Genomic DNA, 242419 nt, shown 5'->3' on the forward strand with positions numbered 1-242419 from the left:
CTTGAATTTGCCCGGAGGATTGCATTGGTCCGGGCATTAACGCGTATCTTGGTTTCCTCTTGCTTTTTTACTCCGTTTTCTCGATTCGTCTTTCTCAAAGTCTTTTAGGAGTTTTGACCGTAGCCATAACCGGTTCCCAGCTGCACCAGCTTCAGAGTAAGAGAGCAGAGGACCGAGTCGATATAATACGAGTGGAGTGTTCTCCCACCGCGTCACACATTGTTGCTGGGTATGCTATTACATATATACACACCGCATAAACATCTTTACAGCTTGGCGTAGCACACCCACACATGGGACTTTAGTTTTGCAAACGGGCCTTACGTTCCTTCTTCTTTTCTTCTTCTCTTCTTGTTTTCCTCTTCTCCTTCCCTGAGATATTGACAAACACAATCGCGACTCGCTACCAGGAACAGCGTGGTAACACCACACACGAGTAGAGGGGGCACCACTACGCCTGTGGAGATGCAGAAAGGAACGACAACGTGCCCCGGGGCCACACAACGCCTGTACTGGCCCCAAGCAAGAGTCAGGCCACGGCCCGTCGTGCGGCACGTACGTCCTGGCCAACCAGATACCAACCAGATACTCTGCTACTCTCTGAGGGAGCAAGAATAACAAGAACCGAGGGAATAAGCAGGATAACAACCTCCAAGTTGGGCCCCAGTTGCTCGAGGAGGGAGAAGCCCGGACATATACGGGGCACAAGGCCCAGCCTTAACTTTCCTCTTCAGACCGAGCTGCTACTCCCGAATTGCGTCTACCTACTGCCGTTATCCGTGTCATTAGTGATCCGACCTATCGTCCCCAGACTTCCTGGGCCAGGGTAATGGGCCCCTCCAACCGATTCCTCCTTCAGTTCGAGATTGCTCTTGGATATCTAACTATCAGTCCTCGGTTTTGTTTTTGCGCCCACGTGTTTATTTTTCAGGAGTTTTGTGAGATCTGACGGAAGTTGGGAAAGTGTTTTGATTTTTTTGTGATTGTGACAGTGATTTTGGTTTCATTTTTTATTTTTAAAGTTTAATCACGTCTTTGATGATAAAAAAAATTAAAATCTAATTTTTTTAATTAATCTTTAATCAGAAGATCAAATTTTTGGTTTTATTTTAAAAATATTGACGTAAAAATTTTTTTTTGATAAAAATCCTGAAAATTGTCCACTGTCTATTAATTCAAGCAATAAATTTATTAAAAAAAATTAATTTAAATTAATTTACACATAAAAAATAAATTTTTTTTCGGACTTGATATGAAGTGTTAGAAAAATAATATTCCTTAGATGGTAAAAAAAAAATAAAAATCGAATTTTTTCTTTAATCTTTAGTCAGTAGATCAAATTTTTGGTTTCATTTTAAAAATATTGACATAAAAAAATATTTAAAAATTTTTTTTTTGTAATAATCAATTAAAAAAAAAATAATTTAAATTAATTTTCACATGAAAAATTTAATTTTTTCTGGCTTGATATGAAGTGTTAGAAAAATAAAAAAAAAAAATAACACGCCTGTTACCATTAAAGACGTGATATAGTTTGAAGAAAGATACCAGAAGTTATTTATGTGCTGGAAACATTTACGAGTGCGGTTAATGGAAGATTTGAGGCTTTTTAGTGTTTTTATCGTGACCACATAAAATAGTTGGATAATTTAAAATATCTATTTTGCTGAGTACTCGCAACAATACATAAAAATAAAACAACCAGAATGGTATTTTAAAATGGGTGGTATTCTAAACGAATTCGGAGTACAGAATGAATACGGATTGAATTGAATGTGAAGAAAACGAATATAAGTGATGTCTACCTATTATGGCAGAACCGTTGTCGAAGAGACATAAGGCTAAGGTAATAACGATCAAGGGTTTTTTATTTACATCAAATCACATCACGTCCATTTTTTTATTTCTCTTTATCTTCACTCGCTCTTTTATTTCTTGTAGCCAGATCGTAATCACACAAAAGTCAATGACTTTATGATTTAGCGGTCGGCCAGTGACAATATTAGGAACTAAAATTCTGGCTTGTTAAATTGTGTTTAAAATATGATAAATAATATTGTTTGCGAATAACGTTTCTTTTTTTTTCTACAAATAAAAAAAAAAACTATTTAGGCGCGTTGGCAGTATTTGGAATAGCGAAGGTTGTTGTTAAGTGTGAAATTTACGCAAATCAAGTTTCTCGAGACGGAGGACGAGTATAAGTATAAGAGAAAAAAAAATATTTATATAATTTGTTAAATTTAAAAATATTCCGACACTTTTATTGCAGTTTATGATATTTGTTTTGCCGGACAGTATTTTACGGGTAAATATTATTCACATTAAAGCTGATGGTGATATTATCGATATTTATATTTATATTTATATTTATATTTATATTTTGGTTTGCCAATAGAATGTTGTAAATTGACCGGTTCAGTGGAAAATGACCGTGAAAGTGCTATATTTCTCACGAGAATCGTCTCTCGACAGCTCAGATTTCAATTTATTTTTTTCTGAGGTTTGCAAATTCCCGTGTAGTGGAATTTTATTCGATTGTAATAAGAATATTTTAATAAAATCAGCTACAATATAAATTACAATACACGTCGATAGTTGATTGAAACTTTTACAGCGAGACCTTGGGTAATAAAAAAATAATAACAAGAGATAAATGTAATGATTGGAATTGTTAAGAGTCGTACTTTCAATTTCTTATTCGTTTTCAGGGCATTAATGTATAGTACGCTCGTATGCATGTTTATACACGAGAGTTCTCACTTTCTTGTTGGCTATTGGTTGTGTTAACGTGTCACGCGATATATAAACGATGAGCTGAGATGAGACATGCCGCGACCGGTTATATCTTACGCGAAAGTATCGCATCGAGCACGTGCGGAAATTTCGGGCTTTCGTGTCTTTAAATCTTTTATGTATATTTTACAGTCTGTACCGTATATTTTACTTATATTAGCAACTCGAGAATTTTGATTGAGAGAGTACAACTAATTATGCACCTGTCGGTAAATAAAAAAAAAAACTCGTTCTCGTCTGTCAACGCTCGGCCTTTTTTTTTTCTTTTTTATTTTTGCCGTAACACTGCTAATTTTTATTCAATTTCGCGGTTTTTTTCTCGACAACATTCAACGGCTTCATTTTACTCCTCAGTTATTTTAAATTTGCCGAAATTTGAGTTTTTTAAATAATAATAATATTTTTACATGTGTTTAAAATATTAAAAATAATTATGAACCTTTTAAAAGCTTTAAATTATTCGGGTGAGTCGTGACCCAAAATGCTTAAAAAAAAAAAAAAAAAAAATCAAATTAAAAATGATGAAATAAAATAATTTTATTTAATAAAAACTTACAGAGAATACAGACGACACAACTTAACATTTTAATTTACTGTTTCATGGTAACTACTTAAACAGTCATTAATTTTTTTAGTCCAAAAAAATTATACGACTGTATTTAAGTTAAAATTAACGGAGTTGAGTTAAATAAGTACGTAAAACATTTCAATTTGCAACGGTTTTTTCTTTAACGATTAACTTGGCGGTTGGTAATAATCCTTCTTATATTCACGACTAAAGTAACTCCAAGATATCTCGGTGATGTCATTTAAAATTTAAACTGTCGAATTTCTTGATGATTAATTTTGTTCCAGTGCATTAATACCTCTGACATTATCAGCCGACATACTAATATAAGTATCTTTATTCTGCAATTCGAAGTTATGACAGAACATAATATTCAAAATAAAAAACAAGGCGGATTGCTTTTCAATAATGCTTAAACACTTAAATGTATTTGCATATGCAAATGGCATTTTCAAAGCTTACATCGTGCGGCTTGCTTGTTCATTTTTTCCGATTTTTTGCGTATTTCACTTCGGTTTTTTTGTTTTCATCAATCCTCTCTCGTACTCCAGTGCTTTCCGCTTCCACTTTATTTTTTACCAAGAAGTCGAGCTAATGGATGTCGATCATTACCACGAGAACAGCGCACAAGCGCCTGCATGTTAAGACCTGCCAGTTTAGTATCGTGATTGTGGCCAAAATAATCAGAAAATCCCACTTTGGTCTTCCATTAACAGCGATTAAATCTCCCTTTTCATTAATGCTCCTGTGCCCGTTCTGAATAACTTAAATCAGCTGTAATCTCTATATATAATACCTCAAAACTCCAATGGCCTCAACATCTCTTGTGTAATATATTTAACTTCATTCATTATTGAAATTCTAACTCCCACAGCATCAGTAATTACGATGAATTTATTATCAACTAAAAAGACTTTACTTTTCCTCATTATTACGGATTTTAATATTATTATTATTTTTATTTAATAAATTTTGACGCAAGAAAAAATTTTTAATATTTTTTTTATGGCTAAGAATTTTTATTTGAACTTTTAATTGACTGTTCAGTTCATTTTTATTAAATTAAATCAAGTAATTTTAATTAAAGACGATTTTTTACGTCAATCATTTTTCAAATTTATTTTTTTTCACTTGAAAAAAATTTTTTAATGCAAACAAAAATTAAATTAAATCAAAAAATGAAATTTTAAGGAACTTTTTTAGTTTTTAATTAATTAATTAAAAAAAAAAAAAAAATATATAGATTAAATTGCCAATTAAAAGTTAAAATGAATATTCTATCATTATCAGAAAAGTTCAACAGAAAATTTATATCCGTAGATATTAAAAATTAAATAAACCTGCGTACGTAACATTAAATAAATTAATCAAATGAAGCGAAACATTTACTAGACGTAATACTTTGCCCTGTGGTTGAAACCGTTACATTGAAGCCAGTACAAATATCGTCATCATCATAATAATGATTGTAATTTGTCGGACAACAATTTTGATTACATGAGCATTAAAGCGGATCACGTAAATATATTTCCTGCATGAGCATTTACTTACAGGCTATTAATACTTGATTAAATGATTTTGAATTTCAAAAATTTTCTTTAATTAAAATAAGTTATTTATTTATTTATTTATTAAAAACAATAACAATATTTACAATATTTGTAGCGCGGGTGACCTTGGTGTCTAGACACAGGAGTATTATATTATATTAAGAATAAAAAATGAAATGTTTACTACAAATGACTGGATGAATACAGGCTCACAGCAACCATTGAAAATCCTTGATGTACCTTGGCTTGTTACGTACGGTTTATACCCACGAGTCTGTCGATACTTGACGACAGCCATTATGAATATGCCGGGTAACTTGATATGAAAACCAATGTCGTCGGATACTCCGATTTTGCCCAGATTGTACCTTCTAGCCATAATAATATTCCGACAAAAATCTTCGATAAGTAACTAAATAATTATTTATTATAAAATTATCGAAAATAATTGAAAAAAAAAAATTAATTAAATTCTTTAAATATTTATTTAATTTTTTTTAGTAAAATTAAGTATAACCAGCAACCTTGCAGTCACTATGTGACTTGTGAACTATAAATAAATGAAATTTTGCTTGATAAATAATAATAACATTTTTTAAATTGCACTGTACTTTCATAAATATTGAGATTTTTAAATATATAAGCTCATCCCGATGTTATACTCATCAAGAGCTTTCATTTGAATACCCACATGCATTTTTATATATTTTTCATATATACATATATATAATAAATATAAATATATGAAAAATTGATGTGGGTACTCAAATGAAAGCTCTTGATGAAGTGTAACATCGGGATGAGCTCATATCTTTAAAAATATAAATTTTTAATTAACTTACATATTTTTTATTACAATTATTTACTATCACAATTTTTTAAAATAATTTTTTTTATATTTTTGTAATTCTTAATTTTTGATTTTAATAAAAAAAAAAAGTTCCGAATTATTATTTAAAAATAATTAAAAAAAGAAAAAGTACAACTTATACAACCCTACTTTTGAGTAATTCTGTCATTTTTTATCTTATTCACCCAGAACAGTCGTAAGTTATTCAGTTGAATGCACAAGTGTAGAGACGAGTTTTCAAGGAGTATCATCATATACGGATGAACAAGTGACTGATCTTACTAAGCTCCAACGATAAAGCTTAATCTTTTTTTCCATCCATTAATATTAATAATTCTGCATAAGAATTTTTTTACAAAAGATAAGAAACATAATTACAATCGAGATTAAAATTTATAAAATATTTATGTACAATAAAATAAAAAAAAAAAAAAAAAGCAGTCTTTTAGTCTCTCAATGACAGTGCGGTTGACGTGACAGCGTCTGTGGTCTGAATCTCAAAAATAAAAGTAATAATTAAAATGATAATTTATCAAGCATTCATCGGTGTGACACTTAAAAGTAATATTAAATAATTATTCGGAGGAATCGCTGGTGTTGTAACTTTAAAAGTGAAAGGTGGTGAAAACCTGTTGCCTGGATTGTCGATATCAGCAGCTAACGTTTGGATCGGTTAAGAATCCAACATCACATACGGTGCATCTCACATCTCGGAGTGCGTACACTGCGGATCGACTTAATCGTACTAGTGAGTTGCCGAGACATCGATCGCCCTGTCCCCCTCGGCAAGATAAGAATAGAAACGATATAAAATTTTAAAGTTGGAGGGAGATGAGAAAGGAAGAGAAGGAGAGTCAAAACGAGTGGTTAAACTTGCAGTCGCTGCACTTAGTCAACAAGAGTCACAGACCTCGGATTTGCTACTCTCATTTATGTTTTTTATATTTTAAAAAAAATTTTCCGCAAATACGAGCTTTAATCGAAGTGTAATATCGGAATTAATTTGTTGGATTGCTGATGGATTATTTTGTTTGTCTAGTGTCTTCTCGTTCGGCAAATATTATCCCGGCGATGCTAATGATATTGTAATGATGATGATAATAATATTATTATTATTATTATTAAGAGTTAGTGCAAATAAATTGTTTACTGTGTAACTCTAAAATTATTATTCTAAATTATAAATTAAATTATTAAGTTGATTTGTAACACATTATTAACAAGTGTAATAAGCAGCAGATGTGAAAAATTTTTTTTATGATTTCGCTTCGAAAGAAAAAACGAAATAAAATTGACGATGTGATTGAAAGTGTAATTTAAAAGATACACCATGCCCGAAGAGAGCTCATTTAAAATTTATCATGGCATTCAGGTATTTATTTATTTGCAAAAAAATATTCCTTTTTATTGTTGTTATTATTATTGTTACCGGTTAAACATTTTTTACAAGTCAATTGCGGCAAATGCCAAAGCTCATTGTTACCTCACGAAGTTGAGTTATGGGAGTGATATAATAGAATTTTACTCAATGTACCGTGAAGGACGGCCGCATTAGCGCAACAGTATATATTAAATATACTAATCTTGTCAATATGTACCTTCCAGTGTGAATGAAATTTCATATGCATGAATAAGTCCCACTTTATTAGTTTTAACACTTGTTTTTTTGTTAACAAGTTAGATTTTATATCGATACTAGAAGAACCTGTCAATAAATAAGAATTTCTATATTTCGAAATGTGAGAAAAAATTTTTTTTTAACTAACTAACCGGAATTCAATAAATTACTATTTCTTACTTTTTTTTCTATCGCTGGATGAATATTTAAATATTGATTAAAAATTCCAGGTTTATTTTTAATATTTATTGTGTGACTACAGAATTTTTTTGACGTTCGATGTTTCAATTAGCAAAAATTAATTTAATTTTTAAAAAATTTTTAATTCAACTCAAAAAATTTTAATTCAAAAATTTTTTAATTATTGTTAAATTAATTAAATATCTTTACATATTTTAAAAATCAATAAAAATTTTATTTTAATTAAAATTAAAAATCACCAAATTTACACATTAGCAAAATTTAGAACAGATATCGAAGATCTTGATAAAGGCAAACCTTAGCGACTTCTAAGACACGAGGTTGAGCCAAAGTACCCTTGATATATGCACACTCACGGCGTGTGATAAGTGTTATTTGCAGAAACTCTTGAATGAGATCAGATTGGCTACACGAAAATTCGCTCCAGGGATGTTAAGTAGTCGCATTCTCTTAAATGAGTTATCGCTCGATGATAAATTACGTTTCGCGAGTTGTGAGTTATGAGAAACACTATCTATTAATTTTTCAAAAAATTTCAATGTTAAAAAGAATTTCTCTTTAAAATATTTAAATATTTCATAAGAACTTACATTATCTTTCTTACAATATTAAAAATTTTTTAAAATAATATTTCTGATAAAAAATTCCAGGAGCTTCAATCTATAATACACAGTTAGCTTATTATTCCTGTAAAAAGTATTCAATAAAAAAATTCTCGGCATGAATAAGGGCCGAGCTTTATTAATAATTAATCACCACTAATTTTTACATCAGTCAACATATTGGCGCAGCCCCGGTAAAAAATGATAAATTGCTTTTTTTTTACCTTAATTTAATATTTTTATTTTTTTATTAGTGTAGAAATTTAAATAAAAATATGTCGTCATATGCTTGGTGTTAAATCCGGAGATGATTGAGAAATATAACCCTTGATTAAATCAGTTCAGGAGCGCCCTCGATCCTTTATAACCATTAATGTACGTCCTAGAGTAGCCTCTGTAACTGCCCGGATGCAAATTACTCGTAAGATCATTAGGCTCGAGCAAGACAGAGCAGCAAGTGTGCTGCAGCGTAGGCGAAGGGAAAAAAACTTGTTATTCATTTTTATTACTGATAAGAATTTGCCCGGAGCATTAATATCAATAACATTTTTATAATTATCAATAATAGTCTACTCTTAATCGGTCGACGGTCAGTATTAATATTAAAGTAATGTCAGGCTTTATCAGCCAATTGATTATCATCGGAAAATTAATTTAAAAAATTAGACTTTTAAATTAAAGTTGCCGGCTTAAACTCAAGCTCAATCGTAATCATAATCGCTAATTGCAAGGTTTAAAAATACCCGGGTAATTTGCAGTAATAGTTACGATTTAAGTCGTTAGTTTTAATGTCCGATCTCGGAATTACTTTATTATTTGAGGATGAAAATAAAAATAATAATAATGTATGTACATACTTGACAATAAATAAAATTAAAAGTTATCTAACTATCATCGGCTGGCAATCCAATCTGGTTGTTTCTGTCGCAATATTATAATTATATCTGCTAATTTTTAAGACTCCCATCATAAAAAAAGATTACCATCTGCTAAATTGTATGGATCCTGTTGATTTATCATCATTGTACTCTTAAACGTACAACTACTATAAAAATTATATTTATTTCAAGGTCGCCTCTCCCTGCTCTGTTATATTACTGTACTCGCCTTGGTTAAATAATAAATTATTTTTTCGTGTCATAAATTACGGGTAACATAAATTATTTTTATGTTTATAAAGTTTATAATGTAATGATTTTCATCCATATAATTATTTTTAATTTTAATAATTTTATATTGGCAAAAAAAAAAAAATATGTATTTAATGTTTGTTAAGACATTCACTGTTCTTATTTTAAATGAATAATTTTAAGATGAAGGACCTTCCGGGAATCTTTTGTCAGTTTTTTTTATGTCTGTTGTCGGGGTTCAAGAAATAATTTTGTACTGTTTGAATAGGGTATTAAAAAAAGATGAATAATCAATCAGGTGCTAAAAATAAATTTAGAATGACGTTAAAAGACGCAGAATGGTATTTTAATTCCAAGCTAAAACTTGTAAAGGGTAATAAATGTCTTGAATGCTCGTGTCCTTTTGCGATATCGAAAAATATTTTCTTGACTGTTCGATAATTGCTTTTGCAATTTATATTTTTCAAAGTGGATATTAAATCGTTTTTTATTTTAATGATATTATATATTTTAGAAACAAACGAGTGTGTAAGGTTTTTTAAGGAAGTTTAATATCCTCGTAAATAACTAATAAAAAAAAAAAAAAAAATAATAACTCGTAAAAAAATTTTCTTAGTCATATTTATCCGAATATGGCAATATATGTCCTGATATGACCATATTAGGCTGTGTGTGGGGGTAAAAAAATTATTTAATATAATTTAAAAACAAAAATTAATTTCAATTAATGTCTTTTTAATTAAAATCGTTTCAATAAATAATTTAGATAATAATCAATGTTAAATTAATATTTTAAAGACTCAGAAAATTTTCTTCAATTTAAAAATTAAAATAAAAAAAATTAACTTTCTGGTAGCGAGAAAATTCAGTGACCATGCGCCACCTGGCGGAAATTTTCGGTACTATTTTTAATTAAATTTTTGTATGACCATTTTGGGCCGTATTGGAAAACTTTTTTATGGAAATAATAATAATAATAATATTAATAATAATAAAATTAGAGATAAAATCAATTATTAAGTATTTAAAGATTTGACAAATCATTTTTCATAAATACCTTGATAGATGTTTCTCACAGTAGATGAATCACGATTGAACAGTGAACCAGTAAGGGTATAGTTTATGCGCTCATTGTTCGACGAAAGGCTCGCCTGAATTATTGCTCGTTGTCCAAGAAAACATAATTGCGTTAGCGTTATTTACTACATTCTCGAAATGACCCCTCGCGACCGTTATTTATCGCACGTACATTCAGATACATAAGAGGGAGTGTACTAGCGTTATTTTTATCGGGCATCGGCCATATAATCGGTCGGCATGAGGCCAACAACTACTATGCCGGAAAACAAACGAAATATATAATATAATAACAACAAATCTTCCAAGAAATCGTCACCGCTTCAAATAAAACATATTTTACTTTTTAAGAGAAAATTTTATCGGGGCAAATATTGGCAAGACTTAAAGGAAAAGCCTCAGTGGGTAGACGGACGGAGTAGTAGTACAGAAGCGAGAAAGGGAAATGAAATTCCTGTCGTAGGCCCACGACTTCTTTATATTACACTCAAACTCGAGACTCAGGACGTACCTTTTCTACTGTAACATCTTCTTCTCCGAGAATTAAAGCCAGAGGGCTTTCTACTTCTTCTTGACATGTATACGTACTGAGCCTGAGTAAAGATAACTAATTCGATAAAAATAAATATCTTTAATTGAATAAATTATTTCCTTTTTACACTGAATAAATAAATATATATTTCTTGGTTCTACATTTAGTGTTTCAATTATTTATTTTTATGTTTTGTTTAATTAAAAGTAACAAATGCGAGTTAATTGTATCTGCCAGTCACAGATTCTCGCTGTTTTTGAATTTTACAAACTAACTCATTTATTTATTTTACACAAAACATGTTCTAGAATATCAATATACCTTTTAATTGAAATTTTGTGCCTTTAAAATGAATACTAGAAATTTCTCTTTATTGAAAATTTTTATTTAGAGAATTTAGATCTGCTCAATTAGTTGTAAAAAAATTGAATTCGTTCCTTCTATAAATAAAACGTTAAAAAAATTTATAAACTTTGTATAAAAATTTTTGCATCCGAAAAAAATATTTGATATGGCCTAAAATGGCCATATATAATTTTTTTTAAACAATAGTTTTAAAAATTTCCGATAGGTGGCGCATTGTCGCTTTATTCTCTCGCTATTAGAGAGTTAATTTTTATAATATACATATTATTTTTTTTAACCATTCTAAAAATAAGCGCATTGTTAAAAAAAATATAATAAATTATTTTCTATGTTCATATATTATGAGATTAAGTCACACAAAAAAAATGAGCTATGTTGTAGAATAATTTAACATGGAAAAAATTTGTAAATAAATAAATAAAATGATAATTAATAGATGTAATCAGCAACGAGTTCACTTGAGGGATGTTAAAGTGTCTTGTGTAATAATTAAAATTCAAAAGTGAAGTAAAGGACGTCAGGTAAACCGTCTTGAACAAGTCTTACCGAAGTTCAAAGGTTACAACGTGCAGGAAGATATCTTGTTGAGATTTATAATAATTAAAGACACTGATATTGAGATTGAGTCGGTGTGAGTGTAACACCGTTGCATTTACGGTTGATTACTTTGAATTTATAATTTAAATGATATTTTAAAAGTTTAAAATTTTATTTTTCCGTAGCTCTAACTGTTATAACTGTTAAATAATTAACCAAACAACAAAATGTGAATAAATCTCTTAGCGAATCGGAACTTTTATCTGCGAACGAACATGATTGGATTCTGTTGAAAATGATAAGGGTCACTCGACAATTAATTTCTCCCTTGTACGTTTGATCACCAATTTATTAAATTACGTTCGTATTTAATCTCGTGACATCAATTCAATATTGCTCAAGTGCATCCAGCTAAATGCTGTTCGATCATTTTTTTATTTAATAAATTCAATCGATAAAAAATATTAAATCTACATATTTATTTTCGATAAAACACAACGTGATTATACATCCCTCGTGTTTGATAAGTTGTTTTAATTGTATTGTTAGTGATAAATAAATTTCCCCGCACTCGCGAACTCAATTGGTTTAAATCGCCCGTGTTGATTAAAGATACATCGGGAAAAAAATGATTTCATTTGTAGCATCAACATTCATCGCGACTCGTGATAAATGACTAAAAAAATCAACACAATTTGTAACTGAAAATTGATTGATAAAAAATAAAAAAAATATATATATATATATATATATATATAATTTACTACGAACTCGGAGCACAATAAATTGTTTTATTTTTTTTTTTTTTTTTCAACGTTATTTCAACGGTATTTACATAGCAATGCAATCAATCAAATCAGAATATATATTTATCTTTTTTTTTTTTTTTTTTTTTTGCAGTATATGGGTTCGTTTCCAGTGGCGAGTCCCGATATTACCAAGCGAGCAGAGTTTGTTCGTTCACAACTCGAAAACCTCAGGGTAAGTGTTTTGAAAATTTTTTTATTTAATTTTTAAAAATTTTTTTGTGACCATTTATAACACAGAAAAATTTATTATGAACAAAAAAAATTTTTTTTCACTTTACTATGCAGTTGATACACTGGCGTATTCACAAGGAAAATGCATAATACATTATTTTTTTCCGTGGATTATATTTTTGTATGATTTTTACTTGCATTAAAGTATTTCAAGCACGTATTATATCCACTGTTCATTTATCCTGAGTGATACACGGTACGTTCGATGTTTATCGATTTTATTTGTGTATATACTCGAGCATGTAATCTATAAAACTAGTTTTGTTGTACTCACGTATCACCGAGGATTATTATGGATCCCGCGATTGAATTTATGATAGCACTTTAAAATATGTTTCACGTTTAAAACAATCGCCCGGTAAAGTTTGTTACTTTTATTGTAAGTGAATATTTAGCCAGAGGGCCAGTAAACACTAAAAAAAGTTAAGTGTTGACAAAGAAATTCAGACAAAACGAGGAAGAATCGGTGAGCGGCAACTTTTAAAATAAAAAGTTTAAAGGTCCCTGAGGTCTCTTAAATTGTCTTGTGGATAAACTTCCGCAAATTCCCAAGATTCTCAAGTTTTAGTTAAAGTCCAAACTTTGTAATTTAAAAAAAATTTTTTTTCATAACTACAAGTATGAATAATAAAATAAATATTACCTTTTGTATTTATTTTATTTTTATATTTATCATTTTTATGTTCATAAAGTTATCTTTTGGTAACGGTGGAAATAGAGTCGCGTCAAATGTAGTCAAGTGAAAATTACACTCGAATAATTTTCTCAGATGAGTTGACACAACAACTGATAACTTCAGTTTGTCGTCACAATACTTATTTACATTTCTCGACAATATTATCCATAAATTTTGCTCCTTTTCACCCTCTGACTTCTACCACTTAAATATTAAGTGTTATTCTCAAACTTTACCATTTGCATCGACTTTAGAATCTTAATATTTTTTTTTTTTTCCATTCAATATTAATATTAAAAATTAATAATCCATAAATTTTATCAATAGAAGAGACGTGAATTAAAAATAAAAAGCATAAGCAAATTTTTTCTTATTTATAAATTGATGAAAACTACACAAGTTTTTCAATCTCTGTATAAAAAGTGAAAGCAAAAAAACGTAAGGAATTTTACTTCGTCATTGGTATTTTAAATCGAGGGATTCACTATACCGTCGGAATTCAATTTGATCGACTGAAAAAAATCCAATAACATTCTTTGCTGTTTGGACGAAATATTTGCATAATACTGATGTAAACTCTAGTTTATAACCAATATAGAAAGGACACCACTTTTATCGTCATTCTAATCATACGATCGATTAAAATAATAAAAATTCATTTCTTCAGATAAATTCCCCCGGAAATAAAAGGAATTTCTATTCTTGTAGAATCAAACCCATTAAACGAGGTCATAATTAACATTTGGACCCCTAAATGCCTCGAGCTAAGTATCTAGGACAAATTACGGATAATTTATTATTATTAGATTACTATGCACCACTATTAATAGCGATAGTCCAAGTAAAAGCTTATATTTTTGGAAAAATAGTCTCTACTCTCCTCGCCGACGTACAACACTATTTATTATTTCTTATCGCAATAATGAGAATGTGGATGGTGCTTGAGAAGTGAAGAGCCAGCGAGAAAAAGGAAAAAGATGGTGGTACTCATAGAGAAAATGCTGGTACATTCTTACGCAGATCACGAGATTCTGTCGCATGATATAGGGGATCTCAACGAGATAATAAACTTGCCCTTAAATTTTTTCACTCAGCTTATCATATATAATTATTCATTTATTTTATACACTTTCTCTTTTATCGTAAATATTATTGATTATTTTGATGTCTCAAAAATTTTTTTTTCCATATGTAGCCATATCAAATCATTATCTATCCATATATGTCTCAAAAATTGGCCATATATAAGCAGAGTAAGACATATTTCAATTAATAATTTCTAAAATTAGGTTATATGCCCGTATAAAATATTTTTAACAGTGATAGTTTTAAAAATTTCCAATAGGTGGCGCATGATCGCTAAATCATCTCACTAGTAGAAAGTTAAGCTTGAAATATATAGTTATAGACTAAAAATTATTTTTTTTATCGTCTTTAAAATGTTATCTGACATTAGTTTATAGTTGAATCATTTATTTAATTGAATTTTTTTGACAATTTCAAAGTAAAACAAATTATCTTATAGCATTTTGTTTGGTGTGTATGATATGATAAATTTAAGAAAAGACACAAGTCGTCAGCAACGGCACTATGTGTGCAAAGCCTTATTCACGTGGTGAAGCAGGCGGCGTGAGGACGGGGGCCAAGATGTGAGGCTGACACTATACACACTATATACTAGCTTATGTTTTCATCGTGGAATGAAGGAGCACACGTTTGCGAACGAAAGTTCAACGAACTGATGAGAATGCCGGTTGGACACAGAGCCGTTTCGAAGTTTCAGGTGATGTGGTGCGTTTGTTCACCAGCAGTCTTTAAAAAAGTGTATCAAATGCATTTTTCATGTCTCCGGCAATGGGGAATGGCATCAGCGTAGCCCAGCTCTGAGTCATGTTTCAAAGCGGCAAAATTTTAAATTACAAATAAATTGACAATTAATGCGTCTAATTTTCATTTTGACTGTCTATCTATCTCTGGATTAGATCTCGCGCTCTTGATTATAGATCGTTGAATTGGAAATGTCGACAGGTGATAATTTGCCGGACTATTCGCTGGCTCTTCTCTCTATTGTAATAGAAATATGAGCAAAATTGTGGAAACACGAGACTATAAACTCCGCCGTCAAATAAATGTATCCCATTTTTTGGGTTTCTCCTCTCGCTGTGATGTTCTCGGCGCTATACTATTACGTGAGTATCGAATTCTCTCCATGGTGGGTCTAGATTCACGCTTTTATGTCAATGGATTTCGGTGGAGGATTTAGGTTACCGAATGGAAGTGCCGCTAGATAGGCTAAGCTCAGATTCGTATTTTAAAACTAGTTAATAAATTTTTTCGCAAATTTTTATTTTTGTCTCCGTTTTTTCTTTTTCTTTCCGCTTCTCTCTGGACTTTATGTATTTTATCGATTCTAATGTCCCACGTAAAAATGCTTCTATTGTACACAAATGTTCACGTGCTACCGAATAAATTTCTTGAGCTTAAACTCTGGGGTGTTGTGTTTTAAAAAACGTTTTATTTATCTTTCGGATTCACAGTCACTTTTAAATACACACTCAATAAATAAGTTTTGGTCGCGATTTTTTTTCTTCCAAAATAATAATAAAATAATAATAATAATAATAATAATAATAATAATAATATGTTAAGTGAAATTTAATTAAAGTAATGCAAAAAAGTGTCAAAAGCATTTTTTATAGAGTATGATGAGGCATCTAATGAAAATTTAATGAAAAACAAAAATAAAAATAAACTATTACATCCCCCATGTGTTTTTCAAGGAACAAAAATTCCGTGGCAATAGTCTCGACAAAGGGAAGAAGAATGATAAAGAGTAAAGAGACAATAAAGTGAAAAATGAGAGAAAATAATTGGGGGAAAAAAACGTTATTTAACTGCCTTTATATTTAAGCGGTAGAAATATAAAAATTATTTTATACTATTGCTAGAAATTTTTTACAAATGGGCGGAATTTTATCGTCATTCAGAAGCAAGAAAAAATTACCATTCATCAGTCATCAAAGTCCGGGATTTTTTAAAAATTCTTGGCTCTTTATTGCCAAACGCAAAATGGGTTAGCTGTATTAATAATTTAGTCTATTAATTAAATTAGTTATCGAACATTTTTCATTGTCGGTAATATTTTATTTACACTGAAAGTCAAATTGCATTTTATAGTTAAGGGAAAAAAAAAAAAAAAAAAAAGAGGATAGATGAGTGGTTATATTTTATACTTCTATTTTTCAATCTCGCTTTCTCTATTTCACGAGCGAAAATTCACGGGACTGTGGTTTGCGCCGATCAACTGAAATATATACACAATATGAAAGTTTTTATTCGTTATAGGTTATTTTTTTCGGTCTTTAGTATCGCCATAAAATATTTCCGGATTTTTTACGAGTCTGATGAAAAGCTTTTTAAAAGTAATTGCATGTTTCAATTTATTTATTATTTTCCGTCAGTTTTTTAAAAGTGCGTTCTAAAAATAATATTTAAAGAATAATTGCTATTATGTATGTTGTGTAATTGAAAAATAATTAAATTTTATAAAATTTTTCGAAAGACTTGACGTAGACCATGAAATTAACGTAGATGAGCACAAGCAAGCAAGTTGAAAATCCACGGAGCATGACCTAACCTAAGGTAATCAAATTATAGTAGAGTTACAGAAGCTGACGTAGATAAAATTGATGAGCGTGTTAACGAGATGTAGAATTATGTTGAGAAGGATTATTATTATCTAAATTTTTAACGTTTCACTCCATATCGTCTTATATTTATAAAAATAAAATATCAAATTTTTTGTCAATCAATTTTATTAAAAATAACTTTACAATAGTGTTTGTTAAAATTTTTAAAGGAAAAATTTTTTTAATTAATTTGTAAATAAATCTACATTGTTAAGAGAATAATCAAAATTTTATGGCCAGTATATTCTCACCCATAGTCAATTTATTATGATAAATATTTAGGCTGCATTTGAAAATACTTAACATAATTAAAAAACGACCTTGTATCTTGTGAAGTACTGACATTTTTAAAGATATAAGCTCATCCCGATGTTACGCTCATCAAGACCTTTCATTTGAGTACCCACATCAATTTTTCATATATTTATATGTATTATATATATGTATATATGAAAAATATATAAAAAATGCATGTGGGTACTCAAATGAAAGCTCTTGATGAGTGTAACATCGGGATGAGCTTATATTTTCAAAAATGTCAATATTTAAAAAAGTACAGTGCAATTTAACAAATGTTATTATTTAATAAAGCAAAATTTTATTTGTTTATAGTTCACAAGTCACGGCAGTTACATAGTAACTGTAAGGTTGCTAGTAATTATTAATTGAAGATAAAATAGAGATTAAGAATATTCTAAGAAAATATTTTATTCCCTTTAATATTTTCATTTCATCTTGATCTATGCTTCTGGGTATTTTTTCCTTTCGCGTTTGTCGGAGGCAATGGCAGGATATTAAAGTAGGTACATAGGTACATCCCGACGTTTACTGTAGAATGTAAATATCCGGTTGATGTTCTATGGATATAAACATCTAAATGTATATAAATGCTCTAGGAAAAATACTATATATATATATATATATAAATACACATTTACATTTGCTTCCATATCTGTGTAGTACATGTTCATCCTTTGAATGCAACGACAACAATTTACAATGAGAGAATGACGGACGAATGGACATGCGCATCAAGCCTTGCAATCAATCTATTTCTATATATCATATATATATATATATATATATATATATATATATATATATATATATATATATATATATATATATTTACTCTAGATATTTTTCAATGAGCCCACTTTGAACAAATGAAAAATTTTTTTTATTTGTAAGATAAAAATATGACTCTTGGATTGTTGGTTTTTTTAATAAGTAAATGGCAATTAAGAATATTGAAAAAAATTCAGAGGAGAATAGCTTGGTTCTAATTCCAATTGTTTCTTTTTTATATTATCATTGTTATTATTATTGAAAGAGTTGGTTCATGAAACGGAGGGATGAGTAAGTGGCCGTTGGATGTCACTGCGAAATTAAGAATCTCATAAAACGGGCTCCGCAGCTAAATTTATGAATTCCAATGACGAGCAATATTCTGTAGCCGTTCTTTAGTAGGGTTAATAAAGACCACCCCGGGAAAACATACACATCCTCACACACTCGAGCAAGTACAATGTTCACCGTGTTCAGGATCTGTTGGCCAGAGGTAATTTTCCCCGTGATACTACCCATGGGATTTAGTAGTTTTTATCCAGAGACAAATTTATTTATCGACAAGAATACTGTCATTATATAAAGTTATAATTCAGTGTATAATAAAATTCTCTGATATATTTTTAGCTTTAAAAATTTTAAGTACTGTTTACTGTAAAGTTTATTTTAAAAGTCATTAAATGTAACATGCACCATGAATTTTTTTATATTTAATAAGTAAAAAAAAAATGATAAAAAATCTGGAATTTTTTTTTTAAAAAAAAAAAATCAATTCGATTAAAAAAAAAAATTCCTTTCTGTGAATTAAACAACTAAAAAATTTTTATTGCTTTGAAACAATTTTTTAATCAAAGATTTTTTTTTTTTAATCAATTTAATTTTTTTATCATAAAAAAAAATGAAATCTTTTATTTTTAAATTAAATGATAAGTCGTTGGAGATTTTATTTTAATTAAAAAGTAAATGCAAATAAATAATGTTCGATAAGCTCATTCACTCGCAGCAAATATACATGGACGAGAATCCCATTGACTGTTGGTAGGTCAAAAGTTAGATAAAATACAGTAGAGAGATAGAGAGTAGAGCTAATATATATGTATACCGACTTGCAAAAGGATTCTCTTCAATACCACCCACGCAACTGGCTCGCATCTATGGCTCCTTATCTGTCCGTTATCTACAGGCATTCGAATACGATGCAGGTCTTCAGTATTTCTATTCGTACTTCTATGTAGCATACATGGACACAGTTACTTTGTATGTATGCTGCGCTGCAATGTTGATCTCGGTCCGATGCAAAGGTAAAAAGATGATGAAAATAAAGAAGTAAGAAAACAGAAGGGAGAAAAAAAAAAGGGTTGAAAGACAGAGAAAATAGTTTTTCACATATTACTTTCTTTGGAGCTTCTGTATGCGAATCCACGCGTATCTCACATACTTCTGTCTTCTGTCCTCGTAGGTCGTATCGTCTGAGTCAGAGTCGGAGAAAAGACGTCGCTCCTCTGCTCGGTAAAACGGCTCTGGTTACGCGGCTTCTACAGAATAGAGATCGGGCCAAGATGTCTGTACTTTACTCTGGACACGAGCCCACTCTATATATCTAAGTATTCATGATATTTATCATTATCATATGTAATATATATTTATCATATGTGAGCTATACTATGACGCTTTATTGATTTCTCTTCTCGGCTTGCTTCAAACTCAATAAAAAAAAAATTTTATTGTGAAATAAATATAAGTTTAAAATTTATTAAATTATGAATTTTGTTAAATTGCACTGCAATTTTTTAAATATTGACGTTTTTAAAAATATAAGCTCATCTCGATGTTACACTCATCAAGAGCTTTCATTTGAGTACCCACATGCATTTTTATATATTTTTCATATATTCATATATATGATATATATAAATATATGAAAAATTGATGTGGGTACTCAAATGAAAGCTCTTGAAGAGTGTAACATCGAGATAAGCTTATATCTTTAAAAATGTCAATAGTTCATGTGATACAAGGTCATTTCATAATTATTCTGGAAACAAAATTTTTTTTATTCTTTTAATAATCTAGATTTTTTTATAAAAATTTAATTAAATGTTAAATATGTAGAAATTTAAAAAATTCAACTCACAAATTTTTTTTACGGTCTTACAAAAAAAAAAAAATGAGAATGACTTTATGCAAAATAAATTATTTTATTTTTGATAATTAATTCACTAGATTAAAAATAATAAACTTGTACTACAAGTATCAAGTACATTTAACAACTTCTTTATTATTATTACGTCCGTAGTAATAGTCAGAATTTAAAGAGCATTATTTAATTAATTTTATAAATAAATTTAGTTTGAGAATTCAGATTACCTTTTTTGGACATTGAATTAGTGTTTGATGGACGATAATTTAATCAATATTATCATTTGTGTCACCGAACTGGAAATCATGAAACTTGCGAAACTAATTGTATAAATTATAAAAATATTCGTACAAATAAAATAACAATAATAATAATCATTTGAATTGTTAGTCAGTAGATAAAGGCTGAAATTATATATTCATGATAAAACCTAATTCTCCGCGTGGGTGGATGCTGGATGAATCGTGGATCTATCGTTGAAATAAAATAAAATGAAACAAAAAAATAGTGTGCGTACATTAAAAGAACATATTCGCGGAATTCGATAACTCGTTTGTCCGGTATCATACATTTATAGTCATATAGTTGTACAAACTCTGATATAGGATGAAATTTAAATATCCATTGAATCGTCCAAGTGGAAATAATGTCATGGGTTGATTAATTTAACATTTATGTGATGTATACAATGTGTGACTGATATAACATATAATATATAATCAGAAGTGATTCAAGTAGAGTAGCATCGTCCAGTCAGTTGTGGTTTTAAAATTAAATTTTCAGCTGGCTGTTAAATCTCGGATTGCCCTTTCCAGAATACCTAAATACACGAATTAGTTTTATAATTAGATTTAACATTGTAATTTACTCCGTGAATACGTCACTAATTGTGAAATAAATTGAGACTGCATTGAAGGATTAATTCGTCTTGCTCAACTGCGGATTCAACACCCAAGTTTTCGAGCTGTATCATTAACGATTCAATGTCCAGATAAAATTGATTGCGGTTACACAACTTTTTAATCATCATCGCGATATAAAAATTGTTGTACTTTTGTAAAAAAAAAATTAAATGTAGTTCATTTTGAAATTTATTATTATTATTATTAATTTTCAGCATACAAAATAGACTTAATAGCGTTATTACCCCATAATTCATGATACTTTCAATTTAAAATTGTTTTTTGCATAAAATTTTGAATTTAAAATTAATAAAAAATTTTTTTGCGCCAAAAATTTATTAAAAAAAATTTTTATTAAAGAGTTTGATAATTTTAAATCAATCAGAAATTTTTTATTAAGCTCTAAAATATAATTTTTCTTATCTCAAGAATTTTCCTCTCAACTAAGCTCAATTTTTTTATCAGCATAAACTGAGAAATTGTAAAAGTCGGAGCCGCAGAAGTAAAGAAGGAAGTCCAACATTAAAAGACTGATGATCTGGGTTCTGGGTTGGCTGTACTGTCCGAAGCACTTGACAAGAGCACGGATGAACGAGCCCGATCCTTCTCGAGCTTACAGCCTGTCAATATCATTGTTAATGCTCATTGGGTATATTATTGCAAAAGACTCGCTCATGTACCCAACCACGGAGTTAATCGGGTATGAATTCAGCGGGTACATAGAGAGGCATATCTAACTCCTGTTGAAGACAGTTGATGAGGAAGAGATCAGTTGGATGAGCACATTTTGCTGGTTCACTGTAATGCGATTCACCGGCATCGCCAATATGTATAAGGTGTAGTGGGCTTGGTTGCTCTGCTCTACTCGGTGAATATGAGCTCCAAGGGTTTGCTGTGTCTATATCCAGAGGAGGGCGCACCAAAAGGGGTATTTACACTTGAATACGAGCGCTTTGGCTTATCGTCGCTCCAGTGGGAGTGTGGCGAGGATATATTGGTTCCGTTAAAGACCTGATGAAAGCTTGGGACGATATCAAACTTATGTGTCTAGGGATCTCAAGTTTTAGCGAGGGCAATCCGGAGAAAGAACACACCTAGAGACTCCATGGTATAAAGAGAGAGACGTACTGCTCGTCCGCCAGAATATTCCACTCGATAATCCAACAGTCTGTTTACCTACGTACATCAACTGTCATTTTTTACTCTTTTTTGTTTACACTTTTCACTTTTTAGTCCAGCTAATACTGCGCTCTATCTTTTTTCCTTTTATTTTGTTTTAGTTTTTATTTTGGATAAGAGGAATCGTGTGTCGGAGAATTTTTCAGTTAAAACTTTTATTTAGCTACATATTGGAGTCGCTAGATTGAAAAAAATTTTTAAGTTTCGTTAAAATGTTGAGCGTTAGAAAAATTTTTAAAGTGCATTAAATAGATTATTTCAAAGTTTTTTTTTTTTGTTGAGACTTTGGATAAAGTTGTACTTGTTGGGAGTTTACTTTTGTGAGATGATATGTAGTTTACTTAGTTGTATTTTATAAAAAAATAAAGCTCATCGATAAAATGCTTGTATGCATTTATTTCCCAAAAATAGGGGTACAAACAGTGGACCCCCGTTCCGTTTTACAAAAAAACATATTTATCTTTAATTTAAAAAACTTACTACTTCCTTATCGCTCTAAATAAATTTGGCGGGAAAAAAGAAAAGGCTAAAGGCCAAAAGAAAAAAAAAACAAAACAATATAAAGCTTGGATAAAATTATTATTATTAATTATAAGTCAAAAAAATTTGTTGACATTTAAAAAAATTTTTTTGACTATTGATAAATTATTTTTTAACATTAGAAGACTTCATAAATATTTATTAACAGTAAAATAATTTATTAAATAGAAAATTTTAATTAAATATTTATATAAATTAATAAATTATTTTTAAAAAAATTCCACCAGAAAATATAAATAAGGGGAAGAAGAAAAAAAAAACTTAGGATGTTTTATTAAAATAATTTTTTGACGTTTATGTACTGTTGGTGCTAAAAATAAAGTACAATCACAATAGAATATGTTAAAAAAATTAATACAATGATACGGCGTATTTGGCGCATGTTCAACAGAGAACTAATGCAGCTTTACACCATGAGGGGCATGGTGGACTACGAATATCCATGAATCCCGGAAACAGTTCTCTTCTCTATACTCCAGTGAACCGTTTACCAACGCTTATGCGTGTGAGTCTCATAAATATCCTTGACTTGTCCAGCAATATATTCTCAAAGGATTGTTCAAATAAAATGAAAGTACTTTTAAAATAATCTCTATTCTACCAAACATTGCTTCTATAAATAACCGTTCAGCCGTATGCGAAAAAATTTGCATATTCGATTAACGATTATTCATTTATATCATTAATTTTTATCCCAGGATTATCTGAATAAAACATGCTTTTGTTTATTAGAAAATTTTATTGTATAAATGAGACAGAAATTTTTTTTATTTTTATTAAAAAAAAAATTAATATTATAGTTTTATCGGTAAAAATCACTTTTTTTTTATTATGTCACTTCTTAGTCATGCGCGATGTTTTTTCACACATTTTCCAATCCAAGTCCGTCGGTATCCCTTTGGGCAGTGCGATTTAGGAGTTTTCGTCAATGGTTCAATCGTGGCGTTGTTATTTTTGTGAGGGATTTTAGAATGCAAATTATTTCGCAGTGCTGGAAATAAAATCATTCTTTTTTTAATTGTTCTGATTAATGAAAAAAAAAAAAAAAATATCAACTCAATTTAAAAGAAAAAATGTTGAATTAAAAATATGATTTTAAATAGTTTAAAAAAAAATTTTTTTAGCTCTCAAATAATTATTTTTTTTATTAAAAAAAAGTGTGCAATTTAAATTAATAAAACTTCAAAGTAAATTTTTTTTTAGTTTAAAATTTATCAAATATTTGCTACAAATTTTTACATAGATTTTTATTATTTATATTTTGAAAAAAAAAATTAATTAAGCAGAGAAAAATTGAGAAATTTTTTTAATAAATTAAATTTGAAATATTTGAATCGTTTGCAAAAATAAATATCCAATTATTGACCCTCGCCGTTTTGAATCCTTCTTTCCTAAAAATTAATCTCCATAATATTCACCATTAAATTCAAAAATACACTTACAAAATCAAAAATTTCCAACAATAAAATAAAATCTCGTCTTTTATCGCACCGCCGGTAATAATTTTTACAGCATCGATACAGTTCACTAAACATTTACATTTATAGCCCGACATATATCCCTGAATGAATTCTTTGATTTATATCCTCGGTAAGTCAACACCGGGATCAAGTTTATTGATCCTATTTAAAAATATCCCGTTTAGAATTATCATACCAAAATATCCGCGGATTACCGTCACGTAAATGCGCAATTGACAGGATTTTAATAAAAACTCTGAAAATTTTCGGACGAGATCAATGGCTTTGTATTTATAATATAATAATACCTACTTAAATATTTTACATCATTATTCATCATTGATGTATGACACAGAGACATTTATGGTATCATTAATTCATTTTATTTATTTATTTATAAATCGCATGCAAATATTTCAACTATTTCTGTCCTCAACAACTTATTTATTATTTATTATTATATTCCTCGCATTCTTATTAAAATAGGATAGTGTATAAACAGGAATTCGAAAGTAGCGTGTCTTGAGTTCTCGGAATAGATCTCATTGCAAAATGTCTTTAAATTTAGAAATTAATCATTCAAAAGCGGATAAAGAAATATTTTTAAAGCGAATATTTTCGTGCAAAATTTATTTTTTATTTCTATCCTAAAGATTTTTTTACTGTTATTGTTCACTGACCGACCGAGCATGTAAGGATAGCACAGCTTATCGATTACCGTAAATTTTTTATAAACCATAAAGAAATCTTCCGATAAAGTTTGCAACAAAAAATTATTTATTTAAAAATACTCACCCTGACTTTTTTGCTTCGCACTGCTTAGTACAATCATTGAACCCACAAGTAGAACAATTAAGTACAAAATGCAAGTTTTTAAGACGCGCATTTTAAAAAGTTTATTTAATATTAACGAATTTTTAAAATAATATTCGACTTGCTCGAGCGTGCAGGCATTGTGATACTGATTTAAAAATCAATTCTTTTTATATTTCAAGATCTTTCCCCATTCCCGGTGTTTTTAACCCAACTGAAAATAGCTTCGAACCATGCCTGAAATAATCCATATACATGCGGCTAATAAGCTATATAAACAACCTCCAGCAAGTTTGAAAATCTTTAGTGGTTTCCGTGACCTAAAAAAATTCTATCGTTAAATAAATTATTTTTATTCTCGATAATCGTTTATAGTTTATAGAAAATTTATGACAACATTTAACTGATTTATGAACGGGAAGTTCAAAACAAATTAAAAATTTCCATGACGTATTATCAGGGATTTATAATACATATTATTGTATTCAATGCATTACAATAGAATGGTGAAAACGGATTGTAAATTTAATTCGCTTAATTAAATGTGAATCATGTTTCAAAATATCATTTGGAGTGTGTTGTATCATTCATTCGTTTTCCATCAAATTTATGGTTTATTTTATGAATATAATTTATGATAAACTCGGTACTTACCAAATTAGATATCAATTAGTAATCCGATTCTCGATAATATTATTTACAAAATAATAATATTGATAATTTGTATTTTAATGGAAATGTGAATTGATTAGGAAGATCGGACGTGCCTAGTCATTACGACTAAAAATACTTTTACTGTAATGACGCAAATTTATTTCCAGTAATCGTAAATTGGTATTAGCTTGAGAATTATTTCTACTTAGTGTCACATAAAAGGTGTTAATTAAAATTTACTAAAGCTAATGATAAGCTCGAGAGTTTGAAACATTAAATATTAATAATTTTAGAAATGAGTTTAATTATATACTAAGACAGTGGGATGAGTGAATATATGGGATGGTAGATGGAAAATAAAACGGAAACTGGACCTGTCAAGGTTTCTTTATATAAAGCTCTGGAGTTTTTCTTCTTCGGATGAATACTAACCGATAAAATAACATATGTCCAAACCATATGTAATGTAAATAATAAAAATTCATTTAAGAAATAATGTTGCTATTATTAGATCAATTTAGAAAAATTTGATCATACAAATTTATAAAAAAAATTACTCAAAAATGTAATATAATATTTTATTAAATTTATAGTAATTTTTAAAAAATATATAATAAATTTATAATTTATAATATTTTTAAGAAATATATAAAATTATAAAAAAAAAAACAAAAATTAGGGTCAAAACCTTTCTAATGACGCCAAATTGAACATAAAAAAATTTTTTTATACAAATTTTTTCTCTTTTTTAATTATTAAGATTATTTGGTATCAGGCGTCTTGATTCTCCGACAAAATATAAAAAAAAAAAATCTCCGGACAAAATATTAAAAAAAAAATAATATTTCAGGACAAAATATCAAAAAAAAAAAAATAATAATAATAATAATAATATCTCCGGACAAAATATCCCCGAGACTAAATATCACACAAAAGTTTTTAATTGTTTTATTAAAAAATTTAATTATTTAAGATATTTTGTCTGGAGATATTTTATCCAGATATATTTTATCGATGATATTTCGTCCAGGATATTTTGTCAGAGAATCAAGAAATAGAACCGATCATATATATAATAATATTTTTGATTTGTACACTGAAAAAAAATGAACTTGAATTAAGAGAAAAATTTTTGAACGAAAAAAATAATTTTTTCTGTGTATATTTTCCTCAAAATGTTAGTTTTAATGATAATAATTTTGGATAAAAATTGAAGTATTGATGTCTGCTTTTAATTTTAATAGGATCGAATTATAAGGGTATCGAAGGTTGATTACTTAATCTTCTTACAAAGTAAGTTAGCCATAATATAAAATTAATAATAAAAGTCTTTATTAGTTGAAGTCACTGACCATTTGGTAAATGACTGAAGATAAGGAGCTAAGGATTATAGAAAGACCGGCGTCTTGTGTTTATAAAGTTAGTTGCGTTTCTCGTAGCCTCTTATTTCCGAAGTTAATGAATATCAGATAGGAAAGGATGAAGAGATGAAACTGTCGTTGGAAATCGTCAAACCCATTTACCGGTTCCGGGAGTAACGACATTTACTCAAGTCTTAAACTCTGATAACAGAGATGCGATGTGTACGGTGTATTCCAGCCCGACACTATTTCTTCGATTTTCATCTTTTATACATAAATGTATCAACACATGTTTGCATTCACCGATGAATGATATTCTCCAATGTTATGAAAAATCTATGACCTCTTTTCCACGCTTTCTCGGGTCGTATTCTATTTCACATCGTTCAATTTCATAACTTCGAAATAAATCGATAAGAATTTAAGAGCGAAAATTCAACCGCCTTTATGTTTATATTTATGCTCATTTTTTTATCCACTCAACAATATATAAATATAAAAATGAGCTGAGAGTTATTCAAAGTTCTATCGTAATAATTCAATATTTTTTCATCACTTAATTCATGTTTTATTGGAAGTTTTATTGATTAAATAATTACCGATGCTGAAATTTTTTTTTGCTACGGTTAGTTAGTCAGTAATAGAGAAAAAAAAAAAAGGTAATGAATATTCAATCATTGAGAATACTTAAATGATAGCAAGTATTGATAAAATATAAAACCTTTTATATTTATTTCCGTTTAAATAGAGTCAGGACTATTCATTGAATTCCCATTGAAATATTGTTCGTTTAAATTTTATGGAACTAATTAATGCGTTCTTGAATTTTTTATTTCAGTAGAAATCTTTCAAGACAATTAAATAAATTTATTTTTTGATAAATATTTTTTTAGACATCTATTGTATACAATTTAATTTTAATTTACACAGTAAAAAATTTTGCGTCAAAAAATTTTATGTTGAAAATTTTTGTATTAAATATTTAACACTTTTATGTGTAAATTTAACATTTATTGTGTTAAATTCACACAAAAAAATATCAAATTAACACAAAGGAGTGTTAAATATTTAACACAAAATTTTTTACTGTGTAACAAAATATTAAATTATATTTAATTTTAATGAAATATGTGCAAGCAAATAGACTTGTTTAAAAAATAATAAAATAATGACTAGAGATAAAAAAAAAAATAGTTAATGTGAACTATAACTAAACTCATAAAATAAATGAAAAATAATGGAATTATTATCTCACAATATTGTCGAGTATCTTAGGTAGTATTTAATTAAAAGCTCTAAGAAGTAGATTTCTTGATCTTAGTATTTGTTGGACGCTTCGAAGCCATTTGTCCAGGACTTGGAGACAATGACGTGACAAAGACAAGCTCCTGAAGGATTTTCATTACCGAGACACTCGCGCTGTCTGCATCTACTCTCTGTCCTGTCAAGCAGATCCGTAGCGCAGAATTGTGCGCTTCCACGAGCCCGAAATTAACAGACGACCGTGAACTGAGTGACTCTCGAAGCTGTACTCTGTACTCTGTACCCCCAAAAGCCCCGAGCGTCGGGACGTTCTTCTTCATTCCCTCCTGTCGGCTATATCTATCTCATCATCCTCATCCCCAAACTCTCCTTACTCCTTTATCTCACGGCAGTCGAGACCCATTCGGTGTTTACATTACAATTATCTGACGCTTCGTCCCGCCATTATTAGTATTTGCATGATTTATCTGGCTAAAGAAGTGTGAGCCGAGATAAGGCACCACCGTATGGCTTATATATTACTTTCCCCCTTGCTCCTTCCCTCGGCTGCTAACTCCGTACAGAAGCTGAGAGCAAGTCACACAGGATACATTTTAAGTAGCCAGTCATATGATTCCTTCCTCTTCTATTCGACCTTTTATTTTTTTTTTTTATTTTATTTTATTTCATTTAAGTGGTTGTTCATTAAACAAAAGAAGAGAAGATGTTACACAGACCTCAAGGTGAATTTGTGAGAGCTAACAATCTCAAAAAATAAGTCCAAAACCCACAAATGCTTTCGGGTTTTCATACTTTATGGTGTTCGTTTAGTTCGCTTTAATTTCTCTCGGTTAAAAGCCACTTCCACAGCCTTCACCATCAAACAACGCCTCCTTAAGAATTACGCTTTTTTCTAACGCGAGGTAATAAATTTTTTTACTTCAAAATTTTTCAACTTTATTTTAAAATTATTTTAAAAATAAAAATTTATAGAAAAAAAATTTCACTCACTTTTGATTTTAATTCCTTAAAATTAAAAAAAAAAATTTTATTACTCTTTAAATTTGAAATAAAAAATTGTTTAAACTTAATAATTTTTTTAAACTTGTAAAAAATTGATGAAATTTTAAATTTAAATAAAAACCACTTTTGTTAAAAATTTTTATTTAGTCTCTTACCAGTTTCTTGGCGATAAATCGCGTGCCAACGACTCTCTCAATAGACCCAAGACCGGGAGATTTTTTTAATCGTAAATGGACAAACTCTGCGACCCAAAACCACTGGACTGACAAAGAAAAATATTTTTCTCGGTACCATAGATTGTTTCCTTTAATATATATTTTTCCTTTCATCGACATGATGTTTTTCTGGAAAGAAATCAAACAATATAAGAGAGTAGAGTTATAATAGACAAAAGCCCAGGAGATATTGTTCATATTTGCTCCATTTCGACGTTCTAAATTGAAACAAAAGCAGAGCTAATTAACACGCTTGAGACGGGGGCTGGGAGTGGGTGTATGGTTTCTCTTGAATGTCGGACGGACCCGGTAGCAAATGTAGCTCCCGGTTTCTCGGTAAAAGGGATTCTGTGCATGGTTTTAAGAAAAAGAAAAAGAAGGGTAAGAGAATAAAGATGAGGGGTCGGTCAAACAAGCTATGATAATTAACAGCAACCCTTTTTCTTTTTCTTTTTATTTTTATTTTTATTATTATTTCTTGCTTCCCTGCTTATGTTCTCACTGCTCTATGAATTTGTTTAACGTGGTTCAAAAAATTTATTTTTATGCCTCGCATATTTTACCAAAAAGGAGCTTAACATATTTTTTAATTATGAGTATTCACGTTTTATCACAAGTCAAGAGAGATATTGTATTAATTATGAAGAATTTTTATTCATTGTGACAAATATTTTGTTAAATACTTGGGAATTCATTTAAATTTATCATTTTGTTCATTTCAATTAATATTTATATCTCTATAAAATTTTCTTACTAAAAAAAAAAAATTAATTATTTTTTTTTTAACACAAAAAATTCCAATAAAAATATGAAAAAATTTTTTTTGCCAAAAATTATTATCAAAAATAAAATAAAAGAATTAAAATATAATTTTTATGAATTTTGTAGCTTAAAATAAAATAAATTTTGAAATTTTTTAGAAAAAAATTAATGAAAAATTTTTTAATGTTTTAAATTAATTAAAAAAAAATTTATTGAAATAAGATTGAAGATAATTTGACGAGATGTTAAGATTTAAAGGTATAAGTATTGAGAAGACGTTAGTTTGTGAAAAATATTTGTTTGTATAATGGGGCTTAAATGACGATACATTAATAGATGTGAGGATGCGATATAAATAGAGAAATCAAAGTTGATAAAATTTGTTAGTCAAACGTGATGAATGAAAACCCTACAGAGGCGGCATGCTCGTGCCGGGTCACTCGGGAGTAACCCGGAAGCGACGCTTTTACAAAAATTAATCTCCCTCATCACGATGTTATCGAGCGGTGCGACTCGTGTTTGGGCAGACGGAAGCTGCAGCTTGCAAATGGACGAGAAAAAACCCATTTCCCTTTGGTCGTGTGAATCGGCTGGAATGAAAATATTGATACAAATAAAAATAAAATAACCGAAAAACATAATAACAAAAACAAAAAATGAAAATAAAAATAAAAATAAAAAAATAGAAAAATCGGATATAATCGGTGAAGCCGAAATACACCAAATAATAAAGTATCGATTCGAATCGAGAGGAGGAGTTACGTTCACTCTCTGTTGTATAAAGAAGACGAGGTAAAACAAAATAAAATGGTTAAAAAATGCGTCGTTTATCCGTGTTTCACATCGACGACTGTTGGCCGCGCTCAATGTGCAAAGGTACTTGTGCTTCTCTTCTGTGTTACACAAATCCGTGCCCTTTAACGAGAAATCGATGCATCGTTTTGTGTTTTGTGTTTTTTGTTTTGTGTTTTGTATTTGATGGCGGGAGTTACACATGCCACCGCAATCCAAAGAGTTACTCGGGTTACTACAGATTAACATTCTGATTACTCGCGATACCTTTATTCTAACAGTACATTTATTCTGATATTTCATCAATCCTCCAATCTCGGGTTTAATATTACTTACTATTTATATTCTTTTATTTTTAAGATCAATCTTTTTGCTTTCGAAAAAAATTCTGATACGAAAAATTATTATGATAATTATTTAGAAAAATGTAGGTAGAATTACTTCTATTTAATTTTATAACAAATAAAATATATGAATATTAAAAAAAAATTTTTTTTCTACACAGTAAAAAATTTTGCGTCAAAAAATTTTGTGTTAAAAATTTTTGTATAAAAAATTTAACACTTTCATATGTATATTTAATATTTTTGTTGTTAAATTAACACAAAAAAATGTTAAATATTTAACATAAAAATTTTTAACACAAAATTTTTTGACGCAAAATTTTTTACTGTGTAGAAAAAAATTTTTTTTTTAATATTCATACATTTTATTTTTTTATAAAATTAAATAGAAGTGATTCTACATACATTTTTCTAAATAATAATAATAATTTTTCGTATCAGAAATTTTTTTGAAAGCAAAGAGATTGATCTTAAAAATTTAGAAAAAAATCCAGACGTGTGAGTACTTATTTTTAAAGGAATTTTATGATCTATACGAAGATATAATTAAAAATTTATATAACTGATATTTTTTATAATTTAAAAATTTTTTTGTAAGTCAAATTTTATTTTGTCTACTCGAAAAATCAAAAACTATTTTATAATTATACAAAAAAAAATCCCTTAGCTGACTTTGACTCGCTATCGCCATAAAAGTTCACATAATTCTTGTATTTATTTTTCCCTTAACTTATTCTTGCTCCGAAACTCTCCGAATGTTTACCATAATTAAGGTCTCCTGTCATTAATCATACAAATAAAAACTACAAGTGAAAAAAGGCAAACAAAAAATGAGAAAGAGTTTCTGTCTGCGGGATTGCAACGCGCATGACTTTAACTTACAGGAAGTAGAAAGAGAGCAAGCTTTATCGGTGTGTGTGCGGATCGGGGTAGCTCGGCCCACGTGGCGCAACATCGTGATGTCAGTCGCGTTTGGCGAGTCATCCGCATATCTCGTGATATCTCTCTGTACTATTTACCGTATCAGAAACTCACGATCTGTGACAGTTTTCGAATTTATTACACTTTTAAAAGACTTTCGATCAAATCATTTTTATTTCTTATTTTTATTCCATTTTGTTTAAGTTTATCTTCTTCTCGCACAACTTTCCTTCTTTGAGGTAAGTTTATTTTTTTTTGCAAAAGCGTACACCAATAATACGAGGGATAAAAATTCAATAAAATTTTTTTAGTGGGATGTGATAATTATATTCAATTTAAATAATTAAAAAAAAAAATTAATTTGATAAGTAGAAAAATTTTTGAACTTGAATAAAAAAAATTTAACTTCATTAAAAATTATTTCGTCTTGTTTCAAGACAGTGAAAGATTTTTTTTTTTTGAATGAAATTATTTTTTTTTTTTTTTTAGTGTACATTATGAAAATAAAAATGTTTTATTGCGTCGATTTATCGATTGAAATAGTCTGCGGTTTCTCATCAAAGCGAGTACTCGTAAACCTCATAAAGTGACATTGTCAACAAACCTTTAGAAGCTTTTGATAATTAATTCTACAAATTTAGATAATTATTTTGATATTAATTAAGTAATTAAATCCATATTTTTTATTTGACATTTAAACATTTTGTACATAAATTTTTTGGGTATGAATTATTTCCCAGCAAGCATTCTCAATCTTGAAAGCTCGCTAAGTCTCTTCCCCTCCATTCACCCGGACCGAGGAACAGAGGAGAAAAGAGAATACTCAGAGATTAATTGACGTTCGATTGACAGGAATATAGAATATTTTTTTTATCAAGGAAGAAAAGAAATAACGTATAGACCAGGAAACAAAGAAATATTTTCATCGTGGTTTTTTTCATTACTTTTTCCTTTAGTCTTGCAATCATATGACACGAGGGAAGGGGAAAAGGATCCTGAAAACATAAGCAAGTTGAGAAAACAGAGCCCGCGTACAAGTTGAAAGAGTAAGAAGTTATTTCTTCATATTTTGTAGCGCTTTTTTTTGCTTTTATTAAACAAAGCATTGATGGTAAAGTATGCGAAATCAAATGTGGGGTGCTTTTGCTTCACGTCGGGCTGTTTCTGATACTACGTCTGGCCTTGACGTTTCAATAAACATACAATATCGTATGCACTAAATTTTCACTTCTTTGCTTTTGTTGGCTTAATAACTCATTTTCCGAATTTCTCATTACTTTTCGCTTTGTTCAACGCTTTTCAAATTGAAAATTTTGTACAAAAGAGTTCTTTGTTTTTTTAACGTCAATCATTAAGCTGTTATGATTATTTATTTATTATACAGGCTTTTAGAAAAATTTTTACAATAGCGAGTATCATTTTAATTGTAAAAAATTTATTTTTTAATATCACATTGCATTAATATTAATTAATAAAGTCAATTAATATTTCTTTATCGTTAAAAAAAATTTTTTTTAATGTCAAGGATTATTTATTTGAACCCTTGAATAAAAATTAAGGGTATAAATTTTATTTATGTTTTTTTTATGACGTCTTAACTTAAATTAATTAAAAAATTTCAATAAATTAAATAGAAAAATAATTTTTTTATTAAAAACTTTAATAAATAAAGTCAAATAATATTTTATTGAAAAATAGAAACTATTTGTTTTTTTTTTCTTTTTTTTTTTTTTTTTTCCCACAAGCTCATCGATAATATGATAAACTTTCCAGTCTAATTGTTGAAGCAAAGACTTGCTCCAATTTCGGTTCTCTTTTTACAATTCCCGGGATGCGGGTCGTTTTTTATTAAGAACAATTGTTCACAATGCAATCAAATCGACGCCACAATGAACTTTTTATTGCTCGAACGTTTCAATGAAACGAAACTCTGAAAAAATTTCAACAAAACTGACAATGCTAAAAAGTAATGCTTACTTTTGCTCAACACACATATTCTGTCGATAAATTAAAATAAAATAACGTAAAATAAGTTAAAACGATTTTTGAAATAACTGAACCATAAAATTGAACTGCTTAGCGTGTAACAGTAATAAAGTGACTGAAACTACAAACAGGTTAACTGGCAATTTATTTATAAAGTACTATTGTTATTGTTGGTGTATTAATTAAAATAGGGATGATAATCAGCGGCAGAAGATATCCACTATTAATTCTCTCTACTGAAATTCGTCCAGATATGTATCGTTGTTTGGAAGCACACGATTCAACCAAATTACGTTTGCCCATTGTTTTAAACGGAATGTTAATTGACATTCGAATTCAAATATCATGGTAAATGAAATCCTTTTATTCATTTTACTCTCGTTCTATTTTACACAATTATACACTCCTATCAAACAAATAATTCCTATACGCGGTTACCGACTCAATTATAATCCCCCCCCCACTCCCCTTTATTTTATCCTTCTTTCATTTTAAACAATACAGTATTTTTAATTATACATTTTTGAATATTCACGTCTGCCAAAATTATATTTAATTACTCATATAAACTTGATATGTTTTTCCGGATTGATTAAATATTATACATAATATTTTATCTCCATTCTCCATAATTTATATCACAAACCTGCATTTATTATCGTTAATTAATTATTATTATGGCTGTGATTATATAATAAAAGATTAAAATACGGTCACATGATAATATTTTTTAGCGTGTTAAATATTTAATGCAGTTAATAAATTATAAATCCACAATTCTGATTATTTATTCATCAACAGAAAAAATCTTAAGCTTTTATCTTGTATAAAAATTTTTAATAACTTAATAAATTATTTAATTTATATTTGTAGCGATAAATAAATTTAATTAGAGCAAAAAAATTTTTTTTCAATTGTAAAAGTTTATTTATTAAAATTTTTTAAAATAAATTTATGATTTAATTTTTTTTTTTATTAAATTTTTGTGTGAATAATAATTTTAAAAATTTTATTAATAAATTTTTTAAGAAATTAATAATTAAGATTTTTTTTTAGTTGAACAATTAATAATAAAAACTTTAATTGATCCATTTGTTAAAAAATTAATAATTGAAAAAAATAAAAAATGTATTTTAATTAAGAAAATAAAAAATTCTAAATTAAATATTTATCAAGTTTGATATTAATAAATGCCGGTATTTACAGAATAAAACTATCCGGCATCATGTAAGCACACATGTAAAAATGTACATAAATGTATATAAATAAAAAGATAAGATAAATTGAACTCAGTACAAAGTTATCACCAACAGGCATCAAGTTGCAGCATGACTGCACTTACTTTTCTCACAGTGGTTTATAGTATAAACATGTGAATAATAGCATCAGATATCTTACACACTGTTTACATTTAGCTAATCATACGGTACTTGGATTCAGCATTAGCTTTAATATCCGCAATAATTGTTCGAGAATTTCACAATTTTCATCGTTAGTCACTTAACACAAGACAGTTGGACACGAACTTAAAACTTACCCTTTTCATTCCGTATCCAATTCAAGTTTGTAATTAAAATTACTTTGGCTTTCCTATTATTACTCTTATTATTATCATCACTATTACCTTTAATAAATATATTTACCTTTAGTAACCACCACGTTTCCCTTGAGGTCCTTCTCTCTGCTCCCGCCCACACAACATCGCAATATTATCGAGTACCCGGCTTTTCCAATATTTTTCATCTTACAAATTTATCGGGTGGATGAAATTAAGATCCAAGAGCCACCTTTTTTTCTTTCATCGGGGTTTCTCAACATCACATCCAACAGGGACTTCAATTTTCTCTCTTACCAGTGATCCTGACAAAGTCCTTTTCCAATTATAGTTTACAACTTTAAAAATATTAAATTTTCATTAGATAATTATTTTCTTAAATAATCACTTTTGTTAAATTGCACTGTACTTTTTTAAATATTGATATTTTTAAAGATATAAGCTCATCCCGATGTTACACTCATCAAGAGCTTTCATTTGAGTACCCACATGCATTTTTATATATTTTTCATATATTCATATATATATATATATATATATATATATATATATATATATATATATATATATATATATATATATATATATATAAAATATATGAAAAATTGATATATTTTATGAAATATATGAAAAAGATAAAAATTATATCTTTAAAAATGTCAATAGTTGACAAGATTCAAGGTAATTTCTTAATGTTAACAAATTTAAGTTGATCTTTGCAATAAAACTAAATTTTCTCCTAATAATATAGATTATTACGTTGATTTTATTTTTCAAATGGAAAAAATACAAGAAGACAAAAAAAAATTATTAAAGCATTTGTCTTTCGTCTATTATAAAAAATATTCAGCGAAGAATATTGAAGATTAAGAAGTTTTAATGAATTTTTGACAAAGTAAGCGGAGCTTTTAATTTTCCCATTTAAAATTGATCAATTGGAGCTCGAATTTTCTTAAATTTAAAAAGTTTGTCTTCTTACTTTAGAGTTAAAGTTTATAGAACGACAACAAATGTAATTGTCATCTTTCAGAGCCACAAAAGTACACATTACAAGAAAGTTTATAAGTTGGGTGTTTGTTACAGACAAACGTCTATAAAACTGCAATAGCGGTGAGTAAATAATAGAATAAAAGCTGAAGGGATTGACAGCATTTGGAGGAAGTTATGCAGTAATCTTGTGAATTGAGGAGGATCGATGGTAAAAAATAGGTCGAGTGATAAATGTATTTATGGTTAAGAGTACGGTTGGACAGTCGTTTGTTTTTCCTCATCGAATTGTGAGAATTGGTCGCCGCCGGAGGGATGAATGGCTCTTTGTGCTCGCTGGGATAAAACGCGGTCACAGTGTTAATCAAGAAGAGGATTTTTTACGATCTGAAAAAGCTGTGTGTGGATTGGCAACCCTGCTGCAGAAAAAAAAAACAAACCGCCGTAAAGTTAGGTGAGAAATGAAAAAAGCCAAGAAGAGGAAATGGAAGTGTATGAGCGTGTGTGGGCGTTGCGGATTGAGAAAACCGTAGGTGGTAGAGATCAAGGGGATGATTGAGTGATCGACAAACTGAGAGTAGAGAGTCAGCCAAGCTTTGACTTCAAGCTCCCACTATTATATACACACTCAATACTGAGACAGAATGTTTCAGAGGAAAACTACATGTACATTACACACACACATACACACACGTGTCTTCTTCCGTGGCCTCCAGCTAGATTTGATTGCCTCGCGTTTCGGTGGACACCGAATTCACTGCATCAAAACCGATAAATATCTAACGTAATGATCTAATTTCATTTCGCCGATAATTAATTTTATTTTAACAGAACATCCAATTAATTTCTGCAAATTCACTCGCCTTGTTATTGTTGCTGTTCAATTAGTAGAGTCGATGGCTCAAGCTCGATAGTTTCGAATAATTGCTGTTTATTTTGGGCCGCATTTTGTAATTTTAAACACTCAAGGTATCAATCGATACTTCTTATTCACACGGAAAAAATTTTGGCTTTTAAATTACACACAACTTGATTCAAGAATTTTTCATTTTGATTCAAGGCAATAAAACTCTTTAAAATTATTTTCTTGGTTCAAAAAATTTTTTTTTGAATCGAGTTAATTTTTTTTCGATGTTTAAAAACACAGATCCAAATTTTGTATGACTTGATCAAATTTTTACATGACTTTTTATTAAAAAATTAAAATCCCAAATTTTTTATTTTTTATTGATAATTTAATGCAAAAAATAATAAATTATTCTAAACAAAAAAGGTTAAAAGTTTTTGGACAATAGCCTGAGCTTTCCCGAATCGCGTCTATATAATAATAAAGGGATTTAAAGTTAGCTCGTTATAATTTTCATAAAGTAGCCTTGCAGTAATTAAAACAACCTCGTAATTTCTAACTGGTAATTATAATCATGTGAGCTTTGATATTTTGGTGAACTGGTAATTTTTTATTTTTATTTTATAGTGTTAATAATATTTATTATGAATTGTTCTCATCAAAAAAAAGGTCTTATCGCAACTATAAAGGGAAAAAACTCGACAAATGAGTTCGTAGAAGAGAACCTGCAATTCATTAATATATTGAGTATAAATTTTCGATTAAAATGCCAATTACGTAGAATAAAATACAGGAGCAATGTATCACCGACTAATCACGTACATGCCAGCAGAATGTGTTTAGCCTTATTGAGAACAGCGAGTACAAAAGAATGGCAGTAAATCGTGGCTGATTAGATACTTGATATGTACCTTTTTTCCTCTAAACTGAACTGAAATGAACGTCTAAGCTTGAAGGAATGAATGAGTGATACTGATACATAATACTAAATATTTACCTACAGATTGAAGATAATTTTTTTAATTTTCTTAATTTTGCTATCGATTTCTCGTTACTCGGTGATTGACAGTCTGTACTTACTACACCAATTCGCATTCCCCCAGCAAATAAATTCTTAACAAGTTTGATTCAGATTTAGAGTCCGATAAAAGCTCAAGTAATTTTAATTACAAGTGAATTTAATTTTAAAAGACGAAATGAAAGTTTAAATTTCTCGTGTGAATTTAAATGAATTTTATTATTGCGATAAATCACGGCAATTATGTTTACTTTGAGTGAGTATATACTTTAACTACTATCAGAATACTAATACGGGAATATTAAATCTAAAAATGTGTGTAGGAAGTCGAGATAAAATTTATTTATCAGAAAGGCAATAAATCATCTTCATCTCGCCTCAGCATTTTTTCAAATTCTCATCAACTTTTTTTATGTTTTCTACGATTGTTTACTCATTCTATAAAGATTCTGGACATCCTATGAGTAGAGAGTCATTTATTTTGCGGAAAGATAATATTTGTCAGTCAACGCCAAAGTAAAGATCTGTATAGGATCTTCCTCTAATATGAACAAGATAACATTGGGAGGAAAAACTATACCTCGAGTAAAGTCTATTCAGTACATATTTTTTTTTTATTTCACTTGATTAAACTTTCATAAAAGGTTACATCAAATGTACACACTTCAAATGTTATATACTAGATTAAATATATATAAGAAAAATTAATATATATATATATATATATATATATATATATATATATATATATATATACAAGAAAAATTGGAAATGATTTTATAACAGGCTTTACTTATTTTTATATAGATAAATTTTTTAAAAAATAATTAACACTAAATAAATAAAATTGTTTTTTATTAAATAATGACTTTTGTTAAATTGCCCAGTACTTTCTTAAATATTGACGTTTTTAAAAATATAAGCTCATTCCGATGTTACAATCGTCAAGAGCTTTCATTTGAATACCCACATGCATTTTTTATATATTTTTCATATATACATAAATATATATATATATATATATATATATATATATATATATATATATATATAATATATATAAATATATGAAAAATTGATGTGGGTACTCAAATGAAAGGCCTCGATGAGTGTAACATCGGGATGAGCTTGTATCTTTAAAAATATTAATATTTCATAAAATACAAGGTCGTTTCTTAATTATGTTAAATCGTAAATACCAAATTTAAGTGTTAATAATTGGTAAAAAAAAATATAATGCCAGCTCGGGAATATTTACTGCTTGTAAACAATATTGTATTGCTTTAAGACAATATTTTACGGGACTATTAAGATTTAATGTGTATTCTGAGACGGGGATAAAGTTTGATTATAGTAGTAAAACCTGGCAATGAATTGGAAGGGTAAATGGAAGGGCTCAACTTCCGTATATATCTCCGATAATCTCTAGCCTGTTCTCGATTCGGTCGACACGAGTGCTCCCAAGGGTTACTCCATTCCCCGAGTTCTCCACGGACAACCCGTCTAATGGTCCAGGATCTCACCTACCAATTCGATTTTGAATCTAAAATTCAACGATAAACTCAACTCTGTAAACTCCAGAATATTTTAATTAAACCCGATAATATTTAAATCACAAATAACAAATACCATATACGTCAACTTTTTAAATTCACACTAAATTACTTACACCCAATAGCGTCCCATGTAAAAGCATTTGTGTGTCCGTAAATAGTACAGAGACGGTATCTTGAGAATAAATTAACCCATTGGGACTTTGCCCCCATAAGAGTCGCTAGAAGTGAATTAAGCTTGATAGATTTTTCTAAAAGTGCTTGACCGACTCGACTCGATTAAAAATATCCGCAAGCTAAAAATTTTTCAGACAATGAATTTAATCAAAAGCGAGAAAAAAATTCAATTAATTTCTTTCTTAAAAGACGCGGAAAATTTTTAGTATGCAGTTTTACAGTAATTAAAATCACGCTGACGTATCTCGACTTGATTAAGACATTTAACGTGGCTTTCTTTTTCCGACAAATACCTTTTAAATTTTGTTTACTCCAGTCCAACTAATCGGATAATTTTTGTTGTCTTCCCTTTTTTTTTTTTAATAAAAAAATTCAACTAAAAAATCAATAAATATTATTTTTTATTTCCTGTCATTATTTTCATCCAGTCCTTGAAATCCAGCTCGTATTTTCATTCTCTCCTATTTTCGATCTATCCTCAACAGGCTCCTAGACTGGATGATAATCCTTGGGAGTGATTTGGTGAGAATGCGTGAAGGGTTGGGTTAAAATATCAGACGCTATGCAAGCGATTGTTTAGCTCCTCTTCCTCCTCGTCTGGCTGTCTGTCATTTTCTTGGGAAGAATACCCTCAAGATTATCATGAGCAATCTTTTTGATTGATCCCCAGGCGTTGTTAGTGTTTACGAGAGTTACTTTTTCTTCTTTTATTTATTTTTTCTGATCCGTTTTGACAAGAAAAATTTTCAGTACCTACATTCACTAAAGTCAACGTCTGCCTCAATAATATTCCGGTTTGCCTCAACTCATTTTTTATAATATAAAGACATCCTCTTTCTTACGAATATTTCTTTGACATATTGTGAATTCTTTAAAATAAATTTCTAAAGAGAGAACCATTTCACCGCGGACATTGTGTAATTCTGAATTTTTTTTAACAATTGTCATGTTTTATAAAACATCTCGGGACATAAAAACATCTTGAAAAAATATTTAATTAAATAATCATCATAAGAATCTTAAGAATTTTATTCAAATAAATATTTATACAAAGTATTTAAAAAAAATTTTTATTAGCATAAATTATAAGAAATTAAGAAAGCGTAAAGACTAATTAGATTTATAATTTCAGAACTCGTTGAAACTTTTTTTTTTTTTTTTTTTTTCCAATACTTTTGTCCTCTTAATTTGTTCTCATTTTCTTGCCTTCCTCATTACTCGAACGATCTTCCTGAAACTGAAACGTCCTCCACTCGACGGAGCGTATTTCCTCCTAGGCACCTTAATTGACTATAAACGTTCAGTTTTATTTTACCGCGTAAGATCGAGTTACGTAGAACGAATGCCGACCAAGACATGCCGAGGACGTTCTCGTGAATACGGAAAAGAAAAAAAGGGAAAAAAAAAGGACAAAAGCAGTGCCGGAAAAAAATGAAAAGAAAAAAATGATAAAAATTGCTGAAAAAAAGTGTGAGAAGATGCCGAGGTGGAGGCTGAGGGTTTCCCGGGGTATAACGAGGGCGCCGGAATTCCTTCGGCGGCGCCAACCAGTCGTTGTTTGAAGGGTCAGCTTATTTCACAATTCCCAGTTGCTAATATTTTTACAGCTATTCTTATTTTCATTTTCATTTAAACTATTTGTGCCTTAAATCTCAAGCACTTTAATTATTTTTATTTTTATAACTTGTATCAAACAAACGATGTTGTAATTAAAATAATTTTTTTTTTTATTAAAGACTTTATTTAAATTTAATAATTATTTATTTATAAAAAATAAAATAAATAAAAGTAGTAGAAGTAAAAGTAGAGAATTTATAAAAGCTCGAGCGGAAATCCTAGAAAATTAAATCAACTATACAGAATATATTGCAATCGAACTCAATCAGTAGTAAGTCTCAACAACAAATAAGAAAATTGCGTTAGTGGACAAATTGTATTGACGGTAATGAGAAACGACTGGGATATAGATTTTTAATCATCCTTGTACAACAATCAATTCTTTCATTAATTTAAGACGAGGACAAACTTTTTCCGGGTTAAAAGTTTAAAATATTCGAGAAAAATCAACAATGATTAAATTCATTTAAAAATAAAACACTCAGACGTCTGTCGTTTTCAAATGAAAGAAAATAGTAACTACTAATCTTATTACGAACTTTCAAGAGATTTAATAATAATCTTTAATTTCATCAAAGCCTTCTTTTAAAGTTCGCTTCCCATCTTTCGAATAAATGTATTTCTGCAAAGATGATAAAGACATTAATAACTCAGGAATGAGAACGGTATTTGTTTGAGCGAAAAAAAGAAGCAAGTATTTACAAAAAATAAAACCCATCTACATTGAGTCAAAAGCCTAAAACTCAAAGTCAAGTTAAAACAACTTAAACCTTTCAACTAGTAGTACAGCATAGTGTGGAACTATATACGGAGGTACTCAATCATTCTGTGGGGCAGTGAGATGCAGCTTCCGGCTTCGAGAATTCTCAGTTCTCGTTGCTGGTAATATAAGTATAGAATTGAGAATTGAGAATTGAGAATATAGTAGTAGAGTGCTTGACTGCCTTTGTCTGCTCTCTACTCGTCGTAACAAATATATATCAGTTGAAATACTACTTGATACTCTGGACCTCGACGGCTATTTCTCGACGTCCAGCTCGACGTTAACCTTCGATGGTTATTCAATATTGAATTTTGTCAAGACTGTTGAGGGTATTATTTGATTCGTAAGAATCTTAACGGCTTCGAACGTTCTTTATTTTTTTTCTTTTTATTTGCTGGGTTTTATTACAGAAAAATAATTTTAATTGAAATAAAATAGAGATCTTTGACAAACTCTTGTAATATTTTCAACAAAATTTTATTCGCGGGAATTGTTTTAAGTAAATTTCAAAAAATCCTTTTTTTATAAATTTTATAATTACTAAAATAGTGATAAATAAGACTCATATTTATTACTATAGAATAAAAATAAATTAAAAGCTCTTATTTAATATTTTTATTTTTTATTAAAAAATTAAAATAAATTTTTATTTAATTATTTATTCAACTTTTATGACAAGACAAATATTAATTATTAAAACTTTGGTTCCATAATTATCATTAGAATAAATTCAGCCCATCTAGCCTTCAAAAAAAAAAAAAAAAAAAATAATAATAATAATAATAATAAAAACAGTTAATTTGCGAAGAATATAAAATACATGAGCGCAGATGGAATTGCTTGGTAGACGGTTTACATCAATCCTGTTGATTGAACTTAAGATACCGAGGAGGAGATACCGCGTCTGCAGATGGGCTGATGTATATAAATGCACACGTAGTTAGTCTGAACTACAAAGCGTGGCGTCACAGAGATGTCAGCCTAATTGGCTTTCTCAAGGTCCCTTCCTTCACGGTTTCTCGCTAGTCCATTTGCTAATTGACGTGATAATGCCTACACTAAATAGTACCCAGCCCACTAAATCATTAACCATTAATCTCTTTGTCTTACCGAATGATTAAGCTATCGATTTGCATAATTCTGAATAATTACAATTTATAATTTAATTTATAATCGGGGAAAAAATAAGTACCGCTACAAATGCCGGGCGATGAATGCAGCAAGTGCGTTAACATAATAAATCGATGTTCATCCACGAGTGACACGGTTTTCCGTTTCCTCCTTTCATCTTTCATTTAATTCTCGGTGGATGAGAGCAAGAGGTAATCTCTGGGGTATCGCGTTACCGTAAGGCCGATATCATTCGAGCCAAGTTAACTCCAAACCGGGAAGAAATGAGATAGTAGTAGTACCCAACCGAGGAGGTGAAAGAGGATCAAATAAAAAGAGAGGAAAGATGAGAATCGTCTTGAGTATAAGAGGCGGCAAGGATAAAGACCAGATAACTCTCTAGAGGTTTCGTAATAAGAGCGAGGATCCTAATTAGCTGAAATTATGACGTTTAAGACCACTGTTATTATCAATTACACGATGATCGATACTATCGTCCTTATTACGACACTCAAGAGCTCTTTTGCTACTGACTAGGTATTTGCTATTTAAATACACGCTTAAATTCTCGTAAATATTTTTTTTATGTTAGAAAAAATTTTTTTTCTGATCAAAAAAATAATTTTAAAAAAGATAAATTTTTATTTTTTTTTTAGGAATTTTTATGGATAAAAAAATATTGTCCTTGTGACCGATTACGAAGAATTTGTTTTTTCACTAGAATTGATTTTTTTATAGGTAACAAATAATTGTCGAAAAAAAGATTAATAAATGAATAAAATGAATTTAAAAAAAAAATAGAAAAAAAAAAGTATTTGGTCCTTTAGTACACACAGCACGTGAAAAAATAGTGAGTTTCAATAGCCATATGTACTTGTATACAATCATGCATCTGGGAATAATAGCAAGTGTTTTTTTTTTTTTTTTTTTTTTTTTTTTTTTTTTTGGCAAACATATATATTCGAGTTTGTTCATTGATCGTGTGAGTAATCGGTGGAATGCCCATAGGGAAAATTATGTGATTATTAAATGCAAATATAACATGAGAGCAATGGAAAAAAATGACAATGGATTATTATTATTATTATTAAATTAGATTTATTTTAAAAAAAGGAGCCGACATAATAAGTGAAAAGAGAATGGAAATATTTTTTTTTAAAAAGAGTTTATGATTGAATCGTATTCCCGGTAATTTATTCGTGATGATGAAAAAATAGATAATGTTACTTATAATTGGTGTTTGCAGTAGGAAAATAAATTTACATGTTTATACAGGAAAAGTCACGGTAATTTATCCGCTAGGGACGGAAGAGAGATACAGTGGAAATTAATATCACAGCGGCGGACGGCGGACGGCGGTCAACCCCAAAAACCCTGTGAGTTCAAGATAAATAGGGATAACGGGCGCAATTAAATCCAGACGGTGACGTTAAACGGGAAAATAAAAAATAAAAATTTTTAAGTATTAAAGTAAATCATAAAAAAAGGATTTATCTTTTTTGATAAAGAGATAAGAGATTATTCCGCCAGTTATTACTTATCCGGCCTTAAGAGTCTATTTGGGATTTATATTTCATTTATTTGGAATTACTTAAAATTAAGACGGAAAACATTTTAGTAAAATATGCCTCAAGTAAACAGCTAGTAGCTTACAGAGGAAATGCAACTTAACTTGATAAATATTTTATTACAATTTAACAAGAATTTTTTTTTATATAATTTATCAGATAATAAGTAATTTATTTTTTTTTTTTTATTTATATTTGTACTTATTTTCAATGATCGCAATCCAGTAAAAAATTTTTTGTTATTTATTTGTCGAGCAAATAATGCTGAAAAGTCATATTTATTATTTAAAATTTATGTGTGTGAGTTTTTACAGACAGTATTTTGAAATTAATACTATATGTTACAAAAAATATTTACAGATTTACTGTCAATTTTAATAACAAGTGGAAATTTTTCGATATGGCTATATTGGGCTATAAATAAGCATAAAAAATAATTTATTGTATCTTTTTAATTTTTTTAAAAATGTGTGCAATTATTATTTATATTTTTAAAATTGATTTAGTAGTTTATTATATTTTTAAAATTGATATAGTAGTAGTCTTTAAAAGAGTAAAAAAAACTGTTTTCTTAGTTAGATGTTAATATTTAAAAATTTAACTCTCTTGCAGCGAGAGATTTCAGCGATCATGCGCCACCTGTCGGATTTTTTCAATACTAAATGTATCAAAAATTATATGTAGTCAAGTTAGACTGTATTAAAAATTTTTTTTAAGGTCAGTTGTAATTATTAAATAAAAAATTAATGTTGAAATATATTTACTATGAAATTATAATTAAAAATAATAATTGAATGAGATTTTTATTGTATTGACATAAACTTATACAGAGATCTCTATAAAAGAAAAACGGTGTCGTAAATATTTACCGATATCCAGTTGAATAGACTGTGAATAAATTTCTTACCTCAATTGCTCGACATGTTGGTCTTTGGGTAAAGACTCGAGATGAAGTATAAAGAGCGGATATTCCACAATGAACAAGACCGAGAGGGTGAATTCACCGGGAGATGAAAGGGCGTATAAGGCTTGAGAGCTACCACGCCTCTTTAGCGTCTTCTGTGCTTGAGAATTCAGATCGAAAAGCAGTTTCACGTAAACAAACTCAAAGTCACTGGTTCTCTTTAACACGTGTGCTGTACTCCCACACAATATTTACCTCCGCGAAACAGCTCACCCGTAAATCCCGTACATTTGCTTTGATTCTGTACTTTTTCCACCTACCAACACTCGCACCAAATTTTGACTAAAAATCACTCTGTAATTATTATTTTTAATTAATGTCTTCAATTATAATTAATGTCTAAATAATGGGAAATTATAATTATTATAATAATGAATAATCCGAATCCAATTTATTATATCAAGCGTACTTGTATATTGAAGGATTACTGTTGTTTTGCTTAATTAAACTGTCAAGTTAAAGCTGGCTGCTGTTCAGAGAATAGTGTTATCATTATCATTATTATTTCCGTGACTCAAGCTACGAAACCTGATCACAGGCGACTCGAGTAATTAGCAAAGCATGGATTAGATCCACGGACCTGAACACGTACACACACACACACACACACACACACACACACACACACACACACATATATATATATATATATATATATATATATATATATATATATTCTGATATTACAAACGGTATGCTCGAGCTCCGGCCCGTACATAATCACCTGCAGAACCGATATAGCTTGTGACAGAGTGCCTGTAATTTCAGAAATCGCGTATAATAATCCTCGATTGCTGGTTATAATGTCAGTTCATATAACCTCCTTGCTATTAAGACCCATAATAATCAAAGGACAATCTCCATACTATTTCCGCCATTGTTTTCACTCCAAAGTTTATTAATTAACAATTATCATTATTTAATAATCAATGAGTATAATTAAAAAATTTATTGAAAAATGTAAAAGTATATATTGAGAGCCCGGCGATTGACAGCTAGTTGTCAATAATAGATTTCTTATACATTTCAATAAAAGTTTGATCAGTTGAAAAAATTCGCGCTTACGCTGAGCAAATATCAATTCAATAGAATTCAATTGAATTGATTTTTATAGCACAGAAAAAAAAAAAAAAAAAAGAGCTTGTGTAAATTTTATTAAAAATGTATGAAATTTAACAAAGTTTCCTTCTCTTGGAGGGCTTTTTCAAATGAACTCACAGCTCACAATAAAATTCCCAATAGTATTTATCGTCCGCTGTTATTGTAAAATGTAAAAGCTTTAATTTTGTCACTAAAAAATTGAGGATTAAATATTTAAGTGGATAAATTTGAAGGATATTTTTCGAGTGATTTAGTTTTTTGCAAATAGTGAAATGCCAATCGGTTCACTCAAATGCAGTGACGTGATTTCTCGAGAGTTGATTAAAAATCCCATGAGTGTGCATGTTAATGGGCGCTTGAAAGCTTTTCAATGATAAAACGCTTATCACTTTTAATTTCAACCTTTAATTCACGGGTTTTGTTGAAAAATAAAAAAAAAAGCTCCGAGTACGTGGATATTAAAGAGTGAAAATTATTTCAAAGCAAGTATTTATTTTTTGATAAACCGTACACAAAAGAATGTAAATATTTCAGTATCATATACGGACAGTGAAAACCGAGTAAAAAGGATGTGTGGAGGGAGAAAATAAAATTTTCGCCCGAGTGTCCAGTCTATAACTATATTCTACGTACTAGTCTAGTCCAATGCATATGTTAGATCGCCGAAGCGTCTCTCACTCGATTTCAGATTCAATTTCAGGAACGTCCAGCCAGTTACCCCACCCCAACATTTCAAGATTGCAGAGTTCACGGGTCGCTGAATATGAAATATGCATCGCTCATTGTCTCACACTGATGTTCACACACTTTTTACCCTGTACTTCGACTCATTTCTCCATTCATTCTCTTTATTTTGTAAAACTTCCTCTTCACAGCTCGATCTATCTTTATCTAACTAAAGAAATTTTTTTTTGCTTGAATTATAGGCCGAGGGGGTTCAATATTACATATACGTTATTGATATAACATTATAGATTTTTTATTATAGAAAAATTTTCTTAAAAAACTAAATTAATAGATGAAAAAAATTTTTTTTTACTTTAGAAATATATATTTTCAACTTAACTTTCTACTAGTGAGAAGATTTAGCGACCATGCGCCACCTATCGGATATTTTCAAAACTAAATTTAAATAAAAAAATTATCTAAAGTCATAACAAAAAATTTTTTCACAGTTAAGATGAATAAAAAAGAAAATTTTTCTCAACTTTAATAATTAATTAATTTCCTGAGTAATTAATGCCTCGGGCGAAAGGTTTGTTAACTGAAAGCACGCGTTCTGTCACCATCGACAATTTGCATAATATTTTAATAACAATAAACTGGATTTTTAGTCACCGGGTGGGTTGTTCTTTATTACTTTTTGTGTACACAATTTTCGCGGACTTGTTAAGGTTTAATTAATTGCAATAATTAAAAGGGAAGGCGTAGGTTTCAGACTTGAGCCCGAGGCAAACGACTACAGTAACCAGACCAGTACGCCTTATATCCATGGTGTAGCGTTTGAATATGCAAAATCTCCGCTTGTGCAATTCGACCGGAGTAAAAGAGAAAGAGTGAAAAATGAAGAGAGAGTATAAGCCTCCAGAAGATTTGCTTCTTCATTTCTTTACAGAATGAGTAGAGGTAGTTTACAATATATAGGATAGTCATCAGAGCAAGGGTTCCAAGACCAGACTTTACTACTATACGTACAATATATAACGTCACCCGTACTCGACACAACGTACAGCAACATCTTCTCAGTCTAAGGTTACAAAATATTCATAAGACGTTCCACCCATCATATATACTTTTATATATATTTATGCACATCCCCAAACTCTATATATACTTACACTCATTCTACTTAAATTTTTTCACGACAACTTTATGTCGCTTGAATGTAACACTATTTTCTCTAACTAGTTTTTAAATTATTGTTAAAACGTACCTTCTAAATTTACAATAAAAATGCATTATAATTTTACATTTTTTTATTTAAATATAATTATTATTATGAATATCAAAAAAAAAATTTTTTTAGAGCATTTCTTCTCACTCAAATAATTTTCTTACTATGAAAAAAATTTTATATATTTTATTTTTCGAAATATTAAAAAAAAAAATTAATATTTAAGTTCTCGTTGGCACAACGAGCAAAGTGTGTGTGCCAAAACACAAGTGCCGAAGACATATAAATAAATGTAATCAAATATACTGTGAATATAAAAATTTATTTCACCATTATAAATTTTATCAAACTTTTTTTTACCCAACAAAGTTTATAATTGAAAGACAAAAAAAAAAAGTATTGTTGAAAGAATAAGCAAATATCTCGTCTGAAACGATCGTTATTTCGCTGGGCAACAAACATGGAATAATAAAAGCTCAAATTCAAGTCTGACGAAGCTCTATAATTTTCATTGCAGCACGTCTTTCTGCAGTCGAAGAACAAGACTCCCTTGGGTTTATATTCTTGCTCTATTACTTGTTTTTTTTTTTTTTTTTATGTTTTCGTACTTACTCATTTATCCGTCCTGGCATACCAATCAGTGGCAAATCGCTGACAAGATATCTAACATTCTTTCGTATTTGTTAGAAACGAAATTTGGATCAATATTATATGATTGATTTTGCTTGTCCATCACTTTGATAAATCCATTATAAAAAAACGAATTTATTCGGGCAACTACAATACGAGTACTAACCATTGATTTACAATGAAACGGAAAATTTCGACAGTAAAATTTCAATCATTAGTGATATGAATAAATGCGTGAGGTTTTATTACTTTTATTACAGCTGTTTCGAATGTCTCTCCAAAAATAAAAGCGTTGTTATTATACAATATTTCAATTAAAAGTTCATTTCAGAATTCCAAAATATGAAAGCTCTCTTTTTCCGGCACATTTTTGATATTCTACTAATTGGAAATGTTTTGTTATGATGGTATTTCAAAGGATTCAAGGAAATAATAGAAGCAATCAAATATAAAAATACGCACAAATTGAAAATAATTGAATACTGCCATCCGCGTATTCTACTAACATTTCCGTTTCATATTTATGTTTCATTTTATTATCATTTTTTATATTTTTTTATTTTTTATTTTTAGATAAAATAATTCCCGTGGTTATTTTTTCGATTTTCGGATTTGAAATTTTAATACAAACAAAGTTCTTCTGTACAACAATGAACGCGGAAAAAAGGATTTAACTGAATACGTTGAGAGGATCAACACCCTCATATAATTTTATTTAAAAATAAATTCATTTAAATATTATATTACGAATAATAATGTATATTCATATATAACATTACTCCATAAAGTTTGAAATTCAGTGTTAACGTTGTTATAGTTCGTAAATACCTTGACAATATTACTATTGTGAAATTTAATAATATTTGGACTTCGCGCGGAGTAAAATAGTAAAACAATAGATAGAAATTTAATGCATCCATGTAATGTAATATTTCGTTATCAAAATACACCAAAGTTTGTATATTAATTATTACTAACTATAATGCTATAGTTTAAATATATGCTTTACAAATTTTTGGTTCTAAAAATCGAAACACAAGTAATCTTCGTTTACAATCGAAATGGGAGCAATATAACCTATTTATCAAGTTATTAATGTAAATCCCATGAAAAAGTTTTAATTAATTTTTATATTAAAGCCTATCATACTTACTTACAAAATATAAAATAAATTAAAAACATAATTAGTATATTTTTTTTTTAATTTCTGTATCAATTATCATCTTAAAAAAATTACAGGTAAGCTCTTTGAAAGATAAAAAAAAAAATTATTTATTTAGGAACTATATATCTCAATTCTAACTCTCTAGTTACGAGATAATTTAGCGACAATGCGCCACCTGTCGGAAATTTTTAAAACTAGCTTTAAAAAAAAATTTTTTTTTTTTTTTATGGACGTACCAAATTATATTAAGGAAGATATGGCCAATTTTTATGCCCGGCTATGTAAAAAATTATGTAAGGACATTTTTAGAAATTTTTTGCCGGAAAAATCATTAATCAAGTTTTTAATGTAATATTATTATAATTATAATAATTATCGTGAAAATTAATGATCAATCTTCATCAACGTCAGCTAATTCATTGATAACAATAGACGGACATATTTGAATTGAGGATTTCTAGTATCTGTTGATACCCATTCCAGAATTTCGTGGCATTAAATATATCTAGAGATCCATTTAGGATGCGAACACGTGCTAGGGATTTATGTGTAAAACCGTCTCGCGTTTAAGCCACGTTACCATGGTTATATAAGCCACCGAAACATCCTAATGGAAGTGAATCTCTGCAGCGGTGTAACAGAGAAATTTTAACTAGAATAAAGATTATTAAAAATTTTAATTTGACAAAAAACACCTTGGAGATAATCAGCATTCACCGTAACACATCTCTCAAGGTGATAATTCAACCCGTTAAGATTGGAATAATATAATTGATTTCGCAAATGCAATTTAGATGGAAGATAAATAACGTATAGGATGAGTCTGACAGCTAATAGAAGATATATAGGTATATAACAGAGCTGGTAGTAACACAAATCGATCGTATAACACCCTCTCAACTTTCAACTGCCACCAATGGTAGAATGGTCTACCGGCGTAGCACAGTATACCATTCTGTAGGTATAGGAGTAGGAGCTCGCGTGGATATGCTATTTACTCACTTAATAGGGCATAACAGAACAGTCATCGATTGATTGACGTGGGGAAGAGAAGAGAACGTCGAACATCGAATATAACGAATACAAGAGCCGAGAGCGAAGTGCCGTTCTCACATACTATTGATACCATAAAAGCATCCCGTCATCATCGACTTTATATCATCCTTCCTATCCATCTCCATCTCCTTCTTCTCCTCCTCCTCCTCCTCCTCATATCAATTTTTTATCTGATAAAGCATCAAATTTCTACACGATAAGGGATCAATCATTTCCAGCGAACGTTATCGACATTGAGTCATTAGTTAACTACCTCGAACACCGATAAAAGGATTCACCGTTATTGGATTACCCAAAATGATTAACCATTTAATGATTTTGCATAATTGACTTCATCATACAGTTTCGAGTTTTGATTATTAATTGTAGCTTAATATTCAATTATTTGTAACGAGGAATTGGCACAGATATGTTCATTGTTTAATCATTATCAATCACTCAGAAAAAAAAATTATTTTAAAGCCATTATAATTTTTAAAAATTGATAAAATAAATTTTTAAAGTTTATTATTTTCGTCAACTGTGATTTATTTTCTAGAAATAAATATTTATTTGGCCATATCCAAATATCTTATATTTTTGGGACAAATAAATCTTATTTCGATCAAATATTTTTTTTTTCTGTGCATTTATCAAGTTTATCGATGAGTTTTATTTTATTTTTGTAGTCTAATCAAAAATTTGTCATTTTAGCGCGAACTCAATGGCTCAATTCGTGGTAAGTGAGTATGACTCATGTCACTTTCATTGCACTCGTAAAAAATAAGGGCTGTGAGTGTCCAGACGATTGCGTGTCTTCCAGTCATATATAATAATAATAAATAAATAAGCTGATAAATTGTGACCACTTGAAGTGTTCATGTGGACTTTTTGAACTGGAAAAGTGCAGCAATAAATTGAGATTGATCAATATGAAATAATTATAATATTTGTCCCAGATTTGGACATTAATGCGAAGACAAAGATAAAGATATAAAAAAATATTTTTTGGATTATTTATCCGTTGATATTCAGATATTAAAGCTAGAGCGGGAGCTCAAGGGTCCCCTTGAGACTTTGGTCTTGTTGAGAACGGCAAGCCAAGATATTGGACTTTCAAAATAGGGTTACGAGTGCAGATGGTTCTGAAACTAGTGATGAAAGTAAAGAAAAGATATTCATTTAAAATTTTATATGCTTTTTATTTGTTTTATATTTACTTGTTTAGTAGAACAGCAATAAATCTAAAGTTGTTTTTATGTTAATAAATAATAATAATGATAATGATGATGATGAATCAAAGGTAAAGTATCGAAAAAGTCTACTCGAAAGTTTGTTTTGGAATTACTAGTGCTAAAAATTGAAAAAGTTCAAATAACAAGGCCTAACAATTTTTATTGCTAACAGATAATTATTTCTTCAAGTGCTTTTTCAATTCAGAGTCTCAAGAGCATTAAATTCCGATTTAAGAAGAGAGTGAGGAACAAAGTAATATCCGGGTGGAGTGGGATAAGGAAGGAACGCTCGTTATTGAAAGATTGCCGTTCAATGAGCAAAGGCTCTTCAATAATAAGCACAAAAAACTACAATAATGATTGTTAATAATTCCTAGACAATACCATCGGGCATTCCTTCATGTCTAATGGCGATTTTTATTTTTTAGCCGAGAACAATGACTTTCCGTGAGATAAATTTTATGATATGACCTTAAATCGCCATACAAAAATTTTTTTATGGCTTTAAAATTTTTTTTGTATCACAATATACTCATATATGACTTGATAAATCATAATAAGCATCTGTACGTCTTTATATGGTCATCTATAGCCAAATATTATTTTTTAATCAAACTTAGTTCCCAAAATTTCCGACAGGTGGCGCATGGTCGCTAATTTTTCTCACTAGCAGAAAGTTAAATTTATAATATAAAACAAAAATCATTTTTTTGACTTTTTAGAAGAGTTTTTTTGACACTAATTTTTTTTTTTTTTTTTTTTTAATAAATAACACAATAATTAAAGAATGAATTTTCTATTTTAGATTGAAAATTTATTTTTTATTTTCATATTATCTAATATAAATAAAGTCCAAAATGGTCTGACATAAAAATTGATCAGATCAAACAATTTAAAAAATTATTTACACGTTTATAAACTCCAAAAATAATTGAAAAAGGCACAAAATTATTCAGCGGTTAATTAAACAAAAATAACGATCAGATGTGATTAAATAGCCATCGACGAAACGAACCCTCGTCAGACGCAGTCAGACTAAAATGCTTCTCGAGTGAATGTTACTACAGTAACCAGAAAACAATGAATGATTGAATATAAAGAAGAACGGGATTCAGAGCATTTATACATCGGTCCTCATCTAGCGCAGAATCGTTGGCTGTCCATGAAGCTAGATTCAAAGAGTATGAATTATCAAAATGTTTTAGCAGAAAGGTTTCAACGTTGATGTTGTGATATGTTGTTTGACTCGGTAGTCAGTAGTCGGTAGTTGAATCTCCAGTGATTCAATAAAGTTCACTAAATAAACCCCGATGGTTCTCCGTTGAGTGACACAGTCCGTTCGCCAATGCGACATAAATATTGTACTAGAGAGAAAAGCTTATAAATCCGCCAGAGACCTTATTCTCCTCCTCCTCCTTTTCCCATTTTCGACATTTATAAGAGGTGGAATTAGGATGCCGCTTTATTATGCACCCTTGACACGGACTAAGTCATTTGCAGAAACGTCGCTTGAATAAATTCATAAATCCTTACCCAACATGAACATTTGATTCTAACAAAGACGTTCCAGCCCTCAGCTCCTCCCTTAAAATCCCCTCAAACTCAAAGTGGCAACTACATCATTTTCCGACCTCATTAATTTATCAAAATAATCAGCCGAGCTTTAAGAAGCATGTTCAGATAAATATCTTAAATTAAAAAAAAAAAATAATAGACGAGAAAGTTAAAATGATGCTTTAGGTTATCATAACAAAAGTTCGTATACATAGACACTGCTTTCCTTTCGCGTCCATCTATCTGCTCCTCTTAATGGTTGCACTCACGTAATTCTTCCTCTCACCGCCAACAAGTTATCCCTGCGCTGCTCCTTTATTCTCTCTAACCCTCTGATGTTCGTTCGAAGCTTCCAGCTTCCTATTTTTTCCTCTCGAGCTCAGCTGGCAACTTTTTAATCACCCTCGATGGAATAAAACTTGATGCTGGCACTCTAGATCCAGATGGAGGTCTAGATATATGAATATGTAAATATATGTTCAATAAAAAATATTCAAATCCCACTCGATCTAACACGAGGCCCTGATCATTCCTCACGGCTATTAAAGCACAATTGTGATCGAATTTTTCATTATTTTTGACTCTATGACCCCTTTTGCATTCATTGAATTTTTGATTTTTTTTTTCGAATAATTTAAAAAAAAAAGCGGATTGTAATTAATAATGATTAATGTTATGATTTTTTTTTTTATGTTCCAGCACAGCGATCGCTCCACGCCTGTCCTCCTGATAGTTTCGCTGACGGGAATAAAAGTATGCAGCCCAGATGGAAAAGTGAGTACTCAAAAATAGGCGTAGTAGAACAAAAAGCTTCTGAATTAAAAAAAAAAGAGAATGAGAGAGCAAAAGTTAAACTGAGCTTGACGCCACTCTTTAGTGCACCTTGAAGAGTGTCAAATGAGGCGACAAATAGTAAAGCAAGGGTACAGTCTAAAAAAATAAAAAATAAAAAATAAAAGTGTGAAAAGAGAAGCAAAGGTTTGAAAAATAACATTAAAAAAAAAATATTACCAAGCTCGTTTTCTCGAGCTTTATTCACCAAAAAAAGCGATCGGATCACAAAGAAAAGTCGGTCAAGTATCTCTACGCCGACGAAATTTCCGCGTCGATTTCGTTTTCTCAACTTTTTGGCTCCACTTAAAAATGTTTTATCTATTTCCATGAGTAATTCAAACCTCATTTTACACTCCACTTAACCGAGGAAACATTCAAAGTACATTGCATTTATGCATTTTATTTTTTATTTTTTTATTATCTTCTAAATACTTTTTTATGTTAATTTTATCGAAATTTTATTACTTTATTCGTCTTTACAGTATAAAAATAGTGTAAATTATCGTTTGACCTTTAAATTGTTGATCGAACTTGAAATTTTTTTTAATTTATTCAAAGAATTCTTCAAAAATAAAGTAAATTGTAAGTTTTACATTTTTTGTACAAAATTATTATCAGAAATATGATAAAAAAAATGTTAGACAAAAAAAGACCATTGCAATTTATAATTAATGGAGTTTTTTACTTTTTTGTTGTTGTTATACCTCGTGGTTGGGCGAGTTACACAGCAAAACTGAGTAGCCGGGTGCATGGGGTGAATTTTACAGATAGCTCGGCGGTAAGGAAGCAAAAGCGAAAGGGGAAGAGGAGGAGAACGAGAGGGAATATGACAGAGGGAAAGCGAGAAAAGGGAGTGGGAGCTCCCATAGGAGTTTGGAAGTTTTGCCAGTGATTGGCAGTGCGAATGAATTCGTGGTGCAGGGAAACTAATGGGACCCTCTTCTCTCTTCCCGGCTCTATATATCGTTGTCGCTCTGATTGATAACTTCGTCTTTTCCGTTTCCTCTACAAACCTCGTACCGGGCGTCTCTTTCTTCCATCAGAAAGATAAAAATCGATAAGCGGTGTTGGTAATAAAATGAAATAAAATAAAAAAAATTTAACCGTAGCCTATAGTTTAGTCTAAAGTCCCTTGCGTGAATTTAAATTGTTCTATAGAATGGAGATAATTGAGGAAGCCATTGAATGAAATTGTGAGACATCAAAAGAGGAGAATTTTAGTTTAGGGCGGCAAACAATTGCACGTGGTGATGTATATACCGAGGTTGTGCTTTCTATAATGGTCCAGCTGAAATTTATGATCCCTTTGGATGCTCAGAGTGGGTAGTTGAGAAGAGAATCTTCCATTCTCTTGTCTGCCGCTGCTAGCTCTGGATATACCTTTACAGTTACAGCCACTTTCAGTTAGATGGAGAGGAAATCACTGTAAGTGATTACTCTGTCTATAATCCCTCTCAATATTAATATGTCTCTCAACGAATATAAATCAGAACATAATAAGTCTATATACTTACCAAGAGTCGAGAGCACTCCTCACTACTCTTGTAACGTAAATTTTCCTCTTGTTCTTCCTTTATTAAATTCGACGACCGATACTTACGTCTAATGTAAACATTATATTAGTCTTTATGACTGACTATCAAAAAATTCAGTCAAACAAATTTATACCTTCGATAAAATTACAAAAATTTTTAAATTCCCGCTAAATTTAAAATTTAAAATTACTTTTATTATTATTATTATTAATTTTATTTTTAAAATAAAATATCAACTCACAATAATTAAAATAATAAACATAAAATAATAATGACAAACAATGAAAACATAAAAGTTATTTCTCATTAAAAAAAAATAACAATTATATCGCATGTCTGTAAAACAAAAAAATAAACTGTAATGAATTTATGGCCCGAAGCTTTTACTTTTGATGCTCGGACATATTAACTATTATATGTATACATATATAACTGTATATTCTGTATAAATGCATCGCCACTAGATGACCATCAATTTTTTACAGCAGACCGTGAGATTTATTAAGTTTTCGGAGTAGCTTTACATAAAAAGTTTTATGATACACACCGGGAGCAGAAAAAAAAAACATATAAAATAACGAAATAGCCATTTCCCCAAATTATCGATTTATAACTATCTGTTTGATAGCTCTGACATTTGTTTTATAACTTCTTGATGTTTTCTCAAAAGTTTTCATGTGAAAATAATTTTACTACCATCGGATACTCTTTTTAAAAATCAACTTAACTTTATTTAATATCTCACAAATATAATAAAATTCTTTGAAGCTTACTAGTGCAATTAATTATTAAAGTTAAGCAATATAAAATTTTTAAATTTACTAAAGTTCATAGTTGAAAAATACTTGAACTTACTTCTGGAAGTTAAACTGTAAATCAAAATCTAGTAAACTAATTCAATGGGCATTTAATTAAATACCGTAATAAATGTCTAAAGTTTAAGTACAAAAACATTTTATGTAAAATTATTATTTTTTTATAAAAAATAATTATTATATTTGTTTTTTCCTATTCTTAAAATAATATATTTGCTTTCCCGCAAACAGAAACCTCAATTCAACAAAACTCGAGTGATATCTCTTACGAGCAACACGACAATGCATTTGGTAGTACGAAAATGCAAACTCACGAATGCGAACTTCCGTCGGAAGTTACGTTTCAGGACAAGGGTAAAAACTTTATGTTAAAGGTTGTTTGAAACCACTAGTGAAACTGATGTTGTGTTATACATATAGGGAGATGTTCTTTTAACTCTTCGGACCTTGCTTAGTTGTGTTGAAACTTAGACACTACTCATTGTTCAGAGTACAAGTTTTGAGTTACCCCCGTCTTTCCTTAGAAACAGACACTGAACAAGAAGGGGATGACTTGTTTTATCTTTCATTCATCTAAACTTTTTGAAAAATTGCCCTTTTACATTCTAAATCACCGTTCTTTATTGCTCAATTAATTTATCTGATGCATGGCCCCTCTATCGCCCGGTTAATGATAAAACATCGCCAAAAAAAGTCCCTGATATTTATTAGAATTTTTAATAACCGAATAAACTCCATTAATATGATTATTATGTAATTTTTTTATCAGCCGTTATGAAAGTGAGTGGTAAAAAGTATTTATATTAAAAAATTAAATAAAGCCAGACTAAATATAAATGTACATAGTAGTATATATATATATATATATATATATATTTAACCGGCGAAATACGTATTTCCATGCACGGGTTATTTATTTTTGTACGTGAGCGAATGAATTTCGTTGGTAATTAGCTTGAGGCTGACGCTAAAAAAAATTTATATTTTGTACACGTGTCCAAGCAAACATGATATGAATTAGTAAAAAAATTAAAAAAAAAAAAAAAAAAGGAAAAGCGATATTTGTTTAACGAAACTCCATTAAATTTAAACCGTGCATCAGACAGATGAATGAATTTTTTTGCCCTATTTAATGTGGCTACAATAAACATCCCCCAATTCAATTTATTTGTCCGTAGAAATTAATTAAAATTTTTATAGATAATTTATTAATTTTTTTTTATGAAAATCCAAAATTGGAAACTAATTGGTTCCACTTTGATTAGAAAAATTCAAATTTATCAATTTTAAATCTAATTATTTCAAAATTAAATAAAAAAAACTATGTCAAATATCGAAAAAATGCTAAACTTGTGTTTGATAGCTTAAACAGTTCAAAACTTCGTAATAGAAAAATAGTCGGCGACTTTTTAACATTTTTTTGTGCCCTACAATACTGCAAAAAATTCATTTGAATAAATATCTCCAAAAAAAATGAATTTTTGGCACAAAATGTCGCTTGGAAAAAAAAAAATTCGTCCTCGGCTGTTGTGTATAAAGCACAGCGGCTTTTAAATTATTTCCACAATACAAAGGATATATGTTAATGAAAATATTTAAAATATTCCATTCGTATTATATGTATTAAGCGGAGGAGGGATAAAAAAAGTAATGGTCCCAATGTCTAGATTATTTACAGTAAATATCATCAGTCCGGAGTATTCTCATGTTCGTTCTCGGCTTAAAAAGTAAAAAAATAAAAAAGTAAAAACTGAAAAAAAATAATAAATGAATGAATGAATAAAATGAATAAAAGGAGAAGAATCCCTCGGGATTCGAAAACGAGTAGAGGGTCGAGAAAGATACGACGTGACACCGAGAGTGGTCTTTCGTGTATGCAAGAGCAAATCCGCAGGTGAAACAGGGCAAACAAAACTCCAGCGATGCATCTCTTCCGACTTTCTCTGTTTTTATTATGTGTCTTTACTCATCCCTGGTTCTACTACACCCAGCAGCCGCTCATTCAATCCGCGCTCTTTCTCTCCCGGCCTTTCCTTGAACCAACCAGCAGACCCTTCGCTTCACAATTCACAACCAAAGGCATAACGTCCAGTTATGTGATACGTTGATGTACATGTGGATGCCTACGCTCACTGACTAACCCTTTCCGCCATTTGGCTCTCTTGCGAGACTCAAATGCCTTTCGTCAATGTATGTTTGCTTCCCGAGTTTTTCCTCAAACTGAACTCGCTCGACGGCAAGCGCCAGAGCGAAAACGAGTTCCGAGGATCCCAATTTCCATCAACCCCTTTGATCCTTTTTTAAACTTCTTTTTTTTCACTCATCGAGGAGCATTGTGTCTCGATGAAAAATCAAGAGATAGAAACTAAAAGTGTGCGTATACTCCAGTGTGTTACAAAAAAAAAAAAAAACAACTCATTTGTCTCCTCAACAATATAAATTCTTTTTTTTTTTTTTTTGTTTTATTTAAAGTACTGTTTTATTTATCTTTTAATTAAATCAATACTGAAAAAAAAAAAAAAAAATAATTCATCGATAAAAGAGCCGAGTCCATTAATTGGAGGTACATTTATTCCTGAACTATTTTTAAGCTGGAAAACATTTACGGAAAGTTTTGAAGCTTGTTCGAAGGGTTAGTCAATTGGCGCATGTCAAATTACACTGTGCTATAAATTTCATTACGGAATGTGTATGTTTTAAAGTCCCTTAGACTTTTAATAAGGGTTGACGGAACTCGCCCAATGTTTGCGATAAACTTTTTGAGTGAATAAAATTTTCAACGCTTTGTAATTTATTCATTCCTTTAAATTTATCATTTTTTTTCAATTATACAAAATTAAAAAGCAAATTTATTTAATAATAACTTTTGTTAAATTAAATTATACTTTCTTAAATATTGAAGTTTTTAAAAATATAAGCTCATCCTGGTGTTACACTCATTGAGAGCTTTCATTTGAGTACCCACATCAATTTTTTATATATTTTTCATATATACATATAAATAATATATATAAATATATGAAAAATTGATGTGGGTACTTAAATGAAAGGTCTTGATGAGTGTAACATCGCGATGAGCTTATATCTTTAAAAATGTCAATAATTCACAAGATACAAAATTATTTCTTAATTATTTTAAATTGTACTGTACTTTTTTAAATATTGAAGCTTATTTTCTTGAAATTATATTTAAATAATTCAATTAAAAATGTCGAATTTAAATTCTACCTCAAATAATTTTTTTCCGCCGATTTAAAAATTAAAAATTTTCAACTGCAATAAATTGATGGGCTGGATTGAAAAGAGAAAAATTTACATCATTTATAAAGAGACTCTTTTATTAAATGACGCGATTTATTTTTCTAGTGTTTGTTCTTTGATATATGTAACCATAAAATTTATCTTGCTATGAATTGAATCATAGGGACAGAAATTTTTTCATTTTTCCACGAGTTATTCCAAGATTCATGAGCATTAAAAAATACTGAGAAGCTCCAGCGGCTGCTGTTTTAACATTCAATGGACGTAATAAAATAAGTAAAATCAAAACAATCATTGGTTATTGGTTATTAGTTATTAGATGTCGTAATTCAAGAATTTATATGTGTTCCGAAGCCCTACGCTGAAACAACGATGACAGGAGAGCATTCATGTGCCATGAAATACGAGCTACGCATATCAATATTACAAGAGATGTTATACGAGCTTGTCGTTCGTGCCAAAGTTTACGTATGTATCTATATATAATCTCATAATAGGCGTGTACATGTGGAGACATCAATAGCAATTCTCTGTGCCGTCTGTATCTATATATAAATTCAATCTATAATCCCGCAAGCATCATTGTTTAAGTTCACAAAGCGCAAACGAATTTCAGCCAATCAATTTTAGCTTTTATAAATTTATTCACTCGATAATTAACTATTGTAAATTATTTTTGATGGACAAAAATAAAACTCGGCATTTTTATAGCTCGCTATAAAAGCTTTGATAGTTAAAAATAAATAATTGAATTTTTTTTTTTTTTATTTTTCTTTAATTTCATTCCTGAATAATTATCTAATTGATTTTTTTTTTTTTAATTTTCTTCGGCACAGTCATAGAGAACAAACTTTGTTACACTCGACATTAATATCTTTGTCCCAATTTAACTTCATTAATTATTCAGATTCCCAACATCAGGTGCATTAGAAGTTTAACTTGATCGCATAGTTATGGTAACGGTATATAAACGGCGGACGACGACAATCGCATTTCGATTAGATATTCTCATATTCACAGTAATGTGACTTAAAATATTGACAATTCAAAGAACCATAATTGGAGAGAAAAGGCTTTTAAATCAACTTTGATTTGGACAGAATACTAATAGTCTAAAGTATTAATATTCACTTTGAGTACACCCAAGTTAATTAAATCAAATCCCTTTTGTGTGAATTTAATATCGCTTAGCCATTCGAAACAACCCAATTTCCGAGCAATACGAATATCAGATTGAAACTGATCAGCTTCACCTTCATCCGAGGGTCCATGCTAACTCAACTGTCTTAGTTCTGGATGGTGCTTTAGTTTCTAACTTCATTTCAATTCTGTCAGTCACATTTGTTTATTGAAAGCCTCAAAATCCATCAAGTTTCCATTTTATTTTGTTTTTTTTTTTGGAAATTGTTTTGTTTTTCGAGCCTTCATAGAGACTATAAAAAATTGACAAAGCCTTTTAGTCAATTCTAAATTATTTTTTCACAAGCTCACACTGAAAAAAAAATTAATTTGAATCAAGAAAAAAAATTCTTGAATTAAGTGAAATTTATTTAAACCAAAAAAAATTTTTTAAATTAAATTAAAAAGATGAAATTCTTCAAAATTATTCTCTTGATTCAATTTAATTTTTTTTCTGTGAAAAAACGAATTTTAAGACAAAAATTTTTGAATAAAATCATCGCTTTCTGTTCCCTTGATACTGTTTTCATTTAAAAAAAATTTTTTCTCTTGAATCAAGTCCTTCTTTTCCAGCGCAAGTATTAAAAAAGTAAAATTTAACGATGCGACCTTAAAAAAACGAGGAGCTAATTGTATAATGAACCGATACTGTTGATTATAAAGTGTTATAGGATAAAAAGGGTAAAATAAATAAAATTAGATGGTCGTTGTATCGGGAACAGCCGTTTGACGGTGCCGATGAGCCATTTGAATTTATATTGCGTGGAACATGGGTGTACCGAAGTGGGTGGATCGTCACAGTGGATCTGCAGGGACACTGGGTAAAGGGTCTAGGGCGTAGGGGAGATCCAATGAATCCAGCGTGTTGTAGGGTGAGACAGTGTAAAGTAGTACAGTGCCACAGTGTTGTTACTGTCGGGATTGTTACCCAATGCAAGCCTTTGAATAAATCGATTCTCCGGTGGTACACGAGCGAAAAAGACTCCCGCGAAATAGAGAAACATCGATGCTTAATTTAACCGCAATGTTTTATTGAGTGTTTGACACTCTCGCGCATAATTCTCAAAAGAATTATTTATCACGGATGGGATTTTATTCTGTTATTTTTGACGAGTAATTTTTTTTTTTTTTTTTTTCCTCGATAAAAAGAAAAAAGCCAAGCGTTAAAATTTTTTTATTTATTTGAACTTGAGAAAAATAATAAAAAAAAAAAAAATTGAATGCCTTTTAACTTCTTGAGGATATAAACTTTTTAAAGCTACGCACTTGCGAATATATATATCCCCTTTGGCAGTGAGAACAGATTCGGCATTATAGAGCACTCGTGAAGATCAGTGAATCTGCGAGGTAGGATAAGAGACCGGGCGACATAGGAATCTCCTCAGGTAGAAAATTAAAGCTTGTGAACTTGACGAGGGGGATTAAATACAAAAGAAAGCGAAAGGGAAAACGGCTTTTGCAATAAAATTCGCTAATTCCCACGATCGATGCATTCTCTAAAGTTACACTGGGGAAGATATTCCGGTAATAATTCCCCGTGATATTAAACTTCTGAATCAAGACTCTGATTAAGTCCGTGGAAAAAATTTTTCAATTAACTCCAATGTTACATTTTATTATATATTATGTTTTATTGAAACATTTTATTCTCCTGATTGCTTTTGCCATCTAAAGCGCGCTTTAAGTATCTCCTGTCTGTAAGAACAATAGAGATCATTTTTGAACTTCGACTTCTATTCATTTCTCCTCGATTACTTTTACTTTTATGCTAATTCCCGTTCGCTAAGTATTAGTTAGCTCAAAGGATACACAAGTGTCAGCGCTTGCACTTTATATCGTTGGGAAATTCTCGCTAATTGTTTTTATCCCAGTTCAGTGATTTCATTTTGTTTTCAGGTACTATAAGCGTTGCATTTTTTCGAGTCGTCAAGTGTAGTCGAATTGCCGGGAAATTTCAATTGCTATTTAAGTTAATATCAATTACATTGAATTCCTTTCTTTGACTCTGAAACAAGGGTCTCACTTTTCGATCCTTAAGCGCAATATTTTACTGATTAAATATCAGAAAAAAAATTTTTTTTTTATTTATTGTGTAAATTTTAGATACGAGCAATAATCTTAATTTTTTAGACATTAAAAAAATAAATATTTTTTATTAAATACTAAATACGATAAATAATAAAAATAAAACCATTATTATTATAATTTTAAAATTTACTTTTTATAAAAATTATAAAAGCAATTTTTTAAACGTTAATTTTTCGAATTTTTTTTACTTCAACCGACTAAATATTAAAATTTATATTTAAAACTTAAAAAATTCGACTAATTTTGATTTCGTGATTCGTTCGCATTACTTCATTGCTTGATTAATATATCACCAGACAGACTCGTGATGCATGAAACCAATTTATCTTTTATTACCAAAAAATTTTACCATAAAACTGTAATATGTAAACCAAATGCCCCAGATGTCTCTAGCATTAAATCATCCCATCAAAATTTGAAGACTTCCAGAGACACGGTCGTGACTTGCGCCAAGTGCGCGTTCATTAAATTAACCTCCACATAAATACATTATTTCACAGTACCAGCGAATTATAATATAATATAAAAATTACTTTTCAATTTTTTTACTAAAATTATTTAAAAATTTTTTCTAGCAGTGATGATAAAAAATAAATTGGAGTTTTAGAAAAAATATTCAATCCGAGAGATAAAAAATCAGCGCATCAGTGTATCGATAACACATTACAGGTTCAATTTTCCGAAGAAAGGCGGTTCGCTTGGAATTATAACAAGATGGAAGTAAATTTTCCGGTTAATAAAGCAGCTTAGTAAGTATATGACGAGGATAACAAGTAAAAAAAAAGCTCATTTGGACGATGCACCGTAGAATGTTTTTATACACTTGGAGAAGTGAAAAGCTCGACATTGCAGAAAAAAGATATTTCTCTTTTCGTTTAGTAACAGAGTCGTGGAGAACAAGGTGCATTAGGATTGAAGGAGACTCGTGTGGCCTCGAGTGTGCATTAGAGGGTGATTGAAAAGAGGAAGGGGTTGCTACAGAGCTACAGAGTAGTATCACAAGAGAAGCTTGCTACACGACAAGGGTCGTAAAGTCATGACTACGTTTTTACATATATACACTTCACTTTTCTTGGCTTATATACACTTATATACACTCCTACATTACATATGTATTTATATATACTGGATTCGATGCAGCAACCTAAAAGTCCAATTCTCTATTATCCGTTTTGTATTTTTCACCTTTTATGGTTCACTTTTTTTTTTTTTTTTTTTTTTATAAAACTAACGATCTTGCAATCACATGGTGACTGCCGTGACTTGTAAAATATAAAAAAAAATTAAAATTGTGCTTTATTGAATAATGACTTTTGTTAAATTGCACTGTACTTTTTAAATATTGACCTTTTTAAAGATATAAGCTCATCCTGGTGTAACACTCATCAAGAGCTTTCATTTGAGTACCCACATGCATTTTCATATATTTTTCATATATATATATATATATATATATATATATATATATATATATATATATATATATATATATATATATATATAAAATATATAAATATATAAAAAATTGATGTGGGTACTCAAATGAAAGCTCTTGATGAGTGTAACACCAGGATGAACTTATATCTTTTAAAATGTCAATATTTCACAAGATAAAATGTAATTTCTTAATTATGTAATTAGAGATAGAGCATTTTTAGAAAAGAAAAGGCACAAATTCAAGTCAATACCTTTGTAATAACCCAAAATTTTTCTTATTCTCTTAATAATATAGTTTTTCACGAACTATTGCAATATTTAACATTTTTTGTTTTGTATTTGTTCAGTTGATTTAGGTAAAAAAAATTTTAATGTTTTTCTTTGATGAAAATCCGTTTACTTTTACTTAAAAGACAGTTTCTTAGATTTTAAAATAAATATTATAATCTGATGTGCCAATAAATGCTAAAACTAAAATAAAGAGATGAAAGAAATGCTAACGAAGTAAAGAGTTTTAAAGTGAATCGCCAAAGTGAGGGAATATTTTTCTCAGTTGTTTAATTTTTAATGATAAATTTACGATTCTCCAGTACTTTGCCTTAAAATTTAATATTATTTTTTATATTAGCTTTAAACAACTACTTATCTCATAAAAAATTTATTTACTGTTAGATTTAGCTACGTTACAGCTCAAATAAAATTTTATTTTACAATTATTTAATTTACTTTAAGGCCCTCCAGACGATACTAATTTTCTACGTGACTCAATCTTAAATTCGAGAAAAAAAAAAAAAATTTCCTATAAAATAATGAATAAAGATTGATGAAAAATAATAAAAGCAGATTAGAGCACAGTTCCTGATCACAATAAAAAATATTTAAAAGAAAATAAATTATTAAAAAAGTAAGGCTGAGGCCGAGACAAGGATATTAACGAAGGCTGTTTGTTAGAGCTTGAAAATAAGGGAGTATTTTCCCGCATATTGCCTTTTACCTCGCTGTGAATAGCTGTCTCGTGCTCGCTCTTCTTCTCGTATCCTCGTAATATTATCAAGAGGCGGTTAGATGGTTGTTTCAACCAAGAACTTTCAACTCCTTGAATTTGCGGTGGAAACAAAATGCGTCAGTTTTCATTGAGACTCCCTTGCGCTTCTATAATTATAATTTAATGTAATATTATGATAACATAATCTTTTAAATCTATACACGTTAATATTATTGCTTACATAATTTTTTCATACTCATCTTAAATTCATTCAAGATAAATTAGGAATTTTCCACTTGAAATGTCTACCGAGATTTGAATACTAATTACTTCATTAGGTATTTGCTGTTCTAAGAGAAATTTCTGCGAAAATTATCAATATTGACTTAGAAAAAATATTTAATATAAAATTCCATCAATTTTTCATTTTTTCTAAAAACTTTTACACCAATTTTTATTTAATTAATTTAATAGTTAATTAAAATAAAAAATTAATAGCAAAAAAGTTTTGTAAAAGACTAAAAGAAAATAATTTTATTCTATTATTTTATACTTTAAAAATTAACTCTCTAAAAGCGAGAAAATTTAGCGACCATGCGCCACTTTTCGGATAATTTGAAAACTAACTTTTATAAAAAAAATTATTTATGGGCGTATTAGTAAATTTTCTCATGGAAAGTAAACCAGTGAATAGTTTAATAATATTTTCAAATTTTTAGAACTTCAAAGTTTCGTTTGGTTTGAGTGAAAATTGTATTTAAAAAAAAAAAAAGAGAGAGAGAGAGAAAAGAGACATTGTCCATAATTACTACTCAGTGACCTTAATAAATTTTCCTTTATAAATTAATGACCAATATCTTGAAGCAGCATTATGTCTGTAACCTGTAACGACTGCCATAACTCATAATATCACTTAAGTTTTCATTTTCCTTTGAAAAATGACACAAATTCATAACAGTGGATCTTAAACACACGTTATGGCAGAGCCTTCATGCAGCCAGTTGTACACTCGAGTACATAAGACAAATGGGTTTCGCCCTCGTATTTGTATACGTCGACGTCTTGTAGATAAGAAAAGACTGAGACTGAGAGTGATAGTGATAGTTGATAGTGATACTACAGCATCCGACAACAATATAGTTCCTCGTTATACACGCGATATACTTCCCAAATTTGTTGTGTGTAAGTATTGTCAAAACACGCGGATATTATGTAAATTTTGGATAATATTGATGGCTTCCTTGCGCTCCTTTACTTTAGTTTCACAAACACCCGCGTAATAATATCTAAATTTCATGATGAACCTCAACTGAGGTACTCGTTCGAAATATGAGACTTTTTGAATAATTAACTAATGTCCTGATTTTAAATCGGCTTTAATTATTTACTTCAGCTAGTCATAATATCTAACTCCATTTTGTTAGCTTTTAGTAAATGTTTCATCAGCGTTTATTATTAGTATATTAATTTTGGTACTTAATTACTTCGGAGGTAATCTATTTTAATGCACAGGTAGACCATATATGTTTTCATGGAACATATTTCAGAAACGTTGGACAGTTTAAACCAACGGTAGGCATAATCCATTAAGGATTAAATTCAATCTCTCTTGTATCTAGTTTGCTGTTTTTCATCTACTCTGACCATTTATTACACATATGCTGCATAATTAATTTTGCTATTTTATTAGGTTAATTTGTGGTCCAGTTTTATTAGAAAAATTTTACGATCACGAAAATAAATTATGTAGGGAAAATTTACCAGAAAAAAAATGTTAAATTTACAATAATTGTTCTGTAAAAATGACATTATTGTAAGAAAAAAAATTATATAAAAATTTTGGCAATATTATTTTGTAAAATTTAAAAGCTGACATTTTTTTTTTTTTTAATTAAAAAATTTATTCTACATAAATTAATATTTTTTGCAATGCATAATTTATACATCGCTAGGTTTTTTTATGCTGGATTAAAATATCAATTTATTTTAAATATTACATCTTTTTAAACAACATATAGATAGTTTAAATTCTTGGATAGTGCTAAATTAACAAAAAAATGTTGAATATTTAACACCAAGTTCCATATCACGACTTGAATTCTCATAAGAATTTAAATAATTAAATTTTAGTAATATAAAAGATTTATTATTACAATAATATTCATTTTCACAATGAAATTATTTTCCGAGGATTTTATATCCTTTTTTTTTTTTCGCTGAAGTGAAATTATCTATTCATGAATCTCACATGTTTCCAACGAGACTCATTAAAAGCTCCGAGAGCTTTCATGACATCGTAACCTTGATATCACGTGTCTGTAACTGTCGCGTAAAATAATTCCATCGTTTGCTTGGTGAGCTTAAAAATAGACGAAATGAAATTTATTTTTCCTCAAAAAGAAAAGCAGCTAATTTTAATTTCTGAAAATTTAATTATTAAAAAAAAGAAATTAATTATTTGGCTGCAAACAAAATAGTAAAAAAAAAAGTAATCGACCCCGAAACGTCGAGAACTAAAGATAAAAAATCGAGCATTCAAAAATCGATCGGAGTTGCGCTCCATTCTGCGAAATTTACTATTTTCAAGCCGGAAATTAAAACATGGGCGTATATATAAAAGTAACTCTCGTTAACTTTAATTTAATAGAGCTAAAGCTTTAATTAGTCTGTATATAAAGATATATAGTATATTTTTTTTTTTATTTTTTTTTTTTTTATTGTAGGTCGTGACCGACAAATCTAGTTTTACTGAGTGAGGAAACAATGAAGAAGATCTCTTGAATAAACTTAATTAGTAGTCAGAGATAATTAGAGGCGCCCAAAGGCAAAGGTACTAAAGATATTTTACTCCGGACACAACAGATTCTGCAGAGTAGCTGAGAAAAAAACACAAATAAAACTATCTTAAATTTCGTCTTTCTTGTTTTCCTCTTTTTTTTTCTTTTGTACTCTTTTTTTGTAGAAAAAAACATTAAACTGATTCAAGAAAAAAATTTTTGGATTGATGCAAAAAATTTTTGCATCAAATTTATAGTCCATTCAAAATGCGAAAAATTTTTTGGTCCAAGAATTTTTATTTTATTAATTTCACCGTTAAAAAATCAACTTGATTTATTTATTTATTTATTTATTCAATTTTTATGCAAATAGCCGAATGACAAAAGTATAGAACGTAAATGGAATTGATTTAATTTAATTTAATTTTAATTAAATTCTATCGAATTATAAATGATTTTTTTTTCTACTTTTATTTTCTTTTTTCACCTAAATTGATGTAAACCTAATGTTTAAGCCGATTGGAGTTTGAATAAATAAATAAATAAATAATAAAGTACACTTATAACAATATTTTACTATTTTTTTTTATTTATTAATTTATTTAGATCATTACTTATTAGGACCATAATTATTAAAAAACATTTTTTATTCTTGAATCAAGCAGTAAATTTCTTTCACCAAATAAAATTAATTCAAATTAAAAAAGTTGTAATGCATAAAAATTACAAAATAATTTTTTAAATTAATAAATTTTCTTTAATCGAAAAAAAAAAAAGGATTTTTTAATTTAAAATTTTTTTTCTTAAATGAAGTAATTTTTTTCCCTGTCTTCATTAATTTTTTTGATGAACCACCGCGTAAACCTAACCAAAGCAGTTATAAAACTAATCCTATTTGCGACAATGCGCACGTCAAGACGTAAGCTATTGACATTCTCGAATACGAGTGCAGTTAATCGGCTTCGTTATGACATACAGAGAATTTAATGCATAGAGCTTCTCGGTAAAGACTTCTTTATAATTACAATTACTAAGTCTAATATTAATTATAATTATAATAATAAATGCCAGCTAATTAAGAGATGACATGATATAATAAAACAGATATGTTTCATTTCAACGAGTATGATTGCCCGGTAATAACTAATAATTCATAATTACGGATCATAAAGGATAACATGCGATTAGTAGAACAGTTAACTCATTAAATTTGCCTCGAATCATTCATAACTCCTTTCATTCGACGGGTGATAAATTTAAGTCCCAGCAATGTTATTTTAAATTACTCAATAAGTACTCAAGTATTCAACGGAATATTCCGGAGAAATCTGCTGCTGCAGACAACAAAGAGATTGTTTAAATCATCGAGAATTGAGTCAAGTTAGAATGGTCCAGGTTCGATTTTTCGAACAGTGATTTATCGGTCGGCTTATGTAACTTTCAGAAGCCAGTGTAACGAATCTAGAAGAATTTGAATATAAATGTGACTATTAAAAAGTATTAGTACGAAATAAATGCTCGGTTCTTTTGTTTTAATGACGCGGTTCAGAGTTATAATCAGTCTGGATCTGACGTTAAAATTTACTGTACGTCTCTCTGTGCTGGCGGTTCAATAAACGTTTATATTATTTGCTTCATAAAAAATGGCTTGTAGTAAAAAAAAAAAAAAAAAAAAAAAAAAAAATTCTTTAATTTATATTTAAAATAATTTATTTCAATTTAATATGAAATTTTAAATAAAAATTATTATTCAATAAAAATTAAATTGTTATTTAAAAAAAAAAATTTATTTAATATCCTTTTAAAAATAAAAATTTTGCATTAAATTTTAATTACAAAAATACTCAACCACTGAACAATAAAATTTACCCAGCAAGACAATTGAAAAAGCGTTTGAAATAAATAAAAAAAAATATTGTTGTATCAGTAAGATAAATTAGATGTTATTAATCTGCAAAAAAAAGACAATGAAAAAATAAAGTAGTAGTAATGTAAAGAGTTAAATGTAAAAAGCTCTTGCATTACTCTCAAGTGCAATACTTCAGAAGCGGTTCTCGAGTTGTTTATCTTGCAACTTGTCACCAATAAGGTCTCGAGATCTCAACCAAATCTTCGAGATTTTTCATTTAGTTTTTTTCCGTCGACCAGACGCCAAATCCAGCTTTGCTTATAAATTTGTCATCATTAATTTGGCGTAAACCGAGAAATAATGTCCTAAATTTATTAGAATTTTATTAAGAAAAAAGCTCGATTAATCTTTCGGGTGAAACTTATTTTATTATTATTTTAATTTAAAAATTTTATTATTGGTTATAAACGTCGGAAGGATTCTTGTCAAGCAATATACAGCACCGGAGACCTTTTCCGACGTATCAGTTAAGTACAGAAAGAACAATCGTTTAGTAAAGTGCAGTTTTAATCTATTCGTATAATTAGTCTAGTGTGACTCGTTTGCAATAACCTGCATTACAAAGTTTCCCTCGTTTTCCAAGTATGTCACGCAGTTCTCGAGGGAGATGCATGCGATAAACTCCTCGACGATACAATTTACAAAGCCTCCTCGAGAATATTAATCATAAACTTTGAGTAGTCGCACTGGAAAACTTGAACGATTAAATTCTTGCTTAAAAAATAAATTTTATATTTATCCCGATCCACATGTATCAATAACGCCGAATTAATTAAAATGTAAATTTAGTCAGCAGGCTATTCATAATAAAACCGTTAATCTCGTTTAGAGATAAAGCACCTCGTAAATTCCGATTCCAAGATTCGTGATCTGGCGAGTATATGAGACACAAACTTTACTTGAGCTCTGGGCTGGGCCTACACGTCCCCATTAATATAATATAATATAATATCAAGCCTTTTTATTTTATAAACGCCCTAAAAATTTTATTATCTTGCACTTCTGATCGACGGCGCACAAACTCCAAGAAGATGATTTACACCAAGGAGGATAAAACGTGTTTTACGATTAAAACCACCCCACTGTCGACGCTCCAAGAAATTTATATTAAATATAATAACAATTTCGTTTTTTTTTAATTCTGCCTAGAATTTATTCATGAATATGAATGCAAATTTTTTTCACCGATCAATCACAAACTTTAATAAAATTGCTTATGAAAAAGTTTCGGTGATGAGATGACATGCATAGAAAGCGAATGAATAAAAAATATTATGTATACTATAATGTTGTAGGTGTAAAGTTTACTCGCGATCTATAGAACGCCAAAGTTCTTATCATGTTTTTCGCCCAATCGCACGCTGGATTGCCATTAAAAGTTTAAGCAGATTCGAGAATCAGATTGTAAATGAGAAAAACTTTTATAAAATCTTCATTTCTCATTTTCATTACCCTTACTTTTCCTTTTCTCATTTTAAATTCTTTCGTTTCATTTTTGGGGAGCTTAAGACTTGGAGCTTTCTTGTCTACAAAATTAATAAAATTTATTTGAAAGCTCAAATGGGATTTCATTTCTTAGAGATACCAAAAACTTGTTGATTTATTGAAAATAAGTGTGATTGTCAAATTTTATTGAGTCAATAAAAAAAAATATGTGATTTTTTATCTAATAAAATAATTAAAGATTAGTTAAAAAGCTCTTAAATTAATTTTACAGAAATTTTATAAATTATTTCATTTAGAAATTATTAAAAAAATCAGTAATATTTTTTACATCAGCAATTTTTATAACTTTAATTTTAATCTTGAATAACTTTTGAAAAATTGAATTTATTGAAAAATCATAAGAGACCTTTTTTTTAGAGCATTTAATTTCTTTCCAAAATATATATTATATTTTTCAGTATATTTATTGGAAAATAAGATATAAAATTCCAAAGGTTAAAAAAATTTTTTTTCAAATTTTTTTAATTGAAATTAAAAATTATTTATTAAGTTTAAAAATTATTTAAAAAAAAATTGTCAATTTTTTTTAAAAGCTCTAAAATAACCGTATGATATATGAAAGAAATTTTTCAAAAATTCAAATGCAAAAATAAAATTTTTATAATAAAATCTAAAAAATAAATTTATTCAAAGATGGGTTCCGCATTTGTAGTTAAATGTCTCTATTCAGTCAGTGACATTAATTCTGTAAATTTGTTAAATTAAAATACTTAAACATCGGCTCTTGTAAATGTTTTGAGAGGCTCACTCGAATACGAAGTTAGTATAGGACTACTCGGAAAAGATTTATCGCGCTTACTAACAAGCCCGTATCTAGTCTCCGTGGCTTTTACTTTCTTATTTTTATCACTCGACTAATATGTGTACATAATCTGCTACGAAAGAAAGAATAATAAATATCGCGGGCCTGAAAAAACAATTAAGATATTCCTGTGTAATTTATAACTTATCTTCAGCTCGTAAATTCAACAGCCAAGAATCAGAGTTAGATTCAATTCGATGAATTATTCTGACAGCGTCATCAATTCATAATATTATTTATTTTATTTTTTTTTTTTTTTTATTTATAAACAAGTACGATAAATTTATTTTTTTACTTTTTGTTCCAGCGAGTGCAAATGGCCCATGCGTTGAGGCGCATTTCATACGCGACTTGTGAATTACAGCACGCGCAATTCAGTTTTCTTGCGCGAGAACCGAGAGCTCATTTCACGATACAGTATTGTCATTCTTTCATCACTGAATCACCCGAACAGGTAAGAAAAATCAGAAAAAAAATTTTTTATTCAACTTTTTTCCCTCAAAAAAAAAAAAAATAAATTTTTTTTAATTAAAATTTTGTTTGCAAAAAAAATTTTCTGCCTTTAAATCCAAAATTTTTATAAAAAATAACACAAAATTTAATTTTTTTAAACTAATTAACCATCAAAAGAAAATGAAGTTTTTGCATAAAAATTTTTCGTACCCCCGCCGATAAAAAAATTATTGAAAAAATTTTTTTATTTTAATTTTAAGATGACAAAATAAAAAATAAATTGTTTGAAATATTTTGTACTAAAGAAAATAAGTTAAATAAATTTTTTCTTTAAAAAATTTTATTGAAAATGATCGATTAAAAATAAGCAGCGATCGATAATCGATAGATCATTTGCAGCCGCCGGATATCTTAATTTCTTCCTTACCATTTACCGAAAGGTCTCTACTTTCACCAATATCAAATAAATTTACACACATATTCATTTTGGAAATTAATTTAATTATAAATTAATTAAATAAATGAATATACAATAGGGTCACACATCTGGCTGACTATAATCTTGTATAATCACTCAAAATGATAATATTTTTTTCCTGAATAGTAATTGGGCTTAAACATCTGTACAGAGGTTAATATTAATTGCCGAGAGAGTGACATATGACGGAATGTCTGTTCCAGAACGTTAAACGTCTCGTAGCACATGCATAAATAGTGATTATGCAAACTAATGCAAGTCACAAGCATAAATGTACCACTCACCCGATTAAACTATCGCTGGAAATTATTCTTTATAAACATAATAACTATTACATTACCATTTAAGTCTCTTTTTAAGTAAAACTTTCCGGAAAAGTTATTTATTGCTTCACACAAATCAATAAAATAAAAAAAAAATCAATAGATCGATTATTTAAAAAGAACATTGTGAAAAATTACTAATTATAATTTTTATCGCTGATTAATAAGTGCTAAGTTTTTTTTTACTTATTTTCGGACTCTTTCTCTCCAGCGGGTTTAATTAATATCCGGTATAATGTACAGAATGGCTAATGGTGTGATATTATTGCACCTCATTAGCATTGTTATTGCCAGCACCTGCAGCAATAGACGAAACACTTGAATTAATTCGTCATTCTGCTTAAACACTCCAGTAATTGGAAATTTCTAATTGTCTATTTCTAAATTCGTATCATGTAAGAAATTTTATCACTTGTGACTGCAATCTTCCTTAAATTAATAAAATTATATCAAAATTTAATTATAAGGAACTCGAGTAAGAATTTTGCAATAAAATTTATTTTTTTATTTTTTTTTTTAAATTTAAGTAGCTGAAGAAAATAATTACAGGCCATAAAATTCTAGTTTTTTTGTTAATATTATTGTATCTAAACTTTAATAACCATAATAAAAATAATAATGATGATGATACACTCGAGTTTACAAATAAGGCCGCAAGTATGACGGGACAAAAAATAATTCCTTTGACAGTTATTTTTATTCGAGGGAACCGGAGACAAAATAAAATATTAAAAAATTTTTAAACAGAAGATGAAGATTCAGAAGCAGATATACTCAAGAATCGTCAAACGATTCGAACTTTTTTCACCCCGATTGTCGGTATCACAAAACCAGAAGTTTGAGGACCAGTTGTTGTAAAATTACAACCGGTCATTGACATTTTTCCATTTAAAATTTTCATTTTTTTGAATATAAAAATTCATAAGCTTTAATTTTTATCTTTGACTAATTTTTCTGTTAAATCAACACAAAAAAGTGCTAAATATATAACATAAAAATTTATAACACAAAATTAATATCTACATAAATAAATAAAATAAATTAATTAATTATTTATTTAAATTTCACTAAAAAATTAATTAAATAAAATGAGATCGGAGATCGGTAATGGTCTCACGACTAAGTTGTTGTTTTGGGAAAATTATTACAGCGAAATTAATCCGAATTGTATGAAGAAAATTCATCGTTATATCAAGCAGAGATTTACTCAACATACATCCCGGTGATACCAGCAAAAACTCGAAGTTAGTTCCACATCTGGTGCAATTTTTTGCGTCTCCGGAACTCACATATAGAGTTAAAACAACTAATCCATTTAAATTAAATTAAATTAATAAAAAAAAAAAAAAAAAATGATTTTATAATTTTAATGTCATAAATGTGTTTTTTCGACGAGGGATTTAAAAAAGATTGTACCTGAAGAATAGATATTATAGATATTAGCTGGTGCAATTTATGAAAAATGAAGACACAATATAATATTTTAGGTTGTCTGTATTTATGTACGTATATTATAGACTGTGAGGTTATATTGTCGACATTTATTCCTCATAGACGTATATATCTTATCCTATATCCAGGAAAATATAAAATAGATTCTTGCATGCATCGTCTACAGACATGGATGGATTTCCTTTGAAGAGATTTTAAATTGCTCTTATTTTCTATAACGCATGCATGACAACTTTTATTTTTTTCATTTTTCATTTCATTTCTTTTTACCTTTTCCCATTTTATATAAATTTCATCTGGCTTTATATACTTCCTCAAAGACTTTTTTTATCATAAACTCGTTTGCTTTAAAAAATTATTTCACATTTCGGCGTAATACACATTTTATCTTTTTATTTCAAAAATTAAACCGCACAGTTTTTAAACTTAATGCTAAAATAATTGCAAAAAATTTTAACTTCTGAAGAAACAAATGGCGTTGAAGCCTGTTCCCTTATTTGCCGGTCTTTTTTGCATTAACCATTTCCAATGACTCACGGGAGACATTATAAACTTCAATAACGATTCTTCAAAGTCTTTCTTCGGTGAACCTCAATAAGTTTACTCCTCTCAATTTTTATTTCTCCACTAGCCACTCTCTATAAATTATTTTATCGATTTAGTTTGTTTAAAAATTATAAAACTTTTGCAATCTACCACCGAGCGTGAGTTATTGGAGCTTAATAGGCGTGCTCGCTATATAATTCACATCAGCGGTAACAACAAATCCCGAGCCGAGCATCCGATGAAAAAAAATCCTTCTATCATGCTTATGATGATTGTACTAAGAATTCCGATGATTTTTATTAAAATACGCAGGTGCAAAGGAGCAAGAAAAACGAATTGCCGTGTCTGAAGAAAGACTCGCTGTTTTGATGTTCTACTTCTATATTTGATTTTATTTAAATTCATAGTAACATTCTCGTTATTTGTTGTTATTATTATTATTATTATTGTCATTAATGTTTTAAAAAGGAAAATATTTATCTATTTTTTTTTTTTTTTTTTTTTCAAGGGAAAAAATATATTTCTCAGAAATGTTCAATGTCAGAGGTTTATAAGTTTGTCTTTAGAAAAAAATTTCTAACTGTAAAAAAATGGTACTTTTGTCGAACCTTGAATCTCGGAAATTACTACTTAGGGTCGACAGAAAACAGAAGTAAATAAAAATTTAGTTCATCAATTACTATCATCAATATTTTACTGAATGACAAAAGGTGAAATAAATTCTGAAAAAAAAAAAATTACATTTATATTAAGACACAAGCTTGTATCTTGTGAAATATTGACAATTTTAAAGATATAAGCTCATCCCGATGTTACACTCATCAGGATCTTTCATTTAAGTACCCACATCATTTTTTTCATATATTTATATTTATTATATATATGTATATATGAAAAATATATAAAAATGCATGTGGGTATTCAAATGAAAGCTCTTGATGAGTGTAACATCGAGATGAGTTTATATCTTTAAAAATGTCAACATTTAATAATTTTTATTGTTCGAAATTTTTTCTCCTAAATTAAAAGAATTTTTTTTTTAAATAAAATATTAAAAAATAAATTTTTAAAATTCGTACATTTAATTTTTCATAATAATAACTCCAGCAAAAAATACAAAGTAAAAAAAGAAATATGTGTAGTAAAAGCTCGAGTGAAAAAGAACGTGATAATTTTTGCTTGGATGGACCTCGAAGAAAATTTTCCAGTAGTTTGTCTCGAATTTTCAGATGATGATATCTATAAATTTTTTGTCTTATTTTGAAAATAACAAAATAAAAAAGTCGGTGGTCTTACCAAATCGATGCCCGCGGCACGGAAACCTTCTTCGGCCTGAAACTTACAAAGGGACCTTGAAGAAAATACGAGAACTACTGAAACTAGTAGCATAAAGGAAAGAGAGAGCAGAGTTTGCACTTGGAAGTTTATGGGTCTTTTCTTCCTCTTCCTTTTCCTCTTCCTTTTCCTCTATTTTTATTTTCTCCACCCTAGTGCTGGAACTCGTCTTTCTTAGCTGGGCGTCCAGAGTGGAGCTAGCCGATCGTTTTATATTGTGATTAGAAGGAGAATAAAAATCCAAGTCGTTCGTGCATTTAGTCAATCTTTCCAGTAGCAACTTTCTCAGATTAAAGTTTCAACTACTCACTAGTGAATTTAGTGATTCGCACGAGTTACCCTCTAGTATAACCTTTTTATTCAACCACTTTCGTTTTTACTTTAATTTTGTTTTAAATAAACTCCTTTTTCACGGGCTATTAGACCCCGGCACTTATGTTCATTTTCATTTTATTAAATATCTTCTTCTTAATTTTCTTTTTTTTTCCTTTTACTCTTCTAAGCAACCGTGAAAAACCTAGTGAACTATTTTTAGCTCTAGGAAGTCCGAAATAAATGTGATAAAAGATGAAAAGGATCTGGTTTAAGAGACAAAAGTAAGAAAAGGAACAAGATTGACGTGTCCATCCGGAGCTCGTTTAATTAAGTGCGTCACAGTAGCACAAGCGTTAAGAAATTCCGAGAAAACTCAAAGGTACGAGTAAGGAGTGTGTAATGACCCGACTTATTTTATCCCAAGTCGTAGATTAGACTCTACTAAGCTCACAATTTTTCTTTCAAGCATTTTGCTACCGTGTGACCTAAATATTTTTTAAGAATTTTTTTTTTTTTATTTTTAAAATTTAATGACTTTCTATCGTTAAACACAATTCAATTTTTTGCTCCATAATTTTAAAAAAAATTTAAATAATTAAATACAAATTTATTTTTCCATAAATTTTCTCTTATGAATTATAAATATCCTCATTATAATTTTTTACAGACAATTAATTGCTGAAAAAATATAATTAGCTGTATTGACTTTAAGCACTCGAGGTCAGCATTTATCTCACCTTCTCCTTGATAGAATAATTCTATAAAATTATCCAATTATTCTCCAATATGGTATAGAAGCTTTTCAATAACCCTAAAAAAAAAAAAAAAAAAAAAAAAAAAAATAGACAATTTTTTCCTGCAATACAAACAACTCACATTTTAAACGGTAATTATCTTTAATAGCCCTTAAATATATAATTTTATGATAATATTAACATAATGCAAATAAAGGATAAAATAAAGTAGCAAGAAGATTTATTAGAAGTTAATTTTTCCTTCAATACACGGTTTATTGTTATCATTATCGTACATTACAGTATCAGTATCACACACGCCATGCTGTGCTCCATTGTGCGGTTAAAAAAAGAGCAACATATTATATTGTATATCCCGATAAACCTTGAAGACATGAATATACCTTTTTCTACTCCCTTCATTTGATACAAGCCTTTATCCTTAAATCTCCGATCGTTACGCAAAACGGAGAGAATCACGACAGGAACCTGGCTCGTTTCCGTTTACGATCGATACACCACCATAATATAATGCTAGTCGGATAATAATCGAGGCAAAGCAGAAGTAGATAAGTCGCGCAACCGCATGGGTAATGACACATACCCTCTGGCCAGATCTTTACCTTTACCTTTACTTATGACTACGACTTTAAAAAAAAAAAAATAAAAAATTGAAAATTTTTCTTACGATGTAATACACTGAGGGTAAAAGAGATATAGGTATATTTAATAGGATCGCTCCTAGAATAGAAATATAAATGAAGAAGAATATCTAAGCCGATTTAAGATTGAGAAGATCTGAGAGAACGGCACGAATTTATATTGGTACCAATAGTCGTACGACGATTCTACCGTCTCAAGTTCGCGCGGAATGAGGCTGACCTTGGCATTCTCATCCAGATAATAATGACTTGGCTGTATAGAAAAACGGTAAGCTCGAAAATCGTTAAAAAACACCCGGAGATAACAATGAAAGAAACAAATTTACCGTGTCATTTTTATTCGACATGCTTTTTATTTTTATCTCAACATTGTATTTGTTCATCTTCATCCAAATTCTTTCGATAGTATTCTGGATTTTTTATTTTATTTAGTTACACATTTTTACAATTTCAAAAAAATTATTATCTAGATACATTAAAATTTTTAGTAAATTAAAATTTTTGTATTTAATTACGCATGTCAAAAGTTAACAGATAAAATTTAGTTAATTCAAGAATAGAAATTTTGAATTTATTTTAAAGATTTGCTTAATTTTAAATTAAATAGAAATTTTTTAAAACTAAAATTAAATTATTTTTAATTTTATTTTTTGGCTCAAAAAAAAATTTTTTTATTAAAATTAATTTTTTTAGGAATAAAAATATAAAAAAAAATTCTGTAATAAAAAAGATAAATTAAATCAAGTATAAAAAATTTAATCTTGTAAATTTTATATTTTTGACTTAATATTTATTTTCTTAATAATTAATAATTAATAAAAAACAATTTTAATTAATAAATTTCTATTGTCAATAAATAATTCGTCCAAAAACAAACATTTTATCTTGTGATACTTTTGATAAAGTCATTGGAAGCATAAACAAAGCTGTACAAAGTATTACAAAGATTAAAGCGGAGATATCGGATCGTCGAGCCCTGGAGAATTCCCTCGGACAGTATACAATTCGATAACGCACTCTGGAGGATGTATTCGAGTCAGAGCATCGTATAAAATAGCGTCCAAGTGACCAAGGAAGAAGAAAGGCTTATATTATGTGTCTATATACATAGAAGGATCCTCGAGGAGGAACAAAACAGCAATAAGAATAAGAATAGGTGGAGGTGGAGGACAAAAGACCGTTACCGAGGAAGGGTGCGATTCGAGTCGCGTGGAGGCGTGTGGACTATGCGAGGCATCCAACCTCAGGCGTTTTTCAGCAACCTTTTATTATTAAAGAACCATCTTATCCTTCTGTCTGCCCCTTAAATTAATTTTGCTCTTATTTTATTTTAATATTCCAGTCAATAATAATTCCCAGCTCATCAATGATGATCGAATTGTCATTAAACCGGCACTTACGGGTGGCGCAAGCCTCATTGAAACTTCAATGTCCCAATCTGCATAACCGATTACTTACAGAATTATCTCTTAATCCGAGCCGACCGCAAGGATTTATTTACGCATTACACGAGTAATGGCCCAGCCAATCCAAGTGGCAAGATCTTCTTTGCCACCTCAAAGTCCTTTTATTTTATTATTTAATTTTGTTGCCATGTAAAATAACGAAGAAAGATCGACAGCGCACATAAAGAGTGAAAAAACTTTTTCATTATTTTTTTTTTCTACTTTCTCTTTTTATTTCTTCGTAACATCTATATCCTATTCTTCGAACCTCTTCACAAATCGGCGAACAATTAACCCGAGCATTATTTACGAGGCAAGTGCTCCCTGCAAGAAAGAAACTGTTAATTGAATTTTTTAGACAAGGATCATGTGTGTGTGTGTGTGTGTGTGTGTGTGTGTGTGTGTGTGTGTTAATAATTGTCCTCATGAGAAGTATAACATTTTAATTCAGGCTTAATAATTAACCAGATGTGTATTTTTTTTATTTATAATTAGTATTTATACGGAATAATTAGGCACTCATATGTGAATTAAAAAAATTACTTTCACGCTTAAAACAACGACAGGTGCCCCTTGCATGATATATCAACCCACCAATAACAGTTTTAGTGTTTTATAAGCAACAAAGATCTTCTACGTTTATATTTTGTACAATGTACGTGTATAAATATAATAAAAGAGGTTCGATGAGCCCGGAACCTATCTTGGTTAAAGATGACGCTCTGGAATTCGCACTAGGAGGGGGTCCAACCGTTCATTAACCTCTAAAAAATACTCAGCTAACTAATGAAATTTTTGCTCTCTTATTTATCATTCCCATGCTCATTGATCTGTGATTAATTATTGCTGTACTTTAACTCGTAGATTCAATTACTGAGTGTAAATTTGTACGTCAATTATTGAGTTGTACTGGTTAAAAATTGGTTTGGTAAATGATTTAACTAAAAAATAATGACAGTTAGACTTTTTAAGCGAGTGAAAAAAAAAAAAAAATATGTATATTTTAGAAATTAACTCTCTGGTAGGGAGACGATTTCGCGGCCATTTGCTCATCTGGCGGAGAATTCTAAAACTAAGTTTGGTCAAAAAATTATATATGACCGTATTAGGCGATAAAAAAAATTTTTTTATCTGTAATTTGATTAAAAATTAAATTGTGAAATAATTATGAACAAGTACCGAAAAATTTATGTCAATAATTTATTTCAAAATGTTAAAAAATCGTTCACTTAATAATTAATTAGAAACTCTGCAATTTTCAGTGACATTAAGTACTATTACGTTGTCGCTATTTATTATTCACTGGGAAATGCTCTGGTGGCCGACTTAGCAACAAACTTTAAGGAGCATTAGCCCTTGTTATTTTTCTTTCCATTTTCCCTTGTTTTTTTAATCAGATGCCCTAGTTTCAGTTACAACTTTACCCTAAAAATAAAATAATATTACCATTATTTTTTAATAAAAAAATTCTCCGGTATTTTAGCAAGCCAAAATAATCATTACAATCTCTACCAAGAATTTTATCACAAATCTAGACCGAAAGTGATGCAACTATCAAGATCACACTTTCCATTAAATCATCGGGCATTTCTCACAACAAAAATCAATGTCATTAAAAATAATGAATAAAATCCGTGATTTGAAAGGGATTGAAGCAATTAACGGGATCGCGATAGGTAAGGTCAAAGAAGGAGAGCCTCAAAGTAAAACTCGAAATGCAGGGATCGAAGTACATCACATATCACAACTAACATACAATACTTTGGAGTACAGAGTGAGTACGAGGTGGCATTCGCCAGCTGCCGCCTTGCCGGGTACGGGTACATACGTACTTAATGCCTTCTGCGAGCAAGAAAATAGGTCCGTACCCACACCACAGCCCATACAATCTCCGTCTGTATTTTAAAACTTATAAACAAGTATTAGTGAGAGAGCGAATGAGATGAGAGGCAGGCCGCGTGGCAGATCTGGTGGGGATTTGAGCCGTGTGGGCCGTTCGCTTTCTTAGTTGCCCTTCGCTTAGCTCATGTACTCTTTCCACTTCAGTCTTCAGTTAGCTTCAGTCCATCTACTCTTTCCTGTACTGTACTGTACAACTACACGCGGTTTATTCCACTGCTTTCAGTTCGGTTCGAATTTAGTGACTCCTTTTGTAAAATTTTAATTTAATTACTTAAAAATCGATAAAAAAAATTAATTACTTTATTTAAAACCAATTATTTCAATTGTAAACCCGCGAATCGCATTCCAGCAACGATTACCAAGTTCAACAGCTTTCTAGTGATCAATTGTTGAATCGATGCGGATGTAGAGTACGAGCATCAAGTCCTGAGTGAAACTCTGAGTGAGATGTCCGGAAAAATATTTTTTATGTTCAGTGAATAATTTATTATGAGTGAATTTGTTTTTAAAAATTGTGAAAAAATTTTTTTTTTAATCTAAAGTTTAGTTTCAAGTTTAAAAAATAGCAGCTACTCGGATAGCAGCAATTTAGATCTTATTTTGGTATGAGGAGACTGATACGCAGGCGCAGAAGCCTGACAGCATTAACGGCGATTATGGGACGTCTCGGGAAGTCAACCCAAGGAACAACAAAACCTATTTTTCGCGTTCATTATCGCAAACTCGTCGACGAGTACTCACAGCATCAGGAGCAACTTAAATTCATGCCGGCGCTACCGGATTACATGTCCTACTGCTGCTGCCGATGCGGACACATGCAGAAGCTTGAAGTAAGACGCGACGATTATATTTATTTTACTACTTACTTGTATTATGAGTTTAGTTTGTAATGATAAACAGTTTAGGAGGGATATCAGCGATGCTAAAGCCTTTCATGGTAATTGTATTGTCTTGCAGAGTCGTAAGGGGCTATAAAAATTTTATTAAAAAATTCTGGAGTGTTAGCGTTGGAATAATTTAATTTTTTAGTGGAAAGATTATTTATTTGATTAAAAAGAATAATTTTTTTGCTGAAAAATTTTTTAATTAAAAGTTGTCTGGGTTTTTTTTTCAATTTTTTGGTAAAAAAATTAATTTTATTTAATAAAAAAAAAATTTTTTAATCAAATAAAATTCAGAAAAAAAATTTTTTTTATTATCAAATTAATTTTTTTATCAGTTTAAGAAAAATTTAAAAAAAAATTCCATTTTTAAAATGTAAAAATGACAATTTTAAATAAATTATCATAAAATAAATTTTTATAGATTTAAAATGTACAAAATTTATAATTTGAAAAACCAAAAAATTTTCTCTTAAACCAAATTAATTTCTTTCAGTGCCCAAAAGAATATTTATCACCAAAAAATCTGAGTAACTTTATATAAAAATAGAACTTCAATGATATCTAGGTTATTCCGACCTTAAGAACCCTTCAAACAGATCGATTTCATCAAAGATATCTCTCGTGACATTACTTTTGTTTATTCACATTTACATGTAACTTTCTAAGGCTTAAAATATCTCAATCGATGGTAATCATTGAAATTCCATCAATAGTTTTCCTTTCTTCACCAAATTGACAATAAGAATTTGAATAAATCTGCAAAATACTCGAAAATCAGGTCAATCGATAGAGTTTTCGCTAGAACAGAGTAACAAGGACTTTCGCCGCTAGATGGCCTTCAATATTTATCGACACTTTCGTTTCTCGCATACGTACTCGTCATACATATAATTAGGTGCTTATAGAGAAAGCCGATTAGGACTTTCGAACAACTGCGACGATAAACTCCCCCGGGAAAGCCGGGCTGTCTGGGATTTGCCGAACCGAGTAAAGTCTTCTAAATTATTAGCCAATCACGTAATGAGCTCTGCCAGTGATCCGGCCAAAATCGAGGACTAAAATGATTTTTTTATTAATCCATCTCTTAAGCTCCTCATTTTTTGCTTCCTTTTTCTCGCCCAAGGATTTTTTAAAAAGAATTTTTATATTTTCAATGTCTGCACTCGGTACACCGTTCTTCCATTTCCTAAGGTTGTCGTCGACACATATAGAAAGAAAGGGATGGTATTTTCTTGAGCTTTAGCGGTTTTAACGTGACTTGAGGATAAAAATTCCATCGCTATAAAAGCCACCGGGATTTACGAGAAACGTGACAATTAATTGCTAACACCAAAATGGTAATTGAAAGAAAATACAGTGAACACACTGTGAGCAGCGAGAGTTGTCTTTAGCTTGATATCCTCCACGTGGCCTTGTCCCTTGTCTTCCCAGTACAAGTACCAAAGTACGAACCAGTTTGTTCTCTGTTAACGCTCACCAATTATCCATCTTCAGTTGTACTGCAAGAATAACAACAAGAAATAAGAACAAAGGGTGTAATACATGAAGAAAGCGCATCACTGGCTTAAGTTATTGTCTATCTGAGTTTATAATGCCCTTGTGAAAATTAAGTTGAGTTTTTGTGCAGTTAAAACTCAAATTGAGCTACTACTATCCTTAATAATGGTTTATTTTTTTTTATTAATTATTTATTTTATTTTTTAATTAATTTTATGACTACTAAACATTTAATTAAATTTTTAATTGGCAAAATAATTTATTCAACTGTTTAATTGAATTTATTAATGGAAAATTATTAAATTAAATTTTATGATGAAAAAAAAATAATTAAATTAGCAACCTTGCAGTCATTGTGTGACTATAAAAAAATTAAATTTTGCTTTATTAAATAATGACTTTTATTAAATTGCACTGTACTATCTTAACTATTGACTTTTTTAAAGTAAATTTATAAATATATATGAAAAATATATAAAAATGCATGTGGGTACTCAAATGAAAGCTCTTGATGAGTGTAACTTCAGGATGAGCTTATATCTTTAAAAATATCAATATACTGGCCACAAAATTTTGGTTATTCTCTTCCAATTGAATTTTTAGATAAAAAATTTCTAAATTTCTATTAAAAATTGATAAAAATGGTTTTTTATTAAAAATTGTCTACTTAATAAATTTCTCGCATAAAAAAAAAAAAAAAAAAAACAACCTAAGCCATAAAATATTTTATCTAACCCGTGAAAATTTACTCAATCCCACAGATATTATTAAAATTTTTGGCACAGATGGTTTATAAATATATAAATAAATAAATATCTATGCAAAGCTGTATGTGAGTCACTATCTCGATCTGCAAAGGGATAGGACATTTAGAAATTCTTTAAATGGCAGCGCCAGAGAGTGAGGAGAAATGCATTCCTAGACAAATTCTTGGCTTAAGGCCATGCGAATTCAAGGAATCGACAGTCAAATCTTTAAATTTTATTTCAATGCCTCTGGCATTAGATCAGTGGAACGTCGACATCGACATCTTGCACCCAGCATCTCATTTCCCTAAAATTGGCTCTTTTGATATCTGAATTAATTCGAGGCTGAATGGCCTCGAAAAAGGAGGATCATTTAACCGAATTCCGGTTCCGGGTCTTGTCTAGTTCCTCGGAAACGAGACAGAGAGCAGACTCAAGCGAAATTAGTGCGGCTGAATAGAGGCTGGATAGAAGATTAAAAAATAATTAGAAACATTGATTAAAAAGCGAGTGGAGGACGGTGAAGGTATCTGTGTCATGCAGGCTTGCGTTAGAAAAAATAAAACTCGGGCTAAAAAGAGCATAGACATGGAAGAGCAAGAAGCGAGGGCTGAGGCTCAAGCAAAAGCTAAAGGATATAGATGCTATATATATTTACACCATACGGGTTTAGGTTAGGTAGGAGGCAAGAGAAGTTAAGTCGCAGGCATCTCGTGTACCACAACCAAGCGGTAAGGACCCAAGGAATGCGCTCGTCCGATCCCACGGCTTTTCCTTTCCCCTTCTCTCGGAGATTCAGCCGTTCTCCAGCCGTTAAGGCTTCTCCAAGAGTATGCTCCTCCAAGTAACCCAAGTGTACAGACTTCAGGCTTGCTCTTGGTATGCATCTATGCTCTCAGACCGCGGGACTGCAGAGGCTATCGTATCAAATTGTCCAATAAACAGGAGGTAGATCGTCTATGGATCTAGAAAGTTTTCCCCTGCTTTGGATTACTTTTGATCATTCATTAGGCTGAGGACCTTCTTGTTAATTTTAAAAAAATCTTAAAGAATTTTTTTAGATATTTTTGTTTCTTTAAGACATAACTAGCATTATGTGACTGCCATGACTTATAAACTAAATAAATAAAATTTATTAAAAATAAATTAAATAATGACTTGTTAAATTGCACTGTACTTTCTTAGATATTGACATTTTTAAAAATATAAGCTCATCCCGATGTTACATTCATCACGAGCTTTCATTTGAGTACCCATATGCATTTTTTATATATTTTTCATATATACATATATACATATATATAATAAATATAAATATATGAAAAAAATGATGTGGGTATTTAAATGAAAGATCTTGATGAGTTTATATCTTTAAAAATGTCTATAGTTTTCAAGATATAAGGCCATTTATTAATTATGTATCTAGAGATAGAGCATTTTCGAATGTAGCCTAATTATTTATCATAATAAATTGACTATTGAGGAGAATAATATGAAACTTTGAAAAGGCACAAATTCAAGTCAAGACCTTTACAATGACACTAAATTTCATTAAATTTATACAGGAAAAAAATTTAATTGTGAATTATTACTATAAAAAAATATATATATAAAATTATTTAATACCAAAACTTTTAATTAATTTCTGTAAATTTACAATTTTTGTTCTTACCATAATTTATTCCCGCGTTGTTTTGAGTAAAAAAATAAAATTCAAAAAAGCATGTTACTCTTGACATTTGTCTTAAACCTGACGAAGAAATTAATAAAATGTTACGGAACGAAGGGGAATTATGAAGACTCACCGGACGGAGTTTAATTGTGTGTTAATTAGTCAAGTCATAAAAGAACTTATGGTTAAGTCTATAAGGTTAAAGACAAGTATTACATAGTCCAACAGCAGACTAGCAGACAAACTATTGTAACTACTTAACTATTCTCACAAATACACACACACACACACACACACACATTTACGGTGTAAAGGTTAAATGAAGGGTCACAAGTTTCACCAGCTCCGTGTAAATACGATTTAGATAATACCCTGTGAAACGAGACCACCGGATTATCTTGGAAAACAGAAGTGTTAGTTATGAGCCGCTCAACCAACCTGAAAGTAACCCACGCGGATAAATATACATAGAAGCGCCGTCAAGTATTTTTATTCTACTAATTTCTCTTTTTAATTCCTTCGAAATTCTTCCGAGGTGATTTTTTATCGTAAATACCGGCGACATTTTTGTCGAACACGTAACATATCGGTATTTTATTTCACTGTGTAGTTTTTTTAAATTTATTTCATAATACAATTTAATAACCAAATAAATTAGATTTTAATTTTTATTTTTATCGAAAAATTTTTTGAATATTTAATTAAATTCTCACCAAGGGAATTTTTAGTAGAATTTTAATTTTTGTCACTTTTTTTAAGCTGCACCTGAAAATAATTTTCAAAAATTCTCACAATAATTTTAAATTTAAAAATGATAAATATAATTTTAATTTACATTGAAATTTTCCCAAAAAAGCTAAAAGTTTTTCCGTGTTTTCGGTATTGTGTATAACTCGGATGAGCGTGATGGAATTTTTACTTTGATGTCAATAGAGCAGAGCACGACCAGAGTGGTGAATAGAATAAAGTACGGTTTCATTGTTAGGAATTATTTGAGGTCCCTTAAATACGAAAGAGACAGCAAAATACGATTGAATAGTCAAACATAGTTATTCACAAACACAGAATAGAGTATATACATAATATAAACTCAAAGCCAAGAGAAGGGCCGTGAGTTACACCTGGTAGATCCTCAATAACGCATTAGTTCCTTTTGAAAATCCGATATAATACTCACTTGAACTCCAGACAGAGTTTTCAGTTCCTCTGTCATTGAGATTCCGTAAATAGCAAAGTATAGGCGCACAGGTATGCTGCTGCGTATAATAATAAATACGGTGGACAATTTGATAACTTTTTAGAATTGCGGATAAAAAGAGCGAATACGAGGGTATAGCATAATTGGCACCACCCGTGGGTCAGATCAATGTCGAACGGCATCGGTTTCCATTACCCGTCTCCATTTATATTATTTTGCTGTTCCATTCTATTTCCTTTTGATGGTGTATTGTTATTGTTGCTTTGGCGAATTCGTTCCAAGTCTCTTCAAGACTCTTGCTATACAACTAAATAAAGAATAATGGATTTAACTTGAGGACGTGTATTATGACTAAAACATTTTTTCATATTATTTTTCTGGTTTGATCTCTCCAACACATCATCCGTAAATTCGTTCATTGTGCTCCGATCTGACATACTGAGAAAATGGACAAGAGTGTCCTTCTCTATTGTCGCGTGGCTCATCGATACTGCTCTCGGTCTTGAGAATACTTATTCGTATTGTATTCGTTTGACTGGGGGATTTCTGTTTGTTATTTTGTAGTTTATATTATATTATAAGCTTTAAAGAACTATCTCAGTAGCTTTTTAAATATCATTATAAGACTTTTAATGCTAAGTCACAATGCTTCAGATGACAAGTACTTTTTTTTTTTATTCTATAAACAATGCGTACATTCAAAGTATTTTTATCTTTAATTTTTTTTTTTTAACTGTTTGTTATTCATGTATTTGATATTGAAATAAGTTTTGAAGATAACTCCATAAGGGTTTATATTTAAATAATTTTTTTTTTTATTAATTTAGGTTAATTTTTACTAATTTAGTGACTTGGAAATTTTTTCAATGTAAAATTACTTTTTTAAAGATATAAGCTCATCCCGATGTTACACTCATCAAGAGCTTTCATTTGAGTACCCACATGCATTTATATATATATATATATATATATATATATATATATATATATATATATATATATAAATATATGAAAAATTGATGTGGGTGCTCAAATGAAAGCTCTTGATGAGTATAACAGCGGGATGAGCTTGTATCTTTAAAAATGTCAATAGTTTCACGAGATACAAGGTCATTTCTTAATTATGTTTCTAGAGATAGAGAATTTTTATAAATAAATCATAATAAATTGACTATTGATAAAAATTTTGCTTATTATTTCAATAATATAGATAATTTAAATTTTATAAAAATAAATATTTAATATAATTACAAAAAAATAAAATTCCAATAAAAAAAAATTTAATTTTCAAGTTTGTGATCCTAAAAGTTTTATAATTTAAAAAAATACAAATAATAATGTAAATTGTATTTGTAGTAATTTTTATAGATTAAAAAACTTTTAAATTTAATTATATTTCCGATGTCTTGAAACAAATAAAAATACCAAAGTTTCCTCGAAAGTTAATTATGTATTCAAGTCTATTTAAAAAAAACTTTGCACAACTTTTATTATTATTTTTAAAATAACATCAAACAATGCATTAATCTAAATATTACTCCCCGCATAATAAAATCAATAAACCACTCTTGAAATAAATTTTTTTCAATCTTGCAATTTAATTAATTAATTAAATAGAATATAAGCTGTTATAATTTAAAATATCTCGAATAATTAACCAGAACCTTACGTTTTATGTTTAATAATAATTTATCTTGCACTCCGACAAATTATTCAGCATTAAATAAATCTCTATCGTTTTACAAAATCGGTCCATTAATTATTCATAAACTCGAGACAATGATAATGAAAAAGGAGAATTAATGTAAAAGCAACAGATTTACATTCCTCATTTCCTCCATCGTCGTCTCAATCTCTATCTCTATCTCGGTAAATTGGTAACAAGCTTTTATCTATACAAGCTCCCTTTTCCCTCCCCCTTGTCTCTACTACCCTTGTGTATACACAAACTCGGGACATCAATTCACGATAGACTAATTTCAAATAATATTCTCTTGTATCTATTATATTATTTTATATAATATAATAACGGTTACGGTTCAAACTAATTATAAATTTATCAAATTTAATTTCCCGTAGTATCGTCTAACCAACCGAGGAAATTTATTTGCAACGCCCAAATGACACCTTAATTATTAAATACGTCCTACGCTACTTCTGCAGCTACTTGAGTTATCCCTGTAAAATTAATGCCAAGCCTATTAATATTGATAGCCGGAAGTATTTCTATCTGGAATAAAAGTGCGATGAGATAAGCTAACGAGTTCACGATCATCTGAAAAGCTAGAAGAACTAGACCCGTTTATTCTGAGAATTTTTATCAATAAATTATCGGAGATAATTAACTATTAATATAAATATATAAATTTGGATGGAATATTGGATGGAAAAACTGTAATCAGACAGGAATATCCGCCTTCCGCTTTTAAGATATCTTTTTTTAACCAACTGACAAGATAATTCTCGTACTATTGATCCACTTTAGTATTCAATCTAAAAATGTACTTGCATTAATTCTCGGGATATCGGAAATAAATTTAAATCTTAAATTACTTCGAATGAAAAATTTTTTTTTAAACATTTTAAATTCTTTAATGGACACAATTTAATTTGTCTAAGATTGCCAGGTTTTTTTTTTTTCAGTGCCTAGGCGTTGAAAATCCATTCAGAAGACTTACTTGTACCGTGTAACTCTCATTTTAAAGAATTTGTAGCAACTTTCTACACTTTAAGGTGTGTTAATATTTCCTTAAGAGGCCATTGGGAATTAACACGCCTAAAAATTTTTTAAATGCTAAGTTTTATTCTTTACTACTCTACAAATTCTTTTAAATTCAAATTACACACTTTAAAGGGTGCTTTAAGTTCGTTTTTTAGTTACGAGGTTTTAAATGGGACAATTTGATACGCTGATTATCGGGGACAAGTGACGCATTTTTTAATTTTTTAAATAGAAATTTTTTACCATTTAATTTTTTCTTAAAATGTTAATTTTGAAAAAATGCTTTTTAAAATTACTAAAACAATTTTTTTTGACTAAAGTACTGTTATAATATAATCAAGACACTTTCAGAGTTTCAAAAAAAATTTTAAAAAGCCAATTTAGATCAAAAATTTAAAATAAAGGAATAATTTATCAAAAATTTGAAAAAATTTCACAATTTTTTGGAGCTTCAACTTTAACCTTGAATAACTTTAAACGGAGCTGATTTATCAAAAATTTTACAAGATACCTCTTTTGTAGAGCTGTTAATTCTCTATAAAAAAAAAGTCTGAGTTTTTTAAATTTGACAAACCATTAAGGAGTTAAAAAATTTCAAAGGTTGAAAAAAAAATCTTTAATTTTACTTAAATTTAAAAAAAGAGTTGTCGATTTTTTTGTGCAAAAAATTTGATAATAAATTTTGAAACAAGGGAAACTGAATTAACTAAATGAATTAAGCCGTAAAATAAGTAAAATTTAAATACGCCAACAATAACAGTATTCTCATTGTCAAAATTACACTAGAAGTAAAACCTTTTGTCTGAAACATAAAATTGACTGAAGGGCTTGGAGTTTATACAGAAGATTAAATACATCCAGGCGGATCTTTTACGAGCTATAAAACCTGAAATAAATTAATAAATTAAATAAAAATAATAAAAGTAATTAGCGTTTGTTAAATAAATGTTATTAGGACGGGTAATTATTTAGACAGAGTATATTTAAAAGGGGAGGTTTTTTAAGTAATTACAGGTTGTTACAAAATGTTAAATTATAAGGATAATAATATCAGTAACGAGGTTTAATGAAATTGTAGTTTGTCTCCCCTTGGCTGAGTTGGTTTACATTGTTCCATACTAGCTTCGGTAACCACACGAAGCTGTGCTCGAACCACAGGACCAAGCTCATTGTCCTAAGCTGTTATGTGTTAGCCACAAGAATCTGTACACTCTCTACTCTTTCTACTTGTACAGTATTTCGTTTACCTACCATACACCGACAACTTCTCACTTTTTACCCATTAATTATTATAAGCATAATTTGAGATTCATGGCCAGGTTCAGGCTCGACCCTTTTACCATCCCAATTGTTTCAAATTTTTTATTCAACAAATTAAAGTTCGGAATTTTTATTGAATAAATTTTTAAAATTCAAAAAAAAAATTTTTTTACCTAGTTTTAATTACTTCAAGGCTACTTCATGAAAATTGGAACAAGGTAGCTTTATTATTATATAGATGCGATTCGGAAAAGCTCAGAAAATTGTCCAAAAACTTTTAACTTTTTTTATTTAGAATAATTTATTATTTTTTGCATTAAATTATCAATAAAAAATAAAAAATTTGGGGATTTAAATTTTTTAATAAAAAGTCATGTAAAAATTTGATCAAGTCATACAAAATTTGGATCTGTGTTTTTAAACATCGAAAAAAAAAAAATTAACTCGATTCAAAAAAAAAATTCTTGTACCTAAAAATAATTTTAAATTTGAAAAATTCTTTAATCAAGTTAAATTTACTTAAACCAAGAAGAATTTTTTAGTTTAAGAATTTTTTAAAAGTCAAAATTTTTTCCGTGTGAATAAAAAGTATCGATCAATACCTTAAGTGTTTAAAATTACAAAATGCGGCCCAAAATACACAGCAATTACTCGAAACTATCGAGTCTACTAATTGAACAGCAACAATAGGGCGAGTGAATTTGCAGAAATTAATTGGATGTTTTGTCAAAATAAAATTAATTATCGGCGAAATGAAATTATTGAGCTTCTAAAATTATAAAATTGAAGACTTATTGGGATTCAATAATAAATTTCTTTGATTCAAAACGAGAACTCGATAAAAGCGCGCTGTGTACTATTATATGTACTTCAACTAAAAGAGTAAGAAAAAGGGATTGAAGAAAAAAAAAAAGAAGATACATTTATTATGTTTTAAGAACAAAAGTTGCGCAGCTTCTTCTCACCTCATTATCTCCCTCGAGGATATTCTCAGGGGTTTTCTTGGGTTTCTGCAGCTGAGGGTTGAGAAATTGAGCTTTTTAAGTCACTTCTGTTGCATGAAAGAGAGACCAATCTCATTGTCACCCCAGAATATATACCAGTGATTTTTACAGTCAAATGATAAAGTTATCAATCCTTTAAAAGATTCCCTTAGCCCTCAGATCTCGTCATTCAAAGGAGTATTATTATTTTACGGAAACAGAGCCAAGACTTTAATTGATTTTCTAACACCATCAATTTCAAATATATCATTTCAGGCCTGTCGGCTCTTTTTAAGTGATAATAAGCGCAACCTAAATAAAGAAAAGTCTTTAGTAACTTGTAAGTAATTTTTCTTTAAATTATTGACTTTTAGAATTATCACCGCCGAAAGGCTGGTCTGCTTTCAAGCAGGTATGTTTACTTTTCAGGTAGACGCAGGTGTAACTTCCTCAAGCTCTTACATGCTGAGAAAAACGACTTTCAATCTCTTTTCTGTTTCTTTATCCATCAACATGCATTCCATTAAAAAAGTTCTTGAGAATATTTAAATTTCCTTCGTCACGATCATGAGAAACAAACTTTTAAAATAAATTCTAGATAATTGTTATTTTTACTCAGCAAAAGTAATAAATAAAACAATTCATAAATTATTTTGATTTCTTATCGAAAATTTTTAATTAATTGTAAAGGCGTTGACAGTCTGAGCCCAGAGGAAAATTATTTAAATACTTTTAATAACTCCTATGTTTATAAAAAATTTTAATTGACTTTAATAATGATTATCTTATATAGATCCACTTAATCCGGCATTAAAATTCAAATAACCTAGAGGCGATCGTAAATATGTGAATACTAATTAGAGTAAAGTACCTCCTTGCGAGCTTCTGATATATTTTACCCACAAAATGACTTCAAGACCCCTAATTATTTACTTTATTATTAATTAGATCGATTTACCGCAAACTAGTTATTTTAAAAGTATTAAATTATTATTTTTACCTCAACGTTGCTGGCAAAAAAAATTTTTAGACTTTATAAATTTGCTTCTTAGTAATTTTATTTTTTGTCAATTTCATTGATGAAAAAATAAATTATTTTCTTTAAAAAATTAAATTTGCAATTAGTGTGTCTCTAAATAAGAAAAACAATTAAAAACTAAAACAAATTAAATATCATTAAATCTATTGCAATCAAAATAAATAAATTAGATCCAATTAAAAGAGCAGGTGAAGAATTTCTTAGGGTTTGAAACATTCTAAAATGATAATGAAGTGAGCATCAGCTTTCAGCTTCAGCAACGAGCCTTAAACTCCATTAAAGATCCAGCTGTTTCCGAGAGTTTATCTTCCTTGTAACCACGTCGAACGCATTTATTCTTGAGTCTTCGCCATCTCCAGTTCTATCCCCAGTACATAAAGAATTAGCAAAAAGCGAGGGCTCCGTCCTCGCTCCTCCAGCCAAGAATCTGCAGGTGGCTGAATCCTAAAATCGATTATCCATTCCTAAAAGATATCTTCTTCTATCTGGCAGCTTGTCCTAAACACCGACACTCAACCTCTCATATATCACGCATTTGGAGGGCTCTGCATCTCGTTGGACCAGACAGGTGTACCTTGTTGAGCACCTGTCTAATCATACTCTCCATCACAGTGATTATCTTTAAATGTTTTTTTTTTTTTTTTTTTTTTTTTTTTTTTTTTTTTAATCTTTACGGTACTCTTGAGAGCGTTTAGTGTCTTCAGGCATCGATTAAAATACTAAATTTAATTATTTTTTGTAAAAAAAAATTTATAATTGATACAATAGCAAAATTTATCAATAAAAATTTTTTTATAAAAATGCAGACACTGTTTTTTATTGATACGTAGATAAAACAATAATCGAGTGACGGAAATAGCCGACTGTCGCGCAACATTTAACACAAAAGTGATATAACAATAATAATTAAATTATTTTTAATAGTTTTATTTTGTGAAGCTTTATATAACTCGCCGATTGAATAAATTATTACCGTAAGAGCCGATAAAATAAAAATATAATAATAATAATAATAATAATAATAATAATAATAATAATAAAAATGGACGTATGGATCAAGAAGATGTGCCAGTTTGCCGTCGGGGGCTTTGCGCTTCACAGTGACGGGCCACATTCCAGACATACCACGCGGTCACGGTCATATCTTTCATTCCTCTATATTCTATATGTATACATATACGTACACATAACAACATGCTGAGGATAAACAGGATGAGTGCAGGAGCAGGAGCTGCAGAAGATTCCAATCTTGTCTTTGTCTTTATATTATTTTTATCTCAGCCTCCTCCACCTCCAAACAAGAGTTTTTTTTTCTTGTATTTATTTTTTGGGTGAAACTTGGTAAACCACTATCGGTGCTCAACAAATTACACCCTCCATAGGATATTTGATTGTTTTGTTTTATCAATTTATAATTAATTTAAACCAAAATAATGGGATGTTTTTTATTTTAGTTATTTTAACATGCGACGTTTTGTCAGTTTTATTCTGACATCATCAGGCACCTATGTGCTTATAAATAAATAAATAATTAACAAATTTTTATGTCAAATTAAAACCTCAATACAAAAATAAAAAATAAAAATTATTAATAAATACCTTAAAATTTCTTAAATATAAAAACACATAGTCCTTAATTTACAAAAATTATTGCGCATGATATTTTTTAATATACAAACAAAATTTTTTTTATTTTTATATTTGGAGTCTATAATAGAAGAATTTGATTTAAATTAATTATATAATAAAAATGTAGACCGAATTAGAGCAATAATATGATCAATTTATGTTTTATCATGGACGGCTGCAATATAATACGATTTTGGGAATATATATAAACGAGAAACTTCAACAGCACTTGACCCTCAATGTCTTCCGATTGTAGATGTCCAGAGAAACTTTTTATTCGCGTCTTATTGTTCTTGTTTTACTTTTTAACTTTTCTTCAATTATCTTCACCGGTGTCCAATAGTATGGTCTTTTATGTCTCGTATATAGCCACCCTCAACTCAAACTCAGTCCCACCAGCTACAGCAACCGACTTCAATCTGAGACGGATCTTTTTTCCTTTGCTGTTCAGGTTACACAGCCCCAGGGAAGATAGAAGGAAAATAAAAGTAAAATGAGAGAGATAAAAAAAAAAAAAAAAAAAAAAAAAAAAAATAATACAAGACAATGTCACGTTCGATGTTACTGTACTCTACTTTGCTTTATAAGATACTCACCAAACTTTCGGAGGAATCCGAGTGATTGAGAGCTTCTGACTGTTGTTTAGACAATAATTTTTCACTTGACGGACGGGATAGCAGGACCAGTTGGAGATATGTCGCAACAGACATCGACTTTTTTTTATCAAATAAAAGATATTGGATACAACTACTTTATTGTAGTCAACATTATTAAATTTTTATTTTTATTATTTAAGATTTTAAATAAAAAAGTTCAAAAAAAAAAATATAATAAAGATTTAAATTAATATAATTTAATTTCAATTGAATTTATAAACTACAGGCTCAAAAATAAATAAAATTATACAAATAGAAGACCGAGGAAATTTTTCTTTGATCTTTTTTTGTTGTCCTATCAACAGAGTTCAACAAAAAAAAAATAAATTCTATATTTTTATTACAGTAAATAAGAGAACCGATGTTTTTCTTTGATAACATAATTAAATTATAAATATTTATTAACTCTACAATATTCTAACAAAATAGTTGTTTAAAAAGTAAGCAAGTAAATATTTGTTGCAGTTATTATTGGATATTGTTTTTAAATTAGGTAAAACCACCGGACGTGATTTATATTTTTCTTTTGTATTTATAGTTAACTTTAAAGAACAATTTCTTTGCACGTTTATAAAAATAATTGCTCTGGAGATAATTATTTCAATTTTTTTTTTATTTTTTATCACAAGTTTTTCTATTATTATTCTAATGTCTGAGTTACAGTCACTTTCTCTCTTACAAAAATTATTTTTGTTGCAAATATGCATTATTAAATACCTCCGCTAGGACTTAAACAAATATTTGTTCTAAAATACCTTCGAAACAGAATTCCGATTGGAGCATTATGGATTTAAAATTTTTTTGGCATGCATTAAACGCAAACTATTATTTTTGCATGTAAAAACTGGTATTTGTTTTGCTGCAAAAAAGTATTCAATTTATCGGGACTCTAGTTCACAGAATGATAGAACAATATTTGCCGATGCCGAGTGTATCAACTGAAAAGTTTTAGACTATTTTAGTCCAGTGATTACAAAAATATTTATACCAACATTCGTCGTTTGAAATGCAAAATTTTCCGCAGTTAAAAACATTATTTATTAATTATAATTAAAAGCAATCTTTTTCCAAGTAATAAAAAATTTATATTAATTAAAACATAAATCATTACATTTAATTTTTAAAACTATTTTGTAATTATAAATTTATGTATAATAATGTAAAAATTTATAAACTATGGACCAGATGTAAAATTAAGTGACCTTGCTACTGACCCTTGGCTTTTAGGTCTATCTCAAATAAATAAATAAATCTTTGAATTTATTTTTCTTCTCTGATCTAAAGAATTATTATTGGGATGTTAAATTGAATGTCTAAGGAGGTTTAGTTGGATGTTTAGACCTATATACACTAATTCATTGAATGTTCTAGGCATTGATGTTCCCTGCCGGCATTGTTGGTATAAATGAAGAAGTAGGTTACGCGGATTCGGGCTTGCTGTTGGATTCTCTCGCTTATGCTGGCGAAATAATATCTGCGAGCAGTAATAGAACGTTAGAAAAGTGGGCGAAGAATTTGATTAATGCTCGGTCTTCAACTATTGATGCGTCTTTAGGTCTCATTAATTTTATGAAGAATACAACGGATTTGATTTCTATTTGAAGAGAGCTTGATAACAATGAAGCTTTGATGAGCCTCCAATTACATCCATTGAACTGAAAAATATATATTGTTGTTGAGAAATAGAAGATTGCAAAATTTTAAATTTAAATGTCAAAGAATTTTTTGCTTTCTAATTCGGTAATAAAATTATAGCAAACGTAAAAGCTTAACTTTGGAAATTTTATTGTTTTTTTATAACGGGGTAATTTTCCAATATGTAATTGTCCAAAAAAAGTTGGACCTTGAAAATGACTCGCCTTGGAATGAATAAAAAAATTTTTTGAATTTTAATGACCGAACCACCGATTACCAATTTTACGTCGTACTCACTACGAAAATATCGAAAGAAGAAAATAACTCTTGAGTGCAAGGTCAGAGAGGCTGTAAATCGTCCAGGACCGCCATGAATGTACGATCTTCTTGCAACCGTTGGTGCAATTAGCATCAAGCGCAAAAGGATCTTCTTATGTATATATATATATATATATATATATATATATATATATATATATATATATATATATATATATATATATATGTGTATATATAACGCATAAAATACCTCGGTTATGAGAATCAGGAAGTTCTCTTAGCTCTCCTTGGTTATTATCGGATTCGTAAATCAACTTCTTTTAATGTTAATGTTAATGGAGAGATCTTTGGGATTTTTACTGAAAATCAAAATTTTTACAAAGACTTCTATTATAATTATTTAAAAATTCATTAATAAATTTTTTTATTGTTTTTTTAAAGTCTGGAAAAAATTTTTAATTCTTACAAAAAAATTAAAAATAAATTTTTATCTCAATAATTAATTAAATTTGAATAAAAAATAAAATTCCAACAAAAAAATCTAATAAATTTTATAAATTATAATTTTTAAATAAAATTTGACTTAAAATTAACTTTGCAAATTTTTTATGTACATTAAAAATTAATTCTAAAAAAAAAGGTAAAATAGAAAATAAATATTTTACCGAAAAAAAAATTTTTTATCAAAAGAAAGTTTGTTTTTAATTAACCCAAAGGATTTAAAGTAAAAATATGATAATTTAAAATTAAAATAATACCGACAAATTCTTGAGATAAAAAAATATTTTGAGTATATATTTAAAATGTCAAACGTAAATTTGAAAGGTTGTGAGTTGTGACAAGACACAAGCGTAATTGAAAAGCGTAATTAACATTAACCACATAGGAGAAGAGAGAAGAGAAAAGGACAAAGAGAGAAGTTTGAGAATATTTAGAAGTTTTCTAAAGACCTTCGGTTAATTCCCAGGGTGTCAACAAGTAATCTAAGTAACTTGGTTTCACCTTGGTGCACGGATCCGTTAGCCACCTCATCTCTTATTACATTTCTACGAAATCAAAACAGGTCCTCTGCATGGCTCTGAGCGAGTTTCCATCACGTCGATCAAAGCTCCGCGAAAGCCATGTACACACTTAGTGAAATAATTTTCCGGGCTTACACGCTTTACCAGAGCTTATTTCGAACCACAAAGCCTTCAGTTGGTGCTTCCAGGCTCGTGTACTGTATGACGAGTGCAAACCCGAAGCACACGGTATGCTGGAACTCCACATAATGATTCATTTGACTTTGAAGGATGTTTATGATGTGTGTACAGCCGAGGTACTCGTGTAAGAACCCAAGTAATCAGTAATCACCCTTGTCTACTATATACCGCTTTTATATCCTCTATTTGTTTGTTATTATTTATCATTAATTATTTGGAATTACTCCGGCTTGAGTAATGATTATGAGCTTTTAATTATAGAGATATGAACATAAAAAAATTCTGTTGGCTCAAGAGCAAAAGTCGGGAACCAAGAATAATTTATTCAAGAAATCCTTTTGAAAATTTTTTATTTTTTTCTTATTTTTTAAATTTAATATAAAAATAAAAAATCAAAGTATTCATTATTTATTGCACTTAAAACTAAAAAAAATTATATCAAAATTTTTTAGAATAAAAAAATTTATTTATTTATTTTTAATGCCAAGGCAAATTTTATACACATAGATAGTGTTCAAATAAATACAATAAATTTTAAAGTATTAAAATTTATTGTACTTATTAATTGTTGTCAAAAAAATTTGAATTTTTTTTTTTTTTTTTTTTTTTTAGAGCTTAATTTTTATATTTGTATTTTTTTATCAAAAATAGAAAGCAATTTTTTTTTTATTTTAAATCAATATAAAAAAATTGCAAAACTTTTGGTGCTTGCACCAAAATAGTCTAAAATAAATTTTGTAAAAAAAAAATTACCCGATAATTTTTTAATACTTAAAAATAATTTTCTTTTAAAAAAATTTATGCACTAATTTTTTATCAGTCTATACTGAGATATAATTGACTAATCTTAGTCTACTTATCTCTCGGTTGTGTCAGCTTCAAATAAAAAATTGAAAAAGACGTCAATTCTATCCAGGATGTTATTTCTTGAAAAGGTCTTGAAGGACTTTAAAATCCAAAGCAAAGACCATACTTGTACACACAATCGAGGTGTTTATTTCCCACGGGCTGTATACCTACCCCCCTAGCAATTATTTACACATGAGCTAAAAGAGATTTATTTGGTTTTTTAGTCACACTTTACGTAATTTTCTCTGGAGTATTTTTGAAAAAGCAGCCGAGTCAGTTTTCAATATTTCTCGAGACTCCTCCAGCAATTATTTATCGTTTTTCCGTGCTATAACCTATACATCATACACTTCTTTCTTCTTCGCACCGCCCATTTTTCTTCCTCAGAACATTCCAGTGTCTGAGTGTTGGGGCTCTGTGGTGATGGCAGATAAGAGCAATGAAGTTTTTTAGTATTATCGGAGGAAATTCGAGAGTTAACTCTTCTTCTCATCTCTATATTACCCGCATTTATAGTACATATATAGTATATCATCTTTAGCTGGAAAGTAAAGTCGTTAAATTTTTTAGTGCACGCTTTAGTAGTATACTTTCCTCAAACATTATAGGCATTCACATGACATTTTCTCACCTGGTATCTTCTCTTGTCTCTTGTATCTTGTATAAAACCCTCCTATAGAATCTACTCGCTGAAATTTAAAAGATTCAGCACCAGATCTAGATACCTTGCACGTGACTTTGCATTTTCGTATGATTCAATACTACACCAGAAATACAATACGAAACAAGATACACTCGTGTCACATACAATTTACAATACAATGCAATATAATGCGATACAATATACCAAATACCTAAAAGTGTCTTGTACTCGTGATAACTTTAATCTCTTGGGAATAAAAAACGAGATAAAAAATTTATTATAAAATCTTTTTGCAATTATTCATCTGACTATCAAATTTTAAACTTACAAAAATACTTTTTTTTTTTTAATCTCAGCTACGTTAATTTCTCGACAAAAAAAAATTGATATTTTTTCTTTTAATTTTTTATTAATTAATTTTTAAATCATAAAAATTTTTATTCTAAATTTTTTTTTTTTTTTTTATTGTTAATTTTTCCACAGAAAAAATTTTTTTTAACATTAAAAGCTTTGAAATTAATTGTAAAATTTTTAAAGTTAAGAAAATAAGCAGATTTTAGCTCTAAAATATTTCAAATAATTTTTTTAATAAAATAAAATAATTGTTTTTAATAAAAAATTTCTTAAATAAATAAAAAGATCTTTTTTATCCTTAGAAAAAATTTTGAAATGTTTTTACTAAGGTTAATTTTTTTCTTTTGAAACAAGAATTTTATCTATTAGATTTATTAGCTCTTCGATTTAGTCATAAGCTATTTTATTATCCATAAAACAATTTTTTTGTTAACCAAATAAAATAAAGTAAGAATCTAAAAAGCGAACTTGCGATGAATCCCAACGGTTTTCTCATTCTCTATCCGGTTCTTCAGTTTATCTTTTTATCCTCGGTATTTCTCAAGCTCTCCGGTATATAAAAGAATCTGGTTGTGCCTTGCAGCCGAATGTACACTTAGTTTTCTTGCAACACACAAGCAAACTGCCCAGGAAACTTTAATGTACCAAGTGAGTGTATATTGTGTATCCTAGATCCCAGATCCCAGGTCCCAGGTCCCAGATCCCAGGGGGATCAAACAAGACAACAAAACAACCATAAAAGAGTATGATGGTCATAATAAAAAAATTTACTTTTATTTTAAAACTCAGCCCCAATGAACAGACATGATACTACTATTCGTTAGCTAGTAAGTGCATTTTTACCCTCCTGCTCGTCCGACAGATATTGATAGTATTTAATGATTATGATGCTTTCTCGTAAATCTATCGACAACTCTTCAGCCGTTGACAACTCCCATCGATGAATCATTCTCGAGTTTCCGTAGCTGCCTACATACTCTATAAAAAAAACTCAAACTATATCTATAAAAAAATTTTTATTTTTATCCCATCTCTATGATTAATGTTTGTAAACCAAAGGTGCGATTGACTTTCAAATAACACTTGTTTATTTTACCCGACAAATTTATTCTATTGATAGAAAAAAAAATTTTTTTTTTAATTGTTTTGTTTTATGGTCATTAAGAATTGTACTGTACTTTTTTAACTATTGACATTTTTAAAGATATAAGCTCATCCTGATGTTATACTCGTCAAGAGCTTTCATTTGAGTACCCACATGTATTTTTGATATATTTTTCATATATACATATATATAACACATATATTTTAAAGATATAAGCTCATCCCGATATTACACTCATCAAGAGCTTTTATTTGAGTACCCACATGCATTTTTGATATATTTTTCATATATACATATATATATGATATATACAAATATATAAAATATATGAAAAATTGATGTGGGTATTTAAATGAAAGCTCTTGATGAGTGTAACATCGGGATGAGCTTATATCTTCAAAAAAGTCGATATTTAAAAAAATACAGTGAGTTTAACAAAAGTAATTATTTAATAAAGCAAAATTTTATTTATTTATAGTCCACAAGTCACAAGTTTTTTTTTTTATAAAAAAAAAAAAAAAAAGTATGTAGTGTACTAATTCTTGCAGGTATCATTTGACAGATGTAATTGCACAGCATTACGTGATTTATAATGACATTTGCGGGGAATCCTCAATTTATGTATCACGTCGTGGATCTTCTTTGGCAATTAATCATTAAAACGTTTTTCTTATCTTTTAATTTTCATTATTCATGTAACATCTATCAGAGATTTAAAACTACTGACAGTAGTACTACTGATAGTTGTACTATTTTATCAATACCAGAACTACCGTATACATAATACACATAATACTTATGAGGATCAAGTTTGCTCACTGTGAAACCAGTTCCGATATGGAGTTTCACGAGCTATTAAATCCATTTCGCAAATAAAGCTGTAAGGGAAAAAACCTCACAGCAAACGATCAAATTGACAAGCTCAATCTTTTATTTAGTTTCTGTTTATGTTAAGATTTCTTCGCTTCGGGAAAACTTGCTGAGTTATTTCTAAACCTCAAACAATATTTACCCAACTGAGCCGGCGAAATGAAATTTTTTTTTACAAAATAATATTCAAATTTAAATATTACTTTTAGGGATTTCAAAATTTATTTCTTTTTAATATTAATATTAATATTAAAACTACCTCTCATCTTCATGGAACTATTAATCAAAGAGAGCTAGTGCGAGAACTTGTATGTCTGCTGTCTACTAATGGTTAATTGAGTAAAAAAGATAAACTTGTTTATCCGTCTAAGAAAACCGATCCTGTTTATCTTAGAGATTATTTTATTTAATGATGTTATAACCTGACAGTTTAATCATTTTCTTCCTTTTTTTTTGTCTGGGATAGTAAATATAGAAAAAAAATATTTTTAGCCTGGGTCTGGGCCCATAACCTGTTAAAGCTCATTATAATTATTCAGACAATAATATTTTTTTCCGCTGAGCACAAATTTAAAGTCAAAATTAAATGTCAGTGTCCAAAGTTTAATTAAAATTATTATTTAATTATTTTTGACTTAAATACAGAAATAAATTAATTTAAAAAAAAATTGACTTGCTTACAATTTGATGGTAAATAAATAAAATAATAATAACAATGAGTAAAAACTCAATTGACAAGATTAAACGTAAAAATTAAAAAAATTCCTAAATGAGATTATATTTGAATAAACTTAAGAAGATTTATCAACGTAAAAATTCCCAGAAGATTAATTTCACAAAGTACAAAGTAGTGATCCTGTAAAAAGTAACCTTAGAATATAACGATCGAGTTGATGTGAAAAGCACCCGGGGATTTAGTGATATATTTAACCTTTTCTATGTAAAACTAAAATTTCGTGGTTCGTAGCAAGGCGTATATATAAGTAAGATTGGTAGAACAAGAGGAGACTTTTCTTGCATATTTAAAGGACTCGCTAAACCTCCAGCAAGAAGCCAGAGCCAACTACATCTATATATATATATATATATATATATATATATATATATATATATATATATATATATATATATACATACTGTACTCACTATACACACTAGTACAAGTATAAAATCAAGATTCAGGAACTGAAACTTAATTCTTTCGGCTATTACTTACTTGCCTTTAATTTTCCCGACATTTATGTAGTCACGATATGAGCATGTTACGATTTTTTCCCTATCATTCTAATGCTAATATCAACTCCGATATATATATATATATATATATATATATATATATATATATATATATATATATATATATATATATATATATATATAATATGTATTTAAAGTAAGCTTTTTTTAATCTATCCTGCATCAACCGGTTTTTAAATTATAATATTAATCTCCTCTATTTTTTTTATCATCCTTATCTTGTTTTTGCTAATGACGTTTTTTTTTTGTAATAAGTATACAAATTGCGCTCCATAAATATGATTAAAAAAATTTATTTATATTTAAATATTCGTATTAATTATTTGAGATATAATAACATTAAATGTAGCAGTCGACAATTTATTAATTTTATTTAAAATTTGTTCCAAAAAATTATTTTTTTTAATTTAAAAAATAAATTTTTTTTTCTGTCATAAAATTATCTAATATATACTAAATTAATTTATGACATTAAAATTAGCAATCACTTGACAATTTTTTAATTTTATTTGACAAAAAAATAATTTTAAAAACATTTCAATTTTAATTTTTTAAATTTCTACGTTTAAATTAAAAAAAAAATTTTTTTTGTCATAATTTATTTGTTATAAAATCTTTATTGAGACACAACATAACTATCAGTAATGAATAATTCATCGTTTAAGGTCGGCCGCATTAAATGCAATAAATAAAAATACATTAATGGAATGTTTGAATTAAATGTAAACTGAATTTGAGACATTAAGAGAGTTAGCATCAAATTGTTGAGTATGTAGATGGCAGGCTGACGGTATGCACCCAGGATGTTATGACTCTGGGAGTTATGAGACGACCGCCTGGCAGCAATTATAGCACGCCCAGAGTAGAGTATAAACCTCTTCTCTTATTCTCGTTCTTGTTCTTGTTCTCCGTGTCTCAATGTCTGTCTCTGTCGTCTATTGTTGAACGTAATTGAAATATCTGAATCCCTCTATTTCAAGTTGATCTCAAGACCGCAAACCGTGGAACAGAATTATTCGAGCGAACGATTCACGCGTCCGATCACTCTCCTTCTGTCCACCAACATCTTCATCTGCTTCTTCTTCTTCCGCAGTACTTGCTCCGTCGAATCCCACCAGCCTCGCTGAACACATTTCGAACAGTTTCCTCCTGACATTTACGTTTCGGCTTCACTTGTCACCTTTAATTACTTAATCCTTAATTTTTTCGATTTAAAGGCATTAAATATGAAAAAAAAAAAAAAATATATTTAAGTAGAAAATAAATTAAAATTTGGAGAAATTTTTGAATTTTTATAAAATCGTGATTTTTTAGAATAAAATCAGTATTTTTTTTTCAATTTAAAAACTAAAATTAAAACTGCAGCAAATTAAAAAAATTAAGTTTTGATAAAAAATTTGAAAAAATTGTTTTGGAGCAAAAATAAATTTTTTTGACTCAATATAATTTTACTTTAGCCAAAAAAATTTTTATTTTATTCCTAAACATTTTTTTTAGTTAAAAAAAAATTAGTTCTCCAGCAAAGAATTTTTTTGAACCGATTAAAAGCTTCTTTAAAAGGTTGCAGCTCAAAAACTACTTCAGATATTTTCTCATAGTAATTTTTTCAAATTTTTTCCACGCTCCCATAACATATATTCTCATAAAGCTCAAGTAAACATTTGTTAAAGCCGCTGCAAAATAAAAAATAAATAATATTATGAAGAAACAGAGGTGAAATAAAGAAACTTTTAAACCAAAAAATATTTCCAAATTTTTAAAACGTACTTTTAAAAGATATAAATGATAAAATTTTGAAAAGTCAATTTTTGATAATTTTATATTAGTGGTAGTGTTGCCTCTTAATTCAGATAAAATTTACGGATTTCACTCGAATGTATGCACTAGACTGTACCCCACATGATTGTGACGCTCAGGATATTGCATATCGGCGGAGGTACAGATACAATTTATCATCAGTGATCTGTGATGCTCATTGCATGCGGGAAACCGATTTAGAGATTAGTGTGCGTGACTCAACACGAGAGACAATATATCTGTCACGCACGCGTTTCCACTTGGTGAATAGAATGCCAAGAGGCTCTCCTATCCACTTGAACCTCCTCTCCATATACTACAGCATACACTTTCATCTCCGCTCCAGCTCCAGCTCCAGTTCCAGTTCCAGCTCCGTTCTGCCTCTCTCTTGTCTCTGTACAGTATCTAGTCTCTATCCAGTCCTCCCCACGTTACACGCCGCGATAGTGGTTCCAGGCATCCTGCGTCCTCCTCTATTGGAGCAACACTAAACACACATGTTACATATTTTGTGAACACGTGCTGAAATACCACTGTCCAAATTACATATGTTGGGCTAACGACCCAACTAAAATACCCGATACACTGCAACTTTCTGATTCCTCGTCCTCGTAACAGCTATTATCATTTTTGCTATCGATACTTTATCGGGTATTTTTTTAAATTACTTTATTGTTTGATTTTTTGATTACAGAGTGAGCTATTATTATTGTTATTATGTCCGTAATTTGTCAAAAGCTCTGTAAAAAATTTTGCGTCAAAAAATTTTATGTTAAAAATTTTTATGTTAAATATTTAACACTTTTTTGTGTTAATTTAATACAATAAATGTTAAATTAACCCATAAAAGTGTTAAATATTTAACACAAAATTTTTTGACACAATGACAAAAAATTTCTTACTGTGAAAATTTGAAAATTTTTTTAAGTTTGTCAAAAAATTTTTAATAATTTATTTTGATAAAAAAATTTTAATTTACTCCAAGAAACTTCAGCTAATTACTTCTGACAGGTCTAAAGTTAATAAGAATGCAAGGAAGTGATCGGTATTTTTTATTTAGAAACAATATGTCGACATTTATAAATAACGGTACAGTAATTGAGTAGATATTAAACTTTTCTTGCAAAATATTAATAATAAAACGTTATAATTATTTTTTTCATGTATTTAAAATTAATTTGACATGCTTTCGTGAAATTTAATAACTTTTTTATTGATTATCTTCAACTTAAAGCAGTCTAAAAAAAATAATTGATTATGATAATATTAAAAATCCCTAAAATAGTTTGTAATTATTTAAAATGAAACCTTAAATGTAAATATTTTAAATTCATAAAATTTTTATTATTAAATTTCTTAAAACGAAACATTTGTAAAAGCTTATTTAAAATTAAAATCGACTTGATAAAAGATGCAAGCACTTTGCAAGAAGAGCAATTTGTCCTGGTTTCCTGATGAATTTCATAATACGAAAATATTATATTTAAATAAATAAATAAATTATATTAAAGCTGATTATTTTTATCCCACGATTCCGGTCTAATTTTTTTAAAGGGTTGAATTTATAATTAGCGCTTGTATTACAGTCCTCGAGTCAAGCTACAGCCACTTTAGCTTCTAAAGAACAAAAATCTTATGTGTATAAAATATGTAGCCTCATAAGTCAGATGTCATAAAAAAAAAAAAAAAAAACTCACATTCAATTGTAGTAATTTTAACGAGGAATGTATTTTTATTATTAATTTCACCTAGTTTCATCCAGGAGGAAATTAAATGGTAACAGTAATACGTATTACGTTGTAGTGCATCTAGCGAAACGGGATTCTGGTATTTATTTTTAAAGTGGGTACCATTTATGTTAATTAATGTAAAAAATCGTCTAATTATGAAGAAGCGGAAGAGATAAAATGCAATGCGCGGCGTGCTCATAAATTAACGCAATATCTAAGCCATGGACTTATACCTTTAGGCTTACAATCTCTCTCAACCTCTCTTATGAATATTGTTATTGGTTAAAGCCTCTCCATGTTTACTGGCAAAATAACCCTAATTTACATTGCTGCTTTATTTATAGGTAAATATACTCTAAATTTTAATTATTATTTCAATAACAATAATAATAACACTTTGAAAAAAATTTATTATATTAATTAACTTTTGTTAAATTGCACTGTACTTTCTTAACTATTGATATTTTTAAAGATATAAGCTCATCCCAATGTTGCAATCATCAAGAGCTTTCATTTGAGTACCCACATGCATTTTTATATATTTTTCATATATACATATATATAATATATATAAATATATGAAAAATTGATGTGTGTACTCAAATGAAAGATCTCGATGAGTGTGACATCGGGATGAGTTTATATCTTTAAAAATGTCAATAGTTCACGAGATACAAGGTCATTTCTCAATTATATATCTAGAGATAGAGAATTTTCGAATGCAGCCTAAATACTTACAATAAATTGACTATTGGTAATAATATAAATTATTATCATTATTATTTATGATTTAAAAAAATAAAAAAATCAATAAATTAATTAGCTTAAAACAATTCGGGAATTCCCCCGAAATTGATACTTTTTACGTGATTAAATATCCCAAAACACGTGCAAGTAACATTGATTTATAACACGATTTTAAATTAAAATAAAATAATGATTATGATTGCATTAATATAAAACGCCCTGCGGTCAATGACTTTGATTGAATGTCACCAATAAACAGAATAATCAATGCATATCCTACCGATTAAATTTATTCCATTAAACAAAAAAAAAAAAAATTAAATTAAATTAAACTTTGAAATTACTATAATTTTAACTTAAAAGTTTTTTATCTTGGGGATTTAGAGTAATTTAAAATTTAATTGAACCGAGCGATGATCCTTCAGTCAATTGCTTTTTTATTTTTCCATTTAAATTCTATATTTAAAAGTTACTGTCAACAATTATTTTATTTTCATGTTTCCGATATATATTTATTTTAATTAAAAAAAAATCCACCTCTAATTATTTTTATGTACAATTGATTAAATTTAAATAATTGATCAAATAAACTAAATAAAATATTATTTTTTCCCTATCATTTATTCATTCATTCATTCTTTCATTAATTAATCCACATATTGTATCGTAGTTTTCTACAAAATAAATATATAAAACGAATCTTTGCCTCGTTACGCGCTCTTTCAAGTTACATCGTTCGGAACGCTCTAATGACGTTAATTTAACTTTACTTTTTTACCATTTATTTTAAATTCTATGTCAAAAAAAAAAAAAAACTCTGCATAAAAAAATCCCGAGCTTAATATTTCAAAAATATTTCCTGTTTATTTATATATTCATAAAAAAAAAAAAAAATAAATAAATAAATAAATAAATAAAAGCGACAAGATTTTGGAGTTAGAGTTTACTGTGATGGCGTTGAGTGAAATACCATGTCAGTGGCATGCATCTCAGCAAAGTAATACGTAAAAGTTGAATAAATCTAGTGCATAAATATGTAAACTAGAATAATGTAAAGCGAAATGAAACAAAAAGCTTCGGGACTCACAAATAGCCAGCGAATAGAACCAAGTGACATTTTGAAACTCACAAACACATTCATACATATATTGTACTTGTATCGCGAGTATCTCAACCGCAGTTCCGAGGCCACTGATCAGGTTTCAGTTGACCGTAGAGCGAACAGTAGAGACAAAAGCCCCTGGACAGTTCATCCCTGTCAAGCTTCGTCTCTCATTCACTGTTTGCTGTGGTTTCTTATTTGAAAAGCCAAAACTGACATTGACGCCTCGCACATCCTTTCTTCTTTTTTTTTATTTATTTTTTTTTTTTGTTGGCGAAATACATCGGCTGGATTTGAATTCCCGGATATCATATCTCTAAAATGACAGCCAAAATTAAAAAAAAATTTTTTACTTCTCAATATTAATTTTTTTTGAAAAATTTAGTGTTATTACAAAGGTCTTGACTTGAATTTGTGTCTTTTCAAGGTTTCATATCATTTTTATGGATAGTCAATTTATGACGATAAGTATTTAGGCTGCTCTATCTCTAGATACGGAATGAAGAAATAACCCTGTATCTTGTGAAATATTGACATTTTTAAAGATATAAGCTCATCCCGGTGTTATACTCATCGAGACCTTTCATTTGAGTACCCACATTAATTTTTCATATATTTATATATATTATATATATGTATATATGAAAAATATATAAAAATGCATGTGGGTACTTAAATGAAAGCTCTTGATGAGTGTAACATCAGGATGAGCTTATATCTTTAAAAACGTCAATATTTAAGAAAGTAGAGTGCAATTTAACAAAGCAAAATTTTAATTAAATTAATAAAAAAAAAGACAAAAATTGTAAAACGGCTAATATCAGTATCATAAATCAATTGCAAAAAAATATATTAATACAATATGTATGTAAATGGAAGGATGCAAGCTCAGTGGGGCTTGCAGACACTTTCGCGGTGCGCGAATCCGCGGTGCTGACTTTTCGAAAGATGACGGAGCAAAAGACTGAACCGAATATGAAAGGAAAAAGGAAAAATGTAAAATAGTATGCGTGGAGCATGCATCTATGAACATAACATGTATCCCACATGGGTACGAGCCATACTTCCTGACTTCTCCCTGTTTGAGTATATCCGGCTTAGGCAGCAACCAGCAATGCAGTCTGCAGACCACACTCGAAACAGCAACCATTTATATCAAATATATATATATATATATATATATATATATATATATATATATATATATATATATATATATAATACTGCTGCCTACTTTCTATCTGCGTCCTACATATGTCTCTCATTTTATCATATTCATATGGATTTGTAGTTGTATTTGTATCATGATTATGCTCCTGTGTATAAACATATTCTGCATGTCAGACGAAATTCTGCCGCTCGACGTGTTTTCGTTGTATTTTATACTCCAACGTTTCTAAATTTAATATTTGTTTACTTTAAGCTGAATTTTATCACTTGACACTCACTCGTGTTATAACTGATAGTGATTAATATGTGGTTTCAGTTTAGTTTTTTAATCATTTTATTTTAATATATTGAATTTTTTTTATATTTAATTTATTATAATTATAAAATAATAATTAATTTTTTTCTGTAAAAAATTTTATTTGGTGATGATATATATTTACTTGCAGAATTTAAGAGATTTTTTTTTATATATTTATAAATATACGTTTTAATCTTTACAGTAAAAAAATTCTAATCGGTGGTCAGAATTTTTAAAAATATCTAAAACAATTTTAAAGTTATCTGAAATATTTCCAAAGGTTCAGAATGTTTGCGAGGTACAAAATAAAAATATCGGATAAATTCCTGTTTTGGAATTCGGTGAAATCAACATAGTTCTCAAATACTTTGAATGTTTATAAATTCCTGATGTAATTTAACTAATGCCTAATATCTAAAATAATTTATAATCATTATAAAATATAAATATAAATATTTTATTTAATTTCAGGCTGAAGAATTAAATACAATAGTTGGCAATGCTTTTCGTATGGCATACGTGGCGCAATTACAGCGCCAGCCAATTATCCAGGATGTGATCTCACCTCACTCAACGACTATTTATCGGAAAGATTCAGCCCAAGAACAAAAAAACGTCTGGGTGAGTGAACTTACAATATCTCCCATACAATGCGAATTAAAATTTACGATTGATTGGCTACCGATAGATTGTTATTTCCAGAAAAATTACACATTTTTTTTTCCTTTCTTCATTATTTTTTTTTTATCAATATTATATTAGTTGAAAAAATTATTAATAAAATTTACTAATTTTTATTTTAAATTAATTTAAATGAAATTAATTAAAAGTTTAAAATAAAAATTCCTACAAAAAATTTTTAGCTAAAATTAAAAAGAAATATATTAAAATTAATTCAAAATAAATTAATTAAAGCAATTATTTATTTCAATTAATTTTATATGAAATTAAAAGTTTAAAAAAAAAAATTTGTAGCAAAAATGAAAAAGAAAAATATATTAAAAGTTAAATGTATCTTCTGGAATATTATATAATATAAAACAACGTCAACAACAAGCAAGCCAGCAAAAAAACCACTAAGTCTGTACAAACTAGTAGCACTAGGTGTCCTATTTACTGACAGCGTTAATTATAAAGTTAACCTAAGATTTTACGTGATAGTGCCGACTTTTTAACTATCCTCGGCAGCCAGCGCTGAAAATGGAGCACCTTAATATATATATATATATATATATATATATATATATATATATATATATATATACATATATTATGTAATGTAGTATAATGTAAAATATTTACACAATAGATAAGGCTGGTGTCCCGTTAAATTAAATTTACTTGTGCATGTTTATCATCAATATAGATGATATGTATGATACAAAATATCAGAGGCCGTGATGATTAACTGGGGATTTGAATTGCAGAACAAACCACTGGGAGGTGACAATAACTCTAAAGAGAATAAAGTTATCAGCGGTAGCGGCGGAGAGGGCGGAGGGGGCGGAGGGGGCGGCGGTTTAGTGGGTGGCTGCAGAACCCCGTCCTCGAATTCGTGGCTGAAGAGTCGCTCGTCGCCCACGTCTCGTTCTGGAAACGGCACATCAACTGCGGACATGAACGTCCAGCTTGGAAGTGCCGGCTCGCCCACGCTGCGACTCGCCAGCGTCAAGGTATAAGATTTTTTCCCTCTTTATGGGCTTTAGAGATTAATCTTTGTGTCTAGTTCGTGTCTGTTGAGATTTATCTTGTCAGTCTATTTATAATTAATTGTTACTATTTGCGCGCTGGCGCCAGCTATTTTTATTTTAATTTTTTAGTTGGAAAACTTTTTGAACCAAAAGATCAATTTTTTTAATTTTCGATCTAGCAGAAAAAATCTTAAATTCAGTCAAATTAAGAATTTTTTAGTTAAATTAAAAATTTTTTGATAAAAATTCTTGAGAAATAAAATTAAAAAAAAAAAAAATTTTAAGATATTATTTTTCTTCTACTATTTGTTTTTTTTTTTTTTTTTAAATAAATCCAATTTTAATTAAAAAATTTATTTTATTAAAGTAAAAAAAATTTTTAATCAAATAAAAATAACTTTTAAAAATTTTTAAATTTTTAACTAAATAAAATAAATTTTTTTTTTTTATCAGTTTGGACTAATAAAATTTTTTTTTATTCATTTAAAATTGTAAAAAAAAATAATAATTAAATATTCTCAAAAAATCAAAGCTCTAAAAATTTTTATCAAGTCTAAAAATAATTTATAAAAAATAATTGCAGACACCAAACTCAATACCAGGCCTGAGACCGTCGCACCCGTTCTCGAACGTCCTGGGACCATTAACGAACCAAGATGACCCAAAGAGCATTTCGCAACAAAGTACGCCGAGCAGCGACGAGAGTAATTCCCCGACGGAGCTGAACTCGTACAAGAGACTGACGGACAAGCCCCCGCTGATAAAGCGGCTGACAATGGGCCTCACGGGCGGAGTCTTGGGTCTCAACAGCGAGGACGACAGTTGTCCCCTGGTAAGCGGGAGTAGCACGCCAACTAGTCCAACAAATCGACCGCACTCAGGTGGATACATAAATGAAGCTATTATTGACAACGAGGCCACCAGAACGACTTACAATAAGATTCCGGCATCCGACAGTATCGACAATACTATCAATATTTCAATTACCACCAAAAATTTCAATATCGAGAACAACAGGTACTCAATTAATACTTTAATTTAAATTCAAAACTTCCAACTCCCAGCTCCAGAGTGCCAATTTAATATAAACTTCAATAAATTTGTTACGTCTATTGATTAACAATTCTTTTGCTTTCACAGACTGGCGCCTGACAATTCGCCCAACAGTGGCAACACTGATTTTAAAACAAAACGCCGCTCTCAAATAAGCACTTCAAGCAGCTCCGTACCAGCTGATGGAAGTACTCACGGCTCGACGCCCACTCCACCCCCACTTCCCGAAAGAACTGATAGTCTTAATAACCGGTGTGAGGAAGGCGAACTTAGAAAAGCTCCTTGGTTCCAAGCTGGGATACCTAGGTTCGTTTATACCAATTTTATTTTTTTTAAATCGCGCGCTTTTAACTTTAAAAACATCATTTTCATCTATAGTCCCTTTATAATTTTTTTTCAACATTTAATATTAAATTTTTTCCCTATACAAAACTTTAACTAACTTTTAAAATTATTTCATACATTGTATAATTAAAAAAAAAATTTTTTTAGCCAGAAAAAAAGCCCTTTGGTTGCAAACTAATGTTCTTTTTTTAAAATTGCGCGCTTTTAACATCAAAAACGCCATTTTCAGGTATAGTCAGCTTATAAATATTAAAATTTATTATTTTTCACATAAAAAATACAAACTAGCTTTTAAAAAATTATTCAATATATTTTTATTAAGTAGATAAAAAATTTCTTCTTGAAAATATGAATTAAATAGATAAAACGCCGGTAATAAAAAGAAATTTATTGCATAAATAGTACCTTCATTTCCGTTGTTTGTAAAACAAAGACACCCATAAATAATATATATGAATGCGAATAATTAATAATTATGTAATATAACAACAGTAGCATTCCTCTCGTAGCTTGTTTTACTGGGAAGAATATTAATATGTACACCATTAAAATATAATCAAAGTACTTAGCTCGGCTTGCATGACGGTTGACAGTACGACCGCCAACGTTGTACCTCGTTATCGTGATGATAATCAGAGCTTCATCGTTGCGCGGGCGTTAATATTCTTACATCTCACTCGTACAAATGTATATAAATATATATATATATATATATATATATATATATATATATATATATATATATATATATATATATATATATATATAATAATAGAGCATGTGATACTCTTTCTATTGTTGATTTGCATTTCCTTTACTTGAGCTCGATGTTATTTATGACGACAGGGAAATAACGCTGGAGGTGTTGAGCCAAGAACCGGAAGGTGCTTTCATGGTTAGAGAGAGTACCAGCAAACCTGGATGCTATGCATTATCCTTGCGCGTTCCACGTGACTTTCAACCCAGTGGAATTGCTCACTATCTCATCATGCGAACAAACAAAGGCTACAAGATAAAAGTATGTTTCATTTCTTCTTTTATTTTTTATTGCATCACACAATATTTAATATTAACTTTAAGTCGATTTATTATTTTATATTTTATTTTTTTTTCTAGAAAAATTCTTTTATATAATTTATTTGTTTTATTAAATAATAACTCTTGTAAAATTGCATGGTATTTTTTTAAATATTGACTTTTTTAAAGATATAAGCTCATCCCGATGTTATACTCATCGAGAGCTTTCATTTGAGTACCCACATGCATTTTTGATATATTTTTCATATATACATATATATAATATATATAAATATATAAAATATATGAAAAATTGATGTGGGTATTCAAATGAAAGGTCTTGATGAGTGTAACATCGAGATGAGCTTATATCTTTAAAAATCTTTAAAAATAGTTCACAAGATACAAGGTCATTTCTTAATTATGTATCTAGAGATTGAGCAGCCTAAATTATTAAAAAGTATTTATTAAATTTAAAAAAAAAAAAATTACTTATTATAAATTTATTAAAAATTTATTTTTTTACTGTAAAAAAAAACTTTAAAAAAAAAAAAATTAACAACCAGCCGAGTTCTGACAATATTGATGGGTCTAACAATGTAATCAATAAATATTTAAACTAAAACTATTCGAGAAGAATTTACTAGCAGCTCTTAAAGTTTTTATTGTAAACCTTGAAATGTTAAAATAGTTAGATGTTTCTTTTCTTCGGAATTGTAGTTTTTCTAAATTTTTATTTGTAGTAACCGTTAAGGGATGAGTAAAGAGAAGGATATATAGAGTTAGGAGTTTGAGAATCCGGTAACGAATTTGAGAACTAAACGGAGACTACGATGATCCGGCTCATCCAACAAACTTTACGATTGGAATTTCACGTGTATAATCCTGAGGATGTTGAGACTGCACATTCAGAGTCCATACTGCCAGTATGGAGTAAAATATATATAGAATTATGAATGTATATATAAAAAGGAAGAAGGATGAAGGGTTGAGAGAAAGGATGGTAGTTATCATGATGGAATATACACAACCCATAGCCTGATGGTACATACGAGCTGAGGAACACATATAGTATTCGATATGAGTTTTATAGAAAGGGCCACAGGGAAATCAAACGTACTTCTCTACTGTTCTCTCTGTTTTACTTTGATCATCCAATTTCAATGCTGTGATTATTATGTGTAAATTATAATTACCCCGGGGCTTCAAGTCAAGAAATTAGTCTTCATTGATTAATCTTATTATTTCATTATTTAATATTTCTTCTTATTTTTTTATCAACAGATATTCGTCCAAAAAATTCATTTTTAATTTTTATTCTAATAAAAAATTCTTAAAAATGATTTTAAAGAAGATAAAATTTGAATTTAGTTTATTTTTATTACTGTACAAAATTACAGTAAGAAACTTGATTAATTATTTAGTAATACTTTAATATTTATCAACAAATATAGAACTAAAAAAAAAATTAAAAATAATTTTATAGAAAATAAATTTTGGATTTATTTTATTTTTATTACCATACAAAAGTAATATTTCTCCAGACTCGTCACAATTGGATTTTTACAAAGTATATTTTTATTACCAAGTTCGCAACTCACGTTTGAAAATAAATTTCCGAGAGTTATAAATATATAAAATATTTATCAATAAAACTATCGAATGAACTCGAAGTATTATATCGTATAAAAATTTCCACTTAAATCCCGTTGAAACATAAAAAATTATTTATCTATTTAATACCTTGATATGACATTCGATTAAAATAATATTATAACAAAAAATAAAAATTCAAGCTTTGATAAGTAATTTTAGCCACAAACTTAAATGAGAATATTAATGGAACCCTTAAACTTAAGACTAAATTAAAATTTTAAATTATAAATTTAATAAAATAAATTTAAATACACTATTTTCACAATAAATATAATAAATCTGTTCCAGGGCTTTACAAAGGAATTTACAACCCTAACTGCACTAATAACTCACCACTCAGTAATGAAGGAGCTATTACCTTGTCCTCTGTCTCTAAGCCGCTACAATCCGAGCTTCGTGAAGACAGACTCTAACAAAGACTTTGCCGACATTGATTCAGACCCTGATTACAATACTCTTGCGGACTTTCGTAAAATGATGGCTGATTTAAATGTCTAATTTAATTTTAATATTTAAAAATAAACTGTTAATTGTGATTATTAATTAAAATTAAAAAATAAATATAAATATATTGTAAAAGTGATAATTATGGCGATTGAAAGTCAAAAATAGATTTTATCATTAATTTATATTATATAATATATATATATATATATTAGGAAAAAAAAAAAAAAAAATACATGATTGTATTTTTAAGTCAAATGATAAATTTATAAATTTTATTTTATCCTAAATTTTTTGCGTCAGTCACTGCCATTCGATAATAAAATAATTTTAGTGACCGAAAATGAAAATAAAAAAATTCCACGATATTTAATTAATGTGATTTCGATAAAAATATCTTATTATAAAAATAAATTAATGTAAATGTGTTTATATGTATATAAATTATAATTATTGTTGAACATTGTCATTTATTTAATTAATTAATTATTTTTTTTTTATTATCATGAAAGAGAAAGTATAAATATTAAATTTTAAAAGCTTTGATATTTTTTTTGTATCGATAAAAATGTGAAAAAAAAAATTTGATTGATTTACTGAAACCTAGTCTTGTACAGAAGTTGTGTGAATAGTCTATATTCGAAAATAAATATTGTATGAAGAAATAAATTATGTAATGATGCATAAACAAGGGGCGGATCATACGCTTTTATACGCCAGACTATCGTATCTCTAATGAAATGATCACGATAATTTAAATATATATCTGTACGTATATAGAACGAGCGATACTTATTTACTTACAAATTATAAATCCTATTATTTTCGGTCAGTAAATGTTTAACTTTAATTGTATTCAATAAAAGTAAAATCTATCGCTGGAAATTGAATTTTATTGTAAATTAGCACTACCAAGTTACTATTTAAGATTTGTGATGAGTAAGTACTACAGATTATCCTAAAAAATAAAAAATTAATGAGAAATACACCTTATTACTCGCTTTAAAGTTTGTGTGTTGACAAAATTTGGAAAAAAAAATTATCATGGTAATATGTTGTATAATTTCAATAATAAAATTATTTATTACGAATTAATTTTTTTTTTTATTGATTATTTATGAAAAAAATTAAAAAAATTGAACTTATGTTTCTTCTCGGACTACATGCTTCGATCTTTAGAAAAATGGTACATTAAATTTTCTGCTTTTAAAATGAATGATTCAAATTTATTGCCAGTATAATGCTCTTCAGATAACGAATCCGTTGTTGTTTTATTTAAATTACGAAAAATATTTTTTTAGATTCTGAGTCAATCAATTTTCTGGAATTTATGAAATGTTGAAAGTGTGACATCACATGATGTAATAATTTTTTTAATATTTTAAAAAATAAACATTGTTTCCAGTTGGTGATAAATTAAGATTTTCTGAATATGTATAATTCCCTAATTCCCAAATTTGTCTTTAATGACAAATTTAGCTATTATATATGGCTCTTTACCGTAAGATGGACGGTGGTGTTTATTACTCGATAGGTCTTATTAGGTGACTGAATAGTAATTACGGACAGTCTTATCCTTTATTTCCCTAATTCCCAAATTTGTCTTTAATGACAAATTTAGCTATTATATATGGCGGGGAAGGCGGAGTTCCTAGGATCCACCTTTACAAACATAAAATGTGAGTGTATTCCATACATGCTTGTAAATTAAATATATATATATAATAATAATAATAATAATAATAATAATAATAATAATAATAATAATAATAATAATATCACTATTATTATATTATAATATATATATAATATAAATGAAAATAATTTTTTTTTTAATTTTTTTTATTTATTCGATCTCACTGATACAAATGGAACAGATCCAGGACGTGAATGAGCACGACGGTTTGATTCTCTGCAAAAAAAAATTTTTTTATGAATTTTTTAAACGATTTTTAAAAATAAATTTTTTACAAAATCAAAAAAAAATAAATTTTTTTTAAAATTAAAAAAAAAAAATTTTTTTACAAATGAAAATAATTTTGATAAAAATACAAACTTTCTCTTCTGCTTCTCTCGAATAGTCCGTAATTCAGCCTTCGCATTATAAATATGTTTGGGTATTTGTCTATGACGCGCAATTCTGCGAATTTGTGGATGCGCTGCGAATTTATTAATCAACGCAGAACTATAATTCAAAGCCATCCTTTCCCTAGGCTTCAGCTGTTGAATAAATCACAATTGAGCATAACAAATCTGATTTAACGAACAGAAAATAATTGAATTATAAATAATAGAGCTTTATGACTTACCACTCCCAGTTTTTCTGAGGCTCGAGCTTTCCATACCCGGATATTAGTTTCATCACTACCACTAATAATATATTTATTGTCGAGAGACCAGGAGACACATTTCAATTTCTGCATTCGTTTTGTGTGATAAATATCACGAGCGTGTCCTTTATTGACTTCATATATACGTATAGATTTATCGTGACTACCTGATACGAATTCTCTACCAGTTGGTGAATAGTCAACTGTATCAACTGCGCTGGTGTGGTCCTGGTGTACATTTATCGGTGATTTTAAATGACGAATGTCGAATGTATACAAACTGTAAATTTAACATTTTTATTATTATAATTTATTTCTTAAAAATATCAAATTATTATTTTTTTTTTTTTTTTTTTTTTTCAAATATTAAAAATTATTTCCTATTAAATTTTTAATAAAATATTTATAATAATTGAAAAAAAAAATTAATAATAATAATAATAATAATATTAATAATATCGATTATTACAGATCAAGTTTACTTAATCATATTATCAAAATAAATAAATTTTTTTTTTTAAATAAATGAAAAGAAATATGATACAAATTAAATATTTAAAAGTTTATCTTTTAGTCAACTTGATCTTAAATTTACAAGCTTGTACTTAATTAACATACGCTAAATATGAAACACTATCAGAGTAATTAAAAGCTACGTACTTGTAATCTTCATTCGCACAAGTGAATGTGAAAGCTTCCATGGGATTCCAAGCAAGTTGATTAGTTTTCAATTTCATAACAACTTTTCTCATGGGTCCTACGTCTCGCGTGTCGTACAGAATAACACTGCGATCGCTAGAACACGCGGCAAGTAAATTCGTCTGTACTTGATTGAATTTAACATCCAGCAATCCATCAATTCCCCACTGGAATGATTTCACAGGTTCGTTTCTAGTTTCTTCCCATAATTGACAGATTTCTCCGCAAGTTGCGTACAAAGGTTTGTTGCGGTGATGAGTGATTCCTGTTATGATTTTCTGAGACAATTTTAATTGTCAATATTAATTTATATTATTTAAATTATTAATTAAATTTTTAAAATAATAAAAGAACTTACTCTGCTGAAAATTGTGTTGGTAGGCTCATCTGCTTCTTCCTCTTCAGACTTGGAGTACTTCCATGTCTTGATGGACTTGTCATTACCAACAGTTATAAAATGTTCTTTATCGCTGGCAAAAGTAATGCCTTTTACTTCCCCATCGTGGGCTGAAATTGTCCGCTCGCATGTTCGCGTTGGCAAGTTCCAGATCTTTACTTCGCCGTCACAAGCTCCGCTCAGATACACTGATAAATATTTTGGATGATTACAGACACTTGACACGCCGTCTTTGTGTCCGTCTAAGTTTCCAACGAACGGTTTTGCGAACACTCGCTCGAGTTTTGTCGCGTTCAGAGCTCGCGTGTATTCACGAGCGGCTTCGTAGGGGTGCAAGGATGGATCATAATTTCTAGGCTCTGAAAATAATCATAATTAATTTAGCAGATGTTTAATCATTTTTAGATTTTTTTTTAACAAACAAATTATGGAAAAAATAATAAGAAAAAAATGTTGACATCAATCAGCTGATTTTAATTAATTTTTTAAAACAAAATTAAAAATTTTAGGTTATATTAAATACTACTTACGTTTATGGAGATCTCTTTTGGTTTCTCTTAAATAATCATCAGGATTTCTGATCAATGTTTTTACTTTCATCTTGTCATTTATTTATAAACTAATAAAATTGCTAATAATTGCTACTAATTAAATTCAATTTTAATTACTTGGAGCAAATATGTATACTAATCATGTGCTTTAAAAAATGCTTTAAACATTCAATAATAATACAGAATTGCCTCCTACCGGCGAACTGCGCAACTGCGGAAGAAAATTTAAAAATGGCGCCACTAGTCAATAAAAGCGCCAAAATTTGAAATATAAAAAATTTGAATATTAATTCAAAGTGAATAAAAATATTTAATTGATAATTTAATAACTGACGCTTTATTAATTTTGTTTAATAATTGATTTAATTTAATCTTTAATTAAAACACTGGACAAATATAAAAGCGATTAATCATTTTTATATTTGCAATAAAAATAAGCTATTACTCATGTAATTAATTATTTATTTATATAAATATAAATATATGAAAAAATAATAAAAATTTTTAACTTTTGACACAAATTATTGGAATTGAAATAATTTTTTCACTGAAATTAAAGTAATTCAATTATTAAAAAGCGATAAAAATGATTTAATCGAATTAATTTTAGAAAGTGATATCAATTATCCGACGAAGTAATAGGTGTTTCTGGGAAATTGGACATTTGAACAGGCTGAGTAAACATTGCGATAAGATAGTGCAGATTCTTATTAGGAGTGCTAAAAAAGATAACCATTTAGTGTTTTGCTTCTACACGCAGTGAGTCTGATCAAAATGCCAGGTAAGATTCTATTTATTCTATAAAAAATTACCTAACATTTTTTTCTTCATCGCGATAATAATAATAATAATAATAATAAAGAAATTTATTTGATAAAATTAAACTCTAGCGCTTTACTTTAATTACGATTCATTAAACAGTTCTATTTTATTATCACGTAAATAATTAAACAGCCGTAAAAACTTGTTACTGGCAGTCAAAAAAAAAACCTTGACAAAAAATTTATGACCAATTGGCACGAGGCTTCAGCCCGTTATTTAAAAAAATTATCATCAATTACATAAAGTCGCTATCTTTAATTTAATTATGATAATAGTTTTACAATCATTGAGCAATCTCGAAAGTATAAAATAGATCTATAAAAAAAATATAATTTTTTTGATCATTGAAAAAATTAATTTAAATATTCACAAAATTTTGTATTTAAATTATTTAAATAAAAAATTCTGGATATAAACTGTAAAAAATAAAATATTAGCAGTTTTCTTTATTGCAATTGACAACTAACGGGCTTTATAATTCGAAAGTATAATAAAAAATGTTATCCTGGGTATTTTATTGAGCAAAAGGGTCTTAAAAAATCAGTGCGATAAATTTAACAGCGATAAAAATAACCTTTTTGGTATAAAATATAATAAAATATAATAAAAGAAGAATATCAAAGGATATTTAAATCAGCTTACAGATGGGTGTCACGACATGTGGGTCAACCACTTCCGGAGACGGCTGTTAAAGGAGGTAAAGACGTTGATGGTTGTCCAATCTACGTTGGTCGCGCATACCATAATGGAGACACAGTTCCAGCTAAAGTAATCCCAGACAAACAGGCCGCATACGTTTGTCACGCCGGTGAAGAGCATACAAAACATGAATTTGAAGTAATTTTATGTTATTTCATATCTATCTATTTTTATTTTTATTTATTTATTTTTTTTTTAATTAAATTGAGCATCGATAGAAAGATAGCGATAATTCGCGACGATAATAAGATAAGACTTGTCATTTTATTGCAGTGAAATAACTTTTTATCTTCCAGGTACTTTGTCAAGGAGAATTTGCGTGGGAATTTGCCAGCAATGGAGTCATTCCTGAGGGTGCCGTTGTAGGGGGACAAACCTCTGAAGGAGAACCTCTTTACGTAGGTCGCGTTCTTCACAATGGCGCGCAAACTGTTGGCAAAATTCAGCCCAGCCACGGATGTCTTTATATTCCATTTGATGGCGAGGAATTGTCTTTTAGAGACTATGAAATTCTTGTTAATCATTGAGAGCTTGATAGACGTTGATTTAAAAAAAAAAAACAGAATTTGTTAATTTTTATTGTTAGTCAGCCTTGAAATTATTTAAATAATTATTTTTTGAGCTTTCTTCCCTTAAAATTGTTTTTAGAAATTTATTTTAATTAAACTAGAGACCTCTTGCTTTATTAAATAATTACTTTTGTTAAATTGCACTATACTTTTTTAAATATTGACATTTTTAAAGTTTTAAGCTCATCCCGATGTTACACTCATCAAGAGCTTTCATTTGAATACCCACATCAATTTTTGATATATTTTTCATATATACATATATATAATATATATAAATATATGAAAAATTGATGTGGGTACTCAAATGAAAGGTCTCGATGAGTGTAATATCAAGATGAGCTTATATCTTTAAAAATGTCAATAATACATTAGATACAAAGTCATTTCTTAATTGTGTGTCTAGAGATAGAGCATTTTTTAATCATAAATAAATTTATCGATTAAAAAGTTAAATATTTCATAAATTTATAATTTAATTGATTTTTTATAAAAAAAAGAAAAAACATTTCTTCTAATTAATTATCATTAATATTTTATTATTTTATTTATAATAAATATTTAAAGCTTCATTAGAAAGATAAAAATCAAAATTTTCCATTTTTATTAATTATAAAAATAAATTTATCAATTAAAAAATCAAATATTTAATAAATTGATAATTTAAGTAATTTTTTAAAATAAAGAAGAAACATTTTTTCTAATTAATTGTAACTATAACAATCCATTAAACGAATAATTGATAAAATTCCGAATTTAATCTGTTATTCCTCCACCAATTCAAGGTCAAGAGTATAAATACACGAGCACATTGTTGTCATGTGTCATCTATCATTGTTAACACTTAAATTAATGTTTTGATGGAGGCCGGACGAGAAGGAGATGTGTATAATGTAGAAAGAGCGCTAGAATAGTCCAAGTAGTAAACTTATCAAGTGCTATTGCCGGTGCGGAGGTTGATGCTGCTTCTGGATGTAAGCGGAGAGAAGATGATTTAATGATTTGATGATAACGCCGATGAAGGTGATGACGCGGAGGATGATGAGGATAATAATGCCGAAGAAAGAGCGAAATAAAGGATAAACTAAGTAACCAGCGGGCAACGGTGCTTCCTACATTCCGAAGGTGAAAGATCCAAGGCTCTATCCATGAAAGTGAGACGAACAATGTTTTCGCTATCTATTCAACTGTGAAATTCACCATGAACTAAAAGTTTATCTGTTTCAGCTTCTGTTTTGTCGATACCGTTTGTTTTTTTTTTTTTTTTATTTTTTATTTTTATTTTTATCCAAACTCGCTCAAAAGTAATTAATTCGAAAATTTTTATATTTTAATTTACGGGGACGTTAATTTTATTTAAGACCAAAATTCAGAGGGTTCGTTGAACGTGTGTTCCGGCGGTTATTTATATTTGTCTCGTCCTGCCAAACCTGTCCCTCTTCGTTCGCTCTTCATGTTTTTGTTTCCCTCTTTCACTGATTTAAAATTTAAAATTTTTTATTTATTATTTTAATTACATTTTTTTATCGGTAATTTTTTGAATCATGTAAATAATTTTTAAAAAGACTAGCTTCTTGATTTAAGTAGAAAAATTTTTAAACTAAACAATTTTTCTTGATTTAAAAATTTTTTGATTTAATTTTAGACATTTAAACTCTTCAAAATTATTAATTTAATAGAAAAAAAATTAATTTTTTCGAGGCAACACCAAATAAATTTATTTTTGAGCCAAAATTTCTGAATTAAAAAATTTTTTATTTTATATTTTATAATTTAAGGAATATACTGATTTTTTTATAATGCCGATTGGCGTTTAAATAAATAAATAAATAAATAAAATAATCATAAGTATATTCTTCTTCAAATACAAAATTAAACCAATATTAACTTCCAAAAAATAAAAAAAAAAGGCAATAAAAGTAGTCATGCTGACTTTTATTTAATTTAGCGTATTAATTTTCTTGGAAAAAAATACTTTACTGAAATTGTTGATATAAAAAGTGAATTTATATCGAGAAGATAAAACGAGAAACTATCGATGATGCAACAAGAATTTCTTCTCCCTTTAGACGATGGGAAAGTATGTAATGTAAGTAAATAAAACATTCACCTGACATCTACACTACTGTGTGAACTTCAAAGAACCTGTTTACTTCCTACAATGACCTTACATACAATAATATATCTCATCCCGCATTATTTAATCTAATTTTATTTTATTTTATTTTATTTTATCATTGCATTGTATTTTACATTATTTCCAATCTTAAGTGATATAAATCCCTTTTTTCTCCGTAGTTTTTATTCTATTAATATTTCTATTTACTCAACTACTTCGACTTAGCTTAACATGAAACGTCATGGCTGCTTGAAAATTATCTTTTGGTAAAAAAATTTGACAATGACCTTGAATTGTCGTCACATAACGCGAGTCACTTTTAAGCTGTTTGTTTGTATAATTAAATTGTAAATAAAATTAAAGATTTGTTTTTTTAGATACAGATAGTAATAATTATTTAAGATCATAGAAACCTTGAAAACTTTTTATTTACAGGAAATGATCCAGAAAGTTGTTTAATTAAAAATATTTATTTATTTTTTTTTTTTTTTTTTTTCAATAAAGAAGAAATAAAATTTATTTATTTTTTTAAACTTTAAATTAATTTAATAAAATAGAACCTTAAAAAATTTTAAATAAAAAAAAATTCCCTAGAAAATAAAAGACAATTTAATTGTAAAAAATAAATTTTGTTTTTAATTTTAAAAATGTAAAAAAAATTTTCTCTTTCCTCAAAAAATCCTAAAAAATATTTTCCACATGACTTTTATCAATTACTCCGCTATATAGATTATAATTGACAGTAGGAAGGCCAGCTCGCAATAGGAAGAATATAAACCAAAAAAAAAAAAAAGTAAAAAAGGTGTTTCTAGAGAAGAAATAGTAGCAAGTGCTAGGTGGATGGACTCTAGGCATAACTAGCAACTAGCCTCACCACAGCAGATGAGTGATCAGTGTGCGATGTGAAGAACATAGGCAAGTAGCGAGTAGTGAGTACCGAGATCTGAGAGGGAGAGCTCTCGGTAAGTGCGAGGAAGAGGGGCCGAGGGAGACTTGTAACACGCAATGCACAATATACCACGGTACGGTGTTGTACGGCACGAGCAAGAGAAGTAGAAGCAGACTCCGGTAGACAGCGTCCGGGCAATCCCACCGGCAGTAACCAGTAGTGTCCAAGTGCCCAAGTCGAGATCACTGTTCAAGCTCCATCAAAAACTCTCCAGGAGCAGTCTTTAGCAGTCTTTAGCAGTGTTTAGCAGTCTTTAGCAGTCTTTAGCAGTCTTTAGCAGTCTTTAGCAGTCTTTAGCAGTCTTTAGCAGTCTTTCTCCTGAGTTAAGGATTTTAAATCCTCCGGATTGTTCTCAAGTGCCTGCTTCAGACCAGTCTTAATTAAACGGAGCAGTTGTTAGGATGACTAACAATAACGTCACCAAGGAGCACCAGAAGTCGCTGACGGAGGAAGTGCTGACTTGGAAGTCGATGAGCGTGCGGCAAAAGTGCAACTTTCTCTTCAGCAACATAACAGTCGAGCCGATGGTCGCGTGTTACATAATGCCGAGTGTCCTTGCCTCCCTGGCGACCCAAAATCTCAACCTGGAGAAGGCCTGCCGAGTGAATCTGGGATATTCCGACGACGTCTGCTCAGCCCTCGCCGCGAGAAACACTTCCGTCTATCGAGAAGAGGAGGCCCAGGTCCAGCAACTGGTCGTGGGAATGCAAACCTGGAAGCTGGCCCTCCAGAGCGGACTTCCGAGCCTGCTGATCCTCTTCCTGGGCGCCTGGAGCGACCGGACCGGCCACAGGAAGCCCTGCATGCTCCTGCCGATCGTCGGGGAGTTCCTTACAAGCGTCAGCCTCCTCGCGTGTACTTACTGGTTCTACGAGCTGCCCATGGAGGCTGCTGCCCTCGCCGAGGCCTTCTGGCCGGCCGTCACTGGAGGATGGTTCACCATGCTAATGGCGGTCTTCAGCTACGTCGGGGACATCACCACTGTCGAGTCCAGGACGCTCAGGATCGGGACTGTCAATGTTTTTCTCTCCGTTGGAATTCCTATAGGCATGTCACTGTCTGGGATTCTATACATGAAGATCGGGTTCTATGGGGTCTTTGCTATTTCTACTGTGTGCTATGTTCTCAGCTTCATCTACGGCCTCGTTGTTGTTAAAGAAGCTCCCCGGCCGCCCAGCGCCAAGCCGGAAAACTCTACCGAGAAAATGTCGCTTTGCAGAAGTGTTGCTGACTTTTTTGCCTTCAGGCACATTTCTGAGACTTTTAGGGTCGCGTTTAAAGAGGGTGCGAATAATAGACAGAGGAGGATTTGTGTTTTGATGATTGTTGTCATGGTTGTTGTCGGACCTATGTATGGTGAGTTTTTTTATAATTCTAAAGCTTGCCGACGTTTAATATTTATTTAATTATAACTAAAAAAAAATTATTTAAAAATTCTAATTATAGTTTTTTACAAATAAAAATTTTTTTTCTATAATTTTTTGAATAAAAAAGAAATTTTTAATTTTTTTATTTATTAAATTACAATTTAAAAATTGCATTTATAATTTTTCACAGATGAAAAATTTTTTTTTAATATTTAAATGTTGCCTAACTCAATTTTCACAGTTTTTTTTTTTTTTTTTTTTTTTTTCAAATTTCACTTTTTAAATTATTTTAAGGTCAAAGAAATTTCGGTGGTACTTTCTTATTTTAATTTTTTTATATAATTTTATTAATCGAGCACTGATCAAAATAATATTCCTGGCTGTTGAACTTTCCAATAAATTAGTGAATTAATTTTATTTAAATTTATATGCTTGAGAATAAATGATATTTTAAACTTGTAATAATATTTCATTAACATATCGAGCGATTAATATTTATATCCAGCTTGTATGATTTATCAAAGATGCATAATATAAATATTTTTTTTTTTTTTTTTTTTAAATGTCAATACCTTGGATTTATTACTATCTAAATTAAATTTTGTTTTTTATTATTCCGCTTATTTATAATTATTTAGATTTTTTGTTTTTTATATAATTTTTTAAGAATGTTTTTATTTAAAAATAAAAACAATAATTAAATTTTGAATCATTAAAAAAAATCTTCTAAATTTTTATACTTATTCTTCTTTAAAATAAATTTATTTCTTTTAATAAAAATTTTATTTTTGTCTAAAAATATAATTTGTTAAACTTTTAAATTTTTTTCAAAAAAAAAAAAAATTTCAAAAATTTTTTAAATTTAATTTTTAATAAAATTTCAATAGAAAAAATTTATTTTTGCACGTTGAAATTAAAAATTTATTAAAAAAAAATTTTTTTCTTCATTAAAAATTAAAAATTATAAATTTATAAAAAGACTTTAATAAAATTTTTTTTACACGTAATTAATTCACAGAGTGACTGAATTTTCCCATCTATTAATAAATTTACAAAAGTAAACACAGTCGCTTGCAAATGCATTTAATTTTATCTTGATATTCTTGAAAAAAAAGGACGAGCGTTTAAAAAGGATTATTAACAAACAATAATTACGAAATATTAGTGACATTTTATATTATAAGTAAGCGGCATTATTCCAATGGCAATTGCATGATAAGATTTCATCATGACACTATAGGTAATGTTAAAATTGTTAGCATCTTTCTGTTAGAACTGTTTATTATAAGTTTGATTCTATGAAACTGGAAATGAAATAAAAAGCAAGAGGTAATCTTTAAAGAAAGTTGTTTGAATCGACGACAGGTTGGTTGTAGGTTGCATCTGACCGAAGAACTACCCATTGGTATCACCCAGATGCTGTAGCGCTAATATAACTCGAATAATATCTCTTGAAGTCTTATATCTTATGTCTGTTATGTTTATATTTATATTGAAGCTCTATGCATGGTGTTTACGCTCAATACCTTCCTATCCGGCGTGCATGCTTTCATGTGAGCAACGTAACATGCCTACCACATAACACATGTAATGAGATGAAATTGTGAGATCTTCAATCACTGTTATTTATTTCTGCAACTTACAACCAAGGGTACACACTTTTTATACTCCATACTATCAACTATCCTCGATAATTTACGCCGACTTTACGCCGACTTTACGCCAACTTTACGCCAACTCGGGGCTCTAACAGTTGTAATATTATTATAGAATGCAAAACCCCCGAAGATCTTTGACCGCAAAAGAGAAAATTATTTTTTTACTTTGTTTTTTGTTACATAAAAAATTCTCTGCAAAAAAATTCATGATTAACGAGGCTAAAAATTGTCGTTAAATTTTCGTTTGTTTAAAATTTTAAACGTGATGACATAAACCAAGACTATTTTAAAATTTTTTTAAGACCATTTAAAAATTTTTTACGATTTTTTATAATTATTTTTAAATTATTTTAAAACTCTCTCTAATAATTTTCCTTCATAAAAAATTTCAAAAATCTACTCTCGAAATTTTTTTTTGGCCTCTTAAAAAAGTCTTAAAATATTCTTGGTTTGTGTTCACATTTAAGATTTTAAACAAACGAGAATTTTAAAACGATTTTTTTTTATACGGGAAGCGTTAATAATAAAGCAATTTTGTATTAATAATTATTATAATTGTAATTTTAATTAATTAATTCAAAAATAAAAAATTCAGACTAAAATTAATTACACAATTATCAAATTATTCATGTCCGTTTTCTCTAAACCTTGGTATCGTTAATTTAATGGGAAGGTCATGGATTAGATTGCAAAGAAACGAGTCACGAGATTTTATTCAATGTTATTCCATTTTTTTTTTAAAAGACGCTCAAATAATAATAAATTATTTTAATTCGGCAATTATAGGCAATTTGATCGCAGTAAATTAATTAACAATTGTGGAAATAAAAATAAATAACTTTTTTAATATTCTTTTTCTTCGAAAGAATATAGAAACGGTTTATAGAAACACTAGGAAGTTATTATGACTTTAGATTAGATCTCGTGATGGTAATTCTCATCTTTCGAGACATAAGCGCTGGAATGACAAAAGTAGACGGTAATGATACATGAAATTTTATTTATAAAATAAAAATGATAAATTAAATTTTCTTTCATTTTATAGATGATATATAGAATTATTTTTTATTGTAATTTTCTTTCGTAAAAATTTTATTACGTTTTTATTGTAAAAAATTTTAATTATTTTATTTTATAATTAGACATTTAATTTTTAATATTTGTTGTTTTTTTTTTTTTTTTTTTCAATATAAATTTATAGTAAAATATTATTAGAAAATTTCTGAAGAAATAATTGAAAAAAAAAAAAAAATGCAAAACATCGAAAAAAAAATTATAAATAAATAGAAAATTTTAAATTTTCTTCTTAAATTAATTAAATAATCTTCTCAAATCAAGTTAATGTAAAAATTAAGGCCAATGTTAAATATAATTAATAAAAAAATAAATTCTATTAGCATTTATGTTAATTTGTCCTGCAAAATTCAAGGATACACCTGATCCTTTCACAATAAAATTAACAAAACGCTGTATTTATATTTGCAATATATTTCCTGGCGTTTAGTGTGTTAGTCGGTATATTCTTCTCAATAGTCACGAGTAATTACAATTATATTAGCGGCATTTAAAAATCAAAGCACGTGGGGCAGCAATGAAACGTCACATAAATATATAAATTTATATGTATGTATGTTAGATCTAAAGTATGTAAAGAGATTTAAAAACTTAAGACATGGAAAGGTATAGAGAGCATAATTCGATAAAGACCCGTTGAGCTTAAGCGGAAACTACTAAATGGATGGTACTGATAAATGAACTTGTTGTGCAACCTGCTATTCTTACATAATGCTATCGTAATAATAGATTAACAATCATTTTAATAAATATTACCGACTCGAAATTCTAAAGTCAACATTTTTTTTTTTCTCCAGAACTAACAATTGGGATAATTATTTATTTATTTATTTATTTTTTTTTATTTTTCAGGAGAGATGGCTGTGATGTATCTCTTCACGCGTTACCGATTCAACTGGAATGAACTTAAATTCAGCATGTTCTACACTTACTCCATGGTCACTAATTTAATTGGTAAACATTTTTTAATTAATTAATAAATATTTAAAAAAAAAAAAAAAAAAAAACATAATAATAATAATTATAGAATTAAAATTTTATTTTAAAAAAAAATTTTCAAAGAAGAAATAAAGAAAATTTTTTTTAAGTAATAATAATAACTAGCAACCTTGCAGTCACTATGTGAACTATAAATAAATAAAATTTTGTTTTATTAAATAATGACTTTTGTTAAATTACACTGTACTATCTTAACTATTGACGTTTTTAAAAATATAAGCTCATTTCGATGTTACACTCGTCAAGACCTTTCATTAGAGTACCCACATGCATTTTTATATATTTTTCATATATACATATATATATATAATATATATAAATATATGAAAAATTGATGTGGGTATTCAAATGAAAGGTCTTGATGCGTATAACATCGGGATGAGCTTATATCTTTAAAAATGTCAATATTTTACAAGATACAAGGTCTTAATTATGTAGCCTAAATACTTATCATAATAAATTGAATATTGATGAGAATGATATAAAAACCTTGAAAAAGCAGAGTTGAAATTTTATTTAAAAAAAAAAAAAAAAAGAGTTTCAAAGAAGAAATGAAAAAAATTTTTTTTAACAATAATAACAATGATAAAATTAGAATTTCATTTTAAAAAAAGGATATTTAAAGAAGAAATAAAAAAAAATCAATAATGATTAAATATCAGCATAACATCTAATTAAATATGCGAATGATAAAGAGGATCGACCTTAATAATTCAATAAAAACATAATGCATAATACAAGCAAGATGAGAATTGATTCAACAACTTTCTCTCTTATGCCATTATTTAAATCCTATAAATTCATGATTTATTATCATTATGTACATATTGCGATTTAATTAAAATTTATTGCTCATAAATAATTATTTAAACTTGATCGTAGCGGCTAGTTAATTCATCTTAATTATTTATTTATCCTTAAATAATCGTTCATTACTGTTAAAAATATTACTATGAGGGACAAGAGCTATCAAGTTATATAACAAATAATTATTGTTTAAGTTTATATATATATATATAATTTTTTTTTTTTTTTTTTTTTATAAAGATATGTATATGTTTGACTTATCCTATTGTGCATGACAAATTTACTCTGTGATTTATTGTGAATTGTACCATTTAAAATTCAATCACAAATTACACACATTGTTGAGTCGACGTATCATGTAATATGTAATAGATGTAATACAATACACTTTTATCTACTTTATATTCAATTTTACTTTTTATTGATTGCTAATCAGCGGATGCTGGTTTTTCCGGTAGACTATAAAAAAATTTTTTAAGCGACTTTGAACTTGAATTTATTTAATTTAATTTAGAAAAAAAAATTTTGAAGATTTTAATTAATGAAAATAAATTATTACAGGTACAATGATGTCCGTGGGAATATTCAGTCATTTTTTAAAAATAGACGACGCGCTTGTCGGAGTTATGAGCTGCATGAGCAAAATTTTGGCGAGTTTCGTCTACGCATTTGCCGCTGAAGACTGGGTCATTTATTTAGGTAATTAATTAATTAATTAAATTACAATGATTTTTTAAATAGAAAAATAATAAATAATAAAATTGTAACAGCTCCGTTGGTAGAAATAATAAATGGAACATCATTCATTGCAATGCGGTCCATAGCTTCAAAATTAGTCCCAACAGACGAGCTCGGTAAGTTTACTATCTCTATTAGTCTATTCTATTGCATTGTAGATTTTATTTACAGTTAATTTAATTTGTTGAAAATAAATTTCTCGAGGTCAATTTTTGGACTGGCCCTCTTAAAGATAATTATCTAATATCCGGCGGTAAAATTTTTTCATCCGTTCAAATTCTATCTAACTTAATCTAATATAATTATTTAATTCTATTTCAATTTAGATTTATTTACTGCTAAAAGCTTCTTTTTTTTTTTTTTTTTTTTTTTTATTCTTCTATACTATTTAAGCCGCTAATTTTTGGGAAAACAAATTTATTAGAGCCGAAAAAAAAAATAAATATTAATTTTATTTGATTTTTTTCTTCTTTAAATTTAAAAATTAAAATAATTCAATTAATTAATTAAAAATCTTAATTTTTGATAAAAAATTTTATTAACATCCAAAAAGAAGAAATATTATTTTTATTTAATTTGTTTCTTCTTTGAATTTAAAAATTAAAACAATAAATCAAAATTTAAAATAATTAATTAAAAATTAAAATCCAAAAAGAAGAAATATTTATTTTATCTGATTTATTTCTTCTTTTAATTTAAATTAAAAAATTAAAATAATTAATAAAATATAAAAATTTTTAGGTAAAGTTAATTCTTTATTCGGAGTTTGTGAATCACTGATGCCTCTAGTATACGGACCAATTTATAGTTCAGTGTATGCAGCAACGATGAACACATTACCAGGAACATTTTTTTTACTCGGAGGCGCTCTAACGATACCCGCTGTAATTTCATTTTTGTAAGTATTATTATTAAATAAATTTCAATAAAAAAAAAAATGAAATAAATAAAAATAATTAAGATATCGACGGCAGATGAAACGATATTGATTAAATTAAATTTTATTGAGCGTGACACATATTTTATTACTGTTAAATTACCCCCCACTAGTTTGATTGAGATGAATTAGTGATAGCGAGCTTGATATACTAGCTTGTAACTATTTATTAACATGTTACTGTGCGTAGGTGGCTATACTTTGAGAGCAGAAGGGATCGGGCGCTGATGGAGCTCGAAATGAGGAAGGAGACGTTTGCTAAAGTTGAAGAACTGGGTGATAAGGGCATTAAGATGATTATTAATAGCGATAACAATAAAGATTTTCATAGGAAAATTCCGATAGAAAATTCTGATAAGCACATTGAAGCTACTGTCAACGGTATTGATAATCCTAATTTTCTCTCCGAGCATTTATAAAATTTTTTAGTCACTTTTTTTTTTTTATTTTTTAAATTTCATTTAAATATTTTAACACCAAAAAAAAACATCACAAATATTTATGACTGGTTTAAAAAATAATTAAATTGTTTATTTTAAAATTTTTTTTAATTATAGCAGCAGAGATTATCTTTTTTAACGCAAATAAAAACAATTTCATTTTATTAATTGAATATTTGCATAAAAAAAAATTTTAAGAAAGTTTTAAAAATTAAAAATGTATACAAATATATTTTGGTACTTAAGTTATTAAAAGAGTTACGGCTCTTGTTATTAGAGATGAATAAAGATCAGTTAAGTGTAAACTGATCAAATATTATCAGTATTATTACTATAATATAATGTTAATGTTTACTAATATAATTGTAACATTGAAGATTAAAATTTTTTACCAATTTGTAGATAGAAAATATTTTCAATATAGTGTAATATTATTTTAAATATAATTATTATTGTTATTAATTAATTTTATTGTAAGTTTAGAAATTAATTGGTCATTGAAAAATATTTTTTGTGATATAGTCTTATATTATTAATGAGACTTTATTATATAAGTTCGATTGATGATCTATGTACTCATGTATTATTATTAATTAAATAAAATTAATTTGAATAATTTATGTTTTTTTTTTTTTTTTTTTTTTTAATTTTATTAATTAAAACATTTTCTTAAGTTAATTTAAAAATTTTTTTAATAATTTAGAAATTTATTATATTTATTATAAAAAATTTATTAAAGAAGAAACATTAAATTTTTTGAAAGATTTTTTTTAACTTAAAAATAAAATAAATAAAGAATTAAAAAAAAAAAAAAAAACAAACTAATAAATGTATACAAAGTCTCAGTTGTCATTTTTAAACGTCATGTTGAAAATTAATGAAGAAATTGTAATTTAATACTTAAATTAAACTAGTAAAATTTTCAGTCAATAATTTTCAATATTTTTTAACAATGAGTGAAGGTAAAATTAATTAATATAGTATAAATAATTATCATTGAAATTTAGATGATTAGAGTAAAGGTTAACCTTGAGAAGAAATAATTTTTTAGATGATTTAGACACCGCAGACTTGGAAAAAATAGAAGAAATAGTGACCGAAATTCAGGAACAAAATGCGCAAGTAACAGCGAATTTGAGAGATTTGAAAAAACAGAGTGAAAATATGGCGAAAAAAATAAAAATTGAGATGAAAAAAAATAACGAACTGATGAACAAAAGCAAGGAACTCAGTAAAGAACAAAGTGAGATTGACAAGTATGTCAATGAGCAGTTGAACATGATCTCGGAGAAGTTTAACGCTCTTGAAGAAGTTGAGCGCGCGCTTAATGCTAAAGAAGAATATATTGCAAATTTAATTAAAAATATTAAAAAATAAATTTATTTATTTAATCAACAAATAAATATCCGGTCTTTTATATTTATCAAATTTTTTTTTTTTTTTTTTTTTTTATTTTATAAAATAATCAGATAATTAAGGTAAAAGACCGAGTTTATGAACACTTGCAATTTTATTTTAATAAAAAAAAAAATCAACTCTAATAAATTATTAAATATAATTTTTGAATTATAAATTTTAAGAAAATTGGTTTTTTGAGAACATTTAATTTTTTTAATTAGAATTTAATTGCAAGTATCAAATAATTAAGCCAAAATTATTGACTAGGTATTTTATCTCAATTTTATTTTTTCTCTTTGTAAAAAAATTTTTAAAAATAATTTAGATGTAAAAAATGTTAGCCAGAATATTAAATTATTAAAAAAAAAAATTATATTATTATTAAATTATTAAATTAAAAAAAAAAAAAAAAAAAAAAAAATGTACTATTAAATTATTAAAAATATAAAATTTCTCAGTTCATGTTTCTATCAAAGCTTTGAGATCAAATAATACATAATAAGTAATTAAAAAAAATCGAGTAACACAATATTAATGTGATTAGTAACCATAGTTACTTGTTGTCCTTGGTAACGGCTTACAAATATTGGCAATGTTTCGTATCAGATTTCTTTTGACAGTTAAGGTTCGGTCCAAGTAGTATCAATTATTCAATAATGTTCACTAAGAAGCGTTTATTAAAATTAAATGAACCAATGGAAATAGTTCCGCCTCCAACGCAAAAATTTACTATCGATCAGTGGCGTCTTGACAATCAAGCTCGGTAAATCATTTAGCGTTTCCTTATTAAAATCATTGCTATTAATTAATTGTAATTGTAATTGTAGGTTCCGTAAATGCAACATTCATTGCCAGTTGGTTGAAAGTTTGATCGCTGAATCGGAACGCATATGTGATTCGGCATTGGAGTTAACTAAGACTAATAAAACAGCTACTGATTATGAGCTGAAAGAAAAATTGGCGGATGTTAAATTTGTTAAAGATGAAATTTTGCGGCATCGTAAAGATGTTATTTTGGAAATTGATGCGCTGAAAACTTACAAGGCAAGGTTGATTGATGGATTGGCGTCAATTCAAGAAAACGCTGCTGAGATTTGCAAAAAATGTCTTATTGCGCGGTAAATAATTTTTGCCGTGATTTAAAAAAAATGGTTCGAATTTTTTGGAAAAAAAATAATCTGTAACTTCTTTTTTTTTTTTAGAGAACATCGCTTGGGCATTGACTTGACTGTCGACGATGTAGAGAAAGAATTGAAGAAAGAACTGGAGGTGATTAGCCGGGCAGACAGTATATTTACCCGAACATTGGAGCATACCAACGAACAAATTCGGATTTTGAAATCTTTGTTGTACTATCTTGACGGAGACCTCGAGAACAAGGACCGCAGCATTCAGTTGGACCAGAGGAACCTTAGTTTGAAGGAAACTAGCTTGAATCTCAGTACTTATCACGGAACGGCTTCACTGGATCCCTCGTGAGTAAATTTTAAAATTAAATAAAATTTTATTAATATTGAAATTTAAAATTTTAAATTATTTTTAGAATCATTACGGTTCAAGAATGGGACTTACATACTGATGAAATTGTTATGTCGACAATGAAGCAAATGAATAGCACCCGAGTCCTTCGTTGTTATATAGATAATATTTTAAAAGAAATAGTAGACGATTTAAATGAGCAGAAAGAAAAAACGAATGAAGCATTTAGACAGAGAATTTTAGAAACTAAGGAAGTTAAAGCTCGTCTTGAATCACAACATTCTGAAGTAATTTTTTTTTTTTCTTTAAATTAAATAAGTAATAATAATTAATTTTAATCTTTTTAATTAATAAAATAATTAATTAAAATTTTTTTTATAACTAGATAATAAAACAAGCAAACGCAATGACTCAGAACATAACACGTCTGGAAAAAAATATTGCTGAAAAAGAAGGATTTCTGGCGTTAGCTCATACACGTTTAGGAAATCGTTGTCATCGGCCAAACTTAGAATTAACTCGTGATCAAGTTGAGAAGAAACTTGTCCAAGAAGTATATGATATCCGTCAAACAGTAACAAAACTCCAGGAAACATTGAACGAGGTAGCTCTAAAAATCAAATTATAAATATTTTTTTTTACTAAAAAGTATTTTTATTAATAAAAATAATTATATAATTGCAGGCTTATGCGACTTTACGGTATTTGTTAAGTATGCAAATACAATTAGAGGAAGATATTAATATTAAAACAAATACTTTAAAAATTGATGAGATAGAATGTATGACTCTACGACAAAGTTTGAATTACCATGCTTATTAAATTAATTAAAATTATGTAACCAAGGTATTATCAAACCACTGATTATTAAAGTGCACTTTATTAAAAAAAAAAAAAAAAAAAAAAAAAAAAAAAAGAGAAAAGAAAATAATCAGTTAATTTTGCAGTCATTATTCGGCTTTGAGTCACTTTCTTCTTGTTCGGTTTTTTCCGACTCCGAATCAACAGTTTCTGGACTTGGATTCTGGACTTTACTTGAAGCAGGATTCTCTGACTTGTTTGATTCATCAAAAATAAGAAGGTCCTGAAGCTGTGAAGCAGATTGAGTCGGAACAGTATTATTAACTTGACTTTTAACAGCACTTGCTTGAACTTGAACAATATTTTGCAGAATTTTTTCCTGTATCTGCACAGTAGTTGGTTGTAAAATTGAACTTGAATTTATTCCCGAGCTCTGCTGAGCCTGAGGAGCTTCAATTTTATCCTGTGCCATTGTCTTAGTGAAATTAACCATCATTTGTTCGAATAAAGTCATTAATTGCTGAGAATCCACAGTAAGTTGAGGCGCAGGCTGAACTTGCGGCTGAACTTGCGGCTGAGTAACTGGAGGATTAAGAAACTTGAGATCCAATAATGCAGGCACGCTTGATTTGTTTTTAGCATCATTGGAATATCTGTGGGGTTTGAAGTTTGGTTTGTTTAAAAATCTTGGCTTTTGATCGCTGCTCGGCTTTTTTTGAAGATCGGAGTTTCTGACACTGGAGTCGAGGATTCCATTGAAAATCGATTTGTTAAAAGTGTTGATTTCAAGGAGACACTTGAAATTCATTCTTAATTTTATTGTATTGAGCATAAGAGAATTTTCGTTTATGAACAAGCCTTTGGAGGGATTTTGAAGTGTTCTACGAGACATACGGCTACTGTCGACCTATAATTATTTAATTATTTTTAATTAATTATAAAAAATTTTTTTATACCAATATTTGGTTTAAATAAAAAGTAAATTAATTTGTCTTACCACTGCGCTAAATAATTTTTTTTTATCGTCACATTTTATTTCGACATTGTAGCCATATTGAGACGCAATTTTTGCAGAGTCAAACATTATAACGCAAGCTTTCATATTTTCTTTGGAACTCACATATATGTGTAAAACAAATAATCCAATACCTTGAAGCTCAAATGCGTAATCTTGACGACTATCCGGTCCCGTGTAATACAAATTCCAGTTCATTACATGCGGCCATCCTTTTAACTCATGCTACAAAAGATAAAAAATTAATTAAAGTACTAAAATTAATTCAATATCTAATTTTTAAATTTAAATACTCACTGAAGTAAAAACTGAAGAGTGACTAGCTTTCATATGCTTAAGAATATCTTCATAAATTCCTCTAAAGGTACAAGTGCCAATCCAGCATGAGTATAAATTTTCACAGCATGAAGAATCAGAATTTGGTTGAATTATCAATTTACCATTAGAAACTTCAATTGAACCGTTTGCTGGTGATTCAACAGTGGATTTAATTCCACAAATTCTATTAATATCTTTTTCAGTAACCATTGACATTTTATTATGACATTCGATTTTAGTCTCAGTGGCTTTGTTAACTTTCGGAGAATTTTTGTTATCATTTTTCTGGTCAATCGCTGATATATCTAATTGCTCAACACAGCTCTGTAATTATTAATTTAATTAAATAAAATTTTGTTTAATTATTAGATGTTTCTTAATATCAATAATTTTTTTTTTTTTTTTTTTTTAAATCTTAGAATATTTAAAACTACAAACCTTTAAATTATTGAATTGAGATATCAAAAATTCAGAAAGACGATTCCGAAAAAATGGATTTGAATTAGGACAAGCCATACACGATTGTGTTTTGCAGGAGAAACAACTATTATGTCCAAACTCACAAGAAAAAATTTTTTCTGACAATTTTGTACCGCAAAAATGACACGGAATTTTTTTTTCAATTTTACTTTGCCACAGTAAAAACTAAAAAATTAAAAATAAATGAATTAATTAAAAAAATTTTTTTAATTGTTAAAATATTTACTAAATTAATTTTCATTAAAAAATTACCTGTTTTTTTAAAAGATCCATGGTGACTTGATTTACAAAACGCTCTACAGCAAGAAAAATCAAACGCACTGATTCCTTATCGGCAAATCTAATCTTAATGACGCTTTAGTCGCTGTAACATAAATTATATATAAAATTAATTTACATATTATTGATCGCAATAATTATTAATTTTACAATAATTATTAATTATCACTTGTTTTATACAATAAAATTATACAATTAATATTATTAATTTAAATTGCGTCGAATTACCTTTTTAACAATTCTTTCTAGACTGACGAAATCACGCAACGGATGTGAAACAGTTGAAGCTAGGGATGCACGATTCAAAATCGATTCTTACTAGAATCGATCTTTTCCTGTTGTCGATTCGATTATTTAGATCGATTCTTCAGAGTCGGAATCGATCGTCTAAAAATAAAATGGCGACGATGACCGGGAATTTTGAAAGAAAGTATTTTTTAAGTAATTTAAAAACTTGATTCTAAAATTGAGATAAAATTTTTTTTAAATATTATAACAAATTAATTGTGGCAGTTAAAATGAGAAAAAATCCAACTTATAGAAATTATTCAAATCAACAAGTGTAATTTTTTAACTCATTTACTATATAAATAAAATACAAATATGGTAAAATATCTAATAAATTCTGTGTCATTGAAAATTTTTATAATCGTATTAGAAAAAAAAATTTATCGATAGTCCTTCTCAAGAAGATGAAAACGCAATTGAGTTTTGAACCGAGAACAAAAAATCTGCACCAGTTTTATCATCGATAGTCTTAGAACACCTCACGATTCCTGCAACTTCTGTCCCGTGTGAAAGACTTTTTTCTATTGCCAGTCATATTGGAAATGCTATCAGAAATCGATTAAGTGCTGACCATTTACAGCAAATATTGTTCCTTAAATCCCTACCAACAGCGGAATGGTATTTCTAATAAAAAAAACTTAATTTTACTTTCTTTTAATAATTTTATTATTCTTTTTGAAACTAGAAAAAAATATTTATTTTTTTATTAAAATATACATTTAACTAATAATACTTTTTATTTGATTAATATTTAATAGCAGTATTAATATTTAATTAAATCAATTTAATTAATAATTAATTAACTCATTTAAATATTAGAAAGCATTTAGTAAAAAAATTATAATTCACTGTTATTAAGTGCAATAAAATATTATTTTCAATCTAGAAGAAATGTCTATTTTAATAATTGAAAATGCATTAGTATAAGCCATATTAATTTTTAAATTAGTTCATTATAATGATATGGAATTCTTTAAACTTGAAAATTACGCCTTCATTCAAACGATCGATTATCAGTGGATCGATTCTTTCACACTCGATTTTATCAAGGATCAATTCTTTCGATAAAATTTATCGCGATTCTCGAGATCGATTTTTCTTTTGGAATCGTGCATCCCTAAGTTGAACGCGAAGAATTCGATCCAAGCTCAGAGGAATGCAAGTATATATCAACAATCGTAAAACAAAACAATGTATTGAATTACGTCGTTAAATTTCACCCTTTAATTTTTATTTATTATTTATAATATTCAACATCATAGTTTTGTTGTCTTAATATTAAGGGTGCATTCGCGTTGGACGCTCACACGCTTTGAGCGCGGTTAAATGTCGTTTTCAGCGTTCGACTTGGTGCTGTGAGCGTAAAAAAATCACTCTCGTGGCTGAGTTCAAGAGACAAATTTCTCGCTCACAGACGCTCACGCCACAGAGGTAGGGCAGCAAAAGCGTGAGCGCTAAATTTCATTATTTATCAACACGAACACTTTTGAGCGTAAGCTAACCAAATTTAACTGTAGTGATTTCTTAAAGCATAAAAGTTAATTAAAGATCCAGTAACAATGGCAAACCTTTTACCAAAATTATTTTCTGTAAATTTGACTAACTCAGAATCAAATCGAAGTTACACAATTTCTGTTACCGCTGATAAAGCGAAGCGTCTTGAAAGAGGTACGTATTTTATTATGAATTATAAATTTGAAAAAATATCTATGTCGTTTTGTCCTTGCTTGAAAATTAAATTGTATTTTTAGACAGCTAGAAGTATTATTTATTCTCAAGTTCTATTTCTTAACACTTGAATAACAAGAATAACAAGAGTGAATTAATAAATTTCTTCAATTGCAATGATATTAAAAAAAAGGTCTGGATTTTTCTTTTATTTTTTTCTTCTTTTTTTGGTGAAATGTGTTTTATTATTTCCAGACGTAGCTTTTGCAACTTTAAAACTGGAAGAGGCAAAAAATTTAGAATATGCTGAGCTTATTAGTGGTAGGTTTTATTTTCTTTTTGAGTTTAATCTGCATGAAATGTTTTTTATAATTTTAGAAAAATCTCACGGTTATGATAACTAAAAGTTCCTATTTGGAATTGAATTATTATTTATATAATTTATATTGTTCAGAACAAGACGTAGAAACGGTTGAAGCTTTAGATCCCGGTTTGAATTTTGATGAAATTGTTGACGAATCTCCTAAAAGTATAAATGAAGATTCAGGTAATTTAAAACTGAAGCAAATGAAATAAATAATAAAAATACAATTCATGGTAAAGTTAATTATTTGTTGCAGTATTTAAATGGCCTCATGAAGCAATTCTTATGCTTCTTGATGAATACCGAAAAGAACAATCATATCTCACGAGCGGTAAAATTTCTCAAAAGAAAGTGTGGCTGAAAATTAGTGATCAACTCCGTGCTCATGGTCATAATGTCACAGGTCCTCAATGCCAGTCAAAGTTTTCAGGAATGAAGAAAACTTACAAAAAAATAAAAGACCACAATAATAAGTCGGGCAATTCTGCCAAGCATTGGCCGTACTTGACTGTAAGCTTAACTAATAAAATTGAACTAATAACATTTTTAAAAAACGATAAATTATATTAATTTCTTTAGTTAATGGATGACCTGATGGGGGATAAGCCTTTTATATCACCACTTGCTACTTGCTCTTCAACTGTGTAACGGTTATTTTTCCGGTTTCCAAAAGGAGTGAATTTTAATCGTTGTTGATTTGGATAACACTTCCTCAAGTCTCTACATTCTCTAGCTCGAATGAAATCTCGCCGGAGTCCAGGATCTTTTTTAGGGATAGCTTATTACTTATAAATGAGATTTGAGCCTGATTATGTTTGGTACTCTATTTATTTAAAATAACAAGCAACAAATATCGAAATTTAACTTATAAAATTTACAACCTTTATATCAAACATTACTATATCGTACATAACCCACACACACCGTTTTGTTTTCCCGTTTTTCAGTGCCATCTGGTGGCCAAACTCTATCTACTACCTTTACGCAGTAGTATTCCTATTTTACCGATGGTTGCACGACCCTACCTGCCCTTAATCCCGTCTGGGTGCTTGGAAAGCAACCCTTCCCGGCCCTACTTGCCCCTAGTTCCCTCCGGGTGCTTGGAAAGCAACCCTTCCCGGCCCTACTTGCCCCTAGTTCCCTCCGGGTGCTTGAAAAGCAACCCTTCCCGGCCCTACTTGCCCCTAGTTCCCTCCGGGTGCTTGGAAAGCAACCCTTACCGGCCCTACTTGCCCCTAGTTCCCTCCGGGTGCTTGGAAAGCAACCCTTACCGGCCCTACTTGCCCCTAGTTCCCTCCGGGTGCTTGGAAAGCAACCCTTCCCGGCCCTACTTGCCCCTAGTCCAGGCTGGGTGCTTGGAAAGCAACCCTTCCCGGTGGCCAAATTTCCCCCAATGGACAAGTCAGCACTTACCTGGTTCCTGGTCGGAGACAAGGTAAGAGTTCCTTGGTTTCTTCCTAGTGAATGGTCTTCTACTGGGAAGGTTACAACCACTGGGAAACTTGGTTGCTTTTCCCGTCACTAAAAATCGCTTTTGGCATTTCCCAGACCTTTCTCCAAGAGTGAAAGATCTGGGAAAATTATCGCCATCTATCGCTCTTCGCCAAACTTCAGATTTTTAATTATTTAAATCTGATGAGATATTAAATTCACTCATCAATTTCGTTCGATTACCAAAAATTTCATACAAAAATCATTCCCATACAAAAAGTCATTCGGGACTTAAAAAAATAACATTTGTCAAATAATAGATTTCTACCAAAACAATTTCCCATACTAATTCTATCTCTGGGACTTAGTAAAAAAAAAAAACTTAATTTCGCACTGAAATTAATTAATTAAATTATTATTCAGATAATTAAAATCTGTTTGAAGATTTTAATTAAATCTTTCTTTCAGGTAAAATTGATTTTTGTTCTTTTTAAAAGAACAAAAATTATCGCCACGCAGTCTCGCTTATATTAGCTTGCCGGTTTTTACTGCAAGCGAACGAGCGGCGGAATTCTTCGCCACCTCTCGCCGCGGTGGCGTACTCAACCATTCGCGCGCATTTTCAAATAAATCTCAGTCAAGTATTTAAAACTAAATAAACTTTTTCATTAAACAAAGAAATGTAAATGAACCATTATATAAAAAAAAACATCTTTAGTATATTAAATATACTCCGGTATTAATAATGACAAGAACGATAATAATAATAGTAATAATAATAATAGTAATAATAACGATGATAACAATAGTAATAATAGCGATAATAACAATAGTAATAATAAATTCCATTGCTCTGCCGTCTCGCTCGCACTCACTTTTTACCATCACAACTGGAAAAAAAAAAGGACATTATCTGAATGCAGTAATGAAAGTAACACAAGTAGTGATGCGGACAGTTTTACAACCCGTGAGTATGATTTTACTTTTTACGAAAATTAGTATACTGTTAATATAACACTATAATTTTTTTGCTTACAGAAAAAAACTAAAGATTACACCGACTAATCAGTTAATAACTTCATTAGAAGAGCGATCATTGAAAAGTGAAGAGAATAAAGAACGTCGATTTAAAGAATTTATGACTTTTAAAGCTCAAAAGGCAGAAGAGGCTCTTCAATATAAAAAACGAGCTTTGGATTTATTAGAAAAGCTTATAAATTCTAAAAATAGCTCTTAGTGTCATCATATTTTAGTGCTATACTTTTAAAAGTCTGATTATTGTTTTTACTTAAGATTTTTATTTATAAAGCTACTTTTTTATATAAAATATTTAAAGTACTAATGTATTTTAATATATAAACTATATACCTCCATAATTCAGGAATTACTTAAGTAAATATATTTTATAAGCGTTACAGATACAGTATTTTAATTTAAAAGAGATAAAGATTTTTAACATTAAAGATTTTATAGTTTATTGTACTGCTTATTTGTGAGAAAAAATTTATATCTTTGAATATAATAAATGAATGCTTTTAAAAATTAAGAAATGTTATTTTTTATTAAGCAAACTCACTCAATAGGTCATATACAATTTAAATAACAATTTTTCAAAAATATAAAATATTCCATTCAAAATATTGATTAACAATTTTAAAAAATTTACAATTCTGTGGTGGTTCAAAAATGATTAAAATATAAAAATCCGTACCATATTTTTTTGGCATAGTAAAATTTGTAGTTGATTTACAGTAAGAATTACAGTTACTTTTATTACACATTTCTTATAATTAATTGGTCACAAATACGATTCCGTTTTTCGGCACCTTCAGCTAATAATGCTCTATTTTGACCATTATCGTTTATGTCATTTATATTTACATTTTCTTCGATTATTTCGTTAATGAGAAATTCATCTTCTTTCAATAAGCATATATTATGCAATACACAACAAGCAATGATGTATTCAGATATTAAATCTGTTCGATTCATATCTAAAACAGTAAGTAAGCTGCGAAATCTTTTTTTAAATAATCCAAATGCACGTTCAATAGCTATGCGTGCTGAGGAATGACAAAAATTGTAATTTTTTTGTCGTGCTGATAAGTGTCCATTATCCCGATACGGTGTTAGTAAATGTTTATGGAGAGGATAAGCCGCATCACCAACTAGATGACAATCATTTGGAAATTTCTCTGGATCGCTGAGATAACCATGTACTTCAGATAAACGAAATACTCGTGCGTCATGTACAGAGCCAACATTACCAGCATAGCAGTGGATAAATTTACTTTGAGCATCACAAACAGCCTGTTTTGAATTAAAATGTAAAAATGAAAATATTTAAGGATTGTTACACGTGACTGCTTACTTACTTGTAATTGAATTGAGTGATGTCCTTTTCTATTGACATAAGATTCCGAGTGTTTACGTGGTGTAGGAATATTTATATGCGTTCCATCAATTGCACCGATAACTTTAGGGAAACCGCTCGTAGCTTCAAATTGATTAGAAATTTCTTCAAACTTCTCGTTTTCAGGCCAAGTTATAAAATGTGGAGCTATTTTAACTAATGCTGATGTAACCCTTCGTAAACTTGAAAACGCTGCGGCAAAACTAACGCCAAATTTTTGGCATCTAGACCTTCAAAAACAATTCATTCAGTTAAAATCAGTCTTATAACGAATAATTTTACCTGAAACTACAGTAATATTTTTTCATTATACCGATATGAGTCTGGAGTGGCAATTTTCCATATAGCGATCAATAATTGTTTTTCGGGCGGTATCATTGGAGATCCTGAAATTTTTCTTGTTAACGATGGTTTAATTGTATCAAGGATAAAATTAAATGTTGATCGACATAACCTAGAATTATTAAAACATTTATTTGTTTATAATTTAATCCATAAATTTAAATTGGTAAACAAAATTTGACATTTTTATAAAATTAAGTTTGAAATTTTATTAATTACCTAAGTGAGATTTAAATTCTTTATCAGTAAAAGCTGGAATAACCTCTTCAACAAAATTTTGGAGCCTTGGTATGGGTTCTTTTTGAAAGAGAAATTTAAGTGAATATTACAATATTCCCACTCCATTTCATCATCACTGTCTTCAATCATATCATATTCATCACTATCATCACGATCAAAATCATCGTTAATTATTTCCAATAAATTATTTACTATTTGATAAAAATTTCCCACATTCGCCATTTTGATACAAACTAACGCTCACAACGTCCAAAACGAACGATATTTTCTCATTGATTCTAAGCGTTCATAAGTCTACACGAACGCCAATAATTTGTGCTTATAAGCGTGAGCGCTCAAAGCGTGTGAGCGTCCAACGCGAATGCACCCTAAAACAGAGATGAAATGTATGTGAAACCAATTTATTCGTGATGTGATTGGTTGAATATATCATAAGCATGAAAATATATGCAAATTCTATAGTCAAGGCGCGCGTTTGCGCGCGCAAATTCAAATTCTAGAATCCTAAAAAATAAAATATTTTAATTTTTACACTGAGAAGAAATTTTTTTAATAATTTAAAAATTTTTAAATTATAAAATTTTAAAATTTAATTTTTAAAAAAACTCTTGAGAGAAATATTCTTCTTACCATTTGTAGCGAAATTATCAACGGCTGAAAAGTTAATTTATATTAAATTAATAAATTTTTTTTTTAATGATTTGATAATAAAATTACATAATTTTTTATCAAATAAATTTATGTAAAATTATTCTGCGTTCAAAATTACATTATTTTTTTTTTTTTAGTATAATTATGATTCACATTTCTTCTAATTATATTTTATAATCATATAAATTTTTTACGTTGATCTAAAACTGTAATTTGTTTTATAAAAATAAAAATTTATTAATATTAAAAATAATTTTTTAAAATATTTAAGAAATACATAATTGTAATATAAAACTTATTTAATTTCATCGCATACAAAAATTTTTATAATTTATTTTATTGAAAACTTATTAAAAAAAAAATTTCACATGTGGAATATTTCAAAAATTATACGTGTAATTTTTTTATTTCTAATTTAATTAATAAAAAAAAAATGAAAAAATAAAGTAATTAACATAAAACACACTCGTTAGTTTTTTTTCCACGTGAATCAAAGTCATTTTTAGACCTTCTTCTTTCTTCCCGAGAAGTGTCCAAAGTCGAAGCGCCCGATTGTATCAACCGTTTTTTTTCTCGTTCTTCAATCTGGCGCTGAATCAATTTCTGTCTCTTTAAATCAACTCCAGTAAAATTTCCAGGTTTGTTCGATTTATGAAAATTATCTTCCATATCTATATGAGGAGCAGACGGTGAGAACGGAACAGAAGCCGGATTACTCCCTTGAAGAGGATTATGAGCAAATAGATTCTGCGGTGGTGAATTGCGTTGATGATGCTCATTATGAAAAACAGGTGGCTGGGGATAAAACGGACTCGGTTGAACGTTCATCGGCTGCTGCATATTCATGTTAAAATTATTGTTCGCCATATGAGGATTCTGAGGCGTCATTTGCTGGTAGCTGAATTCTTTTTGAAGATTAGGATACAGCTGAGAATTTTCTGCTACTCTGAATGAATTATTTTTACAAGGTTGAGCAGGAACAGTAGTCTCTGATGAGCAATCAGCAATCTTGACATTCCTAAGATCCAACAATCCTGGCTTACCTTTATATTTAAATTGATTTGCATTTTTATGTGTTGGCTTGAATTGTTTTTTATTCAGAGTCATTGGATTTTTATGATTCCCTGCTTTATTTTCAACCACTGGACTTACAAAATTGTCCTGAATTTTCTTTTCATTAGTTTCGTTAATTTTCATTATTTGAACTGTGCAACTATACTTCATTTTCATTTTTATTGTGCTTTGTAACATTGAATTTTCATTAATAAATAATCCTTTGTTACGATCGTGAAGAATTTTTCTCGGCAATCTGCTACTGTCAACCTTTAATAAATATTTTTAAATTAAAACACTTTTAATTAAATATTAAAATTAAAAATTAATTTTTACTCACTGTAGCGCTGAATGATTTTTTTTTATCGTCACTTTTTATTTCCATTTCATATCGATATTGAACAGCCGTCCTTCCACTATCAAACATTAAAACATGAGCTTTTAGATGTTGCTCATGGATCGCAAATATATGCAGGACAAATAATCCAACACCTTGAATCTCGAAAGCGCGATCCTCACGAGTATTAGCTTCACAGTAATTTAAATCCCAAGTTATTACGTGTGGCCAGCCTTTGAAAGGTTGCTATAAAAATCAATTATTACTTTAGATATTATTGAAAAATGTATAATTAGAAGTTAAATTAAATTAGAAGTTAATTAGAAATTAAATTACTTACTGAAGTAAATTCTTCAGGATGTTGACTCTTTATGTGAGCTAAAATAGACACTTGATCTCCTTTGAGGTAGCAATCACGGCCAATCCAACATTGATATATACCAAAAGTATTTGACAAATTGTCATTTTTATTATTCTTTGGCTTATCTTCTGATTTTTCGACAGATAAAGATTTATTCTCGACGGATTCTTCAACATTTTTAGCTGCCAGATTGATTTTATTATCTTGATTATTTTGTGTCTGAGTGAATTTATTTTTGTGTGCAATTTTTGTCTGACTGAATTGGCTTTTACACTCGGATTTTGTCTTTGGGATAACAGAGTCATCCAATGACTCAACATCACTCTAAAAATAAATATTTATAAAAAAAAATAGTTTTATAATTTAATAAAATTTTTAATTAAAATTGATTCAGCAGATATTTATTAAATTTTAAGAATTTTTCACAAAATTATGAAATGATTGCTAAGTTTAATATCACAAATTTAAAATAATTATAAAAAAAAAGCTTACCTTCAAACTATTCAATTGTGACATTAAAAATTCAGCAATATGATTCCGAAAAAACGAAGATGATTTTTTACAAGCTATGCAGGAATCAGTTTTGCATGATTGACACACGTCATGACCAAAATCACATGAATAAATCTCATCAGATAATTTGACACTGCAAAAGTGACAGGGAATTTTTTTTTCTATTCCACTGTGCCAGTTTCGAAACTAAAAATTAAAAATAACATCAAATCATTATTAATTAATTAAATAAGTGTTGTAAAAAATAAAATTACCTCCTTTTTCAAGAAATCCATTGTCATTATACTGCGCTCAGCACAAAAGATCAACACAAAGACAAAATAATCTGATATATTTTTATGAGCAAACAAAAATCAACACTGTTTTTTTTTTTTTTTATCACCTGCTTGATACACTCTACAATCTTATCTAATAAAAAAAAAATCATTATTATTCAAACAAATCAAAAATAAATAATTAAAATTAATGTAGCACATATTTATATTAATTTTAAAAAATTTTATAAGAGAATAAATTATGGCAAAAAAAAATTGACATCTAGAAATTTAAAAAAATTAAAAATACAATTTTTTAAAAATAATTTTATGGAACAAAGTGAAAGCTAACTTGAATGTCGTAAATAAATAATTCAATTTATGAAAATTAAATTAGCCAACTTCTAAAAATTTATTTCATTTTTCTTTTGAAAAAAAATTTGACATGTAGAAAATTAAATAAATTCCAATTACAATTTTTCAAAAATATTTTTATCGATTAAAAAACTCATAAATTGTCAAATTTCTGCTAATTTAAGTATTATATTTAATTTCTGCAGCTACTGATCTATTGTTTTTTGTCGTAATGCAACGTTATAAATTCTTTGGAAATGAAATTGACAACAACTATTCACTTCGGGGAATCCCGATAAGACACAATCGAGAATAAGAAAACACATTAAAACATTGCTGTCAACTGTTCAATAAAATATTATTTAATTAATAATAATTTAACCGAAAATACTCACAAAATTTATTTAAACAAATTAAAAATTTTTTATAATGTAAATATAAACATTCAAACGGTGAGACATGAAAAGTCAGTAATAAAATAAAATCTGACATCTATATAAAATAAATAAATTTCTCAGGATCTGTTTTATCTAACGCGGTAACATAACCTATCTTACCAACAACGAAGAAGAACAAGAAAAATATAAAATGTCAGAACACTGAAGTTAGCCTTCAGCTGTTGATTTAAAAAATTTTTTTAACAAATCAATTACAATAAAAAATTGCTTGCAAAAATTTTCACTTATAATTTTTATTAATTTTTGCATGTCAAATTTTTTAATAATATTTTTTTTATAATAATTAAATTGCTAAAAAATTTTTAATATCTGTCAACTTCAGTGTCATAAAATGTCACGGCGGTAGTGGAAGTAAATCTATCTAACTAGAGTTATTTATGACTGAAAGTACTCGATCATATCTTACATGAAAATACTGACCATAATAATATTGTAATAATAACAATAAAAAGTGTAATTGTAATGGAACTAAACAGAATCGCGATCAATCGAACTTTGAACTAATTGTCATTAGTAAGCGAGTGAATCGCGCCAAAATTGTTTTTTAATTTTTTAAGATCAGACATATTATATGTAGTCGATATAATTGTACTGTTATATCATATCATTATCTTGAATCTGTCATTAATATAATATAATATAATATAATATAATATATAAACTTTTTTACTGCTCGTTATTCACAGGTTGGACTCGGTGTGTGATCTTTCTGTTTACTATACTCGTTGTGTGTAGTTGAGCGATTAGTGTGCTGAGTTTTACTCGTGTACATCAACATCAGTCAAGTGTATACATTATTGCAGTTGAGTCGGCATCGCTTGATAAAATACCCGGCCAAGTTTAACATAACGAAACAGTGGCATTAAATCCTTCAAAGATATTTTGATATTCTTCTTAAATTGTGACGAGTTAATTCGTCTGTTTTTATTTTTGATAATTTAAATTTATAAAATAATTAAAGGTAAATTTCATTTTTTATATTGCTAAAGTTTGCTGACATTTTTTTTAATTAATTAAATTAGAAAAAATATTTTTTTTAAATTAAATTTCAAGTTTTTTACAAATTAAATTTTTCCATTAAATAAAAATCAGCTGATTTTTTTGTTTTTATTTAATGATTAATTGTTTTTTCAGTGTGAAATCATGTAAATTCAATTGTCAATTAAATATAATTGTTGTAATATCGAGTACATACAATAACGGAGCGCCAAGGTTTACTAAATAATTATTATTATGTATTATTCAAGTTTAAAATTGTTTTTAAAAATGAATTCAACTTTTAATTCATCAAAAAAAAAAAATTTTTACTATACTTTTACTAGACAGATAATTTTATAAAAAAAAAAAAAAAAAAAAAAAAAAAGGAATGCCTTTAATTCATGACTTTCACTGCGATAAAAAAATATCTTTCGATAGCTTAAATTAATGAAGAATTTATATTCTATTATATTCCATTCTATTAGTCATAAAATTTATTCAAAGTATGATTCATAAATTTACTGTTTAATTGGAATTTTGTGTTTCCCAATGGATAAAAAATTTCAATTTACAAAAAATTAAAAGTAAAATTTAAAAATAATTTTTCAATTGGTATCTTATCAAAAAAAAAATTATCAGAATTAATTGATAAAAAATAGAAAATAAAAGATGTAAGTGATTAATGTGAATTTTCCGAATAGTTAATAATTATAAAATCACCTTGCCACGTGGAATAATTAAATCTTTTATGAATTATTATTGACAATGTTAGTATTTATAATGATAAATATTAAACAGTCGGCTGAGAAATATTAAATGTACTATAATTGTTGAGCGCAGCATCTAGGTCTGAACCTTGACACAAAGCCAAAGGTTAAACAAAAGTCTTTTAAAAAAATAGTAAAAATTCAAAAAACGCAAATAGTAAGATTGAATAATTTATTTTTTTAATAGTTTATAAATTTATTTTATATATTATATAAATTTTTAAAGTTTTTTATGTTGAATTTTAAATTTCGGAATTTATTTTTGAGTATTTTACAAATTTTAAAATTGAATAAAAATCATACGTTTGTACCAAGACAATCAGTAACTGAATGGTAATTTTATTCACTCGAACCATGACAGGGGACGTATTTAATAATACGTTTAATCAAAGTAGAAGCTAATACAATGAATACAAAATTACACAGGTCACGTGATGTCATTATTACCATATAAAAAACAGCAATTTTTTAAATAATTTATAAAACTATTAATTAATATTTGAAGTAACAGGATATCCGATTTTTTGAATATTTTTTTAAATTAAAACAAATATATATGTATAAATGATCTTTAAATTGTAAAAAGAATGTCAAAATATCAATAGATAAAAAAAATATATGATCTTATCGTCTGTTATTTTAAATGTTAAGGAAAAAAATTCTCTATGACTCTGTACTAAGAAGACAAGCACTAAACATTTATAATCAGTTAAAAATCATTGAGATAAAATTGCTAAAAAAACAAGTTTGAAAAAAAAAAACTGATGTATGAAAACGAATGTCCAATGCGATTACGTAATAGCGTAACATTTTACAGTAGACTTGTTTTTACTTACGGACCAGGTCGTTTTAAAAGTAATAATACTTTCACGATTTTTTTTTTTTTTTTTTCTCATGAAAAACAATGCCATTTATTTATAAAATTTAATTAAAATAAATTTTTGAATTAAATAATTTTAATTAAATTTAATATCTGCAAAGTTGTTTTTAAATTTCTTCTCTGTAAATTAGAAAAATAATTTAAATATAAAAAATAATTATTAATAGAAATATTCAATCAAACTATATTAATCTCCTTGACTCGAGCAATCTTCATTGGCAATTGCCCAGAGAAATTAAATAATTGAAGATTACTGTCCGTGAGATCAATTATCTATCATTATTGTCTCCAGGGTATTTGCGATTGAATTTTACTTGAGTTATTGCTTCAAGAATTGATAAAAATTTTTTATACTGTAAATAAATATTTTTTTTTTTTTTTTTTTTTTTTCTTCTAGGTACAAGGTATGAATCTAAAGTGGTGTTATGCGATTTTGAGTGTTATAATCTATGCAAATGCATTTGAAGATGTTTTATCAGAAAATGTAAATCCGGACAAGGAATTAAATGTCTCTCTGCAGTTCACCGGGTTCGATTATGAAGACGCTTGTTTCAAGTCCGCTAAATCTGAATGGACATTTATTAAAAATCCAACGAACCAAACTCTTGAATCATGGGTAAAAAATTATTTAAATTATTTAAATGATGATTTAATATTAAAAATTTATTTATTCTTTATTCCAGGAAAATTCATTGACTGCATATGGATCAATAAAGCGTAAATGTGTGAAAGACTTTGATGAGAGAATAAATGAAACTCTGTCAAGCCCTGAGATTGAATACAAATTGAACCTTGTTAGTAAACCGGGTGATGCATTGCTTGAGCCCGAAGACTGGACAAGCTTTGTATCATTTGTCAGTGAAGCTGAATTAATACGATTATCTGGAAATTATACATCAGGATCAAATAATTCATTGCGCAAAAGTAATTTGAGCTCTATTTATTTAAACGATAAATTATTCAGATTTTTAATCGTTAATTTAAAATATTTATTTTATTTATAATTATTTAAAATTTTTATTTTAAAGTATTTATAATTATTTGTTTAATTGTACAGAAGCTGAAGATTCACTGGCTCAGAATGCAATTGCTGAAGATAAGTTTAAAGCATGGAGATCTTGGCATCAAACGTTACAACCGCTAACAACAAAATTATCAAACAATTTGCAGCTTGTTCAGAAAGCCGCCATTGCGAACGGTCAGTGAAATAAACATGCTTATTAATTATAATTTCATGGAATTCCTGAGTATTTTCTTTACGCAATTCTTCCTTATTTCTTGCATATCAACAAGCTTGACATCATAAATGTCCCTTAAAAGCAATCCTTTTTACAATTATTTATTTCCTCTGTTTATAATATTTTTAAATCTCTATTTTTTGCTAATAGGCATTAATTTTGTTTCTCTTTCTTGCACATAGGCGCTAATGATGTAACAGAGTACTGGGAAATGCTCAGTGAATACAAAAATGGATATAATGAAGCCAAAGACAAATGGAGTGAAATTTCATCTCTCTACGATAAAATTGTTAAATTTATTAAAACTCGTTTAACTTTAAGATACAAAGATCTCATTAAAGGCGAGGGGATACCTGCTCATTTACTTGGTAAATTTATAAATAAATTATTTTATTAGTTATTAATTTTATTTAAAGGAATTTTTATTTAATTTTTTATTTTTTAAGGAACCCTTCAAGGATATGATTGGACTCCTCTTGCAATGGACATAGTACCTCATCCTGATTTTATTTTTGAAATAAGGAAAAATCTCTGGCAAAAGGTAATTTTATATTAATTATTTATTTAAAAATTAATTAATTAATTAATTATTTTAAAAAAATTATGACTTAATTAATTTTTTATACAATAATTTTCCTTTTCAGAATCTTATAGGAAAAAATTTATACAAATCAGCATCTAGACTAGCAAGCATAACATTAAAACATGTACCAGAAGCACAATTTTTTGATAAGAGTAATTTCCAAGGCCAGTGTCCATCCCGGCTGGTAAATTTCTGTCGCCAGGGAAGACTAAGAGTCAACACATGTTCTGAGCCATCAATTTCAAATTATTTATCAGCTCATAAAAATATCGCTAAGGTTTTAATCCATCAAATGTCTGAAGAAAGTATGCCTATTGTAAATGGCGCTAATCGATATTCTGGTAATTTTTTTTTTTTTATAATTAAAAATAATAACATTATTGTGATTAAGGATATTAACCTTTGGTAAAATTATTCAACAGCGCTAGAAGAAGGAGTATCAGAATTATTCGGGATTTTGGCTTCAAGTCAAGCATGGCTCACCACATTGAATTTAATTAATGAGACTAATAAAACTGAAGAAGCTCACCTTGTCTCTATTATGATGACAGCATTAGATGTGCTTCCGCGAATGGCGTACTATTTTAGCGCCGATCAGTGGAGAATAGATGTCATTAAAAATAACACTTTTGATCCAGAAAATTTAACGAATTCGTGGTGGAAATATAGGTAATGGAAATGAAGATGATACTGAATTTAATAGACATATAAAAATTTTTTTAATATTTTCTTTTAACAGATTAGATTATGAACACATAGTACCCGGTTCTTCCGAAAATCTTCCAACATTTTTAGATGATAGTTTTATTACAAGTAATCGTCCGTATCTTTCGTAAGTATTTTTATTTTAATAATTAAAGAAGATAAAAATAAATTATTGAAAATAATTATTACAGTAAATTTATGGGAACAATAATTGGTTTCCAAATTTACGAGTACTTAATGGAATCAACGGAAGTGAGATCAGAAAAATTAGAAAAAATACCCATCAATCACAATTTTATGTAAGTTTTTAATTTTTATAATTATTTAATGAAAATTACGATAAAATAATTAATAAAAATTCGGTTTAAATAATTTTCAGTAAAATGATACAGCACGGAAGCGCAGAAAATTGGAACCAAGCTATGAAAAGTTACTTACAACTATACGACGTTTCTGTGGATTCTCTGCTGAGTTACTTTTCTCCATTAGAGCAGTATTTGGATGAGCTTGACGAGGAGGAAGTTAGTAGCCTGCCGGTGGAGCTTGAAAAAAAATTAGAAGCTCTGGAGGATCAATACCAAAGAGACTTAAATACTCCTTCTACCACAGAAACTATAAAGCCGACAACTGCCATGCCAAAAAAAGCGACAACTAAGTCTCATAAGCAAAGTGAACCTCCATTGAATACAGAAGCGCCTAAGCAAACAAATAACTCATCAGAAATTCCGGATAAAAATTCTGGCAAAGAAGTGGCCAAAACTACTGAAGCAGCGCCGGTTAATGTTAAGAAGGGAGATGGAAGTGTTAAAAGGGAAGATAATAAAGGAATTGAAGAGCAAGTAGAACATAATAATGAAGCTGGGAAACTAATCAAAGGTGGAATGAGCACTGCTGTCTGGGCGGTCGGCTCTGTGCTGATTGCTACTATTGCTATTGTCTTTATAGCTATTTTCGGGCGAAGAAGGTGCCGAAAAACGCCAAAGAATAGACGATATGTCTAGTTACTATTTTGTACAATAGTTTTATTATTTTATTTGTGAAGTAATCGTTTAAAGAGCAATTATGGACATTTTAAATACTAGGGTCAAAATTTTTTGCCGCGAATTCAAAATAATTAATTCAAATTTTTGATTTTATGGCGAATTTTTGGAACAAAAATTGTTTAAAATTTAATTTTATAAAAAGAATGTTTATGTTTTTTCAAAAAAAAACTAATATTTTCGCTGTAATTCAAAAATTAAGATAAATAATGAAAGGTTTAAATTTTTTTTTGGGATTAAATTAAATTAAATAATAGTTAATAATTTTTTTTTTTTTTTTTTTTTTTATAATTATGAATATTACTTTTGAAATTACGGCGAAATTATTGATCGTAAAAAAAAAAAAAAAAAAAAACAAGACATTTTTTTACAAAATTAATTTTTGAACAACTTTTGTTCTAAATAAAAATTTGAATTAATTATTTTAAATTTGCGGCAAAAATCCTGGCGTTAATAAATTACTTTCAATACATTCCTGTTTGAAAGAGAATTAATTTGGTACAACTCTTAATTATGTTCTTAAATAATTTTTACACTGGAAATGCACTACTAAAATGATGATCCTAAATCTATAAATTATTGTCAACACTTAATTAAAACTTTTCAATAGTATAATAATTGATTTTATTTAGGATAATGTGGTAGGAGTACTCAGCAGTATTTTATTTTGCATCACTCATTAAGATTACTGTAATTAACACTTGTGAATAAATTAATAGTAAATGTACATTAAAAAAAAAAAAAAAAATAAACCTATTTATAATTAATTGCTATTTAAAGAGTGGTGCAAATTAAGGTTGACAATTAATGTTAGAATAAATTAATAATCAGCGTTTGTCGGGTCAATTACTAAGACTGTCATATTATATTGGTTTTTAAACAAGTAAATTTACAATTTATCAATTTTAATAGGTACTAGCTTTTAAAAATTGTTAATATGAAGTATTAACGTCAATTTTTTTAAGAGTTTTGAATAGAAGTATAAATCTTGAATATCGGTCCATTTAAAAACAATTGTTGAATCTTTAGTGAAAAATTATCTAGAGTTTACAGAAAGATAAATTATTATTCTTGATATGTTGTAGTATACCATTTACAGGGCTATTTATATTTTTATAAAATTATTTATTTTGTACCTAAAAAAATAAAAGCCTTAGGTGCAAATAATAGACATAAATTTATTCAAAGCATCGCTCATTGTAGCTATTATGAAATATTATACCACTTTTTTTATTTCCTGGATCATGGTCAAGGTAATAAATATTTGGCAAGAGTATGAGGATTTTATTATAGCCGAATGGCGCCTCTATTTGTCACCCTCAAAAGAAAGGAAATCAATATAAAACTGGCTCCTTTCAGCCAACTGGGACATATTTTTTCTTAAATTTTGCTTTACAGATCAATTGAGACTTTTGTTAAATATTTTTAAATTCATTTCATTTTTTCAGTGACTTTTTTTTCGATAGTAATTATCGGAAAAAATTCTCCGAGATTAATAATGTTGGAATCAGATACGACGGATAAAAATCGGGAGATATTCGAGAAGTTATATGGCCCTCAATCTATGGACTTTTATATATCAAGTCTAGTCAGTAGACCTTTACATTAAATTTGTGAAAATCAATACTCTCTGTTTGTTATTCATGAAATTAAAATTTTTTTTAATGATCAATCTTAAATTAGAAATTTTATTACAGGTATTTTTATTTTTATTTTTATTATTTAAAAATATTTAATTAAATTTAAAGAAAAATTTTTCTTTCAGATTTTTGAAGAATTTTTTATAAAATATTTATTGCAAAAGAAGAAATAATTAAAAATTATTTTAATTATTGAAAAAAAAAAAAAAAAAATAAAAATCGATTGCCGGATTTTTTTACAACCAGGTTTTATTGATGGATTATCAGAAAGAAATGCGGAAAAGAGAAAATCCGAGAACTTCCGAAACGCTTAGGGCTGGCTCCTTTAATCGAAACAAGAATCATCCCCTTTGACCGACGTTTGAGAGCTTGAGCATGCGCGCTTGCCACTCAACAGGGGTTGTTATCACCGAGGAGGGGCTCCTTCACTCTGTGACTCAGTTTATCCACCCTCAAATTCAACATCTTGTGTTTTACACTTGTTAAATTATTTTTGGTTAATTATTATGTCGCAAAATACAAAATACTTTCAATTGACTCTTCGAGCATTGAAAAAAAAAAACACCTTCTAAATCTGGAGAAAATAAAGTTTGTGTGAATGTGAAACTACGACCGTGGATTAACGATTTTCTGGTTGGAGCTTCAACATGAACGTGAGTATTGCTCTAATATTGACTAAAGCTTTGAGAATTGTAGTCTGAGTTCTCAACAAATATTCAGAAATATTTTTTTTTTCTTCTTTCTTCCTTTTTTTATATTTCTAATTCGATGGAAATAAATTCTGCTGAGAGGATTTTTCAATTCACTGAAGTGGATAAAAAAAATTGTATTCAGTGAAGCTTTTATTTTATAAAAATTCACTTTGCTGATTTAAAAGTGTGGAATTAATATTTAGAACAAATGCCTTCTGAAATCAGAATAGAAATTTTAGAAATTAGGACAGTAGAAAAAAAAATTTTTTCACTTACTATATTTGCAGCTTTTCATTAAAAAAGGTTCTTAAATCTTTAAAAAAGCAACAAATAAATATAAAGAATACTTGTAATATTTCAAAGTGCTTTTTCAAAATATTATTGTTATTATTTAATTGTGAAAAACGTAAATTTTAATAATAATAATAATAATAATAATAATAATAATAGAGTTGAAATTTTGTTTAAAAAAATAAATTTTTAAAGAAGAAATAATGAAAAAGTTATTATTAAGGGGAATGGATAATTTATAGTTCTAAATTTATAATTTTAAACTAAATAAATATTTAAAAATTCATATATTTGAATATTATTCAATGGAAATAACTACTTATTGAGTTCTGCTCTAGAAAACTAATTACAAAGTTTGTATTATAATTAAATTGAAACCTTAAACATCCAATAGGGTTGCTTGAGGAGAGTTGTTTGAGAGTATCAGTCACATTTTATAAACTAACAACATTAAAACGCTAACAATTAATAAAGAAGAAATAAAAATAAAATGGTGTAATTTTATATCCAGGTTGGTAAGCATTACTTATCAAGTCATTGTCCTTCTACAAATGTCAGTAACTGTTGACTGTACATGTAGTGTTGATACATCTCTATTTTAATCAATAAACACTTCTAGTTCTCTCTACACATCTTTTTTAGTTGTTTTATATCGTAGCATATAACTTTCTTAGGTTTCATCAAAGCCCTCAGCCGCAACAGAGTTCACGATATAAATAATGATAGGAGGGAATAGAATAAAAAGAAAGTTTCAAAAAGTGCATTGTGATTGTCGTTAGTAATCGAGTCTTGCCAACATGCTTGGATCTCTTCCAACTGGTGCTTATTTTCTAGGAAGTAAGAAGTTAAGCGTCCCGCTAGATTTTTCTTCTTGGACTGTTATTGTTGCTGTTGTTATTTCTGACAGAATTATGCAACAAATCAATTGGGTTACATTATTTATCAATTTTAATTATTACCTTCAATATTTTAGAGTGAAGCGATACATTCCATTTCTTCTCAATTAAATCCTAAAAAATGAAACTTTAATTCAACAATTAATAATTCCAAGAAGAAATAGTTTTTAGTTCACCCTCTTCCCCTCTGTATATTTAATGTTTGATCCCAAGAATGAAAGCAATGGGCAATTTTGTGTAACCCAGTTAGCAATAACCTCCACTAAAATTCGGGAAGAAACTTTCAAAGCACGACGAACCCTCCAACTCAAAGTTTTAATTACCCTGATAAAATATAAGCGTCTAAAAATAATAACAATAATTAATAATATAATAAATCGTCAGATTTATTTTATTACAATTTTAAATCGATGAGCTATGAAAGAAGAAAAGAAGAAAATTATTTTATTTTAATTCTCTATTCTCTATGGTTTACTGCTTGGCACATATATGCGGTTTGAATCAACGAGGGCTGTTATTTTAAACGAACATGCATCATCTCACATGTGCGTGGTACTCTCCATTTACTGTAAAACGTAAAAAACTACTGTGAGTTAGGTACATTGATACACATGTGGCATAAAGTATAAATATACCTTTAATGTTTAATCCTTAACAAAATACCTACCGGTTTAGTTTACTATTTTAAGATTTGGATCCGTTGGTAGCCAAGTTGGGCTCAAATATGACATCTAAGTTTATTTTTGCCCTTAAACTCTCTTGCTGAGCATCGCTTTTGTATTTTTAGCCTAAGAACAAAATAAGTTGAGTAAATATTTACAATTATAATATATAATACAATTTATACTATAAATATATTGAATTGAGAAGAGGGACTAAATTGGGTCAGAAATTGATGCGGGTGGATAAATATTAGAGTATTTTAGTTTAAAGGTCACAGGGGATAGTCTGCCGGCGGCTAATATTATCTTTAAAATTACCTTCAATTAGATATCAAACTACTAGAATCCTTTTTTTTTTTTTTTATTTGAATTTTTTATTTTAAAAGCCACTTTTTACTTTTATGTTCATCCAGAAAAATATGTCTAAAAAACTGATGTTTGCTTGGTGAATTTAAAATCTAGGACAATCTAAAACTTTGGATTGAATAACTTTTTAAAACAAAAGAAAAAAAAATGGAGCACTTACTCTGAGTGAAGAATAAACATTTATTCTTTAATATAACTAAATCTATATTTCATAATTATTAATTATTTTTAACTTTAAATTCAATTTTTAAATTTCTTCTCAGAAATTTTATTTTAAGAGTTTCCGTTCGCTCTTTTTAAAATCAGCAACTGTTGATTATTTTTTGAACTTTTTAAAAAATAATATTTAAGTATGTCTTCTTTTTTCATAAATTAAATTTATCATACTGAAATTAATAAACTTCTGAAAATTAAATCATTACATTAAAAAAATTTTTTATTAATTATAATTGATTTAAAAATTAATGACATTAAAGTTAGCAGCCACTTGATAATTTTTTTATTTTATTTAACAAATAAATCTTTTCTGAAAAACTATTTTTAAAAAATTGCATTTATAATTTTTTAAAATTTCTACATGTCAATTTTTTTTTTTTACCATAATTTATTTATTAAAAAATTATTAAATATCTGCTAAATTAATTTTCATTAATAATTACCTTTTGAACTTGAGTTTTATCTTAAAATTTTAACCTCATTATTTAGTTTGAAAAACTTAAAAGTGAAGCTATATAGAAAAAAAAAAAAAAAAAAAAAAAAAAAATAACCATGAAGCTTATAATAATCTAAAGATAAAATAAAAATAAAAAATAACTTTTTATTGGAAAATAAAAATGATAATAAAGTGGCAAGTTAAGTCTAACAGCAGGGTTGATTCAATAAGTAAGTGAAGAGAAGCATAGTTCGTGTATGAGATGAGCGTTGGCAGAACTCTATTCTCGCCGTACCCTGCTCCGGGTATTTATTAATAGAGATTAAACGTTCGCGTCGTGTAGTGTCGTGTGCAAGTGTTCTCCCGCGCGGTTGAAGTCCAAGCCAGCAGTTAACTACAGGCGAGCTTGAAGTAAAGCTTGTGGCTAAATAAAATATCTAAATAATAACTCTTCGCCATTTTATCGCGAGTGTCCGCCATTAACACGAGTAAATAGTTACTGATAAACTTTCTTTGATATTTTATTGAAGATCACTCACTTCAATCATCTTTAGTTTGGATCTATGGTGAACTTTATTTGGATTATATTTCGCTGTGCAATTTCAGCTGAGTGACGCGCTGAATAAAGACTCCGGAAGTGACATTTTGGATTTTAAAATAAATTTTGTGCGTTAGTTATTGAATTAATGATTTTTTGTGTTAAATATAATTTTTATCATTTTTATATGACATTAAAATTAGCTGTCACTTGATTAATTTTTAATTTTATTTAACAATTAAATTAATTCTAAAAAATTATTTAAAAAAAATTGTATTTAAAATTTTTTTTTTTTTTTTTAATTTTTACATGTCAATTTTTTTTTTTGCCATAATTTATTTGTCAAAAAAAGTTCTAAAAATGATTAAATATCTGCTAAATTAATTTTTATCATTTTTATTGTAAATAATAATTATTTTAACATTAAATCAGCTGACATTTAAAAATTTTTAGAATTTTTTTTTATTCAAGATAATTATTAAAAAAAATTTGAAGAATTGTAATTGCAATTTTTCTAAATATTTTTTTATAGATTCAAAAAATCAAAAATTGCCAAGTGTCGGTTAATTTTTGTATCACACAATTAAAAACAATTCAATTGTCTGCAGAAATAGAATTTCTATGTTCATTGAACCATAACAATAATTCAAATGAGAACGACACCCTGTTATGTTATCACATCAGCCATTCGATTAACTGGAACAATTCGTTCATCATCACTTATTGCAATTTAACACAACTCAATGTGCTTACATTGACGTCATCTAAGTTATTATCATGATAAATTGGTAGTTGTTACTATTACCCTTCAAATTATTTCTCCTCGAGTAGACACTGCTGTACATTTTATTTTATTAATTTACTTAAACTTTAAAATTGTTAATTATATATTTCTTCTTTTATTATTAATTTAAAAAATTCATTTATTAATTTTATTTTAAAAATAAGTTGGTACAATTTATTTATTTGTAAAAAAATCATAAAAATTATTAAATGTCAATTTTTTTAATTAATATAAACTTTGCTAGCATAAATTATATATTTCTTCTTTTATAATTATTTAATTAAATTTATTTACTGCTAACAAGTTAACTTATTTGTTAGATATCAATTTCAAAAGCGTCAGATAGCTTTACTATTTATCAATGTAAACATATCTGTCCCTTGATATCAATGTAAATAATTTTTTTACATTCGGTATCATATTTAAAAATACGAGCCTCAAAGAAGAAATAAAAAAAAAAAAATGTCTTCTTTGAAAAAATAATTTGTACACCAATGACTACTATTTTGTTGACGTTTAATTTATTAAATTAATAAATTGAATTAACAGTGACACCATTTAAATGCAGACGTTAATTTGCAGCTCATAAAATTAAGTACTGCACAGATGCAGTGCATGTTTAATATAAGAGCATAAATGGTGCAGTGAACTATGTATAAAAAATTTTTTTTTTTTTGTTTATTTTTGTTTATTTGAACTTTATGTGCTTTTAACTCTGTGCTTTGAATACATAAACTCGCTGTGTATGAGCATTAGTGGTAAAAAACTCTGAAGAGAAATAGAAAGACAAACGATGCAGTAAATAAGAGCAGAGGCATTAGAAAGCCTTCCTAATGTACAACTAGTACATTTTTCAAATGATGCTAGTGCTTTTTTTGTGCGTAATTATGAAGATTGCTGAGTTATCCGTTGGGCGTGTGAGCCCGACTCTGTCAAGACATTCGCCGCCTTATTATATCCATAATTTCAATAATTTCAATACTTACAACGATAATAACAATAATAAGCGCAATAAAATTCGGAAATGGATTAATGTCAATAATAAGTATCAGTGCAACAAAAACAACAAAAAACGTAAGAATTCTTTTTTTTTTCTTCTTTAATTTAATCGTTATTGATTTATCAATTAGATCCAGAGTTTATAAATAGCCCAATTAATCACGTGATGTATGATGTATGATTGTTCTAATAACGCGATAAGTACCTTTAAGTGGCTGATTAAACTTTATCCCACTTCCTCTTTATAAATCAAACGATTCAAACTTACATACATTTAACATAAAATTTATTTCGTTTTTTTTTTTTTTTTTTTTTTTTTGTAAAAAAAAGGAAAATGATCGAAAAAAAATTATTTAAATTTTATTTTAAAAAAAATTGTTTTCTTCAAAAAATCAGAAGAAAAAAAAATTTTTTATAAAAACTATTTTTTAAAAACATTAGTACTATAATTAAAAAAAAAAAAAAAATCATTTATTAAAGAGGATATTTAATTTTTCTAGTAAATAATTAAATATAAAAAAAAAAAAAAACCATGGTCAAATTTTTATTAAAAAAAATTTTTTTTTTTTTTTTTGATTTTTTGAAGAAAATAATTTTTTCTTATTTATTTATTTATCCCTATCGGCAATATACATAAAAAAATATATATAATTAAATAACATTAATTAAAATTTAATTAGAGAAAAATTAATTAATTTATTTCATTCTTCATAAATTATCCACAATTAAAAATTGTTTTAAAATTCTAAAGCTGTCTAAAAAACACGTGACTTCACAAAAATTCTTCTACACTGACTAATACATTACCCAGCATGTCAAAATGAATTTAACAGCTGGTGAAGAGCCATGTGTGTGGTAAAGTAATTGATATACAACATTTTATCAAGTCAAATTCATAAAACAACTAAGGTTAAATATATTTTCAATTGTATGCACTTAAATTTTTTTTTTTTTTTACCACCCAAATACTAAAAAATGAATCGCAATATCTTTTAAAATAATAGAATAAACCAAAGAAGAAATTTAAAATTTAAATAAAAAATAATAAACTTGAAAATTAAAGAATTTTTCATTAAATACTTGAGAAACAATAAATAGAAAAGTTAAGAATGCAAAAGAAAAGTTATAAGAAAGCGATTAAATTTCATGTATATAAATGAAATAAAATCAGTAAGTACCAAGTTATTTCGCAGTAATTTTTTAGATTGCCAGAAAGACTAACTCGTTATTATTGCTGTACCCAGAGGCACCAGACTCAAAGTTGTCTAAAATTACTTCATACAGTCGACATTTCTGTGCAACATCTACTTGAGAAGTAGGTATAGAGTAAGAACGGTATACGCCCAGTAATAAAATGCATCATGCACTTGAACTATTTCTTCTTTTATTGTATTGTATATTGTATATAATACATTGTACATTGTATCGCATATCCTCAAATAAGTTTTATTTTTCAAGTTTAAACTTCAAGTATTCTTTGCGCTCTAATCTCACTTTGATTGAAAAGATAAAATATTTAATATCAAAGCAATAAAACTTCACTACGATTCATCTTTAGAAAATTCGTTCAATATTCGCGATGAGTAATTCAATTTAATAAAAATATTGCAAAACAATTGTCTAGTTTGTTATTAACATTGACAATGGATGTTTTAAAGATTAATAATACAAGTACTTTTTAGTCAATGAACTCAAAAACTAAAATATCTTATTACAGTAACTCATGCGCAGTTTATGCCTTCATTATGAAGACAATGAAAGTTTCTTTCATTATTATTATCTTCAGTTATATTAAGTAGTCGTGTATTGTAATAATGTCGCTGATTAACTACCAGTAAAATATGTTATGAAAGTATACGTTAGCTTCTTGTCAGTAGTCAGTATTAAACCGTAAGCGGATTCAGTTGTACCTATGGACGTGTATTATTTTACTGTGATTTTCTTAAATATTTATTTCGTAAATATTTTATGCAAAGTTCGGTAAAAGTTTTTATCAATCCATTGTGGCTTGTCAACAGTTATTTTTATTTTTATAAAAATGACTCGCTTAGGTAATATTTGCATATTTATATTTACAATTTTTGCCGAAAAATATAAAGCGCGTCTTTAGAGAATTATTGAGGATTAATTAAGGGAAATTTTAAATTAAATAACTTTTTGTAAAGGACTTCTATTGTGGTTGGGTGGTAATTAATAAATAATGAAAATATAATTGCATTGCTAATTAATTTGACATTCGTCACACGTACAGGAAAGAATACGATGACGCATTATGTATGACAAAGCCGTTAGATAAAAAAAAAAAGAAACATTTTAACTACTGTAATCAAAAATTTTCTTTTGACAATTAAATAACTGTTTATATTTAGAGAATAAATTTTAGGAAAAAAAATTTTTTTATTTATTAATAATTATAATAATCTTTTTCATTTTGAAAACAATTTTATGATAAATATAATTATCATTTTAAATTTTTCGATAATAATTTAGTTCAAATAAAAATAAAAAAAATTGATAGATTTCTATAAATTTAATTATTATCATTAAAGATTAAAATTTTTATAATTCAATTAATAAAAAAAAAAATTTCAATAATTTTATTTGATTATTATTATTATTATTATTATTATTATTAATATTGATAAAATAAAAAAAAAATAAATTTAAACATTTGAAAAAACCGCGGGAAAAATCAGAATTATCTTGCCGCGTATGCGCATTAGAATTAACGCCGCCATACTTGCGTGACGACATTAAGTACGGCCTACACTTGGTTTTTCTCCGGCACACACAGTATAAATATGCATAAAACCTAAGTTGTATATACAGATAAGGTATGAATGTGTTAAATATCCCTGAACGTCCATCGTACATTTCGAAATTATAAGAGCAGCAGTAGTGCCGCGAATGACGAGGTGGTGAACACGTTGTGTGGTTGTCTGGATGTTTTCGTCTCTCAGATAATCCTACTTAACTTCTTCTAGAGTGCAATTGTTTATTTATCTTTAAAAATTGTTGCTCGACAATCGACTTAGTGTCAGTATATTATCCAAGTCAATTTATCCACGTTATGTGTCATAATATCCCATTGTTTGTAAGTGTATCGCCTACGTACGAGAGTTGGATCGATCATGCAATTGCTATGTGAGAAGGTTAGTAATAGTCTCTCGAAATAGGATTCTATTGTATTCCATAAATATTATTACAATAATAATAATAATAATAATAATAATAAATAATTTTTTTTAGACTCAGAAATCGAGTGCGCTGTTTTTGTTAAATGTCCTGATAACTTTATTAAGCTGTTATTGTTATTTGTCTAGGCAACCACGTTGAACAACATTCTATTAAAAGGGAAATTAAAAGGCGTTACTGAACTTTCTCGTATCTAGTTTATAATTTTTTCGTAAATGGTCGATTATTTTTTTTTATTATTTTCTAAAATGATGACATTAAAGTTTTTTAATTTTTTTAACAAAAAAATTGGATTATTTATTTAAAAAAATTTTTTTGGCCACAATTTATTTGTTAAAAAAATTATCAAATATATTCTAAATTAATTTTCATTTTAAAATTGTAAAATCATTTGGCTATTTAATTAATAATTAACACAGATACCTAATTACAGAAAATTATAAATAAATATTAAATTAGGATGTGAAGTGTTATAGAATTAATGAAGAAAAAACATACTGGGTGTATGTTTCAACATAATAATAATGTTTACAATTGACAATGCTTTATTAATAATTCAAACACTAAAAATTTATTCATAATTGGTACACTTAGAGTATTAATAGATGCACTAACATCTTAAATAGTTATCTGAGTTATGATGCAATGTGTATCGCGAATCGTGGACCGTGGGTTTTAAATCCATTTAATTTAATTTAATTTATGGATTGTATGGAGTTTTAAAGATTTATTTTATTGGATATTTATTTATAGAAGAGAATAATTGAAAGTGCTCTACTATACTACTACTGCTGCTACTACCACAATTTATATATATATATATATATATATATATATATATATATATATTTTTTTTTTTTTTTTTTTTTTGTTTAATTATAGGCGCTGGTAAGAGAGCTACAATGATGGAAGATCCACAGACTCCCGGTTCGGATTGTAATTCCAATCCAGCAGATCCTATTTCTCAGGATCTCATAAGCTCGGAATTTATTCAAGATAACTCGGACTATCAGTGGTTTATCGATTATGGGTAAAAAAATTTATTAAAATTTCAATTTGTCACAATTTAAAAAAAAAATTTTTTTTTGTCGTTAAATCAAATAGAAATTAATTTATATAAATTTATTTTTTATTTACAATACACTGAGAATCAATACACCGGTACATTTTAGAAAATGTTTGTATGATTTATTTATATATGTAAAAAAAGTTTGTGACTCAGTGTATAGATAACAGTTAAGAATACAATGAAGTTATTCAAAAAGAATGTTAAATTTAAGGTCGAGGTATAATTTCTGTTCTAGTTTTCGATAGATTATCTAAATGCCTTAATTTTTTTATCTCCAGTCAAAAACGGTAGACTTTTCTTTCACATAGTTTTATTACCGTTTAGAATAACATTAATTCAATAGCTCAGCTTTAATTTTTCTAAGATCTTATTTTATTATCCTCTTATTTCTTAAAAAAATTTTAGATAAATATTTACAAATATAATAATTTTATTTCTTCTCTTAGTCTAAAAATACAAATTTTATTCTCTAAATTTTTTAATATTTTAATTTACAAAATTATTCAGTCTCTAAAAACCGGAGTTCCGATCAATATTTATTAAATACAAACCCAATAAAATTAATTACTAGAAGTAATTTAGTATCTTTGATTGATTTTACATTTAATTACCAAAACAGTAATTGAATATTAACAAATAATAAAATCTATTGCTCAGTTATCGAGATGGAGGATTACACGTCCATCCAAGTGTACTTTCATCACTTTCTACTTCTTACACCCAAGAGGACTTGGGTTACTACGACGACTTGGCAAGAAATCTGGATGCCAATCTTGCTGAAGTTGATATGGAGAGTTTCCGAACCGCAGATATACATACTCTGCTTACAGCTTTACCTGTTATGTGTACCGATCCTATTCAACAGTCAGAGGTAATATTTACTTATTTTTACTCAAGTACTTTATTTTTAGAGCCTAAAAATGAACATAAATTAAAATACTTTCAATAACTGGCGAGTTAAAAGCAGTAATAAATTTTTAACAGTTTAACTATCAAAGGGAACGTTATGCCAGCATATCTGGCTCAGTGATGGAAAAAATCGACATTGGTTCGTCAATCAGTCCTCATACTAGCAGTCAGGTATGAAATGGACTGCATCCAAAAAAAAAAAAAAAAAAAAAAAAAAAAAAAAAAAAAAATAAACAACAAGCTTTATGTCATTAATTATTTTCTGCTTATTTAATAAATTTATTTATCATTTTTTATTATCAGTTTGCGCTTATCAATCAATCAAGCATGACAGACTTCCATTGCTCAAGGGACTCGAAAATTATTTTTATTATTATTTTAAATAATACATTTTTTTTTTTTTTTAATTTAATAGCAGCATGTCAATTGGGATATAATTAATTTAATAATTCTTATAATTATAATATTTGTAACTAATGCTATAATTTTTTTTCTAGGGCGAAGACTCAGCCTGTTCAACCGCGGATACAATTTCTATTTGCAAGTCATCGCTGCTTTTTTCACCAGTTAAAGAAACTCCAGTTCTGCCACCGGGTGGTAGTTACAGCGTTGACTCGCTGGACTGCGAAGACATGTTATTGACGTGTCAAGCTAATAACAAGAACAATTATACAATCGCTTTTGAAGGCAGCATGACGATGTATTCCGATGGCTCTCAAGTGGATTTCGAGAGTCAAGGTGATTATTTTATTTTATTTATTTATTTAATTTTTTTTTTAAATTATTACCGTCGTAAATTTTTAGTCAATTTAAATTCAATGATCTTTCTCTCGGTATTTTTTTGTTTTATTTATTTTTTAAAAATACATATTACTACATATAATTCCTATAGAGACAAATGATTGATTGTACATAGGGTAGGGAAAAAGAAATAGTACTAATGTTCGTCTTACTAATTTCAGCTAATTCTTAATAATCAATCTGAAGAAAAAAATTTTTTATTGCAGAAAAACATAAAGCGTATGAAGTACGAGAAAATTATTACAACCCAAGAAAAATGGACTTGAAAAATATGTTGGACTACTCAATGGCTTGTTCGGATTCTAAAATATACACAACTTGGAGTAATTTAAAATATTTATCAGCGACCAAAGTAATGAAACGACACGGGTCTGGTAATAATAACACAATTCCAAATTTCCTGCAAGCAACAACAATCCCCGCGACTGTAATGTTAAATTCTATCAAAAAGAGCTTGAGTTTGCCGGACTTGAGAAAAACGCGTGACATTGATCAGATAAATATCCCGTTGAATTTTTCAATGGACTCAGCAGAGTTGCATCACCAGAACTCCCACAGCTCTGGCTCTACGATGAGCAGGTCTGTGAACGAGAGCTCGAACAGCAATATCTCTGGTGGGAAGAAAATTCAAAATATGAGTCTGGTTAAATTATTTATGAAGCAAAAAAGCATGAGCGCGGAAGGCATGAGCTTGACGCTCGATCAGTCAGACTCAGCCAGTGACAATGGTTGGCCTACAAGCAACAGTAGCAGTACAAGCAGAACAAACACAAATACACAGATTCAAAGAATTCATAATAATATTAATGACAATTGTAAAAATAACATTCCAGAGAATGATTTTTCAATAAACTGGGTTAAAACAGACTGCTATAAAAGTTCTGGAACAAGTCACGACAGTTCCAGCAATACATCTAAACGTGTGCCATCTATTAAAGAATTCAAGCAAGAGTCACCGTCTGTTGAAGAGTTGTCCGAGAGTATTTTAAAATCTGAAATTAGTAATGATAAAATGATCCCGGACTTGCAATTAAGAGACAGTGACTTTGTAAAGAATATTAAAATAGCCTGGAGTAAGCCAGAGCAAGAGTCAGTACCGATTTCCAAGACCACTGGAATTCAAACGATAAGAGAAGTTGAAGACAACGGAGTACAGACATCACTCCTTTATACTTTGCCGTCTAAAAATGATTACTATCCCCCCTATTTACGCGAGACGTTTATTGACAAAAAGCCTGTGTATGTAGTTTACCCGAATTACGTGTTACCTGATCTATCATTCTTAAACAGCAAGGAGGTAAAAATAGACAACGTGGCATTAAAGCCTCAAGAGCGAATGAGCTGGAAGAAAGCTGGTCGTAACAGCAGACCGTTTTCCTGCAATGACATTGAGTCTCTGAAGCAGCGTGGGTTCTCTCACGTCAAAGATTGGGAATCGTTGACATTTTTACTGCCGATAGAGTATCGTAAAATCTTGCACGACGTCCCTGAAGTACCGAGTCACATAAAACTCGGCGAGGAAACTAAAAAACCCCTGTTTTGTTTATCACCTCCGATGCGACAAAAGGGACGTTCTGTTGAAGTACCTACCAACGTGTCATCTAGCAGCAGCACTGGAACCCAGCCTTCTTCAGGCTACCGCGGGTCTTCAACAATTCTCACTGATTCCTCAACGAACCAGCAGACCAGCACCAACCCGCTTTATTTATATCGGTATGACAGTGGCAGCTCAGAAAATAGTTTAATTAGCCAGGACAAAAAATCTCATCGCGTAAGTCACCAGGCAAGAACTCTAACTGGTCAAGTTGGCTTTCCAAAAAGGTCTATCTCTTTGCCGCATGGAGAGAAAGAAAATTCCAGCGAGTACGCTGGTAAAGTCCCGCCTCGGCCTCCTTTGCCGAGGAGCATTCTGCGGAAGAATAGAACTTGTACTAATAAAAGGTACAGTATGTTTGAAATGGGCGGCGTTGAGGAAGTCGAGGACCAATTGAAAGCTGATAATGAACCAAATAAACGCATGTCTTTGCAAGAGCCCTATTATATTAATAATGACTTGCAATTGTTGAGACACGGGAGGATTATTGATTCTGATAAGGACGTTGATGAAGTTGAGGAGAAACGATACGCTGAGCGTATGCGAGAAGTCGGTAATTACGGAGTCCCGGAGACTGTAGATCTTGAGTCGAGCAGTGATGATGTTAAGCAGCTAGAAGAGTTTCTAAAGCGCAGCGGATTTTCATCCAGCAGCGACGACGGTGAGGATCCTGATGTTAAATTAAGATCGTATGTCAGAAAATTCTTGGCGTTGAAAATGAACAAAGAGATTGTCAGAGCTGAGATGCTGGAGTCTCAGAAAAAAACTGTTAATTTTGCGGTAAACCGACGGGGATTTTTAGACAACAAAGAAACTGATAAAAAAATCAACCTGGAAGAGAAACAATTGATTGTTAATTCAGTTAGCAAAGCCGTTGATTTACTGATCAAATTCTGGAACTCTCAATTAAATTCTAGGTCGGGAGATTACAATGACAAAGTTGAATGCTCGCAAATATGTCTGAGTAATTTGTGCCCAGCGTTGTATGCAATAATGTCTGACGGTTTAAAGCCACAGTTGAATTCAACATTCGGGCCTATTGCTAACAGCGTTTGGCAAGTGGTTGAAGCTTCATCTCAGCAAGGCCCGCTGACGCATACTCTCAATGAACTTGTTCAGAAAATAAATAATGAGGATTTTATGACTGAAGGATTACTTAAATTTCATGCTTTTGTGTTTGGGTTGCTTAATTTAAGGGCGTTAGATGCATGGTTTGCGTATTTGTGTACTCGCGAAACAATATTACGCAAGCATTATAATAGCAGTAGTTTATTTATTGCTGCGCTAGGTTGTGCCAATTCACGTAAATTAATCGACACTTTTCTCAGTATGTTAGACCCACTTGCGTTGTGTCCATTCCAATTAGATCTTTTGTACCAGTACCGGCAATTGCACAATAGCTTTAGTCATGTAAACAGCCTCAGGGCGAATGATAGCAGTGTTGATAAAAAACAAAGTGTCGTTCCAAGTCCGAAAAAAGCGAGGCCGCGCTCTTGTGGGTTTGAGACCGTCAATAATGATAACTCGGACATTAAAAAACGATGGAGCAATCTTGCTATTGGGTCCAAGATGTTTCCTGTCCTTGACAAGCTCACTAATGACGACTCTGAGGATTACACTGACAGCTTGGAGCACTCGCCGTTGAATCGCACTCGCAAGAATTTACCCAGGTCGAGTTTTGATGTCCGAACTGCTGGTGAAGCTAATGATGATGATGATGATGATGATGAAGATAATGCTGCTGGTGGACTCAAATTCAGGCGGCTTCAGGAAAAATGGGAGCTCATGGGTGGCAAAGATGATAGAGAAGCTACTTCTCCATCCTCTCCATTAAAAACTCCCACTAGTGTTACTAAGTCTAAAATTCCGCGGCTGCTTACTTCGCCGATCAATCAGCCGGCGAGTAATATTACGGGGGCGAAGAATAAAACTCCGGTTACTGGGATTCCTGTTAAGAAATCTCTTCCGAGTATTAGCAAGGTGCTGCCCAAGAAAACTACAGACTTGAAATTGAAGGAAGTGCTCAGGCGCACCAGTCGGGTTGATCAAGATCATAATAGCACTCCGAGAAGTCATTTAACGAGGCCAAGTTCGTTACCTTATAAAACTCATGCTCTTACTGCGAAGGAAAAAAATTTGATTTCACCGCAGAGACGTGCTGTTTCTACTTCTCTGCCAAGACCTAATACTCCGGCTGCTTCGAAAGTTAATACCCAATTAAAGCGGCCACCCAAGTAAGTTTTTTTTTTTTTTTTTATTATTATTAATTATTTAAAAATTTTTTAATCTATATTATTTAAAAAAAAAAAAAATTAGTGTTAATGTATAAATACTTTTATTATTTAAAAATTATTCAAAAGATTAATTAAATATATTTTTTTTTTATTTTTAGAGAAGTACGGACACTTACTCATCGACTTCCGTCAGACAATGGTCACTTATCTTTTAACGAAGGCGACAGACTGAAAGTTATCTTGGAGGTAGATAGCAAATGGTTATTATGCGCTAAGGGTGATCGCAAGGGCTTAGTACCCAGAGCTTGCGTGCGCGTTTGTCAGACTTAGCCCAAGACTTTATACTGATAATCATCAATCGCATGGAAATTCAAAACTCACGTGTTGGATATTTATCCAAAAAAATAAATAAATAATTGTGTGTGCTAAAGTCACGGTTGGCAATAATAACTTGGATTCGTGTCATTACATTCATATTAACAAAAAAAAATTCATGACAAAGTTAGATTAATGTACAGTGTATCAAATGAAGAACAAAGATGAAAAACTAATCAATAAAGTTTGTCTTAATTATATTTATATTTAATATTATTATGAATATTGCAAAGATTAATCATTATTTTATTGGTTAATAATTAATGATGTTTTTATTTTTGAGTTTATTGTAATATTTTATTAATAATTATTTTAAGATAATTAATCGATGAAAAATAAATAAAAATATTATAACTAGTCATTTTCTCGATACCAGATTGTATTTAATTATCTAAAGAGAACTCCGTTGTACATATATACAGTGTAACGTTAATTGCGTAGTAATAACATTATTATTATTATTATTATTATTATTATTATTATTATTATTATTATTATTATTATAACTGTGATCATAGATAAAATAGGCAAATAAGTTTATCAGTTTGTTTCATTTTATAATTTTTGTTAAATCCAATTTAAAAATATTATTTAGATAAAACGCTTAATGCGCAAATACATTAATAATAATTTTTATTATTTAAATTCAGCTAAATGTCACAAATGTGTAAATTATATCAATGCCATTGTGCGGTATATTTAAAATAATCTTTTTTTACTTGCTTATTGCTTATTATATCTTGCGTATTTACCTGCATATCGACTTAAGTTTTAATCAAAGAGTAATTGTAATAGTACTCTAGTAATAATAGTTGTACTATTTTAAATACTCACTGTACAGATACAAGTGACTTATCATTATGCAATAACGCTCGACTTTAGATACTTAGTCATATATTTAAGAAAAAATTATAAAGAAAATTATAATTATTTATAACTGGAGAAAAATAAAAAATGAGGGAGAAAATAATTGTGGACAAAATGTATATATTTCGATGTATGGAAACGTATGATAGCTTCGGTGAATATCTATTATTATAATCATCATGTTAAATCACAAAGATTATATTATTAACAAAAAAAAATGAGGTGAATATCATTAAGCAGATTTAAGACTTTAATTTTAATATCTGAAATTATTGTAATTAAATTTAAATTTTAATTATTTTTTTCGTCAAAAAAATAATTTTTTTTTTTAATTTATCGTAATTTTTAATTTTAATAAAAAATTTAAATTATTTTTTAGTTAAAAAAATAATTGTTTTTTTTTTTTTTTTTAATTTTTCATAAATTGTAATTTTAATAAAAAAAATTATAATTATTTTTAGTAAAAAAAAAAAAATTGTTTTTTTAATTTAAAATTTGAATAAAATATTTTTAAAAAAATTTTTTTATCATTAGTTGTAATTTTAATAAAAAATCTAGTGATATAAAAATAAAAGTTTTGAATCTGCTGGTACATATTTATTTATAGGAAAGTATCTTTTGCAGGAAAAAAATAAAGTTATATACATATATAATATATGGAGTTTAAAAACATAAAAATAACCCAAGTATCAAACATTACATTGTTTTGTATCACAACTTAATAGATAAATGTTTTCGCTTTGTGTCTTATTCAAATGATGTTATATATATGATATATTATATACAATAAAAAAGATAAATTAATATTAATATATATATAATAAATCATTGAGCGTAAGACAAGTTAATATGAGTATATGATACATAAGGAAACGCTACAACTCAAAAAAATCATAATATAAATTGGCCTCGTTTCAATTTTATTGATTCGCTCGTATTTGATGAAACATATACGTATGTATACATTTACATAAAATAAAAATTATCATATTTATGACTTATTTGTGTTTCTTATTTATTAATATTTTACTTTTTAACAATAAAATGTTCCTACGATCCTCAAAAATTTCCTTTAAATTCAAAAATATTTTTTTTCTTACAAACCAAATATTATTAATTAATTCATTAATTTACAATTAAATAATATAAAATATCCAATTATTTTTTTTAATAAATTTTTTACAATTAAAAAATTTGGTAGAAACATTTTATTAATTAACTATGATTATTTCTATTTCTTAGTCTTAAATCTCCTAGGATTATTATTAGTTAATATTTACACAAAAAATTACGGAGCTAATTAAAAAATGACGCTGTTACATTTTTTATTAATAAATGAATTATTAAAATCTTAAAGTGATTAATAACTGATAATGATTTAATGATAAATATGAAAAACATTATAACGAACACTTATATAGTTAGATCAACAATACGAAAAAAGCATACAATGTTTTTTTTTTTTTTTTTTTTTTTCTTTTTAATTAATATTATCACTGATGGTTTAATTATAAAAAATTATGAACAAGTTTATATCATCCAGTCAGTCTCTGCCACCACATATATTTAAATTAGCATTGTAAATTGTAAATAAAAAAACATGTTACGCAATATTATCCTGGGATGACAGATCAATAGTTTTTTAAATCAAAATAAAGTTAGCCGGCATTTCAAAATTTTTTATTGAAAAAATTTCAATTAAAAAATTAAAAAAATTTTTTTTTATTAAAAGAATTGATACAAAAAAAGTGCAATTTTTTAAAAATATTTTTTAGTTGTAATTTAATTGATAAAAAAAAATTTAAAAAAATTTTTTTTTTATTAAAAGAATTATTGCAAAAAAAATAAAATTTTTTTAAATTAAAAACGTCGGCTAACTTTATCATAATTAACTTCAGTGTCATTTAAATAATCATAATAATAATTTCTTCATTAAAAAAAAATTATTATATCATTTATAAGTTAATTTATAATTATAAATATTGCTGGCAAATATTAACAAAAAATTCGATACAATAAATTTAAACATTTTTCATTATAAATTTTAATGAGCATGCATTTTTAAAAATATATAATAATTTTTCCTAAATAAAAAAATTTTATTTATAAATATAGATTTTAATATGTATGTCAAAAAAAATTTTAAAGTACAAGTTCTAAGAAAAAGTCTTTTACAAAAGCCTCGTTGTTCAAGTTTGAAAGGAAAAAATTAAAAAAATAAATAAATCTTGTATCTTGCACTTGATGTCTTACAAGGCAAAAAAATTACTTAAAACAAGATGTTGAGTTATACATGTGAGTAATTATAAGAACAAATGAGACATTGTATAGATTTAGCATGTAAAAAACTAATTCAAGTGTTACTTATTTTTTTTTTTTTTTTTTTTAAATGTATTTACAATATATATGTTAAAAAAATTTAGCTGATGACCACTAGCTCGTGGTAAATAAAGCAATACGCTGTTAATACAATTTTTAATTATAATAATTAATTTATAATCATCTAATTCACTGGTCGATATGTCAAGTGACTTAAATTCATAAATATTTTTAATAGTATTATTATTAATATTAATATTAATATTATTGTTATAATAATAATTAGCAATGCTCAATTATTTGTCAATCCTAATTATCGAAAATTTGTTCGATCAGATCTCGCATAAAATTCTATACCTTAACAATTATAAATCTTATTATTAATTAATATTTATATAATTAAATGGCAAATTTTTTTTTTTTTTTTTTTTTTTTTTTTTTTTTTTTTTTTTAATTAAATAAACATATAAAATATTTACGTAGCATTAATTAATATTTGGCACTGTCAGAGCCCAGTATCTAAAATAAAAATAAAAAAATAAAAATTAACAATTAATAAATAAAAAAACTTAAAGTATTTTTTGTTGTAAATTATGCGTCGGTATGATATATTATTTTTTTTATAAATTAACATAGAAAAATAAAAAAATTAGCGATACTGGGCAGACATGTAGTCCGTTATAAAATTTAATTAATTACAAAATAGCTGATTAATATTAAAGAATGAATTTTTTTTATTAAAATTAAATTGATAAAATGAGTCATTAATTCTCTAATTATTATTAATAATTATCCTTACTATTTTCATCCTTTAAAATCTTCCTCGATGAACTGTACAATTAATAATGTATCCGTGGCTCTTGTATGGTTCACACATGCAAGTGCCGATCTAAAAATTTGATTCGAAGAAAAAACAAAATTAAATTATAATTTATAAATATAATTTGCGTTACTCATGTCAAAAGGGTGCATCTCAATATACATATTTTTTTATACGCCCTTTTGGTTCTAAGACAAAAAAATTTTTAAGCCAAAAAGGTGTATCATTTTTTTTTTAATTATAATTAATTATAAGCCTTAAAAAAAAATTATATCACCGGCAAAAATAAATGAATTTTCAAATCATTTTATTTAAAAAGAATATGGATTTGAATTAAAAAAAAAGCTGTAACGTTCTATTTGAAAAAAAAAAATCGGAAAATCATATATGTATGTATTTTTTTTTGTTTAGTAATTTTTTGTGAACTTTTTTTTTTTTTTTTTTTTTTAAAGCTAGTAATTAATTATGATTAAAAAAAATGATACGCTCTTTTAGCTTTAGAATTTTTTTTATCTTAAAGCCAAAAGAAAGCATACAAAAAATTTTTTCATTCACTTTTCTTACAGATCTAAATTTTATAAACATCTTTAGATTATTTGGAGTGAAAAAAATTTTTTTATACGCCTTTTTGGCTCTGCAGAGATCGGCTGCCCAATTTTAAAACACAAAAATTTTTATACCTGATTTTTTTCAGTATTTCTGCATTTTTTAAAACTTTTAGACTTTAATTTTAAGTAATTTTTCTTAAAAATATTTTCTATTTATAAATAAAATTTTTTATCAAGTTTTTTTTAAAAAAAATTAAAAAAATCTTAAAATTGTCAATTAATGTTTTGAAATTAGGCAGCCGCAAATGTTGAGATGCGCCCTTTTGGCATTAATAACGCGAATTAATTAAAAATGAATAGAGAAAAAAGAAAAGATTTTTCTACAGATGTGACCAATATTTCCGCAAGCAGTTAAATGAAAAAAAGCAGATTAAATAATATTGTGTCTGTTAATAGCGATTTGTTTTTGAACTATTGAATTCCTCATGGCTATCAATCGGTTAACACGATTGTGTCTACCAGGTACATCGTATAAGGGTTGTTAAAACGTTCATATCATCAATACATTAGAGTATTATTCGTTAATTTATTTTTTAATAATTAACCATTTAATTCTCGGTATTTTTTTTATATATTCATCACAAAATCGGGTTTTTTTCGGCCCAATACTTTAAATCATTTCAAAATACTCTCCATTATTCTGACAATGACAAAGAACACTGATATTTTTATTTTTAAATTGAGTCTAATATTATTTACAATTTATAAATTTTTTTTCTACTTTATATTACAAATAATTTTAATTATCAATATCAGTTCTACGATTTTTCTAATTACACAATATAATTTAATTTTTTTTTTTCTAACCAAATTAACTAATTATAAATACGCTATTTTTATATTTTTATGAAAATTTAAATAATCACACAGATTAATAAACTAATGAAAAATTTAGAGTAAAAAAATGAATAATTTATCAGCGTTCTTTGTCGATTATTATAGATAAAAAAATATAATACAAGAAACGGAGATGTGCGATTCAAGTATAAATATAATACATTCAGACTAACTACATACTAGATTCCTTGGTGATGACTGAATCGTTGGTATTATCGACGCGAATTAGAGTCGACGAATTGATAACGAGACTTCTACTCAAGGTAGTAATTCTTTCCATAACACAAGACGCTGATAATCGTGCCTCAGCGTCGTGATCCCAGCACTCTTCCATCGTATCACAAATAGACAAAAGACCCTAAAAAATATTCATTTATAATTATAATAACAATTCATTTATAAATTGATATTAAGTGATATAATATTGTATGTCCAATTACCGGATGCTTTCGCCATGTTTCCTGTATCAATGGACGTTCTTTTTTAAGCACTACGCTTTCTTGCATGTCTTCCAGAGTTGGATGAAGACCAACTTCTTCTTCAAAAGGTAATCTGTATTCCCCGATAGGTCCCTGAATAATTTAATTTATTTAATAATTTTTTTTTTTTCAATCTAATATTCATTCATTCATATTAATGTCTTTAATGATTAAAATTTTTTCTATAATTTTTTTTTTTTTTTTTCATTTAAATTTATTTAAAAAAATTTTTAATTTATAACTTATATACTCTATATTATATCTAATTATATTTCAAACCTTGAATTATTATTATTATTATTATTATTATTATTATTATTATTATTATTACTAATTTAAAATTATGAATAATAATAATTTTGAAATTTTAGATAAAATTAAAAAAAATGGTTATTTTTTTTTTATTTTTTTTTTATTAGACTTGATATGTTTAAAGCAATCTATAAATATCTTGAGAACTTACGTCTTGTACCGTACACCGTGACGCCAATTCCCAGAGCACTAGTCCACAAGCATACATGTCAATACGTAAAAATGAGTCTCGTGTAAAATTTATCGCACCCTCTAATACTTCTGGCGCCATGTATCGTCGAGTACCAACCTGTAATATTAATCATCATTACATAAAAAAAAAAAAAAAAAATAATTCAAGACTTCTAATTAACACTAAATAAGGCTGCGAGTACAAATTATCGTTAAAAAAAAAAAAAAAAAACTTTTCCGTACTTGTCCATGAGTGTCGCCACAAGGTTTTCCAGGTTGAAATATCAACGCGAGTCCAAAGTCCGCGATGCATGCGCTCATGTCGGACTTGAGAAGAACATTTTTCGATTTAAAGTCGCGGTGCGCTACCGCGGGTTTATACCCATCAGCTTTGTTTGCAGGAATTTCTTCATGCAAATGCATCAATCCACGCGCCATTGACTCGGCAATACGGCACATTTCTGCCCAAGTTACAACATTGGCTTTCAAATAGTCGCAGAGTGATCCTTTTTCATGATAAGCTGTTATCAACCAGAACTCAGCCTGAAGATTGTCGCCGCGTTTTTCAACACCGATAAATCGTAATATATCCTCATGATTCATATGAGCTAATTTAAATATTTCTTGCTCTGTTTGCCATGATTGTTTATCTTGCATCGGGAATACTTTAACAGCAACGATGTCATTTTTAAATTGAGCTTTCCATACTGCTCCAAAACGACCACGGGCTTTTATTTCGACCAGGTGGATTTGTCGTAAACCCAGATTCGGCGACGGCTGAGGCAAGGGAAGTGGCTCTAGTGTTGGAACCTAAACATGTTTTACGATAAATTATTTTTCTACTTACTATGTGACTGCCATAACTTGTCAACTATAAATTTTTATTTACCTCATTGAAATATCCGAGCTTTCGTTGTTTGTAACACCAAAACAATGATAGCAAAATAACTGTCAGCAACAGCATTGGCACCAATACAGACACAACAAGTGTTATCACATGTTGTTCGGGATTCGGTACTGGTGTTAATTCTGTAATAATTATTATTTTTTTTAAACAAACCAATTTTATAAAATTATTTTTAAAAAGTTGCATTTATAATTTTTTAAATAAAAACGTTTTTTTTTAATTTTCAGATATCTGAATTAAAAATATTTACCATGATCTTTAGGCGCTTCAGTCGGCTGAGGATCCCACGTGTAATTTTGATTACACATATCCCCATCACAACAGCAAAAATACATTTTTCCCTTGCGGTCGCTATTTTTTTCTATGCAACATTGTTTGTCATAACATTCTCTACTGTCTAAGAAACAACCCTGAAAAAAAAAAAATATAATGACAAGTTAAATAATTAAAAAAATTAAAACACCAACTTAATTTTGTACCAAAAAAATAATCCGAAAGCCAACAGTGGAGAGGTAAACTCCCGAATATCCTTGTCCAGGTCGCCCACGAAAATAAATAAATGACCCGTCGACACACAGGCTGGGTTAGAAACCCCATTGGACGCCAGTTACTCTTTTATAAGGGAAGAATAACAAACCCTTGATCAATCAGGGCCTTTCACGAGTCAATTTTGAGACAAATAAAAAGGAGAAAGGAGAATAAATAATTATGCAAATTATATGACGTGCAAAATTCAAGAGACAAATAAATATTCTCACGGTGGTTGTTGTTATTGAAATGAACAAATATATTTAATATTCAAAGACTTAACCTAATTATAAAATGTAACAATTTAACAGATTTATATTATGAAAACCAATTATTGGATTTATCTTGACAATTAATTATTTAAGAATTAAATATATTTAAGCCGGTATTTAGTTTCTTACTTTGTTAATGTGATATAATGACAATAACCACAATACGCTGGCTCAAGGTTATACCAAACTCAAGTAATAATTTCAAATTATAACATCTATATATAAATAGAGGACCGACGTTAACGGTGAGCATTATTATTAAGACGTAAATATTAGATTCAGTCTCGTAATTAATTATACTCTATGTTAAAATAATATAATTGATAAATTGAAATGTTGTGATTTACCACGTGCTCGCTACAGAGCGCTACCGCCAGAATGATCTCTCCCCCCGCGGCCCTACTTTTCCTCGTGTTCCTGCGCCACGAGGCAAGTCAAAAGTCAGTGACATTTATGGGTTTGTTACAATGAGTCTCCCGATGACCGGCCCACCGGCAGCGGATTTATCATCGAATTAATTAATATCTTTCTATAAAATAATTTAATAATACCTCTCTGGATTATTCCAGAATTTTACATAGCGCAAATTATTTACCTGAAATTATTCCAAATTTTCCAGACCACGCTCCGCGGCACTCAGCTAGTTCCAAAAATAATTTCTACATAATAAATAATTATCAACTAGCTACCATTGACGTTTGACCATCTTCTTCAATATTTATCTAGTAATTATCAAACCTTAATCCTAATTAATGTCAACTTAATGAAATTTAAATCTATTTTTAATTTGATCCCAAAGTTTTAATTTCCAGCATTGCGCTTGGGTGTAACCTTGGGACCAGCTGAGCCGGAGCCCAGTAGGTGGCGGACCCTGGCGGTGCTATACCCAGCGACCAGCCCGGGAGAAGATCACGCGGGATTTTTAAATTAAAATCCCGTGACAATTTGCTATTTTGAGTTTAAAAAAAAAAAAAAAAATACCTTGAGTTTAACAATAGACTTCTTAGTAACTTCGTCAATTTGCCATAGCACATAACAGTGATTCCTTTTGTCTGGTTCAGGTGGCGAACATTTTTCTATTTCTGGACAGTTTTTCGTTGGATCTGCACACGACGTTTCGTTATAATATTCGCATTGCGTTGAACCTTTAATATCATGGCCAACAACAGACGACAGACCTATTTGCCAAAAAAATTATTTATTAATAGAATTTTCATAATGACGATTTTAATTGCGAAGCTATAATATTGAAACATTTACAAGAAATTTTATTTTAAATGAAACTTTAAATTAAAATAATTTACAAGGATGAGTTACATAGATTGGGAGTAAAAAAAATATTCAAAAAAGAGTAATCAGTTCTTTATAATATCAATAAGCATTCAGCCTTGGATCGCTGTAAGCATATAAATATATTACCTCTCACATCTCATATTTAGAGTGTAGTGTTACATTTACTTGTGAGTTTGCTTGGGAATTATACAAAACTTTTAAGAGCTTATTAGTCTTAAATTTTACACTCTATTTTTTTGGAGTAAAATTTGTCCAGATTGACCGACTTAAATTTTAAAAACTAAAAAAATATTTTACAAGATAATTCTTGTGACAGCTGCAATTATAATTTATGTAATTTTTTCCAATTGACATAAATTTGATACTCCAAAACTTAAAAACAATCGCGGCGTGCGCAACATTTCCCCACTTGTAGATGCGCAATCCGCGTCGGTAACTGGATCAGCTGTTAAGCTAATTTTTCCATTCTCAAAATAATTTTTCCATATATATATATATATATATATATATATATATATATATATATATATATATATATATATATATATATATATATATATATATATATATATATATATAAGCAGTTACTAATAGTTTTTATGACCCGAAGATTTAAAAACTCGAATTTTTTAATCAAGTTTCAAGAAATAAATTTTATTGAAAATCAATCAAGCTACTTAGGCCAGTTACAAACTGTTTTTGTTAATAACTAAGCGTTTTATCAATCTTGCGAAAATTCCTCGGAGATTTTTTCGGAGATATTTTTTTACATGTTGCCGACTGGCGAAAGTAAACATAGCTAACTTTATTCTACGGGCTAAGATATCTAAAAGAGTATTAGAATAAAAAATTAATTAATGTTTATTTTTTTAATATTTTTAGTTAGTAATTTATATTTTAAATTACATTGTAAATGTTTAAAAAAAGTTTTTTATAAAAAAATTGAAAATTAAAAGCACGTGGGAATTTTATAATATTTTTTTTAATTAATAAATTTATTTAAAAAAATTTTGACATGTGGAAAAAATTTTAAGTGCAATTTAAAAAAAATTTTTTTTTTTTTTGCTTTTAATTTTGATTGATTTAAAAAATTAAAAATTTTTAAATGTCTCTTCATTTAATGAAAATTAATTTAGCAGACATTTTATCATTTTAAACATTATTGTAACAAATAATTTATGGCAAAAAAAATTGGCATGTAGAAAATTAAAAATGCAATTTTTTAAAAATAATTTTTCAATAAAATAAATTATTAAAATTTTTAAATGTCGGCTAACTTAATTTTCATACACTTTTATCTCATGTTAATTTTAATATCATAAAATATTTGTCAAAAAAAATGACATATTTATTTTTATAACGAAATAAATAGAAAATAAAAAAAAGGATCAAAAAATTGTAGTCGGTCGATTGGAATAAGAAGGTCGATTGTTTGAGCTTCACTCACAATTACAATAATAAACCCACTGTGATGTATAAATATTTAATAACCGTATTGGTATAGATATATGTATATAAATCAGACATGATATATACGTAACATGTATATTGAACTGTAATACATACCCACTAATCCAATAAGAATAAGATACGAAAGTTTGTATAAAGACACAGCCATTGTGCAGAGATTGCATAGGCTAAATAAAATTTCGTGTAAGCTATTAGCTATTAAGCAAATGGTAGTAATTCATCCACCGACACATGTCTGTCTATCTCACTCCCCCAGTGTCCACTCAGCTTATTTTCTTTCTCTCACTCTATACTGGATTGTTCATGAATCCAATTTCCGTCATTTTGCCAATCTGAGTTGATAAACTTTCGTTTAAATTGTTATTTTATCACAACAGACGTACTCTCTTGTAAAACTGATTATCTTCACAAGGAATTTTATAAATCTACAATTTCAGTTAAAACTTGTGCTCAATAATGTATATCGCTGTAATTATTATTAAATATAAAAACAGAAGATGCACGAAACACGATGCTGAGTTGCAGGGAGCGCTACTGAACGGACGCTTGTCTAATTTCGCAGCTCTCGATTGACTACATGCAGGTTCATTTCCATTTAAAAATTCTCTCTTCTTTCTCCTTCATCTCAGCTCTCATTGGTCGCTTTCATCCCCTCTCTGGCCAGTTAATCAATAAGAATAAATCTCTCGACCAATCGGAGCCACTTTTCTTCTCTGCCTGCTTTGTGATTCGTTTAAAATATTGGCGCGAAATTTAAATTTATTCAAAAATTTAACTTGAATTTTTTTTCAAATTTAAATGTTTTTTTTAGAAGAAATTAATAAAAATAATTATTTAAAAGAAGAAATAAAAAAATGAAGATATTTTTTTCTTCTCCTTATATTATTATATAATATTAATAACAAATTTTTTAATAATTCTTCATTAATAATATATATTTTTATAAAAATAAAGTTAGCCGACATTTCAAAATTTCAAAAAAAATTTTTCTTTTTTTTTAATTTCACTTAAAAAATTAATAAAAAAAATTGTAACATTGTAAGAAATATCTTTTTAGTTGTAATTTAATTTAATACTTTAATTAAAATAATTAATTGACATGTAAGTCTAAATATTTGTTGTTAATAAATAATTCGCGTATTATTTACTCATCAAGAACATCAATATGTCGAGACAATTTCCTGTATTACGTTTCTATAGTAACGAGGAAGTTGACTGATAAACGAAATGAACGTATGTACATTCCAACTGGTACACTCAATGTGTAGTATTTTTATTGATTAATTTCATTATTTTAAAATATTAAATTACAATTTAATTATTTATTTTGACAACCAAAAAATTTAAAATTTATTTAAGAGTTGAAATTTGGTCTATTTTTTATCAATTTAACGCGAGTAATTGTTTAAAAAAAAAAATGACGTCAAAAACATGCCAGGAGTGCAAAATGTGCAGCCGAGGATTGCAGTTTTACAATATTCCCGCCGTATCTACCAGAGAAACATACACATTTGTGAAGAGTCCACGTGCTGTTTTTCATACAAAGAAGAAATACCGGAACCCTCCTACGTAAGAAGCTAAAATTTGTTTAGTAATTAAATAGCCATTTACTTAAATAATTAATATTATTTATTGAAGTTTTACGTGAGGTCCTGTCGGATTTTTTATCCGAGCGGAATACATATTAAATTAAAGCGTAAGGGTTGAAAAAGGAACAGGACTGAGGGAAATCAATGAATAATATTCAGGCATCGACAACAAAAGCTTTTACTGAGTACACAATAAGACTATTATGAACGTGTTCATATACAGAGCGGAGGAATGACCGCTCTTGCGATCTTATCGATAGTTACCATAGGCATTATATTAGTTAGATCTTGCTTTATACATATGTATGTAAATAATACATTTATGTATGTTGATAGAAAAATCGCAAACAAATGGATGATGTAATCTTGATTATTTAATGCTACATCAGTCTTTTTATTTTATTTTATTTTTACAATTCAAGAAATTTTGTTTTTACTGTAAAAAATTTATTCTTTAAATTATTTATTACTAGTATTTTTATTTTTTAAATAATTGTCATTTTAAATTAAACACAAAAAAATTGCAAAGTGTTTTTTTTACAAAAAAATTTAAACCTCAATTAATATGAAAATTAATTTAGCTGACATTTAAAATTTTTAATCATTTATTTTATTGAAAATTTTTTAAAAGAAAATTTCACATGTAGAAAATTAAAAAAATTACACGTGCAATTTTTTAAAAATATTTTTTTAGTCTTAATTTAATTTAAAAAAAATCAAAAATTGTTATTAATTTAATTAAAAAAAAAAATCTAAGGTCAGTTTTAAAAAATTCTCATTAAAATAATTTCTCTATAAAAAATTAGAAGAACCCTTCACCTTGAAGAGTTGCCAAGGGCTTGTAGCTTAAGCTAGGTTATTTGATTCCTTGGTTCACCGGGCTTGCGATCATGGTATCACGGATTAATAAATATATTTGAAACATATACATTGCGTCAATCCATAGCATGTACCACGGAGGCTAGATATAAGGAGGACGATCGACATAGGTAAATGTACAGTTAGTGCGTCCGGAAAACTGAGGATAGATCATTTTCAAAAAGAAGCCGCTAGGGCGTCACTACGTTCGCTAATGTCCGGATCATGGCGTCCGTTTGTTATTGTTTATTAATAACACCAAATTGACATTCAGTTAGTTAATTAGTTTTTTAATTAATAATCAAAGTGATAATAGTTTAAAATGGTAAATAAATGTATAGTTGATGGGTGTTTGAGTGGCCGGATAAAAGATCGTAATAAAAATTAAAATTAAATAGTCGAAACACGTCTTTATTTATTGTGCCACAGGTAATATAACCTAACTTAGTATTTTTGTAAGAAATAATTTTTATACTAATTAAATTTATATTAATTAAATGATTATAAAAAAATTTTACCTATAGAAATTAAAGGAAATTATAAGTGCTCTTTTTTCAAAATATTTTTTTAAATAATTTATGTTACAAGAGTCCCAAAAATTTTTATATCAGTAGATTTTAGTATCATTTTTGATCAAATTAAAAAGAAATTGTAAAAAGGTATAACGTAATTTTTTTCTTCTTAGAATTAGTTTTAAAAAATTGCATCGTTACCATTTTTTTGGAGCTAACGTTTTACTCAAAGTAACTTATTAAAATTATTTCCAAATATAACTTCATGTCAATTTTTTTGTTTGTTTATTCAAGTGTCCAGACTTGTTAAAATTGTGGTACTGTGGATTAAAGCAAGATCTCACCCCAAAAAAAGATTATGTCTGTGAATTACATTTTAATGATCAAGATATTATTAAAACTGATAAAATATTATTGACTACTGGAATTTATGAAGAATTACCTCGAAAAAGATACTCGCTAAAGCCTGATGCTATTCCGACGTTGAATCCGAACCGTGTAAACAAAGCTTGCAACAATGAAAATAACGAAGCTCAGTATATGCAATGCCATTTATTAATTACAAATGACCATAAAACTAACTCACCACAAAACCAAGAACCAATAATTAGTAATGATCTCATAAACATAATTAATTGTGAGTCACCAAAACGCATTGACGTATTTGAAAATTTTGAAGAAAATGATAATTGTGAGAACGAAATGCAGGTAAGAAAAATTAAAATTTCGAATTATTACTCTGCAACTTAAGATAAAAGCACAAACAATTAGGAGGCCTAATTACTCTTGTTTGTTAGAATATTTATTTAAGTACTTGAGATATTGAGAAAGTGAAGCTCCCTGCCTTCGTGGAGCAAAAAAATAGTATACACTCTACGGGAAGTAAATAAAAAGCCTCAGATCACATATTTGTCAACCTCGGCTTCGCCTCGGCCGACAATTACATGTGATCTGAGACATTTCTTACTTTTCTTCCGTAGGTGTGTAATATACTATTATAAATAATAAGAAACATTCACTATAAAAATTATCAAGTTTACTCGAATTTATTATAGCAGTGTATGAGAGTTAAATTTGAAAAATATTGTTATAAAACAAATAGTCTTTCGAAAAGAAATTATTAATTATTTTTTTTTCATATTCACGTTCTTTTCTCTATTCAATTCTTTAAAACAAAAGTAAATGAAATAATTAAAGAATCATGTTATAAGATATTTCAATAAGTCAAACAATCTGAATTATGAATATGTTAAAAAAGTTAAGTCTTTAGACATGTCTCTTATATCGTCTCCTATAAATTTAGAACTATTATTACAAAAAAATAATCATTAATTTTTGTTTATTTAATCATTTCAAGCCACGTGAGTTATCTACTCCTGAATTACGTCTTGAGAAATGTTCTTTATTAACAATTATCAACGTGTTGAAATTCAATGCTTTGCCACAAAATTGGAGTTGGACAACAGATTTAGTTAATCCAAAAATATAGTTTTATGTCATTTAGATAAAGTATCCATGAATTTAAAATTTCGTATAAAAATAAGTGAAGACTTCAATATATCAGTAAGAATTTTTAGATCTTGTAATTTATTTTTCACAGTATAAACATAAAGTTCCGAACGTTGGTTGCTAACGAATGTTCAAATTTCTTCGAAGCGAACATTACACAGAAATATATCAGTTCTCAAAGTTATTTTCTCGATTTTTTCGCGTATTTTTGAAGATTTTGATAGAATAGCTTTCAAGAATTTTGAAAATTCATAAGAATCTAATGTTCGAACGTCAGTTTTTTTTTTTGTGGTAATGTTAACATTATACTTTTGATTAGTTACTTAACTTGAAAACGCAAGAGTCGGTAGAATTCAATACCAATTTTTCCCAAATATCTGATTTTTGGGAGTTTTTGAAGGAATTGGAAAACTGTGAGTTATGTGAAGGGACTGGATTACTTTTCCATTTTTGGCTACGGACATTAATTTTTTGTTATTAATAAATTTAAAAATTTGCTATCGATTTTCCATGTTTAAAAAATCGATTACCAAACTTAATAATTATTGTGTATCTTAAGTACGGAGCACATTAGTATACTCTACAATTGCCTAAAAATGATAATTCTAAGGTTTTTTATTACTTGTTAAATGAACTTTACTAGTATCATTTCTCATTAATAATAGATGTTCATCGGCGTGTTCTGGTGTGTCATTGCCTGACGAACAATATAAGAAACAAATGAATCTTTTTCGATGCTTTGCTTGTCGGCAATTGAGACGGAAATTGCAAAATCGATCGTACAAAGTCAAACCCGACATTAAAAGTTCGTACACTGACTTGAAGTACCAGGAGAGCCTGAAAACTAAACAAATTCAGCGCCTCAAACGTAAAGTAGGTATTTACTTATTTATCGTTTCTTCATGTATACTTGATTATTTACAGGTTGTGAGTGTTTAAGATCAATATTCTTTTATTTTTTTCAATAAACTTAAAAGTTTGATACAATGCTCGTTACATTACATTATCATTTCGTCAATACGGTTTAGTTTGTGAATACAAATTTAATCAACTACAATCTGAGAACTTAAATTAAATCACCTGTAAATGCCTATTTAACTATTTAACCCTTTACAGAATGAATCACTCATCAAAATTATAGAAACGCAACGACTTAATTGTATGGCAATTAAAGATGAAGCTCTAAGAGCGGAAATTTCTATTTTGCCTCCCGTGCAACAACTAGCAATTCGTGCTTGTTTTAATGCAGTAAAAGCTAAAAATGCCAAACAACGAAGATATACGGTTGAGTGGGTTTATGAATGTTTGCTACTTGGTATAAAAAATGCTGCGGTATATGAACGACTCAGAGAACGTCAAATCCTCCCTCTTCCCTGCAAAGACACCCTTAACAAATATATCCAGAAGTTGGATAGCGCTTTTGGTTTCCCTAAAGCCATATTCGACACTCTTCGTATTAAAAGTTCACGTATGGAACCACATGAAAAACGGGGTATCCATGCACCATTCCTGTCACACTTTACTACTAACTGCAAATCTTAAAAATGCAAATCTTAAAAACGCAACCATTTTAACTATATCTAACAACTCTACTTAGCTATCGAGTATGATTATATTAACAAATCCGAGCGCATAAGTTTTTAGCTGAAAAAGTAATTCGTATTTGATATTTTTAAATAACTCTTTAAAAGCTTCATTAACTTTTAACAGTAGCTGGCTATTATTGTTAGACTACATCTGATTCACATTTATTTCATTCTAACAATTTTTTATTTTTTCTCCTAGGTACCCTTTTAATAGATGAAGTAGCTTTAAGTGAAGCCGTGAAGCTAAATCGGAGAACTATGCAGCTTGATGGTTTTGTAGACTTGGGGGCACATACTCCGGAAAATTTAATCAACAGTCGGGCTGATCATGCCTTAGTCTTCATGTACCAACCTTTTCAGGGTAACTGGGTGCAAGTAGTTGGTAGCTTCCTGAGCAGAAATTCTGTCACGAGTGCCATTCTTCACAAATTACTCATTGAATGCATCGTATTACTGGAGAATGCTGGGTTTTATGTTGATGTCGTTACTTCTGATGCAGCTCAATGGAACAGAGGAGCATGGACACTTTTCGGTGTCAAAGATGGACAATGTAGCTGTGATCATCCATGCAATTTTGACCGCAGACTTTGGTTTATTTCGGATTTTCCACACTTAATAAAATGTTTCAGGAACAAAATTATGAAACGATTGTTTTTTTGGGTAAGCTTCTCTTATAATATGATTTTTAACACCAGTGTACTGTTATTCACGATTGAATTTTCAATTTAGTTAGCATTGGAATGAATATATTCATAAGTGACCTATTTAATTTTACAACTATCAAATTTTTCAATGATTGTATTTAATTATTTATGAAAATGTTATTTATTTTTTAGACTCCAGATGGTTTTGTAAGAAAAGTCATTAGGAAGCTTTATTATTGCATGAAATTTATCTGAAAGCCAATCTAAAAATAGCTTATCAACTAACTCCCCAGCATTTAAATCCAGAAGGATATCAAAAGATGAATGTCCCGTTGGCTTATCAGGTAATTATAATTATAAAGCTGCGAGAGTAAGTTAAAATGAATTTAAGATTATCATTAACATCGAGGTAACTGGCCTAATATTTATCTTTAATTTCTAACAATTCATATTATAAATAGCTGATTCAGTTAAAATAAATAATAAGATGTATTTATTCTTATTTTGATAAAAATTAATTTTTATAAATTTTCAATCATAACAACTGCTTATCTAATTTTAATGAGAAAAATTAAAACTTTTTGTTTTTAGCTTTTTTCGAAAAATATACAAGTTGCAATGGCGACTTATAAGAACGCTACTCCTGAGCTCAGTGATTGCGATCCAACAGTGGTTTTTATTAAAAGAGTAAATGATTTAATTGAAGCCATGAGTTCACGTACTCCTTTGAATGCTTTACGTTTAAATGATAATTGTCCCCGAAAAAAGGTAATTTTTAATATATACATTAGGTCTTTTGATAGCTTCATACAATTTTTTCGCAATAATAAAGCGAAAATTATAGTTCTAAACGGAGAACCATTGTCAACATAAAACCATCATTATACCATGTGTACATGATCACATATTATAACCAATATTGGAAAATATTTATAAAGTATATATATGTAAGTATATAACTATAAAAATAATTTAAGACACTCCAATCTTATCATGACATTATTCCTACTAATGTTTGCACATAATCCAGTCTCGCAAGTTTACTTACATTTTCAATATGAAACTTATTAAACGAAACTTCAAATGATAGTCAAATTCAATGAATTTGAGTTTATTAGTTGCGGAAGTTCCTAATCTTTATCATAGCTGATATTCTCTTGGACTATGTATCCTATTTTCTGAAACATGCATTTTTCTAGAGTAATTTCTACTACCATAAGATAGAGGATAAATAAGTAATGCTATTTATTTTTGCTAGGTAATAAGTGATTTTATTGATTATCTGAAGATTTGGGAAGCCAAAGCTAATGAAGAAAGAGAACTTTATAAAAAGAAGAAGAAAGGCAAAAACAAAAATCAAAAAATGAAAATGAAGTTGATGATAAATTTTTTTCGCAATTACTCCTAGTACTCTTACTGGATTAAAAATTACGTTACAGGCTACTTTAGAGCTAAGTGAATTTTTGCAAAAAGAATGTAATTTTGAGTACTTGATGACATCGCGGCTTAATCAAGATCAATTAGAAGTATGTATTAATCGTTGGATTTTTATCAAATGAATAATTAAAAATTGTTATAGTAAATATTCTTTTTTTTTTTTTTAATATTTGAATCTTATTTAATTTATAGAAGTTCTTCGGTATAATGCGGAGTGTTTGTCGTTGCAACGATCATCCGGATACAATCCTTTTCGGGCAAGTTTTTCGATTATTGTGTTCATATTCATTAGTCACGCCGCCGAAAGGGTCCAATGTCACAGCTGGTGAATTACTACAATCTTTAATGCAGTCCAAAGATTCTCTGGCTACAGCTAATGCATTAAAAAAATTGGCTGAATGAAATTGACGCTATTGTTGAAAATGGTATTTCTAGTAATAATTATTCGTCTAGTGATGATAATAATAATACATTTTCTCATCCAAATACCTCTGTGGCTAAAAACCCTTTGAAAGCTTGTTAGACGAAGATAGTGATGACGATAATGATGATACTATACCGTCATTTATTAGAAAACCATTCGAAAGTTTATTAGACGAAGATAGTGAGGATGATATAGAGGACGATGATGATTTGTATCACGATAATCATTATCCGTTCGAAAATTTAACTGAGGTTGACGATTCTTCTACTGAAAACAACATTAATCATCATAATCAAAATAAAATTAATATTGATTCAAATGAAAACTTTTTACAAAGTGAAAATGATTGGGAAGGAAGTAATAGTTTTCGTGATGACCAGCATTACCATCATGATTATGATGTTGTTTCCACCAGTGATGGTATAGTTGCTTATATTGCTGGATATGTTGCGAGAAAATTTCAGCGAATGACTTCTTGCTGTGAATGTATTGAAACATTACGCTCTGCGAATTCCTCTGAACGTGATCGGGTCATATAATTAATGAGCAATGGTGGATTAATTTTTCCCAGTGAAAATTTATTCAGACTAATTAAAAAATTGGAACAAATAGTTTTAACCGTAGTTGGTACTAAAACTGTTAAAATAAATACTATGCACCAAGTGCTAGAGAAAATAGCAAAAGCTAAATGCCTCCCCATCCTAGGATGTGATGAACACAAAAAGGAGCTTACGGCTAAAATATTGAATAATTTTGTAATTATGAGAGGTAATTTTTTAGCTAATCTTATCAACCGAACTCTTAACGAACGAAAGATGATGGCCAAGAAACATCGTAAAATTTCTAAACTAGCTTAACTTATTAAACTCTTCAGTAATATTCTACTTTCAACATATATACGCTTATTAATTAAGAATAAAATTACCTAAACTATTTGAATACTTTATTATTATTATTATTATTATTATTATTATTATTATTATTATTATTATTATTATTATTACTATTACTATTATTATTATCCCAATTCGCAACTAAAAATGAAATTTTAATGTTTTCTTTTGATAAATGTGATTGTACATTGCATTCCGCGTCATTTATTTAAAAACCTGACATTAGAGACACTTGCGCACTCTAGTGGTGAAAGATCTGTCCTCCAATTTTCGGACGCTTGTAATACATTACGATCGTCCTCCTTATATCTAGCCTCCGTGGCATGTACATAAAATAAGTAACTGAACTACAGTTAGAGTGGTCAAGCGGCTGAAGACATGCGCAAGTACCGAGCAAACACAAACAGAGTAGTATTGAGTGGTCAGTCGACGTATAAATGTTGTAAGTACATATGTGTACCTGTACATGTCTTCATATACCTAGTATGTAGTCTGTATTGACTGGTAGCTGGTATACATAGTGACCGCCGTCCAGCAACGGCTCCGAGCACAAAATTTCAGCCCCGTCAGTGTTGCCGCGAGCTTTAACCAATACGAGCTTTCTCATTCAGTCTTCATTTTTTTATTCACCTCGTACCTCATACCTGTAGTTTCGATATACAATATTTCCCTTATCTATATTTCCATACGTCTATATATTTTTTTTAATATTAAAATCCATATCTTCCGGTTTTATTCGATTTTATAAATAATTCATTCTGTCAAAGCTGATCAATTGCAACTTAACAGCGATTCTATTTAAATTTTAAAAGACTTGCACTTATAGAATTTTCCAAGGTAACCTTGATCGGTAATCGCTATTAGTAAGACTTTACTTTATTATTATAATTATTCAAAAGCTATTATTAGTGCTAAGTATATATCATTGTCCGAATCAATCAAAGTAGTTATTTGATTTTTTATTTAGACAAACAAATTTATTTATTAATTTTATCGGCAATAGATTATTTTATTTTTTGTCATTCTCCATCGGTTTTTTTTACACGCTTATTTTAGCTACCACGAGAGCTGTCAATCCAAATTGTCCCAAAAAATTTATTATTTCTTTTTTAAAAGTGAACTTAAAAAAAAAAAAAAAAAAAAAAAAAAACTTAAAAATGCCGGCTGGACTGTCAAGTCTTTCACCTTCTTCATTTGACTACAACAACTACAAATTACCGGCGTTCACGATAATCCACCGCGACCACCTGGACAGTACGCTGCCGATTCTTCATATCAATAATTTTAACAGCGACGATAATGATAATGACAATTACAACAACGAGGACTGCAAGTTCAACAATAAAAAAAGTTACTTGGCAGAAATAAAAAATGAAAAGAATAATTTTTTATCGCGAAAGCGCATCAGCAAGTCAAACGATCACTTGGTTCTCGCGAACCTGCAAAATAATCAAGTTAATCCGCTGAAGAAGAAACAAGTCGCTAAAAGTCATGACCAGCTTGTCAATAGTGATGATAAAAAGCCGAATGATTTATCTTCTTCGGGATTAATCGGGAATAAATTGGCGATGAGCTTGACGACTGAAGATTTTAGCGACGTACTGACGGATAAATTTAACCGCATGCAGGATAATGATCGGCAATTGGTTTCTTCTAGCAAAAGTAGCAATAAAACTGTTAACTGTAACAATAATAATATTAATTTAATTAATAATAATAATAATAATAATAATAACAAACAATCTCCACAAAAAAAACCGTTCATTACCACAGTAAAGACAGGAGAATTTTTACTACCGCCCCCAGAAGTAGCGTCGCTTCTTGGAATGGCCCCAAATGGCTCCTGGATCGGTCACGACCTGGATGACATACATGAGGGTCTTCCACGCTCCAGGTTCCGGCCGTTTGTTTTCCGTGGTAAGCGTCCGGAAATACGTCACAGCAGTCATAATGCTAGGTGTCCTGCAGCCCTTAAGGCTACCGTAGACTTTCCCGTAAATGTTGTAAATTCTGCGGGCGTCACTGCCTCGACCTTGGCTAATGAAGTACGCTCGCGAAAATCTCTTAACAACAAGCTTTGCGACACGTAAGTTTACTTCAGGATCTATTTATACATCACAAGACACTTTGCTATTTTTTTCGGCAATTGTAATTACATTATTTATCATTAATAGCCGTTGTAATTTTTAATTTTTTCAATAATTCTATTTTTATGATTTATGGAAAATTTACGATCGGTTCTTATTTTCAGGTACTTTGTCTGGGTAATTAGATTTAACTATAAGTAACAGGATAAAAGAGGATCTTCACAAATTTAAAGAGGATTATACCTTTTAGATAATAAATTTTTTTTTTAAGTTTGGAATTTTAGAATTCTTAAGATTTGAATTTTTTTTTTTTTTTTTTTTTTTTTTTTTTTTTTTTTTTCTATGAAAAATCTGTTTTGAAGGACTTTTAATAAATGAATAAATTATTTAACAATAAATAAATAAATTAATGAATTAAAAAATTAAAAATTATTTTTTCATTAATTTTAAAGCTTCACAAAAATAAAAAAAAAATAAAATTTTATTTATTTGAAAGTTTGTCAAAAATTTTTTTATTATTAAAAACATTTAAAAAATAAATTGATTAATAATAAAAAAAATTTTTAATTATTCTTACAGCGACAAAGAAGCTTTATAATAAAAAAAAAAATTTAATAACAAGAAAATAAAAAAAAAGTGAAAAGTTGGAAAAATTATTCTTACAGTGATCTTCCATGGACATCACAAGCGTTACCCAAAAAGCTGGAGCCTTTAAAAAACACAATGCACGTGATTTTAAATAACGATGGGTAAAATAGCCTAATTATAAATCGAGTGTGTCATTTTAATTAATTTATCCTGTAGTTATTAATATTTCCTACCAATAAATCCTTTTTTAGTATTTATAATTTATTTGCTTACTCGAGAGGAAGGGGTGTCGCCAGTCTTTTCAAACCTGCAAATAACCAAAATTATCAATCAAAATATCGTAATTTATTAATCAAATTTAAATGAATTATATTAATTTGAAATTCCCTTGCAGAAGTCGCGTGAGACCGGAAAGTTTGTCGATGCCTGTTCTACTGTACCGAGGGATTATAATACATATTCGTTGCGTTTCGTATAAATTATACAAGAATACATGATACTGAGTAATATATAATACTAGACACAAGTACGGCCTCGAATTCACAATGAAAATTTTATAGTTCCTAGATACAATATTAATTATTATTATTATTATTTTTAAATGTATCTGCTATTAATTTTAATTTCAATATTCCAATTTCTGTATAATAATCTTAAATCTTTATTTTTATAAATTTAATTTCTGCATTGCAGCGATCAATCACTTCCCTTTGCGAATATTATGTTCGATAGACGTGTTGTTCGTGGTAGCACATACGCTTCAGCTTCAAATATCGTGAGTTAATAATAATTTTAATTTATACTCACATTAAAAGAAAAAAAAAAAAAAAAAAAAATTATTAAACCATAAATAATTTTTTTCTTGATTCAAATTAATTTTTTTTTTTTTTAGTACAAGTTGAATGGACTTTTTAATTTTGATAAAAAATTATTTTTTTCAGGCCGACTGTGAACAATCTGAAGTAGCTAGACAAGCTGAGGCAAGAAGAAAACAAATTTATAAAAAAAGATCTCAAATTCAAGCTACCAGGTCCATGATGATGAGGATTTCTTCACCTCCTCCAGTTCCTGGAAGAAAACATGAACCTGTTCAAACGGATTTGTACCTTGAAGAAGTAAATATTATTTTTATTTATTTAAATAATTTAAAAAATCTTCAATAATTATTTTTTCAAAAAGAAAATAAATTTATATAATTACTAGCGACCCGGCCACGCGTTGCTGTGGCTGAGTGATTTAGAAAACTTGCACAACACTGAGAAAATTTGAATTAAAACGTACCGCCATCTATGATATATTTATGTCAGGCAGTACTACAGTTAACTAAAAGACGCCATCTGTTTCAAACTTATGAAACTTACAATTAATAACAATGATCAACATAAGTAATCATTTTATTGTTAATTAATAAATATTGATTGCGACCATGAATTGAAATGAAAACTATCCTATCTCTCAAGTTGGAACAAAACACAGATTTAAAAGAAAAAATAACTAAAATCGGTTAAGTAGTTTAGGAGTCCATCGCGGACAAACATCGTGACAGGAGATTTATATATATATATATATATATATATATATATATATATATATATATATATATATATATATTAAGATTATTGATTTTTATTAAGATATAAATAGATTAATGTTAATTGAGTCAAATTACTGGACAATTTACATGCATATCTTATGATCAACCTATTTTCACCCCTCATTAAAGTAGAATAAATAATTAATAAAATATAAATTGCTATTGCATGAAACTGGATTAATTTTATAAAACACTAAAAATAATAAATTTGATTAAAAAAAAAAAAAAAAAAATAGTATTAATCATAAAATTCTTGTAAATATAATTAAAGAAAAGATAAATGTATTGAAAACTATTGATATAATTGGATTATTCACGCCTGACAAAATGAACTTGTAATTAAAGTTGCTTGAAAAGCCTCAGGAGTCAGAAGCTGCTACACAAACAGATTATTTCTTGGACAGGCCATCAACACCTCAGCATTGTCCTGGAAAAGTCGGGGTGGATGTTGAAACCCAAATAGGACCTGGCGATGTAAGTATCACCTTTAGAAATTCAATAAAGGACGAAGGATATGATATTTATTTGTTTATATAATTCTTCAATGCAGCTCTTTGACTTCGACGTGGAAGTCCAACCTATCCTCGAAGTCCTGGTAGGAAAGACGATAGAGCAGGCCCTGATAGAAGTCCTGGAAGAAGAGGAACTCGCTGCTCTGAAAGAGCAACAGAGAAGATTCCGCGAATTAAGAGCGACGGAGAAAGTCGAGAAGCTGAGGCTTGAAGAGCAGGAGCGGAGGCTCAGAGAAGAAAAGGTATTTATTTATTTATTTTTTTTTAATTTATGCTTGCAATTTTTCGAATTTTTTTTTTTAATTGTTTCGAAGGAACAACGACTGAGGCAACACGAAGAAGCTTTGAAAATTCAAGAAGAAACGGAAGAACGCGTAGCAGCTGCTGTTTTATTGACCGGCTACGTTGCTGAGCTATTGCCGAGTGTGTTAGATAGATTAAAAATGTCGGGATATTTATTAGAGGAAATAAAAAAAGAAATGGAAGTGGGAGAAGGTTTCATGCCTTGGCTCATAAGCCAAATGAAGACAGAAATGGACACAATGGTCGACAGCAAGGAATTACTCGAAGGTAATTTTAAGGGTCTACTAAGCCCATCAGTTGTTTGACAAAATTTAGGGATTTGCCGGCTTATAACCATCAGCAACCTGAATCATTCTGCAAGGCCGCGTCAAACCGTGCAGTATTCTTTTTTTTTTCACCGGACTAAAAAGGTGTCAAAGGTTATACATATAAATTCTTGAGGATAAACTGATACCCATTGCTGGACAGAAAAGCACTAAGGCGCCAAAAATCTCTAAACCTGAATTATTTTCAGCCTCCAAAAGTTCCAAAGAAGTGCTTGGACTTGACCAAGCACTTGTTGACACCTTGCTTTTTTTCAGAGTAGTAAATGCAATTGTAATCTCAACTGCTATATTAGAAATTCGGACCTTACTAATACCTTACGCTGACAATTGCCATGAACAACATTATTTTTCGTGTTGTTTATTCGGATGGTCATAAATATTATACTTATACACTTGTTTTCACACCTAACATTTAAAAACTTGAGTCCTATGGTAACAAATATTTTTTCTTTATTACTTAAAATTAACTGCTGGACATAAATTGTTTTTTATTTAATAATTGATAGAATGTATAATTTATAAAATATGAGAGTTTATATATCATTTAAAATAATTTAAAAGTAAAAAAAATTTAACTTATTTTTAACGACTTAGTTTGAATTTAAAAATTTTTTTTTTGTTTTTAATTTATTTATATAAAGTCGCGTAAACCTCTAGGGTCCTTTAGCGACTAATTTTTTTAAACTTGATAGGTGACAAAAAGCAGTAGGCTAGATTATGCTTACGGCTTATCTTTGAAATAACCCCTAAAACTTATACAGTAAAACTACTACTTAAAGTTTTCTAATTTTACAAAATTTTCTATCTTTACACTGAAATTAACAGATATTCAATTACTTTTTAATTTTATTTTATAAATAAATTTTTACCAAAATGTTATTTTTAAAAGATTACGTTTAAAATATTTTTTTTATTCCTTCAGGTAGAATTTTCTACTCAATTTATTTGTTAAAAAAAAAAAAAAATCATAAAATTTTACAGATAGCTAATTTAAGTTTCAGTAAAAATATTTTTTTTTCTACATTATTAAAAAAATAAATTAGCTGTAGAAAATAATTAAAAAAATTGCATTTATAATTTTTTAAAATTTCTTCTTGCATAATTATTTTAATAAATTGATTTTTGTCATTATTTATTAAATAAAAATTCTAAAATTGATCAAACATTCAATTGAAAAAATTATTTTTTATTTTTCTAGACATTATCAAAGAAATTCTTGAGAAAAGAGCCAAAGTTTACCGAGAACAAACTGAAGAATACGAGGAAAACAGTATCAGATCACCAGTAACTCCAAAAAACAGCAAAAATAAAGAAATAAATGAAGAAGAAGAAGAAGAAGAAAGAAATAACGATTTAAAGAATGAAAATTTAGCTACTCACGAATTAATGTTGACTGAGGATCCAGAGGATCAATAACAGAGGACAAAACAGTAGTTTAATGATAAATTGAATCATCGTGTGTACTTAATCCTCGTCTAGCTGATCATTTAATGTTAAATGCAATCGATGGAGAGATGGTTAGTCTTTTTTGTTATTTTTTGAACAAACGGGGGAGAGACCAGCAGCTCTAGCTGCCTGGCCGGTCTTTGCTCTATATAACATGGTACATGTCCATACCACCTTCTTCTACATAGTACATTAGTAGCGGTGTACACAGCTGCGAGACAAATCCATCAGCTTGGCTGTCTGTCTCCACCCCGCGGCTGCATGACTCTCGTGATCAAGCTCGACACCACCGAGGAACCTCCAATGTGATGGGCTACATCCTATGAACAAACAACCCCGGACTAGTCACAAGCCCACATTAAAAATCAATTATTGATTTTTCTTCATAAGACACACACTTAACACTTAAAATAATTCCCTGATTTCATTCTGTGCCTTATTTATATCCCGAATAAATAAATATAAATAAATTTATGTTTTTGTTTATCTTTTTAAGGCAAGTATTTTTTTTTTTTTTTTTTTTTTTTTTTTTTTTTTTTTTTATGTCAAAGAAAGAATACTTTTATGATATAATTACTGTCAATTTATCAATATTAGAATAAAAATTATTTACCTTTACTGTGAAGAGTCTTGTGTTTATTTTTGAGATTTATTTATGACGTGTAAGTACTAGAATTAGACAGAATATGACACATTACTTTTACTAATAATTGTTCGTTAATTCCAGGTTGGAAAAAATCAGATAACAATATACAAAGTACAATATATTAACGGGATATAGGGGTACTTGACAAGGTATACAACTAAAAATTGTCATGTATGGTATAATTTTATAATTTTCTTCAGCAAGTTTAACGCTATTCTTCTATTAAAAGATTTATAGAAGGATAATTAAATTGTAAATTATTAAAATTTATTGATTTTTCATTTAAAAAAAAAAAAATTATATTCTTTTTTAAAAAATTTCTATTCTAAATTTTTATTTAAAATGTAAATAATTGCTAAATTTATTTATTTAATTATAATTAAATTAATTTAATTTATTTTATTTTTTAATTTTGATGATTAATAATTTTAGTCTAAATTTTATTTTAAAAAAGAAATAATAATTATTTTTTTTAATTTTTCTTTAAAATTTGTACTTAAAATAAGAAGATAAATTTGTTTAAAAAGAAATTTTTGATAATGAAATAAACTAATGAATTTTTTAAAATAAAATTTAAAAGTGAAAGTAAAATTGAAAACTAGGAAATTCGAGTAGAGTGATTACTTTCGAGGTACTTAAGGTAGTACCCTCGCCAGAGGCGTTTTCTTAGGAATTTTTAAAAATTTTGGCAGATTAATATTCATATAATTCTGCATCGATTGACGCTAATTGAAATTTTTTGACCATCTAGTTTCAGAGATATTTAATTTCAAAGTTCGAATTTTTAAAGAAAGTTATGCACTGTGATATACGGGATACCGAAAATTTTACTTATATATTTTATTATAATTAAGAAACTTTTTTTAAGATTTTTATAAAAAACTAAACTAATATTAAAAAATAGCTATTATTTGTTTTTTTTTTTTTTTTTTTTCAAACTTTCATTGTTGATTTCTTTTACCATCTAGATTTTTAAATATTATTAAAAAATAACCATGAGTAGAAGTGAGTAAGGAATAGCAAGTGAGAAAGACAAAAATATCCTAAACTATACCCAAATTTACTCGCACTATATGTCGCGAGGGTACTACCTTAAAGACAATAAACAGAATGGTATGAGCCTTGGTCGACCTAGATATAGTTGGTAAATTAAGATAAGCACCAACAGTACATGCTAGTCTAACTTGATAAGGCCCAAAAACTAAAGGGAGTATAATAACGCATTACTATCCATTGAATATCTAAATATTACTGAGCTCGAAGAGGTTACTCAGTACATAAGAATATTGGCGATTATTCTTCTCTAAGAAAGAATTTCCTTGAAAAAATGAATAGTAATATCTTTAACACTTATTTCATTGTTTAAATTTATTTATAACTTTGTAAGCCGAACTTAGGGCATACACTTCCTATGTAGTGTCATTTGTGTACGGAAATACAAAGAATAAGTATTTAACGCATACTTTAGCCCGTAGGATGATTCATGAAGTCTAATGATTTTGGACTGTCAAGCAGGGTACTTAAATTTTATTATGAAGGCTCAAACTTACAAGGAATTTTGAACGCAAGAAGCTTAATGAGAAAAAAAAAGATCGGCGGTGCAGATATAAGGTGTGCAAAGTATGAATAAAACTAATGACCTTCGCGCTCAGTTTATTACAATACTGGCTTAAAGTATGCTTAATAGTGCTAAAAATTGCTAGCACTACCCGTGTACTACGTATCTTGTTAAACACTTAAGTAAACATTATTTTAGCCCTAAGATCTGTGAAGAGAGAACAGCTGCTTATTTTACTTCCTTTTGACGCAGGTTATTACCAAAAATATTTTTTGATGAGTATGACTAAATTTTAAATAATTTTATTTTTTTATAATAATAATTATAGAGTTTAAAATTTATGTTAAAAAATTAATTTTTAAAGAAGAAATAAAAAAAAATTTTTTTTTAAATAATATTAGTCAAAATTTTATTTTAAAAAATGGATTTTCAAAGACGAAATAAAATTATTGATTATTTTTTTTAATTTTTTCTTTGAAAATGTTTTTTTTTTTATAAATTTTAACTCTGTTATTTATAATAATAAAAAAGAATAATAGTAACAATAAATGTAATAGCTTAATAACAAAAAATAATAAAAACCACAGAGACAAACCTGTCTAATGTAATCAAGATTAAATCAATCATAATAGGATGAGGTTTCACGGAGAATTTAAGTTGGCACAGTTTAAAAAAGCCACCCACCCTTTTTTAATGCGCCCCTTACAACCGAACGAACTCACAAGAGGGGCTCATACTTAATATATTTATATATATCGGACAAAGTAGAGCAAGAGACAAGGCTCTAACCGAGAGGGACATATTGTATTGGATTAAATTAGCCAGGGGTTGAACATCCCGATGATGCATGCGACCAATACTTGTGTGCCAAGTGAGACGTGTTTTAACAGGGGCACGAAGACAAGCTCCGGTTGAAAGCCCAGCAGAGTAGTTGCTTGGTGGGGTTGGTCCACAATTGGTACTGCTGCTGGGGGCTAGATATTATTTTGTCATATGACCCACGTCACCTGCTTCACGTGTGATTGTACTCTCAATATCAAATACTTCAAAATATCTTCCTTTTGTTTATTTACTTAATAAAATAAAATATTTATTTTATTTATAAAGAATAAATTTTTATTACTGGAACAATAAAATTTTTTTTTTAGCCTGGAATTTTATTTTTTATCTTAAATTTTTTGTAATTTTTAGTCAATTAAAAAAAGAAAAACAAAATATTTAAGGAAGAAATGGTTAAAATTTTCAAATTAAGAAAAAATAAACTTGTAATAAGACTCGGAACATATGTGCTAATGCTGATGAAATAATGTAAACACTATCTAATGGTTAAATACTATCAAAGCCACCCTCGCAATATTAAACACTTTATAAAGTGAAATAATAATAGAATATAAAATATTTTGGTAGTCAGATGTGGATGTTTATAGGCGCGTGTTATATTACAAGCTATCTTATTCACACTAAATATCGACAATTGACAATGTGTTGAGCCACGTGACCATACAAGTTACTTAAATCTTTTGTCGTGCAATATACATTCTATTATGACCTTTGTAAAGTCAAGTGGATTTTCTTGTATTCTATTTTTTATAAATCAATCAACACAACTTTCAATTTTAATTCTTCATTTCTTTTTAAATTTAAATAATCAATTTATAAAAAAATTTTATTGATTCCAATTCAAATTATTGACTTTTTTTTTAATATTTTGCTAATATCTTTAATAAATGCCGAGTATTGAAGTATTGACTTATTGATTTCGTGACTCAGAAATAGATGAGAATAAAAATACTAATGATAATAATAACAATGAACGGATGACATTCACATTGATAGATATATAACGTTTTAAACGTGTGTGAGTGTATATAAATTAATAATGTATGAGGTGAATGTATGTTAGGTACAGCCATTAGATGAAAACTTTTCGATACTTGCAAAACCGCGACGAATCATTTTTATAGCTTGGTAACAACCCCGAAAAGCTAAAACCAAAACCCTGCAAGATTATAACTTAGTCTTGTATATATCTAGGCATTCTCTTATACAATACCAAACAATACCATGTATAAAGCCGGGTGATTGTATACAGCTTCGAAATATGAGGGTATTCAACACAATAAAATTCGTCTTGCTTTTACAAAATTATGATAGTATTAATATTAATTTAGTGACAATTTTTAAGTGTCAATAAATTATTTAATTTATGTAATTTTTTAATTTATTTGTAAATTTTTTTTTTTTAAATATTATTTAAGTTGATAATTAAATAATAAATTTAGAAAAGTAAATTTTTAATTATGAAGAAAAAAAAAGATGGAGATATAAATTTTTAATATGGAAGAAGAAATAAATATTGAGAGTGAAAAAAAAAATGATGTAATAAAGAAAGAAAAGAAAAAATAGTGTATGATGTATGCAAGTAACAGCAACCACCGTCAAAAATGAGGGTCGCTTGACGATTATACGTAGACGATAATCGTGATATTAATATCGCATTGAGAAGCGCGCACATGCGTGCAGCCAGAATTGGTCACGGTGAAACACTTGCTCCCCAAATGGAGCTCCAGCTCATATCAGCTTAATGCCCGATCCCGATGGTGATGGTTTGTATTAGCGTATTCTCTGATACTGAATACATCCTGATTTTTGAGTAGACGGTAGACCAGAGGGAGAAATTCATACCACAAAAAAGATACGAGTACGAGCAGAGTAATAGGTACCACAAATAATTCCACCACTATTTTATAGTCGAGGGTGATCATTATATGATGACCCCTTCACTTATTATTATATCCCTTTAAACCACTGTGTTTTTTTTTTTTTTTATTTTTATTAACCACGTGTTAAAACATGTCATCAATATCTAAATAAATTTTTTTTTCTTTTTTTTATTTTTAAAGGAAAATCAAGAAGCTGAGGACTTACCTTGATGGTGTTATTTGTCGCTGATGCTGCTCAAGAGAAGACAGAGGCTGGATGATGGACACTTGGTTTTTATTTCTGAGGAAATAAAAAAAATAAAGATTGTAATAGTGAAATAATAATAATGTCTGGTTGATGCAAGATTAAACTAAGGGTTGGTGCGGTTTGTGAGCACTTGTGTTATTCCCTGGTATAGTTTAACACCATTCGGAATGAATCACGACCTTTTACTACTAGCTACTAGCTAAAGACCATCTCAAAAATCTAAAGATACTTTATTAATGTACTTTTTATTTATTTCTTCATATTTTAATTATTAATTGAAAAATTGTAATAAGAAAAAATTTTTAATTAATTTTTGAAAAATGAATTAATGTTTTAAAGAATAAATTAAAGAAGAAATTTTTAATAAATTTTAATATAAAATTTAGATGAAATGTATCAATTTCATCAAGGTGGCATCAATTTATTCGTGATGTGATTGGTCGAATGTATCATAAGCATGAAAATATATGCAAACTCTATATTCAAGCGCATGCAAATTTAAATTCTAGTTTTTTAAAAAAATTAATTAATGTTTTAAAGAAGAAATTAAAAAAAAATTTTTTAATAGTACCCCATTCAATCCAAAGCTAAAATAAATTTCAAGTAAGATTATGTTTGACAGTGGTCGCACACATTTGATGAGATTAATTTATAAAAAAGAACCGATAAATTGATAAGAATCGTGATAGGCTTATACATCGAGATCGTCGAGATGAAAAATGAGAAGAATGGAGTACTTAATTTGGTAATCAGTAGTTGATTCAGATGCACCTTTCCTGTACACATGTGATCAGATTTACATGTAGAGATCCCCCGCTCTTGATGAAGAAGCAGTTGCCTGCAGCTGAGCTAAACAGTATTTTTTCACATCAAGCTTTTACAGCCCCATCAAACACTTGCTGATCTGTGGTCCTTGCTTTTAGCGTCACCTTCTTAACCGCACCGGCTCCATCGTTTACTAAAAATAAATAAATAAATAAATTATTTGTTAAAACTTTCATATTTGGTACACTTAATATTTATGATTCGACAAAACACTTGTCATACCTGACAGTAAAGTTAAAAGTTTAAGTCTTTACTAATTACTAAAATAATTAAAAAAAAAAAAAAAAAAAAAAAAAAAAAAAAAAATAGCGTTTTAAGCTTTACCTTTTTTATTCTAACATTTTGTACCGTAAACTTAAATTACACATAATCCATAAATCTTACCCGAACAAATTTAAAAACGATTGAAATCGACTAAGTACTTGTTACCATCAGCATTATTCAATTATCAGTAATGACCAACCACTGTGCATCAAACTTAATCTAAATATCTAATTTGCTTGACATGTATTTAGTTTTAAATAATGAACAGTAAATAATAATTATTTTTACAAAATTTTATAATAATTTTTAAACTAAACTTCTTATTTAATTGCACCAAAAATTAATTTTGTTGTAAAAATTAGTATAAATTACTAGATGGAACTTAAAAATTAAAAAAAAAAAAAAAAAAAATTTCAAGTGGAATAGTAGATGCACCTTGCGGTGACACATGCCCAGATCTTTAATCATTCGGATATCATCCCTCTTTTCGACGCCTCGGTCTCTACTACAGTCAAAAAATCACGCCGGTGTAGCTCCCCTGTTTATTCAAAGTTCCGGGTTCCAATAACCCAACACAATTAAATAAGCACTAGGCATAGAGAGGGAGGTACTAACAGCAATTTTGGTCTATGACAGCCGTTCTAGCTAGGAAGAAGAGTGGGGAAAAACCCGGGATTTGCTATCTAAGTAATACCCAGTATTTAAGCAATGTTCAAATACAACTTATTCAGTGCATACTACGACACCGTACCTATTTAACCACTGCAAGTAAGGACCTTACTTTTTCCAGTGTGGTCTTGCTTCTGTTTTTCAAGTGCTTCAAAAGTTCCTTTCTTCCCCTTTTGAATATTTTGGTAGCAAATTTGGTGCTTGTGAAGTTTTCAAAATAATATATACAATTAATGTGTATCCAGCAACAAGTAGGATGGTAATGAATATTGCACCAATGGACAAATTTCCCATAAATTATGTTTACGCACATAACAATTTAAATCGAGCGCTTAGGCCCCAGCATCGTGTAAGAGCTGCTGCTCATCTACCAATAAATGCATCCACAGGAGTTATTGAAGAAACTGACCTTCATAGAAGCGATATACCTGTTGACCAATATGTAAGTACATTTTAATTATTTTTTTGGGTTTTATTTAAATTTTTTTATCATTTTTTAACATAAAAAAATATTTAACATAAAAATAATATAAATATTTAACATTAAATAATATATTAACATAAATATTAAAAATTTTCAATACTAAAAATTTTTAAAATAAATAATTAATAAAAATTTAACTACTTAACCGTATTATTAACAGATCAGCATTGTATATCATGAAGGCCGGTTAATCTGCAGAGATATCCCATTGGACGCGTCTGCTTGGTTCAAATTAATAACGATAGCCAATAACATTCACAACTACAATGTAATGCTGGAACAAGTAGACCGAAGAATCTTACTGAAGATAAAAAAAGAAATATTTCCTGGCGAGCCTTTGATGATGTGGTTCGACACTGAATTGCTGTTAAAAATGAATATCCCACTATACTTAGAACCCCAATGTATAGTGCAATCAGACTGTATTTATAATTACAGGTGTCCGCGTTGCGAGCACTTGTTCCCGGATCCGAATCCTCTGAAGATACACATAGCCCTGGACTGCAACAAATTTGACAAAAATTTTCTCTGGGACAAGCTAGCCAAACGATACGCTCCTTTTCACCTGGACAATTTCCAGATGAACTTCTCATCGGCGTACCAGTATCAAATGCTATCTATTCAGCATCAATCAAAAAGGATGTTGCACAACCTGGAGGTCAAAAGCCCCAGAGTAAGACCGTCGCAGAAGCACCAGATGTTGCCACCGTCAACGGTGAACTACCCACGGGTTGAAATTCCAACGACCTCGACGGCATTGACAGAAGCTTCGACTTCTTCTGACGAGATCTCGCCGAACACATCGATAAATTCTTCACTAGAGCCCCGGAAATCACCGGGCGAACCCGTGGGGCCTCATTCAGCGTTCAAGCCTTACCCCAGACAACGCGTTGCTGAACCTATCACTCACAATTTGCAGGAATTAATTCCGCACAACAAAATAATTTATAACTACACTCCTAAAATTAATCCCTTCTTTCAGGCGAACCTTATAGCCCCCGTAACGATGCCAAATGTCACTACCGAAGTCCATGCTGCACAAATGGAGACCATCGTCAGCAACCTTGGAAAGTCTAAGGATGGACATCACTGCTTATACTGCAACAGGGTTTACTCCAGGAAGTACGGATTGAAAATTCACATTAGAACTCACACTGGATACAAACCTCTCAAGTGCAAAATTTGCTCCCGACCCTTTGGAGACCCCAGCAATCTTAATAAGCACGTCAGGCTACATACTGGAGGCGGCGAGACTCCATACAAGTGTGATCTGTGCAATAAAGTTCTTGTCAGGCGAAGAGATCTCGAACGCCACATGAAATCCAGACATCCTGAGAATGAATCCGCTTCTCCTCAATCACCACAATAGTAGTCTACAGAAATTAAAATTATTTTGTACATGATATATCTGGACATTTTAGTTGACATTTATTTTTTACATTGAGAAAAAAATTAATTTTAATCAAGACAAAAATTCTTGAACCAAGAAAATAATTTTAAAGAGTTTCATTGTCTTGAATCAAGACAAACAATATTTGAATCAAGTAAAATTTATTTAAACTACTGAAAGTTTTTTAGTTTAAGAATTTTTCTACTCAAATCAAGAATATAAAGTTCTTTAAAATTATTTACTTGATAGAAGTAAATTTTTTTTCTGTGTACAAACATTACTTATATGTGCTTTATAAATTTTTGTATACATTTCAATGAGGGGGTGAGTTGCTGGCGACTCACTTTTGATAGTAATTAAGTTATTTATTACTATTCATTTTTATTCTAGGTAGATTTTTTTTAATTACCTTGATTTATTTCAAATATTAATTTTTTTTCCAAACATCAAATTAAAATTAATATTTTTTTTAAAACTTTATTGGTTCTGAATGCTTGCAATTTTTTATACTAATTTTTTAGTTAAATACTTGGTAACTTAAATTGATATTCTTTCTGTTTTCCTGCGACGTTGTCTTAAAATAGGAGAAATATTATTTATTTAAAAGCCAGTTTACTGCATAAATATTCAGAATCAATTAGTTTACAATTACCGAATGCTAGTCAGAGAAATGTAATACATTTAGAATAAGAACCATGAATTTGTACATAATATTATTTAGACTTACTAAACTCAGTGCCTTATTTTTATAATTAATTTATAATTAGTTTTAAGTTTCGTAAACAATTTTCAAATGATGGAAAATAAATATTTATTTGTAACCAAATCGAACAAAATTATATATTGTTAGAATGTAAGAATATATTTTTAAAATTACTTGTATTATAAATGAAATTGTTATATACATCTTATTTTTTAATTAGATAAAATTTTTGTATATTTTTTACGTTTAATGAAAAATCAAATAAGTGAAGATTCTATTTTAATAAATTTTATAAGATTTAATAAAATTGTATTGTAATTTTTTTTCTCTATCCACCGCCATTTTGCCGGAATTTCAAGAAGAAACAAACTTGGAGTGCAACACTTCTTTAAAATATAGAATAAATAACAAGTTTTGTTTATTTCTTTAAAGTAATTGATCTTTTGGATAATTTTAAGGTTAAAAAATTATTATTTTTAATAAAATTAGAAGAAAAATAAAAAAATAAGAATATTATAATATTTTGAACTTTAAACTGAGATTTTTTTGTTAAAATTAAAAATAAAAAGAATTATTGACTCTAAAAAATAAAATTTTTAATACATACAGCAAAAGAAGAAGTATTCAGTTAGTTTTTTTTAAATAATTGAACAATAAAAAAAAATTATAAATAAAAGAACTCTAGTTTATCTTAACAGTATCGATAACAATGCAACACTAACTATATCATCCGAGAAAATATCACACTATATATATATATATATATATATATATATATATATATATATATATATATATATATATATATATATATTATATTATATATTCCTTAAAATCAACTGCGCATGCGCGAGTCTGCCTTTAGCTACTTGTATAATTTTATATTCATAATAAAACTTATTTGATATCTTATTCAAATGTAAGTTACATAATTATTAAAAAAATTAATTATTAATAATTAAAAAATTTTTTTTAAATAAAAAATTTAAAAATTAGTTTTATATTCATGCAATAATAATAAGAAATAATTCAACACCTCACTACAATTGGGGTTAGCTCTGTGATGTAACAGTCATGTCAAACAGTGTATTCTGAAAAATTAATTATAAAAAACATTAGTTAACATAAATCTTAATTTTTCCAGTTTAAAAATGGCAACACTTGCACGAACATTACGACCAGTTTTCCGGTGTCTCCAGAGCCAGACCAGATCTTACGCCGAGGCATCTGTAAATGATATGAAATTCACATTTGCTGGCGCTAACCAAGTATGTACAACCAATCACGTTATAAAATATTTTATTTAAATTAATTTAGTAAATTTTAACAAATAAATTATTAAAAAAAAAAAAATCGAAATTTTGAAATTAAAAATTCAATTTTTTGGAACAAATTTGATTATTAATTTAAAGCTTTAAAAAATTATTTTTTTTACAAAAAAAAATTAAGAAATTGTCAAAAGGTCTACTAACTTTTGTGTAATAATTATGATCAATATTAATGATGAAATTTTTTTCCCCAGGTCTTTTACGACAATGTAAGTGTCCGCCAAGTCGACGTACCTTCATTCTCTGGATCATTCGGTATTCTGCCAAAACACGTTCCCACCTTAGCTGTTCTAAAACCCGGAGTAGTAACAGTTTATCAAGATGATGGTACAACTAAAAAAGTATTCGTGTCTTCGGGAACTGTTACCATTAATGAAGACGCCAGTGTTCAAGTAAAATTTTAATCCTTGATTAATTCTTGACTCCTTGCTAAGTAAAAGTAATTTTAATAATAAATTATAATATTTTATCAACTTACAGATTCTAGCTGAAGAAGCGCATCCCGTGGAGAACCTCGACAATTCAGCAGCTCGTGATATCCTCAGCAAAGCTCAGAGCCAATTGAATTCAGCTTCCTCAGAGCAAGACAAAGCTGAGGCTGCTATAGCTATTGAGGTTGCTGAAGCTTTAGTCCAAGCATCTTCTTAAATTATCAACATCTAAATTTTACCATGCCATTGATTTATTAATTCATTAATTAATTTTAATTAATGATTCACATAAACTTGAAATTTATTAACGCAGTTACATACTGTCGATCAACATTAGAAATAGCGATGTTAATAAACATCAGTGTAATGGCTCATCGTTGTTAATCTGTAAAATACAATAATAAAAAAAAAAAAAAAAAAAAAAAAAAAAAGTTAAATTTAATTTTTAGGTTTTTTATTTATTTCAATCATTTAAATATTTTATTAGATAATTAATTTATTAATAGAAATATTTTTTTTTTTTTTTAGAAATAACTCGACAATATTTAATCAATATAATTAATTTATTTTGTTTGTGAAAATCATTTTATAAAAATATATACAGAGATTGTAAAAATATAATTTTAATTTTGGCGACGTCGCGTTCGCGAGATTCTCCACGAATTAGGCTCCTCATACTTATTATACAGTGGTTCGAGTCGTTGATTTTTCTTGAACTTGCTCAATTTGGTCGGGTCACTAAATTTGAAGAACGCTGGGGCAAATTCTACAAGCCATTTGGGATCAATGGTAGTTACCTCCCGCATATATTCCTTAGTAGTTTGAACGAGCTCGTGGTAAATGACCCACTCAGGTTGTCTATTAAACAAAGCACTACTTGGATGAATGTAGACAACTTGGCTATCAACCAGCGTTCTATATCCTTCTTGAGGATCTTTCTTTGCTGCATTCCTGAAGAAACCCGAGCAAACAGCTTTTTGAACTCTTACTGAATTTTTTCCAGCAGAAACGACATCTAATTTATGCCTATCCATAATACCGAGCAATTGTTTCCTTACATCTTGAGCTCGCTTCAATGTCCGAAGTTGAATAAAGTTCTCGTGACACCACGGACTGCTGAATTTATTATTCTTCCAAGAATTGTAAACTGCTAAAAGAGTAAGATGATCCCCTTCAGCTTGATTGAATTTGGCTTTCTTCTGATCAGCCAACGCTTGTTTATCTTTTGGCCGATAAAATACATTTTGTACAGACAGCATGCTAACAATTGTCAATATTTCATCAGAGCACTGAAGATGGACACTCATAATCAACATTTTCGAGAGATTTGGCTCCAGTGGAAATTCGGCCATTCTTCTTCCTAGTCTCGTAAGCAACCCTTCATTATCTAGAGCACTGAGACTGTATAATAACTCAAGAGCCATAACTAATGATTCTGCAGGAGGAGGATCCATGAATCCAAAGTTCAATAAATCATTGATACCCATTGTTTTCAATTGTAATACAGTGGTAGCTAAATTAGTTCTTTGAATTTCAGGAACTGGAGTAGGTAACATCTCATCTCTGAAAGCCCGTTCTGTGAAAAGCCTGTAACATTTTCCCGGGCCAGTTCTTCCTGCACGACCCGCGCGCTGGGTTGCAGCAGCTTGACTGATGGGCGTAACAATCAGACTGTCCATGCCAGTTTTAGAATTGTAGACTTTCTGTTTGACAAATCCTGGATCAACGACGTAATAAATACCGTCAATAGTCAGACTCGTTTCAGCAATGTTTGTCGCAATGACAACTTTACGTGATCCAGTTGGCGCAGGATCAAAAATTCTGGTTTGCATTTCAGAGGGGAGCGCTGAGTATACAGGGAGAATAATAAGCTCAGGAACGTCTGGGCCCAGTGATTTCATGCGCTCGTAAAGGATTTCACAGGAAGTGTCGATTTCCTCTTGACCCGTTAAAAACAACAGGATATCTCCCGGTGGTTCTCGTAAATGGATTTGCATTACAGTTATCAAAGCAGCATCCAAGTAATCTGACTCAGGTTCTTTTGTGTACATTATTTCTACGGGGAAGGTACGACCTTCTATTTTGAAACTTGGAGCTCCGTGGAAGTACTGACAGAACTTGTCTGCATCAAGAGTAGCACTTGTAACGATTAGCTTCAAGTCTGGTCGTCGTTTAACGGCTTGTTTCAACAGCCCGAATAAAACATCAGTGTGGATAGTACGTTCATGAGCCTCGTCCAACATAATCACTGAGTATATTTTCAAATCGAGGTCTATTAAACACTCACGAAGGAGCATACCGTCTGTCATGTATTTAATTTTGGTTTCAGGCGAGGTGCAATCTTCAAATCGTATTGTGTAACCAACTTCTTGACCTACCCGACAACCAAACTCTTCAGCGACTCTTTTTGCGACAGACATGGCTGCAACTCTCCTGGGCTGGGTACAACCTATTATTCCTCTTGCTGTAAATCCTTCTTCTGCTAAATATTGCGTGACTTGTGTAGTTTTTCCTGAACCAGTTTCACCAAGAACTACCAAAATTTGGTTCTCATTGATTGCTTTTATGAATTGATCCCTCAATTTAAAAATTGGTAAGCTTTTCCGTTGATCAAGAATGCTCAAGCTAGTTTTCTGACCAAAGGAAGATTTTTTACCACCAATCACATGCTTTTTCCATTCTGGCAAATCCTGGGACTGTAATCCGATACCACGCATGCTTGAAGATGAAGTTTTGTCTTCCATGACAGCAAGAGGATCAATCCAATTTTTATTGAAGCCAGCGGGAGCTTCATCCGCCTCCAATTGACGCTGCAGCATCTTCTGCTCTCGACGTTCTTTAGCCAGAGCACCCTGCGTCATCGCAGCCAACGCTAGTGACCCGTCAGGATTTTTGACAATTCTTACAGGACTCAAGTCTCGAACGGTTCTATCGTGATCCTGAAGAAACGGAGGATTCTCCTCCACAAGCTCGATTTCAATATCCTCATCTTCATCATCTTCATAGGGAAGCACACCGTTTTCAATGTCAAAATCAGGTAGCTCGCTGTGGTGAATGCAATTAGCAGCAAGCATCTGATTAATCTCCCATCTCTCTGGTGAAGCGATACGCTTGACTCGTTTTTGAGAAAAAAATGTTCCATCATCGTCAATATTCCCTTGTAGCTCTAAAAGTGATATTGGTTTATCAGGATTCCTCAAATTTTTCTCATCCTCTTCAAATTTGGTCATCGGTAAAGTTGGATTCAAATCTCGTCCAGTTTCTTGATCAACGTCTTTCATAGTCAAAGAAATCTTTTCGTTATTTATAGTTAATACTTTAACTAAAACTTTTTGGCCACGAGAAACCGCATCATTGACATTATTAACACGTTCTTCGCGTCGCAATTGTGAAATATGTACCAAGCCTTCACACTTTCGTCGCAATCCTTCCAATTGTACAAAACATCCAAACTGTACAATATTTGTTACTTTTCCAGAGTAAATTTTTCCAACTTCAGGATCAAATGGAATTTCTTTGGGTGATCTAGATCTTGAGCGACTTTTAATGTTTCTTCGGTTACAATCAGACCTGTCTCTTGATCTACGTCGCTGTTTTCGATCCCTTGAGGATGATCTGTTACGGCTTCTCGATCTTCGTCGTTTTTGATTGCGATTTTTTGACCTGGACCTATCCCGATTTCTCGACCTTGACCTATCGCGATTCCTAGATTTTAATTTAATATTTCTCGTAGCAGATCGATTGCGAGAACGAGATCTTTGTCTTCTTCTCTGGGGACTTCTCAACCTGTGTCTTCGCTCTCTTGATTTAGATCTAGATCGTGAACGTTTACGTTTACGTTTATCCTCCTTCTCTACTTTTTTTGAACTTTTTTCTTCATTATTTTCATTAGCTTTTTGTAGAGAAGAAGGAGCCAAGGCTTCGAGTGCTAACATGGCTTCGTCCACCTCCTTGTCGTCAGAAACAGCTATTGGGGCGCTGTTTGCCACGACCAATACTGGATATTTTTTAGCCGTTTCATTCTGGTTTGTATTTTTCAGCGAATTCTTGTTTGATATTTTAGAAGGTTTCATGTGCTGAATTATTCGGAGTAAATTGTCCATAAATGAATCAGACAGTTCACCTCCACTGTCTCGTAACGCCTGCTTGAATCCATCAGGTGTTGGGTTTTCTGTTGCCAAATGAATTATGAACTCAGCTGTAAAAAAAAATAATCATCAATTACTGTTCCTTTTTCATTTTTAAATTAAAAATATTTTATAAAAAGTTCTAAAATTTACAGTCACAGTTTTTAGGAAATTTATTTATTAAAATAAATTACTATTTAAAAATTAAAATAAAAACTATGAATTATTTTTAAAAATTTCAATTATTATCAAATAATTTAATAAATTAAATTTTGTACATACCTAAATCCTTGTCATCAAGCCCCAAGTGATTCTCCAATTCCGTACATATTTTAGATACCAATGACAAATATTCAAGCTTTTCAATTGCATCGTTTAAAAACATTTTGCCGATTATCAATTTCAAAAAATTGAATAATATTTAAACTTGTTAATTATTTACAACAATTAACTTTTCAACATGAATATTACGAACTGATTTATTGAAACGTTTGACGCACGTTTCACACAGTTGTGTTTATGTTGGTTATGGTTTTTTTTTTTTTTTTTTTTTTTTTTTTTCCCCGTTGCAATAACACTGAAGTTAGCCGTCAGCTGTTGATTTTAAAAATTTTTATAACAAATAAATTACAATAAAAAAATGCTTCCAAAAATTTTCACTTGTAATTTTTATTAATTTTCACATGTGATACTTTTTAATAATATTTTTTTTTTAGAATAATTAAATTGTTATAAAGTTCTAAAAAAATTTTTTTATTATCTGTCAACTTCAGTGTCATTCGTTGCAAAAATACGCGAGTTGAAAATAAAAGTGACGCTGTAGGTAAATTCAACTCCCGCCACCTAGTGTGAATTTTATAACCTAAAAGTAAGATTTAACAATTATCGACAGTAACTTTAATTTCAAATATTTTTTTATATTTCTATTGTTAATTATTACTGAGTATGTTTATTATTTATTAAAAAAATTGTAAAAATAAAATTAATTTAAATAGTCAGATAAATTTTCTCAAAGCCCATCCGAAAAATCTTCAACTTTTTTTTTCCGTGGATATATTAATAAAAATTGAGGTAATTTATTAAATAATTAATAAATTAAAATTAATTACATTATAGAATTAAATTTGTTTTATTAAAATGACATTAAAAATCATTTGGCTTTATTCTAGAAAATTCTGATTGGATACCCCCACTACTCTATACGACAGTCAATTGTGTCTTTCTGTCGACTCCTCTACGCAAAACGCAATACGCATGCATTTATTGCTGTGTTGCTGTGGGCTGTGTCTAATCTGCAGTTAAGTGAATAGTTAACAGTTTATTTGGTTTTAGTGAAACTTAACCTCAAAAAATAAAAATATCAAAAAGTATTTAAAGTTTTAGAAAATGAGCCGCAGAAGAGCCCACGAAGATGACGACGGATACGACCGTGCGTACAAAAAGCGTCGTCGCGTGTCAGAAAACCAGGAAATAGAGGATCGCTTGGAGTCACTGATAATCCGAGTGGGTGAAAAATCATCCTCGTCATTGGAGAGTAACTTGGAAGGACTGGCATCTGTTTTAGAAGCGGACCTCGGGATCTTCCGGAGCAAAATATTGCGAATTTTAACAGACTGTGCCATGAAGATGCCGGAGAAGTGTACGGTATACACAACCCTGGTCGGATTATTGAACGCCAAAAACTTCAATTTCGGGGGCGAGTTCGTCGATCACATGGTAAAGAATTTGAAAGAATCCTTGAAGAATTGCCAATGGGACGCAGCCAGATATTCACTGCGATTTTTGGCAGACTTGATCAACTGCCACGTCTTATCTTGTGGTTCTTTGATGCAGCTGTTTGACAATATGCTGGAGACAGCCAACGAAGACGGAGTTCCTCAGGTTCGCCGTGATTGGTACGTATTTTGTGTATTATCAACCTTACCGTGGGTCGGGAGGGAATTGTACGAAAAAAAAGAGCAGGAGCTGGATCACTTGATGGTCACTATCGAGATTTTCATCAACAAAAGAAGCAAAAAGCACCAGCCAGCGCTGAGAGTCTGGTCCAGTGACACTCCTCATCCTCAAGAAGACTACCTGGATTGTCTCTGGGCTCAAATTCGAGAGCTAAGACAAGGTAACTGGGCGGAGAAGCACATTCTGAGACCTTACCTCGCGTTTGACTCTATTTTGTGCGAGGCGTTGCATCACAACTTGCCAACTCTGCTGCCGCCGCCGCACCACGAGTCCTACTTGTATCCTTTGCCTACAGTAGTTTTTAGAATGTTTGATTACACAGATTGTCCAGCAGAAGGCCCCGTTCTCCCTGGAAGCCACGCAATCGAGAGATTTTTAATCGAGGAACATCTCCGTCAAATAATTGACAATTTTTACTTCGAGCGCAAGCACTGCGCGGCTAATTTACTGAATTTCCCGTACAAAACTAAAATCCCATTGGAGTACTGCATCGTCGAAGTTATCTTCGGTGAACTGTTCAAGCTGCCAACTCCCAAGTACTTGGAGATCGCCTACGGGTCTATTTTAATTGAACTGTGTAAAATACAGCCGTCGACAATGCCCCAGGTGCTGGCCCAGGCGACTGAAATACTCTTCCGGCGCATCGACAGCATGGCTGCTGCATCCTTCGATCGGTTTGTCTGGTGGTTCTCCTACCACTTGAGCAACTTCCAGTTCCGGTGGTCCTGGGAGGACTGGGACTCCTGCTTACAGCGAGAGCCAGAGCACCCGAGACCTAAATTTGTCCGGGAAGTGCTGTTAAAAGTACTCAGATTGTCTTACCATCAAAAAATCCGGGAGATAATGCCGGAGAATTACGCGGAACTGATCCCTGCTGTGCCTGAGCCGATTTTTAAGTTTGCTGCCAAAGGAGCTAGTTCTCTTCCTGGGACTGTCGCTGCTAGTGAGCTGGTGGCTTCTATCAGACGTAAGTGTACCCCTGAGGAAGTACTTAATATTCTTAATTCACTGCCAGGGCAGAATGAAAATGAAGAGTCCAACAACAGCTTCAACCCGCTGAAGATTGAAGTTTTTGTCCAGACTTTGCTTCATCTTGGGTGCAAAAGTTTTAGCCACAGTTTTGCGGCTATCAGCAAGTACTACTACGTTTTTAAAGTACTTGCCGAGACGGAAGAGTCTCAGATTTGTATTCTTCAGAATATGTTTGCTCTGTGGAAGAATCATCACCAGATGTTGGTTGTTTTGACGGATAAATTTTTAAAGACCGGGATTATTGAATGCAGCACTGTTGCTAAGTGGATTTTTTCAAAAGAAATGGAGTCTGAATTCACAAAAATTTATGTCTGGGAAATTCTTCATCTTACTATTCGCAAAAAAAACCAGCATGTTATTAAATTGTCCAAAGAATTGGCGGAAGCTAAGGAAAAATTACGACGAACTGAGAGAGGATCGGGATCTTCATCTGAAGAAGACGAGGCTAATAAAGACACTGAACGACCGACGGAGGATGCTGTGGAAAGTATGGAAGAAAAATTAGAAGCTGCTGAGTCTGATCAAAAAAATTTATTCCTGATTATTTTCCACGGATTCACCATGTGCTTGACTGACCGGGTTGACTACAACACCCACTGGTACAAATGGACTATTGGCAGACTTCAGCAAGTCTTCTTGGCTCACCATGAACAAGTTATGAAGTACTCATCAACTCTCAAGAGTCTTGTCTTTGCTGAGGACACTGATCGCCACATCACCGATGTTTTTCATCAGTTTATTTCTCTACGAGCTTAATTGTAATTTTTTTTTTCGAGTGTTCATATTAATTATCGAGTAATTAAATATATTAAAGTATTTAATAATTATTATTCTGCTATTTTAAAGTTAATATTAAAAACACAGCTGATCTTTATTCGTTAAATAAAAGCAATTTTTTTTTTTTTTTTTTTTTTTTTTTTTTTTTAAGTATCAGTATCAGCTAAATCAATTTTTTTTTTTTTTTTTAAAGCAAAATATGTAATAAAAATGTTTAATTACAATAAATACAATGACATAATTGTAAATAACAAAATTTGAATTTTTGATGATTTATTTTATAAACTTATATGGATTTTTATTCGTCATTAAAATAATATATACAATAAGACTTCTTTAAATTTGTATATAATTATAAATAATATATTAGTCAATCAAATATAGATTTAAATTAAATAACATTTATATAAATAATTAAATATTTTATAAAATTAGTATAAATATTTTTTTTGTCAAAATTTTGATTTATTTTTTTAATACTTAAGAAGTCTTGTTAAGTAAAATAAAAAATTATTTTTTGGTAATTATTTACAACTGGGTAAAAAATTAACATTTTCAAATTATAAATGATATAATTTTTATAATCAACTTCTTTTTTATGTATTAAAAAAAAAATTAAAATGATTAACCCTACTTGTAAATATTTACCAATTTTTTCCTTAAAACTTAAGCAACAAGCACTAAATGCAAAACAATAGCGATATAATTTTTTTAAATATCTTAATCAATATTGTAAGTCGTAAGATCATTATAAAATTGACTAGTAATAATAATTAATTTATAATTATTAATCTTTATAAAATTAAACCTACTGGTTATTAGCTAATTGACTTTTCCCTACAGCAAAAGATAAATTAGAGCGTTCAGTTTGTTTTTTACAACACACAGACCGCTCTAATTCTCTGCAGCAATTTTGTTTAAATACTCTTTGAAGTTTTTTCAGTGTTTTTAAACAAATTACAACGCAACAAGAATCATTGTCGTCAATTACATCATTATTATTTTTACATTGACGCTGGAGACATGAAACAATTTCATTGACAATATTTAACTCCGGAGAATTTGAATCTTCTATTTTATCTAAATTCGAAACTTCTGAGAAGCAATTTTGACAATTATTTGTTTCATTGCATTTACAATCAACACACTTACAAATGTCTGCGTCAGCAGTTATCTCTTGTAATAAATTTCTTTCATTTTTATTATTATCACTACTAATATTACTATTTACTGTAATACTATTATTATCATTAATCGCAGCAGCAATCTTTGGTGAAAACTCGGTTGTTATTTTATTAACAGTTTCCGTAGTCTCTAATTGGTTTTGTAATTCGAGCGGGTAAGGCTCAGGACCAATTAGATCAACAAGTGAATGAACTGCAGTAGGAAATGCATTTATTTCTTCCCAAGACTCCGTTCTAAGAGCCGGTGGTGCTGCTGCCAATGCCATAACATCAATCCAGGGTGACGGAATTTCTTCCTCAGACGCAATCGCTAATTCAACGGCCTCGGATTGATGCCCGTTTTCAATTGTTTGAGGTAATAAATCCTCATTAAACAATTGACACTTCTTACTTGTCTCTAAATTATCAAAAATATTTTCATTCTCCTCTGATACTTTTGCCAATTGCTCAATAGTATTTTGTATACCGTCCCGTATTATTTTTTGTTCTAAATTTAATGGCGGACTATTTGCTTTTGATTCTTCCATCAAACTATTAGATAATACCAATTGATCTAATTTCTTTTTATCTTCAATATTGTCTATAAAAATATTTAATTTGTCATAAGTTTCATTATCAAAATTCTCTTTGGATAAATTACTATTAATTATTTTATCTTCAATTAGAAAACCTGCCTCTGCTAATATATCATTTGTACTATTTATTTGTTCTAAATTTGTGTTTGATAAATTTAAATTTAAATTATTATTTATAGAATTTAAATTTAATATACCATTATTATTTTCAATCTCATTATTATTTTTATTTTTGTTAATATTATTTGTTTCGTACGGCGCGTTTGAATTATAATTATTAATTAAAGTAAATGATGCCGAAGATATTGATTCATTCACAGATTCTTCTTTTTGTGCCTAGAAAAAAAAAAAAAAAATAAATAAAATTTTTTTTTAGTAAAAAAAATTAATTATTATAATTATTAATTACTTCGCTATCAGCAATTTTTTTATGGGTCTTCATATGACTTTTTAAACTATGTGGAGTAGTAAATGATCTTTGGCAATTGTCATACGAGCACGTGTACGGTCTCTCCCCAGTGTGAGTTCGTTTGTGGGTTTTTAAATGATGCGACGCAGTAAATGCTTTTCCACAACCCTTCTCTCGACACCTATAACATAAAAAAAAATAATGAAAATTAATTTAGCAGATATTTTATAATTTTAAGATTTTTTTTAACAAATAAATTATGGCAAAAAAAAAAAAAAAAAAAAATTGACATGTAGAAATTTAGAAAAATAAAAAATGTAATTTTTTTTTAAATAATTTTTGAAAAAAATCTATTTGTTAAAAAAATTAAAAAATAGTTAAGTGACTGGTAATTTTAATGTAATAAAAAATTAAGAAATAAAATAATTATAAGACAAAAATAATAAATAATAAAATAAAAAATAGTGCAGGTAAAAATAAAAAAAATGTAAAAAAAAAAAAAAACATACTTGTAAGGACGTTCTTGAGTGTGAGTGCGTGTATGTTTTTTGAGATCACTTAGTGTTGTAAAGAATTTAACGCATCCAGTTTCTTCACAATTAAATGTATTACCGCTGTGTAATCTTTGGTGTGCTCGTAATCGATACAAAGTATTGAACGCTTTATCGCAACCATCGTGATTACATTTAAAGGGTTTTACTTTAGTATGTACTCGAACGTGAATTTTTAAACTGTAAGATGTAAGAAAAGCCTTCCCGCAATTTGGTTCAGCACATTTAAAACGAAATTCACCTGTAAATTATTTATTTAGAATTATTTACAAACTTTTTTCGGTCATTTTTTTTATTGTTAAAAAAAAAAAAAATACTTTATTAAATTATAAATTGTTATTAATTACTAATTATTAATTTTTAATTTTTTTATTTTATGATGCACTAACCGAAAAAGCCATGCAGATCGAAGCGATCCCTTTGCAACCACATTTGTACACGGATGTTCAATAATATTTATAGATAAGAGTAGAATACATGTATTTATATGAAGAAGCTTTTTATGCAATTCCCTTTATGCCGTCCTATTTTTTAAAAACTGCGGAAATAATACAATAGATTTTGACAAATAAATTTTAATTATTTATTTATTTGAAATTATATTTTTTCTCTGATATTCATTCAGTAAAGCATGATATACTCACCAAGGCAATTCCATATCCGAAAGCACGAATTAAATGACACATTAATGGATGAATAAAAACAATTAAGCGAATGCGATGAAATTTTTTATCTTTCCAAGCATTGTTAATTAATTAAAAATGTTTTTCAATCCATATTAATAAATTAACTGCTTACATTTAAAGACTAGGTGTTACTTATTTTTATGGAAGAAATAAATAAGAAAAATCACCTTTGTGTGTTTTCATGTGAGTCCTCAAGTTACCAACGGTGCTGTATGTTCGCAAACAACCGTCGTACTTGCATTCATATCGATTGATATGTTTCTGATTGGTGTCTGGATCAGTACTCTCGATGGTAATTGTCGCGTGAGATGGATCGTCCGGCATAAAATCATCTTGCCCTGGATGAATTCGCATGTATACTTCATTTGGGCTGATTGTATGGTGGATGTACCTAAAAAAAATTTTTTTTTTTATTGTAATTGTAAATAATTATTTGTAGATGATGTCATGGGGCAAAAATAGACTTAAAATTTTAAGTAAATAGAACTGGAAAATTTCTTATCGTACTGATAAAATATTTACATATTTCCAGGATAAAAAGTATAATTTTTTAAATATTTTTTTTATGAATCATTGAATTTAGAAATTGATTAATTTAATTTAAAAATTATTTAGATTTTTGTAACAATTAAATTATGATGAAAAAAATTCTACATTTAGAAATTTTTAAAAATTATATGAGGGAATTTTAAAAAATAATTTTTTGGAACAAATTTTTTTGATAAAAATAAAATTAAAAAGGTCTGCTAATTTTAATGTCATAAAACTTATTCAGCTGATTTAATATTAAACTTCATTTAAATTTTTATTCATAATTTGGCAGTTCTCTAGCAAAATTTTTAATGTGACGTAAAACTTAAAAATTATACCTGATATTAGGAAATCATACTTGTAAATGTACTCCAAAAGATTTAAATTATTTTTAGTAAGAAGGACACCTGCTTGTTTCTGTCTATTAAGTAATAAAGATTACCAAAAAAAAAAAAAAAAAAAAAAAAAAAAAAAAAACATGTTGAGAAAAAAAACAATTTTTTACACCAACTATCGCACTTAATTAAAACAGTCTTCCTGAAGACTGTCAATAAATTTTTTTTTTCTAGTTTCAATTTCGAAATTCTTCAGTGACCTTATAAGGAAGTGAGATACATCATACGAATGGTAGATTAAAAATTTCCTCCAATAAACTGAAATAGCAAGTGTGAATAAAATAAAACTTAGAATAGTTTAAAAAAAAAAAAAAAAAAAAAGGGGGTTAAAAATAATAGTGTGAAAAAACAGTAAAGTCTTACCCAGAGCTGTCATCAGGGAGTTTCGATATATAAGAAGCATCTTCGTCATTAAATTTATCATTTTGATTATTTAATTCAATAACCGATTGATCATAAACCTTATCGAAATTGGCGAGATCAAGGCTGTCATCCAAGCAGTCTTGTAAGTCATGTGTTATAAGAATTCCATCAAAATTATTGTCAATCCCGACGGAATTTAAATGATCTGAAAATTTATCACTCTCCCACGTCGCCATACTTTTACGTGGGATTCTCTCACTCTCACTTCTCTACACTAACAAATTATTTCATGTAGTAGTTTTATTTTGGACTTTAACTTGGAACTTGGGAGAATATAACTTTAGCCAAGTTAAGAGAGAGCGAGGAAAAAAATTATTTTGCGCGCCACTCGTGACACCTTGCGGCTAAACTTGACACTAAACTCAACAGCTGGTCAGAAAAAATTATTTGCTCGATGAGTAACAACACTTGTCATCAATAATAATGAAAATAACAATCAATAATAAAAACAAGAGATAAAAAATAAATTATTATTGTTATTGTTTACTTTTGCTGATTGGATTAAACTTTTTAACAAATTATTTTATGTGCAATAATTGTGCTAGTCAATTGTAAGTATTTAAAAAATAATAAAACTTTTATTTACATCAAGTGTCAGAATTACTCAATATTTATTAAAGCTTATGTCAAATGTTAATCAATTTGTCATTGAATAATAAAGTTTTTATTATAATTATTATGTAAAGATTGAGTGACTTTCGGAAAATCCTAAATAACCTTTCATGCATAACGATAATGTTTTTTTTTTACTTAGTTTTTTATTTTTGAGATTAGATATGTTAATATAATGCATTTTTATAGTTTGTTAAAGGTTTATCAAAAGTTTCAGATAAACTGATTCAGTTTTTGTAAAACCACTAACGAGGACGGGTGTGATTCTCTAACTGTTTTTCTGTTTTTAGTTATTGGAGTTGTTACTGATTATCAAAACAATAAAATGGAAAAAAATCAAGAATTACGAGTTTTGTCTATTCAAAGTCATGTTGTGTCTGGATATGTTGGTAATAAAAGCGCAACATTTCCGTTACAGGTATTATTTTTATATGACATTCAATTCAACAGTCGCTTGATAATAAATAAATTTTATTAAAAATTTCTTTAAATTTCTAAAAGTCTATTTTTTTATTTTTTTTTATTAAAAAAAAAAAAAAAAAAAAAAAAATTTCACATGTAAAAAATTTAAAAAATAATTAAATATCTGCTAAATTAATTTTTATTTTAATTAATTATCAGAATTAATAAGATACGACGCAATTAGTTAAGAGAAATTATTTTTAATTAAAACATTACTAATAGTCTCCACTCTATTAATTGAATGATAACTTTTTAATTTATTGCTGATAAGATATGTCTACAATTAAAATTCTATGTTTAAATTCCAAAGCTATTTTAAATAGATAAAAAAAATTGTCGATAGATTTATTAAAAAATTCAGAGTTGATTTTTATTTCAGATAAATAAATTAATAAATTAAACAAATTTAATTCAAGACTCTAATGCTGGAAAATTCGAACTCATTAACCCACTTAATCATCTAAATATTCCTTGCTTAATTTTGCCGAATTCTCTCAGTAATATAAATTGGATTTGTTCTTACATTGCTCTAATTACTGCTCTAGCTACTGGGCTTCGAAGTTGACGCCATTAATTCTGTGCAATTATCAAACCATACTGGTTATAAAGTCACTAAAGGAGATATTCTTAATGACCATAATTTGAGTAAGTATATAGTGTCTAATTTATTAGTTTAATTACCAGAAGAAGAAATAAATTATATAGTATAATTATGGTACTTACAGGTCAGCTAATCGATGGATTAGTCGCAAATGATCTTCATCACTACACTCATCTTCTCACTGGATACGTTGGCTCAGCTTCATTTCTTAAACAAATTGCGCAAGTAATCCCAATTTTGAAGAAAAAAAATCCAAATCTTATTTACTGTTTGTAAATTTTAATATTTTTTTTTTATGATACTGAATTTAGTAGACATTTGACAATTTTTGGAATTTTTAACAATTAATTACCATAAAAAAAAATATTTTTAATAATTTGCACTAGAAATCTAAAAAATTTTTAGATGTCAGTATCATTTATTTTTTTAATACTGTATTAAACATCTAATTAATACCTAGCCGTTATTAATTTCAGTGTGTGATCCAGTTTTAGGAGACGATGGAAAATTATACGTCCCTAAAGAGCTGATAGAAATTTACAAGAAAGAAATCGTACCTCTAGCTGATATTATAACGCCAAATCAATTTGAATTGGAGTAAATAAATTAAAAAATTAAAATATTAAGTACTTTAACTAAAAATTAAAATTTTTAGGTTGTTAACTGATAAAAAAATCGCGACAATAAGTGATGTTCAAAATGCTATGAAATATTTATACGGACAAGGACCAAAAACAGTAGTGGTGTCATCAATAGACATAAACAATGAATTAACAGCCATTGCTGGGGATTCCAAAGGAATTTTTTTTTTTTTTTTTAATAATGCTAAAAATATTTTAATATAAATACATAAATTTAATTTTTTTTTTTTTTTTTTTTTTTTTTTTTAGATGGTAAAATGATCAAACTAGACATTCCAAAAATTCCATTGAGTTACGTCGGTTCGGGAGATCTTTTTGCCGCGCTGTTTTTGGCTCACTCAACTTTGCAGAACAATTTGAAAGAGGCTCTTGAAAAAACAATTAATACATTGCACGCTGTACTTTTAAATACGATGGAACATGCCAAAAGTATTTAATTAATATTCTATTAATTTAATTAAATAATAAAATTTAACATTCTTTTTTTTTTTTTTTTTTTTTTTTTTTAGAATACGAAGATAAAGGCGCTCAAGAAGCTAGAAAAAAGGAATTACGCTTAATTCAAAGTAAAAATATAATTGAAAATCCTACTACAAAACTAAAAGCCGATTTTTTATAATGAAAATTTGACGGTGAATAACTATATCAATTTATGGATAAAATTACATCACAGTACAATTTAGTATTGACGAGATTTTAGCAAGAGTTACCTACTAATTTTTTTTTAAGTGCCGTAGTTTATAAACTAGCATAATTTTTTTTATTTCATACTTTTGATAAAATAATTTCAAATTTTAAATATCAAAACTCGATAGTACATTTAAAAAATTTTATAAAAATGATTTGATGAATTTGTAAATATTTTTAAGACAAAACTAATACATTTAATTAATAAATAAAATAATTGAATTTTAAAAATAAATATATAAATAAGTTTCTCAGATTTTATTACAAAATGTAACAAATATTACTGACCATTGTTTTTGTCTTCCAAAGAAACTTTATAAATGTTAATTATTAATTGTACAAACATATAATATATTCAACAATATAATGTCTAATAAATGTTATTGACTGAATTATCTCATAAATATAAATATTTATTATGTATATCTTAATCTTATAAATCTAATAATTTAATGAACATAAAAACAAAAGACCAGTTTATTTTTAGGGCAGTGTCCTGGAGTAACCTCTGCTCTAAGAGGATTTTTTACTCACTAAAAGGTAGCCGGTGCTTAAAGTAAACTATTTAAAATATATCAAACAACGTCATGCCTTTTTTACTTTTTCACTTGTAATCCTTAAACGAAATCGAGTGGCTTAAGTTCATTGGTGTACACCATCCGTGACACCACAAGTTGATGTAAGATAATCAAACCCCAAAAATTTTACAGTGAAAGTAAAGTTAGAAGGAGAGGAAAAGTTATGAGAAGTATTTTTGGTAACTTTACTGTCTATTGTATTGTTGTCTGAACCGGAGTTTGAAATACCGTTGCTTCTCGATGACGCAAAGTGTAGTAACACGAAAAAAAAAAAAAAGTAAACACCGGAAAAATAAATATTAATACTGAGTTTAAATTTAAGTTAAGTGGTCATGCATTATGTTTTATATTTTTGTCTATTTCATCAGAATTAAATGTTGGTATTTCTTCTTCTTCTTCTTCTTCTTCTGCCGAATAATAATCTAAATCATGAGATAAAATAATAACAGCATTGTACTTTACCTCATCGTTAGAACTGAACTTATTTAATTTTGAAAGATTCAATGTGTGAGTAGTTTTACTTGAATCATTGTCAACACTTTGTTCTTCTTTTTCTTCAGCGCAATGAACTAAATCATCGGACTGATTTAATTCTGACAAGTATTCTGTTGGATCAATTTTAATAATCAATTTTTCTTGAGTGCATTGATCTAAACCATTTGACTGATTTAATTCTGTTAAGTCTTCGCTGTTATCAACATTGGATGTTTCTTCAAGAAAATAATCTACTACTTCTTCATAAATAATTTCTTCTTCTTCATTTTTATCAATTTCACAACTTGGGACTTCAAGATTGGATTTTGAAGACTTATCTTCATCAGGAGTAGAACTTGCATTTTTATTTTCGAAAATACTAACAGCAAGTTTTAAAAACGCTAATTTTTTTTTTGCCAGTCGCCTGTAAAAAATTTTATTTATTAATAAATAATTGTAAATATTATTTGTAAGCTATAATTAATTTTATTACGTTTGCCTGCACTTGAATTTTTTAGAGTAAGTCTTTTTGGTTTTACTTTTACCCGGCATTGTTTAGAATCTTTAATAGTCGTACAAAATGTCACTCAGCTAGAATAAAATTTAAAAATTAAAAAAAAATTATTTTTTTTTTATTGTCAATTAAAAAATTAAAATTATTACAAATTCAATTATTTTTTTTTAATTATACATACCTGAGTTTTTTTTTACTGAAGAATAATTAATAATAATAATATTAAAAAGACAAAATTTTTTTTTACTTTAAATCAATTAATAATTAAATTTTATTTTTGTTTTTATAAAAAAAGTGACAATTAAAATAAAACACACACAATACTTGAATAAATAAAAATAATTACTGTCAAAACTTTTTAAAATATAATTTATAATTTTTATTGACAAGATACAAAGGATTAATTACAGTTAAAACAAAAGAACAACAACACATGTTGCTCTTAGCGTGTTTGGGAGAACTAGAGACCCCCTAGCGGCGAAAAATAAAATTAAGCTTTGAATTTATTCAGTCATTCACAAAGTAAAGATTGTAATTTGAGTAATAAAAAATATAATAAGTAAATAATATAAATATTAATAAAATTTTGTGAAAGAAGAAATGAATTCAGGTCTGTAATTATGATAAATAATTAAAAAAATTTTTACTAGATAAATTAAATATAAAAAATCATCAAATTTTTGTTTAATAGATATTGCAAAAAAAAAAAAAAAATGACGCATAAATAAATATGTAAGAGCAAGAGCGCGGTTGTGATTGATATAAGCGCGCGTGCGCGTGGCTTTCAAGAAAGATAAAGCGAGGTCAATGGAAAGTGGCATAATCGCGGATGTGGATCGCCCAAGGAGAGCAGAAGAGATCCTTTACCTTTCTTATGTAACTATTTACTTGTCGTATCTTCTTGTGCTTACTATATAGGATAATATCAATATCAACGAACTGCCTTACCTGGAAGAAACAAACAACTTGTTACTTCACCCCCCAATTATTTTTTTTCACCTGTCTATTTTTTTTTTCTTGATTAACTAAAAATTTCTAGCATAGTCCCACAAAAAAGAAAAAAATTTAAGGATTAGCCGAAGCATAAAATGAACTTGACCTTGAGACAGCCTGAAACCCGATCAAGCGCAATTAAAATTCGGAGGTATAAAATATTAACGGTAAGTATAAAAATAAAAATTAACATTCGAATTTAATTTTAGTGGTTTAAAAAAATTGTTAAGGTGTCAAAAAAATAAATTATTGCTTTAGATAGCAACGTCTGCCAAATCCACGGGACATTATTGTCCGAGGTCATTCAACGCAAGTTGAATGTACTTTCAAGATAGTCTATATATGTATTGTATATCATTTCTATTTGCAAGTATCAATTACAAGTAAGTTACTTTTATAAGAAAATGAAATTAAATAAAAAAATTAAATAAATATTTTTTGTTATAGAAAATACCAAGTAAAAGGTGTAAGAGAGATTGCACTTGACCCTGAAATAAAAAATGAAGAAAAAAAAATATAAATATAATAGAATATTATTTAACTTGTTTTAGTTGTTTATTGTTTAAGTTTATCAAAAAGTAAATGAAAGAAAAAAGGAAAAGGGAAGATAAGGAAAAGGCTAAGAAGAGAAGGTGAAGCGATAAAACACCTGATTAGAGTAAAAATAAAAATAAAAAGCCGAAGCAGCGAGTGGTGATGAATTATCCTGTTTACATTTAGTAGAATCTCCTTGGACTGAGAATTAAAGAAAGAAAACTGGTGACGAGAGGGGACAACTAAACAGTAAATACAGCAGTAACTACAGCATTCTTGTTATATTGGACACGAATGAACGCAAGCAAGGGGGAGAAGTAGGAGACTTAACTTGACTCTTACATTATATTAGTGTCGGGCACCCAGAAGACTTACAGTGGATATAAGAGGAAAGAGAATGCAACGAGTCCAACGAAGATACAAGTTAATATCCAATGCCTGGATAGAAGGAAATGTAGGACAATAACCTCAAGTAACCTCCATCAGGCAAACCTCCATCAAGGATGGAGAAGTTAAATCCAAGTCCATCCTATATCCTACAACAAACTCATACAAACTCACAGGTAGGTCTACAGGTGTCGTTCGAGCTGATGTACACACACCTTTCACAAAACTGATTCATTTTACATCCTAGCCACTAACACAACCCAGGCCAGCATGTCCAGGTCTGCTCTGATATTATATCCTTGGTCCTCAGTCCTTAGTCCTCTGTCTTCTATCGGGAAAAGTCTAATCCTCGATACCATTAAACCTACACTTGGCTAATACTTGGACTGTGTTATAGAATACAGAATGTAGAAGACCAGGACCAAGACCAAGACTAAGAAGACTATGCAGGTACACGCACTCGTGTTTTTTTTTTCATAGACGAGACGTGGCCCGAGGACGTTTGCAACCGAGGTCGATGCCATCGTGCTGCTAAGACGAACAAGCTTAGCAAGAAGAGAAGAGAAGAGAAGAGGATAAGAAGGCTCTTTGATTATTGACTAACTTCCCGGTTTGTCTTGCCGAGATCGAAGGTCGAATTTTATTCCCCTGGTAAAGGTCGAGGGCCCCAAAGATAATCGTTATCCTGATCCTACATTCTAATATATCGGGTAATTAATTATTCCAATAAACTTTATCAAGGTTCTAATATATATAATACCGAAGAATCGAATTATTTCTTACGTTTTTATATTTAAGGTTGAGAATGAGAATTAAGAGTCTTTGATAATTTATACTCTAAAGATTCTCATTTAATTTCAAGTTTCAAGAGCTTTGGATTTTTTATAAGCAAGTTTAGGAGAAGAAAAGTAGTATGTTAATTGTTTTTTTTCTTTCTTTTGCAAGCTAGATGCTAGTATATTTTCGACCAGGGGTTTATGATAGTAATCTTCAGGAAGAAATCTTAAATAAAAATATTTATGATGACTATAAAATAGTTGTAAGTAATTAACATGCTAGTAATTCGATATTTATTATTTTATTTTGTTTATGAAAATAATTAAAGTATTAAAGAATAATTTATTTAAATGTTAAGTACAAGTTTAAATAGTGATAGTAAATCAAAAATATTTAAAATGTGTTTATTAGATAATTACAGCGTGTATAATAAGAAAAAAAGTTCATTAAGAAAAAAATACGGTATTATGCAGGTATTGTATTTGTTATAGGAAACAAAGTTGCATGGCTGGCTGGTAATAGTTCTTGACAGCAGTGCATTCTCACCACGAAACGAAGGTCAGTTACCACAGAGTGGAAGTAGTCCATGGTGAAGGTTTTATATACTTCCGCTATATTACATTAACATATTGCATTAACACTTTCAAGTGCAGATGGATTAAATTATTCATTTATTTATATTATCATCGTAAATTATCTAAAGAATTATATTTATTATTTATACTTGTACTTATGTGTCTCTTATATCAATCAAAGGATGAATTATTGGAAATAAAATAATTATTTTTTTTAGATTTAAACGGCCTTGACTTGTTAAGGTCTGGGCACAGCTTCACCTGTCAGGATTTGTAAAAAAGAAACTGGACGTTTTTAAAGATTTAAGCTCATCTCGATGTTACACTCATAAAGAGCTTTCATTTGAGTACTCACATGCATTTTTGATATATTTTTAATATATACATATATATAATTATATTATATATATATATATATATATATATATATATATATATATATATATATATATATATATATATATATATAAAATTGATCACAAAATTTTTCTTATTCTCTTAATAATATAGATTAATATTTCTTCCCCGAAAATGATCTTCAATCTTCGTTCCACGGACCGTTTATTACTAAAGAAGAAATAAAAAAAACAACAGAGATTTTAGTGCGAATAATAGACCTCGAAATAAAAGATTAAAGACGTCCGATGTCCTTAAAAGTATCAACACATAATTAATCTGTGTTCTGAAAGACGTGAAAATAAATACAAAGAAGAAATGACTTTTTTTTTTATAATAATAATAATAATAATAATAATAATAATAATAATAATAATAAGAAGAAGAAGAAGAAGAAGAAATGACAATTAGTTGTGTTTGAGACTTATTACTTACACTGTAATTAAATTTTTTGTCTTCAGGGTGGTGATAGCACATGGGAATGTAGTTCAATGACAGCGTAGCCTTAACCCATAAGAGTCAGAGGCTTTTATTATGAATGAGAAAGTTGAATTCGCGGAACGATGAACCTTACTTGCGTAGCGCATATATATAAATATATAGTTGTGTATATGTGCTATATAACGTATACATATCACCGTCATCTTTATAACACGAAGACGTAAATCACGCGATGACGAGTCTGGATATACGTCAGTAGGTATCTTTTTGATTTCTTCATCTGTCACGGCAAAGTAGCACACTTATCATCTATCTTAAAAAAAATTCATCGAAAATTGCAATTTATCGAAAATTTATCATTCTTTGTTGCAGAATAATAATAATAATAATAATAATAATAATAATAATAATAATAATAATAATAATAATAATAATAATAATAATAATAAGAGGGTTCTTGCCGCATATATTGCTGCCTTATACAAGAATGACCCCTTATGCGCATTTTCATGTTTATGTACAATTTGCATAAGAAAGTCATCCTCGTCTGCAGTGAAATTGACAACTTCGTGAGTTAAACCCAGGACCAAACGGTCGTGAAGCCGCTCCAAACTCTGCAAACCTCTCCCACCGATGGACCGGGAGAGGTATAATCTGGCGACTGATGAATTGGGGTGCATGCTCCGATTCATATTAATGATCTTACGGGTTTTGATGTCGAGATCTCGTAAATCCTTTCGGGTCCATTTCAGGACACCGAAAGAGTATAGTAAGACTGGGACAGCGAGCATGTTAGTAGCTGAGACTTTGTTTTTGCCTGAAAGTTCGGAGGACCAAATTTTCCGGAGTCTCCTAACATACTCGCTCTGGAGAGTTGTTCGGACTTCAGAGACCGCATGCATGCGGTGCTCTTCCATTCCTAGATATCTATACAACTCCCCGGCGTCTAATTGGCTTAAGACGCTCCCATCCACTAATTCGACATCATCACCAGTATCAGAGCACTTACCCCTCGCCAGATGTACGACCGCACACTTGTCCAACCCAAAAGACATTCCGACATCTCGTGTGTACTCTGCTACGATGTTGAGGGCCGCTTGTAGATGATCTTTATCAGCGCTATACAGCTTCAGATCATCCATGTAAAGCAGATGGGTAATCGAATAGTTTCGATCACCCGGAGGCCCCACAGAGTACCCATGAGTTTTACGGAGAGCAACAGATATAGGCAGCAGTGAAATGCAAAACAGCAGAGGGCTCAAGGAATCGCCTTGGAAGACCCCTCGTTTGTACTCTACAACTCCGGTTACGTGCAATGCGTTTCCACTTCCAATATGAAATCGCGTTCGCCAGAGCTGCATTGTACGCCGAATGCATTCCACTATTTCGGGATTGACTCCCAGGCATTTGAGTAGATATAAAATCAACTCATGTGGAGTTGAGTCAAATGCCTTGCGATAGTCAATCCAAGCCATTGACAGGTTGCGTTGATAGTAGATCGCATCTTGTAAGACGCATCGATCCACTATCAGGTTCTCCTTGCAACCTGACAGGCCTCTTTTACTGCCACGTTGTTCATATATCTGTTGCCATACAGGCTCTATCTGCTACAAGATACGGTTATTTATAATTTTTGTAAAAATTTTATAAACCGCATTCAAGCAGGTGATAGGCCTGAAATTCTTAGGGTCAGACAAGTCACCTTTTTTGATGTCCGAGACTGAAGGGTTCATATTTGCCTGCCAAGATGGTGTCATTAACACTCTTGAGTACCGTAGCAAGGTGCTCCAGGTGCAGCTTCCGGACACGTCCTGTAGGAGGTGTAGACAACATCCGGAGACGCTTATGCACCTTTTGTCGGCATGTCCAGTGCTGGCGAGAGGTGCATATATCCAGCGTCACAATGCTGCCCTGAGAGTACTGTACTACTATCTTCGTCATTGCTACGGTATTGACGTGACACCAGTGCTGCCTTATTTGCCAGGAGATATTCCCCAGGTTGTTGAGAATGACAGTTGCAAAATTTATTGGAACATGCCATTTGCAACAACCCGGCGAATAGATCACAACAAACCTGATATTGTGCTCTTCGACAAGGCCACTCGTGACATTTATGTCATTGAGTTCTCGGCCCCGGCTGAATACAACATCTCAGCCAAAGAAGAGCACAAAAGACAAATATATCAGGATCTCCTGTTTGAAATTGGCAAACTTTACCCAGGTTACCGTGTCAAGCTTGTCGTCCTGATTGTTGGCGTCCTAGGAGGGATGAAACAGTCGTTTGTATCCTCACTTGCCAAAGTTCCAGCTTGCTCATCAAAAGCTGAGTTCTTGGCAGTTAGGATGCAGAAGGCTGTTTTACTTGGTTCTCTCCGTCTCTTAAGGGAAATGACTTTGGCCTGCTGTGATCACTAACCGCCTTGTTGTGCGGAGTGGTCCAGCAGTAACGGATGGAGCTCAGGCTGGGCCCTCGGAGAATCGGACTCCGGGGATAACCCCCCTGAGCATTTAATAACAAAATAATAATAATAATAGCTTCCCCTGAAGATGATCGATGAAAATGAGAGATCAATGCCAGCTGAAACTTATCTAAATGATGCCGATAATGATAAGGATTATGCGAAACTGTAAAATAAAATAATAACTCTGTTTATTTGATTTTATATAGTTTCATCGTCAGTATTCGCGAACGTGATTGAACGAAAGTATCACGGTAAACAGTTTTGTTGTTCTGGATCCCCGGGTTCACTGCTCGCTTCCTCTTTCTCCGCTATTTTCTATACGGCTTCTTGCGTACCTGGTTTCTACATCTACAACTCATGTTAAATTTTACTCAAAGGCTCACTTTTTATTATTACTTTTCATATTTCTATCTATATCATTAATATATCAATATTCAGTATTATTATTTAAATAAACCCATCTATTTTCTTAATTGTCTCTCTTATTAACTGCTATTGCGTGTCTTGTCTGACAAATTTAGATTTCTAGATTATTTTTTTTTTTTTTTGCTAATTATATTTTTAATAATTTACTACTTCAATTTTTAATAATTATTAAAAAATTTAATTGAATTTTCTTCATTTATTTTTCTAATTATAAAAGTTAGCTTCTTGAAAAATAATTGCAAAAGTTTTCTTGCTGATTTTTCAATTATTTTATTTTTAATCAACAATATTAGCAAATATAAATAATTGTATCCACTTTCATCAGTGATGACAAGTAGGAAACTTTTCTAAACGCAATTGGGACAAATAAATGACGTAGTATTACCGTTAACCGGTGAACTCTTATTGATACTGAACCGGCATGTTGATATGACTTTAGTATTACGTCTCTGGAGTTGACCGGTGGCCTAATCACAAGGATACAATACAAGTTACAAGTAACAAGTATCAAGTATCGTACAAGTAAACAAAGTAAATGGAAAGTCTAAACCGTTATTATTGTTCACAACTTAATATCCTATCAATGTCACATTATCTATTTAAATTTAGTCAATCCCATATTAAGTATATTGAGTATTGAGTAATTTTTTGGATTTCTTCTTTAGTTTTCATTTGATTCGATAAGCCTCTAACAAGCCTTGAAGTTTTTTTCAGTCCTTAATTGTTATTCTTCTTGCCAAACAACTCAGCTAAGTATTTTATTGCATCAATATTCTGATACGTGTTTTTTTTACCTTTCACTTAAATTTTTTGTTACAGCTTGCTTGAAGATTTCGTGGATCTCGGGGCAGCCCTTAGCTTGCTGTCCTTGAGTTTTGAGAATAACAATCTTTGGCTAACTTTTTTTATTAGAATGAGTTTCGCGTTCGTAGTCAGAAGAAAGACATTGACACCTGAGAGCTGGTTGTAAAAAAGACAATTTATGGTACATTGTTATTTTATTTTTTATTTCAATATATTTTACAATTTACATTTAAGTATTACATGATTTTTAATTTTTCGTTACTATCATTTTATTTATTTCTTCTAGGTTTTTATCGCAAATTTATTTATAACTATCGAGGTTAGTGACCTTGTTATATTTTTACGTCTCTGCATTCGTCGGGAATTTCGCATTTTACAAGATTTGATGTAAAACACCTTCTAGTCTGCTCTCTAAACAAGTAATTAAAGTTTCATGGAAATCCGGTAAATAATAGTAGTCATTACTATCGTCAAAAAAATTAAACCTAATAAATTCGCTTATTTATTTGTTCTTAAAAATTTTTTAAGTTACTTAATCTCTGGTTGTTTTAAAGTTTTATCTAGTTTAAACATAAAAACAAAAATTCTTGCTAATTGTTGCTAGAAATAGTTGAAATATATTTGTTTGGTTTTAATTTTTAATGAGACATAAAAGGATTTATTGAATTTCAATTACTAAGTTTGGTTTATTCTAGAATTTCATCAATTAACACTTGTTTTTACATTTCAGAATAATTAACTAAATTTATAATTTATATTACAAAATTCAATCAAATAATAATAATAATAATAATAAAATTGAAATTTTATTGAAAAAAAAATTTTTTCAAAGAAGAAATAAAAAAATAGTAATTCTTATTTTATAAACTAAATTTTTTTGCAAAATAAAAAAAACCGTAAAATTTTGCAATAAATTTAATTCTATTAAATTAAGGCCAGTCTAGTTTTCTTGAAGATATATTTTACGCTTCAAAAAAATAAATAATTATTTTTCTCGTATCAAACATTTCAATAATTTCTATTTTAATTAAAAAAAATCCAAATAAATAACAAGAACACTTCCATACAAGATCAATAATTACCCAAAGCGACTAAATTAAATGAATAAACTCTTGTGTCATTGATAAATCTTGAAGAATGAATTGTTAACGTTAATATATACAAATATACATAATATAAATAAATAAATGCGTGTCTATATTTCCAGGAACTGCAGTGCGTGACCTAGTGCCGTTGCAAACGTTCTACCTTCGAACTAGGTCTTTCACGTTCCCAACTAAGCCCACATCAAGTTGCAGTGAGTGTATACAGCCCCTGCTTTCTGTATTTATTGTATTATCATTATATACAGTAAGTAGCCTTACTTATACTTCTATTCAGTTCTTCAGACATATTGCTATTGCTATTATTGCCTTTACTTCTTACTTATAGCTGATAGATGCATCCACACTCACTACACTTAATACATTAATTTCGCCGACTCTCTAACATTTTTTTTCATTTTAGATTCGGTGTCAATGACTTGGCTGGCTGGCTGGCTGGCTGGCAGAACAGAACTAGTAAATCTTCACTTCATTTTTATTTTTTATTTCTGCCATTCATTGAACTTTTAGATAATAACAATGGTAATAGAAATAAAAATAAAAATAAGAGCCAGCAGTTGGGCATTATTGCCTAATTTCCAAAAAAAAAAAAAAAAAAAA

General features: G+C 28.8%; 19 protein-coding genes and 2 long non-coding RNA genes across 50 annotated transcripts; 12 read left to right on the forward strand and 9 right to left on the reverse strand.

Moving 5' to 3' along the window:
* The first annotated feature begins 1738 nt into the window (after positions 1-1738).
* Positions 1739-124408, forward strand: LOC141529423 (EGFR adapter protein). Of its 7 annotated transcripts, XR_012479592.1 has the most exons (11): positions 6516-7133; positions 12725-12805; positions 56104-56178; positions 74840-74986; positions 113973-114122; positions 114929-115174; positions 115776-116209; positions 116333-116551; positions 117437-117608; positions 119552-120646; positions 124295-124408. XR_012479592.1 is itself a non-coding variant. In XM_074245929.1 (10 exons), the coding sequence occupies exons 1-10, from the start codon at positions 1811-1813 to the stop codon at positions 119759-119761; spliced, it is 1770 nt and encodes a 589-aa protein (XP_074102030.1). In that variant the 5' UTR covers positions 1739-1810; the 3' UTR covers positions 119762-120798. The 7 variants fall into 7 exon arrangements, 6 of the variants coding, with proteins under 6 accessions (XP_074102030.1, XP_074102029.1, XP_074102032.1 ...); XM_074245929.1 differs by lacking the exons at positions 6516-7133; positions 124295-124408 and adding an exon at positions 1739-1846 and having other exon boundaries at positions 119552-120798; XM_074245928.1 differs by lacking the exon at positions 124295-124408 and having other exon boundaries at positions 119552-120798.
* LOC141529424 (DDB1- and CUL4-associated factor 13) lies at positions 121532-123900 on the reverse strand. Its single transcript, XM_074245935.1, has 6 exons — positions 123664-123900; positions 123095-123492; positions 122698-123014; positions 122017-122317; positions 121764-121927; positions 121532-121619 (listed from the first exon to the last, which is right to left on the reverse strand). The coding sequence occupies exons 1-6, from the start codon at positions 123731-123733 to the stop codon at positions 121550-121552; spliced, it is 1320 nt and encodes a 439-aa protein (XP_074102036.1). The 5' UTR covers positions 123734-123900; the 3' UTR covers positions 121532-121549.
* Positions 124335-126230, forward strand: LOC141529425 (uncharacterized). Its single transcript, XM_074245936.1, has 3 exons — positions 124335-124465; positions 125144-125343; positions 125502-126230. The coding sequence occupies exons 1-3, from the start codon at positions 124459-124461 to the stop codon at positions 125730-125732; spliced, it is 438 nt and encodes a 145-aa protein (XP_074102037.1). The 5' UTR covers positions 124335-124458; the 3' UTR covers positions 125733-126230.
* Positions 126231-128972: 2742 nt separating this feature from the next.
* On the forward strand, positions 128973-137084 carry LOC141529497 (putative peptidoglycan muropeptide transporter SLC46). The gene is made up of 6 exons (XM_074246042.1): positions 128973-130198; positions 133794-133895; positions 135309-135446; positions 135518-135601; positions 136227-136383; positions 136613-137084. Exons 1-6 carry the CDS (start codon positions 129244-129246, stop codon positions 136839-136841), a joined length of 1665 nt encoding a protein of 554 aa, XP_074102143.1. The 5' UTR covers positions 128973-129243; the 3' UTR covers positions 136842-137084.
* A 1730-nt stretch (positions 137085-138814) lies between these two features.
* On the forward strand, positions 138815-140670 carry Tektin-c (Tektin C). The gene is made up of 6 exons (XM_074246492.1): positions 138815-139023; positions 139088-139378; positions 139463-139735; positions 139804-140026; positions 140125-140343; positions 140424-140670. The coding sequence occupies exons 1-6, from the start codon at positions 138917-138919 to the stop codon at positions 140559-140561; spliced, it is 1251 nt and encodes a 416-aa protein (XP_074102593.1). The 5' UTR covers positions 138815-138916; the 3' UTR covers positions 140562-140670.
* On the reverse strand, positions 140631-143092 carry LOC141529790 (uncharacterized). Its single transcript, XM_074246491.1, has 6 exons — positions 142861-143092; positions 142606-142717; positions 142312-142518; positions 141853-142197; positions 141538-141780; positions 140631-141447 (listed from the first exon to the last, which is right to left on the reverse strand). The coding sequence occupies exons 2-6, from the start codon at positions 142624-142626 to the stop codon at positions 140671-140673; spliced, it is 1593 nt and encodes a 530-aa protein (XP_074102592.1). The 5' UTR covers positions 142627-142717; positions 142861-143092; the 3' UTR covers positions 140631-140670.
* A 630-nt stretch (positions 143093-143722) lies between these two features.
* On the forward strand, positions 143723-147892 carry LOC141529888 (uncharacterized). Of its 7 annotated transcripts, none has more exons than XR_012479672.1 (7): positions 143723-144588; positions 144844-144909; positions 145043-145135; positions 145209-145462; positions 145532-146387; positions 146852-147350; positions 147422-147892. XR_012479672.1 is itself a non-coding variant. In XM_074246631.1 (5 exons), exons 1-5 carry the CDS (start codon positions 144480-144482, stop codon positions 145598-145600), a joined length of 591 nt encoding a protein of 196 aa, XP_074102732.1. In that variant the 5' UTR covers positions 143723-144479; the 3' UTR covers positions 145601-147892. The 7 variants fall into 7 exon arrangements, 1 of the variants encoding a protein (XP_074102732.1); XR_012479673.1 differs by having other exon boundaries at positions 145532-145770; XR_012479671.1 differs by having other exon boundaries at positions 145532-147350.
* Positions 147893-150228: 2336 nt separating this feature from the next.
* On the reverse strand, positions 150229-153668 carry LOC141529886 (uncharacterized). 2 transcript variants are annotated; one of them, XM_074246629.1, is made up of 6 exons: positions 153297-153668; positions 152548-152701; positions 152273-152479; positions 151760-152104; positions 151423-151665; positions 150229-151352 (listed from the first exon to the last, which is right to left on the reverse strand). In XM_074246629.1, exons 2-6 carry the CDS (start codon positions 152572-152574, stop codon positions 150480-150482), a joined length of 1695 nt encoding a protein of 564 aa, XP_074102730.1. In that variant the 5' UTR covers positions 152575-152701; positions 153297-153668; the 3' UTR covers positions 150229-150479. The 2 variants fall into 2 exon arrangements, with proteins under 2 accessions (XP_074102730.1, XP_074102729.1); XM_074246628.1 differs by lacking the exon at positions 153297-153668 and adding an exon at positions 153022-153247.
* A 450-nt stretch (positions 153669-154118) lies between these two features.
* On the forward strand, positions 154119-160302 carry LOC141529885 (angiotensin-converting enzyme). Its single transcript, XM_074246627.1, has 11 exons — positions 154119-154320; positions 156382-156600; positions 156668-156908; positions 157042-157182; positions 157405-157590; positions 157669-157763; positions 157867-158146; positions 158228-158474; positions 158545-158637; positions 158702-158809; positions 158890-160302. The coding sequence occupies exons 2-11, from the start codon at positions 156391-156393 to the stop codon at positions 159509-159511; spliced, it is 2223 nt and encodes a 740-aa protein (XP_074102728.1). The 5' UTR covers positions 154119-154320; positions 156382-156390; the 3' UTR covers positions 159512-160302.
* A 2023-nt stretch (positions 160303-162325) lies between these two features.
* LOC141529890 (uncharacterized) lies at positions 162326-164272 on the reverse strand. 2 transcript variants are annotated; one of them, XR_012479678.1, is made up of 4 exons: positions 164050-164272; positions 163737-163857; positions 163468-163652; positions 162326-163393 (listed from the first exon to the last, which is right to left on the reverse strand). It is a non-coding gene; the product is annotated as an uncharacterized LOC141529890 (long non-coding RNA). The 2 variants fall into 2 exon arrangements; XR_012479677.1 differs by having other exon boundaries at positions 163737-164102.
* Positions 164273-164924: 652 nt separating this feature from the next.
* LOC141529884 (uncharacterized) lies at positions 164925-179115 on the forward strand. Of its 6 annotated transcripts, none has more exons than XM_074246622.1 (9): positions 164925-165415; positions 166621-167145; positions 171148-171295; positions 171992-172205; positions 172319-172414; positions 172741-172981; positions 173251-176872; positions 177031-178336; positions 178739-179115. In XM_074246622.1, exons 2-8 carry the CDS (start codon positions 166929-166931, stop codon positions 177200-177202), a joined length of 4710 nt encoding a protein of 1569 aa, XP_074102723.1. In that variant the 5' UTR covers positions 164925-165415; positions 166621-166928; the 3' UTR covers positions 177203-178336; positions 178739-179115. The 6 variants fall into 6 exon arrangements, with proteins under 6 accessions (XP_074102723.1, XP_074102722.1, XP_074102721.1 ...); XM_074246621.1 differs by lacking the exon at positions 164925-165415 and adding an exon at positions 165825-166075; XM_074246624.1 differs by lacking the exons at positions 164925-165415; positions 166621-167145 and adding an exon at positions 168915-169121.
* A 452-nt stretch (positions 179116-179567) lies between these two features.
* Put (activin A receptor type 2 punt) lies at positions 179568-188676 on the reverse strand. Of its 2 annotated transcripts, XR_012479670.1 has the most exons (10): positions 188227-188676; positions 186349-186545; positions 184818-184977; positions 184550-184689; positions 183904-184470; positions 183641-183778; positions 183139-183270; positions 182879-183056; positions 181233-181322; positions 179568-180952 (listed from the first exon to the last, which is right to left on the reverse strand). XR_012479670.1 is itself a non-coding variant. In XM_074246630.1 (9 exons), exons 1-9 carry the CDS (start codon positions 188276-188278, stop codon positions 181303-181305), a joined length of 1584 nt encoding a protein of 527 aa, XP_074102731.1. In that variant the 5' UTR covers positions 188279-188676; the 3' UTR covers positions 179568-181302. The 2 variants fall into 2 exon arrangements, 1 of the variants encoding a protein (XP_074102731.1); XM_074246630.1 differs by having other exon boundaries at positions 179568-181322.
* An 8070-nt stretch (positions 188677-196746) lies between these two features.
* Rsph3 (Radial spoke head protein 3) lies at positions 196747-204912 on the forward strand. 3 transcript variants are annotated; one of them, XM_074246203.1, is made up of 8 exons: positions 196747-199668; positions 200335-200418; positions 200951-201032; positions 201199-201372; positions 202197-202325; positions 202402-202605; positions 202678-202933; positions 204191-204912. In XM_074246203.1, exons 1-8 carry the CDS (start codon positions 198740-198742, stop codon positions 204406-204408), a joined length of 2076 nt encoding a protein of 691 aa, XP_074102304.1. In that variant the 5' UTR covers positions 196747-198739; the 3' UTR covers positions 204409-204912. The 3 variants fall into 3 exon arrangements, with proteins under 3 accessions (XP_074102304.1, XP_074102305.1, XP_074102306.1); XM_074246204.1 differs by having other exon boundaries at positions 202209-202325; XM_074246205.1 differs by lacking the exon at positions 200335-200418.
* Positions 200425-211276, reverse strand: LOC141529592 (uncharacterized). 2 transcript variants are annotated; one of them, XR_012479622.1, is made up of 4 exons: positions 210822-211276; positions 210384-210570; positions 209571-209645; positions 200425-200564 (listed from the first exon to the last, which is right to left on the reverse strand). It is a non-coding gene; the product is annotated as an uncharacterized LOC141529592 (long non-coding RNA). The 2 variants fall into 2 exon arrangements; XR_012479621.1 differs by having other exon boundaries at positions 210762-211276.
* Positions 211277-211451: 175 nt separating this feature from the next.
* On the forward strand, positions 211452-213454 carry Prdm13 (PR/SET domain 13). The gene is made up of 2 exons (XM_074246207.1): positions 211452-211812; positions 212015-213454. The coding sequence occupies exons 1-2, from the start codon at positions 211627-211629 to the stop codon at positions 213221-213223; spliced, it is 1395 nt and encodes a 464-aa protein (XP_074102308.1). The 5' UTR covers positions 211452-211626; the 3' UTR covers positions 213224-213454.
* Positions 213455-214774: 1320 nt separating this feature from the next.
* On the forward strand, positions 214775-216137 carry Atpsyndelta (ATP synthase, delta subunit). Its single transcript, XM_074246213.1, has 4 exons — positions 214775-214866; positions 215092-215215; positions 215470-215667; positions 215756-216137. Exons 2-4 carry the CDS (start codon positions 215099-215101, stop codon positions 215921-215923), a joined length of 483 nt encoding a protein of 160 aa, XP_074102314.1. The 5' UTR covers positions 214775-214866; positions 215092-215098; the 3' UTR covers positions 215924-216137.
* Positions 216138-216250: 113 nt separating this feature from the next.
* LOC141529581 (ATP-dependent RNA helicase DHX8-like) lies at positions 216251-220357 on the reverse strand. Its single transcript, XM_074246193.1, has 2 exons — positions 220116-220357; positions 216251-219904 (listed from the first exon to the last, which is right to left on the reverse strand). The coding sequence occupies exons 1-2, from the start codon at positions 220216-220218 to the stop codon at positions 216330-216332; spliced, it is 3678 nt and encodes a 1225-aa protein (XP_074102294.1). The 5' UTR covers positions 220219-220357; the 3' UTR covers positions 216251-216329.
* A 412-nt stretch (positions 220358-220769) lies between these two features.
* Cbp80 (nuclear cap-binding protein subunit 1) lies at positions 220770-223718 on the forward strand. Of its 2 annotated transcripts, XM_074246198.1 has the most exons (3): positions 220770-220904; positions 221003-221549; positions 221667-223718. In XM_074246198.1, exons 2-3 carry the CDS (start codon positions 221220-221222, stop codon positions 223575-223577), a joined length of 2241 nt encoding a protein of 746 aa, XP_074102299.1. In that variant the 5' UTR covers positions 220770-220904; positions 221003-221219; the 3' UTR covers positions 223578-223718. The 2 variants fall into 2 exon arrangements, with proteins under 2 accessions (XP_074102299.1, XP_074102297.1); XM_074246196.1 differs by having other exon boundaries at positions 221003-223718.
* A 351-nt stretch (positions 223719-224069) lies between these two features.
* On the reverse strand, positions 224070-228563 carry LOC141529584 (uncharacterized). Of its 4 annotated transcripts, none has more exons than XM_074246201.1 (5): positions 227171-227308; positions 226707-226855; positions 226276-226558; positions 225767-225947; positions 224070-225693 (listed from the first exon to the last, which is right to left on the reverse strand). In XM_074246201.1, the coding sequence occupies exons 2-5, from the start codon at positions 226747-226749 to the stop codon at positions 224407-224409; spliced, it is 1794 nt and encodes a 597-aa protein (XP_074102302.1). In that variant the 5' UTR covers positions 226750-226855; positions 227171-227308; the 3' UTR covers positions 224070-224406. The 4 variants fall into 4 exon arrangements, with proteins under 4 accessions (XP_074102302.1, XP_074102303.1, XP_074102301.1 ...); XM_074246202.1 differs by having other exon boundaries at positions 226707-226841; positions 227171-227271; XM_074246200.1 differs by lacking the exon at positions 227171-227308 and adding an exon at positions 226962-227151.
* Positions 228564-228764: 201 nt separating this feature from the next.
* On the forward strand, positions 228765-231388 carry Pdxk (pyridoxal kinase). 3 transcript variants are annotated; one of them, XM_074246209.1, is made up of 8 exons: positions 228765-228903; positions 229255-229382; positions 229972-230071; positions 230152-230295; positions 230504-230624; positions 230683-230823; positions 230916-231097; positions 231178-231388. In XM_074246209.1, exons 2-8 carry the CDS (start codon positions 229290-229292, stop codon positions 231285-231287), a joined length of 891 nt encoding a protein of 296 aa, XP_074102310.1. In that variant the 5' UTR covers positions 228765-228903; positions 229255-229289; the 3' UTR covers positions 231288-231388. The 3 variants fall into 3 exon arrangements, with proteins under 3 accessions (XP_074102310.1, XP_074102312.1, XP_074102309.1); XM_074246211.1 differs by lacking the exon at positions 228765-228903 and adding an exon at positions 229145-229163; XM_074246208.1 differs by lacking the exon at positions 228765-228903 and having other exon boundaries at positions 229205-229382.
* Positions 231389-231746: 358 nt separating this feature from the next.
* On the reverse strand, positions 231747-233361 carry LOC141529589 (uncharacterized). The gene is made up of 3 exons (XM_074246212.1): positions 233103-233361; positions 232901-232998; positions 231747-232831 (listed from the first exon to the last, which is right to left on the reverse strand). Exons 2-3 carry the CDS (start codon positions 232957-232959, stop codon positions 232264-232266), a joined length of 627 nt encoding a protein of 208 aa, XP_074102313.1. The 5' UTR covers positions 232960-232998; positions 233103-233361; the 3' UTR covers positions 231747-232263.
* Positions 233362-242419: the final 9058 nt, after the last annotated feature.

Source organism: Cotesia typhae, unplaced genomic scaffold (assembly GCF_013202065.1).
Source record: "Cotesia typhae breed Kobodo isofemale line unplaced genomic scaffold, CoteBio_Ctyphae contig_48, whole genome shotgun sequence".
Lineage (NCBI taxonomy): Eukaryota > Metazoa > Arthropoda > Insecta > Hymenoptera > Braconidae > Cotesia > Cotesia typhae.

Coding starts and splice junctions, on each gene's coding strand:
- LOC141529423 (XM_074245928.1), top strand. CDS start 7,092: ATGCCCGAAGAGAGCTCATTTAAAATTTATCATGGCATTCAG. Junction 114,123..114,928: donor AAGAACAAAAAAACGTCTGG/GTGAGTGAACTT, acceptor TTTGAATTGCAG/AACAAACCACTGGGAGGTGA. Junction 116,210..116,332: donor TTCAATATCGAGAACAACAG/GTACTCAATTAA, acceptor TTGCTTTCACAG/ACTGGCGCCTGACAATTCGC.
- LOC141529424 (XM_074245935.1), bottom strand. CDS start 123,733: ATGAAAGTAAAAACATTGATCAGAAATCCTGATGATTATTTAAGAGAA. Junction 123,493..123,663: donor CAAAAGAGATCTCCATAAAC/GTAAGTAGTATT, acceptor GATTATTTTCAG/AGCCTAGAAATTATGATCCA. Junction 122,318..122,697: donor TGTGCGAATGAAGATTACAA/GTACGTAGCTTT, acceptor TTAAATTTACAG/TTTGTATACATTCGACATTC.
- LOC141529425 (XM_074245936.1), top strand. Junction 125,344..125,501: donor ATACAAAACATGAATTTGAA/GTAATTTTATGT, acceptor TTTATCTTCCAG/GTACTTTGTCAAGGAGAATT.
- LOC141529497 (XM_074246042.1), top strand. CDS start 129,244: ATGACTAACAATAACGTCACCAAGGAGCACCAGAAGTCGCTGACGGAG. Junction 135,602..136,226: donor AGTCCCAACAGACGAGCTCG/GTAAGTTTACTA, acceptor AAAAATTTTTAG/GTAAAGTTAATTCTTTATTC. Junction 136,384..136,612: donor CCCGCTGTAATTTCATTTTT/GTAAGTATTATT, acceptor TACTGTGCGTAG/GTGGCTATACTTTGAGAGCA.
- Tektin-c (XM_074246492.1), top strand. CDS start 138,917: ATGTTCACTAAGAAGCGTTTATTAAAATTAAATGAACCAATGGAAATA. Junction 139,736..139,803: donor ACGGCTTCACTGGATCCCTC/GTGAGTAAATTT, acceptor AATTATTTTTAG/AATCATTACGGTTCAAGAAT. Junction 140,344..140,423: donor TCCAGGAAACATTGAACGAG/GTAGCTCTAAAA, acceptor ATATAATTGCAG/GCTTATGCGACTTTACGGTA.
- LOC141529790 (XM_074246491.1), bottom strand. CDS start 142,626: ATGGATCTTTTAAAAAAACAG. Junction 142,519..142,605: donor TGGATCTTTTAAAAAAACAG/GTAATTTTTTAA, acceptor TTAATTTTTTAG/TTTTTACTGTGGCAAAGTAA. Junction 141,448..141,537: donor AAAAATTATTTAGCGCAGTG/GTAAGACAAATT, acceptor AAATAATTATAG/GTCGACAGTAGCCGTATGTC.
- LOC141529888 (XM_074246631.1), top strand. CDS start 144,480: ATGGCAAACCTTTTACCAAAATTATTTTCTGTAAATTTGACTAACTCA. Junction 144,910..145,042: donor ATATGCTGAGCTTATTAGTG/GTAGGTTTTATT, acceptor TATATTGTTCAG/AACAAGACGTAGAAACGGTT. Junction 145,463..145,531: donor AGCATTGGCCGTACTTGACT/GTAAGCTTAACT, acceptor TAATTTCTTTAG/TTAATGGATGACCTGATGGG.
- LOC141529886 (XM_074246629.1), bottom strand. CDS start 152,574: ATGACAATGGATTTCTTGAAAAAGGAG. Junction 152,480..152,547: donor TGGATTTCTTGAAAAAGGAG/GTAATTTTATTT, acceptor TTTAATTTTTAG/TTTCGAAACTGGCACAGTGG. Junction 151,666..151,759: donor ATCCTGAAGAATTTACTTCA/GTAAGTAATTTA, acceptor TGATTTTTATAG/CAACCTTTCAAAGGCTGGCC.
- LOC141529885 (XM_074246627.1), top strand. CDS start 156,391: ATGAATCTAAAGTGGTGTTATGCGATTTTGAGTGTTATAATCTATGCA. Junction 156,909..157,041: donor AAATAATTCATTGCGCAAAA/GTAATTTGAGCT, acceptor TTAATTGTACAG/AAGCTGAAGATTCACTGGCT. Junction 157,183..157,404: donor GAAAGCCGCCATTGCGAACG/GTCAGTGAAATA, acceptor TCTTGCACATAG/GCGCTAATGATGTAACAGAG.
- LOC141529884 (XM_074246622.1), top strand. CDS start 166,929: ATGATGCTAGTGCTTTTTTTGTGCGTAATTATGAAGATTGCTGAGTTA. Junction 167,146..171,147: donor CAACAAAAACAACAAAAAAC/GTAAGAATTCTT, acceptor GTTTAATTATAG/GCGCTGGTAAGAGAGCTACA. Junction 172,415..172,740: donor GTCCTCATACTAGCAGTCAG/GTATGAAATGGA, acceptor TTTTTTTTCTAG/GGCGAAGACTCAGCCTGTTC.
- Put (XM_074246630.1), bottom strand. CDS start 188,278: ATGGCTGTGTCTTTATACAAACTTTCGTATCTTATTCTTATTGGATTA. Junction 184,471..184,549: donor AGCTCGGATATTTCAATGAG/GTAAATAAAAAT, acceptor AAACATGTTTAG/GTTCCAACACTAGAGCCACT. Junction 183,057..183,138: donor AAACATGGCGAAAGCATCCG/GTAATTGGACAT, acceptor AATATTTTTTAG/GGTCTTTTGTCTATTTGTGA.
- Rsph3 (XM_074246203.1), top strand. CDS start 198,740: ATGCCGGCTGGACTGTCAAGTCTTTCACCTTCTTCATTTGACTACAAC. Junction 201,033..201,198: donor ACGCTTCAGCTTCAAATATC/GTGAGTTAATAA, acceptor TATTTTTTTCAG/GCCGACTGTGAACAATCTGA. Junction 201,373..202,196: donor CGGATTTGTACCTTGAAGAA/GTAAATATTATT, acceptor TTGTAATTAAAG/TTGCTTGAAAAGCCTCAGGA.
- Prdm13 (XM_074246207.1), top strand. CDS start 211,627: ATGGTAATGAATATTGCACCAATGGACAAATTTCCCATAAATTATGTT. Junction 211,813..212,014: donor ATATACCTGTTGACCAATAT/GTAAGTACATTT, acceptor TATTATTAACAG/ATCAGCATTGTATATCATGA.
- Atpsyndelta (XM_074246213.1), top strand. CDS start 215,099: ATGGCAACACTTGCACGAACATTACGACCAGTTTTCCGGTGTCTCCAG. Junction 215,216..215,469: donor CATTTGCTGGCGCTAACCAA/GTATGTACAACC, acceptor TTTTTTCCCCAG/GTCTTTTACGACAATGTAAG. Junction 215,668..215,755: donor ATGAAGACGCCAGTGTTCAA/GTAAAATTTTAA, acceptor ATCAACTTACAG/ATTCTAGCTGAAGAAGCGCA.
- LOC141529581 (XM_074246193.1), bottom strand. CDS start 220,218: ATGTTTTTAAACGATGCAATTGAAAAGCTTGAATATTTGTCATTGGTA. Junction 219,905..220,115: donor GCTTGATGACAAGGATTTAG/GTATGTACAAAA, acceptor TTTTTTTTACAG/CTGAGTTCATAATTCATTTG.
- Cbp80 (XM_074246196.1), top strand. CDS start 221,220: ATGAGCCGCAGAAGAGCCCACGAAGATGACGACGGATACGACCGTGCG.
- LOC141529584 (XM_074246199.1), bottom strand. CDS start 228,528: ATGGCGACGTGGGAGAGTGATAAATTTTCAGATCATTTAAATTCCGTC. Junction 225,948..226,275: donor ACTCAAGAACGTCCTTACAA/GTATGTTTTTTT, acceptor TTTATGTTATAG/GTGTCGAGAGAAGGGTTGTG. Junction 225,694..225,766: donor AAAAAATTGCTGATAGCGAA/GTAATTAATAAT, acceptor TTTTTTTTCTAG/GCACAAAAAGAAGAATCTGT.
- Pdxk (XM_074246209.1), top strand. CDS start 229,290: ATGGAAAAAAATCAAGAATTACGAGTTTTGTCTATTCAAAGTCATGTT. Junction 229,383..229,971: donor GCGCAACATTTCCGTTACAG/GTATTATTTTTA, acceptor TTACTGCTCTAG/CTACTGGGCTTCGAAGTTGA. Junction 230,296..230,503: donor AAATCCAAATCTTATTTACT/GTTTGTAAATTT, acceptor TATTAATTTCAG/TGTGTGATCCAGTTTTAGGA.
- LOC141529589 (XM_074246212.1), bottom strand. CDS start 232,959: ATGCCGGGTAAAAGTAAAACCAAAAAGACTTACTCTAAAAAATTCAAG. Junction 232,832..232,900: donor AAATTCAAGTGCAGGCAAAC/GTAATAAAATTA, acceptor AATTTTTTACAG/GCGACTGGCAAAAAAAAAAT.